At 42.7% G+C, this 288,358-nt stretch overlaps 1 protein-coding gene and 1 pseudogene across 1 annotated transcript; one reads left to right on the plus strand and one right to left on the minus strand.

Moving 5' to 3' along the window:
* Positions 1–56,616: 56,616 nt before the first annotated feature.
* Positions 56,617–192,159, plus strand: LOC126456833 (guanine nucleotide exchange protein smcr8b-like). Its single transcript, XM_050092638.1, has 12 exons — positions 56,617–56,745; positions 63,541–63,696; positions 94,997–95,166; positions 120,399–120,597; positions 121,082–121,189; positions 131,981–132,106; positions 135,408–135,701; positions 138,130–138,276; positions 160,936–161,209; positions 164,486–164,672; positions 164,755–164,863; positions 191,818–192,159. Exons 2-12 carry the CDS (start codon positions 63,571–63,573, stop codon positions 192,130–192,132), a joined length of 2,055 nt encoding a protein of 684 aa, XP_049948595.1. The 5' UTR covers positions 56,617–56,745; positions 63,541–63,570; the 3' UTR covers positions 192,133–192,159.
* Positions 149,638–149,755, minus strand: LOC126459724 (5S ribosomal RNA; annotated as a pseudogene).
* Positions 192,160–288,358: the final 96,199 nt, after the last annotated feature.

The raw sequence follows: 288,358 nt of genomic DNA on the forward strand, positions 1-288,358 counted from the left end.
GTCATCAGGGGTCAGTTCAAAGCAGATAACATCAATAAAGACAGTTTTACTCCAGTCAATGCGATCCCACGCTACATACGTGCAAGATCGCTTTGGTTGTCAACCGTGGCACCCTTTCAGAACAGGAGAACATGGACGATATTCTACGCTCTGTTTCGTTGCCTCCATGGCAAGCCATCCTGGGCTTACTTTTCACCGTTATAATACCCTCCCGCACACGGCCAGGGTTTCTACTGCTTGTCTTCGTGCCTGTCAAACCGTACCCTGGTCAGCAAAGTCGCCCGATCTCCCCCAGTTGGGAACGTTTGGAGCATTATGGGCAGGGCCATCCAACCAGCTCAGCATTTTGACGATCTAACGCACTGTTTGGACAGAATTTGGCTCTATATGTCTCAGGAGGACATCCAATAACTCTTATTAATCAATGGAAGTCGAATAACTGGTTAGGTAAGGCCCAGAGGTGGACAACGCGTTACTAACTTGCTCAAACTATGAAGCTCTTTCTGTTCAATAAATCGCCCATTTCTGAAATTGTAGTCATTTGTTTGTCTGTACATGTGCACCACATCTACTAGTTTCCATCCCATTCGGATGATTCTTTCCTGGTCCGCCGTTCTTTTTCGTCTTAAGAGAGTATTTATGGTGTACAAAGAAGAGCAGCACAAATGGTCACTTGTTTGTTTGAACCACAGGAGACACCAGCTATCCCACGAAAGCTAACCTGCTAAGTTTGAAGAACCAGTATTAAATGAGGAATCTAAAATATACTTAAATCCCTACTATCGTTCCCGCAGGGACTGCGAGAGCAAAATTATTCCAAGTACAGCGAAAAAAGGCATTTAAGCAATCATTCATTATACCTGCGATCTACGTACGAAAGGACCAGAAAGCAATCCTGATATGTGCTGCGATGAGAACGGTCGTCTGCCACGCACTTCACAGTGGTTCGCATAGTATAGACGTAGAGGTAGAAGAATGAATTTGTAGTGTTGTTTGATGCTGTGTGTCAAAGTGATATTATACCAGGTGTTTCTTATATTTGTTTCGTCTACATTTGTTAAACATGTAGTGTGTTTACAGCTCCAAGAGACAGAAACTATTTTTAAAGGATTATTTGGCCACTATGTAACGGCAAATGCGGTTACAGAAAACAAAACTGAAGTCTTTTTTGGCTTGCAAGAGAGATAAATCATATTTAAAAAAATAGATAACCAATTATTTTTTAAGCAGCGTTCACAGAAAATGAGAATTTCCCCCAATTGGGAACGTTTGGAGCATTATGGGCAGGGCCATCCAACCAGCTCAGGTTTTGACAATCTAACGCATTGTTTGGACACAATTTGACACGACATGCCTCAGGAGGGCATTAAACAACTCTTATCAATCAATGCCAAGCAGAATAATTGCTTCCATAAAGGCCAGAGTTGACCAACGCGTTATTAACTTGCTCGAATTGTGAAGCTCTTCCTCTTGGATGAATCATACATTTCTGAAATTGTAAACATTTATTTGTCTGTACATGTAGATCACATCTACTGATTTCTGTCTCATTTGGATAATTCCTTCGTGGTGCGTCGCATTTTATTTTTTCTTGCAGTGTATCCCCTGTTAGTACTATTTGGTATGGATGCTACTCGTCTGAGTAATTATCTAGGATGGGTCGCACAAGTGTTTGGTAAGCGATCCCCTTCGTAGACGGACTGCATTTATCCAGTACCCTTGCTATGAACCGAAGTGTTCCATCCACTTTATCTACAACTGACGCTATGTGATCGTTCTATCTCAAACCCAACAAATTGCTACACCCTGGTATTTGTATGAACTGACTGATTCCAATTGTGACTCGTTGATGTTGTAGTCATCTTCATCAATACGCCGCCTTTCATAATTGAAAATTGGAGATCCATCACACTATCCTTTTAAAAGTCCGTCACAATAGCTCGCGGTTTTCTGCATCTTGGAGTAGCTGGGCCATCGGTTAGTTTGTCTTCTCCTTTATCTGGTCCATCCATGCTCCCGGTGGACTTCCCTACAATCTTTTCCCTTCAACTATGTCTTACCCAACTTATCCTGCTGTCGTCGAACTACATGGCCAAAAAACTGCAGGATTCGCTGGAAACAAATGCTGGACAACCTCTTCTCCACCCTGAGTTCCTGTAAGATTGATTTGTTGGTTCGTTTGTCCACTCATGATGTTCTCATACACAGTTATAGGATATTACTTTTCTGCGATTTGTTCCGCTAGTTTCACTTTTTTCTTTTCGTTATATCACGCTTTCTGTTGATTGTATAATTTTTGCCTGTTAGATTGCTTTAAAGTATCCAAAAAGGCCTCAGTTTTGTTGTCTGTCAGAGTGATTCCCAAAATATTTTGGTCATCTCTCGCAGTTGGAAAAACGCCCTACATTCTTTAGATATGAAGACGAAGGAGCTGTTGTACGCCAATAAGGAATTTCTTTCAAACTGACAGATCATATTTCGACATAGATTCGATCAAATGCGTTCGCAAAGTTTTTTTTTTTTTTTTTTTTTTTTTTTTTTAAGGCGGGCGGGGTTGGGGGGCTGCCTATGTAGATCATCCATTACAAAATTCTCACACATTTATCATTCATACAACGATTGTATCAAGCCTGTACTAAGCTGCAGATTTAGAACATCCAAGCGCAACAGGCAATACTGTGGCTTTAGCGGTTACTATACAAGTTTTTTTGTTTGGTTGCCACACTTTTCACGGGATATGCTATTTCCTTGGAGCGGTGGCGGTTTCGGCGCTATCATGCGGTCATGGTGTATACGAAACGAACAGAGCCAAAATAAAGTCACTAATCTGTTCTCTGTCGCTTCTTCGCGCAGCCCTTATCAAGTTACAGGAAAGGAGCGGCCCAACCTCCTGGCTCGAGATTCCGACAGCAATTCGCTGACAGAATGAATTAGCGTCAAGAGCTGCATCAGACCAGTCTTCGGACTGAAGATCGCAACAACAACAACATAAACATGGCGCATGATATCTTCCTGACATCGGTCCTAATTTCTCACAAATACGCCTCCTCCCTTGCTCCCCAACTTTATGAAAACAGTAATTTATCATTTCTCTGTGGACAAAGAAGACCAGGTGACTCTACCTTATGCTTTAAATTGCAGAGCTTATCGTCAAAAGTACTATCACATGGGGTATCAAGCGAAATTTGTGACTGGATTGAAGACTTTTTGGTAGGGAGGGCGCAGCAGTTTATCTTGGATGGAAAGTCATCGACAGACTTAGAAGTAACATCGGGTGTGCCCCGGAGAAGTGTGTTGGGACCCTTGATGTTCACATTGTGTATTAATAACGTCGCTGACAATATTAATCGTAACATCAGGCTGTTTGCTGATGACACAGTTATCTATAGTGAAGTACTAACTGAGATAGTCAGATCTAGATAAAATTTCAAAATGGCGCAGAGTGGCAACTTGCTTTCAATGTTCAGAAATGTAAAACTGTGCACCTCACAAAACGAATATATATAGTATCCTATGACTACAATATTCCTGAGTCACAACTGGAATCGGCCAACACCTACAAATCACTGGGTGTAACACTTTGTAGAGATACGAAATGGAATGATCACATAAGAACATTTGTGGGTAAAGAGGGTGGTAGACTTTGGTCTGTGGTAGAATACTGGGAAAATGCAGTCCGTCTACAAGCTTACACATCACTTGTGTGACCCATTCTAGAATATCGCTCAAGTGTATGGGACCTAAACCAAATAAGACTAACAGGGGATGTTGAACGTATACAGAGAAGGACAGCACGAACGGTCACACGTTTGTTTCACCAATGGGAGAGTGTCACAGAGATGCTGAAGAAACTAAACTGGTAGTGTCTTGAAGATAGACGTAAGCTATCCCGAGAAATCGTATTTACAAAGTTTCATGAACCAGGTTTAAATGAAGATTCTAGGAATAGGCTACAAACCCCCACTTTTCGTCCCTTCAGGGATCACGACAGCAAGATTAGATTAATTACAGCACACACGGAGGAATTTAAACAACCATTCTTCCTCGCGCAATACGCGAATGGAACGGGAAGAAAACCTGATAACTGGTACAATAGTACCTACCCTCTGCTATGCAACTCACAGTGGTTTGCAGAGTATCGATGTAGATGTAGAGCTATTGCGGTAGACTCTGAAGAAAGCCGTCCTATGCTGTTGATGTGTCCACCTATGAACTCAAATGCATCAGTCGAGGAAACGGAAAAGTGTGAAATTTCAAGGTGGAATAGATTGCCTCTTCAGGGATTGACATCTCTCTGCGCTGCAACTTAAGGCAAAATGCAGCTATAGAGTCACGAATCTTTAAGTCCAGTTTGCACGGATGGACGACAATGTGTCGGAAGGAGACGAGGACCGCCTTGGTTCAGTTCCAGGCTGTTAAAAGTCGCTTCTACCGGTCAATTTCGAGGTAGGTTTGGTAACTTTGCCACATTTACCTAGTAGTAAGCTGGCCCTGCCTTATACTTTCTCCAAACAGCTCAAAAGGATAGTTTTTGAAACACATTTTCTGCAACTTTGGTTCTACTGGTGAACATTAAATAATAGAAGGGATGAAAATAATAGAACCAATCCATTAACATGGTGAAGTCTTGTAAGTAAAGAAAGTGTTATATGTGGCATCACAACTGAATAAGCGTTTCTTCTTGCTTCACCACTTTGAGAAGAATAAGTGTCACTTATTGGCTAGTTATTTTTGTTGCTAACCAACTGCACGATACATTTTATGTTAACTGCTATAAATTCATAAGAAGCATACCATGTTGTAGTGTAGATTTGTGTCTTTGTACCAAAAACGATGATCATGTAAACTATGGTCAACAAGACGCTGTACAAGCGGTAAACATCCTTTTGCTTTTTTAAAATCTAGAATAGCACTATGAATTCTTAGGAATGGTATAATTACAGTTATCCATGAACGTAATTTTTTGTGCTCACAGTTTGAAATGAAAAAAAACTAATTACCATTGTACTTATATTTGGTTACATTTTTATGTCTGTTAGTATAAAACAATATATTATGATATATGCATTTAAACTTATGTATACTTGCAATAGAAATTACAGTTTATAACAATCACATTTCATGTTGTCTCATTCAGCAGCTGACTTACTGAATTTTTCTACAACAATGATGAGGAAGAGTGATAAAACAATATCATAAAAGCATTGTGGATACCTGCCAGTTGTTTGAGATACAACTGCTTTTGTGAACTTCTTGTCAAATTTACTTATTAGGAGTACAATACATACTCATCAGCTACATAAAAAAATGACAATTTTCTAACCTTGTCACCTCTTGGGTACTTTTCTGCGGACGCATAAGGATTCGATCTTCGATTTCACCGTTTAAGCCGAAACAAAGTTTTCCAAAGCACGGTTCAAGAAGCACTTTCATATCACGTACTCTGCACTGTACGGTATTCAGTTTAAATTAATCGTATATAGCTTGTAGGATTAAGAAGCTCGATAGTCGACTGAGTGACATGTTACGACAATGGACATGCTTCGAAGGGCGGAAGTTCAATCGATCGTCAGGCAACCCACGTACAGGCTTTTAGTAGTTTCCCTAAATCGTTTGAGGAAAATGACGCGATGATTCGTTTCAAAACGACATGACTAACTTCTTTCCCTTGACCAAGCTTTAATTACCTCGTTGTCGATGAGAAGTCAAACGCTAAACATCCTTTGACCTAGATCATACAGTTGATTAGCATATGAATATCTGCAACACATGAAACCTATAACGAGATCACAGTTTCTACATAAAATTTTTCTACGCTTACATTTTACTTATTGCGCATGGTCTCCTTCAAAATACTCTCCTCCACAGTTGATACACCTCTCCTAACCCCATTTCCACTTCCGGAACAGTCTTGGTAAGACTCTTGCTGGATCGCTCGAAGCGCCGTCTGCGAATTTTCTTTCACCTCGTCTATCGTTGCAAATCCTCTCCCTTTCAACGGGGTTTTCAACTTGGGAAAGAAAAGAAAAGTCCGACAGGTCTGGAGAGTACAGAAGATGAGGCAACACAGTGATTTCGGTTTTTGGGCAGAAGTCACGCACCAACAGAGATGAATGTGCGGGTGCGTTATCGTGAAGCAAGAGCCATGAATAATCTCCCCACATTTCAGACCGTTCCCTTCTCACATTTTCTCGCAGGTGTTGCAACACTCGCCGATAATACCATCTATTAACAGTTTCTCCCCGTGGCACTAATTCGTGATGATCTAAAACTATCAGCATGGCTTTGACATTTGACTTGATCTGATAACCTCTTTTTGTCTTGGAGAACCTCCAAGATGTTACTCCAGGTGGGTGTAAAATGAATGTGCGCAACGGAAAATACTGATCGCTAAAATGAAAATTTGGCCTTGTCTGAAGCAGGTCTTAGGATCTCTTAAGGATGATGTCTCCTCCTTCTTCTCCTTCTTGCTGTTTAACATATAAATTACAACATAAAAAAATGGATGATTAAGGGAAAAGAGGTACAAATGAATTTCCTACCTAATATTAATGATCAATTGCCCAAATCTGCCCCTTTTTATGGCTATGTGGTCTAATATAAATACCCGAGATGATTGACACCATCTAGGTACCAAATATGATCTACAGTGGTGTGCAACCTCAGTAGAAATAAAATTTACATGATCACAGCTGTTTTGCTTTATAGCCCTAATAAGCCGAAGCAGTTAGCAATATCACCGTATGTACAGCGTCTGGTGCGTCAGAGTGATGGTTCTCGTACACGTCTGCGACGACTGAAGAACTCCAGTCACAGAATATAAAAAAAAACCTCATTCAGACACTAGGACGGACATAAGACGGTCCACTGACTAGTATAATCTATTATCGTCTTCTCCTCTCTATGTTCTACAGGCGAGAAACGCGAACTCCCAGCCACAAGGAGAGAGTTCAGGTGGCTTCTCAACGTGAGGTTAGGCAGAAGAAGTGCTCTCAATGACTGAACGCTGTGTACTCAACGTCGACTCCCAACCTGAAGGTGAAGTCCAGAATCGTGTTAAGTTCGCTACAGTACAGTGCCTAACCGTTCTAACTATAAAATCACCTGATAGCAAAGACAGCAAGTCCGTCTGTACCAACAAAGCTGATACTGAGCGACCGTCAAACCCGGGCACTCAAAACGCAAGCTCGGCTACCCTCCCTCGTAACTCAGAAGGCGAATCATATTCTCGAAACCACGGAATATTCTCCCTCTCTACAGATTCTTCCGAATGTCGACCAACCATCTTTCAGTCTTTTTTCGTCCAGCGCGGAAAGTTTGCGAGGAAATACCTATGCTTGAGGCATCAAGGGATCACCAATTTAGTATTGGAGGGCAGCGTGGAGGGTAAAAATCATAGAGGAAGACCAAGAGATGAATACACTAAGCAGATTCAGAAGGATGTAGGTTGCAGTAGGTACTGGGAGATGAAGAAGCTTGCACAGGATAGAATAGCATGGAGAGCTGCATCAAACCAGTCTCAGGACTGAAGACCACAACAACAACAACCTATGCTCATACAACGGTATGCTTCCCAGAGTAAAAAATCCTCAGATGTAACTCAATCTGCGATTTACGAAATAACGCTTTCTCGTTCCTCTCTGCTGCGTCCAAGATTTTCAGAGTTTCCAAAGTATGATCCGGTGATCCTCACGGCCCTACAACAAAACCGGCCGGCCGCCACTGTATTGTGCTTTCACGCTCAGGTGCCCAGACCGTCCGTCTTGACACTTCCTGTGTGAAGCAGGACCAACACACCCGTGCAGGCTTTCCCACCCAGGGCTTGAGTTACGCCTGCCGTTTCATTTCCACTGGCATTTCAACCTCTACTAGTATAGGCAATCATTCATTGCTCCATTTTGATAATAAAGACACTCCATCACCTTTCATGCAATAAGCGTTAACAACTATTTACAAGGTGTACGTGACAATGTCAGTCTTCTTTAAATATTCAAATACACTCCTGGAAATGGAAAAAAGAACACATTGACACCGGTGTGTCAGACCCACCATACTTGCTCCGGACACTGCGAGAGGGCTGTACAAGCAATGATCACACGCATGGCACAGCGGGCACACCAGGAACCGCGGTGTTGGCCGTCGAATGGCGCTAGCTGCGCAGCATTTGTGCACCGCCGCCGTCAGTGTCAGCCAGTTTGCCATGGCATACGGAGCTCCATCGCAGTCTTTAACACTGGTAGCATGCCGCGTCAGCGTGGACGTGAACCGTATGTACAGTTGACGGACTTTGAGCGAGGGCGTACAGTGGGCATGCGGGAGGCCGGGTGGACGTACCGCCGAATTGCTCAACACGTGGGGCGTGAGGTCTCCACAGTACATCGATGTTGTCGCCAGTGGTCGGCGGAAGGTGCACGTGCCCGTCGACCTGGGACCGGACCGCAGCGACCCACGGATGCACGCCAAGACCGTAGGATCCTACGCAGTGCCGTAGGGGACCGCACCGCCACTTCCCAGCAAATTAGGGACACTGTTGCTCCTGGGGTATCGGCGAGGACCATTCGCAACCGTCTCCATGAAGCTGGGCTACGGTCCCGCACACCGTTAGGCCGTCTTCCGCTCACGCCCCAACATCGTGCAGCCCGCCTCCAGTGGTGTCGCGACAGGCGTGAATGGAGGGACGAATGGAGACGTGTCGTCTTCAGCGATGAGAGTCGCTTCTGCCTTGGTGCCAATGATGGTCGTATGCGAGTTTGGCGCCGTGCAGGTGAGCGCCACAATCAGGACTCCATACGACCGAGGCACACAGGGCCAACACCCGGCATCATGGTGTGGGGAACGATCTCCTACACTGGCCGTACACTACTGGTGATCGTCGAGGGGACACTGAATAGTGCACGGTACATCCAAACCGTCATCGAACCCTTCGTTCTACCATTCCTAGACCGGCAAGGGAACTTGCTGTTCCAACAGGACAATGCACGTCCGCATGTATCCCGTGCCACCCAACGTGCTCTAGAAGGTGTAAGTCAACTACCCTGGCCAGTAAGATCTCCGGATCTGTCCCCCATTGAGCATGTTGGGACTGGATGAAGCGTCGTCCCACGCGGTCTGCACGTCCAGCACGAACGCTGGTCCAACTGAGGCGCCAGGTGGAAATGGCATGGCAAGCCGTTCCACAGGACTACATCCAGCATCTCTACGATCGTCTCCATGGGAGAATAGCAGCCTGCATTGCTGCGAAAGGTGGATATACACTGTACTAGTGCCGACATTGTGCATGCTCTGTTGCCTGTGTCTATGTGCCTGTGGTTCTGTCAGTGTGATCATGTGATGTATCTGACCCGAGGAATGTGTCAATAAAGTTTCCCCTTCCTGGGACAATGAATTCACGGTGTTCTTATTTCAATTTCCAGGAGTGTATAACCTATCACATGATACCTAATTGCGGTTGTAAACAATGGCAAAGTATGTAGATAAGTGCTTGCAAGACGCGAAATTATAGCCACTTTACAAACCTTTCCGGATCCATTGTGGAGCTTGAGCCTTGGTCTCAACATCATTACTGTAGACCCACGTCTCGTCACCATTTATGATTCTGTTAAGGAGCATCTCGTTCTCTTTTGGGCGATCCGAAAGCTCCTCACAGATGACGATTCGAAGGTCTTTCTGATATCCACTCGTGAGCAGTTGAACGAACTTGGCAGCAACACATTGCATTCCAAAATGTTGTGTCAGGATTTCATAACGTGATCCAACCGAAATGTTACATCCTTCTGCAATCTCTCTGACCGTCAGTCTTCGACTGCCAGGCACAGTTTCGTTGACGTTCCTGGCAAGAGCGTCGTCGGTAGACGTCGAAGGACGTCCTGAACGACGGTCATCTGTAACTTCCGTCAGGCCATTTTTAAACCGTGTGAACTATTCGTAACGCCGAGTGCGGCTTAAGCACTCATCACCGTAGGCTTCCTGCATCATTCCGTGTGTCTCTGTAAAAGTTTACTTGAGTTTGAATCAAAATTTAATGCAGACGCGTTGCTGCTCTAACTCTGCCATTTCGAAATTCGCAACTGACCGACATACAACAATGAAACTTCCTGCAGTTACACATTCAAACTCGGACGTGTGCAGGGATGCCAGCTGCATTTCGCTCCAACAGACTATTGGTGCTAAATTACAAATATTCCGGAACGTTTGAAAAGACCTCGTACACTACCTGATTATAAGTATCGAGACACGTATTAGTTGGCAAGTGTCGCCCTTATGACGAACTATGCTGAGGACAACATCAGTGAGGTGTGTGAGTGCCTGTAGAGGAAAGCTAGCCAATTCTTCCTCAAGAGACGAACTCAGAGAAAATATGATTGTGGTCTGCTGGGGTCTATTGGTTTTAGGTCAGGTCTCTGGTGAGGCCAGTTCAGGAATATTAATGTCTACAAACCACTGTCAAGCAGATGCTGCTTTATGACAAGATGCATTGTTATCCTAGTACACTTAATTATCGTTTACGAATTATTGGTCTACTGTACATAGTACACAATGATGTAGAATATGTTGACATCCGAACCACAAAAAAAGATCCCCATTCTGTGTCAACACCTCCTCCCTACTCCCTACTTCACTGTTGGCACTACGAATAATGGCAAGTAACGTTCTCCAGACGTTCGTCAAACTCAAACCCTCCATCGGGCTGCCACAGCGTGTAGCATGTTTGACCACTCCTGATCACTCGGTTTCCAGTAATCCACTGTCCGGCGGCGTCGTTCCTTACAGTCTCTCAAGCTTCGCTTAGCACTGACTACAGTAATTTGTGGCTTATGAGAAACTGCTCGGCCATTCTACCCCATTCTTTTTAAATGCCTACGCCCACTGATTGTGCTAGCTGGGCCGGTGGTAGCACATTGGAACTCACGAGTGATTTCTTCTGCTCATTTCATGCAATTTTTTACAACACTCTGCAAGACTCGACGGTCCCTGTCTTCATCTGCAAAGACACTTCGCAAATCATCCTTTCCTATTCCACAGGCAAACACAATGACGGAAAAACGACTGTCTGTATCCCTCCATAAGAACACTAATTTCCCTTTCTACATGACGTGTGTGCGTTGGCGGCAGTAGAATCGTTCTGCATTCAGCTTCAAATGCTGGTTCACTAAATTTTCTCAATAGTGTTCCACGACAAGGATGTTGTGTCCCTTCCAGGGATTTCCACTTGAGTTCACGAAGCATCTCCGTAATACACGTGTGCCGATCGAACCTACCGGTAACAAGTCTGGCAGCCTGTGTCTGAATTGCTTCGATGTCTTCCTTCAGTGCGAGCTGGTATAGATCCCAAACACTGGAGCAGTGTTCAATAATTGATCGCACTGGCGACCTATATGTGATCTCCTTTACAGATGAACCACACCTCCGCAAAATTTCAGCAATAAATCGAAGTCAACCATTCGACGTCCCAACTACCGTCCTTACGCGTTCGTTCCATTTCGGATCGCTTTTCACCGCTACTCGCAGGTATTTAATCGAAGTGACTATATCAAGCAGTACACTACTAATGCTGTATTCGAGCATTACGGGATTGTTTTCCCTGCCCTTCTGCAATAACATACGTTTTCCTACATCCCGTTCGTCAAGTTCACTTTAAGTCGTAACTGGTACCTGAATTTTGATTGCTGCCTCCTTAAATGATCAGCTTCTGCACCAGTTGGTGATGTATTATAATTTGGAGGAAGTTATTGTTTTTCAATATTTAAAGTACGACTCTATTGGTTACTTGGCCGTATTGTGGATAGCTTTGAGCCCAAGTTTTCGTATCTTATCATATCTAAGAGACCACTGTTGTAAGTAAAAACGATAAAACAGCAATCTGCTTTTCTGAGAAAAAGAGATTGCTTGGCACACAAACTTCCTTCAAACTACACGTCCTGCTACATCAACATTGGTCAGTGGAGTTCAGCACCATGCTATTGTACAAAATCATAATCCAATTACTGTAATTAAGAAATTATGAGAGGTTGTTGCGTATTGAATGAAAACTATAGAGAATGCATTTCCTTTCCTGTATTTTAGTGAACTTTGTACACTTACAGTTCTGTCGATTGATAGCCGGCGACGACAATGAAGTTCACCTCCTTTTCCAAAAACAAGATATTTCTATTCTTCACTTCCAGAAAATTTGTACATATAAATGTTTGGCAACTCTTACACATGCGTTACTCAGTTTTATCTCTACAATAGCAATTTTCATTACATGTAACATTACGTTCTGAGCGACGGCCTAGCAACACGCCCTCTTTCCACAAGATACAGATTAACAGTCCTCTTTTTTATAATAAATCGTATTTTTCTTTAGAGTCCATACTCAAAGATTTACAACTACTATCGTAGCGGGGATTGCGCGCTGAAGAGTTCCTTGCTGTCCAGCTGCGCTCCACTTCACTTCAAGTACTTTTTGAATCACTTTTACATTCACGGTATTTACATATATTACTGAGCTTCTCAGAATAAAATCAGTCACAAATTAGTTTTTAAAAAAAGGGCAGTGAGGCTCACATAACATTACAAGACGTCTGCCTGATGTTGGTTTAGATGCGGTTGTTCCTTCGCGTTTCTACCTCATCCTCATATCTTCAACAGTCGACTTAGGCATTTGTTTCTCAGATGACATTCAATGACTAGTCCACGTTAGAAGTCATTGCGCTCTCGTGACCGACCATGCCGCTGTTACTGCTTTCCTACTGACAACACAATGCTCCCGCCTCCAATTATAAAGACGTATCTGCCTCTCGTGACACCCATATAGAGCGTTTAAAATTAGTTGCGACTTTTGGGAGTTCGAAACGGAGCGAGCGGAGGGAAGCGTAGTTGCCAGCGTGTGCTGAGTGCGCCAGCAGGTAGGTGACGATAACGCCAGATCTACTCGGCGCAGGACGTGTCAAGCTCGCTTGGCTGTTTGAAAAGCACTCCGCTCAAGCCGGCCGATCTGCAATTTTTCTAAAACTATTTTTAGGAAACTATTCGGTAATAAACTATGATACTTGCCCATGTTATAGCTTAATTCGTCAGCTTCATTATGAACTACTGATCGTTTCATTAATGATCGTAGTTACTGTGATATTACGAGACCAGAAATTCTTAGAGTTTGCAGTGAAAAACAGTGATCATTATGAATTTGTGTTTGGTGCGTGTTAGGCCATATGTTGCTGCATATGAAATTTGGATGAAACATTGAATTATTCTTTAAACTTGGAACACTATCGCTATCTGTCTCCAATGTTGAGAAAACGGAATGTATGTAAAGCACTCTGTCACGAACGCAAGCTCTAGTGAAAAAGCCAGAACGAAATATTCATAAATCCCTTATATTCCGTCAGCAGTTGAGATTTCGAAATATGATTTTGGCGAATGATAGCACGAAACTTCCATATCTCCCGCAATATTCAAGGAATTACAGCTTTTTTTTCAGTGAAAAAATGTAGTTTTTAAGGATCGTCAATAGTCGGTGAAATGGGAATTTCTCCGTGCTTTGGACCAGTATAAAAGAAGAAGAAGTTACACGTTTATTTTTATACTGAGAACCGGTTTTTACGTAATTATTGACCTATATTACCCTCAGTTGCAAGCTTAATAGTACACTCTTTCAGGATACTGTCACAGTTTCAACTGCATTAAAGTGTTACTAAGATGATATTTATAAACTGCTGTGTTTTGGCAAAAGACGCAGACTTTAACATGGGAACAAGATAAGTTATGTATTACTCAAAACTCGTCATAGTCCTTCATGAATCCGGGTCTCTTCAACTACCTTCTTGGTATGGCTGACAACTCGAGACCAATACTGTAGGGTAAGGTTTGAAATGGCTTCTTTTGTCAGCATTTCAACCTTTAGCCTTAGCCAGTTCTTCGACTTGGTAGTGTGCAGTTTTTGGTTTGTGCAGCGCTAAAATATCCAGTGGAACATTTCTTTGCGTCCAGGGCAAAATATCTGCTTTTCTCCACTGCATTAATGGAGCTTTGTCCATTATAACGGTACGATGTGGCACATTGTCCACCATTATTGAAGAATTCGGAGGAATACTTTGCAGCAGAACGCTGTTTTCCCAGTCGGTGAACGTGTTCTTGGACGACCACTTTTACTGCGAATTTCGTGTTCAGACGTGCTGCACTGTTATTATTAATGCAACGCCATCACAAAACACTTGTTCACAATACCTGACGACCGCAAAACACTTCAGCGCCAGAAAATACCACTTTATAACGAGAGCTAATGAACGTGGATGCATTTAATGCGAGACCCAACTGGTACCGTCTATTTAAGCCGTGGCTACTGCGGCACTTTGCCGACCGAACAGTTGGCAGCGTGGTAGGGAAAGTCGGCTCGCCATTGGTGTTACCTGGGCAACGGCGTCACGTATCCTCTGGTGAGCCAAACATCAAGTCGCAACTAATTTTAAACGCACTATTTTTTGTATGGTGAACAACTCCGCGTTGCATACGGTCTCCGAATACTATTGACCAAATAGTGTACACACCTCAGGCAAAACGTTACGACCACAGCCCACCTTTAGACTGATGCCGGACAGAGACGAGTGGAGAAGAAATGGCGAAATTCACTGACCTAAGCGATTTTGGCTAAGGGCAAGTAGTTCTGGCCCAGTGTCCTGGAACGAGCATCCCGAAATCGGCGAAGCTGGACAATCAGCTGTTCCCGTGCTACTGTTCTGAGCATCTATCGAAAGTTGTTGAAGGACGACGAAACCGCGAGCAGACGAAAAGTTGTTGGGACATTTACGCTTTATCACAGAACGTAGAGGTCGGAGGCTTACCCACCCTCTAAATCCCGCGTTACACGAGAGACTTTCTGGTCAAAATCGACGACTCGAAGTGCGTAGGCCTTTCGCGCCTGCGTGTAAATCAGCAGCTGAGCATGTTCCGAGTGTGTCTATGAACTCAGTGACCTATACCATAGATTGTGCCGAGTGCATGCGTATGTGCAGAAACAGAGGCGTGTGTTAACATCGGAAGTTAACCTATCTTGGTCGATCTCACTTCTGTTATACGACCGTATTTTGGGCTTTCGTCTCTTATTATTGTTTTGTTTACTTTGTTATCGAGACGTATTAAAAAGGCTGCATGAAGTCCTGGTATTTTTCCTGCTAGTGTTCTACAAGAGAGACGGAATATCTGAACGCAAAAAGATATTTGCGTTTTATAGAGAAGAATTCTTCAGTACGTGTGCATAAATAAAAATCTTGATAGGTAAACTTGTTTTAATGATAATTATTTCAGGAGTGAAAAAGTCAGAATTATTTGACGAGAAAAATATTTTTTGGTGTTATTTGGCACTTTGCAAGAAAATAAGATGCAAAAAATAAAGTGAAAAGGAGCATTTACTGCAGTTTAGGCATTGTTTGATGTGTTTGCGAGTATAAATTTTCTCGGGCAAATAATGTATGTGTTTTTAAATGTTTGGACAACATTTTTCTATTTTTCAGTTCACGAGAGTGTAAAGAATTTAGTACATGACCTTTGACCAGAACATCCACTGTGAATTTTAATTTCGTCATTAATAAACTCTGTTATCAATGCTTGTCCCCAGATTTTGTTATTATATTTCGATTTTTTCGTAAAAAGTATAGTTCCTTATAACCTCACTTTGACAAACGCACAGAAGACAGCTCCCACAAAAGACGCAGTTTTGACGCTGGCGTGTAAACGAAAACGAGCACTCGAGACACAGGAGAGCCAGTGCATCAATAAAACGCCAGGGGCGTTGCAGTAGATGCAGTCGTCTCGTGTACTCAGTTGAGACAAGAAAGTCGATCGTGTAAGAGGAGCTTAAAGCAGGCGAGGCAGCGATCTACGGCAGATGTGATGACGCAGCACAGATCTGGCTCAACAGGATCTTTGCGATATTTACCGTCGGCTTTGGATAGTGCCGTAAAGGTGATGGCTACTGTGATGCCACTTCTTGGTGTCCATTCTGAATTGCGTTTTCTTACAACGCTATTTCTCGTATTTTCGTTGTTTTCGAGAGAAGTTAAATTTTTAATCTCTGTTGTGTGTGAGATACAAAATACTGTGTATTCTGTTTCAAAGAGACTCACAACGTTTAGCTGATTAATCTGTCTTTTTTTAGGGTTCCGTACTCCAATTGGTAAAAACGAAATCCATATAGGATAGCTTTGTTGTCCGTGTGTCTGTCTGTCTGTCCGATTGTTAAGAACCGGTTTTTTTTCAGTATTGGGTAGACGTTTCACGTTGAAATCTGTGTCATACTGACGTCTAGGGTCCTTTAGCGCTGTAAAACTTTTTGAAGTGTCGGCAGAAGTGCCAACACCGTGTTGTTTGAGGAAGCCGAAATGCACGCTATAAGCTCACGCAGGCTGGCGTGAGGTCTGAAACAGGATACGTAATGAATGCTATAAAGAAAAGTACGTAGCTGCTGGAATACTTAACTTTAATCCACAATTGGTGAACATTGGTCTTGCTGATACAGTATTATCATCTCAATATAACTTGGTGATGGCGCCTTGCTAGGTCGTAGCAATTGACTTAGCTGAAGGCTATGCTAACTATCTTCTCTGCAAATAAGCGAGGCTTCGTCAGTGTTGCATCGCTAGCTAAGTCGTCCGTACAACTGGGGCGAGTGCTAGTAAGTCTCTCTAGACCTGCCGTGTGGTGGCGCTCAGTCTGCAATCACTGATAGTGGCGACGCGGGTCCGACGTATACTAACGGACCGCGGCCGATTTAAAGGCTACCACCTAGCAAGTGTGGTGTCTGGCGGTGACACCACACTTTTAAGTTGCTAAGTCATTGAAGTGAAAAGATACGACCATTTATTTAACTTATTTTGATAGTCGCTAACTCGCTCATCAAAACCTACTAGGGTACTTCCCGTTGAATTGGAATAAGGAAATTTGGTAAGAAGCTAGATTACACAGTACACGTAAAAAAAATCCGAAAACCGTTAATTTGTAATTACATCACAGGAAGAAAATATTTTTTGCCGTTTATTATCTCTCTGTCACCCTGTCTGTCTGTCTGTTATGACCTCTTTTTCTCAGGAAGGAGTAGACTTATCACATTCAAATTATTATCACATGCTAAGGTATACGGTCGGTCCCTTGTCGGTGTAAAATATTTAAGCTTTTAAGTGACGCAATAAGTAGATATGCTCATTCATGACATGTATTTTGATATTCTAAAAATTACGCATCAGAATTTATATGGGACTTTCCGTTGACTTAGAATCATGAAATGGCAAGAAGCAAAGTTTCATAACAGAAGTAAAGGAAAAAATCCGAAAATTGTTACTTTCTTATTGTATCACCATAAAAAAATGTGTTTCGTCAATCGTTACCCGACTGGCTGCCTGTCCGTCTGTCAATACCCCTTTTTCTCAAGAGTGGGTTAACGTGTCAAGTTGAAATTTACGTCACATATTAAGGTCTGTAATCCCTTACCGGTGTAAAAAAAAAAAAAAAAAAAAGTGTGTGAAATCTTATGGGACTTAACTGTTAAGGTCATCAGTCCCTAAGCTTACACACTACTTAACCAAAATTAACCTAAGGACAAACACACACACCCATGCCCGAGGGAGGACTCGAACCTCCGCCGGGACCAGCCGCACAGTCCATGACTGCAGCGCCAAGACCGCTCGGCTAATCCCGCGCGGACCGGTGTCAAAATTTAAGGTTCTAAGTCACTGTGCTTAAAAGATACGGCCATTTATGCTACATATTTTGATACTCCCAAACTCATTCATCAAAATCTATACGTACTTCACTTTCATCTAGAATCCTGAAATTTGGTAAGAAACAAGGTTTCATAGAACAAATAACGGATAAAATCCGAAAATTGTTAAACTGTAATTATATCACATAAAAAATTTCTTTTTGCGTTTAGAACTTACATTGCATTCATCACCCATCAAAAGCACAATAAAAAAGTATTATTGCAAGCAAACATAAAATGTAAGTTCTCGTCATGTTTCATAAATAAATAAAAAATATTTTGTCAAATTTTCTCTATCTATGTATATAAACTGAAGTCTATGTATATAAACTGAAGTCCCCTGGTTCTTCTTTTTGTATGTCCTGGCTAGTCTCAGGAACTACTGTAGAGGTTTTGATACGGCCTTGGAATTCCCAGGACCGATATCTTGCCAATATCGATATTGATAATAGGCAAAAGTCATCGAGATCTCGATTCCCGGGATGTATTGAACTATCTATATACATAATATATTTTGTGCTGAATCTTCAGTGTGCGAGCCCTACTCGCTCTTTGCCAACTTATTACTTTACGATAAATATTATCTTTTTTTAAATTCGTGCTGCCTAGCGTAAACCTCATTACAGCTATAGGGTTTTTTCCAAGGCACTCGATTCCTGTTCTTCCAATAAATAGTTAAAAGTCCTTACGCGAAACTCTATCGATTTACTACTGTTACATACGTACTCGTATATTCGTAACCATGCATCGCCATTTCGAACTTAATCTATATAGCTAAAGAGTATTTTCCGGTACTAGTTTCTGTTCTCCTAATTACTACTGATAATACTTGTATTCATAATTACTTTTCGCAGTCTCCACTCGAGTATTTTTTCCGATACTAGCTCCGATTTATTTGAGGTAAATATTTTTTCTTTATTCCGTACTGTGTATCGTCGTCGTCTTCACTATTTCTTTAGAGATGTTTTTACGATACTAGATTCAGTTTCTTTCGGATAAAACGCATTTACGATCTACCACTGAGAATCACATATATTGGAAACTATGTATCGCGCCGTCTCACGTGAACCTGTTTTCCAATACTACTATAGATTTATTTACGATAAACAATTTTGTATTTCATTTTGTGTCTCATGACGCTCATTACTGCCGTAGAATTTATTTTTACCATATTCGATTCGTTTTCTTTCCAACAAACGTTTCTTTTATTTGTTTTTGTTTAATAACGATACTTGTAATTCGAACTATATTTTCCTCTTTGTGGTAAATTGTCGTTATCAAAACTGTTGTGTATATCTTTCAACGCCGGCCGGAGTGGCCGAGCGGCGCTAGGCGCTACAGTCTAGAACCGCGCGACCGCTGCGGTCGCAGGTTTGAATCCTATCCTGCCTCGGGCATGGATGTGTGTGATGTCCTTAGGTTAGTTAGGTTTAAGTAGTTCTAAGTTCTAGGGGACTGATGACCTCAGAAGTTAAGTCCCATAGTGCTCAGAGCCATATATCTTTCAAAATATTGCCAACTAGCTGACCACGGCATTTCGTTAGTTTTCTATTATAACGAAAACAAAAAGTGTACTGTATTTGTAGTACAATATTGAATACTCGTGATAACACCATAGAAATTAAGAACAGCAGGACAAAGGAATATGCATTATGTACGAATGCACCGCGTATGTACAGATCCCGGACAATTACTGCACGCTGGACGCAGCTGCTTCGCGTGTCTACAACGCAGTTTTGTAAACGTCTCTACGACAAAGCCTCTTCGTAGCTCTACACATGGGTATTGTTTTCACCTACATCCGTTCGCGCTCCGCAGTTGCAAGCTGACAAAAGCGCTGCCACGTGTCACGGGTTTCCTTACGTTGGCTCGACTGCGGGAGTGCCTTTAGTAGTAAAGAAGAAACATAAAATTTCATGGAACATGCGGAATTTTTTCGCACATTTCAGTGTTTATGACGTCATATCTCTTGAAATACACTGAGGTGACAAAGTTCGTGTGGCAGCGATATGTACGTATACATATGGCAGCAGTATCGTGTACACAAGGTTTAAAGGGCAGGCAACGCCGCAGCTGTCATTGTACTCAGGTGATTCATGTGAAAAGGTGTCCAGCGAGATTGTGACCGCACGGTGGGAATTAACAGGCTTTGAACGCGGAATGGTTGTTGGAGCTAGACGCGTGGGACAACCCGTTTCTGATATCGTTAGGGAATTCAATATTCCAAGATCCACAGTGCCAAAAGTGTGCCGAGAATACCAAAAGCCGGCCGGTGTGGCCGTGCGGTTCTAGGCGCTACAGTCTGGAACCGCGTGACCGCTACGGTCGCAGGTTCGAATCCTGCCTCGGGCATGGATGTGTGTGATGTCCTTAGGTTAGTTAGGTTTAAGTAGTTCTGAGTTCTAGGGGACTGATGACCACAGATGTTAAGTCCCATAGTGCTCAGAGTCATTTGAACCATTTTTAGAATATCAAATTTCAGGCATTACCGTCTCATCACGGACCAACGCCGCGGTCGACAACGTTCACTAAACGACTGAGCAGCGACGTTTGTGTAGTATTTCCAGTGCTGACAGACAAGCAACACTTCTTCAAATAACCGCAGAAATCAATGTTGGACGTAAGACTAACATACCCATTCTGACGACAGTGCTGCGAAATTGGAGGTTATGGGCTAAGGCAGCAGACTACCGACGCGAGTGGCTTTGCTAAAAGCATGACATCGTCTGCAGAGTCTCTGCTGGGCTCGTGACCATTTCTGTTGTACCCTAGCCGACTGCAAAACCGTGGCCTGATTAAATAAGTCTCAATTTCAGCTGGTAAGGCCTGATGATGGGGATCCCACGAAGCGATGGGCCCAAATTTTCAACAAGGCGCTGTGCAAGCTGCTGGTGGCTCCATAATGGTGTGGGCTGGGTCCTCTGATCCTACTGAACCGATCATTGACTGGAAATAATTATGTGCGGCTACTTGGAGACCATTTGCAGCCATTAATGGACTTCATGCTATGGATGACAATGCGCCATGTCACCATGTAAGGTGTCAGGCAAATCCAACACCTCCATGAAAACCCTGACATGATAAGCAAATCCAGTAATATGTCACATAGCTCCGAATAAATCGTGACATTAAATTAACCAAAGTAATACGAGTAACGAGTGAGCAAATGGAATACGACAGACTAACACAAGAATGCCTAAATGCATGTCATACCTTCCCAACGTGAGACAGACGCAGTTCCGAGGGGAGAAACGAGAACAGAAGCCGAGAGCAGAACCGTGTTAAGCTAGAAGGCCCTACGATAAGGGACGGACACCCAAGTTTCCAGCTAACCGACAGGACCACCCCCCAGCCCATGTTAAAAGCTAGAGCTCTCCAGAAGAACAGTATAGATCTTACGATAACACTAAAAGGGCCACACCAGCCGCAGGTTTTACCGTGAGACTTTTTCGCGTCTCTGTTACGTTGCAAACGTTAAAACATTGCCCCACCACGAAAAGTAACCGACAGGACCACCCCCCAGCCCATGTTAAAAGCTAGAGCCCTCCAGAAGAACAGTATAGATCTTACGATAACACTAACAGGGCCACACCAGCTGCAAGTTTTAGCGTGAGGCTTTTTCGCGTCTCTGTTACGTTGAAAACTTTAAAAACATTGCCCCACCACGAAAAGTATAACGTTTCTCATTGGATAGACAGAATTTTTGTAGGCGGAGCTTAAGGTTAACATTGAGACCCTGATTGGTCAGATGAAAACACAGCCAGATAGTTTTTTTTAAACCAAATTCGGTAAATTGTAGTAACGAGAAGTTAGGAGAGAGTTGCTTCCGAGACGGCGAGCTGGATGGAGCTGCATCGCCCGACGCCCCTTGACACTGCCTAACCAACGACAAGGTAATGAACGCACGCGATGCCGCATAACAGCGCATAAAGCTTCACTCAGAACTGCAGAAGTCTCATCTGTTACACCCCCGTTTTGCGTAATACTAGTGTCGATCGTCAATTAAAGCTCATGGTATTCACATTTGCTACGTAAAGTTAAAATCTGAAAAACGATGATTTTTCTGTTATATAATTATTGAGAAACCACATCAGCCACTGTAATTTATGACAAGTTAGATAAGTAATTAAAGATAATTGAGGGTCACTGTAGACTATTTCGATAGTTTTCTCTTTTGTGAAACTTTATTTAAACCTAGATTATAGATGTGATATGGCATAGATCATCCTTCGATCCATTGTAGAACTTGGAAACATTGAACGCAGTTGGTTTTTATCATCCTGTATTAAAACATTTCCTTTTATCAATAGTGCAATTTATAAACAATGTTTTGTGAGTAGAATAAAATTTCCAATGGTAAACTTAACTGCTTTTTCGACGTTATTTTACCAGCTAACTAAAAATAGGAAAGCCTTGAATCGCTTCCACTAAATTTAGTTGGTATTAAGATTCTTTTACAGGGAGTGCAGTGGAGCTGACGCTGAAATCATTAAGTATTTGGTTATATCATCGCTAGTCTCACTGAACTCTTCTGAACTCTACATGTCATGTGTGGTCTGGCGTCTCCTTACCAGCAACAGGTACCAGGTTCAAACTAGTCAATTCCCTAAAAAACACGCTCAGAGCGTCGTTGCGCTAAAGTGGTAGGGAGACACGACTTAGAACAACAGACACCACGCAGAACGTTAGAACCAGACCACAATTTTTCTCAGTTGGTTTGAAGAACATTCTGGACAGTTTGAGCAAATGATTTGGCCACCCAGATCACCCAACATAAATCCCACAGAGCATTCACGGGACATAATCCAGAGGTCAGTTCCTGCACAAAATCCTTTCGCAGTTATGGACGGTTATACAGGCAGCATGGCTCAATACTTGTGCAGGGGCTTCTAACGACTTGTTGAGCGCGTGCTACGTCGGGGCAAAAGGAGGTCCAACATGGTATTATGAGGTATCCCATGACACTGGTCACCTCAGCAAATGTGTCGTACGATAATACACTGATCGGCATTTATAGATAACGTCACAGAGTCAGTAGCAAAGGAGCAACAAACTTAAACGTCATGCATGATGCGGCAGCGTTTCAGCGCATCTCAGTGTTTATTACGACATAGCTCCCGATCTGTGTGTTAGGCAGTGATAAAATTTTGTAGATACATTCAGCGACATACAGGGTGTTTCAAAACTGACCGGTATATTTGAAACGGCAATAAAAACTAAACGAGCAGCGATAGAAATACACCGTTTGTTGCAATATGCTTGGGACAACAGTACATTTTCAGGCAGACAAACTTTCGAAATTACAGTAGTTACAATTTTCAACAACAGATGGCGCTGCAAGTGATGTGAAAGATATAGAAGACAACGCAGTCTGTGGGTGCGCCATTCTGTACGTCGTCTTTCTGCTGTAAGCGTGTGCTGTTCACAACGTGCAAGTGTGCTGTAGACAACATGGTTTATTCCTTAGAACAGAGGATTTTTCTGGTGTTGGAATTCCACCGCCTAGAACACAGTGTTGTTGCAACAAGACGAAGTTTTCAACGGAGGTTTAATGTAACCAAAGGACCGAAAAGCGATACAATGAAATGAAATGTCGTGTGACGAGGGCCTCCCGTCGGGTAGACCGTTCGCCTGGTGCAGGTCTTTCGATTTGACGCCACTTCGGCGACCTGCGTGTCGATGGGGATGAAATGATGATGATTAGGACAACACAAAACCCAGTCCCTGAGCGGAGAAAATCTCCGACCCAGCCGGGAATCGAACCCGGGCCCTTAGGATTGACAGTCTGTCACGCTGACCACTCAGCTACCGGGGTGGACTAGCGATACAATAAAGGATCTGTTTGAAAAATTTCAACGGACTGGGAACGTGACGGATGAACGTGCTGGAAAGGTAGGGCGACCGCGTACGGCAACCACAGAGGGCAATGCGCAGCTAGTGCAGCAGGTGATCCAACAGCGGCCTCGGGTTTCCGTTCACCGTGTTGCAGCGGTCCAAATGATGCCAACGTCCACGTATCGTCTCATGCGCCAGAGTTTACACCTCTATCCATACAAAATTCAAACACGGCAACCCCTCAGCGCCGCTACCATTGCTGCACGAGAGACATTCGCTAACGATATAGTGCACAGGATTGATGACGGCGATATGCATGTGGGCAGCATTTGGTTTACTGACGAAGCTTATTTTTACCTGGACGGCTTTGTCAATAAACAGAACTGGCGCATATGGGGAACCGAAAAGCCCCATGTTGCAGTCCCATCGTCCCTGCATCCACAAAAAGTACTGGTCTGGGCCGCCATTTCTTCCAAAGGAATCATTGGCCCATTTTTCAGATCCGAAACGATTACTGCATCACGCTATCTGGACATTCTTCGTGAATTTGTGGCGGTACAAACTGCCTTAGACGACACTGCGAACAACTCGTGGTTTATGCAAGATGGTGCCTGGCCACATCGCACGGCCGACGTCTTTAATTTCCTGAATGAATATTTTGATGATCGTGTGATTGCTGTGGGCTATCCGAAACATACAGGAGGCGGCGTGGATTGGCCTCCCTATTCGCCAGACATGAACCCCTGTGACTTCTTTCTGTGGGGACACTTGAAAGACCAGGTGTACCGCCAGAATCCAGAAACAATTGAACAGCTGAAGCAGTACATCTCATCTGCATGTGAAGCCATTCCGCCAGACACGTTGTCAAAGGTTTCGCGTAATTTCATTCAGAGACTACGCCATATTATTGCTACGCATGGTGGATATGTGGAAAATATTGTACTATAGAGTTTCCCAGACCGCAGCGCCATCTGTTGTTGAAAATTGTAAGTACTGTAATTTCGAAAGTTTGTCTGCCTGAAAATGTACTGTTGTCCCAAGCATATTGCAACAAACGGTGTATTTCTATCGCTGCTCGTTTAGTTTTTATTGCCGTTTCAAATATACCGGTCATTTTTGAAACACCCTGTATGTGGATGCTGTTTGGAAAATATGTTGCGAACACAATTGGTAGCAAATAAGTAATACATTTAAACATCTTGCACAGTGCGGATATTTTTCAAGCATCTCAGTGTTTAACACTAGAAGTACCGGACTTCACCATACCCCATTTTTGACCCACAGTAGGAAAGCACCGTTTTATTCGTATTTGGGTGTTCTTTTGGGTACCGCCATGTTGACAATTTCTTCAGGAAGGCTATAGAGACAAAATTATCCATTGCTTCCACTTTAAAATGAATAGTACACCATCGAATATAAATTTTCAGAAACAAACGTTTTCTTTATTTTAAATTTTACACAAGAAATTCCACAGTCTTTCATTAATCATCGTTAAAACAAGTAAGTAAAACAATGTTACAATGTTTTTCTTTATAAAAAGGTTGAAACAGAATCAGAAGGCATTGTTTATGTGAGTAATAATCGTATTTCAGACAAATCTAGTACCAAGTATTTGTGAAAAATTTAGAAACACAGCAGGTGACTAAAAAGCTCTGCGTGTTTTCTTGTTTATTGTAATCGAGAAACTAAAACATAAGAACAAATAACTTCAGTCTATAGTTACAAATATTTGGAAATACTTAAGAGCAAAGACTTGACAAACTTGCCTTAGCAGGAATGGGCTCAAAGTTTATACACTCGACAAGAGTTTTTGCTTGGCAACTTTTGCACACACATTTGTTGCTCTTGAAGCTAATGTGTGATATTTTATTCCTCTCTTGCTGTTTTGTTGTTTGCAAAAAACTTGAATTTGACAACCCTTCTAATTCCGTATCGGTCAGCGCCGGTGTCGAGTGCTATGGGAAGATGGCTCCTCTCTGCAGTTTGTAGAGGGCACCAAGCTCATCTACTACTCTGAGGATAAAGTCTCGGCGAGAAATCTTAAGAGGTAAGTAACTTAAAAATCGTGTGACCATTGATCATGGCAAGATCAAGAATATTGTAAAAGAGATGGGTGCCAGCTCAGACACTACAGTGTCTAGACATTTGGTCAACTGTATCGACTTCACTCTTAGTTTCTTTATAAAACTTCGCAGTTTCTGGAAGTTTGTTGTCAGTATTCTCAGTCATCTGACATCTAGCATGAATGTTACTCAGAATAAGAACTTATTTTTTCTTTTTCCCTTGGTATGCTGTTAGTAGATAATCGCCTGATTAGTAAGTGTGTTGCATACAATGCGTCGTCTCCACTTCGTGCCGCAGGAGGGACGATCTCTGAAGATTGCTAACTAAACTTGTTCCTTCTTGATTCAGATTATCCGCCACTTTCACGAAGGTAAAGTTGTCAGCCGTGATGTTCCGTAAGGGCAGCGCGCCTGACATCTGCTGTCGAGTAAGAAAACTATTAGCAATGCTCTAGACAGCAGCAGTGTGGGAAGAGGGGGAAGGTAGCTTTCCAACTGTGTAACATGTTGCTCTGTAGCTCCTTCCCAGCGTCACTCCGTTCGTATGTGTGCTTGTTACCAGTCCGCTCAAGAAGGAAAGTCGCGCTGATGTAAAGTATCAGTACGAATTCTTCGTATTTCGCATTCTTTTTGTCCCAAAGTGTCGTAATATACTCCAATATCTTGTGAATAGCGTCGAGGCACGCCCAGAAATTATTTCATGTCTGAAAATTGGTGGTATTAACATCAAATTGCGTTAAAATGCGGGTGGGTCTAAAATATCCAACACGGTACTACTGGTATAACATGTAAATTTTTAGTACTTCTATGTGGGCTTGGGGATGAAATTTTCGTGAGTTGTACAACACCATAAATGATGAAGTCACGGGAGCATTTGGTCCTGCCATAATTGTGGAGGGGGGTAAGGCCCTCGAAAACCCATATGGGGTCAAAAACGACGCACGTGATACTTCTAGTGTTAAAAAGCATACCTCCTGAACTACGTGTTGCACGATAATATAATTTTGTAGAGGCATTGAGCCGTCTATGTTCACGGTGCCTGCGAAAATTTATTGTGAGTAGAGATAGTACCACAGAAGTAATCAATTTAAAATTCGTGCATGATGCGGCAATTTTTCACGCATCTCATTGCTTAGACGTTATATCTTCTGAACTATGATAGATAAGTGATTCTTACGCCCACAGCGACTGTTGTTTGACGCTAAGTTTGAGTTCGTCACATGTTCTCTTCACTGGTCAAAGCCGCCTGCTAGTATCACAATTTCCTCTTTATCCCAAAAGTGGCGTAGGTACAAGTGCTTTGGAACATGCGGTTCAGTGCACACTTGTGAACATGGAGCTCCGAAGAAGTCTGCACCAGCGTGCCAATCGTACAAGTCGGGAACTGCCAACGTTTTCGTTAGTCCTATTACACGATACATCTAACGTGCAGATAATTCTGCAACAATGCCCCAGGCGTACATATTCGTAACTGACTGTTTACGTCATTTACGTTGAGCGTGAAGTTGCTATTTTTGCAAAGCTGCTTGTTTAAGAGGTCTAGGTTCGTGTTTATTAAGCAGTTAGTTTGAAACTGCTTGATGTTTACAGGGTGTACAGAATTACAGTCTAAAGTGTTAGTTTTATGTAGTGCTGGTACAAGCAAATGATTATCGATGTTTAGCTTCACAGCACTTTAGAAATGGAGGACGCAGTTGTCAATGTAGCAATGAATCATTTTCCTTGGCAATTTCTGCTTTAGTCGCTAGGAGAAGGGCGACCTCGTAATGCCAAGAATAAGAACATTGGATTCGACCCTGGCTAGGAAGAATGGGTGAAGGCTGGGACATATACTCCCTGTTAATGAAGCTGTCGAGGCCCGAAGATCCACAGGAACTTAGTCAGAATGGATGTGCCTTAACGATCGTACATGACGGGATTCGCGCAAGTTATATTGTAATGAGGGAAGCTGTTTCACAATAGTGCCATCACAAAGACGAAAAACGGCTTTTACATTCCTCATTTGTCGCGGCAGGTACTACTGTTCCGGTGCTTGTCGCTATTCTCTCAGCACTATTCTTCTTGGCATGTTGAAATAATACAGAAGTTACCATCAACTAAAACACGTGCTGCACTTTCACTAACGGAAGTGTATGTACACGTATCGAAAATAAAATTATATGCACTTTTACGTAAAGCATATAAACTCGGGATTAAAAATTTATGGACGTACCTAATTACCTTATTGCCTACGGCCTTGCCGCAGTGGTAACACCGGTTCCCGTCAGATCACCGCAGTTAAGCGCTGTCGGGCTTGGCTAGCACTTGGATGGGTGACCGTCCGGGCTGCGACGCTATTGGCAAGCGGGGTGGACGCAGCCCCTCTGAGGCCAATCGTGGAGCTACTTGATTGATAAGTAGCGGTACCAGTTACGAAAACTCATCGGCCGGGAAGGCGGTGCGCTGACCACATGCCCCTCCTTCTCCACATCCAGTGACGCCTGTCGACTGAGGATGACACGGCGGTCGCTCAATACCGTTGGGCCTTCCGAGGCCTGCCACAGCGTATGTAGAGCATGCTTATAATTTCTTTATTTCATTCCATTTCAACATTAAGAAGTAGCATTAGATCAAGGATGTAGCCAAAGGAGTGTTACGGGAGATCTGAACCCCCTGTCACCTAACTGAAATTTCCCACAACCCACAGTAGGTGCCAGATAGCGAAACTGAAACATATTTTGATTTTCAATTATACGACGGAAAAGGGATACGCCTTATCGATAGTAAACAGGGACATCGATAGGTTTAATCTCTCGATAAACTGATAGCACTGTCGGCTATCGCCCACCCCTACTTCGGCCAAGGAAAATTACTGTACGTTATTGGCCTTACTTGAGCACAGTTTTTGCTTTGTTAATCAGTTATTCGCGATATAGCAGCAGCAGTCACAGACATTACTGCGTACCCGTTTTGACCCGCCTACCAGATTTTGGACAATTCTCCTCTAAAGCGGTTTTATCAAAACAACAGTAATAGTGCTGCTATTCTTCGCGAGTATCAACGCAGCAGTCAGAAAGTGCCATCTCTTGGTGTATGAGTAGAGTTTCGCGAGCGTAGCACGTGTAATTTCGTTGGGATAGTGTTTCGAATATTTCCGCGAGAATTTCTTTAATTCTGTGCTCAAGTGTGTCGTGAAAAGAATCCTGTTATACTTCAGTTTATACTTCTGTAAGTATACGTGCTTATTTAGTGTTATGTGACGTACATTTTAATGTTAAAGCGAATCTCTCATTGTTTGTGGCGCCGAGGGACAAAAACGGGCATTGCGACGAGGAATAAATTCGGGCAATACTCGGTTTTACCCCATTATTTAAAATATTTCTGGACAGTAAACGCCTGTGCCTATTAAGTTAAAACGTGCGCAAACTGCGTTTATGTTGCCTCGCTACATTTAGATTTTTTTCCTGTAGATATGCCAAGGAACTACCGGCGGAAAACAACGCGACAGAGCTCGTTTTAAAAAGAATTTGGCAGATACGATACAAAGTCGTAACACAGTGGGAAACTTTTATGATCTATTGGAGTCAGTCTACAAAGAGCATAACATTTCACCAACAGACTACTTACTACGTTGGCGAAACAGGAATTATGACAGTTCCAAACAAACCAGACAAAGTCCTGGCTCTTCGAGGCAAGAAAGAAGTAACGTGTTTAGTGTCTGCGGAACCATGAGTTCTTGTAACTGTAGAGATATGCATGAGCGCACCAGGTCAGTTTATGCCTCCCATGTATGTTTTCCCGCAGTAAAAAGAGAACACCAATTGCTAAAGGATGAAGCAATTTCTGGCTCTTTTGCTTACTGTCATGGAGGTGGGCGCATCAATAAAGACAGTTTCTTTTATTGGATCCAGAAGTTTACTGAGTTTTGTAAACCCTCGGAAACAAACCGGTAGTGTTGATTTTAAATGGATATGCCAAAAGTTTAAACCTTATCAACTTGCCTCGAAAACGTAATGTTATAATACTATGCTTAACTCCTCAAACGACTTATCGCCTTCAGCCATTGGATGTGTCCTTCATGAGTCCTTTAAGTTAATTTTATGAGCAAGAGGTGAGACAGTGGTTACTAGCACATCCTGGACGCAGTGTATCAATTTACCAAGTCGGGAAGCTCTTCAGAGATGCATTTTCCAAAGCGGCTGTTACGCAAACCGCAACTAAGGGGTTTAAAAAGGGTGGAATCTATCCATTCAACAGGAATATTTTTCCTGATCAGTTTAATGCCCCATCAGATACCGCCGATAGGCCTGTGCCATCTCCCGAAGTTGCATTAAGTCACCTCATAGTGAGCCAAGAGGTCATGACGTGTTGTAAAAATCTGTGAAGAATGAAAACACTGCAGTTGCTGAAACATCAAAAGACTCACAGCCGTCGTTAGATAGATCAACTATACAACCACAGGCGTCGACTTTCAAAGAACTTGTTTTCCAGTTTCTGCAAATCTACTGATGGCTGCTCCGCACGCAGTTGAACGAGGTGAAAAGCGGATGAACCATAGAACAGGCAAAACTGCGATATCAACCACCTCTCTATATACATTAGCCCTAGAAGAAGCAGAAAATAAAGAGAGACAAAGAACACAAACGAGCGAAAAGAAAGTTGTCCTGCCTCTGCAAAAAGAGTAATAAAAATAGATAAATGGGGATGAAAAAGAAACAAAGAGCGTAAAACAAACAAATAGAGCAATAGCCAACAAAAGAAAGAAGAATTCTTCATGTAAGAAAGATAACACTGCAGATTCTTCCTCCACAAAAGAAGTCCTTAATGAATCCTGCATTTTCTGCAGATGATATCTACGCTCATTCAGCATCCAAGGAAGGCTGGATTGAGTTCTGCAAGTGCAAATGGAGAGCCCATGAAGCATGTTCGAATGCAAAGGAAGAGGATGACAGTTTTGTGACTATTGCATGTGAAATGAGTGCTCGAATAAGTTCTTAAAAAACGTTACTTGGATATTAACATTATTTAAATTTTTTTTTTGTGAAGCAGGAAAAATTAACGAACTTCAAATTATTTTTTCTACCATAATGTAATTACTCAAGTTCATCCAATTATTTTACTGTTTTTTCCATTGATTTCAGTGTACACCCGGTTTTATCTCACGTATGGGGTAAATTCGGGATTTTGCTTGGTTTGAGAAAAGACGTAATTTAATATATAATTTAATATATTTAAATACAGGTTTAAGCATTCATACTTTGCAGAGTTGTTTTTAGATCTGTAACAAAGCACAATGCTCAATATTTGTTAAATATCGCTAGAAACAGGTGAACAATTACTGTTCAGAGTTAAGGTATCAGGTTCTACCCTAGGTTTCCCTATGTGTAGAGCCCTGCTCGCATTATTAAGACCCACGTCGACTGCCTGCAGCTGTTATGCACACTGATGCTTGTGTTTCAAACCTACGTCGCCATACCGTCACCGACACCTACAGGTTGTTTCAAAAATGACCGGTATATTTGAAACGGCAATAAAAACTAAACGAGCAGCGATAGAAATACACCGTTTGTTGCAATATGCTTGGGACAACAGTACATTTTCAGGCAGACAAACTTTCGAAATTACAGTAGTTACAATTTTCAACAACAGATGGCGTTGCAGTCTGGGAAACTCTATAGCACGATATTTTCCACATATCCACCATGCGTAGCAATAATATGGCGTAGTCTCTGAATGAAATTATCCGAAACCTTTGACAACGTGTCTGGCGGAATGGCTTCACATGCAGATGAGATGTACTGCTTCAGCTGTTCAATTGTTTCTGGATTCTGGCGGTACACCTGGTCTTTCAAGTGTCCCCACAGAAAGAAGTCACAGGGGTTCATGTCTGGTGAATAGGGAGGCCAATCCACGCCGCCTCCTGTGTGTTTCGGATAGCCCAAAGCAATCACACGATCATCGAAATATTCATTCAGGAAATTAAAGACGTCGGCCGTGCGATGTGGCCGGGCACCATCTTGCATAAACCACGAGGTGTTCACAGTGTCGTCTAAGGCAGTTTGTACCGCCACAAATTCACGAAGAATGTCCAGATAGCGTGATGCAGTAATCGTTTCGGATCTGAAAAATGGGCCAATGATTCCTTTGGAAGAAATGGCGGCCCAGACCAGTACTTTATGAGGATGCAGGGACGATGGGACTGCAACATGGGGCTTTTCGGTTCCCCATATGCGCCAGTTCTGTTTATTGACGAAGCCGTCCAGGTAAAAATAAGCTTCGTCAGTAAACCAAATGCTGCCCACATGCATATCGCCGTCATCAATCCTGTGCACTACATCGTTAGCGAATGTCTCTCGTGCAGCAATGGTAGCGGCGCTGAGGGGTTGCCGCGTTTGAATTTTGTATGGATAGAGGTGTAAACTCTGGCGCATGAGACGATACGTGGACGTTGGGGTCATTTGGACCGCAGCTGCAACATGGCGAACGGAAACCCGAGGCCACTGTTGGATCACCTGCTGCACTAGCTGCGTGTTGCCCTCTGTGGTTGCCGTACGCGGTCGCCCTACCTTTCCAGCACGTTCATCCGTCACGTTCCCAGTCCGTTGAAATTTTTCAAACAGATCCTTTATTGTATCGCTAGTCCACCCCGGTAGCTGAGTGGTCAGCGTGACAGACTGTCAATCCTAAGGGCCCGGGTTCGATTCCCGGCTGGGTCGGAGATTTTCTCCGCTCAGGGACTGGGTTTTGTGTTGTCCTAATCATCATCATTTCATCCCCATCGACACGCAGGTCGCCGAAGTGGCGTCAAATCGAAAGACCTGCACCAGGCGAACGGTCTACCCGACGGGAGGCCCTCGTCACACGACATTTCATTTCATTGTATCGCTTTTCGGTCCTTTGGTTACATTAAACCTCCGTTGAAAACTTCGTCTTGTTGCAACAACACTGTGTTCTAGGCGGTGGAATTCCAACACCAGAATAATCCTCTGTTCTAAGGAATAAACCATGTTGTCTACAGCACACTTGCACGTTGTGAACAGCACACGCTTACAGCAGAAAGACGACGTACAGAATGGCGCACCCACAGACTGCGTTGTCTTCTATATCTTTCACATCACTTGCAGCGCCATCTGTTGTTGAAAATTGTAACTACTGTAATTTCGAAAGTTTGTCTGCCTGAAAATGTACTGTTGTCCCAAGCATATTGCAACAAACGGTGTATTTCTATCGCTGCTCGTTTAGTTTTTATTGCCGTTTCAAATATACCGGTCATTTTTGAAACACCCTGTAACAGCACGTCATGACACTTAACGCTACTAACAACGCAAATCCTGCAGCGCATGGTCTATACATGATTCCCGTAAAGTTGGGTACCCAAACGGTAAATAGTTATCCGTCTACACTGGCTCAAATAGCGAAAGTTTAATGGTAGCAAGCCTGTAAATCGCTCATGCGACTGAAATTGTGACACCTCAGTTACCGTGTAAAACCAGGTGCACAGTAGAAATACAACCACCAAAATAATGCCAGAAAATGTGTTTATAGCAACGCGTTATTACTGGAAATTTCTATTAAACATTTTATTTACAATATGCAATGAATTTGCAAAATAACACCTCATATTTCGGTAAATTTTGAAACATTAAAAAAAAGTTTGTCTCTTTAGGAAATGGTAATGTGTTTCAAACTTCACTAAAAGCACACGTAATCTACCTGTTGCCTTTGACATTATTGCTACTTTTGACAAAATGCTTGACATCAAGATTGTAACAGGTCGGAGCAGATGTAATTTCGATGTATTGCTCACGCGCTACCTGCGATATGTAAGCTATAAGAGAATCTGAGACCAAAGAGCAGTGTTGACTGCAGTAGGAACTGTGTACCTGTAGCAGTAAGTTGTTGCTAGCGAGCAGTCTGGTCTGGTGTATCGTGTTGGGTGGGCCGGTCGTGGTGCAGCGATGCCGGAGCCTCAGCATTATTGTATAAGGTAAAAGCAGCTTCGCGCATATGTAGTATTGTTATCTCAAGCCCCATGTAAATGTTTTAAAAAATCTCCTAATATTAATCTTTCTCATAAAAAGTAACTTTTAACAACCATTCATTTCAATTTAAAGAATTTACTAATTTCTCCAATCCATGATCATCCCGATTATTGCAAAAGAAAAATCAGTTGTTTCCTTTCATAAACGACAAATCTATCGGCCAGCATTGCGCAGGGCTGTGCCAGAAAAATTTATTGTAAGAGCAGATATATATGCGTTATCCGGCGACCTTCATTGAGGTAAGAATTTTTCTTTTTTTATTCAGAATGATCTTTCAGGGCCATGACGCAGCACTGCTGACGTCCAAAATCTTCCAGGTTAAATTCACAGTCAATTATTGAAATTTGGGTAAACATTTTTGGAATGCAGTGATCAATTAATTGTTATATTTAGATTAAAGTTCAGTCTTGATCACGTTACGTCTGTTTTAATGAGTTAATATTAATCTAAATATAACAATTATTGAAAAGTTATAAGTGAGTGACAATTTAATTGAGAGGTTAGTTACATTGTATTATTACCAGGTTACTGAACTTATTTTTTGTTGGGACGTTACACTGAATGTGAACGACATAATTATAATTTTTTACTGTTGAGAAGTTCAGGAATTTTTCTGTTTTGAGGTTACACTAAAATGTGAATGAATTTTGTGGGGAGGTTACACTTGGCGACAACCGGCCAGGATCGTATTTCTTTGTGAATTTCTGTGAAGTAGTCAGTTATATATCTGCTCTTATTTACTTAAATGTAATTTGCATCTGGTGCAACGCATTTACTAATTTGTCACTGTTTCTTTCACAGATCATCGGCAATTTATTGCTCTTTGTTGTAATTGTGTTTGTTCCATTTTTGCTTCGTCATTTTGTGCTTAATTTTGATTTGTGAAAAATGCCGCGAAGAGCTGTTAACGGTGTTGTGTCTAGACAAGACAGCCTAGACACAATGAGAGGAAGCCGAAAGGCACGCGCTTAAACTCACGCAGGCTGGCGTGAGGTCTGAAACAGGATACGTAATGAATGCTATAAAGAAAAGTACGTAGCTTCTGGAATACTTAACTTGAATCCATAATTGTAGAACATCGCTCTTGATGATACATGCTTCATATAATAAATATCAATTGAATACGGCGCCTTGCTAGGTCGTAGCAATTGACTTAGCTGAAGGCTATGCTAACCATCTTCTCGGCAAATGAGAGAGTCTTCGTCAGTGTAGCATCGCTAGCAAAGTCGGCTGTCCAACTGGGCGAGTGCCAGTACGTCTCTCTAGACCTGCCGTGTGGTGGCGCTCAGTCTGCAATTACTGACAGTGGCGACACGCGGGTCCGACGTATACTAATGGACCGTGGCCGATTCAAAGGCTACCACCTAGCAAGTGTGGTGTCTGACGGTGACACCACAAACAGTACATCGCGATGTGCAATGAGTGAAATAGCAGACTCGAATAATTTGACCGATCATACTAGCGACACTCAGTGCAATAGTGATAATTCTCTAATTACAGGTAATCAGTGCGTGCCGATCACTACTATTGACTTTGATCCTAATGATGAGTAAACAAATGCAATTATGTCCACTGTAAATGTAACAATTGATGACGCGGCACGTTCCGTTACAATGAACGCTGCCCAGTTTGACACACCTGACTTGCAAACTTTACGCAGTGACGACAACCAAGACGTTTCTTTCTCGTCGGTGATTGCCCTTCAGTTGCTGCAAAATGTTAATTTGTTACGGTAAAAATGTTCGTTAAAGAATTACTATACAAGTACAGGATTCAGCTATAGAAACTTGCAGACCATGGAGACTAATTTTAGTATGGGCATAGAGATTAAGTACTCGAAAAATAGTGAGGGTAAGAACATCCTAGTAACAACTCGGATTCATCCTACAATCCCTTCCTCTTACCGTCAGTCAAGGTAAACGATCTAGTGCGAAAGAACCACAGAATGCATCAGGCACCAACGCCCTGATTGTGAAAAGATTCCTCCTTGAGGGTAACTGAATCTCTCGACGCTAACACGTGCGTGTATTCCGAAATGACGTAGCTACACGGTGCTGAGTTGGTTATTTTTTATTACGTGTGCCGTAGGTCCATGTTGTGAACAGACCTCAGGATATGGACTGTATTTTACAAGATTATCACGATTATTTCAGTACAATTAAATGCTGAATATTCCAGCGATTTTGAGTGGGCTGAGACATTACCATCTTGGAAATATGATTGTCTCATTGACTAATTCGACGGCGGCTGTATACTCCTTGAACTTGACTTTGCTTTCATTGTGAACACTGGATCCTTTGGAAAACGCGAGATATTCTTGAGTATTGCTCATTACTCTGCGACCCTTGTCAAGTAGGACTAACAGTGAGATACAGAAGATACAACAAGGGAACCTCCCCATCGCACCCCCCCTCAGATTTAATTATAAGTTGGCACAATGGATAGGCCTTGAAAAACTGAACACAGATCGATCGAGAAAACAGCAAGAAGTTGTGTGGAACTATGAAATAATAAGCAAAATATACAAACTGAGTAGTCCATGCGCAAGATATGCAACATCAAGGAGAGTTTGAGCTCAAGAGTTCCGTGGTCCCGTGATTACGTGCGCAGCTGCGGAACGAGAGGTCATTGGTTCAAGTCTTTCCTCAAGTGAAAAGTTTACTCTCTTTATTTTCGCAAAGTTATGATCTGTCCGTTCGTTCATTGACGTCTTTGTTCACTGTAATAAGTTTAGTGTCTGTGTTTTGCGACCGCACCGCAAAACCGTGCGATTAGTAGACGAAAGGACGTGCCTCTCCAATGGGAACCGAAAACATTTGATCGCAAGGTCATAGGTCAACCGATTCCTCCACAGGAAAACACGTCTGATATATTCTATACGACAGTGGTGACGGCATGTTGTGAACAGACCTCAGGATATGGACTGTATTTTACAAGATTATCACGAGTATTTCAGTACAATTAAATGCTGAATATTCCAGCGATTTTGAGTGGGCTGAGACCCACCTAGCTTGTACACTTGGCGAATGGGTAAAAACATTCTTCTACCTTCCCCGATTTAGGCTTTCTTGTGGATGTGATAATCACTCCCAAAAAAGTGATGAAAACATAAGAGTTTGTCACATAAACTGAAAATAAAAAATTAAACTTTTCGCTCGGGGGGAAGACTTGAACCAAGGACCTCTCGCTCTGCAGTTGCTGAAGCTAACCACAGGACCACGACGCTCGTACGCTCAGTGTCCTTGATGTTGCCTATCTTGCTCATCAACTACTCAGTTTGTATATTTTGCTTATTTTTTCATTGTTCCACACAACTTCTTCCTGTTTTCTCGATTGATCTGTGTTCAGTTTTTCAATGCCTATCCACTGTGCCAACGTATAACTAAATCTGAGGGGGGTGCGATGGGGAGGTTCCCTTGTAACAGCAGTGCGTTTCGTCATAGGGTCGTTTAGTCAGTGGGAGTGTACTATGGAGGTGATTAACAAACTCCAGTGGCATAAGCTACAAGAGAGGCGTTGTGCATTGCAGGGTGGTTTGCTATCGAAATTGCAAGAGAGACATTCCGGGGAGAGTCGGACGACATATGATTTCCTACCACGTACGTCTCGTGAAATGATTGCAGCGAGAAAATTCGGGAAATTAGAGCTAATACAGATGTTTGACGACAATTATTCTTCCCACTCAGGGAAATGGCATTCAGATAGTGGTACAAGAAGTATTCTCCGCCACACGCCGTCAGGTTGTTTGTGGAATGTTGATGTAGATGTAATAACATTCTATGAGAGTAAGTACGAATCAGTTAAGTACTTAAATACGTAGGTGTTAGAAAAATTTAAATACACTGATAATGATAAATACGCAATCACACATGTGGACGAATCTAAATGTTCCAAGAAGCTACACGTGCACGATACACTATGGTACAGGCAGAGAAAAAGGACTCTAGCAAAAGGAAATTTCTTAAGTTTGTTTTTGAAAAGAGCTTGTCACCCACTAGATTTTCTACTTGTGAGAGGAAAAAATGAAAAAATCGGTAGCGGTGCTGCAGGGCGGGTTGGTCAATGACAGTGTGAGGGGGCTTTTCAGTCTCTAATTTTACCCTAAGACTTCGAGAATGCTCTGTGACTCCCATCAGCATAGAGTTAGATCGTAAATTAAGCACTATGCTCGAAGTGTTAGAAATATGTAAAGCGCTCTATGATATCCTTTGATGATGGATGTGTCGAGAATTAACAACGCATGGACGTACTGCAGTCATCTATCCACATTTGCAATGATACTTGCAGATTAGGCAGGGGGTGGTTTAGCTATGATACTGAAATTGGGAAACACGCTGTCACATCATTGGTCAGTGTTGAAATTACTGTAAAATTTGTAAAATTGTTCACACAATCAACGGTAATGCTTATTATTTCAGTACATCAGGGGTGTCTTTTCCACCCCATTTGTCCACTGGTACGCTGTTGGTTACCATATAATGATTGACAACGCTTGTTTGAGTTGGAGAAAGAATTTTGCGGAGGGGTGACACCTTCTGGGGATGGCTAGCACCGAAACAGTGATCATGTACATGACCACAATATGAGGGATCAGTCGAAATGGAACGCAGATCAATCAGCTATTCCGTCAATGTGACAGATAAGTTTAAATGTAATTTGGAAACCCACACCAACGCCGCAAAACTCTTCCAATTTCCTTATGTTGTAAATGGCTTTTATTGAAAATCATTCAGTGTGTGCGGTGTGTTATGGTAACAGCAGTAACAATATGATTTTCACCGTGTGATGTCTAGGGGTAACCCATTTGACCTATCTTCCCTCCAAAATTCAAACTTCCTGCCGGGGGGGGGGGGGGGGGGGCGCTTGTCAGGGGAGTGTAGCACTTTGCAACAATATTGGGTAACGGCACTCGCGTCATCAGCTGACGTCACGGCAGCCATCTTGAATTACATCAATCGCGTCATCAGCTGACATCACAGCAGCCATCTTGATTGGCGTCAATTTCGTCACATTGCGACATCTTGGATAACGGTACTTTCGGGTGACGTCTTTGTTGTCTGCAAGAGGCCGTGGGTCGGAAAGTCTTAATGAATGGCGTCAATCGTGTCATCAGCTGCTGTCACAACAACTGTCTTGAATGACGTCAAACATGTCACAATGCAACGTCTTGGATCACGGTACTTTGGAGTGATGTCCTTGTTGTCTGCGAGAGGCCAAGGATCAGAACGTCTTAATGTCAGTTTAGAACCTGACACAGACCTCGAAGTCGTGACAGAAAAATAAAATATTTGGCAGTATACAAAGCGTGGAAAAACAATGTTTCAAACAACGAGACAGGGCCACAGGGGACGTGTCTTGCGACTTACAGTATAGTCTGCGGGATACGATCATCCTCCTACAGTACAAGTGATGAAACTTTAACTGGTCTGTGCAGTTAATCAATGCCTGTATATTTAATAGGATCTTCACAAGTGCTCGACGCCTGCATGCATGCAGTATTTGTTTTTGATATATGGGAGGAGAGAGATGCGGTAAAAATTTGTGGAACAGCTGGTTGTTTTGAGCGTGTTAGACAATCATAAGCACACAGATGGCAGTTGTGCATTAATGTAAATCTACGACATTTTCATTAACATCTCTAAAACAATACTCACACTTTTCGTTATTTAGAGTCAACTGCCAATTTTCGCACCATACAGAGATCTTTTCTAAATCGTTTTATAGCGGGCCGCTATGGTCGAGTGGTTCTAGGCGCTTCAGTCTGGAACCAGCTGCTACAGTCTCAGGTTCGAATCCTGCCTCGGGCATGGATGTGTGTGATGTCCTTCGGCTAGTTAGGTTTAAGTAGTTCTAAGTCCAGGGGACTGATGACCTCGGATGTTAAGTACCAAAGTGCTTAGAGCCATTTGAACCATAAATCGTTTTGTAATTTGTTTTCATCTTCTGATGACTTTATTATTCGATAAACGACAGCGTCAACTGCAAACAGCCAAAGACGGCTGCTCGACTTGTCTCCCAAATCGTTTATATAGATGAGAAACAGAAAAGGGCCTATAGCACTACCTTGGGGAACGCCAGAAATCACTTCTGTTTTACTCAATGACTTTCCGTCAATTACTACGAACTGCGACCTGTCTGACAGGAAATCACGAATCCAGTCACATAACTGAGACGCTATTCCATAAGCACGCAATTTCACTACAAGTCGCTTGTGTGGGACAGTGTGAAAAGCCTTCCGGAAATCCAGAAATACGGAATCAATCTGAAATTCCTAGTCAATATCACTCAACACTTCGTGTGAGTAAAGAGCTAGCTGCGTTTCACAATAACAATGTTTTCTAAATCCATGTTGACTGTGTGTCAATAGACAGTTTTCTTCGGGATAATTCATTATGTTCGAACACAATATACAGGGTGGTCCATTGATCGTGACCGGGCCAATTATCTCACGAAATAAGCGTCAAACGAAAAAACTACAAAGAACGAAACTTGTCTAGCTTGAAGAGGGAAACCAGATGGCGCTATGGTTGGCCCGCTATATGGCGCTGCCATAGGTCAAACGGATATCAACTGCGTTTTTTAAAATAGAAACCCCCATTTTTATTACATATTCGTGTAGTAAGTAAAGAAATATGAATGTTTTAGTTGAACCACTTTTTTCGCTTTGTGATAGATGGCGCTGTAATAGTCACAAACGTATAAGTACGTGGTATCACGAAACATTCCACCAGTGCGGGCGGCATTTGCATCGTGATGCATTGCCCGTGTTAAAATGGACCGTTTACCAATTGCGGAAAAGGTCGATATCGTGTTGCTATATGGCTATTGTGATCAAAATGCCCAACGGGCATGTGCTATGTATGCTGCTCGGTATCCCGGACGACATCATACAAGTGTCCGGAAAGTTCGCCGGATAGTTAAGTTATTTAAGGAAACAGGAAATGTTTAGCTACATGTGAAACGTCAGCCATGACCTGCAACAAATGATGATGCCCAAGTAGGTGTTTCAGCTGCTGTCTTGGCTAATTCGCACATCAGTAGCAGACAAATTGCGCGAGGATCTCAAAAACGTCGGTGTTGAGAATGCTACATCAACGTCGACTGCACCCGTAACATATTTCTATGCACCAGGAATTGCAAGGCGACGACTTTGAACGTCGTGTACAGTTCTGCCACTGGACACAAGAGAAATTACGGGACGATGATACTTTTTCTACACGCGTTCTATTTAGTGACGAAGGATCATTCACCAACATCGGTAACGTAAACCGGCATAATATGCACTATTGGGCAACGGAAAATCCACGATGGCAGCGACAAGTGGAACATCAGCGACCTTGGGGGGTTAATGCATGGTGCGGCATTATGGGAGGAAGGATAATTGGCCCCCATTTTACAGATGGCAATCTAAATGGTGCAATGTATGCTGATTTCCTACGTAATGTTCTACCGATGTTACTACAAGATGTTTCACTCCATGACAGAATGGTGATATACTTCCAACATGATGGATGTCCGGCACATAGCTCGCGTGCGGTTGAAGCGATATTGAATAGCATATTTCATGACAGGTGGATTGGTCGTCGACGCACCATACCATGGCCTGCATGTTTACCGGATCTGATGTCCTCGAATCTCTTTCTGTGGAGAAAGTTGAAGGATATTTACTATAGTGATTCACTGACAACGCCTGACAACATGTGTCAGTGCATTGTCAATGCATGTGCGAACGTTACGGAAGGCGAATTACTCGCTGTTGAGAGGAATGTCGTTACACGTATTGCACATTATGCTAAAAATACTTCATCGTACAGTGCACCATGTTCTACTTATGGTGTAGAATTACTGTTTGATTAAAATCGAGCAGCAATACTACTGAACGAATTTTAGTATTGCAAAATTGCAAGGCCATTAGGACCATTTTGAATAATGAAATAGATAGACTTACACAGAACTACAATATTGCAGTGTCTGTGTTATCAAGAAGTATGATACAATGTTCCTTCAGATATGCATGCATGTCCAAAGTAACAGGCACTGCTGTGATTACAACCATCATGAAATGTATTCACAGTTGTGAATACGGACAACAATCAGCTGTATAAAGGAATGATGGCAATATAAATTTGTACCAGACCAGAACTCAAACCCGGATTTCCACTTTACATCAGCAGTCGCGTTACTGCTTTGACTATGCATGCATGACTCATGGTCATAACCAAAGTTCCATATGTTGTCATTCATGCATTACAATTTGCACTTGTACATACTATGTAAATCCCCTGCAGGGCGAGGATATTTTAACTGAAAGTCACTGGTTGGTAGCAGTGGATAAATACAATACTTTAGTGACTGTGTTGCTGAGAAGTACAATATAATGTTCGTTCAGCCATACATGCAGTTTTATAGAGTAGAGGCATACATGCATAAGGAATGAGGAATGCATATTGTTTGTAGGTATGTACTGTAATCCACTGAAAATATTGTAGTATGATGTACATAAATAACTTGTAGTATGTTGTGTCATATTTTAATATGTGGGGTAAATATCTTAAGGGATTAAGTTAGGTTGACCTCTTCGGTATTACAAGTACATACTCTGTATATAGTGTAATCAAAAGTGATCAAATAAAAATCACTCAGTCAATCCCAAATATAGGACTGGTTATACTGATTTAATAATTTGAAACTCCACATAGAATTATAATGCATCACATACTCAGATCTCTATCATGCCTTTTTTTTTCAACAACTGAGAGTCATCAATTAATTATTTATCTCCAGTATTAAGCATTGGGTTATTTTCAGTCATTTACACAGACAATTAAGGTCACCTAAACATCATTTATTAATATATAAATGATAAGATCACAATACCTTCTTGATATCTGGTTGTTGGCTTAATCAATAGAGACAAAGAAGGGACTTACAACAAAGAAGTACCATTTTTTATCCATCCATTGTTCTACTGATATTTATGAAATGCAGATTCCTTTTCCTCATATTCGGACTTCCTCTTTTACATTTCAATTGTAGATGCAGGCAACCGACTTCAAGGACACCAGTGCATGTCAAAAAAAGGAAGAAAATCCTCCTTAGTGGGTTCAACTTCAATTCAATAAAAATACTTAATACTGTTGTTAATTATACTCTTTCTTGATGGACACATATGACACATAACACACGTAGCACTTCATACATTAAGCCATAAATCTTTATCGTCCTTCAATCTATGAGAGAGTCGGAAACAAAATCATGTACAAAGAAAAAATGAATGATGGTTTTCTTCATTTGTCTGTGGCTTACCATGCTTCCATAATTAATGTCTTTGCAGATGCTAAATGTCGATCGGTGTTTCATTTTTTGTTTTTTATTAAATTTTAACTTTATGATATCCTGGAGGTCTTTTACCTTGCACCTACACAATCGTCCCCCCTTTTTTTTACTGTTGTTAAGTCTTCTATTATTTATACACATGTATAATACATAACATTCGTAATACTTCATACTTTAAACTGTACATCTTCATCATCCTTCTACATATGAGTCGGAAACAAAATCATGTACAAAGAAAAAATGAATGATGGTTCTTTTTCATCTGCTTGCACCTTACTGCGCATTCATAATTAATGTCTTTGCCGACGCTTATGGTCGATCAGTGTTTCATTTTTTGTTTTTAATAAATTTTAAATTAACAATATCCTGAGGGCCTTTCACCAGGTACTTACACACACATTATATATGTGCACTTCACATGTAAAAACAGCTGAGAATCATTATGCAAATCCTACAAAAAAATAATCGAAGACAGCCATGGAAATTGAGTTCATACGATTTGAATTGACTGGATGTGATGGATTCTGTAAGTACACTACAACATGACAGTGCCATGACGTGATGGCCATTGTAAGTTGGCATATATATATGATCCTCAAAGTCAAGATCGCAGACAAATTTTATTATGATTACTTGTTTCAGCTACACATAAGCAATCTTCAAATCATAAAAACAGTCATGACTAGTGTAACTACTATAACAGCTTAACACATCATTATAAAAATTCGGTGGCAACATTCAAACAGAATGTATGGATGGAATAATTTAACATATTGTTCATATGCAACCAATTAGCATGAAGGTTATAAAACTAAGGCATTATATTGTTAAAGCACATTTAATCAGTATTTGTGGAGTACATTATTACAAAGTGGTTTATGAAGATAGTATTGCAGTTAATAAGCAATAGTATCTTCATAAACCCCTTTGTAATAATGTACTCATGATTATCTCTGCTATGAGACAGCAAAGATGCTCTTAATTGTATCAGTTACTGAACAGTAATGATGTAAAGCAGTAGTTTTATTACCTTTATTCAGATTGACTGTATATAACACTATGTCAAATTATCCCCCCTATACCGTCTGTATGAATATTGTCACTCAAAATTTTACAATGATGTTTTAAGCCACTATCACAGTTACATTAATCAATACTGTTTTTTAAGATCTATAGATGACTTGTGTGTAACTGAAATTAGTAATCACAATAAAATTTGTTTGTGATCTTGACTTTGATGATTGTTAAACCTTAATATGTTAATTAAAAAAATTATAACAGATCACTCATCTCCAACACTGACGACGATAACAAACATGATCCATTACAGTCCAAACACCACTGATCTGTCTACTAAAGCGAGTTATTTTACTGGCTTATAGAAACAACATTTAAAGGTAATGTGGAAGTGTGACGTCACATAATATACTACGTGGATGTAACATGTAAGTAAAAAAAGGGGTGTTGTTCACTGTAAATGCTCATTATAATTAAGCAAAAAAGTTTTTAAGACTCCAGACAAATACCACGCTGCAGGAGGTGCAAGTAGTTATCACAAAAGTGGCAGTAAGAACTACAGCACGGTATTTCGGTTCCCAGCCAGTAGAAACATGCACAGAACAATTCTGTGGAAAGATTTATAATTTACAAGAGATCCTCGAGGGAGAGGATGTCACAGCAATTGAAATGACAGGACTACCCATGAGCACAATCGCCATTACATGAAAGTACAGTTACAAGAATATTTCTCAATTTACCACGTTATTTAAGTAAACTGATTAAAACTGAATATAGGAAAGATTCAAATGAAAGGAGACTGAAGCAAGATGAAGATCTTCGTAAGAGAAACAAACAGTGGCTTGAAATTAATGTGGTTAAAAACTTTGCAAATGTACATGAAAATGTAAGCAGGTTCATAGAAAGTGAAATGTGACACCATGAGGTAATAAACGACTCGTAATCTTTCTATAGGTTATCACTAAAAGGAATTCGAAAAAATTCAAGGTAGTGTAAAGACTGACAGTTACATGAGTTCTGCATAATGTTCTGTTTTCGTGTTCAATAACTTTCGACATTTGTTAAAAGTCCATTTGTCGCTATGTAAATAGGAAGATATCAGTGATTCGTTCTTGTGTGCAAATATTAAACGTACAAATGTCTGTATTACAGAGGCAAATAGCTTTATTTTTAACATGCAACGAGACGCCCGTTCTGGAAACCTGGCCCTCCATTTCACAGCTGCATGATGTTCTCATATTCGCTCCTGTTTGTGTAGAGTAGGTTATGTGACATCTCAAACTTGAATTGCAAATCTATAGGCATTCAAAGATATTACAAGTATGACTTTTGTTCATTGATTTTATCTTTTGAGTTGCTACAAAGTCAAAACGGTTCTTCTTTTTCTTTAATAACACTTTAGTTTTCTGTATTATATATGTTTGGCAACCTAAACTTGATGTGGAGACGTGTGATATCACCGCTTATGGTCATTAACGTGCGGTGAACCAGCTTTATTGCCGTGCCCATGCACTATGTTGAAGGGAGAGGCTTGTTGACGGAATAACTAGATCAGTTTTGGTCGTGACACATTTATTCTTTGGAAGACTTACACTACGTTACAAATGCGATGCGTCATTAATGTTCGTCCGTATAGGCGTGTTGCCCTAGCGGTACGGCTCGATCACAGATCCCGGAGGGTATACACTCCAATGATGAGCCGCGGCGCAACCGCGTGGACCGAGCGAGATGAAGGCCGCGTTGCCAAACGTCCAGCTCCTAGCGCAAGCGGAAGTGCCACGATGTCCGCGAAAGGGAGGAAGTCACTGTCAAACGGAAGGGCGCACTCCACAAAACGAGCGACTGCATTTCAGACTGCGCGAACGCGTTTGCGGGGGAGTCGCGTTGACTCCACGCACGTGGTCAGCGATGGCGAAGTTGGTGGAGTGGAGATGTGTGTCGCGTTGCGTTGACCAGCTCGCACTGTCTACTTGCTTTTTTCCGTGCGTCCGGTGCACGACGCACCGTTGCCAAAATTCGGCGTAGCGGTATAGCTGCACTCGTGAATTTTGGGCGTCTTTACTTGTCGGCTGCGCCGTAGTTCATCCCCTCGCGCGTTTGAACGGTGCGGCCGCCACACAGATCCCCCCCTTCGAGAGCGGAGCTCCGTAGCTGCTAAAACGCGGCAATCTTTCTGTGGTGCGCGTGTGTTTAATGTTCGCATCCTGCGTGATGACAGTGCAGCGGCGTTGGCAGGGGTCAGTTAGCGTTGGAAGGGCGGCGCCCTGTGACGTCATCGCACCAGACTGGTGAGCGTCCGGTTGCCGTGTCCTCGCACGGTCGGCTAATGACAGCGGCGTGAAGCACTGGTCACAACTGTCCGTAGCATGCGCGGCGAAAGAGTGCGCTGCAGGTCATTTGGTGTGACGTCTCGAAGGCACTGACATCTTAATAATAACGCCGAGCATCTACAAGAGCTACAGAAAAAGTTCACTATTTACATTGTTCAGAGTGGCAAGTCCAAGTGTTCATACGTTACAATGTTCCACAAGTTCACCGAGTGACTCAGTCACGGGAACACAGCGCAGCATTCGAACCGACCTCGACGCTCGACACAACGGAGGTCCGGAGAATATGTGCAAGTGCAGTACCATCGTGACTCGAACGCGGGTCTGGGAGTCGCGACAGACAAGTCGGGCAGTGTGGAGTGCGATGTCTGGAGCTCGACAGCGATGCAGATACGTTAAACTGACGCGGATGCTGAACCGGCCTCAACGCCCGACGCGGCGGAGACAGAGGGGCGCGAACGTGGGTCCAGGAGCTGCGACGGATATGGGAGGCGTTGTCCGGGGCTCGACTGGAGGTACCGGCCGAGGTCGCAGGCTGCTGGAGCCGGATCTCTACATTGGACGGCGGCTCGTGGACGGCGGATTCTGACGGCGTTCTGCGACTCAGGCGCGTGTTTGCTGTTTTGGGTGGCGTGGCGCATTGGTGACGCAGCACGACCGTTTGAATCGGACCCGGCGGCCGGCGCGGGTGACGTAGTCCACTGGTGGCTGTGGTGGGGACGACCGGTGCGCCTGTGGTGGGCACGTTCCGGGCGGCCATGCCAGCTGCCTAGGTGGGGTGGTGGGAGGCGCACGTGGCGACGCAATGACAGCAGGCTGCAGCTGTGCGTCACCTACGGCTACGGGTGCGTGCTCCATCTGACCGCTGGCAGAGGGAGTATTGTCTGTAACCAGATCTTCCACCGGGTCGAAGAAATGTGTGGCTCCTGGAGTGGGCAAGATGTAAGCTGGTTTGATGCAGTCGATTGACACTGCGGACGGCTTGACACTGCACTTGATGACCAGCGTTTTGTCTTCTCGGGTGATCACGTGATGTGGTCTGCTGTAGGGTGGCAAGCCGAATAGGTGGCTGTACTGCGTCCGTACGCAACATGCCGTGCGTGCAGCACTGCCGGTCGGCATGCACAAATACCTTCCTAGTGCCGTGCCGCGTCGGTGCGTGTGCTCGGAGACCGGCCATGTGAGTGCGCAGACGTTCTGCCAGAGTGGGTGCCGCGGCGTCGTGTGTTAGTGTTACTTCCTCGACGAAATCGCCCGGGATTGTCAGAGGCTGTCCGTATACGAGGTCGGCAGGTGACGCATCAGTCTCCTCCTTCGGGGTTACTCGCAGGCTGAGCAGCACCAGTGGGAGAGCCTCTGGCCACGAGGTGTTGTGGCAAGTTAGGGCGGCTCTCAGAGTCCTGTGGAGCCGTTCGACCATGCCATTCGACACCGGATGGTAGCTTGTTGTCCTGTGTCCTGTGTAACCGGATGCCACATAGTCTGGTGATGTGCGTGAACAACGTGCAGTTGAACTTGTGGCCACCATCAGTTGTCACGTGACTGGGACATCCGAAGCGTGCCACCCAGGTGTCGACGAATACGGTGGCGACGGTCTCAGCAGTGATGTCCGTGACGGGCTTTGCTTCCGGCCAGCAAGTGAAGTGGTCCACCATAGTTAGCAGATACCACTTGACTTGAGAGAGAGGAAGCAGGCTGACGAGGTCCATGTGCAGGTGCGCAAATCGGCGTCTCGCGTCGGGGAAGGTGCCCATGGGTGCGTGGGTGTGCGTCCCGACTTTGGCGCTCTGACATGCCGTGCAAGTGCGCGCCCATTTGCGGCAGTCCTTCCGAAGCCCGGGCCAGACGAAACGCGCAGCCACGACCGTCACAGTGGTGTTGGTGCCAGGGTGTGACAGTCCATGGACGCGGTCGAAGCCACTGCGTCGGAATTTCTCCAGAACGAATGGTTGGTGCGTGCCGGTTGAGATGTCACACCAAATCTTCCGTGCAGAGTCGGGGACAGGCACCAGCTCCAGTTGCAGGCAGCTGGAAGTGTCGTGACGGAAACGGTGCAGTTCTTCATCACTCTCCTGTACTTGGGCGACGTCCTCAAAGTTCACAGGGGGTGGGATGATGGCACACGCTCGGGGCAAACAATCGGCGACGATGTTGTCTATCCCCGAAATGTGTCGGATGTTTGTCGTGAATTGCGACACGTACTCCAATTGCTGGAGTTGGCACGGTGAACACTTAGTGTGGTTGTTCTGGAACGTGTGGGTAATCTGTTTGTGGTCGGTGAAAATTACGAATTGTTGGGCTTCTATGGACGGTTGAAAGTATTTCACCGCCGCATACACCACAAGTAACTCTCTGTCACAAGGGCTCCAAGCGCATTGCGATTCGGACAGCTTTTTAGAGAAATAACCGAGAGGCTGCCAGCTTCCGCCGACGCACTGTTGTAGTGCAGCACCGATGGCAGCCTGGCTGGCGTCCATGACTACAGCCAAGTCCACGTCATGTACCGGGAGCACGAGCAGCATTGCTTCTGCTATATTTCGTTTTGAGTCCGTGAAGCTTCGCTCCATTGCGTCCATCCAATTCACAGGGAACTTTCCCTTTGAGATAGAACCGTGTAACGCCTTAGTCAATGGCTCTTGCACGGCGGCAGCGTTGGTCAGGTGTCGACGATAGAAGTTCAACATGCCGAGGTAACGGCGTAATTCTTTGTGTGTTTGCGGACACGGCATGTTCAGTATTGCTTACACTTTCTCCAGTAGTGGTGTCGATCCGGTGGGGGTAATTAAGTGGCCAAGGAACTCGGCTTCCGTCACACCAAATTCGCATTTCGCTGGATTAATAACGATGCCGGCTTCACTCAGGCACTGAAAGACGGTTGTTAGGTGGCAGCGGTAGAACTCGGGCGACTTGGAATACACCAGGGCGTCATCGAGGTACGTGAAACAAAATGGCAAGCCCCGCAAGACGCCGTCCAGGAACCTCTGCCAAGTCTGCGCAGCATTCCGAAGACCAAAAGTCATAAACAGGCTTTCGAAAAGTCCAAAGGGCGTTACAATAGCTGTTTCTTTGATGTCTTCGGGCGCCACCGGAATTTGGGTGTACGCCTTCACACAATCTATCTTGGTGAACACCACGCAGCCTGCCAAAGCATAACTGAAGTCTTGCAGGTGTGGGACTGGGTATCGGTCCAGCACCGTTCACGAATTAAGGGCACGATAGTCTCTACATGGGCGCCACGAATTGTCTTTTTTGGGTACTAAGTGTAACGCCGATGACCATGGGCTGCTCGATGGTCGAACGATGCCTTGCCGCAGCATGGCGTCGAATTCTGCCCTTGCTGCTGCAAGCCTATCGGGCACGAGTCGACGTGGGCGACACGATGTGGGGGGTCCGGGTCTCGTTATTATGTGGTGCACCATTGAATGTTTAATGTCTCTCAGTGTGCCGGCTGGGCGGGTGAGGTTGGTCAATTTTTCAAGGATGTCAGTGTAAGGTCCAGGGCACATCATGGGTTTAACACTGTAGAACGCGGCCTGCTGGCGCTGTGCCGCTATTTTTAAATTTGTTGTTGTGTCAATGAGTTGGCCATTTGAGATGTCGGCTAGCAACCCATAGTGGCCAAGAAAGTCAGCCTCCAGAATTGGCTCATTAACGTCGGCCACAGTAAAGTCCATGAGAATGTGCAGTGTAGAGCTAGATCTAAATTGCGGCTGTGTGTGCCGTAAATTTTAATGGCCGAATTGTTCACTGCTGTGAGGAAGAATGCCTCGACCCGCCTGCGTTCTTGGAACATAGAACGGGGGAATACTGAAAGGTCCGAACCAGTGTCGACAATGTTCCTCACACCAGCACCCCACTCTGTGACAAACAGACGCTTTGATATCTCACTGCGGCTGGGTGTTCCTAGGCCCGGTCACAGCTGGCGTTTGTGTGCAAGCAAGGGGCACGGCACCTGGTTGCTTTGTTGCCGAAGTGGGCGTGGTACCAGCAGTAGCCGCATTGTGCCTGCTCTGACGTCTGCGGGGTACCATTGGAGCGGCTGTTGCTGTGCTGCCGGCTGCACGAGCCACGCCGCCTGTAGCCTGCTCTGCTGCCGCTGCGGTGCGTTCTGCCCTCTTCCTGTGAGCGCACCAACCGGTTGACTTGTGTGGGGAGAGTTGCCACCTGTGTGGCCAAGTTTTGCACTAGCTGGTGCAGGTCGGCTTCTGATGTGGCTGCGGGAGGTGCATGCCACCACGGAGGTGGGGGGACGGTGTCGTAAGCTGCTGTGGCCACGGTGCTAGGTGCTGTTGTCAGCGCATCATGCACCCGGTCAGCCATGCAGACGGCGTGCTGCTATAACTGCCTGCACCTGAGCTGGGAGACTGCACAGCCAGATAGCGCGTAACAGAGAATCTGTCACCATGCCGGACTGCGCAAGGCTCCACAAGTCGCGCAGGAACTGTGACGGCCTCCGGTCACCACATTCTTCTTGCCGCAGCAGTTAGTGCACTTGTTGTTCCTCGGACGATGAGATCCGCCGGGTTAGCTCCTCCTTGAGTTGTTTGTAGGATGACTGTGTCGGCGGGGCAGTGATTACATCCTGCAATTCGGCTGCATAGTTCTGATCAAGGTGGCTCACTACGTGTCCAAATTTTGCCAGGTCGCAAGTTACGTGGTTGCTCGTAAAGACCACCTCCACTTGGCTGAACCACATTACAGGGTCGGGGGGCCAAAAGGGAGGCAGCCTGATCAACACCCGTCCAGTGCTTGTGGGTGCTCCGGCGATTGTAGGAGGTGTTGGTGTGGTGGGGATTTGCACGCCAAATTGTCCTGAGCCATCTGTGGCTGCACGGCGTCCGCAATTGTAGCCCGTGCTTGTAGCTCACTCTCCAGTCCCTTGTTGCATGCGAGCAGGTCTTTAATGGGCTTTTGCAACTCTTCTAATGTCGCCATCTTAGCTTAGAGTTGAGTCGTCGCACAAGGGGAAAGCACACAATGAAAATAAGAAGACAAAGTAATACACAAGAAAATAACACTGGACTGTTCGGAACAAAACACATGCACAAAAACAATACAAAAAAATTATGTTGAAAAAAATCTACGTAGCACTGTTTGGGCGCGGGCTTGTATGCACCGGCCTACTCGTGGTTCCACATCACTCGTACTGATGAACGTTCGTCACCACATGTTTTTAGCCTCAGATCACGTCGGGGTCACCAGTGAAGAGGGGACGTGTGGTATCACCACTTACGCTCATTAATGTGCGGTGAACCGGCTTTATTGCCGTGCCCATGCACTATGTTCGAGGGAGAGGCTTGGTGACGGAATGACTAGAGCAGTTTTGGCCGTGACACATTTATTCTTCGGAAGACTTACACTACGTTACAAATGCAATGTGTCATTAACGTTCGTCCGTACAGGCGTGTTTCCCCAGCAGTACGATCACAGATCCCGGAGGGTATACACTCCAATGATGAGTCATGGGGCAACCGCATGGTCCAAGCGAGATAAAGGCCGCATCGTCAAATGTCCAGCTCCTGGTGCAAGCGGAAGCACCACGATGTCCTCGGAAGGGAGGGAGGCACTGTCAAATAGAAGGGTGCACTCTGCGAAATGAGTGACTGCGTTTCAGACTGCACATACGCGTTTGCGGGGGAGTGACGTTGACTCAACGCACGTGGTCAGCGATGGTGAAGTTGGTGGAGTGGAGACGTGTGTTGCATTGCGTTGACCAGAAATGGAATAGAAATACTCTGGAAACATCACACTTCTTATTAATATTGATGCTCAAACTTCATGGGGTTATTATACATATATGGAGCGAGGTGTGCTGTAGAACCATATGTACCTGCTGTGAGAAAATGTTTCAAATGTCTACGCTATGTTCACATTAACAATCAATACAGAGGGTAGATGAGGTGCGAAGTATGTGGTGGACAGTACACATCACAGACATGGATATCTCCATCCATGATATGTGTCTACTGCAAAGAAAATCATCTAGCCACAGATAGAAGATACTGTGAATATTCCAGAAGGAAACAAATACAAAAAATAGCTACCTACAACAACATATCTTAAAACAAAACAAGAAACATGTTAAACTCATGTAGGTACACAACTGCAAACAAACAATTCAACACGATAGAATCTTCCAAAAAATACGCCCTGTATGCAATGTCAGATAAATAACACTGGATAACAGGTGGCGCACATGAGGAAATGAACATAAACCAACAACTATTGCTGAGACCAACCCATTTCACTCTTTGATGCAATGTGAAAACAAATATGGGCTCCCTGCAACAAGATATCACCGGCAACTGGGGTGCATAGCATTCAGCACATGCACCATCTCAGCGACCAAGACAACCAATAATTTCACTTCCACATGTACCTGCACTCCACAAAGTCATCATCGGTAGAACACAAATTACAGACAATCACAGGTTAGTGGATGGTATCTTCAGATTGATATTGACCATAATGGAGCAAATAAAATTAATGGGTGGTGAAAATACACAACTACAAGAAACACTGATGAACTTATTAAACAAAAAATTCTTAATATTTTACAGTGAGATGCACAGTCTGCAGTAACCAATAATTAACGTTTGCTACTGTAATTACACTGAAATGAAGTAAATTTCGCAGCACTCTCAGATACATGGTTTAAACCTACTTCATGTATAGTGTTTCTAGCATATGATTTTATAAGAAAGGATAGAATAGGTGAGAGGGGAGGCGTAGCATTTCTCATCAAGGAGAATCTTCCTTTCGCAATGTACCAATACAACTACCACCGCATGTAGAGCTTCAAGTTGTAGTTATTAGAATTCATTTACAAATGCTCATTTTCTCTCTAATCTCTGGTTACTAAATGCCAAGAACCAGAATTCAGGATAGAACGTAGAGAAATATTTTTCCCCAGATGCAACCATCATATCTAGTGTGTGATGATTTCAATGCCAAAACATTTTATGGTGTTACAGAGTTACAGATGGCTGCAGGATACATCTGGAAGAGATAATTTAAGCATATGGGTTATTGCTACTTATGATGAAAAACCTACCATAGTTTCTAGTCTGGACAGACAACAGACAGCAGTAAAACTGAATATATTTTCACCAGGATGGGCTACTTAAGCTCACTGAACAGTTCAGAGTATTACAATGGGCTTAGGTTATATTATAATTGCAATTAACCAAGGAATAACTCCTATGTTAGACAAGAAGTGGAAAATGGGGACTAAAAGAAACACAATGGGAGGAATACAAGACATGGAGTCAGCACCTAATTTTAGAACTAAAAATATACCCCATTTTAAAGGATGATTAGAAAGCATTTACCGAATTAATAAACAAAGCAGCTGCTAAAAGAATTCCAATGAAGAAAATATCAAAGAAATCAATGAAAAATCCAACCATTTGGTGGGTGGTCGTTGGTGGTGGTTGTTTTGGGGAAGGAGACCAGACAGCGTGGTCATCGGTCTCATCGGATTAGGGAAGGATGGGGAAGGAAGTCGGCCGTGCCCTTTTAGAGGAACCATCCCAGCATTTGCCTGGAGTCATTTAGGGAAATCACAGAAAACCTAAATCAGGATGGCCAGACCCGGGATTGAACCGTCGTCCTCCCGAATGCATTTGGTGGGATGGGGAACATTGTACAGCAACCGCAGCAAGAAAAAGCATGTTGGAAGAATATCATATACACCAATCACTCAATAAGCACTTGAAAATATAAGAAAATAGATTACCAAGTGAAATGAGTTTTAAAGAGAGCTGGATGGCATTGTGTAACAAATTACATAAAGATGCTAATATTAATTCTAAATGGGTGGGTGACTCACTCAAAGGCATATTTCTAGACAAAACAGCGTGTCTCTCGGTACTGTCAGATCCTTTGAGTCCTCCAGGAGGAATATCACATGATTTCTTTGTACACTGTCTACAGAGGAAGAACTGTTGACTGCCTAAAACAGTTCAGCGAAGACAGCTCCAGGAGTGGACAATGTTTATTATCAAATGCTGTGGGATTTATTTGAACCTGTAAAAGGGAGGCTGTTGGATATCTATTATCAAATATGATAATATAAATCATTTCCTGAATAATGGACTACACAGATCACTACACCAATTTTGAAACCTGGAAAGGATCTAGTGTCTGCCAATGCCTACAGACCCATAGCGGTATCATTTTGTATTGCTAAAACCTCAGAACAATTATTTCCAAGGTGTCTTGAATAGTGACTTGAAAGTAATAATATACTACCAGATTATCAAAATAGTTTTCAGAAACATCGAACAGCATCACGTGACTCTCTTTGGATGTGTAAAGTGCATTTGATAAAGATAATGTGCTACATCCATGTTTGTGGATATTGAAGGGGCATTCCCTTATTACTGCAAAGAACAATAGAGATAGTACTGCTGCACAATTTTGCTTATGGTATAAGGAAATTTCTCGTTAAAAGGACTGTACTATTACGCCTAAAAAGTAAAACTGCAGGCCCAAGGTATGTCATTGTTGGCCTGCCACAGGGATCGATATTGAGCACTATTCTGTGTAATTTTTACACAGCAGACTTCGGAACGAGGCTGCCAAAAGCTGTTGAAGTACCACAATATGCAGTAAGCTGATGATATATAGCTCATAGAGAAGACACAGCCCTGTCTGAATGTGTTGCACTCAGTTACAAGAGTATGGTGGGCAACATATCGCAATAGTCTGCTATTAATGTAAGGGGGCTGGATAATATCTAAAATCGACTATGGAAACATGTTATTTTGTAGATGCAACAGAAAAGCAAATTATTCCTACTACAAAGACTTTCTGCAATGAACCACTCACTGATAGAGAAACTTGACAGATTGTATCAAGATGACACGAACAGACAGAGAATAAGCATGGCTCTAAAAATAGAATTAATTACAGACTTCATAAATATAAAGGGAATTCTACCTAAACACCGAAGAGTACCAACACATTCTAGTTCAGACTACCACTGTAACGAAATAATATCGCCAGTTGTCTTCTACCCTCCAACAAAAGTAAGTGCCAGAGCAGAACAATTAGTAAAAACATGCATTTCTGATAGTTTCCCTGAATGTTTCCATATTTACACTCCAAATCCTCAGATGATGTCAGATGGGTTATGCATTCCCATGTCCATTCACAGGTTACAAAAAAATTGATTTCGCGTCCCAATGAAACTTCTAGTATATATAGCTATACCCGCAGTTTTAAAATATTCCTAGATCCCCCCCCCCCCCCCCCCCACGCCACCCCCAAATTAGAGCCATTTTGATTTTAACGGATCACAGAAGCTTACTCCAACATATGCAGACAGCTGTCATTCTCAAGAAATCTAAACCACTAATAATGGATATCCAGGAAGCTGCAAAGGAAAACTAATATTTCAGAAAGAAGATAAAATTTATATGGCTCAAAGGACATGCTAACATAAAACAAAATGAAAAGAAAACTCCGCTCACACGGCTTTCAGTATCAAAAACATCTTATTACCGTTACCAGATCTGCAGACTATTCCATACAGAAGAATAAGACATAAACCGAAAGAAGAATGTCAATTATGAGTTCTCATCTAAGGAAAATATCATGGCAAAATATAGCCAAACATCCCCTCAGAGACCAAGTTCCACACTGTTTAGGCGAATAAAAAAAATTATTAGTTCCGTAATTAACATCATGTTTAATCCTGGATTATTCCTTAACCATCTGCACCGAATACACGCTCCAGCAAACCAAAGCCAAATTATTGGGCTGTAAGTAACCAATTATTGTGAACGTGGTGGAATATCAATGAGATTCAATCACTTTTTTGGATGCAAACCAGCAAATCGATTTCATACAACAACTTATTCGATGTCATCAACCATTAGCAACTCTCTTTCATCAAAGTAACATTGTAGTTTTAAAACTAACAATGAAATTCCTTGATAAATGTAACCTTCTTCCGTAAACTCTAGATAGATGGCCGTACAGGCTTCTGGTCAAAAGCCACTACAAAAACATTGTTATTGTTCTAATAACTTTGTACACAGTAACATCGCAGGCCAGAGTGAAACCAAACAGACTGTACTATATGTAAATATTGTGATTTGACGTTTATGTAACTGGAATACACATGTAAGTAGAAATAGTTACTCATAGATGCAAGTTATATAATATTGTTTGCACTTCTTGTTGTTAGTCGTTGCAGGAAGTTTATATTCATCTGTGGACGGGTAAATAATAATTTGAGTACGTTTTATTTCATTTAGTGACACAGTAACCGTAGTCGCCTTAAGGTGGATAGATGAACGTTTACGCTCTTCTTGAAATTTTAGGAGTGCGATGCGCAATACTTACATTTGTGTGATCACCTCCGTGTGCTGTGCAAATTGGATAAACGCTCATTCAAATATAACAACGTACATACCCTTCCTTTCCCACATGTGTTACATACAACTAAGAGTTTAACTACTTTTGGCGTTAAGAGTCAAAATTAGTCGAGCACCTTCTGTAAAAACTATTATTCGAAGCTATGATCAGTGTAATTGAAACGTTGCTTGTAAAATTCATTCAGAGTTAACGCTAAAACACTATAATTATATTTTTTACATGTATTTGCCTCAGCTGATGATAAAGGAGAGAGAGAGAGAGAGAGAGAGAGAGAGAGAGAGAGAGAGTGTGTGTGTGTGTGTGTGTGTGTGTGTGTGTGTTTTTTTTCCCCCCCTCTCTTATGTGTGTGTGTGTGTGTGTGTGTGTGTGTGTGTGTGTGTGTGTTTTTTTCCCCCCTCTCTTATGAAGGTTTCTAGTTGGATGAAAGAGCTCACTTTCTGACAGTGTTTTTGTTGTTCTTATCTGCGACTCAGCAGCTCTGCTATATGATGAGTAGCAACCATCCTTTTCATAATATTGTTACATTCCATCCTAGATTTTTCCATTGTTTGTTTTGATTTTTACTATACAGATACATACCAGGCAGCCAGCACATTACTACATATGTGACACATCTTATGTTGAATATTAAAATTGTGAAAGGACTTATTTGATTTTTATAATAGGTCATAGTAATATGTCATAGTATCTGGCTACAAACTCAGTTCATTTGTATTACTAAAAGGGAAGAGTGTAACGAGTAGTACAAATTATCAAACTTATACAGAAATGACATTAAAACATACACCCCTGGTTGTATGATGGCTTTCATTTTAGATAAAGATTGAAATTTGCATAGATATTTTCTCTGGACAGTCCATGGCATGGTACAAAAAGTGCATCATGGGAATAAACTCAATTATTTGCTGATCCTCTAAATGATCTTATTTTTCTGCTGTGATGTTAGTGGTGAAACTAGTAGGAAACTGGTGTTTAAATTTGTACAAAATGATCTGCTCAAAAAGAAAGTATGTCTCATGAACAGGTTGGGGAATTCCAGAATGAGATTTTTCACTCTGTAGTGGAGTGTGCGCTGATATGAAACTTCCTGGTAGATTAAAACTCTGTGTCAGACCAAGACTCGAACTTGGGACCTTTGCCTTTCGTGGGCAAGTGCTCTACCAACTGAGCTACCCAAGCATGACTCACGACCCATCCTCACAGCTTTAGTTCTGCAAGTACCTCATCTCCTACCTTCTGAACTTCACCAAAGCCCTTCTGCAAACCTTGCAGAACCAGCACTCCTGGCAGAAAGGAAATATGGAGACATGGCATAGCCACAGGCTGGGGGACGTTTCCAAGATGAGATTTTCACTCCGCAGCGGAGTGTACACTGATATGAAACATCCTGGCAGATTAAAGCTGTGTGCCGAACCGAGACTCAAACTCGGGACCTTTGTCTTTGGCAGGTAAGTGCTCTACCACATGAGCCACCCAATCACGACTCACGATCCACCCTCACAGCTTCAATTCTGCCAGTACCTCATCTCCTACCTTCCAAACTGCACAGAAGCTCTTCTGCATTGATCAGTTCCAGTTATGACTCGTTAATACTGTAATCATAGCAGACTATGAGGCGCTTCAGGCCGGAACCAAGTGACTGCTATGGTCGCAGGTTTGAATCCTGCCTCGGGCATGGATGTGTATGGTGGCCTTAGGTTAGTTAGGTTTAAGTAGTTCTATGTCTAGGGGACTGATGCCCTCAGATGTTAAGTCCCATAGTGCTTAGAGCCATTTGAACCATTTAGCAGACTATGTTTTTCATATTCTTTTGTGGGCTGTGGAATGGGTTTCTCCACTGGGGAACAGTGACAGCATGGGGGTGGTCTGTTTGCCCAACGGCCAGTATGTTGTGTTCCATTAAACACCTGCACATTGATCACATCATTTGCAGTCATACCAAGAGCTTAGGAACTGGAGTTGCGTGATCTTCTTGAGTGAGAACAGATTCAGCCTGAGTAGTGATTGCAGATGCACCTCCATATGATGAGAGACGGGAACACGTAATGCATCCAAGAACGTTGCTGAACATGATAGTTTTGATGGTCTAGGTGTAAGGGTGTGGTGAGGCATATTGTTGCATGGTTACTGACCTCCAAATCTCTAAACATTCCTTCACCATGTGCACCTTTTCAAGAGTGCATTTAGCTCTGACTTTATTTTCATGAATGACAATGTGTGACCATATGAATCGGTGCGCTTGAGGAGCTCTTGGAAGATGAGGATATTCAACGAATGTACTGACCTGCCTGTTCCACCAACTTAAATCCCATAGAGCACATGAGATGCATTGGGGAGACGTATTGCAGTGTGTCCAAATGTGCCATTGACCATCCAGCAGTTGTCAACTGAACTGTGCTGGTGGAGGAATGGAACACCCTTCCAAGAACTCCTTACCACCCTTCTGTTCAGCATGTTGTAGAGCATGAATTGCTGTCCATGGTGATAACACATCCTTTTAAGAACCGTGCATGCATGCATGTCCTAAGCAACTTTGCATTGTAATCAGAGTAACATAGGTACTGCAATATCATATTTATCTGCTGATACCGGGCAAGCAACTTTCAAATACAACGTTTGACCTGTACGGGAATATACGTATTGGATGTATTGAGTACAGGTTGTAGATGCGTTGTTGACAACATATGGAAGTTTGAGTCTGGCTGTGAGTCATGCATGGATAGCCAAATAAGGCGACTGCTCATGATAGGCGGGAAATCGGGGTTCGAATCCCAGTCCTGCACAAATTTTCGTTGTCGTCATTCCATTCTGCAGGCAATGGTAGTCCATATTCGCAATTGCGATTCATTTAAACTATTTCATAATGTCTGTAGTCACCACAGTGCCTGTTCTTTTGGACATGCATTCTTGTCAAAAAGTACTTTGCTTTGTAGTCAGAATAACACAGGCACTGCAATATTGTATCATAAGTTGTGGTGACTTCAGTGTTATTATTGTTTCTGAATAAAAGTGTCATTTCTTTTCATCTCATTGTGTAATGTTACTAATAATCTACAGTTACTAATAATCAGCTGTCTGAGTATCAGCCAGCTATACTGTCAAATAACGAACTTATTAACAAATTAATTTTTCAGAGACTAAGTCCCACACCGCTTGCAATGTATAAGAACTTTAACTTTGCTGCCTTAATCTCTGACCGTTGACGTCATCAACCGCTAGATGTTCATCGAGAACCGGGGGCTCCAGGATGCAACAAATTGATAAAAAATTACTATACTGAGTGCCATCATGACTATTTAGCAACAGCAGGATGTGTTGTGTAATGGCATGGTGGGCAGTTGTAGGGGGTGGGTTGGTGGGTCCTGCCCATACGTGCGTGCTGCTAGAGCGACTACAGCACGCGTATGGGATTACCACATAGCATCCCGCTATGGATGCTATGTCCCTAAGGGGCTCTGTTAGTGCCAAATATTGGAGCTTCCAATGACTAGCAAACCCCTATCCCCGTGTGCCTATTCCGACCCTGCTGAAGGAGTGACCACGTGTCCACTCACAGGGTGAATGGGCGGGGCTGGATGGCTAACCTCCACATTGAATCTGCACCTTGAGCAACATGAACATATTGCAGTATCGGCGGACCCTCTTCATGGGTACGCTGTAAGATACTTCGACAGCAGAGTCCGTGAGAGAAACAAGCAACACCTGGAGTCCATGAGAGAAACAAGCAGCACCTGGAATCCGTGAGAGAAACAAGCAACACCTGGGCAGCAGCCTGAAGATGTGTAACCGGCCAAAAGCATGTTCAGCTGTTCACTAACTGTGGCCCACTTCTCCTTTGTCTGCATGTCGTGGACACATCCTGTCCATCCTAGTACTAGTAGCTTAATAATTAACCGTAACAGCACACAGAGAAAGTTAATATTTAACTTGCCACTCTCCTGGTGTGTGTCAAATGGAGGCAGTTGCCTTACTGAGCTGTGTAGCTGGCCATTCAAAAGAAATGACAACTGCATTGCAGACCTGTACATGTTCATGCAGTTGAAAATCTGTGTCACTGAATGAATCAGCAAGTATGCTCAAAGTGGAACAATGAGTGGCTATAGAAAGTAATGCTAACAATGCACCATCACAGCTGCAAGGCAAGGAGTGGGTTTTGCAGCCTTATCATTGTACCTGAGGGCAAATCAGGTGAAAAAATATATCAAACCTGGAAGTTTAGGCATGAACCATTGGACTGTGGTATATTGAGCTGATCTGCCTTAGGGAGCCAGCAACTCTCTCGAATAAATGCATCTCAACTACAAGCTCATCAACTTGGTGGAAAGATGGCTTGTGAAGGAAAGATAAAATCTTATCACTAAAAGGCCTCCTATACTACAGTGGAACAGAAATGGTTCAAATCCTATATGGAATAATTAAAACTCCTTGCACAAAGTTTCTGGCAGTTATGTGCTAAAAGGCCATTTCCTCTACAATAAGGACAATATTTGTCAACAACAAATCCTCCTCCTCCTCAGCAGCAGCAGCATACAAGAACCACTATTTGTGTGTGTGTGTGTGTGTGTGTGTGTGTGTGTGTGTGTGTGTGTGTGTGTGTGTGTGTGTGTGTGTGTGTCATTGGATTACAACATGTTTTTCATATCTGGTGCCTAATGAAGCAGTAGACAAATAGGGTCTTGCAGATCTGATCACACAGATCTGCCAGCCATTACTCCTTCGTGCAGATTTTCTTCTTCTGCTCCAAAAAGGTTAGGCAGTTGCCTACTGCAGCTTCTTATTCCTTCTCATTATAAGAGCACAGTGATATGGGAGACCAGTTGAAGAATTTCTGGGAGAGTCAGGGTGTGGCCTGCAATGAAAATTGGACTTCTTCAGGCACTCAGTTCATCAGTTTGTGGCATCCACAATTTCAGACCTTTCTGTCAGAAAACATGTTGTGTAATATGATATAGATAACTGCTGATCCAGCCCCAAGAGTACACATGTGATTATAGGTATGCAAGGCATCTGCTTCATCTGGTATTTGAATCCACAACATTTTTTCCTTGGTTGTGAATCATCTTGGGGATCACAATGGATGTTCCTTTACAAAAAAATTTCTTTCCTACTTAAATTCGTTAAATAAACATAAATCAATGTCATAAATAGAAGTAAGTTGCAAATACAAGCTCTCTAGTCACTAACTCTCACCCAAATTCAGTTTACAATCATACAAAATAATTCTACAGATTCCTGTCATTTCCAGCATCATGGCTGAGTATTCGATACACTGTATATTCCTTGTCATCACCTTCATGTGCCATACATTGTTCAAATTAGTTACTTGCCCATTTGTCTTCAGTGTGCAGCAGTGAGCAAGAATCCAACCAATCTAAGTGTTTTCAGAGAAATGTCTAATTTTTTGAAAATTGCATCTACATGTTGATAAGTATGTATTTCTTTTTTTCATTTTTCACCGGCACTTCAAGGATTGGATATGGTATACAGTAATTACAGTTTCATATTTAAATCTACCTCCAGTGTGTCTTATATGTTCCTTTAAAAATGATCACCCCATAAAAGGATATACTGTTGGGTTTTATAATCTAGACCTCATCTGTTTAGCGACAATAAGGGGCTACTATAAATGATTCATTCATTTCAGAGCTCTAAATTTTCCAAAGTACTGCATGAATGAATATGCTTAATGCATGAATAGAACAATGAACTCACAAAGTTTGGATTTTGAACCCTAAAAATGTTTTATGAATGCTCCTTTGGCCATATGACACATGTCCATGTGGTAGTCATGTTCGTTTCATACGTTATGCAGTAACATCCTGTCAATGCTCATCACAGTAGTGTTGATGCATTATCTGAGCTGTTTCAGTGTTCTGTTCAGTGGGGGAACATAAACACTATTCCTAATGAACCCCAAAGGAAAAAGGCACAAGGTGTTAGGTTAGGGGACCTGGGAGGCAAAGGGAACAGAACCTCATCATCTTCACCAGTATATCCAGTCCAGCAATGCAGAAATTCATTGTTTAAGTAGCGACGAACTTCAGTGTTCCAGTGATGGGGCTTGTTTGAAGGTGAAATTCTGGCAGTCAGTGGAAATAACAACTGTCAGTCTTCTTGCTGAAGAAAAATGGTCCATACAGTTTTGTGTGTGACATTGCATGGAAGACAATAACCTTCAGTGAATGTCTTTCATGTGCCAGAACCTGCTATTTATATGATGATTCTTTTCCATAATTCCTTCTGAATGCATGCAGCGCTGTTGTATAACAGATAAAGATCTCGCATATTCCATCCAATGTACAAAAACTGTTTTCTTGCTTTGTTGCCATTAGTCAAGGCACTGCACTCAGAACATGAACTGATGGGTACAGTGCAAATTCGGTGAGTTTATGGTTCCATTCATTCTTCAGTCATATTTGTTCATGTAACACTTCCAAAAAATTTAGAACTTTGAAAACGAATGAATAGTAGCCTTGTATATTCGTAAGAATGTCAGGCTAATACAGCAATTCAGTTACCTTACGGACCTCATTTCAGCTTTCTTATTCTTTTGATAGAGTGAGTAGTAATGAAAATAACTGAAGCAGGTGGAAACAGATAGGCCTATTAGGAATTAAGGCAGCGCAAATGTGTTGAGCTTTTTATTTGTGTATATTCATCTTATTAGATGTTAGAAATAAAAATAATAATAATGATGATGACAACAACAATAGAGCTACAAATAACAACTTTTATTTTTATGTATGTTAATGTTTGTTTAAACTAGTGATTTTTTCAGTAGCTATTCTAACTCTGTAGACAATTCTGTTACTTTCTGTTCATAGGAAGGCCTTCATTCAAGTACCTGGTACTAAATGGCAGAAATACATGCTGATCCTGTTGCCTTTGGGTACAAGGCATATTTTGAAAACAGTAAAATGCACATATCTCATGAAATGATATGTGAGGAGAATAAGGAACAACACATGTTTAATCCAGATGTAGGTATCATAATAATGCCAGATATCAATAGAGCTTATTGTACAACGTTTTTAGGTTTTGTGTGTGTGTGTGTGTGTTTTATACATTATGTGTTTTATTTTATGTTCATAATTAAGTATCTTCCATTTGACTGCCAAAACATAAAATACTGTTTAGGTACTCATTTTGTGATCAAGATAGGATTGTAAATATGAATAGCATGAAGTCAGGGGTGTATGAGTATCTTGTGGTTATGACAATTTTAAGAATTTTAAGATCATGGTGCCACCCTTTTTAGTAATGCACCAGGTACTACAGCTATCGCCCACAGTGGATGTAAGTCAGGTCCTACTTCATCTGTAATGTGTACTGACATCCAAATGGTGTGTCTGCAACTAACTGAAGTGTCCGCCAGTGGCAGCACGATCACCAACCCCTGTCAACAGGACCACATTGTGCGATACTGCACCAGTGACGTTTGACATGGATATCATCCATATGAGGGCCCTCAGTTGTGAAATGTGTTCAAGACATATAAACTACTTTCATTGTACTCTTGTTGATGTCACTCCATGACCCAGTAATTTTTATCTTCGTTACAGATGTGTGTCTCCTCGTGTTCCTAGTTAGAACACAAGTGGCAAGTCTAGGGTTGAATTTTCACATGTTTTGGATTCTGTGGTTGGCTCGTCTGTGGAGGCTTTACTTCAGTCACTTCTGCGGCAACAGCAGGCACATAAGGCATGTTGGGTTGGTTGTTGGTTACGTTGACCCAGGCTCAGGCACTGGTTGTTCACCCGCCACTGTTCCCCCATGATGAATCTGTAGAAGACTGGGATGCAACGAGAAACAGCTTCACAAACATTTTATAGCATTCTGCGTGGTCAATGTGTAGGTCTATAAGGCTCTTTTTCGAATCACGGATACCTCCTCCTTGCTTATTATGCCAGTTAGCTCCTCTGCAAGAACCAGCGTCACCTTCTTTCACCAATATATGTAGTTTGCTGTCCTCCTGTCATGTCAAGTGTACACATGTGGTCACTGCATGTGTTGAATTCTGCCAGTGTCGCAAACAGGTACAGCAGTCAAATCTAGTTGGGCAGCCGGGCTTTGTGGTCTCAGGTGTAAGTGTTGGTTCGCATGACTGAGTCACAGGTGTCTTATGTGGGAACCATGATCAGAGATCCAATCATTCATTTGGCCCCAGACAAGAGGTGTGTCAACGTGTCCTCCAGTTTGAGAACCCCACGTTAGAAGAGGTTTTGAATATTGCACAGTTGTTCGGGGTTTCCTGAGCCACTAGCTGGCTTTTGGAGGCTTGGAGTAATGTCGCCATTGATGATAACATGCAGCACCCGCACATGGAGCCTAGCGAGTTGGGTGAAGAGGAGATAGCTCCAGTACAAACAAGCCAACTGGGCTGACAAGGACAAACACATTGCAGATTAGCTCTAGTACAAACAAGCCAACTGGGCTGACAAGGAAAAACACATTGCAGGCAGCAGGAACAGTGAAAGCCAATTCCTTCACGCCCCTTTTATTTAGTAGAGCGCAAGCAGATGTCCTGCCCCAAGCAGTGGGTCTTTTGCCATAAAGTTATAAAATTGTCACATAGCAGCAGTATGTTGATCTCTACCCCCAACAGGAGTCATGGCAGGAATGATACTGTTTTGTTATTGTGTTTGCCATTGTCTGGAGGCCAAAACAAACTTTTCATTGAAGTGTAGTTGATGGCTAAGCCATTAATCGTACAACTTGACACAGGGGCTACCGTGCCCCATTCAACTCACAGATGTACACCAAGCTGTGGCATTGGTTGATAAGCTACAGGGTGTTTCACAATGTTTTGATGATACCAGATTTGAATAATGTGCACTAAAGAAGAAGATACAGCAATCATGGCCCTGTCTATTACTTTCATCCCATACACAGATCGGCAAGCATGTTGTACTGTTTCACAGTGGAGCACTATTTTCACTATGGTGAATCTGTCAGGCACTTACAATGTGCCTTTCATAAGCATTTCAAGATTCAGCTGTGATATCCAATTCCTGCTTGTGGAGCAATAGGCCTACTGAATTGGGTAGGAAACTTCCAAGCAACTGCCAGTGCATCGAATCAGAAGTCAATCGGCCCTCGGAAAACTACCTTAACTCCTGAGAACACTGAATATGGGCATAGAATTTTTGACAGCAAGCCCTCATTGTTTTTTACAAAAATATGCCCAAACAGTTGGCTGAGAAGCCTTCAACACTTAAAAGATTGAAATTGCGATGAAATTTCCAGATTTCCTTCAGCAGCTATGAAACGTGTTTTCAAAACTGGGTAAAATGCCTCTAGTATTGCATAACCATGAATGATAATCATTTGTCCGATGTAGTATTTCATAAGTAAAGTTGATTAAAAGTTGTACCTTGTGTAAAAGGTCAACTTGGTTCCTTAATTAGTTTGTGTGTTATTCAAATTTGAAGTTGTCAGAACATTGTGAAACACCCTACATAACATACAGCAGATTCCTATTCTTGGACTATTCACAGCTGACACAGTTTACAAGTCAGTTGTCCCTTCCATTAAATACTTATTGATTAACAGTCGAGTGCTGAAAATTTGTTTGAATTAGTTGCCTTTGCTACTTTTGGTTTTTCTATTGCAGATGCAGTTCATATGGTGTCAGACCAAGTGTCTTATTGCAAATTGGATTCCTTGTGTTCCGAGGTTTCAGATCTGTTTGCACCAGGGTTAGGTTGTCAAACTCTTGTCAAGATGGAGCTGGATCGCTTAACGTAATTAGACCGATACCCTTGAGTACATTGGTTATTATGCCCTTAGTGATCATAAAGAAGCTGTCCTCTGAGCTTTGGCTCTTTGGCAACTTGGAGGTCATTATTAATGCATAGGCAGTCATAGACGCTTTCCCTGCCTTGTCACCCCGAGGAGCTGCTTCCTTGTGTTCCTAGTCAGAGCACAGTTATCCAGCCATTGAAAGGGAACCTACAGTTTAATGTCTAATCCAAACCAAGTATTGTTTCTTGTGCATTTTCGCATTATTGAGAGGTGAGTGCTAGATTAAAGGCAAATAAAAAATTTCTGTTTCCCAATCAGGATTAGATCCTGTGACCTAGGGGTTTCCAGTCATGTGCTGTACCATTAGACCATCAAACTTGACAGAGAGACAATTAAAAATAGATATTGATGACCATGAGTTCCTTTTCTCAAAACAATTCATCCTTAATCTTAGTTTTAATCTTTGAGGTTTTGTTATTCTTTCACTGCATTTTTTTTTTTTCTATATTTGTATTTTTGGCATTGCTCCTCACAAAAGGAATCTGAATATTGAACATTTACAAGCTGATATTAAAAAAAAAAAATTAATTGCAAACTGGAAATATAACAAAGTGAATATAAAGAAAAATACTTTGCTGGCTACTTCCCAGACAGCAGTGAGAGAATAAAAATAGGATATAACATAAAACCTTATGCTCCAATAAGGTTAAAAAAGCCACACTAATTAAAACACAAATAACCAAAAGAAGAAAATGTAACAACTATACGTCAATCATAAAGTATCAACACTATTTGTAGAAAAAAATCTACATAAGTGAATTCTTTGAGAGAATAAAAACATACACTATTATTTGTAACCTACAGTGATTCCATTATTTATCTGGGTCATAGGAGAGAGACCAGCTTGAAAATTACAAAAATTAGTAATTATATTTATCAATATTTGATAATTATGGGCTTTGTCTCCTCTTCTCTATATTCTGATTTGTAACCACTCTGCCAGATTCTCATGTTTTCATTTCGTCTCTTTACACCTTGAACTACCTTTCTTATACTTATTCTTAGCATAAATTTGAGTCCCAGTTTGTCACAATTTGTTTCCTGTTACTGGTATCATGGAAAACTTTCATGTTCAATTGTTTAAATACTATTTATCCTATAAGTTATTTCTTCTTTCTTTTTTACAGAATAAAGGCTTATGAATGCCAAGATTTTGAGTGTATTTGTTCTTGTGTCTACCTATTTAGTTTATAAATTGCTAGGGGCCTGAAAAATTCACATTTGTGATAAATGCAAACACAGATGCACATTCACCTCAAGATGCAATATTATATAGTAAATGCTGTTTCATAGCAAATTGTGTACAAATGAAAGATTTTGTCAGAGATAGTTTGAAATAGCTTTATTGTCTGCATATAAATATTGAAAAAGTAACCAGCTTTTGGTGACTGGTATTAGACAACATACAGTGCTGTCCAATTTTGAAATAGAATATGTGTAAGGTCATGTTCGCAATATAAAGAGCACACCTATGCACCTGTACAATGACATATCAATGCACTCATAAGTTACATTGAGGACACATGTGAAACGGGGGGTGGTTGAACGGTCTCTGTACATACTGAGTATGGCAAAGTAGAAATTAACTGTAGGACTAAGAACAAAGAATTGTGTACATTTTTTGCTACCTAAAGGCAGTATATAAAAAATTGTGGACTTATTAATTGGCAGTTTTACATGTGGAGTGTTTTGAACTATGGGTGTGTAAGATACCAGTAGAGGTCATCCCAGGATTACCACATTATTGACGTTGCCAGCCTCGGCAGACAATTGTGTGGTAGCCATTACAAAATATTTATTCACTCTGCTTTGCTTTGCATTGTGTATAACACATTATTTTCTTTTCATGTTTTAAAATGTATGAAAAGACTATTCCTGATCCATCAAGGGGTTCAAGTATGACTCTCACAACACCAGAAGGGATCAACAAACTGCATCTCAGTTCTGCTTTCGCAGAAATACAGCATATGGGCATAGGCTGGCCGACCTGTGAGGGGGAGGCGGGGCTTGTTCCTCTGCACCACTGCTAATCTATTGAGTGTGTGAAGTTTTTGTTTGTTTACGGTAGCTGCTGCCTGTTATGTTATAGTGTCCACAGTATAGTGACCGCGTGCAGTGTCATCCTGTAAAGTGTGAATAGGATTATTTTCAATTCTACTTCCAATTTATGTACGTTGTCAGTTCCATCTTTACATTAGATTAGATGTACTTTTCATTCCAATTGATCCATAGCAAGGAGATCCTCTGGGATGTGGAACATGTCAGAAAACAAGAAACACAATAAATATTAACAAAATAAGAACAGATATGCTGATATACTTTCCACAGATCCAAAACGAAATTGCCCTACATTTAAAAGGATATAAAAACTTGTCACTGAATTATTAAATGTCCAATACACTTAAGTGCACATGATAATTCTTAGGCTATAGTAGCCAGGCATCATCAAATAAAAAATTACCACACATATTTACAATGATCACCTTACTACACAAAATTTTTATGGAAGGACAGGTTATACACAATATTCACATTGTGTGATACAACAACATATATGCATCAGTCAGTTCTGCTAAGAAATTCGTCACTGGAGTAGAAGGAGTTGTCCACCAATAAATCCTTTAGACTCTTCTCAAACTGAACTTTATTATTAGTTAAACTTTTTATGGCTGGTAGCATGTTGAAAATTGCTGAATAGTGGATAGCTTTCTGAACCAAAGTAAATGAATGTGATTTTCACTCTGCAGCGGAGTGTGTGCTGATATGAAACTTCCTGGCAGATTAAAACTGTGTGCCCGAGTTCGAGTCTCGGTCGGGCGCACAGTTTCAATCTGCCAGGAAGTTTCAAAGTGAATGACATTAAATCTTTGTGAGAATTGTTCTTATTTCTGGTGCTGTTTGTTTGGGGTGGGGGAAGAGGTATATTTTTAATGACAAATTTCATCAAGGAATAAATATACTGGGAAACAGTAGTTAGTATCCCCAGTTCCTCAAACAACTCTCTGCAGGACATTCTTGAATTCACACCACAAATAATTTGTATTACATGTTTAAATGACCCCAGAAAATAATCCCATATGATATTATGGAATGAAAGTAAGCCTAGTGTACTAGCTATTGTAGTTCTATATTGCCTTTGTGTGACAACATTCATGTAGGAAAATAGAGATTTGCTCAGATGCTTCAGCAGTTTTGTGGTGTGCTCCTCCCGGTTAACTTTATTATCAAGCTGTAATCCCAAGAATTTAACACTGTCAACTTTTTATATCTGCTTGCCATCGCATTATAGGCATATAGTGGCAGGAAACCTTTTACAAGTTCTGAATTGCATATGGTATGTTTTTTCAATGTTTGGTGACAGACAGTTGGCTAGGAACCATTTATTAATGTCCATGAGAACTTCATTTGATTTACTATTTATTGCAATGTTTATATCATGTGAAAACAAAACAATGTGCTGTCTGGCAATGTTTCTGATGCAAAGGTCATTGATATACATAAGAAAAAGAAGGGCCTTAAGATGGAACCTTGGGGGACACCACATATTATAGTTCCTGGTTGAATGATGTCTATAGCTTAATGCATGTCTCTTGCCTATTGACACTCTTTGTTTTCTGTCAGAGATATAAGATTTGAACCGCTTTGCAGCATTTCCTGTTATACCATAATATCCTAATTCACTTAAAAGAATATTGTAATTTAGACAGTCAAATGCTTTTGACGGATCACAAAACATACCAGTAGCCCGTAATTTAATGACAAATGAATTAAGTACCTTCTTACTGTGTGTGCAAATAGCGTTATCAGTATCGGAATCCAATTGAAATCCGAATTGTGACTTGGATAATATTTTGATGCCAGATGGTTAAGAAGGTGATTGTATATTATCTTTTCTAAAGTTTTTGAGAATATGGGCTAAAGTGAAATTGGACAGAACTTTTATGATATATCTTTATCTCCTTTTTTATACAAAGGCTTAACTTCTGCATATTTCAACCATTCAGGAAATGTTGCACTGATAAAAGAGTGGTTACACAATTAACTTAAAATATCAATAAACTCAGAGACACACTGTTTTATCAACAGTAGTCTGTAGCATTGACATGTATGGGTCATATGGCCCACAAAAGGGCTTTGCTGTGCTGTTGGTGCTTACATGCTACAGACTTGAAATCACTGAATTGGAGAAGAAAAATGGTGCCAAGAAACACTTTAAATCAGAGAAGCGTTCTGACATTCTGTTCACCGGGGAGAAAATGTTCTTACTTCTCAACAGAAACACCCCCTGCGGGTTCGGGGGTTAGAATAGGCCCGCGGTATTCCTGCCTGTCGTAAGAGGCGACTAAAAGGAGTCTCAAACGTTTCGGCCTTATGTGATGGTCCCCTGTCGGGTTTGACCTCCATATCTCCAAATTTTTCCGAAGAGCGAGCCGATTGGGGAAGGGCGCCTTAATTGGTGCATTGTGTCCGTGTTGTGTTGAGAACTTTGCCATCTTATCCGTCGTTGCATTGCAGTCTCGCCCGCTCTCCATCGCTTGGGCATGGATGCGCTCCTGCGTGCACTTTCTGCCAAGCACTGTGCAGGGCCATTTTCTGCACTGACGACGCCCATGGACCACATGTCACCTAACATCCAGCACGGTAGCCAGTCCGTTGTGGTGGGGCCGCCATGTACCCTCTTGGTTGTAGCCCCCTGACAACACAGGGATCGCTCTACTGATGCCTGCGCCGTTAACTCCCCACGTATGCCAAGGAGTAGATGCCAATCTCCCTGGGGCATCGGGACTCCCGGCAATGGCCATCCTGCCAGGTGGCTGTTGCTGTGGCTGGGTGGCGCCCGTGGGGAGGGCCCTTGGTCGGAGTAGGTGGCATCAGGGCGGATGACCTGCAATGAAGCGTGGTACACCATCTCTCGCTGGCAGCCAGCCGTCAGCAGTCTCTAAGCGTTCCAAAGCTCACTTTAAGGCTAATGTGTATGACCCCAAATCGTTCCCCTCCCTCGCCACACCATAGGAGGAACGAAAGGCATTGCATGCAAGCGAGACGTATTCGCCCAGATACCTTGTCTGTACCAGAGCTGATGGGGAATCTTTTATGTCCGTGAAGCCTCAGTTCTTTGTAGAGCATTTAGAGGACAAGTTTGGGGAGGTGGAGGGCTTGTCCAAGATGCGGTCCGGATCTGTGTTGATAAAAACGGCATCCTCCGCCCAGTCGCGGGCCTTGCTCGCTTGTACTAAGCTGGGGGATGTCTCCGTAACTATCACGCCCCATAAAAGTCTGAATATGGTCCAGGGCATTATCTTTCACAGGGATCTCCTTTTACAGTCCGATGACGAGCTGCGCGCCAACTTGGAGCGCCGCGGTGTCCATTTCGTCCGGCGCGTCCGCCGGGGTCCGAGGGATCGTCAAGTTGCCACCGGTGCCTTCATCTTGGCCTTCGAGGGTGACACGTTACCTGAGAAGGCCAAGGTGATGGTGTACCGTTGTGATGTCAAGCCGTATATCCCTCCCCCGATGCGGTGCTTCAAGTGTTGGAAGTTCGGCCACATGTCTTCACGCTGTGCTTCCGACCTCGTCTGTCGCGATTGCGGTCGACCATCCCATCCTGATTATCCCTGTGCGCCGCCTCCAATCTGTGTGAACTGTGGTGCGCACCATCCGCCTTGCTCGCCAGACTGTCCGATTCTGCAGAAGGAGCGGAAGATCATGGAAATCAAGACTCTCGACCGCCTGATGTACACTGAGGCGAAGCGGAAATATGAGCGGCTTCATCCAGTGCGCATGACAGCTTCATATGCCGCAACTGTCACTCCTGCTACAGTTCCATCCGCTCCAGTCAGCTCTCAGAGTCGAAGTCCCACACCTGCCCCCTTGATGGTGGGGGGCACTACACCTCCTGTTGCTCCTGCTCCATCTACTTCAGGAACAACACTCCCCCAACCATCGGGGACATCAGTCCCCCCTTCCCAGCCGGAGAAGCGTAAGACTTCTTCGGCTACTCTCGTAAGGAAGGGGTCCCTTGGGGACCTCCCTTCGCACGTTCCGACCGGTTCCAAAGCCGACAGCAGCAAGTGGCTCAAACAACCGCCGGTCCCTGGTCGTCGGGACACACGGTCGTCGTCTGTCCCTGAGACTGACCCAGTGACACCCTCCCAGCCTGAACCACCCAAGGCGCCAGAAGCAGAAGAAGAAGAAGAAACTCCCCAAGGCTACCGACATTGCGGTGGCACCCATTCCACCGCTTCCTACAAGCTCTGCGTCTGAGGATGAGGTGGAGATTCCGGCGTCCGCTGAGGACATGGATCTCGCCAGTCCCTCGGATGCAATAGATAGCTGTTGTCCAGGTGGTGCCTCAGTAGCAGCTGGGGCCCTGGAGGTGTAATCTGCCTCCCCAGTCCCTTCACGCCTTTCCCATCCATGGCTAATACCATCCTCCAGTGGAACTGCAGCGGTTTCTTCCACCATCTAGCTGAGCTCCGCCAACTTATCAGCCGTCATCCTTTCCTTTGCATTGCTCTGCAGGAAACTTGGTTTCCAGCAATGCGAACCCCCGCCCTCCGTGGCTATCGGGGTTATTTTAAGAACCGGGCAGCTTATGAAAGGGTGTCTGTAGGCGTCTGCATATATGTCCTTAACTCTCTTCACAGTGAGTTTGTACCTCTACAAACAGCTTTAGAGGCTGTCACTGTTCGGGTGTGGACGCCACAGGCTATTACCGTCTGCAGTATTTACCTTCCACCTGATGGTGCTGTCGCGCAGCATGTCCTGGCTGCTCTGATAGCCCAACTGCCGCCACCTTTTTTGCTGCTGGGCGATTTCAATGCCCACAACCCTCTATGGGGTGGGACTGTCTCCGATGACCGCGGTCGGGCCGTGGAGCATGTGTTGGCTCAGCTCGACCTTAGCCTCTTGAACACCGGTGCTCCCACGCACTTCAGTGTGGCCCATGGCTCGTTCTCAGCCATCGATCTCTCTATTTGCAGCCCTGGACTTGTCCCATCCCTCCACTGGAGTGTGCATCCTGACCTGTGTGGTAGTGACCATTTTCCCATCTATTTGTCACTGCCCCAGTGTCATTCTTCTGGGCGCCTGCCCCGCTGGGCTCTCCACAGGGCTGACTGGCCGGCTTTTACTTCCGCTGCAACCATTGAGTCTCCCCGACAGGGTGACATTGACGAGGTGGTCCGTGTGTTAACCACGTCCATCATTTCAGCGGCCGAGGCTGCCATCCCTCGCTCTTCTGGACTCCCTCGGAGGAAGGCTGTCCCCTGGTGGTCGCCGGAGATTGCTGAGGCAATTCGCGACCGTAGGCGGGCCCTCCAGCGTCTTAGGCGGCACCTGTCTCTGGAGACCCTCATCGCCTTTAAGAGGCTCCGTGCCTTCGGCCATCGTCTTATTACACGGCGTAAGCAGGAGTGCTGGGAGCGGTATGTCTAATCCTTGGGCTCCCGTGTCTCCCCCTCGAACGTGTGGTCCCGGATACGGCGGATTTACGGACACCAGACCCCTACGGGTGTCCCTGGGATCTCTTTGGATGGCGCTGTCTGCACGGACGCTGCCGCCATTCTGAACACCTTGCTGCGCACTTCGCTAAGAGCTCTGCGACTGCAACTTATCCTCCCGCCTTTCGCTCTCTCAAGGAGCGTGCCGAGCAGACGCCGTTATCGTTCCGCACCCGTCGTTCTGAAGAATACAATGCTCCTTTCAGCGAGAGGGAATTCCTCGCTGCCCTCGCCGATTGCCCTGATGCAGCACCAGGCCCAGACTGCATCCACGCGCAGATGCTGAAGCATCTCCCCAGGGACTGCCAGAGCCACATTCTCACCATCTTTAACCGCATCTGGAGCGAGGGCGTGTTCCCGTCGCAATGGCGGGAGGGTCTTATTGTCCCCATCTTGAAGCCCAGTGCGGACCCACTGGCGGTGGACAGCTATCGTCCCATTACCCTCACCAACGTTTTGAGCAAATTGCTCGAACATATGGTGGGGCGGCGTTTGTGTTGGGTCCTTGAGTCGCGCGGTCTCCTCGCTCCATCCCAGGGTGGCTTCCGCCGGGGCCGGTCTGCAGCGGACAATTTGGTGCGGCTGGAGTCTGCTGTCCGTACGGCCTTTGCCCGACGTCAGCATCTCGTTGCTGTATTTTTCGATCTGCGGAAGGCGTATGACACCACATGGAGGCATCACATCCTCGCCATGTTGCATGAGTGGGGTCTTCATGGTCAGCTCCTGGCTTTTCTTCAAAGCTTTTTATTGCACCGCTCTTTCCGGGTGCAAGTCGGTGCCACCTCTAGTTCTTCTTATGTGCAGGAAAATGGGGTCTCCTTATTTCTAGTGGCCATTAATGGTCTGGCTGCAGCAGTGGGGTCGTCGGTGTCTCCTTCTTTGTATGCCGACGACTTCTGCATCTCATTTAGCTCCACGACTACGTTAGTCGCCGAACGCAGGCTGCAAGTCGCCGTTCGCAAGGCAGCATCATGGGCTCTGTCTCATGGTTTTCAGTTCTCTGCTGCTAAGACTCGAGTTATGCACTTCTGCAGGCATCGGACGGTCCACCCTCATCCTGACCTTTACCTCGACGGCCACCTGCTTGAAGTGGTGGACACTTGCCGCTTCTTGGGACTCGTGTTTGATGCCCGGCTCACGTGGGTTCCTCATGTTACTCAGCTGAAGCAAAAATGCTGGCGGCACCTCAACGCCCTCCGCTGCCTTAGCCACACGTCTTGGGGTGCAGATCGCTGCACGCTGCTGCGATTGTACAGAGCCCTTGTGCAGTCCCGGCTTTATTATGGGAGCCTGGCCTATGGGTCTGCGTCCCCCTCAGTGTTGAAGTTGTTAGACCCCATCACCACTGTTGGGTTCGGCTTGCAACTGGCACTTTTCGCACCAGCCCCGTGGATAGTCTACTGGTGGAGGCCGGGGTTCCCCCGCTGTGGGTTCGCCGCCATCGTCTCCTCGCCGACTATGCTGTCCACGTGCATTGCTCGCCAGGCCATCCCAATCGTCGCCTGCTTTTCCCTGCCATGGTCCTCCATCTGCCCGAACGGCGACCTAGGTCTGGGCTTTCCGTAGCTGTCCGCGTCCGGTCCCTGCTGTCGGAACTGGGGTCATTCCCTTTTCTGCCTCCCTTCCGGATCCGTACACCTACGCCTCCCTGGTGTTTGTCCCGGTTGTCCGTCCGTCTGGATTTGGCACAGGGACCTAAGGACTCGGTTCCGCCTGTGGCCCTCCGTCGCCGTTTTCTTGCGCTCCTCGCCTCATTTCCGGGCTGTGAGCCTGTCTACACTGATGGTTCCCTGGTTGATGGTCGCACTGCCTACGCTTTTGCTCATGCTGCCCATGTTGAGCAACGCTCCTTGCCGGCTGGCTGCAGTATTTTTACTGCAGAGCTGGTGGCCATCTTGTGCGCTCTTGAGCATATGCGTTTCTGCTCAGGTAGGTCCATCGTCATCTGCAGTGACTCCCTGAGCAGCCTTCAGGCCATCGACCGCTGCTATCCCTCTTCTCCTCTGGTGTCCTCTATTCAGGAGTCTGTTTCCGCCATTGCCCGCTCTGGTCGTTCGGTGGTATTGGTTTGGACGCCAGGTCACGTTGGCATCCCGGGGAACGAACGTGTTGACAGGCTGGCCAAAGGGGCGATCGACGCCCCAGCTTTGGAGATCGGCCTCACAGCTCGCGACCTGCAGCTGGTGTTGCGCCGTAAGGTGCTTGGGGTGTGGTCTGTTGAGTGACATGGCATGACAGCCCAGAATAAACTGCGGGCCGTCAAGGAGACGACCGATGTGTGGCGCTCCTCCCTGCGGTCTTCTCGCAGGCAGTCTGTTATCCTGTGTCGGCTCCGCATCGGCCATACATACCTGACGCACGGCCATCTTTTGCGCCAGGAGGATCCCCCCCTGTGTCGGTGTGGGTCCCGGCTGACGGTCGCCCACGTTTTATTGGAGTGTCCCCGACTGCGCACCCTTCGGCAGTCTTTTAATCTCCCGGGCACCTTGCCTTTGATTTTATGCGACGATGCCTCCATGGCTGACAGTGTTTTACATTTTATCCGTGCTAGTCCTTTTTATGGTTCCATTTAGAGTGGTCCTGCACCTTTCCCTTTGTGTGTCTCTTGTCCTCGAGTCTCTCATATTTGGTTGCAGATTTTAGTGTGTAGTTGGTTGGTTGACTCTTTCCCTTTTTTGTTGTCGTGGTCAGTCAACCAGTCTCCCGTCATCTTCTTTTATTCTGTTTCCTTTTGTCTGGTGTCTTCGAGTCTGTAGTGTTCGTTACCGCATTTGTGTTCTTTTAGGGCCTGGGGGGGAGTCTCCTTCCCCTTGGGGTTTTACCTGTTTCGTGCATTTCTGTCTCGCCTTTTTTTTCTTGGAATGGGGGACTGATGACCTTAGCTGTTTGGTCCCCCTTAAACATCTCAACAACCACCACCGTCAACAGAAACAATCATTTGCTGAAATTTTAAATAAAGCCAAAGAAAAGAAATCCAGAGTCTTTTTTGTTGAAAACTGTTGAAGTTTCTGCAAAAGAAAATATTCCATTCAGAAAGCTGTTACTATAGAGAATAAAAGCTATTTATTCTCTTCTTTATTATTTTATCTCCAATAGTTGTTTTTTAATTTCCCTTTTTTTCTCTTTTGCTAGCAATTTCATCTTTAAGCATGTATCATGACAAGCTTTTAAATTTGTGTGCTGGACAATAACAAAAACCACTCAAATGTGAGTAGGATTCACACCCTGAGGGTTCTGTACTAATTTAATTATGTATATAGGTAAAGAAACTTCCTGGCAGATTAAAACTGTGTGCCGAACTTGGGACCTTAGCCTTTCGCGGACAAGTGCTCTACCATCTGAGCAATGTATATAGGTAGTTAATCTGTAGGTTTTGATGAGTGAGTTTGTGACTGAAAATGTGTGACATGAGTGACCATACCTTTTGATTGCATTGACTTAGAAGCTTGAATTTTTTATGCCATCGAGAGACTGTGGACATTAGTATTTGGCATAAATTCCAACTTAATACCTATACCTGTACCTCTGAGAAAGGTGTCCTGACAGACAGATGACAAATTAATTGTGTAAGGGTTCCATTTTTGCTTACTGACGTATGTAACCCAAAAAGCAGATGCTCATATGCCAAAAATAGATGCTACATTTTCAGTTCCTTACAAGTTGCAGTATATGTGCTAAAAGCTTTTAGAGACTCTAATTTAAGTTGATGATTATGCAGATGCTGTAGCTAGATTTCAGATGCTACAAGTGAAAATACTATTGTTACAACTAAAGTACACCCATATTGAGAAGAAACATAACACCTTGAACGACTTGAGATAGGACATTCATATTCACAGGACATGTCCATTAGTATTTGTTCTGCAGAAATGATTAGCATTTCAGTCACCTCGGTTTAGCATGTGCCCTGTGGCCTAGTAGGCACAAAGTCCACCATGGGCTCTGATAAATTGTTCCATGCTTGACGGCATTGACGCGTATAAGGCAAGAATGGCGCCCTGTGGTATAACTATACTTGCTGCATTCAACTGGTTCCAAAGTTCATCTGCAACTGTCGTTTCATCATATCCCACACATTTTGATTGGTGAGAAGTCTGGTGATCTGGCAGGCTAGGACAAATGGCTGACATCCTGTGACACCACAAAGGCATGTGTTCATGCAGCAACATATGGTCATGTTTTGTCTTGCTGTATGGTCATGTTTTGTCTTGCTGAAAAATGACATCTGGGGTGTTGTGCAGAAAGGATATGGCTACAGGTCACAGGATGTCATTCACATAGGTCACACTGGTAATATTGTTCTGAACACGCACCAACTGCATGCCACACCATAAGGCCTTGAGTGGGCACTATATGTCTAGTGCAAGTGCAGTCATTGTGATGCCACTCTCCATGTCTGTGGTGATCCAGAATGCAGCCATCATTTTCACACAAAAAGAACCTGGATTCATCTGAAAACTCTTTCTGAAACCATTCCTCCACCAGTGATGTCATTCCATACACCATTGCCATCTATCATGTTTTTGCAAAGTTGTGGAAGGTACATTCATCAAAGGTGGTGGAAAAGTGGACTATGTGCACTTAACCCATGCTGTAATGAATGAACGGTGATGGACTGTCATCCCTGATAGTGTACGATGTGTTTCACTGTTCCATTAGAACTCAAAAGGACACAGATATCTCCTGCAATGCCGTTCTGATGAGGTGTCGATCTTTGCGGGGGGAGGGGGGGGGGGGAGTGTCTACGTTTTGCAGTGTGACCCATCTCATTGTGTTTTACAGCCTTTTGTGAGCTATTCTGCACACACTCGTTGCACTGCCGAAACACTTCGTCCCGCACGAGCAGCAGTTTCCCAGATCGATGCATCACTTCTCTTATGCCAATAATGTGCCCTCTTTCAAACTCACTCATTTGACTTAGTTTCATGCATACATCTGTAAGGCATCCTGCATGATGCTAATCATTTTTGCTGAATGTACTACTGTACATGTCCTGTGAATATGAATGTCCTGTCTATAGTTGGTCAAGGTGTTACATTTTTTTCTGAATATGAGTGTAGAAAAAAAGGCTCTTGTTGTAACACAGCATAAATTGGGAAATTCATGGCCACAAAAAACACTGAATGAGAATGAATGATGATATTTTGCATTCTTCCGTTTTAAATGTAAATCTCAGTAATTAAATTGTTAATAAGCAGATTGCCTGTCTACAGCTTTTGTCTCAGTCTATTACATTTTCACCAGAAAAGGCGTGACAGCATTTTTAGTGTCAGGTGCCACTTGCTGTGGAACATCTGTTTGCATTTTTAGCAGTAGTTATTTGACAACAGTACATAATGCAGGTCCTGCCAGGAAGTTACCTGGTCTAGAATTGTTGTTGACATCTGCCTCCACCAAATGTCGACAGCCAATGAGATTGAATTGCCTTCCCGGTGCCTTGCAATGAGTAATGCTGGATGGTGATAACTGCTGTACTCCAGATTACACTGTCTTCTGTGGTAATAAAATTTCATTCATTGATTTCTGTAGCAAGATCTTGTGAGGATCACCATACCAAGCTACCTTCAAACTTACCATTGTGTCACAGACACTTGTATCAATGACTGCCTTCATTCTTATAAAATTATGCAAATTGTTAGGCTTCCTCTCCAGACTGCTTGGAAATGGGCGGGAAGGAAGCATCAATTTTGTACTGCTTTGGGTTCTTGCTTTCTTCTAGTTCTTCGGTATTTCAAGATTGATTAAATTCATATTGGTGCATTATTGAATAGTGGTTGTAATTGGTATAATTGTCACTTCAATAAAAAGCAGTTGACATTTATAAAGTGAGACTCTGTGACAAAAGTCTACATCTTATTTACTGCCTAAAGAGGAAATGAAGTATGTGAATAGATAACACTCTAGGTTCAAGGTAAAAGGAAAGAAATAAAGTAAGTTTGTCCAAAGATTTAGATGTGGTACTCAGAATGTGGTTGTTCCATTTATTCTGTTATCAGGTTCCATGGGACCATGGAAGTAAAGCTGCTTAACTGTGGAACATGTCAGTACACACTTTACAAAATACTGATAGAAAAACTGACAAACAAAAGAAACTAAAGAATTAGTCAAGCATGAAAGAAATTGTGAGAGAGTGTTGCAAGGAACTCCTGTGCAGAATAGAAGGTGTGTCGAGCAAGGAAACCTCCCAACTTCAATTTGAAGACTTATAGTTTATTAATAAGTTTGTCTCATTTCTGCTTGAAGTCCATTGAAAATGAAACCTGCTGAATAGTCCATACCTTTCTTTACAAAACTTACAGGAAGAGTTATTCAAGTGCAAATTATTTTTCTGTTGTATCTTCACTCGGGAATAATAATAATAATAATTTTTGTGGTCTCAGAAACTACATCAGTCAAAAATTGATGAAATTGGAAAGGGAGAGTGAAAATTTCTCCAAAAAATTTACAGTGAGATTAATGTAAATGCCACATGGGTTAAAAGAAAAACTGCTGCCCTATACACACCTGTAGACAAGTTCACTGATGCAATCATAGGAGATGCTTGAAGTTTGTGGTCACATCTGTGGAACACAGATAACACTAGGTTAACTAAAAAGGTATGTACTCAATATAAGAAATTCAAAAAATGCAAAAATCTCTTGATTAGCAGAAACTAAACAGGACTTATGAGAAATGAACACTACAGAAGATACCATCTTGTTGATCACACATTCACAGAGAAAGCTATAAAGATCTCTGGGAAACAATGGACAGGCGCATGCAGGAAACAACACAGATAAATCATGAAGAGATTTTGGTAAGAGAAGAAGGAAACAAAACCACCAGACCAAAGTAACAAGTTCAAATGTGCTCTTTAATTGGACATAACAAAGAAAGAAAGAAAGAAGAATAAGTTCGTATAGATCAATGGCCTGCTACATGTTGAAAGACATTGAACTCCTCCTCAAAGACTTTTGTGTCCCTAACCAACCCCAGTAATCCTCCCAACAGAAGCAGACCTACAGTTTAACATGGAATCTGAACCACATGTCATTCCTGGCAAATCTTTACATTATTGAGAGGTGAAGGGCAAATTAAAGGCAGACAGGAAAATATACTGTTTCAACCAGGATTCAAGCCACAACCTCTCAGTCTCCAAGCATGTGCTTTACCACTAGGTCACCAGGTCCAATGCTGAATGAATGTTGTCAACAATGACTCTTACGACTAAGCATACATATGGTGATGACAGAGATAGCATTCTGAGACACCTACACAACAGCCCCTGTGTAGTTCACTAGCTGACATTGCAGAACTGCCTTCCCCCTGCGGGTTCGGGGGTTAGAATAGGCCCGCGGTATTCCTGCCTGTCGTAAGAGGCGACTAAAAGGAGTCTCAAACGTTTCGGCCTTATGTGATGGTCCCCTGTCGGGTTTGACCTCCATATCTCAAAATTTTTCCGAAGAGTGAGCCGATTGGGGAAGGGCGCCTTACTTGGTGCATTGCGTCCGTGTTGTGTTGAGAACTTTCGCCATCTTATTCGTCGTTGCATTGCAGTCTTGCCTGCTCTCCATCGCTCGGGCATGGATGCGCTCCTGCGTGCACTTTCTGCCAAGCACTGTGCAGGGCCATTTTCTGCACTGCCGACGCTCATGGACCACATGTCACCTAACATCCAGCACGGTAGCCAGTCCGTTGTGGTGGGGCCGCCATGTACCCTCTTGGTTGTAGCCCCCTGACAACACAGGGATCGCTCTACTGATTCCTGCGCCGTCCACTCCCCACGTATGCCAAGGAGTAGATGCCCAATTCCCTGGGGCATCAGGACTCCCGGCAATGGCCATCCTGCCAGGTGGCTATTGCTGTGGCTGGGTGGCGCCCGTGGGGAGGGCCCTTGGTCGGAGTAGGTGGCATCAGGGCGGATGACCCGCAATGAAGCGTGGTACATCATCCCTCGCTGGCGGCCAGTCGTCAGCAGTCTCTAAGCGTTCCAAAGCTCACTTTAAGGCTAATGTGTATGACCCCAAATCGTTCCCCTTCCTCGCCACACCATGGGAGGAACGAAAGGCATTGCATGAAAGTGAGACGTATTCGCCCAGATATCTTGTTTGTACCAGAGCTGATGGGGAATCTTTTATATACGTGAAGCCTCAGTTCTTTGTAGAGCATTTAGAGGACAAGTTTGGGGAGGTGGAGGGCTTGTCCAAGATGCCGTCCGGATCTGTGTTGATAAAAACGGCATCCTCCGCCCAGTCGCGGGCCTTGCTCGCTTGTACTAAGCTGGGGGATGTCTCCGTCACTATCACGCCCCATAAAAGTCTGAATATGGTCCAGGGCATTATCTTCCACAGCGATCTCCTTTTACAGTCCGATGACGAGCTGCGCGCCAACTTGGAGCGCCGCGGTGTCCATTTCGTCCGGCGCGTCCACCGGGGTCCGAGGGATCGTCAAGTTGCCACCGGTGCCTTCATCTTGGCCTTCGAGGGTGACACGTTACCTGAGAAGGTCAAGGTGATGGTGTACCGTTGTGATGTCAAGCCTTATATCCCTCCCCCGATGCGGTGCTTCAAGTGTTGGAAGTTCGGCCACATGTCTTCACGCTGTGCTTCCGACCTCGTCTGTCGCGATTGCGGTCGACCATCCCATCCTGATCATCCCTGTGCGCCGCCTCCAATCTGTGTGAACTGTGGTGCGCACCATCCGCCTTGCTCGCCAGACTGTCCGATTCTGCAGAAGGAGCGGAAGATCATGGAAATCAAGACTCTCGACCGCCTGACGTACACTGAGGCGAAGCCGAAATATGAGCGGCTTCATCCAGTGCGCATGACAGCTTCATATGCCGCAACTGTCACTCCTGCTACAGTTCCATCCGCTCCAGTCAGCTCTCAGAGTCGAAGTCCCACACCTGCCCCCTTGATGGTGGGGGGCACTAAACCCACTGTTGCTCCTGCTCCATCTACTTCAGGAGCAACACCCCCCCACCCATCGGGGACACCAGTTCCCCCTTCCCAGCCGGAGAAGCTTAAGACTTCTTCGGCTACTCTCGTAAGGAAGGGGTCCCTTGGGGACCTCCCTTCCCAAGTTCCGACCGGTACCAAGGCCGGAAGCCGCAAGTGGCTTAAACAACCGCCGGTCCGTGGTCGTCGGGACACGCGGTCGTCGTCTGTCCCTGAGACTGACCCAGTGACGCCCTCCCAGCCTGAGCCACCAAAGGCACAGCGCGAGAAGCAGAAGAAGAAGAAACTCCCCAAGGCTACCGACATTGCGGTGGCACCCATTCCACCGCTTCCTACAAGCTCTGCGTCTGAGGATGAGGTGGAGATTCTGGCGTCCGCTGAGGACATGGATCTCGCCAGTCCCTCGGATGCAATAGATAGCTGTTGTCCAGGTGGTGCCTCAGTAGCAGCAGGGCCCCCGGAGGCGTAATCTGCCTCCCCAGTCCCTTCACGCCTTTCCCATCCATGGCTAATACCATCCTCCAGTGGAACTGCAGCGGTTTCTTCCACCATCTAGCTGAGCTCCGCCAACTTATCAGCCGTCATCCTTTCCTTTGCATTGCTCTGCAGGAAACTTGGTTTCCAGCAATGCGAACCCCCACCCTCCGTGGCTATCGGGGTTATTTTAAGAACCGGGCAGCTTATGCAAAGGTGTCTGTTGGCGTCTGCATATATGTCCTTAACTCTCTTCACAGCGAGTTTGTACCTCTACAAACAGCTTTAGAGGCTGTCGCTGTTCGGGTGTGGACGCCACAGGCTATTACCGTCTGCAGTATTTACCTTCCACCTGATGGTGCTGTCGCGCAGCATGTCCTGGCTGCTCTGATAGCCCAACTGCCGCCACCTTTTTTGCTGCTGGGCGATTTCAATGCCCACAAACCTCTATGGGGTGGGACTGTTTCCGATGACCGCGGTCGGACCGTGGAGCATGTGTTGGCTCAGCTCGACCTTAGCCTCTTGAACACCGGTGCTCCCATGCATTTCAGTGTGGCCCATGGCTCGTTCTCGGCCATCGATCTCTCTATTTGCAGCCCTGGACTTGTCCCATCCCTCCACTGGAGTGTGCATCCTGACCTGTGTGGTAGTGACCATTTTCCCATCTATTTGTCACTGCCCCAGTGTCATTCTTCTGGGCGCCTACCCCGCTGGGCTCTCCACAGGGCTGACTGGCCGGCTTTTACTTCCGCTGCAACCATTGAGTCTCCCCGACAGGGTGACATTGACGAGGTGGTCCGTGTGTTAACCACGTCCATCATTTCAGCGGCCGAGGCTTCCATCCCCCGTTCTTCTGGCCTCCCTCGGAGGAAGGCTGTCCCCTGGTGGTCGCCGGAGATTGCTGAGGCTATTCGCGACCGTAGGCGGGCTATTCAGCGTCATAGGCGGCACCCGTCTCTGGAGACCCTCATCGCCTTTAAGAGGCTCCGTGCCTTCGGCCGTCGTCTTATTGCACGGCGTAAGCAGGAGTGCTGGGAGAGGTACGTCTCATCCCTGGGCTCCCGTATCTCCCCCTCGCTCGTGTGGTCCTGGATCCGGCGGATTTATGGATCCCAGACCCCTACGGGTGTCCCTGGGATCTCCCTGGCCGGCGCTGTCTGCACGGACGCTGCCGCCATTGCTGAACACCTTGCTGCGCACTTAGCTAAGAGCTCTGCGACTGCAACTTATCCCCCCGCCTTTCGCTCTCTCAAGGAGCGTGCCGAGCAGACGCCGTTATCGTTCCGCACGCGTCGTTCTGAAGAATACAATGCTCCTTTCAGCGAGAGGGAATTCCTCGCTGCCCTCGCCGATTGCCCTGATACAGCACCAGGCCCAGTCTGCATCCACGCACAGATGCTGAAGCATCTCTCCAGGGACTGCCAGAGACACATCCTCACCATCTTTAACCGCATCTGGAGCGAGGGCGTGTTCCCGTCACAATGGCGAGAGGGTCGTATTGTCCCCATCTTGAAGCCCAGTGCGGACCCACTGGTGGTGGACAGCTATCGTCCCATTACCCTCACCAACGTTTTGAGCAAATTGCTCGAACGTATGGTGGGGCGGCGTTTGTGTTGGGTCCTTGAGTCGCGCGGTCTCCTCGCTCCATCCCAGGGTGGCTTCCGCCGGGGCCGGTCTGCAGCGGACAATTTGGTGCGGCTGGAATCTGCTGTCCGTACGGCCTTTGCCCGACGTCAGCATCTCGTTGCTGTATTTTTCGATCTGCGGAAGGCGTATGACACCACATGGAGGCATCACATCCTCGCCATGTTGCATGAGTGGGGTCTTCATGGTCAGCTCCTGGCTTTTCTTCAAAGCTTTTTATTGCACCGCTCTTTCCGGGTGCAAGTCGGTGCCACCTCTAGTTCTTCTTATGTGCAGGAAAATGGGGTCTCCTTATTTCTAGTGGCCATTAATGGTCTGGCTGCAGCAGTGGGGTCGTCGGTGTCTCCTTCTTTGTATGCCGACGACTTCTGCATCTCATTTAGCTCCACGACTACGTTAGTCGCCGAACGCAGGCTGCAAGTCGCCGTTCGCAAGGCAGCATCATGGGCTCTGTCTCATGGTTTTCAGTTCTCTGCTGCTAAGACTCGAGTTATGCACTTCTGCAGGCATCGGACGGTCCACCCTCATCCTGACCTTTACCTCGACGGCCACCTGCTTGAAGTGGTGGGCACTTGCCGCTTCTTGGGACTCGTGTTTGATGCCCGGCTCACATGGGTTCCTCATGTTACTCAGCTGAAGCAAAAATGCTGGCGGCATCTCAACGCCCTCCGCTGCCTTAGCCACACGTCTTGGGGTGCAGATCGCTGCACGCTGCTGCGATTGTACAGAGCCCTTGTGCAGTCCCGGCTTGATTATGGGAGCCTGGCCTATAGGTCTGCATCCCCCTCAGTGTTGAAGTTGTTAGACCCCATACACCACTGTGGGGTTCGGCTTGCAACTGGCGCTTTTCTCACCAGCCCCGTGGATAGTCTACTGGTGGAGGCCGGGGTTCCCCCGCTGCTGGTTCGCCGCCATCGTCTGCTCGCCGACTATGCTGTCCACGTGCATTGCTCGCCAGGCCATCCCAATCGTCGCCTGCTTTTCCCTGCCATGGTCCTCCATCTGCCCGAACGGCGACCTAGGTCTGGGCTTTCCGTAGCTGTCCGTGTCCAGTCCCTGCTGTCAGAACTGGAGTCATTCCCTCTTCTGCCTCCCTTCCGGGTCCGTACACCTACGCCTCCCTGGTGTTTGTCCCGGCCGTCCGTCCGTCTGGATTTGGCACAGGGACCTAAGGACTCGGTTCCGCCTGTGGCCCTCCGTCGCCGTTTTCTTGCGCTCCTCGCCTCATTTCCGGGCTGTGAGCCTGTCTACACTGATGGTTCCCTGGTTGATGGTCGCACTGCCTACGCTTTTGCTCATGCTGCCCATGTTGAGCAACGCTCCTTGCCGGCTGGCTGCAGTATTTTTACTGCAGAGCTGGTGGCCATCTTGCGCGCTCTTGAGCATATGCGTTTCTGCTCAGGTAGGTCCATTGTCATCTGCAGTGACTCCCTGAGCAGCCTTCAGGCCATCGACCGCTGCTATCCCTCTTCTCCTCTGGTGTCCTCTATTCAGGAGTCTGTTTCCGCCATTGCCCGCTCTGGTCGTTCGGTGGTATTGGTTTGGACGCCAGGTCACGTTGGCATCCCGGGGAACGAACGTGTTGACAGGCTGGCCAAAGGGGCGATCGACGCCCCAGCTTTGGAGATCGGCCTCACAGCTCGCGACCTGCAGCTGGTGTTGCGCCGTAAGGTGCTTGGGATGTGGTCTGCTGAGTGGCGAGGCATGACAGTGCCTAATAAACTGCGGGCTGTCAAGGAGACGACCGATGTGTGGCGCTCCTCCCTGCGGTCTTCTCTCAGGGAGTCTGTTATCCTGTGTCGGCTCCGCATCGGCCATACATACCTGACGCACGGCCATCTTTTGCGCCAGGAGGATCCCCCCCTGTGTCGGTGTGGGTCCCGGCTGACGGTCGCCCACGTTTTATTGGAGTGTCCCCGACTGCGCACCCTTCGGCAGTCTTTTAATCTCCCGGGCACCTTGCCTTTGATTTTATGCGACGATGCCTCCATGGCTGACAGTGTTTTACATTTTATCCGTGCTAGTCCTTTTTATGGTTCCATTTAGAGTGGTCCTGCACCTTTCCCTTTGTGTGTCTCTTGTCCTCGAGTCTCTCATATTTGGTTGCAGATTTTAGTGTGTAGTCGGTTGGTTGACTCTTTCCCTTTTTTGTTGTCGTGGTCAGTCAACCAATCTCCGGTCATCTTCTTTTGTTCTGTTTCCTTTTGTCTGGTGTCTTCGAGTCTGTAGTGTTCGTTACCGCATTTGTGTTCTTTTAGGGCCTGGGGGGGAGTCTCCTTCCCCTTGGGGTTTTACCTGTTTCGTGCATTTCTGTCTCGCCTTCTTTTTTTGGAGTGGGGGACTGATGACCTTAGCTGTTTAGTCCCCCTTAAACATCCCAACAACCACCACCACCACCAGAACTGCCTGAGTGCCCTTTTCTAGGCAAGGAATTTTCTTATCCGATGTGCAGAGTTGCTGCAAAATATGATACAACAGAAGATGGTAGAGTGAAAGCAAAGTAAACAAGACTTTTCATTCTGATGCCAAACATAGTGGATGTTATTTTATAATAAAGATAGCAGCATTGTGTCTGCACAAGATGTTGAATGTTACAGTGCACTGCACTTTCTTGCAGTTGAGCCTTAATCTGTTCTTTAAGAACCACATACCAATGGTACTGACTACCCTATTAGTTATGCTCCAAATATGGCATTTTTTAACCAGTTTTTTGTTCTGCTTCATTGGTTTGTAGCATCTTTCATTTTCCCCCCAAGGAAAACATCAGATAGATGCTTTAACTAACAACAATGTTTCTGTTGTTATGTCCAATGTAGAGACAAATTGGATTCAAGATCCTCTGACAATAATAATAAAATGCCACTTGCAATGTCTTCAACAATTTTGATTGACATCTGTGAGCTGTAATACCCGTTGCCACATGTGCCTTCTTACTGACTGAAAAAAAAAAAAAAAATCACAGAGATAGTTGTAGCTCATCTTAATTATATGTGGTCCATCGCAGAGGCTACCATGTACCACTACTAGTCGTTTCCTTTCCTGTTTGACTTGCAAATAGAATGAGGGAAAAATGACTGTCTACTAGCCAACATATGAGGCCTAATTTCTCTCATCTTATCTTTGTGTTCCTTAAGCAAAATGTACATTGGTGACAGTAGAATTGATCTGCAGTTGGCCACAAATGCCAGTTCTCTAAATTTCCTCAATAGTACCTCATGAAAAGAGCATTGCCTTCACTTCAGGGACGCCTGTTTGAGTTCGTGAAGCATTTCCATAATACGTGCGTGCTGATCGAACCTATCAGTATGAAATCAAGCAGCATGGCTCTGAATTGTTTCAATGTCTTCCTTTAATCTGATATGGTGGGTATCCCAAACACTTGAGCAGACTTGAAAATTTGGTGCACTAGCATTCCCTACGCCATCTCCTTTATTAATGAGCTGCGCTTTCCCAAAATTCTCCCCATTAAACAAAATCGAGCAGTTGCCTTCCCAACTCTCAACCTGATATGTACATTCTATTTCATATCGCTTTGCAATATTATTCATCGATATTTAATTGATGTGATAGCATCAAACAGTGCATTATGAATGCTGTTCTGAATGTTATAGGATTGTTTTTCCTACTCATCCCCATAACTTACATTTTCCTACGTTTAGAGAAAGCTGCCATTCACCATACCAACTAGAAATTCTGCCTAAGTCATCTTGTGTCCCCTTACAGTCATTCAAGGACGACACCTTCCCATACATCACAGCATCATCAGCAAACAGCCATAAATAGCTGTTCACCCTTTCTACCAAATCATTTCTAAGAATAAGTGCGTGTGATGGACAGTCACCATTGAGGACTTTCCACTGAGTTCTATTACTTAAAAAGTCTTTGAGCCACTCACATATCTGGAAACCTATTCCATATGTTTGGACCCTCATCAGCTGTCTGCAGTGGGGTACAGTGTTGCTTCTATCCATGGTTTGTAGCATATAGTGAGAAAAGGGCAAGTTGAGTTTCGCACGAGTGGCACTTTCTTAATCTACACTGATTTGTGGGCAGAAGCTTTTCTGTCTTGAGAAAATTTGTGATATTCAAACTCAGAAAGTGTTCAAGAATTCTGCCACAAACCGACCTTAAGGATATTGGTCCGCAATTATGTGAGTCTCTTCTTTCACTTTCTTATCTACAGGAGTCACCTGCATTCTTTTCCATTTGCTTGGGACTTTGTGCTGGGTGAGAGATTCATGATTAATGCAGGTCAAGTAAAGTTCCAGTGCTGCGGAGTAAATTCTGCAAAACCTAACTGGGATTCCATCCGGACCTGGCAACATATTTATTTTCAACTCCTTCAGTTGCTCCTCTATGCCAGGGAAGTTTACTTATATGTCCTTCATGTTCGTATGATTGTCCTGCATGAATGATTTCTGAAACTCTGAAATTTAAAACTTCATCCTTTGTTTCACTGTCTTCTATTGCCAAACCCGACTGGTCAAGGAGTAAATGGACAGGAGCCTTCAACCTGCTTAGTGATTTTACATATGATCAGAATTTTCTTGGGTTCTTGGCAAGATCTTTTGCTAAGGTATGACAGTGGCAGTTTTTGTACGCTTTGTGCATTGATCTTATGGACGCATGAATATCTAACTTTACCTGTCAACATTTGTGCATTCTTTTTTGGACCGAGAGTGCAACAATCTCTGTTTCCTCATCGTTTTCTGAATTTGATTATTGAACTATGGAGGGTCTTTCCAGCCTTCACCCACTTACTGGCACGTACATGTCCAGAGCACCATGTCTACGTCCATCATATTGCAACTAAATTATGGCCATTCACTGTGTAAGTGGGATGCTAGCAACTGCTTGTCCGCTTTCTGCAGCGTAAATACTCTCCTAGCCTTCTTGAAAGTCTTATTAACTTTAGTAACCATCATCACTATGATGATATCATGATCTCTAATCCGTGTGTCTATACCGACACTGTTGATAAGGTCAAGCCTATTTGTAGCTACTGGGCCTAAAATATTTCCTTTGCATGTAGGTTGTCGAACTAGTTGTCCAAGGCAGTTTTTGGAAAACATGTTCAAAAGTACTTTCCAAGAGTATCTGCTCATACCACCTGCAGTGAATCTATAGATGTTCCAATCTATACTTGATAGATTAAAGTTGCCTCCAACTAGTACTGCATAATCTGGGTGTTCCCATGCTACTAGGCATAGCCTTTCCTTGAATGATTCTACAAGTATTATGGCGAAATCAGGTGTCTGGTAAAAACATCAAATAATCGACTTGGCTTACTACTCATGTCCAGCTAATGTCACAGTCAGACTCACTTTTGTTCACAATAGATATGATATTTTTATTGACAGCGCTGAACACTTGCTCTCCTATGACATCTAATATGTCACCTTGATATATGTTGCATGCCTCACTAAATATTTCGGAGCAGTTATGAGAGAAATTTGAAAATGATTGCTTTCCCTGGAGAGCTGTAAGTTCAGAAACTTTATTTATATTTCAGTTCCAAGAGTGATTTGAGTGTGACAATTTTTTCCTGGAGGGCAGTAAGTTCAGGAACTTCATTATGAATACTTTGGCAATTTATAATTAAAATTTTGACAGTCATAGTGTGTCTACTTTGTGTGCACAATCTGATTTCGCTCCCTGTGAGTTGGCTGGCGAGTGTTCGTCAGAGGCCCTCAAACTACAGCCTAGCCTAAAAAACCTCCATGTGCACTCCTGAAGTACTTTGCTACCCGAGTAGCTGCTTTCTTTGTGTCGTGTGCTCTTGGTCTATCAATGAAAATTGTACAGTTCGTGACCCCATAACACAGGTCTAGAAATCTGCAGCCAAGGCCTTCGTAAAATCAAAGGAGCCTTTGGTTCAGACCACCCACTCGGATCCAAGCCAAAGGACCCTGATGAGTTCTAGGAACAATGCTGCAAATTGTAAGCTCTGCTTCCACCCTTCACATGAGGCCAGCAGTCTTCACCACTTCTGCCAGCTGCCCGTATGAATTGAGGGTGGCCTAATAGCCTAAGTGACAGATTTCATTGGTGCCGATATGAACCAGAACTTGCAGACATCTGCACCCTGCCTGCTTGATAGCTGCAGGCAGGACCTCCTCCACATCTCAAATGGGGGCCCCCAACAAATGTACTGAGTGCACATTGAACCCTGGACACTATTTCCCTAAGGAGCTCCATAATTCACCTAACGTTGGAGCTCCCAATAACTAGTTAACTCCTCCCCATGTATGCCTGCTTGGACCTGCTGAAGGAGTGACCAACTATCATTTCACAGGGTGAGGGCAAGGTCAGCTGGCCAGTATCCACACTGGCTTTCCACCTTGAGCATCCTGCAATTCGGCATGCAGTGAACATTGATTCCCTGCGACAGGTATAGTGCAAGATGCCTCGGCATCAGGTCTTTTGGGTGAAATGAGTGACACCTAAGGCATCCCATATAAGGTGCCAGGTGCTCCACTGCCGCTATATCCAGAGGCAGCAGCCTGGAAATGGCTGACCATGCCTACAACCGCCTTTAGCAGCTTTCGAACTGTGGGCAGTTCCTCCTGTGCCCACACAAAACATGCGCACATCCTATTTCTCCAGCTAACTTAAGGACTGAAGTATGAAACAAACAGAAAAAGCTAAATGTGTGGCTTGCCGGTCTCCTGCAGTTTCACCAGTGGAGGCTAGCAACTGACTGAACTGTGCTCCGTGGTTACTGGTCTACCAAAACAAACAAATGACCACTGCACTACAGACAGTGAGAATGTTTTTGTTACGGTTACAAAACTGTGATACTACACCTCTCAAATACAGAAATACGCAGTGAATTTATGTACTAAACTATGTGAGCTCACAAAAACACGCAAAGAATTTAAGAATTAATATAACGGAAAAGCTGCATACCTTACTTGCTAATCTCCCAGTGCTTCACCAATGAAGACTGACAGCTGACTCAAAACTATTACAGCAACACTCAAAACTCAACTCATGGTTACTGTGAAAACTTGTTAATGTTTTGAACTTTACTTGAAAGTTCTTTTCTTATTCTTAAGTCTTTATGCATGGCCAACAGGCCTTACTGGCATCTAAATGTAAGCATAATTTTGTATAGCAAAACACTGCTCTGTTGATTGTTTAATATGCTTTATACATTTCAAGATATCAATTTACTTTTTATTTTGTCTAAAATTTTGTTCTTTGATTTGTGAAATTTTGTTCTTTAATTTGTGTGAACATAGTTCAGTAATGTAATAATAATAATAAAAAACTGACATGAGCAATGAATTGCACTCCATTATTATTATTATTATTATTATTATTATTATGTTGCACCTTGTTGTGTTGGTGAATATGCCTTTCTTCCTTTCCTCAGATTTCTATACAATCCTGTAGAGGGAAGGCATGGAATTAGATATTGAAGAATTTATGGAGGAAAGGGGAATGATCCACAGCTAAGCAATAGATTTAAGAGATATATTTGAATTTGGAGGAAATGTAAATACAGCATTATTTATTTTTTATTCTACTTTTAATTTTCTCATAAGTTCTGAGGAGGTTTGATTTCATCAAGAACTGCCATATTGATAGAGTGCTTACTGCTAGCCAGAATGCAAACTGGTTTCAGCATAATGACTTCTTTTCATACTCAGCTATAACATCTCTAAGTTTGCTCCTCATTTTTAGGAGTAAAATAAAAAATTGCATAAAAACATATTGTTGCTGTTATTATCTTCAGTTTGAAAAATTGGTTTGTAGCAGATCTCAAAGCTACTGTATCTACACCTACATCTATACACTGCAAACCACCATGAGGTGCACAGTAGAGTGTACGTCCCACTGTACCAGTTATTAGAGTTTCTTCCTGTTACAATCACATATGGAGCACGGGAAGAATGATTGTTTGAATGTCTCTGTGCATGCAGTAATTATTCTTGTCTTATCCTCATGATCCTTATGTGAGCGATACACAGGGGATTGTAATATATTCCTAGAGTAATTATTTAGTCAGTTCTTCAAATTTTGTTAAGGAACTTTCGTGGGATAGTTTACATCTATCCTGTGCAAGTCTCTTTACCTCCAGATAACTAATGGAACCTACATGCTTCTGTATCTGTGTACTGTATTCATCCCTTGGTCTTCCTCTATGATTTTACCCCCCCCCCCCCCCCCTCCCACTTCCCTCCAGCACTAAACTGGCGATTCCTTGATGTCTCTGAATGTGTCCTATCTCCCTATCTCTTCTTCTGGTCAGGTTATGGTACAAATTTCTTGTCTCCCCAATCCTTTTCAGTACCTTCTCATTAGATACACAACCTACCCATCTAATCTGTAGCACCACAATTTGAAAGCTCCTGTTCACTTCTTGTCTAAACTGTTTGTCTCCCATGTTTCACTTCCACACCTGGCGAAAACATAGGTTTGCATTTCCTTAACCTAACTGGTAAGAGAAGTTGAAGGGTTAGTTCTGCCTCATGTGTTCCTTCATTTCTACAGAACCCAAATTGATCTTCCCCAAGGTGGGCTTCTACCAGTTGTTCTGTTCTTCTGTAAGGAATTCATGTTAGTATTCTTCAACCATGACTTTGTAAACTGATATTTCGGTTATATTCACACCTATCAACATCTGCTTGCTGTGAAACTGGTATTATTATATTATTCTTGGAAGTCTGAGGGTATTTCGTCTGTCTCGTTATTATTATTGTCCTGAAATCTGTGGAAGAATATTTTATTAATGTATAGGGGAGCCATTTTTTGTCCTTGTTACAGTGATATTTTGCATCTGATCCTTAGCCAATATTTACTTTTTACTCATTAACAATCTGTTTTTATGTTGTTTTCCTGCTGTAGTAATACTTCTGCATTTTCATAAAAAAAAAAAAAAATTTCAACATGTTGTGTGGTAGTAGTTTAATACTGTTATTTATTTGTATTGGGTTTAAATTATGATACAGAAGATATTTTGTAAGACCCATTTTCTAGAAAAAAATATAATATAAACTTATAACTTCAATGTTTTCTTTCTTCAAATTCCATATGCAGTCGCACTGTCTTATCATTTTATGTTGTTGATGAACACTTTGTGGTATTTTTGTTATTCAGTTTGTGTGCTAGCAGATATGCTTGTAAGGCATATTTATGCCTCGTGTGAGATGCTGTTGTGTTTAATTTCAGTTGGATATGAATCATGCCTTCTCTTATTCTGACATTTCTTATTTTCACTGCCAAACTTCCAGTTTTCTAATACTTTTGCCCATCATCATTACATGGAGTATACTACTTTTCAGTTGCAAAACTGGAACACACTTATTGGAAAGAGTGAATGGATATAAATCAGAGAACAAAATAACAGCACTTTCAAACATACGAGTATGTTCGTTTACTCAACATAAATACTAACAGTGTTTAGAGTAAAAGTCTGCTCCAGTTCTTCCTTTTTTCCAGCAGCTTATGAGTAGAACATTTCCCTCCCCCGTTTAGCATAGATGGTATGAATAATTATAAAAATTCCAGGAAGGAGTAAGATGATGGAATAAGTGGAGACACCATAAGCGGAGGTGTCGAACATTGTAGTGCATAGAAGCTGAACATTGTAGTGCCGTTTTCAAACTTTTGTTCTTGTACATTGCGTTCTGAAGAAGAATCCAATTGTGTGCAGAAGAAAAATCCAAATATGAAGTCTGAGTTACAATGCTCAACTTCTGTTTGAAATGCCTATTGTCTGTTCATAAGATGAATTGTGTTACTTTCTTTTTTAAATGTGCCGATTCCATTATTGCAGGATGTGTTTACAGGTTTTGCAGAAAGTTTGCAGTTTAAAATGAGGCTTCATTTATTGAACTGCTGCCCATTTGTCACATGTAAATGGCATTACAGGCATTCTAAACACCAATAACATCATTGTGGTTTTGTTTTAGGAGGAATGTTATTGCACAAAAGAAGATTTCATAGTTTTTGCTGAATTTTCTGAAGTTATGGGACCAGTTCCTCTACTAACATTCCCTTTGGCAATCAAAGATGATCCAAAAATAGATGTCAACACACTTATTCTGAAAATCATGTCTGTTGACTACCATGCAACTCCCAGGTAATGTGCTACTGCTGCTGCTGCTACTACTACTACTACTACTACTACTACTACTACTAATAATAATAATAATAATAATACACTGAGGTGACAACATTCGGGGGGATGATGGTTCAAACCCATCTCCGGCCATCCTGATTTAGGTTTTCCGTGATTACCCTAAATCATTTCAGGCAAATGCTGGGATGGTTCCTTTGAAGTGGCACAGCCGATTTCCTCCCCAATCCTTTCCTAATCTGAGCTTGTACTCCGTCTCTAATGATCTTGTTGTCGACGGAACGCTAGACAGTAATCTCCTCCTCCTCCTCCTCCTCCTGAGGTGACAAAAGTCGTGGGATACCTCCTAAGACCGTGTCGGATCAGCTTTTGTCCGGTATAGTGCAGCAAGTCGATGTGGCATGGACTCAGCAACTTGTTGGAAGTCACCTGCAGAAATATTGAGTAATGGTGCCTCTGCAGCTGTCCATAAATGAAAAGTGTTGCCAGTGCAGGATTTTGTCTGTGAACTGTACTCTCGATTATGCCCCATGTCGGTGACCTGGATGGCCTAATCAATCACTCGAACTGTCCATATTGTTCTTCTTCAAACCAATCGCAATCAGTTGTGGCCCAGTGACACAGCGCATGGTCATCCATAAAAATTCCATTGTTGTTTTGGAACACAGAGTCGACAAATGGTCTCCAAGTAGCTGAAAATAACCATTTTTAGTCAGATATTGGTTGAGTTGGGCAGAGGACACAGTACAGCCCATGTGAACACAGCCCACACCATTACGAAGCTACCATGAGTTTGCACATTGCCTTGTTAACAAGCTACGCCTGTGGCTTTGAGAGGTCAGTGCCACATTCAAAGCCCCCCATCAGCTCTTAGCAACTGAAACAGGGACTCATCTGACCAGGCCATGGTGTTCCGGTGATGTAGGGTCCAACTAATACTGTCACAAGCCCTGGAGAAGCACTGCAGGTGATATTGCGCTGTTGGCAAAGGCATTCGCATCAATCATCTGCCACCACAGCCCATCATTGCCAAATTTTGCTATGCTTTCCTAATGGATACTTTGATCGTACGTCCCACATTGATTTTTGAGCTTATTGGATGCAGTGTTGCTTATCTGTTATCACTGACATCTCTGCACAAATGACGCTACTCTTGATCATTAAGTGAAGGCCACTGCGTTGTCTGAAATTTGGTACTCAAGGCACACTCTTGACAGTATGAATCTCAGAACTGAATTCCCTAATAATTTCCAAAATGGAATGTCCCATGCATCTAGCTGTAATTACCATTCTGCATTCCAAGTGCGTTAATTCCTGTCGTATGGCCATAATCACTTCAAAAATCTTTTCACATGAATCACACGAGTACAAATGACATCTCTGCCAATGCACTGCCCTCTTATACCATGTGTACGTGATAATACCACCATCTGTATATGTGCATGTCACTAACCAGTGACTTTTGTCACGTCTGTGTGTAATATAAATAAGCAATTCAAAGAACAGGGTGATGGTAAATGAGAAGTAATGAGGACATCTACCATAATTTGAAGAAAATATCAGAAGTAATGGCAAATAAAGGTTGGAAAAATAAGTCAACAATGACCTGGATTATAGGATTAAGAAATAAACAATATCAAACAATAAGGTATAACAAAGAGAAACCTCTACATCCATACTCTACAAAACACTGTGAAGTGTATAGAAGCATCAGTTATTAGGCCTTCTACTCATTCTGTTCATGTATGGAGTGTGATGATAATGATTGCTTAAATGCCACTGTGCACAACGTAGTTAATCTAATCTTGTCTTCATGATCCATATAGGATGCAATACTTAGAACGTTGTATCATATTCTTGTATTCATCCCTTAAAATTGGTTCTTGAAACATTGTAAGTAAGCTTATACAGGATAGTCTGTTGTCAAACGCTTGGCAATTCAGTTTTTTCAGCATCATCCTGACACTCTCCCATCGGTCAGCCAAACCTGTAGCCACCCATGCTGCCCTTCTTTGTATACATCCAGGATCTCTTGCTAGTCCTGTTCGAGAGTGTACCTACACAACTGAGCAATGTTCTAAGATGAATCACACAAATGTTTTGTAAGCTGTCTCCTCTGTAGACTGATTGCTTTTTTCAAATATTCTACCAATGAACTGAAGTGTACTGCCTGCGTTACCTACACTACATTTTTGTGATTTGTAAAGTGTGCAAAATTTTGTTGTTTTTGTTGTGGTCTTCAGTCCAAAGACTGGTTTGGTGCAGCTTTTCATGCTACTCTATCCTGTGCAAGCCTCTTCATCTCTGAGTAACTACTGCAACTTACATCCTTCTGAATCTGTTTAGTGTTTTCATCTCTTGGTCTCCCTCTATGATTTTTACCCTCTATGGTTCCCTCCAATATTAAATTTGTGATCCCTTGATGCCTCAGAATGTGTCCTACCAACCGATCTCGTCTTCTAGTCAAGTTGTGCCACAAACTTCTCTTCTCCCCAATCCTATTCAGTGTGTCCTCATTAGTTACATGATATCCCCATCTAATCTTCAGCATTCTTCTATAGTACTACATTTCTAAAGCTTCTATTCTCTTCCTGTCTAAACTGTTTATTATCCATGTTTCATAACCATAAATGGCTACACTCCATACAAATACTTTCAGAATAGACTTTCTGATGTTTAAATCTATACTTTATGTTAACAAATTTCTCTTCACAATTAATAAAATATTCCAGACAATTATGGCGTGATCAAAGGGATTTCACTCTAAAATCCAAAGTTTCATCCCCGTCTGCAGAGGACATTTTCAAGGGGATCGTAGCATTGTCGAATGTCCGATTCACACCTGGCTTGCTACTGACACTCTCCCATGGGTCAACCAAAGTATCAAGCCAGTAGCGAGTCAATAGCGAGCCAAGGTGTGAATTGGACATTCAACAAAGCTACGATCCCCCTTGAAAATGTCCTCCGCAGGTGGAGACGAAACGTTGAGTTTTCAAGTGAAATCCTTTCGACCATGTCATAATAGCCCGAAATATTTTATTAATTGGTACAATTACAGCTGTAAAAGTTTACATTTTACAAATTTCTGTTCTTCAGAAATGCTTTCCTTGCCATTGCCAGTCTGCATTTTATATCTTCTCTACTTCAACCATTGTCAGTTGTTTTGCTGCCCAATTAGCAAAACTCATATACTACTTTAAGATTCTCATTTCCTAATCTAATTCCCTCAGCATCACCTGATTTACATTCCATTATCCTCATTTTGCTTTTGTTGACATCCATCTTACATCCTCCTTTCAAGACACTGTCCATTCCATTCAACTGCTCTTCCAAGTCCTTTGCTGTCTCTGACAGAATTACAATGCCATCGGCGAACCTCAAAGTTTCTATTTCTTCTCCATGGATTGTAATTCCTATTCTGAATTTTTCTTTTGTTTCCTTTACTGCTTGCTCAATGTACAGATTGAATGACATCGGGGATAGGCTATGACCCTGTCTCACGCCCTTCTCAACCACTGCTTCCCTTTTGAACCCCTCAACTCTTATAACTGCCATCTGGCTTCTGTGCAAATTGTAAATGGCTTTTCGCTCCCTGTATTTTACTCCTGCCACCTTCAGAATTTGAAAGAGAGTATTCTAGTCAAGATTGTCAAAAGCTTTCTCTAAGTCTACAAATACTGTAAACATAGGTTTTCATTTCCTTAACCTATCTTCTAAGATAAGTTGTAGGGTTAGGAGTGCCTCGTATCTTCCTACATTTCTGCGGAATCCAAACTGATCTTCCCCGAGGTCGGCTTCTACCAGTTTTTCTATTCTTCTGTAAATAATTTGTGTGAGTATTTTGCAACCGTGACTTATTAAACAGATAATTCAGTAACTGTCAAACCTGTCAGCACCTGTTTTCTTTGGAATTAGAATTATTATATTCTTCTTCAAGTCTGAGGGTATTTCAATGGTCTCGTACATCTTGCTCATCACATGAAAGAGTTTTGTCAGGGATGGCTCTCCCAAGGCTTTCAGTAGTTCTGTCAGTATGTTGTCCACTCCCAGGGCCTTGTTTTGACTTGAATCTTTCAGTGCTCTGTCAAATTCTTCATGCAGTATCATATCTTCCATCTCATCTTCATCTACATCCTCTTCTTTTTCCACAATATTGCTCTCAATTACATCACCCTTATATAGACCCTCTATATACTCCTTCCACCTTTCTGCTTCCACTTCTTTGCTTAGGACTGGTTTTCCATCTGAGCCTTTGATATTCATACAGGTGGTTCTTTTTTCTCCAAAGATCTCTTTAATTTTCCTGTAGGTGGCATCCGTCTTACACCTAGTGATATAAGCTTGTACATCCTTAGATATATCCTCTAGTCATTCCTGCTTAGCCATTTTGCACTTCCTGTTGATCTCATTTTTGAGATTTTACATTTCTGAATATTTAAAGCAAGTTGCCTGTCTTTGCACAGCTTTCAAATCTTATCAAGCTCTGAATATTTGTGCAGCTTTCTTCAGGCAGTACTTTACTATAGCTAACTGCACCATCTTGATGGGCTGAGGTTACTACTTAATATTGTTTGCATGGTTATTAAATGTACACCATGAACAGCAACGCTCCCAAGAGACTTCTCTGAAGTGCATTTAAAGTTACTTCTGTGACTGTCCGTCCAGTATAACATGCTGCATCCTTCCTACCAGAAATCTTGAATCCATCCACAAATTTTTGCATTTGAAAATAAGTATAGCTGCGGTACTGAGTCAGATGCTGTCTGGAAGCCAGGAAGTACATCTTCTACATGACAGTCTTCATCCATGGCTTTCAGGTGTCTGAGAAAAGTGCAAGTTGGGTTTCACATGATCAGTATTTTCAAAATCGACAGTTGTTGGCATGTAGGAAGCCATTGATATTCCTGAAATCCATGACGGTTGACATGGTGGAGGTCATTCTGTTTTTGAGATACTTCATTATATTTCAGCGCAGAACATGTTCTAAGTTTCTACACCAAAAGGATATCGAGGATTTTGAATGGTAGTTTTGTGGATGAATTGTGCTATTCTTCTTATACAAGAACATTAATCCCATTATCATATACAGTGTGAAGCAGTTGACAGACCACCCAAACTGTATCCACAACAAGTAAATAGATCAAGGTGAGATTTTTACTTACTTTAGTGGACAATGTAGCAAGTTTTCTGATGTAGGCAAGAAATCTTTAACATTTATAGCTTCTGACATATGACACAGGGTTTTTTTAACTATATATTTTTTTCTGTGGCTTTAAAAAGTTGCTTCAAAGAGAACTTAAACAACATAATATGTGGAAATTGATCAGATAATGACAAGATCAACAGTGCCACAAGCGAAGATGGATTTGTCCATGATGTGTAAATGATGTTGCATCCATAAACAGAATGTTGAAATCTTGTACACAAATTCCACATTATACGGCAGTTTTTGTACACACCATTTGGAGAACTGTAACTGACTGGAAGTTATTACTATGAAGCTATTTACCTGGCAAAATGTGGAAAGGAGTAAATGCACTGGAGTGTAATGTTCACAGAACACTCCTTTGACTGATTCCATTGGTACATTTGAGCTATGTCACATTGTCATGTGGATTGTGTATTCCCACTGCTAAAATGTTAGTTGCACTTCTCTGATCGATTTCTGCTCTTTTTCGTTGGCATATTGTATTCTTCACAGTTTCAATTTCGTGAATTTTTTAATGATATTTACAAGGACGAACTGTGAGAGTGTGGTGTGACCAGAATACCTTTCAGCATACAATTGGACTGTTACTGTTACAGTTTGATAAGTTTTGCCATAATTGAAAACCAAATCCACTTTTTGGCTGTAATATACATTGTGATGTCTGAATAGCTTCATGAGCTGTTTGTGTGGTTGCTACAACAGCAGAGCACAGACTGACGGGCATTAAGAGCATCACAAACTGACCCTGTTAGATATTTATTTGCATTTAGTACAGTATGGCGGATGTTTTGGAACCTCTTCTCCTGATGATGGGACAGTGGTTTGCATCACTGTGTCTTATTACCGGTAGTGTTTGATCATGCTATGCTATTGACGTAATCTTTCCAGTGCTACAGAAAGAAGTGTATAATTCCAGTAAGATAACTCGGTGCCAAAATTCTGCAGCTATGAACATAAAAATTACTGAGTGCTTCAAAAAATTCACCTGTTGTCCCAGACAATTTTTGAAAAATGCTCCATGATGCATTTACTCATTTGGGATATATTTGCGATTGTTAGATATTCGAGTGGGATATATTTGCGATTGTTAGATATTCGAGGTTGTTTATCTTAGCTGCGTCACTCTGTATATTACAATAAAAAGTAATGTGTGCTATCTAGCAAATTTTTGAATTCACATGTAAAAGTGCATCTAATTGTTACATGTTTTTATTGACCACTCCTAGCTGTCAACTGCTTGAAAAGCTACAGCAGCCAGCCACATTTTACACAGCTATCAGCATCAGTGAACCTAAAAGTTATGTTGGTGTATATGCTAAAATGTTTTTAAGTGATTCAGTTGGGCATAGTGCGTTCTCAGTACATAAGTAGATAAGAAGAGTAATTTGAAAAGTCAGTTCCACTTATACAACACTGTGAAGTGTGCAGGAGACTGAACTTTTTATTGTGTAATGTACTAAGTCTCCTTCATGGTCCAGCCACAGATGCAGCCTGAGAATAATGGCTATTTTTTTGCTTCTGTGGGAGCTTTTATTTTATCTGATTTTTTTCAGAATAATCTCTTTTAGTAAGATGTGTAGGGAGCTGAAATATATTTATATAGCAAAACTCGATCAAATCAGATCATGTATAATTCATAAATCTTGCCAAACCATACAAATATTTAAGTCTCGATGCATTCAGTATACTTTTATATGCTAATTAGGGTTCCACAATTTCAGTCAGTAAAAACAGATCCCTTATAGGATGACTTTGTTGGCCATTTGTCTGTGTGTCTGTCTGCCTGACTCTTAAAAAGAATTTTTCTCAGGAATGATCAGATGTGGCAAATTGAAATCTACATTACGTACTAAGTTCTATGGTCTCTGAGCACTATAAAAAATTTGTGCTTCTAAGTCAATGCAATCAAAAGATACGGCCATTTGTGCTACATATTTTGATACTCCCAAACTCACTCATGAAAACCTACGGGATACTTGTCATTGGCCTGGAATCATGAAATTTGACAAGAAGCAAGGTTTTACAGTGCAATTAAAGGAAAAATCAGAAGATTGTCAATTTGTAATTACCCAACAGGAAAAAAAGAAAAAAATAATTGTCATTTGTTATCAGACTATCTGTCTGTCTGTTCGTCCATCCGTCCGTCCATCTATCTGTCTGATATTTTTTTTTGGCAGGAATGGGTAGAGGTATCAAGTGGAAACTTATGTCACATACTAAAGTCTGTGGTCCCTTTGTGATGTAAAATATTTGAGCTTCTACTTCAGTGCAATGAAAGGATAGTGCCATTCATGTCACATATTTTGATATCTTGCCAGTATCAACATCAGTAACCCCCCAAGGGGGTTTGCCACTCTTGGGCAGGTTTGTGCTTGGCTACTATGGGTTCCCAGCCTTTGCAGCATCTTTTCCCTTCCGTGCTGCATGTCTATCCTCTTGCTGTTCTTTTTCCCTTCCCTTGGGGAACATGTGTGGGATGGTTTTGGAAATGTGTTGAGCATTTTCAATTGGCGATATCAGAACAGTCTGTCCACTGTCTTTTGCTCCTTTTTTCTTTCTTCATTCCACTTCTGCTATCCTTCCTCTGCTTCAGCATTTGAGGTCTCTCTTTTTCTTCTTCCTCCATGTGCACTCCTGAAGGCTGGCCCATGCGTGTGATACATAACAGGTGACTGGGTAACAAGTAATTCCCAGTCCTGTATTGACAGATAGGGTCCCCACATACCCCCTGATACAGGCCAGTCTCAGGGAGGGCTGATTGCCTGAGCTGCTACCTTCCTAAATTGCCGATTGGTCCCTCTGTCAGGTGTTCGGGTGGTGCGACCTGAGGTCTGAAGAATCACAAGGCGGTTGCAACCCCTTCTGAGTGGGCCCCCAGTTGGAAGAAGCATGCCATCGGAGATGCTGGCAATCATGGGGGACTTTCTTTCAATGAGCCAATCATCTCCTTCACAGTCAACGTCAACTGAACATAAACAGAATGAGGCTAATGATTCAAATAACCTCCCGGCTGCACCATGGTTCCTTGTGGTTTCACATACTGAAGATGGTAAGTCCTTTACTATGGTAAATCTGTTTATTATTCAGATAGGCATTGATGCAGCTACTGGCCCTGTGAAACTCTGCTCCTGTTTACAGAATAGCACTTTGCTTTTGGAGGCTACTTCTGATTCCGAGCACAAAAATTGCTTGCAGCTTCCCATCTCCATGGCTATCCTGTTTATGTCAAGGCCTTTTGAATGCTTCATTCTTCCCATGTGTTATTTACACTAGGCTGCTTGATGGTCTGACTCAGGCAGAAATCCAAACGTATGTCTCTGATCAGGGTATCATTGAAATCCATTGGGTGATGAAAAAGATAGATGCATCCTTAGTGTGCGCACACACACACACACACACACACACACACACACACACACACACTCTCTCTCTCTCTCTCTCTCTCTCTCTCTCTCTCTTTCTCTCTCTATTGATAGCATGGTGCTTCCGGCCAAGATCAAAGCAGGCTATGAAGTTATTACAGTCCGACCCTACTTTCCGAGCCCGACGCACTGCTACCAGTGTCATTGTTACAACCACACTTGAATGTGCTGTTGACACCCGGCTAAATGTGTAACCTGTGTTATGTTGAGGGGTGGTTGCCCACCTCCTCCTCCCCACTGTATCAATTGCAAATGAACCTTTCTCTTGCAGGCAGGCAATTTCTCCTTCATACATACAATCACATCTGGGCAGAGGGCATGTTTCTCAGATGCTAGCATAAAGCCACTGTCATATAGACACCTTTCTTCAATTTATCGCTCTATTTCTCTCACCAGCTATGTTTGCAAGGTGATGGAATGTATGATTCATGCCCGGCTGGTATGGTGGCTTGAATCTCGTAATTTACTAACCACTGCACAGTGTGGACCATCTTGTCACTTTGTCAACCCATGTCACAAATGGTTTTCTGCAGAAATACCAGACCGCGGCTGTGTTTTTTGATTTGGAGAAAGCCTATGACACCAGCTGGAGGGCTGGTATCCTCTGTACTCTCTGCACGTGGGCCTTCCATGGCTGCATGCCCCATTTCCTTTAGGAATTTTTAAAAGACCATGTTTTCAAGCTCCCTGTGGGTTCTGCCTTGTCGGACACTTTTATCCAGGAAAACAATGTGCCTCAGGTTTCTGTTCTGAACGTCATCCTCTTTGCTATTGTCATTAACCCTATTATGTCCTACCTCTTGCCAGGTATCTTTGGCTCACTTTTTGTTGACGAGTTGGCCATCTGTTGCAGTTCTCCACAGACTTGTCTCCTTGACCAGTGCCTTCAGTGTTGTCTCGATCATCTTTACTCGTGGAGCACCGATAATGACTTTCGTTTTTCCACTGACAAATCCGTTTGTATGAATTTCTGGTGGCGCAATTGGTTTCTTCCACCGTCTTTACATCTTGGGCCGGTTGCCATTCTGTTTGCTGAAACTACAAAATTCGTGAGGCTCATCCTCAATAGGAAACTTTCTTGGTCCTCCAATGTGTCTTACCTGGTCTCTTGCTGTATGCAGTCCTTCCGTGTCCTACATGTCCTCAGCGGTACTTCCTGGGGAGTGAATTGGAGTACCGGTCCCTTGTCTGTTCGAAACTAGACTGTGTGTGTTTTGTTTATGTGTCTGCACTTCTGTCCCTCTTTTGCCACAAGATATGCATGCCGTTTGTCTGCCATGCGTGGCCGTCCATCCTATGCCTCCTCCTTCGATGACTCCTTCGATTGCCAGTATGGGGTTTGTCCCTCTTCTCTCTTACCTCCTGGAGTTCGCTGTCGGCTCTTGGTCTGGCAGCTTAACTTCATGCTACCTGCCACTTTTGCGATGGGTATGAACCCTTCACCACCTTGGCTTTGTGCACTGGCCCATGTTCACGTTGGCCTTCATTTGCTTCCTAAGGGCACGACTCCAGCCTTACTCTATCACTGTAAGTTTCATGACCTTCGCACGGAGCTTCATGGTAGCACCTTTGTGTACACTGATGACTCTTGAATGGACCGTGTTGTCAGGTGTGCCTTTGTCATTGGTGCCAACGATTTTTGTTATTGGCTTCTGGAACACTGCTCAGTATTTACAGCAGCAGAGCTCTTCACCTTGTATCAGGCCACGCAGTACATCCGGAGACACAGGCTTTTCGATTGCGCCATCTGCTCCGACTCTCTCAGTGCCCTTCAGAGCCTCTGTGCGCTCTACACTGTCCATCCCTTAGTGCAGCGGGTCCCAGAGAGCTGTCACTTGCTCACTCTTGATGGAGCCACTGTGATGTTTATGTGCGTTTCTTGTCTCCGTGGTGTGATGGGAAATGAGGCCCCTGACACTGTTGCTGAGGCTGCAGGCCTCATACCTCGGCCTGCTAGTTCTTCCATTCCCTCCAGTGATCTCTGTGTTGCCGTCTGTCAGCAGGTGGTGCCACTTTGGCACCATCACTGGTCCTCCCTTCACGGGAACAAGCTCCAGGGAATTAAGCCTCTCCCAGTGGCTTGGACAACCTCCTCTTGATCTAAGGAGATCATTTTAGTGAGGTTGCATATTGGGAACTGTTGTGTTAGCCATCACCCTTTGTTCAGTTGTAATTTCCCCCCACTCATTGTCATCAATCTTTGACGGTTCATTATTTCCTGACGGAATGCCCTTTTTTTTTTTTAACCACTTACGTTCTCATGTATGTTTGCCGTCTGACTTATTGGTCGGTTTAGCGAACACCGCGTGGGCTGTCGACCATGTTTTACTTCTTATCTGTCATAGCAATATGGCGAAGGACATTAAACATTTAGTGTAGGACCTCCGTTTCTCGTGGGTGTATTTAATGGACTTTTCTCCAAGTACCCTTTTTTAGCTGTCTTTCCTTCTGTCAGTTGGGCTTGATGTGTAGTTGCTTTTAACTCATTTTTGTCTGTGTGTTCTGTAGTTCTGACATGGACACATATGACCCTAGTTGTTTTTGAACCGTAAAACAAAACAAAACAATCAATATTGATAATGCAGAAAAGAGCTTATACTGTAGTACTATATCTCAGTATGCATTAGTTAATCACTACTGTTCAAGAATGCCACTTTTAATGCAAAGACTGTACAGCCCTGACAATGCTGTTAAGTTGCACAAAGGCAAGAAAAGAGGTTCGGCGCAGTGTGGCACTGTGGGTGTGGACATCAAACTGCGCCGCTCTTTACAACTACGAACAAGTTACACTCAGTGTCGGTACATCAAAGGAAATAGCTCATTCATGAGCACTCTGTTTGTTGGCATTTCTTGTTTTCCATTATTATTGACACATATGGGCACACACTGGAATATTGTTCTGTACCTATGAACTCTCTCCTGCAGTCAGTGCAACGAAAGAGGTGGTTTTATGTACCAAGATACAGTATTCCAAAGAAATGTACAATCTTCATTATTTTCAGCCAGTTTCAGTTTATTAGAAGCACCTTACGTGATAACAACGTGTCGAACGAAAAGAATGTATCACTAATTCTTAACAATAAGGTTAAGGTAATCGAGGCCCGCGAGAAAGGCAGACTCTTGGTGCCTGAAATAATGTTGCATTTCAGATGTGGTAAAACACAAATTTATGATACTTTAAGAGCAAAGGACAAGTTGTCAGTTGAGTGGATAAAAGGAAGTGGTCAAATGAAGAGAAAGACAAAGGAGACAGGAAATGAAGAAATTAACGCCGGCCGCGGTGGCCGTGCGGTTGTAGGTGCTCCAATCCGGAGCCGCGCTACTGCTACGGTCGCAGGTTCGAATCGTGCCTCGGGCATGGGTGTGTGTGATGTCCTTAGGTTAGTTAGGTTTAAGTAGTTCTAAGTTCTAGGGGACTAATGACCACAGCAGTTGAGTCCCATAGTGCTCAGAGCCATTTGAACCATTTGAAGAAATTAACGAGATAGTGTGGAAACGGTACATAAGTGTCTGGGCAAGAAACTTACCATTGTCTGGACCCAGGTTGCAGAGTGAGGCTCTGAAGGTCCCTAAAAGAGCTTAGAAATTAGAAGTTTAAGGCATTCACAGGACAGTGTAGCAACATAATGAAAGACAATACTGTAAAACCTGATTGCAAATTGCAACCCAAAAGACATGTTCATTGCCGATGAAACGGGACTGTTTTATCACGCACTGCCTTCAGAATCTCAAGCAATTTGAGGTATAAAGTGCACCAGCAGAAAAATGTGCAATGAGAGGCTGTTGTGTGGAAACATGTTAATTGAAATGGAGAAGCCTTGGTGATTGGAAAGGTGGCAAAACTGCATTGAGACGTCATTAAGCTTCCAGTCCCATGGAAAAACAATAAAAAGAGGTGGATGGTGAATGCTCTTATGGAAGAATGGTTGGGCTCTTTAATTACCAAAATGAAAGAAGGAAATTACTAAATTCTCCTTCTCCAAGACAATGCAACCCTGCACCCCAAAATCAAGTTATCAGACGTCGAATTTGCTTAGTTCCCAACAGTTTCAACTAGCATCACACGACCCTTGGATCAAGGTGTTACTTACATATTCATGTCCCATTACAGGCTATTATTGAAGAAGCCAAAAATGCATTTGTTCTTGTACAGTCAGTGTCTGTCCTGGATGCAGTTAATTTGATTGGATTGGCAGTAAGGGAAATACAATATAAAACTGTTACCAACTGCTTTAACAAAGCAGGGTTTGAAGGTCAAGAACAAGATGCTTCTGTGGCCATCAAAGCTCAAGAAAATGCAGCAGCAATTGCCGAATTAATTAAAATGTGAAACATTTCATGTAGTGCAGATGACTGCATTCGAAGTGAGGATTTTTGATCAACTCACTCCACTTTTACTTCAGCAACAGATTTCATACAAATCTGCAACACAGGAGATGATTAGATAGAAACAATGGAAGGAAAAGAGGAACAAAACGATGTCCCTGGAAAAATTAATATGATTGAAGAAGCTGTTGCATGCATAAATGATGTCATGCAATGTGCAGTACACACTCATCCTTCCAAGCTGTTGGAACTATTATATAGTGCAAAAGTTGCATAGGAGGGGAAAAGAAAGAAAAAAAACTGTTTTGAACAGGAAATTCAAACAGTTTTCCCTCCTTGATACGTGGTGCAAAAGTGAAATGTAAAACAAATAAACATAGGAAGTATATAAATGGATTTAAAATTATAGCAGAAAAACAGAAATGCCATATTATTTATTAGGTAGTGTAATAAACTAGTGTTCCATTGTACAAAACACAGTAAACGAACATCTTTTGTGCAGGGAGGAAAGTACATTAATATATGCATAATTACAAATGTATACCTTTTTTGCAGGGTACCTATCGAATTTTATGTTGGCTAGTGAGTTTGGTGTAATACAGAAACTTGTCCAATTTGGAAAATTATTTCAGTCCCATGTGATTCTGTCTGGAGCAAGCTTTACTGTAGTTTGTGCCATGAAAGAGATTTCTTGAAGTATTGTATGCAAGTTCTTGTGGGATGTACACCACCTTTCTTTGAGTGTCTGCCAATTAACTATTGTATTTCTATTACACTCTCTCGCATGTCAAACAAAACTCTTACCATTCATGTCACCCTTATCTGTATATGCATGATCCTCCCATTTAGTCTGATCTGGCATAGACCGCATACACTTAAGAAATATTCAGTAATGGCCATACAGTTGTTTAGTATGCAAGCTCTTTTGTCAGCAAATTGCAGTTTTGCAGTATTCTACCAACAAGTTTTAGCCTGCTATTTGCATTGGGTACAGTGGAACCTGCATGGTCATTATGTTTTGTACCCTCCACCACACACTGTAAGGTGCCTTCCAGAGTATAGCTGTAGATATCTCACCAGTGTTACTCCAGTATATGTGTGTGTTTAAAATATGATTTATCCCTAGTCATGTCTCATTAATCTTTCAGTCGTAGAACACCACATCGTTACATTTCATGAAGTGCATAACTTTGCAATTTTCTATATTAAGAGCTAGGTGCTGGACTTTGTACTAGACTGATATTTTAATGACATCTAAATCAGGTGCATAAAAACCTGAGAGTTCAGCTAATGTTATCTGCTATGGACCTATTGCAGCCCTCCTGGGGCACACTAAATATTTTTTCATTGTCTGTAGATAACATTCCACCCAGGATAGCATGGTTTGTCTTGCCTGTTACGAAATTTTCAGTCTAGGTGCAAACCTTGTGACATATTCTCTTTAAAAAGAGTAAATTTGGCACTGAAGTTTTATAGCACCAAATCAATGAGTTTTCCTCCAGCTGTGGTATTGAAGAATCACTTGTGGTGAGGACAAGTTGAGTTTCACATGATAGAAGTTTCCAGAGACCATGTGAATTTTCATGGAGAAGTTTGCTTTGTCTAGGAGGTTCAGGCATTCTATGATTTTGCTACAAATGGATGTGAGTGAAATAGATCAGTAGTTCTATCATGAGTACCACTTCCTGCTTTGTAGATTGGTGTGACATGTGCTCTTTTGCAGTCATGGATTGTGTCTGCCCAAAGGATCTGTGGTAAGGTGTGGTCAAGAGCAGAGAGAGTTCAGCTAAAAATTCTGTATAGAGCTTGACACAAACTCCATCAGGCTATTGGACTTTATTGAGTATTACGGCTGTAAGCTGTCTTTAGACATCACTACTTTAGTACTAGGGAGCAGCAAAAGTGAAGGACGAGAGTGTAGGTCAGTTCTCTCACTGTTTCTCCCACCCCCATTTTCTCTCTATTTCTTAGAGCCATTGGGAAGCCTTTGGCATAGTCTGGCTTGGTCCATGACTGTAAGCTCACACTGTTGCCTCAGTGTCATCTCCACTATGGGTCCCACCCAGATAGCATTGTAAGAAACAACATCTATCAAACACTTATTGTTAACATAGTTTATGTGAAAATACTGCACTTCATGCTGCTGCTGCTGGCATGGCTTTACAACCTTGTTGCTTCCCTCTATACCACATTCTCTTGTGTGTGTGCACTGCATGGAAATATATGTGTGCAAAGAGAGCAGTGATTTTCATCAGGTAGTATTGCTGTTTTTGTGTACAAGTGAAAATGATTGAGATTTAAGGCACACAGAGCCAAAGAACTGTTGTGTGCAAGGTATATGGATTTCCTTGTGAGACTACAGACATTGCCAAAAAGGAAGTTTTTTTGGCATTGCAATCTGGAACAGCAAAGAGATGTGGTGAATCACTATGACTCATACAGAGAATATTTGTAGACACATGGACAATGAAAACTGTTGGTCAAGAAATGAAGGTTCAATCTGAGAGATAATTTACATCCTGCAAAGAAATAAATAGTGATATATTTTAATACTGATTTTTAGATTTACTGTGTGTCCTAGTGAAAGGAAAGGTTGCATACAGAGATTGCACACTCAGAATGAAAGACATGCAGAATTTATTTGAGAAAGCAACTGATGAAGTCACAGTGGAAGACTGGATTAGGTGGATATGCAACACCAAAAACCTGTAAGAAAACGACTTTCTGAAGAAAAAAACATTGTCATTGATTGAAATTAGTCCCTGGATATTGAGTCTTCAGAACAGGACATTTAGACAGCAATAAATTGAATTAAATGTTCTGTTTGTGCATCCTTCCTATCTCTCAAGCTGGAAGTGCTGTTCCTTCTCTCTTCTTCCTTTCCTGTCACTTTCCCTTTCCTCTATCCCCCCAAAAATTATTAGTACAAGACACAACAGTCACCAGCATATGTTGCATGTGCCAGTATGTTTGTCAGTGTCATTTGTGGGGAGTAGAAGACCTGTATTTTCTGCTTTTTACCAAGGTTAAAACTAACCTGCAAAGGTAAGGAATGCTTAAATTTTCACATAATCAAACTTGAAATAGCTTTATAATTTAACAGATTAGTAGTAATGATGTATTTGGACAAATGTGTTGTCTAAAACATTAAGAATACATTAATTTGGAGATGCTGCTGTTTCACTACAGTATTTTCTAAGCATTTTCCTGACAAATGGTTTCACAGCCATGATAAATTATTTAAAATAACTCATTGTCAACGTCTGATTCTAAAATTGTTATTGGAATGTACTATCTGTTGATTTTGAGTATGATATCATACCATTTTCATGTGAGTACCATGTAATTCATTTATCATACATTTGCCAGACAGCATTGTCTGATGGCATAGCTTGCTGGGTTCAGCTCATCACACACTGGCTGAAGGCTTCCTATTTGTGGTGGCTGAGGGATGGTGAGAACACTGTGAGTCAAACTGGCCTGCAGTCCCTCCTTAAAATCTCTGGCCCCTCACCAGGACTAACACCTCAATCCATAGAACTACTTACCCCATCCAAACCATGTAGCTCCACCTTTTACCTTCTTCCTAAGATCCACAAACCCAATTGCCATGGCCATTCCATAGTTGCTGGCTTCATAGCACACACCGAACATATATCTGCCTTAATTGATCAACACCTGCAACCCATAGTACAAAGGCTTCCCATCTATATTAAAGATGCCAACCATTTCCTACATCGTCTGAAATCTGTACGTGTCTCACTCTAACCACACACCTTGCTTGTCACCACTGATGCCACCTTCCTCTGACATCCCCCATGTACGTGGTCTGTCTGCTGCTGAACATTTCTTCAGTCAGTGCTCACCTATGACATCCTTCCTACTCACCTTAATCAACTTTATACTTACCAACAACTACTTTACCTTTGACGGGCAGACGTAGAAACATATCAGGGTCACAGCCATGGAAAACAGGATGACTCCTTCCTATGCCATTATTTTCATGGTTTGCTTGGAGGGGGCTTTCCTGAGATCCATAAGCCTTCAACCCCTGGTTTGTTTTAGACACATTGGTGACATCTTTGTCATATAGACTCGTGATGAGGCTGACCTATTAAAATTGTTGGAATCCCTAAATGCACTTTCCTAACTAAACTTCACATTGTCCCATTCCGAATTCTGTGTCACTTTCCTTGACATTGATCTCATCCGCACTGTAGGTCAATTGCATACTTCTATTCACATTAAATCTCTTAAAACACAAAAGTACTTAAGTTTTGACAGTTGCCATCCTTTCCGTGCCAAACATTCCCTCCCATACAGCCTTGGTGTTTGAGGCAAATGTATTTGTTCAGATGCAGACTCTTTACAGCATCAACTAGACATTATTACCTCACCAGCCTAGTTAAAAAACAGAGTTCCTGGGCCATCACATCCAAGCCTGGTACTGCTGATCCCTCCAAAAAAACAACTTAGGAGTACACCACTTTTTACGCAGTGTCATCCTGTTTTTGAATGTATTAATCAGTTACTTTGACAAGGCTATGGCTTCCTAAACCATGCCCTGAAATGAAATGAGGTCCATTTAGTCAACTTTTTGCCCTCCGCACCTAGAATAGCTTTTTGTCACTAATCTCGATAATATTCTTGTCAGACCCTATGCTCTTTTTGCACCTATCTCTCTGTCCTATGGCTCCTACCCCTGTGACTGTCCCTGCTGTAAGACTTGCCCTGTGCATGCTCCTACCACCACCCATTCCTGCCCCGTAGGTGGCAAAACATATTCTATCAAAGGGAGAACCACTTGTGAAATAACATGTTGTATACCATCTGCTATGTAAACACTGTTCGACCTTTCACATTGGCATGACTTCCCCCAAGTTATCAGTTAGGATGAATGGGCATAGGCAGAGGGTGATACTGGCAACACACAACATCCTGTTGCAGAGCAAGCTCTACATCATGACAGTCCTGACCTCAATGCCTGTTTCACCACATGTGCCATCTTGATTCTTTTCCCAGACACCAGTTTCTCAGAATTCCACAGGTGGGACCTGGTAGTATAACATTTTCTTGGTTCTTGCCATAGAACTGGCTCTACAACATCTTGGTTCTTGTACCTCGTGCCTTAATTCCCTTTAATTTCTGTGGTATTGGCATTTATTCACAGTAACTATTCCTTTCTTCACTCCGTTTTAGTTTTCTATTTCTTTTGTTTTCAGATCTATCTATCTTTTGCTGCCCACCCCTGCTCCCTCCATCCTATATCTATCACATACAGTGCAGTTAGCTTTCCCCTCTTATCAACTTGTGCACAATATTTTGGCAGTAATCTTTCCCTTGTGTGTTGGCCTATCTTTCACCTTTAAGCTGTCCAGTTTTCAAATCTTGTCTGGCGCAGTCTCCAACAATCAGTCTTTCCTTCTAATCCTGTCTGGTAAGTCTCCTCTGATCCAGGGTTCTTGGCAACTTTTCCAAACTCTACCCGTTTTCGTAAACCTCACCAATCCTTTTCCTTTGCCCCTATTTCTTCGCTTTCAACCCTTCTCCCCAAAGAAGGAGCCACTGGCTCCGAAAGCTTGCAAACTTTAATACCTTTATATGTGTGTTCTGCTGCCATTAGGTGAGTAGATTTTTTGATCTATCCAGTTACATTATATTTTCAAAAATTGATTGTAATTGGTTCAGTTGTGTCCTCGTTATCCCTATGGGAGTGGTATGTAAGGGTTTGTGTAGTATATTCCTGGATTAATCACATAAGGTTGGAACCTGGAGACAGTTGCAGTGTGTGTGGGAGCTGTGCTTGTGTAAATATGCGCATGTTTCCTATTTTCGAAAAAGGGATTTGTCAGGACGCTTAATTATTTTAGCAGTATTTTTCACTGGGCCTGTCTGCGACTCAGTGCCTCCTCCATATGGTGAGTAGCAATCTATCCTTTCCACATTGTTGTTCTCTTGTAGGACTGTTTGCATCTATTTTCAAGCATCTGCCAAATAGTTCTTTGGATCTTTTTGACATTCTCCCATGGTTCAAACAAATCTGTGACCATTCCAAGTACTCGAGAATTGACATCAGATATTCGAATTCCATATCCAAGAACAAGAACACGTTGTGACTGAGCTCATTTTGGTAACATTTGAGACCTGAACAAAAACAGTTGTTGGTTGCACTCATAAAAGTTCATGGTTATTGGGGTGTACTCATTTTGAACTGCTTTCACCTGTTCACTTGTTGTATTATGAGATGTCTTTTTTTAAAAAATTGGGTCATGCATTGTGGATGCAGGCCTGCTTTTTGTACTTGAGAACAGAATTCTTGATTCCTTGAAAGTCTTGATTCTGACTGTAACTATCCCATGGAGCCTGTCTTTTCAGTAAAAATAGAAGTTTGGTCTGAAGCTGTCACTGATAGAAATTTCAGGGTTTGGTGGTGAATGTTATATGACCCTTCAGCTTTTCAGTAATTCTTCCAACTCTTGTCATTTTGTTGAAGGATTATTCTACAATTTATTGACTGAAATTTTCATCTGTTTGGGGCAGGGCCTGAGGGCTGGTATGATCATTTTGAGTTCTCTGCAGCAGCATTTATTGTGTTTTGTCATTCCATACGCAATCAGCTACACATTAGCCACTTCTGGCACCTAGTGCGACAGCCCTGGTCTATTTGGGAGGGACTCTGTAACTTTCAGCTCTGTAGTACAAACCTCAGAAGCTGCAGTCCAGGTTGTCACAGAATCGATGAAATCTGTGGTTCAAGACATGCACTCAGTTCAGAACACAGGACTAGTACATTTTAGGTCAGTGCTAAAGACTGAGATGTATATTGATATGACACGAACAGGGCTGGTTGTTTCCACCTTCTGTCACTCACTGGACAGAACCATGTATGACCTCTAAACCTGTGATGACAGGCATAGTTGCTTTTTTATGAGTACAGTAATTTACAACTGGTTGCATCCTGTATCCTCAATTTCAATGAATGCGTATGGTTCTCCTTCTCATCCCTTGTGGCCATTTCTTTAAGGGATACCATTATTTGCCATATGTTTGAACTACCAACAATTAATAGATCCTTTCCATTGTGATGTAGATGACAGTAGAAATGTTTCTTTCTGGCACTGACTTAGTGTCAGTTTGAGACAGCACATCATACTTGTTGGTGAGGGGGATGGTTGCTGTACCCCAGGCTTTCCCATTGCAATGCTTCCCCTGTGTTAGAGTATAGTCTGTCGGTAAACTGAAGAGCAAGCTAGCGAGTCCCCACTCTGCCAACCCAGCTACGTCACAAGGCACTTCTACAGGCCGTTTCACAACGCAGTACCGGCTCTGCCACGGCGCGCGTTTTAAATCTGTGGCGACGTCGTGTACAGATCCGTCTCGGCTGCGTTCATTTTTCGACAAATGTATTAAGACCATAAGGAATACAAAAAACGATACCTTCTTCCAAAACACAATATTATAGAGTAAATAATATTAAGATAAGAATGGAAGTCAGGATTATACTACAAACATAGAACCGAATGCCTGTTCATGTGAATGTATTGTATGTTCTTCTATTGCTGTTCGTAAAATGAGCCCCATATAATGCAATCAATCTGTAGAATTTGAGGCTTGTTCTTACTTTGTGTTTCTACTAAAAGGTAGATGTTTTCTTTGAAGGACTGCACTGAAACTTAACAATTTTTGCAACACAAAGAGTGTTTAAAAAGTAAGCAGAAATTTATAATTTTGCGTGTTATATTAGTTCGATTTGCACTACTTTTTGTCACTGTCTTCGTAAACATGTCTCAAAAGTATGTGTACAATGTTATGCGTATTGGGTGTTTACTCTGTTGTCAGCTGTCAAAAAGGTTACATGTGTTTTGGTAGCATCAACGATTATTTGTTTTGTATAAAAATAGATTAGAGAATCTGTATTAAATTTTGTTATAGGAATGGAATGAAGTGTGTGAAATTTTTAGAAATGTTAAATATTGCTTTTGGTGAACCTGTTATAAGTGAACCAAGGGCATACAAGTGGTATAAACATTTCAAAGCAGGCCATAAAGGACAGCGGTTTTACAAGCATGGATTACATTAAAAATGCACAGTTAAGAGACCTATAAACCACCACCAAGAAACAGTTCCTAAAGAATTTCGGAAATTGGAAAAAGCGCTGGCACAAGTGTATAGTATGTAATGGGGAATATTTTAAAGAGGATAACATTGCTGTAGATTAACAAATAAAGTTCTTATCAAAAAATAAAAATTAATACGTGAAGGCATCTTGTATGTAAAGCTTTTTGAATTCCAGAATCCAAGTACATGTTTCGAAGAAAATTTCAGCAGTGTTTAGAATAGCTATTGCGCACAGATTTCAAGCAATATGTCTCAGAATCAGGTGATGAGTGACCGAGATAGAGATTTAGTGTTCCATAAGCATCAAAGGTTTTATGTGATTTAGAAACTGTCTATAACAATCGGTTTCCTCCCAAGATTATTAGTATCCCTTCGTGGTAATTCCACTAAACCATGCGGCTTATTTTCGCGTTCCTTCCTTATGCGTCCTATTGGACGCGGCTGACGTTTGCATAAATTGCAGCCCTTTGGTTGGGACTGGTAATATTAGCCAACAGTTCTTTTTTGGTCGCCTCTTTAATACACGATGTAATAACATTAGAGACGATCAAAGCTCGTTACTCCGCAAGTACCTCCTCTTGCTCGTATGCTGCACATTTTCTTGCAATCCTAGACGATTATCCATCACTTCCGGAAATCGAAGTATATCAGTAAGTATACAGAGTTAACTGACTGACACTGGCAACTAAGATCATACGAACAGAAACGACATATATCACTGCACACCGATCTACACCTCTAGATAGGTAACAGGCAACAAATTTTGGGTGCCCCTGTAGGCCGGTGGCAGCGTTCTTCTGGGAAAGGCCACTTCCCCCACCAAAGGCGCTGCTCGCTCTTGAGTTTACAGACAGACTATATCTAGTCCTGCTACTTATACATCATTCACAGACAAGCAAATGGGCATGATGCAGAGCAGTGTTTTCTTGAGAAGAAGCAGTGTATGTGGAGATAGACAATACTCGAGGTACTTTGAGTTTCTCAGGCAAGATTTTTGGGGTAGTTTGTGTGACACATGCAATTGTAACAGCTTCCAGTTTTTTGACTTTACTAAAGCCAGCTGTTAACTGTTCCCAAATTTCACCCAACTCATTTCAAGCCTGTAACAGCATTTTCAATGTGGTTTAATTCTAGTTTAGGTCGACAAACATATATATCTCAAAGTTAAGGAGAAAGGCATAAAAATCTTGGCAGGTAATATTGAAAGTCTAACACATTAACAACAGCAAAAAAATTGAAACTGAATACAACAGATATATATCAGATTACAAATAAATATGTGAAATTTAAAATATTTCCCAGCGAATTAAACGTTCGAAGAGATTTTGGAATTGCAGCTGGTCATCATAAACTTCATTCCATGATATTTCAACTGCTGTATAGCCTTGCATATTAATGCCACATTGTGTTATATTCATTATGGCCTTTTGTGATTTGTAGCCCGTGTAATTAATCACACACTCTGATACAATCATAAACATAAAGGTGACTCCAGGCACCTCACTTGTGTTGCTGCATCTGGTTACGTCTGTGACATGTAAAATGCACTTTTAAAGTGACAATCTGAATGGGAATTATTTTGTGGCTGACAATTCATAAAAAGAATTGAGATGCAATTTGAAAACAACTATTTTATCACTCAATCACTGTCAGTAAACCATAGGTGGTGAGGAGTTAGGGAGTGAAGAATTATCAGGGGGAAAATAGTACAATGTCCCCGTTGCTTAAACGATATTGTCAGAGTTCTTACTCTTTGCTGCTCCTGTGGTTGCATATATAATTGTCAAGTCAATGTCAGTAGTGTGCCACTGTGATGCCACAGGGCTCAAGGCCAAGAACTTTTCTACATTTCAATTTAGCAAGCATTTACTCTACCAGGGATGTTAAAGTTGTTTAGTTCCTGTCTGAAATTACCTTTAGCCTCTCCACATCTTACACTACGTTTTTTTTTAACTTTTGGTACTCATGGAAAATCATTTAAGGATTTTTCTGTACTACTAGTAATTCACACTGTGTGATCTAATTACTGCGGCTTGATGAATGTCAGGATGAGGAATCCCAGCAAGAAAGCAGATATTCATTGTTTGATGTGGAGAAGACAAAAACAACATCATCTGAAGTTCATCATCTGTTTTGTTACCTGCAAATACTTTCATAATTAAAGTTGACGAAGAGTTTCTTTAAGACAACTGAGGCATTCACAGGCCCATCACATCAAACAAGATTATGCATGTGGTGCCTCATAATCCAGCCTGTTGAAATATAAATGATACGAGTAGTCTCTCATGCCCAAAGAGAAGTCATTGAGATGAATTCACTCTTATATTACAAACAGCAAAGCTAATTTCCAGGCATGGTGGGTGTCACTGAGGAATCTGTGTTTTGAAAATAATGTAGATGTTTAATCATCACACATTGTACACCAAAGAACCAATAGATGGTGTTGCAGTTCAGATGTTTAATCATCACACATTTTACACCAAAGAACCAATAGATGGTGTTGCGCTCTCTCTCTCTCTCTCTCTCTCTCTATCTCTATCTCTATGTCTATCTCTCTCAGAATTAAGCACCACAATCCTGTCTTTATGAACACAAGCAAACAGTGACATTACTTACTAGGATATATGGATTTACTGATTTTGCTTTGTGTGTTAAAAACTTAATGACACTGCTTTGCTTACTTCAGTATACTTCTTTCTTAGGAATATTTTTTTAGTTCAGTGACAGAATTAAATGCCATAACCTTATCTTTATAAGTACAAACTAGTGTTGAATATACATGGTTATTGCTGTTTCCCATGGACACTCTTCCAAAATATGTTTTAAATCAGTGGCAATACAGAGTGCAGGCATGCCCAAGGAAAGTTTATTTTCCACTAAATAACTCTAAATGGCAAACAGAATTATAAGCTGGTATAATAAAGGGAACACACACACACACACACACACACACACACACACACACACACACACACACAGAATCCATGCCAGTCATTTGCATGCTGCACCGTACTACTAGACAGAAAACAGATTCTCAGTCCTATATGGAAGTTATAACTTTCTTCAATGAAAGGCCACATCCCACACCCTAAGTGCTGCTCACTCTTCAGTTTATGAGCCATCCACCCCATGTTTTCCATTTCTATGCATTCCCAGAGATCAATTATCCCTTTATCCCTTAATATGGCTCTACTGTATTTAGATGTAGTACAGACATTCAACATTAGGTCTTAATCCTGTCTCTTTAACAGTAACTTCTATTAATAATCTGTGATTTTTCAATCCCTTGATCATGCAAATTTTAACCCTAAAGAAGAAATGAGTAGGACACTTTTCCCTCATAAGTGTAACATTGTTTGATTTTGTACTGGGAAATGTTTTTGTTAGGGGTCACAGTTTTCAAGTTCAACCAGAGAAGCATCAAAAAGTGACCTTTAGGTCATTATCTGGGGAATCTTTTGTGCTATTCTCAAGTGTCAGGTCATGAATCCATTATCTGACTCTCACCTTTTGCCTCAATAGCATTTGCTGATGAGGTGACACAACTCTCTCTGAACATGAGATAGGTCTGTAGAAACCTACTGAGATATGTACTGTCTTAGGTTTGCTGATACAGCAGATCTCTGGAAGCCATAAAGATATCAACAAAATTATATTAGAAATGCACTAATGTTACATTTTTCATTTGTCGGCACCACCATACATCGGAATGCAAAGCAGAAGGATGGGTCACTGAATGTATACACTTGAAATATATGAAAATTGATATGATCACAAGAGAAAGATACAGAATATTTTTATATTTGTAGAATGACCAAAAAAGAGACACTTAAAATTTTTTGCACTATCCTGGATTTGGTGTGATTACCTTCTTATAGTCTTTATATCATGACGATTTGATATGCCTGACAACCTGGAGATGCTTCCATACTTCCAGTAATTTATCACATGTTTGTTAATCAATTAAAAATAGTTGCAAAATGTTAGTAAATCTTCTTACTGACTTTATTGATTCCCATTTTGTGAGCCTGCTTGTTTAGTTCTTTTTGCAGTGTTGTAAAATATTGGTTGAATTCAGTAACTTCTATCCATTAGTATGTTTTGTTAACTTTAAAACATAGTTTTCATTTACAGTTAATGTAATCCTTGTGGTTTTTCAGTGGCCAATTTACTTTCTGTGAGGATGTGCAGGTTCTCCAAGCAGATGTTGTACCTGGCCTACATGCCTATGTTCACTACTGCACTCTCCATGACCTAGGGGCCAGGGGGTTTGTACGACCACTCTGCTTTGCCTATTTATCGACTGACTTAATTAAAGTGCAATCACTGTTTCCTACTCTTCGAGAACAGTTCCTAAAGGTTTGTTGAACATTATTTTCATATAACTGATAAATGTTTTTATTACGGTACTGTAATTATTGATAGAGTGGATGTTAAGCAAAATGAAAGCATACTAAGTTCAAATGAAAAACTGAGACAATTTTTGGTTGAATTAGTGTGTACGGTAGCCTTTTATTGACTCATTTGCTTTAGATATCAGTAAGATGGTCGGTATTCCACAGTAGGTGAATGGAACTAACTAATATAGTCTGAAAAAAGAAAAAAGAAACATGACTGCTGCCACTACTAAGGAAGTGTTTCTCATGGCATATAAGTGCATATGGGCTGTTGTTCAAGTTTCATGTAAATCCATCAATTCACAGAAATTTCGTCTTTAGTTTAATGAAATTCATTGAAAATTCTAACATTTCTGTTTTCTCACTCATTTGTTTTACAAATCTGTGAATGTTGTGCTGTTGTGCATCAGATTGTATGGATATTTTTCTTTTGTTTCTTCCACAAGGCAACAGAAATCCTGCAGTTCAATAATCGACAATGGTTTGTGGAAGAACTTCTAAGAATGATGACCACTTTAAAGGAAAAACAAAACATATATTTTTCATTGAAACAGGTATGTAACAGCTTACATTTGATCTTTGTTTTTATTGCAACATTATAAATTTTTGGCATTTGCTTTTCTGTTATATTGCTTCTAATTAATTGCATTCTAGAAACTATTTCAGAACCAAGAAATATATGTAAAACTTCATAAACTGTTGTTTCGTAATCCCTACTGTAGTCTGTCTTTGCAACACACAGTGTGGCCATGTTAAGTATGTTCACAAAAGTTGATGATCTCGATTTAGATTATGATCTGGCTTACAATTTTAACCTCCTACAAACTTTAAGTCTGACTGTTATTTGTGAGGATTTCTAGCAGCCATATTGATAAATGTTTCTCATTAACAGATTTTTTTATAAAAACCTAATCAAAAGGCAAATATTGGTAAATTCTATAGTATAAGCCAACAGTTACCACAGCAGCTGTCTTTTGTTGTTTTACTTATGTTTGAATGGTGAAAGTAAATGATGTGGAACTCATTTCTGATCTGACAATGTAATTAGTAGTCTGATTGACCCTGTTGTAGTGAAAAGCATTTCTTGAAAACAACGTACATCACAGTGAAGGTTCATACACACAAATTTTGAAGCACTTTTATACTTGCCAGCAATTATGTAGAAAACAGGAAGTATTACATACTCAGGTTTGTCATTACACGTGTACAAAAATCAATTATTAAAACACGCTTGCATTGTCTGCATCTATAGGGTGATTATTATTGAACAATATATTAAAAAAACTGTAAATTAGCTCCAAAGTACAGCATGCACACACTTTATTTAACATGTAAACGTCACTACAGGTATTCAGATTTAGGTTATGACATGTTCAATATGCCTGCCATCCTTCGCGATGATGTGGTGCAGGTGAATAGCAATAAATTCTGTATGACCCGATGAAGTGACGGAACATTGATGCTGTCGATAACCTCCAGAATGGCTGTTTTCAGCTCAGCAATGGTTTTGGGGTTGTTGCTGTACACTTTGTCTTTAATACTGCTCCCAGAAAAAGGAGTCGCATGTGTTCAGATTTAGAGAATATGGTGGCCAATCGAGGCCCATGCCAGTGGCCTCTATGTACCACAGAGTCAGAATGTGTTCCCAAAATGCTCCTCCAGGACATCAAACACTCTCCTGCTTTGATGGGGTCGAGCTCCGTCTTGGATGAACCAAATCTTGTCGAAGCCAATGTCACTTTGGATAATGGGAAGGAGATCATCTTCCAAAACCTTCATGTAGAGTTCAGTAGCCACTGCCTCTTCAAGGAATATCACTCTTGATTATTCAGTGACTGGACATTGCATACCACACAGTCACCTGTTGAGGGTGAAGAGATATCTCGATCACAAAATGCGGATTCTCAGTCCTTAAAATGTGCCAGTTTTGCTTATTGAGGAACCCATCTAAATGAAAATGTGCCTCGTCACTAAACCAAACCATACAGTGCATACTAATTCCCATCATGCCCCATGGCCAACCGTGCAGTTTGAATGTCCTAAAGGAAACTGTCCAGAAGTTATGATGACTTTTTTTTTCATACAGTTCAATAATTGTCTCTCTGTACTTTCATACTCTGCAAACAACTGTGAAAAGCATAGTGGAGGGCACATCCCACTGTACCAAGTATTAGGGTTCCTTTGTGTTTCATTTGTGGAGAAGGATTGATTACATGCCTCTGTACGTGGTATAGTTACTGTAATTTGTTTTCATGGTCCCTAAGGGGATGTTACACCAAGGCTGTGATCTTTTTCAAGATTCCTTGCTTGATACTGTTTTTTTTTTTAAATTTGTAAGTAGGCTGTTGTAGCGTAGTTGATGTCTATCTTTAAGCATATGCAAGTTCTGCATCTGTCGATATCTGTCCATCCAAGGTATCGTGCTGTGACCTGCCTACCAATTCTAAATTTCTTTGATACCTTGTATGATCATACTTTTCTTAGTAAGCATTGTCGTGGTTCTGAGTCACATGTTTTTCAGAAGTCAAGAAATACTTCATCTACCCAATTACATTGATCCATGGTCTTTGCAGTGTCATGTGAAAAAAGTATGATTTGTGCTGCATATGACCGGTGTGTTTGGAATCCTGCTGTTTGGCGTGGAGAAGCCCATTCTATTTGAGGTACTTAATTGTCTTTGTGAGCTCAGAATATGTTCCAGCATTCTACACAGACAAATGTGAAATGGGGAGTTTGTTTCTGCTATTATCAATTTATACAAATGAACGTTACTTTTGCATGAAAGCCACCACAATGTAATTGTTAATCTTTAGCATTTTTAATGTAGTATTTTTGCATTATATGGATTAATATTTACAATGTAGCTTTGTATATCAGTATGGGCATTGTAAGCTCTCTACCAGCAGAAGCAGATCTGATTATGGTTGAATTTTCAATGAAAATCATGTACCATTGTAAAGAGAAACGTTTTAAATAAGAAGAGTTCTAGAGTAAAGTGTGTCCTTTTTTCAATTTAGTTTGAAAATTTAATTTCTTACAGGTCTAAGTTGCACACATTCAGTCTAGGCATCACAATTGTGCTCTATATTTGAATAAATCTATTAGAGACATGAGTGTATTAGTTCTTTCAAATTAACTAAAATAAGTTCAGTATCCTGAATAAAACACTCATGGTCACAAAATTTTGTAACAAATGTTCTAAGCTTGCACAACAATTACTTTTATTGTCATTACAGATGCACATCTTGGCAGAAATCTTAATTAAATCAAACAAATTTGATCTGTTTGTTATATGTCAGATGTCTGTGATTTCAGAATAACCATGGTTTTATTATTTGTCTGCCTGCTTGCTCCAGTTCTTTTTTAACTATGTGTGGGTCATCAGTATTGTAACTATTTTGTTGCAGCCCACCATGAATTCCTCGTGTGCCAACCTGTTCATGTCAGAGTTGTGCTTGCATCTGGTGTCCTCAATTATTTGTTCAATATTGTCTTCCCCTACAGTTTTTACCCTCTATAGTTCCACAGAAGTTATTTATTGACACCGTAACATGTCCTGTCATTCTGTTCCTTCTTCTTGTCAGTGTTGTCCATATGCTGCTTTTCTTGCTGACTGTCCAGAAAACCACCTCATTTCTCAGACCACCTAATTTTTAACATCTTTCTATAGCACTACATGTCAAATGCTTTGAGTCACTTCTTTCCTGTTTTTAATTTTCAGTCCATGACTCACTTCCATGGCGTGATCTAAATGTACATTCTCAGAATTTTCTTCCTCAGATTAAGGTTGAAGTTTGGTACTAGTTGACTTCTTGCAGCCCTCTTTCCCTGTTTTGTCCACTAATGTCCTCTTTGCATCAAATGTACCCGAATTCTGTTACTTCATCTGTTTTATTATTCCACAATTTTGATGTTAACTAACCACTACTAACCACATTTATGATACTCCCCCTTACTTTTGTCATTCTTCAGTTTACTCTCAATCCATATTCTGTACTCGTTTGACTGTCATTCCATTCATCAGGTCCTATAATTCTTTTCCATTTTCACTGAGGACAGTAGTATCAGAGTGAATCTTATTATTGATATCATTTTATCCTGAGTGTTAATCTGACTCCTGAACCTTTCTTTTATTTCTGCCATTGCTTCTTTGATGTATAGATGGCACATCTGGGATGAGAGAGTGCATTCATGTCTTGCACCCTTTTTAATCCTGACACTTCATTCTTGGTCTACCATTTGTATTATTTTCTCCTAGTTTTTGCAGTACATATCGTATATTGCCCATCTTTACCTTTAGTTTACACCAATTTTTTTTAGAATTTTGAACACCTTGCACCATTTTAAACTGTCAGACCATTTTTCTAGCTCGACATATCCTATGAACAAGCCCAGATCTTTCTTAGGTCTTGCTTCCACTGTCAAGCACAAGTAAGAACTGCTTCTCTTTCCTAAAGCCAACCTGATCATCAGTTGCTCACTTTCCTTTTCCATTCCTCTCTATATGATTATTATCATCAACCTGGATGTGTGATCTATTGAGCTGATTGTATGATAATTCTTGCACTTACAGCTATAACAGAGAAGGAAAGTTGCTATTCACCATATAGCGGAGATGCTGAGTCGCGATATGCACAATAAAAAGATTCACACAATTAAAGCTTTCAGCCATTAAGGCCTTTGTCAGCAGTACACACACACACACACACACACACACACACACACACACACACACAAATGCAACTTGCACACACATCTGCAGTCTCAGAGAGCTGAGACCACACTGCGAACAGCAGCATCATTGCATGATGGGAGTGGCGACTGGGTGCAGGTAAGGAGGAGGCTGGGGCAGCTAGGGGGAGGGATAGTATGGTGGGAGTGGCAGACAGTCAAGTGTTTCAGTATAGACGGAGGGCAGGAGAGAAGGTGCAGAGGGAGGAGGGGGTAAGTAGCGGAAAGGAGAGAAAATAAAAGACTGGTTGTGGCAGTGAAATGACGGCTGTGTAGTGCTGGAATGGAAACAGGGAGGGGGATGGATGGGTGAGGACAATGATTAACGAAGGTTGAGGCCAGGAGGGTTACGGGAACATAGGATGTGTTGCAGGGAAAGTTCCCACCTGCGCAATTCAGAAAAGCTGGTGTTGGTGGGAAGGATCCATATGGCACAGGCTGTGAAGCAGTCATGAAGATGAAGGATATGTTTGGCAGCGTGTTCAGCAACAGGGTGGTCCACTTGCTTCTTGGCCACAGTTTGTTGGTGGCCATTCATGCGGACAGGCAGCTTGTTGGTTGTCATGCCTGGATAGATTGCAGCACAGAGGTTGCAGCTTAGCTTGTAAATCACATGACTGATTTTACAGGTAGCCCTGCCTTTGATGGGATAGGTGGTGTTAGTGACCGGACTGCATCACTGATCCCCTCTGTGGTGACTGTGGTCGCCCCCTCCATGAGGGGAGTGCCTGTGCTCCCCCGCCAATGTGTGTAAATTGTAATGGACAGCATTCTCCACGCTCGCCTACATGCCTGGTGTTTGTGAAAGAAAGAAGGATTCAAGAGTTCAAAACTTTAGATTGGCTCATCTACACCGAGGCTTGTCAAAAATATGACTGGCTCCATCCTGTGTCTGTGACCTCTACTTTTGCCTCAATTACGTCCATTCCCCCTCCTACCCCCACCTCTTCCTAGCCCCACCCCATTCGCCCCATGCTTTCAGCCTCCTCCTCCTCCTCCTCCTCCCCCTCCCCCTCCTCCTCCCGCTCCCCCTCCTCCTCCCGCTCCCCCTCCCCCTCCCCCTCCTCCCCTCCTCCCCCCCCCTCTCACTCCCGCTCCCCCTCAGTACTCATACCCCCCACCCCTTTGGGTGCTGCTCCCCCTCTCCCGTCAGAGAAGTGCTCCCCTCCTTTGGCAGCCAACAGTACTGGAGCTCTCTTCCAGGACTCCTCTTCCCGGCACCCCCCTGAAAGGCGATCTCCTGCTCCACACCGGCAGCGTGATCCGCGACCGGTGGGCGCCAAGATTGCCCGGTGTAATTCCGTGCTTGCCCTCGCTTCCCAAGAGAAGAAGCAGAAACGCAGGAACAAGGGCAAGGCCCCTCTGGTACCCCCTGAGGTGTAGCCTTCCCCTCCTACAGTAAATGAACCAACAGAGTCTGACCCCACCTATATGGATATTATGCCATCCTTATTGGTGACTGATAGCGACTCGGTGGCATGACCGAGTCTGGTCCATTCGCTTCCACTTTGGACTCCAGCTTGAGAATCCTCCAGTGTAATTGTAATGGATATTTCATCACCTTCCAGAGTTGCAGCCCCTTCTTTGCCTCTACTCTGCCACTTGTATTGCGCTCCAGGAGACCCATTTTGTCAATTCTTACTCACCCACCCTTCGTGGGTTCCACACTTTCTGTCGGGACCGAATTGGCCCCTTGTGGGCTTCTGGTGGTGTTTGCACCTTAGTCCGCAAGGACATTGTTAGTAAATGGGTTCCCCTCCATACCACTCTGGAAGCCATTGCTGTCAGGGTCCATCTGGCCACTCCAATCACAATCTGTAATCTTTACCTCCCACCTGACAGGCCGCCCACATCCCATGCACTCACCACCCTTCTTCAACTACTGCCTTCTCCCTTCCTGCTATTAATGCCCACAGCTCTCTTTGGGGTAGTCATACGACTACTGCCCTGGGCAGGACAGTTGAAGCTGTTCTGGCAGGGCTTGACCTCTGTTTACTAAACACAAGCACTCCCACACACTTTAGTATGGCACACAGCACTTTCTCAACCATTGACCTCTCCATCTGCAGTCCCTGCCTTCTTCCCTCCATTCAGTGGGGCGTCCACGATGACTTATGTGACAGCAACCATTACCCAATTATTTTGACCTTCCTTCAGTGTCTCTCGCTTTGTCACCCTCCCAGGTGGTCCATATCTAAGGCTGATTGGGGTGCCTTCTCCTCTGTTCCCATTCCCCCTGAATTGCCACACGACAGTGTTGATGAATCTACTCAGACCTTGACTGCCTCCATCCTTTCAGTAGCTGTTTCTGCAATCCCTTCTTCTTCAGGTTCCCCTCGCTGGAAGATGGTCCCTAGGTGGACTCCGGAAATTGCTGCAGCCATAAAAGACCGCCGCCATGCTCTTCAACGCTTCAAGCGGCACCCTTCTACTGCTGTTCTTCTGGTCTTTAAACGACTCTGCGCTGGACCTGCTACCTAATCAAATTTCAGAAACGGATTTGCTGGGAATTATATGTAGATGTCATAGGCCCCCACACCCACTCTTCACAAGTCGGGTGAAACTCTGGCGAATATTTGGCCACCGTCTTGCCACCGGAACTGCAGGAATTTCTGTGCATGGTGTTGTCCTTACAAATCCGGACTTTGTGGCAGAAAATTTCCCTCAACACTTTGCTCAAGCTTCGGCATCGGCTCAGTATCCGCCCACGTTCCTTCTCCTGAAAGAGTGTTCAGAACGACTGCCTTCATCTTTTGTTTCTTGCTGCTCAGAACCATATAATCTCCATTCAGCTAGTGGGAATTTGCCAGCACCCTCGCCCTTTGTCCTGACATGGCTCCTGGACCAGATCGGATACATAATCAAATGCTCCAACACTGATCGGTGGCTGGCCACCACCGTATACTGACCCTCTTCAACTGTCTGTGGGGCGAGGGAGTATTTCCTACCCAGTGGCAGGAAAGCATTGTTGTTCCAGTGTTGAAGCCAGGGAAGCTGCCTCTTCAGTTGGATAGCTACCGTCCCATTAGCCTTACTAACACCCTCTGCAAAATCCTTGAACGCATGGTGAGTCGGCGGCTGTTTTGGATCCTTGAATCCCGCGACCTTTTGTCATCGACTCAAAGTGGTTTTTGCTGTGGCCGCTCTATGGTGGATAACTTGGTCTACCTGGAGTCTGCTATCCGGTCGGCTTTTGCCCATCGGCAACACCTCCTTGCAGTCTTCTTTGATCTGCATAAAGCTTATGACACCACCTGCGCCACAACATCCTCACCACCCTTCATGAATGGGGCCTTCGTGGCGCTCTGCCCATTTTTATCCGTAACTTCCTTTCTTGCCGCTCTTTTCAGGTCCAAGTTGGCTCCTCCTACAGCTCTCCCCATCGGCAAGAAAATGGGGTTCCACAGGGTTCCGTGCTGAGCGTCCCTCTCTTTCTCATAACCGTTAATGGTCTGGTGACAGCTGTTGGGCCGACAGTGTCCCGCTCTTTGTATGCTGATGATTTTTTTATATACCTCGCATCATCCGTAATGGGCGCTGCAGAACGCCGTCTACAGGGGGAAATCTGTCGGGCCCACTTATGGGCTCTCTCCCATGGCTTTCAGTTTTTGGTGGCCAAGACATGTGTCATGCATTTCTGCTGTTGCCGTACAGTCCAGCCCCATCCGGAACTGTTCCTCGATGCCCAGCCCCTCGAGGTGGTGGACACCCATCACTTCTTGGGTCTGGTCTTCGATGCCCAGTTGACATGGCTCCGTCAGCTTTGCCAGCTGAAGAGGATGTGCTGGTCCCATCTCAGTGTTCTTAGGTGTCTGTGCAATACCACCTGGGGTGCAGACCGCACTGTTCTCGTGCGATTGTATCAAGCATTGGTCCAGTCTCGTTTATACTATGGAAGTCCTGTCTATGGTTCTGCGTCGGCTTCAATGCTGCAGATACTGGACCCCATCCACCACTGTGGGATCCGACTTGTGATTGGTGCCTTCCGGACTAGCCTCATACTTAGCCTTCTCGCAGAGGCAGGGATTCCACCACTGCGAGTTTTGCGCCAGCAACAACTGATATCTTATGCGCTCTGCATTTGCTGCATCCCATAGCACCCTAATTACGGTCTCCTTTATCCAGACACAGAGATCCCACTGCCGCAGCGGCAGCCACGAAGTGGGCTCACCATGGCTGTTCGCATTCAGTCGCTCTTTTCTTAGCTCCAGCAATTGGCTTAACCACCTCTCTTCTCTGCACACGCACATACGCCTCCATGGTGCGTCTCTCAGCCGCAACTCTGTCTTGATCTCTCAATCGATTCAAATAATACTGTCCCTCCGATGGCTCTTTAGTTCTTTTCAGGGTTCAGAAGTGATCTATACTGATGGCTCCATGGTTGCTGGCCACACTGGTTTTGCTTACACCTATACGCAACACATGGAACTTCGTTCCTTGCCAGATGGCTGTAGTGTTTTTACTGCAGAATTGGTAGCCATCTTGCACACACTGGACCAAACCGCTCAATGAGTCACTACAGATATTGAAGGATAGCCCTGAGCAGGAGCAGTCCTGCTCAGGGCTATCCTTCAATATCTGTAGTGACTCATTGAGCGGTTTGCACACTATCAGCTGGTGCTTCCCTCGCCACCAGTTGGTCATCGCTATCCAGGACTCCCTTTCTGTCCTCGCTCAACGTGGATGCTCGGTGGTTTTCATTTGGACCCCAGGCCATTTTGGGATTCCTGGCAATGAACTTGCCAGTCGACTGGCTAAATTAGCTACTAACAGGCCATCTCTTGCTATTGGCATTCTGGAAATAGACCTTCACTCGGCATTACGTTGTCAGGTTTTGGGCATTTGGGATGCAGAATGGAACACTCTTTCTTTGCCAAACAAGCTCAGGGCAATTAAGTATTCTGTAACTCCATGGCGGTCCTCCTTACGGGCCTCTCGTAAGGCCTCTGTCATCCTCTGCCGGCTCCGCATCAGCCATATTTTTTTGACTCACGGTTATCTCCTCTGTCGTCAGGACCCCCCTCTCTGTCGTTGTGGATTGATGTTGACTGTGGCTTACATCTTACTGGACTGCCCCAACTTAGCCACCCTACGACGGACTTTTAGCTTTCCGGAATCGCTACCCTGGTGTTGGCTGACAATGCCTCAGCGGTGGATCTCGTTTTATGTTTTATTCATGATGGGGGTTTTTATTGCTTTATTTAAGGGAGGGACCTTCCACCTTATCGGTGAGTGGAGGGGGTGGCAGGCCCTCTTGCTCCCCCCTTCACCCCGACTGGATTGGCTTCAACTGGGCTTGGTGGTTCATCCTGGCCCTCTGCCTTTCCACTCCTTTTGTTACGGGGTCTGTTATGTCTTGATTGTCTCTCTTGTCTCCTCTATTAGTTACTTTCTTTCCCTCACATCTTCTTCCGCCCTCTTCCTTCCTTCCTTCCTTCCTTCCCTTAGTTTCTCATTTTATGGACGTTGTAGTTGCCACTCCTAATGTGGGATTTTATCGGTTTTAGTTAATCTAAGGTTGGAGGGACTGATGACCGTGTAGTTAGGTCCCTTCTACACCCAACCAACCAACCAACCAACCAACCATCTTTACTGAAACAAAGATGTCAGAAAATTTAATAAACTGGGAGGGTGGTTTCAATTTAAATAACATTTGGGGTCTGGCACTCAATTTATTAAAATCTTGGGGACCATCACATGCACCAAAATCAGAAATTGCTGAGAGAATTTGCAGTTCACGGAATATCAATGCAAGCTGTGAAAAACAAAAGAGCATCAAATGGCATAGTGGGCATTGGGAATTGAACTCTGCTATAAATAATGGCAGCGGACCAACAATAGTTCACAGTCTGGTTGGAGCCCAGGCAGTGAGTACACAAAACAGCAAAACTCACAGCACCTGAAGAAGACAGCCAAGTCAGTCGTCGAAATACTGGGCATGAAATGGAAACAACAGCTCAGTAGAAAACTTGGAAAAACAGTCTTATGTATTTGAGACATTATTTTTTAGTAACTTGTGAAGGAAGAGCTATGTAATTATTTGAATGTTTGGTATCACTTAATTGTACCAGATTAGGGAAAATGTCTTCCCATACTGACAGCTAGTAGGTGATGACATTGACTAACAAACATGATTGTTATTTGAAACAGCAACTGTGATTCACCCTCTTGAAGTGAGTATGTGTACCACAGCTGCAGCAATGGATCAGTTGATTTATTCAGTTTGGTGGTTCTTCAATGATTAAACACTGTGCTAATTGTTGACAAACTGTTAGGGGACATGGTAGTCAGCCTTCACTGAATTACAAACATTTCATAGTAAAGCTCCTTGAAAACTGTTTCAATCAGAAAAATACCAAATGCAGATGTGTGATTGATTAATCATTGCTCTGGAATATGTACAGCTAACAGGAGAAAGTTAACTCTGGCAGGTATTGTCAGCAACCCAGCACTCACTAGCTGTCTCTTTATCTCTTCTGTTCCAGAAACTGGCTGTTTTCACATTTTCTATTATTTATTGATACGTAACTCATTTCTGCTCTTCCTCATAAAGTAATTTTATGCTTGTATATTTTGAATAGAATCGTCTTCCTTTTACTGAAAATTTGTTCCAGAAAGAAGAAGAAGGGATTGAGTTGTCAGCAGATGAAGAGAGGATTCTTAATAGTTCTTCAATAGATCAGCTAGTTTCACAATACACTGAATACAAGAATATGCTTCACGTGGCAGAGCCATACATGGTAAGATAAAGTCTGTTATGTATTTATTAATCCAATTCTATGGCTGACAGTGATCAGTAAGAGCTACTTCATCAGTGTTGTAAATTGGCATTAAGACTCAAAGAAATGAGATCAAATTAACTTCAGGAGTCACCTTTTTGTTGATGGTGTGTATGAACAGACATATCCATCTCTGTGTTTTGTTGTTTGTGCAGCCCATTGTTATCTCCCTAAGCAAAATAAACGTATGAGTTTCTTTAGATAATTGTTGTGAAAGTTTGTGATTTAAACTTCCTTGTGTGTATTGTGATCAGTAAGCCTATAATTGTGGCTCATCATATGTTTGCCAATTTTAAGTTTCTTACCACTACTGAATGTCTGGGTAACATTTATTAATGCAATCAAGTTTTGATTGCTGTTAACTACATTTATGTCAATAAATAAGACTGGAAATAATAAACAAATCTCTTCATTTTGAATGACTCCTAAATTTGGATGCATGTTTCAGAATGATATGTGACTGGCACATCATTATTTACAGAGTCAGCAAGAAAGTTAATTGGATGACACAGTTGCAATGGACAGCATTTTCAGATGTTAAACCATAGTAAACCATATTCTACAGCTTCTTTACACTGATGTCTTGAAGCTTTAAAGGCATTTTTGTGGAAATGATCCTGAGAACTAGCACTATATCCATAGAATGGTCCACCGATAAAGAACTGTAAACATGAGCACATAGGCTGTCACAAACTGGGGATGTAAATAAATATCCATATTATTCAGCAAAATGAGCTTTTATATCCCGGCATAATCATTGACATGAAATGAATGTTAAAAGCTGGTGGGATGTTTCCTCCTACTCATTCAACCCCCCCCCCCCCCCCCCCCTTTTTTTTTTTTAGCATTGAAATGCTGTGACAGTAACTTCCATAGTTTCTAATATAGTATGGCTTGACTTCTTCTACTGTGTAAAGTTTTGTTTGATATATATATATGTAAAATTCAAAGTACCTGTTTTTTTTTTTCATAAAAATATTTCATTTCTGAGCAGTAGATGATGTACTCGTTTAAAAAAAAAAAAAAGAGAAAAAAAAAAAAGGCATATTGCCATATGGAAGCAGTCAAATTATATGATTTCAGTCAGTGAACAGTTGTCAAGTGAGCAGTGGAAATGTTTAAATTACTGTTAATATGGACCCAATACATTACTCAGCTCCTTCCTTTTCAGTACCCTTTATCTTACTGGTACAGGAATTGTACAGTTACTCAGAGAATCAGCGAAACCTGTGAAAAGGCTATTATTAATCGGCTCCCTTCTTTGCACCATCTTGCTTGTGTATACATTTAATGTGATGACGCTATGACATAATGGTCATTTCATCCATAAGCCAGTAAATGAACTGTGCTGTTGCTTCTTGAGACATAGCACAACATACTAGTTACATTATTTTTTTCTTCTTTCTTACAGAAACTGACGTTGCATGGTACTGATGGGAAACTTTTTTTGTTTAGAAATGTCATTGGCCCCAGACCACTGATGTTTTAGGTGATATTGCTCTCTCACACACACACACACACACATGCCCATAATCACAAGTACTCGCAACAATCACTATTTCAGAGAGTGGCTAACTCAAATTCTTATGCTCTTTTTTTTTTTTTTTTTTTTTTTTTTGCACAGCCTGAGTGCTACATTCCACAAAAACCACACCTAACTAGATGTTCTTTAGATTTATTTAACACCATTAATCTTTTTTAACACCTAACCTTTCCCCCCCATATCTCATTTAGTGATGGCATGTGGCCCTGTTGATGAGAATCCATTCATTATATGGCGATTAACACATTGAGATCCATATAGTTAGCAAAATTTAGGGCCCAGAAAACAAGTCATATATGCCATTATTCAAAATGTTAATGGCATATCCTTGTTTGAGACACCTTAAAGGGAACACACACTAAAAAAGATTAAGCTTCAAGGCTGACTTATCACATTTATTTTAGTTCTGTTATAGGTTGCAAATTTTACAGTAATGATGACAGTAACTTAACTATCCTTCCAAAAAGAATTTCACTCATAATTGGCTGTTCTATGGAAAAGTCTAAAACATTCTGAATGCAAAGACATATATTGCAGTCAGGGCAATACCAGCTTGTTTTTTCCAGCTTGCTTTGCCAATAGGCTGTTTCACCTTATCCCATCTTGCTAACCCGTGTTAGATGCTGCTTCATTTCAGTTAGTGGAATTTATTAGTAAATGTTGTCTACAAGCCCATTGCTGATAGTTGCACTAGGAAGAATTTCTTGAGACAGTGTTGTGAGTTTCTGGAAGAGAGCTTCCCCAGTTTCTTCAGACTATTCCCCTTAGATATATTTCTCTCCAATCCAGAATCATTCAGTTCTTTCTCTAGATTTTTTGAAATTTCTTAGTCCCTCAACAAATGTGATACATTGTAGCACAATTACAGAAAACATCAGAACCTAATGAGTACATGCATGAATCTCATGACAACGGAAGCTCGCAACAGCTCAGTCAGTCAAGAGAGCAGCTCTTATTGTCATTGCTGCAAAGTAATTCTATACACTGGGAACAGAGGTACCACCTGACAATGTGCAGGGACTGAGAGATCCATACATTGTTCTCACATAAAACTAGTTCTGTTCTCAAATGATAGGTGGCTTATGCACCACAAAACATCATGGCTGAGATATACTCAGGTGCACTCCTTTGGACACAAGTACTGTGGCTGGAGTTGCACTCAGGCTTGTATCTGAGAGAAGTAAGCTGTGTGTCAGCACTGGCTTTTGCCCTCTTCCTTATCTCTCATTTTCATCAACAACACAAAGTGAGTCTAAATTATACAAGTTCTCATTGTAGTCTCCTACACTTATCACATGCTCATCAAATTTGCCTGGTTTCAGCAGATGTGCTCGCACTTCAAGAAGGAATGTGCTGTTGTGTGTAAAGGTAGTAAACCTTGCCAATTAGATGGCTGGACCACTCCTTGGAGTTTCTTAGACAACAATGCCACATAGTTTTAATTTTCCATACTAATGAACTGTGAATGGTGTGGGCAGTATCTCACGACCATATAGAGAACACCTATGACTGTGAAGTTTAAAATAGAAATTCTTAGTTTCCTGCATGCCCTGACCAAAGGATTATTTGCTTTTCAGTTATATGTAATTTCAAAACATTTAGATTACTGAAAATGCACCAGGCATTTAATAATTTAAGTAATGTATTCTCTGAAGTTTGTAAGTAGTTGTGGCACCAGTAATATGTATGCTTTTGTTTGCAATTTTGTTCTGTACACAGAATAACCAAACAGCACAGGAAGTTGTGAATGTTTGGAAAGGCAGCCTTGTGAGTGCAGAGATGATGCACACAGGTGTCAGTCGCTACATGGCAAAATTACGCCATGAATTGCTGAACCACGGTATCACTTCTGCACAGCACAATGGGCCATCACTTCGCGCAGTAGTGGCTCTTAGTCCATGGGGCCTTGCTTTCCTCTTGTGGGAGCTCATGTGTATCCAGCGACAACATCGCAGGTGTCGCCTCAGCAAGATGGTCTACATGTTTGCACAGGATGAGGAATTACTAACCGAGGTGCTTGACAAAATGCCTGAGATCATTCTTGTTACATTCAGTTTTTTCTTAGTCCCACTATAGTTTCATTATTATCTATTTTGTTTTTATCTAGTTTTTGTGTATTCAATAACATATTTTTATAACAGATAAACTAGCTCCTGCGGTTAATTAATTGCTTAAATTCCTGATTTAATTTTTTTATAACCAAATGTGACAAATACTAACCCTACGTAGTAATTCCCTAAACTGTCAAAAACACCATGACACTATAGACTTGGGAGCTTAAAATGAGTTTCAAGTAAACTAAAGTAGCCTGTGCTTTGTTGCAAACAGTATTTACAAATTAAAATAATAATTCAATCTTTGGTGCAATTATGTAGTCCGGCAAATCATGTATGCTGATATACTTTAGGTAATCATGTGTAAGAAACCTCCATATAATTATCAAGGAGCATATCGGCCTCTGTAAAAAGAACACTTAGTCTGATACATGTAGACTCACGCAATTGATGAGGTTTTAGATAGACTGTTTGGGGTCATATGTCATAATGCCAACAAAATTCTGTAAGGAGATGATTATCTGAATCATATTCAAGAGAGTATGTTCAAGGACCTAGTTTTGAATCTGAGGACGTTTCCTTTTCTTGGGCAAGTGCTCTACCAATTGAGATATCCGAGCACAACCCATAACACACCCTCACACCTTTACTTCTGGCAGTACCTCTTCTCCTACCTTTCAGGCTTCACAGAAATTCTGCAGCATACTTTGTGCGAAAGATTGCTTGTCCTGCAAGGTATCTAGGAGAACTTCATTGCAGTTTGGAAGGTAGGAGAAGAGATACTGGATCTATGTTGGTGGGTTGTGAGTCAAGCTTAGACAGCTCAGTCAGTAGAGCACTTGCTGGTGAAAGGCAGAGGTCCCAGGTTACAGTCCTGCTCAAGCATACACTTTTAATCTGCCAGGAAATTTCAAAGCAGTGCGAGCCCCACTGCAGTATGAAAATTCATTCTGGATGTTTGAATCTGATTTGAGAATAATGCACTGTCCTACCATTTGTCATAAAAAGATTTTTTCTTAGTTACCTTAAGGGGTAGTGTTTGGAGGCTGCATATGAAGTGCTGAATAGTGTTCAGAACATTCATAGAGATGGTTCAGCATGGTATTTACCTCATATTTTCTGTGTGAACTGGGACAGAAGAGTGCATTATGGAGTGGCCAAAAGATCATAATTGTCTTTGGGCAGACCATAGGTCATGTAGGGAAGGAAATGGAAGTTTTTGCAGATATGTTGCCACAAACATTCTGTGAGCATACAAACAATGGTAATCATCATGCCGTCTTCCAAAAATAACTGGAATGAAAGACTGCATTATAGAGTGGCCAAAAGATCATAATTGTCGTGAGGCAGACCAAGGTCATGTAGTGGAGCAAACTGAAGTTTCTGCAGATGCATTGCCACAAGAGTTGTATGGGATTACCAGCAATGGCAAACATCCTATCATCTTCAAAAAATAACAATAAAATAATTAACAGTGTTAGCATTTGTGTGGTATTGTTTGACAGTTACATTTATGAACTCCAACACTTCACATGATTAAACTTATCACTCAACTATTACCTTATCAAGTATATGTTATTGGTTGCAGAACAAAGAATCTAGTGGAGTGTTGGTAGTGCCACCATCATGACAGAACTAAGTGTTGCACTACATTACAGATGGTGCATAATACGCTCAGAAATTATTCTAGACTTGTAGCCTCATTTTGTAGGCTAAAAATAATCCAACACCTCATTAAACATGTTTGCTCATATTTAATCAAACACACAACACTAATAAGTCTGCAGCATGCTGTTGCTGTTGTCACTGAAGGTAAAATTCTTTGGGTTCTTAGGCTGCAGTCCGCAGCTCGTAGCCTAGTGGCTAGTGTTGCTGCCTCTGGATCACGGGGTCCCAGGTTCGATTCTCGGCCGGTTTGGGGATTTTCTCTGCTCAGGGACTCATCATCTCATCATCATTCATGAAAGTGACAAGATTGGACTGAACAAAGATTGGAAATTTGTACGGGCACTGATAATTGCGCAGTTGAGCACCCCACAAACCAAACATCATCATCATCATCATCATCATCATCATCTTAGGCTGCATCATATTTCATATACATGATCGAAATTTCAACTTCTCTGCTGGCGTCCTGTTCAGCATTTTGTGATATTCACAATTGAATGAACACTCAGCTAACCATAGCTGAACATTCAGCTAACCATGAACTCCCCAAGATCATGAAGAAGATCCAAGCAGAAGAGTTGAAATGTCTATCGTGTAGAAGAAATATGACATGGCCAAACAACCCAGAAGATTTTACTTTCACTAATATTATCTGCTACACAAAAATCTATTTAAATCAGACTGAGTAAAAATATTTTTGTTGTTGTTATTGTTTACAGGGGATACAGAAACACTCATCAGAAAGGGCATTACACGAACCTGAATATCTGTCACTACTTAGTGCTCTTACATACCCTGTAGACAGACCAGACAGTAACCATAAACGTTGCAGTCAAGACAGCTTAGATTTCCTGGAAGCTACTGCTGTGAGTACAAAAATACCAGTATCTGGTTAAGAAATAAGTTGAACAGTTCAGGAGAGTAAAATGCTGAAAACATTTGTGACCTTTCTAAACCTTCTGAGACTATTCCCTTAATGCATAAACTTGATCTCTCCTGTTTCACTCCTCAAATAATACAAATTATTTACATTAAAATATAGGAAAATTACAGTGTGTGTGTGTGTGTGTGTGTGTGTGTGTGTGTGTGTGTGTGTGTGTGTGTGCGCGCGCGCGTGCGCACACGCATTTAAACTTTATAAATCTTATAAGACATAATGAAAATCAAAGCTCCATAACTAGCCGCAATAAGATAATATATATAATATTTTACCTGACAGGCGTGTTTTGACACAATTGCCATTATCAAGTGACCTGCAAAAATAACATATTGGTAAGATTATCTATACGTAAATTGTGGTTGCTTTATGTTTACAATTGCATTGGTACTTACATATTGCATCTATAGTAAATTTTTTTGGTGTCGAATTGTGGTAAGTACAACATTTTTTGTAGCTACAAAATGTAAAAATACATTTGACAGATGTTTTGACAGTTCAGTATTTTGGCAGTTCTTTACTGCAGTGCTATGTGTTTACAAATTTATATATGGTTTATCAGAGATCGTCTTGCATTTTCTTGTTTTTATTTTCCTTTGAATTTTATTTATGGTTTGTGTATATTTTGTTTCCCATATGACTATCCTTTTTGTATTCTATTATGTCAATAAAGTTTTTGAGCATGTTTAAAGTCTGGTGTTCATGTAGAGTTTCATGTGGGTATCTTCTTGTATGAATATATATTTCCAGTTCTTTGAGAATGATCATAGTAAGGCATTTTGTTATTATATTTAATGTTTCTAATGCAGTTTCAGTTTTCTTTGATTTCTGGTGTTGAGTTTTCAGATGTAAACAGAAACATGACAGATTGCTATTAGTGTTTCTAATGTGTTTTTCAGATCTGGTGTTAGAATTTGTGTGGTTTGGCAGATATAGAAATCGTTGCAAGCGTCACGTGTGGTTTTGCATATTCCAGAAGTGACGTATTCTGAGATTTTGGTTGTGCTTGATTGTAATTTCATTATTAGATTGTTATGTGTATGGAAAGCCAGTTGTATGTGTGTGGATTTGAATAGTCCATTTATCTTATTTGATATTCTGACTAGGTAAAGTGTAGGTATGTAGGTTCTTCTATATCCTACAATTTCTCTAGTAAGATGTTGTCATTATATATTGTGATGGGTTTCAGTTTTGTGTGTTTTTTATATAGCTTTGTTACTGTATCTGGATCAAATAATTTTTGCAGTCTATGAAACAGAGTGTTTTCAGTTGTTTTTGTATAGCTTGTATTCTGGAGGAAAATTGATTACTCTGTTAATCATTGAATGAATCAGCATTAAAGTGTCATCTACATATCCATAATAGTAGATGATTTTATTAAGTATTGGCCACTGAGAGTTGAAAAACTTTTCTTTAATGTGCTGACAAATTTACCTACAATTATCCCAGTACACAGTTTCTCAGAGCTACCCCATCTGCTTGGGTGTAAATTTTTCCATTGAATTCAAAATAATTTTGGGATAAAGTCATTTTAAGAAGACATGATTTGATAAGTTTCTGCAATAGAAGTTTTCCTGTGCTGTAATAGATTTTGTTTTGTAATTTCTATTGTTTCCTGCACTGTTGTGTTGGTATATAGGTTTGTAATGTCAGATCTGCTGTTAGGTGGAATTTGTGTTTGTACACAGACCAAAGATAAAATTCAAAAGGAAATAGAAACAGTGAAATGTAACATCGTTACTGATAAGCCGCCGTGTATATCAGGTTGGTGCATAAGCTCGTAACATTTTTGTTTTGCGTGTTGGTATACTGGTTCTATGAGTTTATTTATCAATTGTCATTTTTTATTTGTATTTCATTGTTGTTATTTGAGTCTACATATTGTCATTTTGTCATTTGGAGATAGTGTGTGGAGCTTCGGATGCTAGAAAATGGCGTGCCAAGTGGAGGAATCGGAATATTTCCAATGTCTCCCTCTGTTTCATTTCAAAAGAGGGGTGACAGCAGCGGAGGCAGCCAGAAACATTTGCAACAGAATAATGCCATTGGTCAGAATATAGCAAGAAAAATGTTTTCTTGTATTAAGGAGGATCGTTTAGACATTACTGACCCTCCATGTTCAAGAAGACCTTCGGGATTTGATGAAGTTTGTTTAAACGCATTAATCCACAATGAGCCATATCATTGTGCTCAAGAATTGACAAATGTGATAAACTATGATCAGTCACCCATTGCGCAACATTTACATGCAACGGGGTTCAAAAATGAGCTGTGTGGCCACTGCATGCTTGCTCTAAGCCAAAATCACAAAAATCAATGGGTGACCGTTTGTGCATCTCTGCTTGCTGGTCATCAGTTGGCTTGTGAGCAGCAGCCACCATGCCTATCCTGCATTGTTAATGGTGACAAGACATGCTGTCTATATGCTAACATAAGTAAAAGGAAGGAATGGTTGAACCCAAACAAAGCAGCAAGCTCTTGTACAGAGACCTGCGCACATCCACAAAAGATAAAGTTATGTGTGTGGTGGAACAGCGATAGTGTGGTGTACTAAGAACTGCTACATGAGATGTAACCACAACTGCTGACATTTATTGGCAACAATTGAGACATCTTGCAGATGAAATCCAAGAACAAAGGCATGGCAACACCCATCTGCTTTCTCGTAGACTGACAAAAAACAATATACAAGAACTGAGTTGGGAAGTCATTCTGCTCCCACCTTATTCACCTGCTCTTGAATCCTCAGATTTTCACCTTTTCCACTCTCTATTGAACAACCTTCATAGAACTTCCTTTCAGGATGAAAATGTGCTCAGAATATGGCTTATCAAGTTCTTTACCCCAAAACCACGTGATTTTTACAGTCGCAGAATCGAAAAGTTACTGAAGTGTTGACAGACTGTTTGTGAGTAGTGAAGGAGAATATATTATTGAAGACTAAAGTCTCTATTATGTGTATTTGGAGGGTTTATTAAACTTATGGAAAAATGCTACGAACTTATCCACCTACCTAACACTTTGTAAACATATTTCATCCTAGTAAGGAACTGTCAAAACACTGAACTGCTAAAATATCAGTCAAAGATATATTTTTATGTTTTGTAACTACAAAAAATTTTATACGTACCTCAACTTGATGAAAAAAAATTACTGTAGATGCAATACTGCCATCACTTCCAACTAGATGTAAGTACCAATGCAAATTTAAACATGAAACAGCACAATCTACATATAGATAGTCTTACCAATGTTGTTTTGACAGTTCACTTGATGAAGCACTTAAGCCTAAACTGCCCTATCATTTAAAATATGAAACACGCTGTCTTACTGCAGATAGTTTTGGAGCTTTTATTTTCATTATGTCTTACGATAACGTATACTATACTACAGGCCTAACAGAACGTAAAATATTTCCAGATTTTGGTTGCTGCTTGTATATTCATGCTTTGAAGTGTAAAGAAATTGTGATTTACATCCCATTTGAATTTATTTGTGACGTGCACCCCATGACTTAAGTTATCACCTTTCTCCACTTGGTGAAAATTTCGATACCTTCCTGTTCTTTTTTCCTGACTACATCTGTACTCATCATTTTTTCCCTTTCCTGTACAATTTTTGCATAGTGTACAGGAATAACAGCTGTAAGCAAGTCACTGTATTAGCTTGAATTACTCTGATTTTACCACTGAAGTCACTTCATTAGATTTGTGTGGGGAGGTAGAATTATGTTATTAGACTTTCTTGGAATGCACATTTCTGAATTTTAACAGTAAACCTCTCAATGATACCTAGAACCTCTTGTAGCATCGTGAGCTGGAAGTGAATGAACACCACCTCGTCACTCTCCCTTTTTCTAAATGAACCTGTGGTTAGATATTCTGCTCTTCTTTGAATCATCTCAGACATCTTTATTGATTATACCTGATAGTGATCGCAGGTTGATGTGCGGTATTCAAGAACCAGTGAAATCTCTTTCACAGGTGACTCACACTTCCTTGTCATACTTCTAACAATTATTAGTCTGACTTTGCTTTCTTGGAACATATTTATATGTACACTAGCTGTTACCTGCTGCTGCACTCACGTATCAATAGTTTTGTTATAATACACTCCTGGAAATTGAAATAAGAACACCGTGAATTCATTGTCCCAGGAAGGGGAAACTTTATTGACACATTCCTGGGGTCAGATACATCACATGATCACACTGACAGAACCACAGGCACATAGACACAGGCAACAGAGCATGCACAGTGTCGGCACTAGTACAGTGTATATCCACCTTTCGCAGCAATGCAGGCTGCTATTCTCCCATGGAGACGATCGTAGAGATGCTGGATGTAGTCCTGTGAAACGGCTTGCCATGCCATTTCCACCTGGCGCCTCAGTTGGACCAGCGTTCGTGCTGGACGTGCAGATCGCGTGAGACGACGCTTCATCCAGTCCCAAACATGCTCAATGGGGGACAGATCCGGAGATCTTGCTGGCCAGGGTAGTTGACTTACACCTTCTAGAGCACGTTGGGTGGCACGGGATACATGCGGACGTGCATTGTCCTGTTGGAACAGCAAGTTCCCTTGCCGGTCTAGGAATGGTAGAACGATGGGTTCGATGACGGTTTGGATGTACCGTGCACTATTCAGTGTCCCCTCGACGATCACCAGTGGTGTACGGCCAGTGAAGGACATTGCTCCCCACACCATGATGCCGGGTGTTGGCCCTGTGTGCCTCGGTCGTATGCAGTCCTGATTGTGGCGCTCACCTGCACGGCGCCAAACACGCATACGACCATCATTGGCACCAAGGCAGAAGCGACTCTCATCGCTGAAGACGACACGTCTCCATTCGTCCCTCCATTCACGCCTGTCGCGACACCACTGGAGGCGGGCTGCACGATGTTGGGGCGTGAGCGGAAGACGGCCTAACGGTGTGCGGAACCGTAGTCCAGCTTCATGGAGATGGTTGCGAATGGTCCTCGCCGATACCCCAGTAGCAACAGTGTCCCTAATTTGCTGGGAAGTGGCCGTGCGGTCCCCTACGGCATTGCGTAGGATCCTACGGTCTTGGCGTGCATCCGTGCGTCGCTGCGGTCCGGTCGCAGGTCGACGGGCACGTGCACCTTCCGCCGACCACTGGCGACAACATCGATGTACTGTGGAGACCTCACGCCCCACGTGTTGAGCAATTCGGCGGTACGTCCACCTGGCCTCCCGCATGCCCACTATACGCCCTCGCTCAAAGTCCGTCAACTGCACATACGGTTCACGACCACGCTGTCGCGGCATGCTACCAGTATTAAAGACTGCGATGGAGCTCCGTATGCCACGGCAAACTGGCTGACACTGACGGCGGCGGTGCACAAATGCTGCGCAGCTAGCGCCATTCGACGGCCAACACCGCGGTTCCTGGTGTGTCCGCTGTGCCGTGCGTGTGATCATTGCTTGTACAGCCCTCTCGCAGTGTCCGGAGCAAGTATGGTGGGTCTGACACACCGGTGTCAATGTGTTCTTTTTTCCATTTCCAGGAGTGTAGATGATAGTGAGCAATATGCTATTGTACTTGAAATAACATCAGCTGCCCTCACATGTCTGCCTCTTTGAGTAAACATAGCTCATGATCTCCGCCCTGCCCTAACTGCCCCAATGCACAATGATGTGGTGCACTCAGTATTGCTGCCAAGCACTGCATGTTGAGGGGAATGGGCATGTATATATTACACAGCATGTATATTACACCATGTCACATCCCCTCTCCGCCGCGTGCTGCTGATGTCGACGCCGCGGAGCTGTTACTGCTACAGCTCGGTCGGTGGAGTCGAGACGCAATGCGCGATGATGGATGTCCTTGTCGGTTAACGAGAGACAAGATCTGAAACAGCTCTTAAGAAATCGTTCCTCGCGTAATGATTAAAGTTTCATTGCGAGTCCGCAGTTTCCTTATTAATGCAAACTGCGCACTCTGATTGTCTCTTATGGTTTGAAGTTGAATTATTATGTGCCTGGTTAATACTTTAGTGCAGTAATTGATGAATCTTCCCTCATGCACATTGACCGCATCACCAAAAGCGAGGAAAAAGTTCAATTGCAGATCGTATTGGTCGTTGTTTGTTCATTGCTAAGTAAAATTGTTTGCTCTATATGACCGGAGATCCACAGATACTCTTTAACGATGTCTTAATTATCTTGCGTCGTAATATTATGTATGTCCAAACCTTCCTTGTCACAACTAACAGTCCACGAATTTACTTCCAAGTTAGTCACTGTTCATTAACTTTTGATGCGCAATTACCAAATATTCATAGAATGATGGAAGCGACAAGTTGAATTTCCACTTTTGATGAAGAATTTTATTGTTCCTTTTTGCTAAATACTTTATAAACATAACGCCACATGCACACAGTTAATTAGCACTGGCAGTTCTATTAGTTTCAAGTATCGTGACAATTACTACAGCTTTAACCCTTGGCGTAATTGTATCTTCTTCATGTATTCGTGTCAATGTCTCCTACTCGGGACTAAACGTGTATTATAGTCTTTTGAAACTTTGTCCATTCCTTTCTATAAGTTCACTTATATGAATGTTGAATACAATATTGCCTACTTCCATTAATAAAGTCCAACAACTCGGCATACACATTCAGCATACTATCTCGCTTCAAGTCACTTGTCTGAATATCAGTTCACAAAATCTGTGCGTCTGTGTCACGCAACAACGACTCTTGGAAGTAAAACAATCTCATCGCGCTCCGTTCGCTCAACTATGGCAAGAGCTGCTCTCGTATGACTTGATAGCACAATAGCTAGCAAGCGACTTACCTTTTCCGTGAATGAATATTGTACACACATTGAATTTCTTCATTGCGTTTACAACTCACACATAAAAGTTATCTCTGACCGACATTTCTTTGGACTTAACTTTCATGGTATTAATTTGCAATTATTACTTAGATGTTCCTCCCCCCATGAACCGTAGACATTGCCGATGGTGGGGAGGTTTGCGTGCCTCAGCGATACAGATGGCCGTACCGTAGGTGCAACCACAACGGAGGGGTATCTGTTGAGAGGCCAGACAAACGTGTGGTTCCTGAAGAGGGGCAGCAGCCTTTTCAGTAGTTGCAGGGGCAACAGTCTGGATGATTGACTGATCTGGCCTTGTAACACTAACCAAAACGGCCTTGTTGTGGTGGTACTGTGAATGGCGGAAAGCAAGGGCAAACTACAGCTGTAATTTTTCCCCGAGGGCATCCAGCTTTACTGTATGGTTAAATGATGATGGCGTCCTCTTGGGTAAAATATTCCAGAGGTAAAATAGTGCCCCATTCAGATCTCCGGCCGGGGACTACTCAAGAGGACGTCGTTAACAGGAGAAAGAAAACGCGTTCTACGGATCGGAGCGTGGAATGTCAGATCCCTTAATCGGGCAGGTGGGTTAGAAAATTTAAAAAGGGAAATGGATACGTTAAAGTTAGATATAGTGGGAATTAGTGAAGTTCGGTGGCAGGAGGAACAAGACTTTTGGTCAGGTGAATACAGGGTTATAAATAATCAAATAGGGGTAATGCAGGAGTAAGTTTAATAATGAATAAAAAAATAGGAGTGTGGGTAAGCTACTACAAACAGCGTAGTGAATGCATTATTGTGGCCAAGATAGACACGAAGCCCATGCCTACTACAGTAGTACAAGTTTATATGCCAACTAGCTCTGCAGATGATGAAGAAATTGATGAAATGTATGATGAGATAAAAGAAATTATTCATAATGTGAAGGGAGACGAAAATTTAATAATCATGGGTGACTGGAATTCAAGAGTAGGAAAAGGGAGAGAAGGAAACATAGTAGGTGAATATGGATTGGGTGTAAGAAATGAAAGAGGAAGCCGTCTGGTAGAATTTTGCACAGAGTATAAATTAATCATAGCTAACGCTTGGTTCAAGAATCATGAAAGAAGGTTGTATACATGGAAGAACCCTGGAGATACTAAAAGGTATGAGATAGATTATATAATGGTAAGACAGAGATTTAGGAACCAGGTTTTACATTGTAAGACATTTCCAGGGGCAGATGTGGACTCTGACCACAATCTATTGGTTATGAACTGTAGATTAAAACTGAAGAAACTGCAGAAAGATTGGAATTTAAGGAGATGTGACCTTGATAAACTGACTAAACCAGAGGTTGTACAGAGTTTCAGGGAGAGCATAAGGGAACAATTGACAAGAATGGGGGAAAGAAATACAGTAGAAGTGGTATGGGTAGCTTTGAGGGATGAAGTAGTGAAGGCAGCAGAGGATCAAGTAGGTAAAAAGAAGAGGGCTAGTAGAAATCCTTGGGTGACAGAAGAAATATTGAATTTAATTGATGAAAGAAGAAAATATAAAAATGCTATAAATGAAACAGGCAAAAAGGAATACAAATGTCTCAAAAATGAGATCGACAGGAGTGCAAAATGGCTAAGCAGGCATGGCTAGAGGACAAATGTAAGGATGTAGAGGCTTACCTCACTAGGGGTAAGATAGATACTGCCTACAGGAAAATTAAAGAGACCTTTGGAGAAAAGAGAACCACTTGCATGAATATCAGGAACTCAGTTGGAAACCCAGTTCTAAGCAAAGAAGGGAAAGCAGAAAGGTGGAAGGAATGTGTAGAGTGTCTGTACAAGGGTGACGTACTTCTGGGCAATATTATGGAAATGGAAGAGGATGTAGATGAAAATGAAATGGGAGATACGATACTGCATGAAGAGTTTGACAGAGCACTGAAAGACCTGAGTCGAAACAAGGCCCCGAGAATAGACAACATTCCATTAGAACTACTGATAGCCTTGGGACAGCCAGTCCTGACAAAACTCTACAGTCTGGTGAGCAAAATGTATGAGACAGGTGAAATACCCTCAGACTTCAAGAAGAATATAATAATTCCAATCCCAAAGATAGCAGGTGTTGACAGATGTGAAAATTACCGAACTATCAGTTTAATAAGTCACAGCTGCAAAATACTAACATGAATTCTTTACAGACAAATGGAACAACTAGTAGAAGTCGACCTCGGGGAAGATGAATTTGGATTCCGTAGAAATGTTGGAACATGTGAGGCAATACTGACCTTACGTCTTATCTTCGAAGAAAGATTAAGGAAAGGCAAACCTACATTTCTAGCATTTGTAGACTTAGAGAAAGCTTTTGACAATGTTGACTGGAATACTCTCTTTCAAATTCTGAAGGTGGCAGGGGGAAAATACAGGGTGCGAAAGGCTATTTACAATTTGTACAGAAACCAGATGGCAGTTATATGAGTCGAGGGATATGAAAGGGAAGCAGTGGTTGGGAAGGGAGTGAGTCAGGGTTGTAGCCTATCCCCGATGTTATTCAATCTGTCAATCTGTATATTGAGCAAGCAGTATAGGAAACAAAAGAAAAATTCGGAGTAGGTATCAAAATCCATGGAGAAGAAATAAAAACTTTGAGGTATGCCGATGACTTTGTAATTCTGTCAGAGACAGCAAAGGACTTGGAAGAGCAGTTGAACGGAATGGACAGTGTCTTGAAAGGAGGGTATAAGATGAACATCAATGAAAGCAAAATGAGGGTAATGGAATGTAGTCGAATTAAGTCGGGTGATGCTGAGGGAATTAGATTAGGAAATGAGACACTTAAAGTAGTGAAGGAGTTTTGCTATTTGGGGAGCAAAGTAACTGATGATGGCCGAAGTAGAGAGGATATAAAATGTAGACTGGCAATGGTAAGGAAAATGTTTCTGAAGAAGAGGAATTTATTAACATCGAGTATAGATTTGTCAGGAAGTTGTTTCTGGAAGCATTTGTATGGGGTGTAGCCGTATATGGAAGTGAAACATGGACAATAAATAGTTTGGACAAGAAGAGAATAGAAGCTTTCGAAATGTGGTGCTACAGAAGAATGCTGAAGATTAGATGGGTAGATCACATAACTAATGAGGGTGTATTGAATAGAATAGAGGAGAAGAGGAGTTTGTGGCACAACTTGACAAGAAGAAGGGACCAGTTGGTAGGGCATGTTCTGAGGCATCAAGGGTTCACAAATTTAGCATTGGAGGGCAGCATGGAGGGTAAAAATCGGAGGGAGACCAAGAGATGAATACACTAAGCAGATTCAGAAGGACGTAGGTTGTAGTAAGTACTGGGAGATGAAGAAGCTTGCACAGGGTAGAGTAGCATGGAGAGCTGCATCAAACCTGTCTCAGGACTGAAGACCATAACAACAAACAAGAGACACATGGTGGTCACTGCCTAAAATGTGACTGGCTTGTCACTGATGTTAGTGTGGAAGAATGGATTAAAAACGTTGAGGATTATAAACCATTGTATTCAATACATAGCCCTGTATTATCTCAGATCAAACAATAAAAGGATTTCTCAAAATAAGATAAAGTTCAAAAGTCAAATAGTAAATAGCTTTTCTAAAGAATAATTATTGTTCCATATTTTGCATTATATTCTTCCAATCAATAGATGTTTTGTACCTAACACTTTCAGTGTAGGCTATGGTCTCTCTCAGCATTCAGATTATCTCCATATCAATTTTTGATGAAAATCAGTTCAGCGGTTTAGTCGTGAAAGTGTAACAGACAGAAATATGCACAGTACAGTATATTTTCTTATTTCGAGGGTCAGTTTTGAATCACTGTACCAAGCATCAATCCTCTACAGGTCTTCATGCATTTCACAACAATTTTCTAACTGTGAAATTTCTCACACCAACAGAGTTTCTTGCATTATTTAGAAGGTAAATCGAGAACAGCAAAGTCTCTGTTTCAGTGCGCATTATGTTGTTTTCACACTTGATGATTTCTATTCTTTAAAAACAATACCAGAAGAAACGAAATTTTTTTGGCAGTGCAATCTGCAACAGGAAAGGCATGTTGTTTGCACTATGATCCATACATAGAATACTTGCAGTATCTGAGTACAGTTAGTAATATTTTTCTGGTTTTGCTTCACATTTTAAGTAAAAATAAATGGAAAGAGCTTGATAGTCAAAACATATTACGATTCACGTAATGGCATAGCAAAAACATGATTGTTTAGCCATGAAGTATTATATAAAAAAAGGCTCTCCGTCTTCAGGCCACAAGTGGCCCATCGGGACCATCCGACCGCCGTGTCATCCTCACTGAGGATGCGGATAGGAGGGGCGTGTGGACAGCACACCGCACTCTTGGTCGTTATGATGGTTTTCTTTGACCAGAGCCGCTACTATTCAGTCGAGTAGCTCCTCAGTTGGCCTCACGAGGCTGAGTGCACCCCAAAAAATGGCAACAGCGCATGGCGGCCTGGAGGGTCACCCATCCGAGTGCCAGCCACGCCCGACAGTGCTTAACTTCGGTGATCTGATGGGAACTGGTGTATCCACTACGGCAAGGCCGTTGCTATGAAGTATTATATAAATAACATTAAAAACAGCATGGTGTGTTCTATTTGCTAATAAGTCTTTAATCTACCACAAAGCTGGTATAATATTCTGTAGACTCATATTTGGTTGTTTGGCCAATACTCAGACAAGAACTTCCTGCAACTGAAGTGCTACTATTTAACCATCTAAATAAAACATCTGAGTAGATAAGTTACTTGGATGGTTGTTTTCCCAAATGGGTATACATACTGCGACATCTCTTTCATCTCACACTTAAACATAAGCAACTATTAGTATATAATTAGTACTATTAGATGAAGATATCTCATATAGAGAGACAGTTAGCTAGTTGAATTTGTAAGAGTGTACAAATCTCAGGAATTGATTTCTGATTTATGTGAGATAAAAATGTTAATAATTTATTGTATGATTAAGGAATTTTCCCTGTTCAACAGATAATCTGAGCAACATGTTATAAAGAGAAAAGGGCATGTTATAGAGAGAAAAGGGAGTGCACTTAGAAGAGATAAAAGAACCTGGATACTCACAAGTCACTATGTGATCATGAAGAAAAGGATTCAAATTGTATTGTGACGTTTTTGTTTATTAGTTTTATATCATTGCAAGATTTATAGAGCCTGGCACAGCACTGTAACAGAGGGCCCATAGGTTAATTTGCAAAGTTATCAAGAGTTACATAAAAATTGTAATACAGAACAATAAGGATATTCCTGGATGGAATAATGCATAAAATAAACAAGAGGCATGTAAAGCTTTACATGAGTCTAGGTTTCCATCCATCATAATTCTAATGGCCCTTTTTTGGAGTTTTAATGTGTGATAGCTGTTTTATTAGCATTTTGCCAAAACGTGACCTCATATTTAAGGTGAGAATAAAAGTGGACATGATATCTATTCTATACTGTTTTCTTACTATAGCAAGATTTAGTGAGGGAAGCAGGTAGCAGGCCTTGCTCAATTTTATGGTAAGATATTCTATATGTTGATCTCATTTTACATTCCTTTGCAGTCATAATCCTAAGAATTTGGTTCCTGTACTGTTACCAACTGGTTCATTATTGATAACAGGGAAATGGGATGTGTGTATCCTTGTTCAGAGCATTGTGAAATGTTAGTGCAATAGTTTTATTTTATGACCCAATGGGCCCGCAGTATTGAAGATATCTCTGAGAATGTAATGAAATCCAAATTGCTGCTGTAGGAGTTTAGTATTTTCGTGTGATGTATCCATCTAGCCGAAATGGATCAATCACAGTAAAACACTAAACTTCTGTATCATCAATTTGAATTAATTACTTAATATTCTTTTACTGTTTACTAAAAGCTAATTATTCTGCACCCAGTTGTTTTGTGACAGTGCTGTGACTCTTCCTTACTTGCCCCTTTATTAGAATTGTGGTTACCTTTGGGGTTCACCTTGTTTAATAGATTAACTCTGACAAGTGTTCAGAAATAGTTTTAATACTGACATTAGAATGCTTGATGCTCATGTTTGCTTATGATTTCTCAGCAAGGAACTGATCCAACTGTTGGACAGACTTCAAGTGTAGTGTTAGCAGTTAGCCAACATTACGAACACTACCTGAGTGAGGAAGCCGATATGCACACGTTAACCCACGCAGGCTAGAGATAGGTCTGAATCAGGATACGTAATGAATGCTATAAAGAAAAGTACGTAGCTGCTGGAATACTTAACTTTAATCCATCATTGTTGTACATCGCTCTTGACGATACAAGTGAGACTCTGTAGATACATGCAATGTTACTAATGGCGCCTTGCTAGGTCGTAGCCATTGACTTAGCTGAAGGCTATTCTAACTATCTGCTCTGCAAATGAGCGAGGCTTCGTCAGTGTGCATCGCTAGCGAAGTTGTCCGTACAACTGGGACGAGTGCTAGTAAGTCTCTCGAGACCTGCCGTGTGGTGGCGCTCGGTCTGCGATCACTGACAGTGGCGACACGCGGGTCCGACATGTACTAATGGACCGCGGCCAATTTAAAGCTACCACCTAGCAAGTGTGGTGTCTGGCGGTGACACCACATCAAGTACTGTACTTTTCAAGCTTTGACAGCAGAATCTTACAATCCACCATGTCAAAAGCTATCAATAAACTAAACTACACTCCATCCAAACAGGCCCGCGAAGGCCCTATAGTACCAATTGGCTGCTGTATCATCCTCAGCCAATAGCCATCACATCACTGGATGTGGCCATGGAGGGACGTGTGGTCAGCACACCATTCTCCGGGTCTTTGTCAGTTTTCGTGACTGCAGCCGCTACTTTGCAGTCAAGTAGTGTCTCGATCGGCCTCACAAGGACTGATTGTACCTCGCTTGCCAACAGTGCTGGGAAGACCCAGACGGTCACCCATCCAAGTGCTAACCACGCCTGATAGCACTTAACTTTGATGATGTGACGGGAAGTGGTGTTACCACTGCGGCAGGGCTGTTAAGCAAAAGCTATCAGTTGGTCAATAAATACTACTGTTTATTCCTGTCACTTGTCTTCTGGGGTTAGAATACAAAAATTTATGCACACATAAATGGCAGTTATTGTTGATCTCTAATTTCTGAATCCATGAGTCCATGTTGTTTATTATATAGGCAGCCAGAGAGGGTGGTCATGTAGGCATAAGGTGTGCAAAAAACAAAGATGATGTGACTTACCAAACAAAAGCGCTGTCAGGTCGATAGACACACAAACATACACTCAAAATTCAAGCTTTCGCAACCAACGGTTGCTTCATCAGGAAAGAGGGAAGACGAAAGGATGTGGGTTTTAAGGGAGAGGGTAAGGAGTCATTCCAATCCCGGGAGCGGAAAGACTTACCTTAGGGGGAAAAGAAGGACAGGTATACACTCGCACACACACCCATATCCAACCACACATACACAGACACAAGCAGACATTTGTAAAGGCCTTTAAAATTCCAGCAGAGAGTACGAGTGTAGGACAGTAAATCTTTGACGAGGGCTGTTTGGTTGAATCTGGGAGTGGGGCTGAAGGTGAGGCTTTTGGATAGGACAGAGGTTTCTGAGTGGGAGAGAGGTTTGGAGGAAAGGTTAACTACTGAATTGGGGTGTTGTGGTTCTAGATTGTGTTGATTGGAATTTTGAGGTTTTGGAGGGAGTGGAGCTGGAAGTGGGAGATTGAGTAGATGGGAGAGACTGGGTTTGTGTGCAATGAGCGGAGGTTGAGATTTGCTGGAAAGGTTGTGAAGGGTGAGTGAGTTGCCTTTCTGGAGGTGGGAAACCAGGAGATTGGATAGTTTTTTGAGGTGGAGGGTGGCATGCTGTTCTAATTTACGGTTGGCCTGTAGGAGGATGCTCTGAACAGCTGGTGTGGATGTGGGAGTGGAAAGATTGAGGACTTTTATTAAGGATAGGAGTTGACGGGTGTGTTCATTGGCTGAGTTGATGTGTAGGTGAAGGATTAGGGGGGTGAGGGCAATGGATTGTTCAGTTTGGAACTGGTATAGGGACTGATGGAAAGAAGGGTTGCAGCCAAAGATGGGAACTTTAAGTGTGAGGCCTTTGAGGGTAATGCCAAATGTCAGACAAGCCTGAGAAAATAAAATATGGGAGCGTAATCTGGCTAGGGTGAAGGCATGTTTGCGGAGGGAATGTAAATAAAACTTAATGGGGTCGTTGTGGGGGTGTTGTACGGGTGACATGGTATTTATTAGAATGTGGAAAGTGTAACATGAGGCTGAAATGAAAATAAAAATATATGGGGAAGGGATAAAGGTAAACTAGAAAGCAACTGGAGATCTGGTGTGAAAAAAGGCGAAAAAGTGTTGGTTAAAGCTGGGCTGTGTTGATCCTGTGGTGAACTTGGGTTGGTAGACAACGATGTGCATAAAGGTTAGGTGGTTGTGTTGCCGCCAAAACACGTTAGAGGGTGGAGAAATTCGGGAAAATTTCGAAAAAAACTACGTGTAAATGTATTAAAAGGAGTGGCTTTGTGGTGGCAGATTATGAGAATGAGGCTAACAATTGTCTGACGAAGAAATAATGACGTTAAAACCTGTGGGAAGTGGCTAAAAATGATCAATGATGTGGGAAAAATGGAAATAAAGCGAAAGTTATTAGAACTAGCCAAAATGGTTGTATAATAGGTGAAAGGAACTGTTTGTGAACTAGAAACGGTGGATTTTATAGCAGCGGTAGTGTTGAAAGCGGAAAAAAAAATTTTTTGGTTATGGTTTGGAAGTGGGTTACGTATTATTGAGTATGTATAGGCGGGATAAAATTGTATAGTAGATTACGGTAAAAAGGAGAAGGTGAATACAAAGTGAACCTACTGGCAAAAACAGAAAGAGAAAATAAGACGACAGAAAAGATTTAGAAATGCAACAGTGACAATAACAAACGTAATTCTTGGGTTCAAATTAATGATATGAGTATAGTAGAGGGAAACATTCCACGGAGGAAAAATATATCTAAAAACAAAGATGATGTGACTTACCACACGAAAGCGCTGGCAGGTCGATAGACACACAAACAAACACAATCATACACACAAAATTCTGCTTTCGCAACCAACGGTTGCTTCATCAGGAAAGAGGGAAGGAGAGGGAAAGACGAAAGGATGTGGGTTTTAAGGGAGAGGGTAAGGAGTCATTCCAATCCCGGGAGCGGAAAGACTTACCTTAGGGGGAAAAAAGGACAGGTATACACTCGCACACACACCCATATCCAACCACACATACACAGACACAAGCAGACATCTGTGTATGTGTGGTTGGATATGGGTGTGTGTGCGAGTGTATACCTGTCCTTTTTTCCCCCTAAGGTAAGTCTTTCCGCTCCCGGGATTGGAATGACTCCTTACCCTCTCCCTTAAAACCCACATCCTTTCGTCTTTCCCTCTCCTTCCCTCTTCCCGATGAAGCAACCATTGGTTGCGAAAGCTAGAATTTTGTGTGTGTGATTGTGTTTGTTTGTGTGTCTATCGACCTACCAGCACTTTCGTGTGGTAAGTCACACATCTTTGTTTTTAGATATATTTTTCCTCCGTGGAATTTTTCCCTCTATTATATATATATATATATATATATATATATATATGTGTGTGTGTGTGTGTGTGTGTGTGTGTGCACGTGTGCATGTTTTCTTTTCTTTTCTTTTCTTTTCTTTTCTTTTCTTTTCTTTTCTGAAGAAGGAATTGGCTGAGAACTAAATATGTAACAGTGTTTCCATTGTGCCAGTCTGCAACTCAATGTGTCACATTTACAGTGAGTTGCAGTCTATCCTTTTCATATTATTGTTGAAATTCCAACTTGGACTTTCCATTGTTTTGTTTTGCCCAGTGGCTTTTCTTTCATCTCACAACTCTATGATGTTTTCATTTGTTACTATCCTATAAAGCATGAATGGACAATTGGCGGTCCCAGCCAGATCTGGTGTGGGATTGGTTTCTATCTAGCCTATTGAAGAAATTTGAGAACTTACTCCTAATAGTTTGTTGAGAGGGATTGCTATCTCATTGCTGTATTTTGTTTTCCTATTCTTTCTCATATTAACATTGGTACCTAAAAAATTCTTATCCATTATGGATACTATGACTGCTGAAAATGAAGGTAAATTATAATGATTTAGCTGCAACAAGTTGCTTTTGTCGTAGGCATTTATTTTTTTGTGATGACATTTAAAGATGCCTGGCAACACATCTTCATATGTGTACATTTTTGTACATGTCATGAACGTTTGTTTCTTTACTAATGCATAATCTTGTAATTGAAGTTTTTAAGATGACTAGTGAAGAACACCATACGTAAATATACAGTGTTCATGACATGTACATAGATATAAACACCTAAAGATGAGATGAACATAAAATTAATTACTCTGAAAAACACTTATTTTGAGGCATAATTTATTGGCCTTACGTCACATGAAATGGGTGCCGTTCATATTGATGCATTATCCCATTTAATGCCACATGCACAATAGTTTTGAATTTATGTGCTAGGCACTGTTGTAATTCATCCGGCTGGTAGTTCTAATTATTCCTATTGATCACATTTCCTCCCTCATCCTTGCTTGTTTTCATGTGCTATTTTCCACACCTACCTGTGTCACATGAACATTTGAATCTCAACCTAACCCATCCCCTCTCTCTCTTCCCTTATACCAACATGTGTGTATTCCAGTACCTCATCAATTTCGTCCTTTTTCCCCGTGGTTTTGTACATTTTTTACTTATTTGTTTGTGCATATTTTTATGTATCTTTGCATATTTGTGAATATTTTCAAGTATTTATGCATATTTTTACATATTTGTGCATATTTGATGTATCTTTACATATTTGTGCACATTTTGCATGTCTTTACGTATTTTTATGCATCTTTTTCTGTTATCCAGCTGCCCTCACAACCACCTAAAGCCTTCATTTGCTCATTTCCTACATCATTTCCAGTTTCCCCAATGCCATCACTGCCACAGTGGATCCCTGCTCCATCTGTCTGCACCATTTCAGAAAATATCTCTTTTCCCTGAACGAAGCTGATTCCCCCATCCTGTTCCTCAAATGCTTCCTAAGCCATTATTACTCCCCCAACAGCCTAACTGTAAAAATTCCTTTCTCTGGATCCCACCCCTCCTTTCACAGTGAACTTCACCTTTTCAGATTCTGCTAGTCCCTCTCCCTCAGAAACCTGATTCTGCAAAAACACATCTGCATGGCACTAACATACCAGAATCATCCCTACTCCCCCTGCAAGATACTGCTGCTATACACATCTCTGAAATTGAATCTGTTACACTCAAGTGCCTGTAAGACCATTTCAGGGACGGTTTCCATAAGCTATCCAACCTGCTGACATCCTGATGTCGCTATGGAGCACAGCTGTTCAACATCCATCCCACCCACAGCCTTCCTCCTCGTCAACTCAGACCCTGTCTATCTGATCTCTTCAGTTTGCCACATCCCTCAAAACTTCTTACTGCCATATCCTCCAAAACTTCCTTCTGCCACATCCTCCAAAACTTCCTATCTTTCCACGTTTCCATCAAAATCCTCGCCCTACAGAAGTTTCAGTGTTATCCAAAAGCCTCATCCTCAGCCCTACACTGAAATTTAACCATGTTGGACTTGTAAGAGACCTGCTCTCCTTCTCCTGAGCCTTGCAGTGGAAACAAATTTTTGCCACCTTTCGTATCCAACAATGATTCAGATTTCTCACCTAGCATGGACATGGGTATGTCAAAGTTACAAGGGCTGCTAGTGGCCGCTGCGGTTCACTTTCGTAAGGGAAGCGACTGCTGAGATATGCATGTCACATGGAGCCACCCAGTAGCAACTGTTAGTCACTGAGCTTGTGGCCCAGGCTTGAAGCATAGTTCATTGCTTGCTGTACTTTGTAGTTGTTTGTATCACGCCATTGCACGGCCACATTGACTCAGTTTGTTTTCCAGTTTTGAGTGGTTACTGATTTGGAACTGTTGTATTTCTACACTTACTTCATCAAGTCCTAGACTTGTTAGTGCTTCATTCATTTTGGGAACTCAGTCTGTTGTAGACTTATAGGAATATTTGTTCATTTCCTGTGGTTTGGTGTACCCACCAGAGCAAGTGATGATAAGCTGTCCACCTACGCCACGCAGGATAGCAAACTGGCAACAGGTAACTTTCTCACAGTGCTGTTTCGTTTAGCGAACCATGGATCCTGAGTTTGTCAAGTTGTAGCAGCAACAGCACAAATTGCTGTTACAGTTTCTTCAAAATCAACTACAGATGGCAGGTGCTGTTTCTGCACTTCCCCCTCTACCATTCACTTCTTTTGATAAAGCAAGCGACAGTTGGGAGGTCTATTTATGATGTTTCAGATTGCGCTGCAAGGCAAGTCAGACTGATGATCCTGGTCACTGTTGTGCACTGTTAGTGTCATCAAGTTGTAAATTTTATGAAGTGGTGCAAAAATTACGCCTGTTCTCAGATCGCAGCAGTTTGAAGTTTTCTGACATTTGTAATTCACTGACTGAATACTATGGTCATCAGATGCCCTTCATTGCAGCCAGACTCAAGCTCAATCAGTGTGTTAAACGAAGTAAACAATCCTATGCAGCGTGGACTGCTCATTTACAAGGCTTAGCTCATAAGTGTGATTTTTGACTGTCAAAAGTGTGATGCATCTTATGCAAATTCTTTAATTCGGGACGTTATAATAAATCTGGCTTCAGATAGTGAGGTTAGTCCAGAGGCTTTAGAAACGACAGATTCTGCTTTGAGTGATGTGTCAAAAATTGCTAAGGCATATGAAGTGACTGCCTCAGCACAGGCACTGTTCAATGATTTTTCGATGTTGTTAGTAGTACTGGTTATCACCGTATTCTTCAATCAACTGATTACTCCCCGTCAAGATCGCCATCTGATTTACTGAGCTCTCGTGCATCTGGTAGTCCGGTGACACTGGATTCAGTAGTCAGTGCTTCCTCGTCGTCCATGTTGGTAGACGTCCAAAGACTAAAGTGTTTAGTTTGCCAGTGGCATCTGCGGGCCACTGAGATATGCACATCATGTGGCGTTACCTGGTGGTAACTGTTTGCCACTGAACCTGTGGCCCGAGCTTTTGCCATTTGTTTTCCAGTCTCGAGTGGTTACTGATTTGGAACTGTTGTCTTTCTGCGCCAACTTGACTATGTCCCTGACTTTCTGGTGCTTTGTTCACTTTGTGAAGTCGGTGTATTGCAGACTTAAGGACTGTGTGAGGTTTGCTGTACCCACAAGAGCAAGTGATGGTAAACAGTCTACCTATGCCACGAAGGGTAGAAAATCTCCAATCCCTCCAACCAAAGCCAATCTAATCCCAAAATTGAACCCTGCTTATCCCAGTTCATACCACAATCCAACTATGATCCTCCCCCACTCCCATCTAACACACCCTGAGTATCCTCCAGGAATTCAAACAACCCTGTTGGAAGAACATCCGCAACTGAGCATTATTGCAGAGGTTGAAAATACCAGTTGTAAATTTCTTTATTTTCACATGACCGGTTTTTTATGTAATTTTTGTTTGTTGTTTCTTCATTTTAAATGTAAACTACTAAATTCAAATTGTGAACGGCCGGTCTTGTGACCCCACATTCTTCTTTCCATCAATAGATGGCAGCACTTTTGCCACTCCGGTTTACCAATTTGCCTTCTCATTCACATCTGCTACTCCCTGTTCTGCACTCATAGGCAGCACACTGTGCCTGGTACACGCAGCTCTCAGGGGCCACAGCACAGCGTAAGTGTCATGATATCATTTGTATATTTCCCTACCCAAGCAGTCATCCGTAGTACTGTCTGGTGCCACTTTCGCATTGACATAGGTTTCACAGCACCTAGCCCGACCGGCAGTTTCAAAACGTTTTTTAAAAGTTTTTAAAACTTTTCAGAAATTTTTTTGTTTTGTTTTTTATGTGTGTTGCAGTGTATGAAAATTATCTCTTGTCTTTTGCTATTTTCAGTATAACACCAGAAGATGGGCTTATAACTGTCCAAAATCAGTCATGTGAAAATAAAGAAATTTACAACTGATGCGGTATTTTAAACCTCTGCTTCCAGGAATTCCTTACCTCCAACTTGGGCACACCATCCATCCTCAGATCCCTTCCTAAGAACACCAACCCTTCAGCAGAAGAAAGGATAGCCATACCCAGTCTCAAAACAGATCCTGATGTAATCATTATACCTGTGGCAGTGTGGCAATTTCTTTGGAAAACATGGAATTCTCAGGGAATTACATTTTACCTGGAAAAATAGGGGAAGTCTCAGAGAATTTCAGGAATTTCATAAAATCTCAGAGAATACTGTGTTTTTAACTTAGCATTGAAATTTAATTTTAATTGAGTTTTAAAAATCACAAATTTTAAAATATTTAATCTTTCAAAGTGTGTTAATCTTATGAATATTATTTCATATAAATTATCTGTATTTAAAAACTACAGTTAAACTACTGCTTCTTATGGTTGGCTCACCTCAGTGAGAGGGAAGGAAAGTCATTATCTCCCCGCCCCACTCATCATTAATTTATCAGGAGCTCCTTATGATACCATCTTCCTCCCCACACCTGGAATTCTCAGGGTCCTCTTTTTTTTCCCCTCCAAGTTTGAGTAGTCACCCTGTGCAGACAAATATTCCATATCTGTCATTGTGAATCACAGTATCTAGCTGGTGGAAGGCCTCTGCCAATTGTCAGACTTCACAACCTCCAAACTGTGCCATAGAGATCCCATCCTGGAAGTCCAAATAACCTCCAAACCCTTCTTAAAGCCTTAGGCACTTCACAGAACCATTTCCCTGAATCCATTTCTCTCCTCACCCCTTTGATAACGTGCACACCCACCTTTTATATTCTCCCCAGAATACTCAAAACCCAACAATACTGGATATCCCACTGGAGCTGGTTATTGTGCACCCACTAAAAGAATTTTGGCCCTCAGTGACCAGAAACTCCAACCAATTGCCCAAAATCTAACCTCCCACATCAGAGATACCAACCACTTCCTTTACTGACTCTGCACCATCCCCACTTCTTTTACCTCCTGGATTCCTATTTGTCACCATTGGCACGACTTCCCTATACATCAACATCCTTCATGCCCATGGTTTTCCTGCTATTGAACACTACCTCTCCCAACATTATTCAGACTCCAAACCCACTATTTCATTACTCATATACCTTACTAACTTTATCCTAATACGCAACTAATTTTCCTTTGAAGGGAAGGTAACCAAACGTTTCCACAGCACAGGCATGGGCATCTGCGTAGCACACTCGTATTCCAGCCTGTTTATTGGTCATCTACAGGAAAGCTTCCTAGCCTCTCAAGACCCTAAACTCCTTGTCTTTTTATTTTTATTTTATTTTTATTTATTTATTTATTATTATTTTTTTGCATAACTTATTTTATCTGAGCAAAGCACCCTACTTTACCACTCATCTGTATTTGTAAATTATGAAAGGAACAGAGAAACATATGAATGTGCTTCATTTCATTTTTATATTTTGTGAAGTTTCATGATGAACATAATTTTATTTTTAAATTTTTTGTTTGTTGCAGGTGCGCTTGCGTGTGTGTGTGTGTGTGTGTGTGTGTGTGTGTGTGTGTGTGTGTGTGTGTGTGTTTGAATAGTGTTAAAAGTACATGGATTTAGCATCTGCATTACATTTGTAGTCTATTTTTAGGTTGTTAGTGGAAATGAAGGAAGCAGCAGTTACCATTCTGCCCCAGAATCGGTCAGTGATATAGTGATTAAAAAACAGCGGAGCAGTAGTAGCAGCAATTCAGAAAGCAATGGAAGTAGTCAGCCAAGTTGTGAAAGTTATGTTGATGTTTCTGAACCAGACAGCTGGGCAGAATCTGAATCACCACTGCAGCATCTGGATAGTGATCAGCAAAAATTATTCATGTTTTGTGTATGGGACAGCAGCAGAAGCCAACTACCAAATGGACTACCAGGTAAAAAGGTGAAAAATTTTTCAAAATATTTATGCTGTAAGTGTCTTTGTGCCTGCCAGTATAAAAACAGAGAAATATTTTGACTGGATTTCTAATTTCTACCACATGAGTTATATTAAAGAGGCATCAGGAAAATATTGCACAGATATAACACACCCACTTGTTTATTACCTCATGGGAAGTTACTTGAATTGTATTTCAAAAACAATGTAGCCACCCCATAGCTGATATATCCTTAATTCAATGCCTGTATCTTTTTGTTTGCACTGCTGTGCTGTAACGATGCCACAAATGACAACCAAAGGAGTCCGACTATGAAAAGAAATGGCACCCCAGACAATCACCCCTGGTTGTCAGACAATATGACAGGTGACAGTCAAGTTTCTATCTCATCGCTGTCTGGGGTGTCTCCAGACATGTCTGCACTGATGCTCAGGGCTCATTTCTGAGCAGGACTCATCACTGCAGATAATTCTACTCTTGTCAATGAGATTCCAGGCTGCTTACATGTCTGGAGGCATCGCCGACAGTGACAGAATACCAAACTGACAGTCATGCACCATACGGCCCGACAACCAGAAGTGATGGTCTGCAGAGCCATTTCTTTTAAAGCAAGACCCCTTTCATTGTCATCTATGGAACCCTTACAGAACAGTGTATGTCGACGATATTCTACACCCCATTTTGTTGCCCTTCGTGGCAGGCCATCCTGGGCTTACATTTCAGCAAGATGATGGCCACCTGCACATAGTGAGAGTTTCTACTGCTTGTCTTTATGCTTGCCAAACCCTACCTTGGCCAACAAGATAATCATATCTCTCCTCAGTTGAGAACATTCGGAGCATTGTGGGCAGGGCTCTCCAACCAGCTTCATCTGATATGTCAGTTGGACAGAATTTCGCGTGATATCCCTAAGGAGGACATCCAACAATGCCAAGCTAAATAACTGCTTGGATAAGTGCCAGAGGAGGACGAATATGTTATTGACCTGCTCAATTTGTAGAGCTCTTTCCCTTGAATAAATCATCTAGCTTTTCTGAAATTGTAATTATTTGTTGCCTGTACATGTACATCACATTTGCTGGTTTTCATCCCATTCGGATAGTTCCTTCGTGCTGCATTTTTCTTTTTTTTATTCTTTTTTAGAGTGTACATTAAGTACAGAATAAATCCAGTAGCCTTCTTTAGTTTGTAGTGTTTGATGTATCTGTGATTATGATAAATACTGGAAAAAATGCAGCAATGAACTGTGTTCTTACTGTAAATTTTGAACTTGATGTTTAAACATGTTGCTGTCATCAAATATTTTACTACAGGAAATAGCCTCTGCCCTGTGGTGAGTAGCAGTCTATCCTATTTCATACTGTTGTATTACATCTTGTATTTTCTGTTGTTAGACTAAGAAGAGAGACTGGTATGTAGGTCAGTCATTAAGTAACAGTATCAAGGTTCAATCTCATGTTTTCACGTAGCATATAAGAGGAGGGAGGTATAATAATTTCTTTAACACTCGAGAAACACATGTTGGCATATGCTGAAATTTTGATACATTCTCAGTCATTTTATATTCACTGCTGTATGAATGTTATTTGTAGACATGTCAGTCAGTCTTCAGTGGAACACATCCACATTGCTCCTTTGTTTTCTAATGTAATCTGTTCACCTTCCAGTGGATCACTGGCTTTTCTTTTCTCGTCTCTTGGAGTCCAGCAAATAACTTATGTGGTTCTTAACCATCTTGTTGCCTGCCTACATCCATTTCATTTTCATCACTGTCGTAATTATGTTGTCTTCTCCTGGCTGTTCTCTGACCCCCCCCCCCCCCTCCAGTCTCTTTTATTAATTCCCGAAATTCATATTTCCATTGCTTGCTGATCAATCCTCAATTTGTTAAAAGGTTTCATGTTAAATGTCCATGTGTCTGTTCCATAAGTAAAAATTCAGTAGTAGACACTCTAATTGTAAACTTTCCTTTTCAAAACATCCAGGATCTTTGTTTTGAAACACTGTTTAATTTACCAGAATAACTGTAGGCCATTTTTACTCATCTGTTTGTTCATCTTTTTGCTGTCTGTCTTTAGTTAGGGCAAAATAATACTGATCTGAGTCACTTGAGAAATGTTTTCTGGTGTTCAAAATTGTTTTGTAAAGTTATATGTTTTTATCCACTACAGAGTCCATTTTCTGCCATTTTGCTGCTAAGTTTTACACCACAGACTTTGCTGGAGGTTTTACCAAAACACTGTCCATCTTAAACTCTTGTACCAACATTCCAGTATGTGCTCTCCAGAAATTGTGCTTCATGTTAAATTTGACAATGAACACTCATCACTTTATTGTGAGCACTTTTTTGTGTTGCATCCAACAGCTCGCTAAACATGTCTACTCCTCTCACTCAGTCAAATGTAACGAACAGCACATTGCTCAGGGCAGAGCATGTCAGAGATGCACTTGAACAGACATGTGACAGCAATCAAAAGCTTGATTTTCAGCATTTTCTGTGATTTCCAGTTCCCCAGTTGCCCGCATCAGTCTTATAAGTGTTTTGTGGGCCATTTTTATTTAGCCCCTCCTGTAGTTGTTCTATATGTCTGCTCTAAATGCAAAAACTCATCAACTGGTTCTGAACTTCCTCATTTATTTGTACAGTTTACTTTCCATTGTGTTGATTATACTTTATTGTATCCTCACTAGAGGTAGTGCGTTCAGTGTCATCAATACTTTCTTCCATTTTAGATTTAATGATCTGAAAAATTCCTCTACGACATCTAAAAAATAGTTTTAGTGATATGTAATCTCCTCGCCTGACCCTTTTTTCGATTTTAAGTTTCCCACTATCCAGATGAGGTCTAATGGAGTCTGCAGCAATTACACATCTAGTCTTCAGCACACTAATGCATGTTGCATTGCTTACTTGCTTCTGAGGGTTTTAGTACAAAATTTGTAGAAACTAAGTTAAAAGAATTCTCAAAATGTGTGAATCTCAGGCAAAATGCTAATTAATGCTCATTACTTCATTGTGTAATTTCATTCTTGTCTTGCAAGTGGTTCACTGTTTTGTATACATTTTTAAAGCCAGCTTGTTCCTTTACCTACTTGAAATCCAGTGTTTTTTTTCTGTGGGCTTAGTGATATTTTTAGTGAAAGTCTTGTAAATTTTGAAGTGGAGGTTCAAATAAATATCTATTTCATTTATAGAGCTGCAGATTTGATTTTTCTCAGTTCATTTTTATGTGTTTAATAATGATAAGTTGAGTACAAAATTATTATTGGCAGGAAAAAATTTATTGAAATTCTTCAAGAGCTTTCCCAAGGCTGCCCATCATGTACTGTACTCTATTCTTATTGGGAGGACAGTTGTCCTTGCTGGAAGTGAAGCAATGGAGAAGAAGGTGAACAAGATAATAGATGCTCTGGTAGTATTATTTCCTGTGAAATTTGAAGAGGTAGTCAGAATTCTTAGGTAATTTGTCTTCCAAACTTCTTGCATCTCCTTAATTACAACATGATTGTGTTTTCCTACGGTTAAATATTGCTGTTTATAGGTGGCATCGTGGAATACTTGTTTCATCACATATCAATTCATATCAACTGATTGGGGTCTGTGTTCCAGAACGCATTTCTGTTCATGATATGATTAGCTCCAGAGACAAGGTATGCATTAGTAATAATTAATATTGCTCATTATAAATAAATAATATTACATATTGCATAATATTTGTAACTTCAGGTATGTGTAAACATGTCAGTGGAAGATGTTGTGCTATTAAGAGAAAATCAGACATTGAATAACCAGAAATCCTGGACTCTTGAAGTTTTGACCTTATCTAACACTTCTGTTTAACATCTCATGGTACTGTGCGAGTTTGTGGCTGTCACTATCATTATTCAGATTGTAAATAAATCTATTTTATTTTCAAATGGCTACTGTGTTATATGTATCGGTTAGAATCTAGCAATATACTTGTGTGCAGTAATTAACCTCTCATTATTTACTGTTTGTGTAGGTTTCCAATTGGTTGTTGTTATACAATGTGCACATTATTTCACAAACTGTCCTCCTGGCAGTCAGATTTTGTGCATATCTTTGCATGTTGAATTTTGCAGCCATGCCTAGACATAAATGATAACAACATGAGGGGAGGGGGGGCTCAAGCTATGATTGTGTAGTGTTGAATATTGCTATTAAGATAACTGTACAGCCTGTCTTAAAGAAAAAGAAAAAAGGAATAAGCTGCATGGGTAGTGGGTACATGTGTTTACAGAGTAAGAAATCTGGGCATTTATCAGTATAATTTTAAGTTAAAATTCAAATAGAGCAAGATGTGTGAAAGTAAAACAAAAAACTAAAATCGTTGGAGAAAGCAACATAGCCTTTAAGTACACCTGTTGCAAGAAGAAAGTGTCCTGTATCTTTACCAATGCAAACTGATGCAAGAACTTGAGAAAATGGGCAACTAATCAAAAAGATATCATTAAAGAATTATGGAATGTTCAAGATGCAATACCAGCAAGGGGACATTATGGACATAGAATCTTCAATTATCTTATTACTTACAGGACTTAAAAGTCAAATATCGATTTTGTGAAGCAGTATGATGTAGCTCTCAAAAACACTAAAAATAAAAAACTGACTTTGAAGATTTCTGACAATTGTGAAGTGCAAAACATTTCAATACACTTAACAGATTTTAAACTTTTATTTGAATTCAATATTTATTATCAAATCGAGAAGTTAATTAACAATTATTGAATCATAATTTTTATAAAAGTAGCATTTATTCATTGTTAGTTATTAATCACGTGAAAAAGCAAGTATTCATAATAACTTAAAATTTGGCACAAAAATGAAAAATATAATTTTTTTATTTCTAGAGATTATGAAAAAAATGCCAACATGATATTAGAAACATAAATATAATATTACTAAACACATTTATTTAGTTTAATTATTTATTGGTTGCACAGGATGTGTAATACAGGGTGCCCGGGCAAGAAGTATACAAAAACATAAGTTTATATTTCAGTACCTATTAGAGTTTATAACTTTATTTGTCTGATGTTGTTCACAGGAGCTCAAACTTTTTTATGCTTGTTGGTGCATTTCAATGTAGGCACCATTCATAGCTCATCAGATATCAAAACAGTACCCCACTTCTTGCCACATGTTCATAAGTATGACACACCTTGGTGTACATCCGTTGTCTCAAATCTACCAGATCTCAAACCCTTGTTCCATAAACATGTCCTTGATAAACACGCGTGCACTGAAATAAAGCAGAGTCAAATCGAGAGACTGAGGGGTTCCAGGCAACAGGACCCCGTATGCCCACACCTTCCAGTGAAGTGCTCAGGAAACATCTTACGTTGAAACGTGGTAACATCAGCGTGGTAGAGGGGTGTGGCATCATCCTGCTGGAAAATGACATCAGGAATCATCTGTGGAACTGTGTAGTTTGCCAACATGTAAGTGTTCCCTGTCATTGTCACACATGCACCATGCAACTCAGTGCTGTTTGTGAAATGATGAGTATCACATCTTGGAGTTGGAGAGTGTGTCTTTCTATTGCATATTTACTCAACTACATAAAATGTTGAGTTCTTTCTTCATAATGATTTGTTTGTGTGTCCTCTAGTCTGTACCCTGTATATGAACAATAAATATATTCTACAACTTCACATCAGCTACATGAACCAAGATGATAATCGTCAGCCGGCCAGGGTGGCCGAGCGGTTCTAGGCGCTACAGTCTGGAACCGCGCGACCGCTACGGTCGCAGGTTCGAATCCTGCCTCGGGCATGGATGTGTGTGATGTCTTTAGGTTAGTTAGGTTTAAGTAGTTCTTAGTTCTAGGGGACTGATGACCTCAGATGTTAAGTCCCATAGTGCTCAGAGCCATTTTTGCCATTTGATAATCGTCATAAAAGCTGGCCATGATATAACTGCCCAGGTTATCACAGAACCCCTGCCATATTCAACTCTTGGCAGCAAGCAGTCTGCAGCATAGACTTGAGACAGCATACATCAATGTAAACTCAGCCAGAAATTGTCCATTGTTCCAGGTTTTGTGGCTTTGGTACAACATTTTCCTGTTACGGGCATTTGCATCACTGATGTGTGGTTTTGGAATTCTAGCTTGCCATGTGATTCCCAGCTAATGGAGCTCCCTTTGTGCTGTTTTGCTGCGGACAAGGTTTGTGTGGGTGATCTTAAGTTCTGCAGTGACTGTTGTCCTCATAGTTTTTCTCACAATTCTCTTAAATGACCTCATATCAAGGTAACTCAAAGCCCACTTTCGTCCATGTTGTGACTTAACAGATGATGTTTTCCCCTTTCCTGTTTTTGGTATAAATCTTTGATATGATGCGTCTTGAAATGCCAAATACTTCAGGTACCTTGGTTATGGAAGAATCCACCATATGAGCTTTTGTGGCGGTGTTCGTAGCGACAAGCAATTCGCTGTAGAAACGGCTTACGAAGTCACCGCCACACTTTTAATAGCGGGCCGACCGGTCCGCTGGAACAGTGAACAGAAAGATGAAAACCCAAACACTCTGATTAAATAAAAGTCGGTACTTATCTTTATTAACGAAGATACAGCAACACAGTAGGGAACTCCGTGTCTACAGAAATCTGTCTAGTTCGAGTCGGAGCGGCTAGGTCAGCGTCAGCTGACGACAAACAACAACTCTGCTGCGATGAACACACAACTGACTAGCAAGTACACAATTCGGTGGCGAGTATACAACTGAGCGGCGAATACAGAACTGTCCTAGCGCTCGCGACTCCAGCGCTTAAGAAGCCAGAAGCCAGCGGTGGCGCGCGCAGACTTGCGGCGATTTCCTGTATCGCTGGCGCTGCTTATGCGGACGGCGTCCGGACTTTGATGCTGCCAACCTTTTGGCAGCGGGCTCGGGTGGCATTACTGGCTAGGATATAACACTCCTCCCCCCCCCAAATCGCCGCACCGTCGTTGAATAATGACGTGGCGAGCGTCGGCGGCGGGGGAGGGGTCTGGTCGCAGGCGTAGCAGAAGAGACCGGGGCGGAGACTGTTGTCGGTGGCAGTCCCCGGTCCGCACCCCAGCATTGGCTGTGCGGGGCCTCAGGAAACACCGACTGAAAACCGAGGGCAGGGTGCACGCCTGTGACCACGGGCGCAGCTTCTGGTACTGGACGCGACGGGGCGTCGGGACCCACGAAGAGAGGCAGCGTCTCCTGACGCTGCCTCGACGGCTGCTGAGTGGGCGCCGGACAAGGCGCTGCAGTGTCAGACTCCTTGGGGGTGCCCAAGGAAAGCGGCTGCAGGACAGGCTGCACAGCCACCGCTTGGGAAGGCGGCCCGGCTGAGGGGTCGACGTTCATCAGCTCCGAAGGCGGTGGCGACTGAAGAGGGACCGCAGGCGCCGGAGAGACCACCTGGGGCGCTCCCGGATGAAGCTGCGCGGGAGGCATCAACGGGACGGGCTGTCGGCGTGGTAGCGGCGACGGCTGCTGCTGCTGCCCTGGGGGCGGCAGCGAAGTCGGAAGGCGCGGCTGGAACCCGCCGCGGACCAAATCTGTGGACAAAGAACGAGCGGCAGAATCCGGGCGGCCAGCACGGCGCAACTGGTTCTGATGCCTCCTGTGCACCCCAGTAGCACCTTGAACAGTATAAAAACCGCGACCCTGGACACTTTTCACGGTACCACGTTCCCAACGACGGCGACCGTGATAAACTCTGAAAAAAAACGGCGTCGTTGCGCTGAAAATGCGTGCGATGCTCAGAAGCGGCGGGTCGATCCAGGGGGTGCAACAACCGTAGTAGGGTGCGATGACGACGGCCGTGGAGAAGCTCCGCAGGCGAAGGGCCGTCGCGTGGCGTGGTCCGGTACGACGACAGGAATGTGATGAGGGCCTGCTGACGAGAGTGCTTAGCACGAAGGCGGTCCATATGATCCTTGAATGTGCGTACAAAACGTTCCACTGCGCCATTCGATTGAGGGTGGAACGGCGGAGTAAGAACATGGCGAATGCCATTGGCAGAACAAAAACTTTCAAATTCAGCAGAGGTAAATTGTGGACCATTGTCAGACACTAAAACTTCTGGAAGACCCTCAATACAAAAAATGGAAGTCAACGCCTGTATAGTTTGTGCAGACGTTGTAGACTGCATGGGCACAACAAACGGAAAATTACTAAATGCATCTATCACGATGAGCCAACGAGAATTCCAATATGGACCAGTGAAATCAATATGTACTCGCTGCCAGGGACCGGCAGGGCGTGCCCACTCAAAATAGCGTTGAGGTGGAGCAGCTTGGTGTTCGGCACACGTCGAACAATCTGTAGACATCTGCGTAATCTGCTTATCAGTGCCGATCCATGTACAATGACGGCGGGCAAGCTGCTTGGTGCGGACCACTCCCCAATGACCTTGATGCAACAAGTCGAGGACCTTGGATTGGAGCACTTGGGGAACCATGACACGAAGCTGGTCATTCTCGGTGCGTAACAGCAAAACTCCGTGCGAAACAGACAACAGATGACGTTGCGGATAATAGCGACGAACCTCAGGGTCCGATATGTCCTTTGCCTTGGACGGCCAACCACGTTGAACAAAACGTAATAGTAAACTCAGATGAGGATCCGTAGCTGTCTCACGTGCCACCTGACGATAATCAATCGGAAAATCCCGGAGGGATTGATGCTCGTCGGCGTCAATCTGATGGCAAGAGTCTTCAGAGGAATCGAAGACATCATCCGCAGCAATCGGCAATCTAGAAAGCGCGTCAGCGTTTGCATGCTGAGCTGTAGGGCGATACAGTATCTCATACTGGTATTGTGATAACAAAAGAGCCCAACGTTGTAGTCTCTGAGCTGTCCGCTGAGGAACTGGTTTAGACGGATGAAACAGTGACGTCAGGGGCTTGTGATCTGTTACTAAATAGAATGGTCTACCATAGAGGTAGTGATGGAATTTTGTGACACCGAACACAATAGCCAACGCTTCCTTGTCCAATTGGCTATAATTACACTGAGCTTTGTTTAGCAATTTAGATGCGAACGCAATAGGACGTTTGGTGTTACCGACTCGGTGAGACAACACAGCACCGAGGCCGAAAGAAGAGGCATCACAAGCTAACACCAGAGGCTTGTTAGGGTCGTAATGGACCAGACAACGATCATTCAATAAAGCCTCTTTAAGCTGCTGAAAGGCTGATTGGCAATCAGCTGATCACACAAACAGAACATTCTTACGGCGGAGACGATGCAACGGTGCAGCAATCTGTGATGCATTAGGTATAAACCTAATATAATATGTCAATTTGCCAAGAACTGCATGCAATTCCTGCAGATTGCGAGGGGCGGGCAAATCACGAATAGCTGCTAAATGTGACTGGGAGGGATGAATGCCTTGAGCATTAATAACATGTCCCAGATACTCCAACTCCGTAAGGAAAAATGAACATTTATCGATGTTGCAACGTAGGCCTGCCTGAGACAACACTTTAAACAAACACTCCAAATTACGGAAATGTTCAGCAGGCGTCCGACCGGACACAACAATATCGTCTAAATAGTTGCAACATGATGGCACATTAGCCAGAAGTTGTGACAAAAAACGCTGAAAAACAGCTGGAGCTGACGCACAACCAAAAGGCAAACGCAGAAAACGGAACAACCCCAACGACGTGTTTATGACAAAATACTGTTGTGATTGCTCGTCAAGGGGCAATTGCAAATATGCTTCACGGAGATCAATTTTGGAAAAGAAACGAGCTTCCCCTAACTTATCCATCAGCTCGTCCGGTCTAGGCAAAGGAAAAGAATCAATGACAGTCTGAGGATTAACTGTCGACTTAAAATCAGCACACAAACTTAACTTGCCAGACGGTTTCTTTATAATAACTAAGGGAGAAGCCCACTGGCTCGCTGAAACGGGTTGAATAACACCGTTGTTTTGCCAACGACGAAGTTCATCTTCTACAGGTGCCCGGAGGGCGTGAGGCACTGGACGAGCACGACAAAATCGAGGCTGAGCATTATCTTTTAACGTAATATGAGCGGCAAAGTTCGCAGCACAACCTAGTTCGTCTTTAAATATGTCACTGTATCGTTTACACAAATCGGTTATGCTGTCTTGAGGAACAACAACAGAATTAATTTACAACACATTGTCGTGGATAGACAGGCCAAACAAGTCAAAACAGTCTAATCCGAAAATGTTTACACTGTCTGTAGTGCGGAGCACTGTGAATGAAATTGTTTTTGTATTGCCACGGAATGTGGCTGGCACGCTACGTACACCTAACACAGGAATTTGTTCTCCACTATAAGTAGCCAAAGAATGTTTTGCCGCTGAAAGTTTAGGGCGGCCGATAGCCGCATACGTAGCACTATTTATGAGAGTCACAGACGCACCAGTGTCTAATTGAAAATTGAAGGTCTTATCCTGGATGCGTAGCTTCACAAATAGTTTATTACACTGTCTCTGGATCGGTGCAGTTGAGGCGGAAGACACAAAATCAGCGCGTTTAGCGCGTGTTCGCTGCTTACGACAACTCGTGGGTTGGGCGGGTGGAACAACAACTCCCGCGTCACGTGCAGTCTGTACATTACGTTTTACAGCGTTTGAATTACGCTTGGGTCGCATAGCAGAGGGCTGCGTGGGTGGCTTATTGCGAACAAGTTTATTACCCACACGAACCGTGGAAGAGTCTTTAAACGCGACCTTCTGGGCGGGCTGGCTTTGAAGAACATGAATATCCATGGGCTGGGCAGCACTAGAATTGTTCTTCCGTTTACGCAAACAAACAGTCTGGATGTGTCCTTTCCTTTGACAAAAGTGACAAACCGCGTTTCTTAACGGGCAACGTTCACGAGGATGAACAAGAACACACTTAGGGCAAGACTTAACTCTATCATTTTGCACACGCGGCTGACGAATGTGTTTAACATGACGCGGCCGGCTAGTGTTTACAGTCTGACTCTGCCGGTGGGGCCGCGGGCGTGACATAACTTGCTTGGCACAGGCAATTTGAGAAATACATGGCTGATCTAACTCACACTCAGCATAGTCAAAAGTATCTTGGGCTTCAATGATGTTCATCACAGTCTCTAATGACGGGTCAGGCAACTTTAAGATAGCAGCACGAATACGAGAATCAGCAATGTTTTGAGTAATAGCGTCTCGTAACATGACATCACTGTAGGAAGCTCCACACACACAATTAAATCGGCACTGACGGGTGAGGCCCCGTAAATCTGTTAACCACTGTTTATTAGATTGATGTGGCAGTTTCTTTAATCTGAAGAACTTGAATCTGGCTGCTGCCACATGAACTCGCGACTCGAAATACTCAGCAAGCTTGTTAACAAAAACGTCATAGTCTAAAGCTTCTGGCTGGGATTCCGGGAACAACTTACAAAGTAGTCGATAGATTTCCACGCCTGCAGTGGAAATTAAATAAAGCTGCCGCTCAGTACCTGTGATTTTGTAGACTGTCATGTGCGCCTGCAGCTGCGCGAAATATTCTCGCCATTCTTCGCTTGATGCATCAAAAGCACGGAAAGGTGGTGCTGCCTGTGCTTGTTCCTTTTGTGTCGGAGGATTAGCCGCTTGTTTGGCGATTGCTTCCACCAGACTTTGTATTTGCTGACTCTGTAACAAGATCAACTGTTGTAATTCGGCAGACATAGTGAACACAAATTAAACCAGCCCCCAAAATTTTATCGCTATAATTAGTATAACCAGAAACAAGTTGAACCAGCCCTGCACACGAGTTCGGAAGTCCTCGTCGCCAGTTTTGTGGCGGTGTTCGTAGCGACAAGCAATTCGCTGTAGAAACGGCTTACGAAGTCACCGCCACACTTTTAATAGCGGGCCGACCGGTCCGCTGGAACAGTGAACAGAAAGATGAAAACCCAAACACTCTGATTAAATAAAAGTCGGTACTTATCTTTATTAACGAAGATACAGCAACACAGTAGGGAACTCCATGTCTACAGAAATCTGTCTAGTTCGAGTCGGAGCGGCTAGGTCAGCGTCAGCTGACGACAAACAACAACTCTGCTGCGATGAACACACAACTGACTAGCAAGTACACAATTCGGTGGCGAGTATACAACTGAGCGGCGAATACAGAACTGTCCTAGCGCTCGCGACTCCAGCGCTTAAGAAGCCAGAAGCCAGCGGTGGCGCGCGCAGACTTGCGGCGATTTCCTGTATCGCTGGCGCTGCTTATGCGGACGGCGTCCGGACTTTGATGCTGCCAACCTTTTGGCAGCGGGCTCGGGTGGCATTACTGGCTAGGATATAACACTCCTCCCCCCCCAAATCGCCGCACCGTCGTTGAATAATGACGTGGCGAGCGTCGACGGCGGGGGAGGGGTCTGGTCGCAGGCGTGGCAGAAGAGACCGGGGCGGAGACTGTTGTCGGTGGCAGTCCCCGGTCCGCACCCCAGCATTGGCTGTGCGGGGCCTCAGGAAACACCGACTGAAAACCGAGGGCAGGGTGCACGCCTGTGACCACGGGCGCAGCTTCTGGTACTGGACGCGACGGGGCGTCGGGACCCACGAAGAGAGGCAGTGTCTCCTGACGCTGCCTCGACGGCTGCTGAGTGGGCGCCGGACAAGGCGCTGCAGTGTCAGACTCCTTGGGGGTGCCCAAGGAAAGCGGCTGCAGGACAGGCTGCACAGCCACCGCTTGGGAAGGCGGCCCGGCTGAGGGGTCGACGTTCATCAGCTCCGAAGGCGGTGGCGACTGAAGAGGGACCGCAGGCGCCGGAGAGACCACCTGGGGCGCTCCCGGATGAAGCTGCGCGGGAGGCATCAACGGGACGGGCTGTCGGCGTGGTAGCGGCGACGGCTGCTGCTGCTGCCCTGGGGGCGGCAGCGAAGTCGGAAGGCGCGGCTGGAACCCGCCGCGGACCAAATCTGTGGACAAAGAACGAGCGGCAGAATCCGGGCGGCCAGCACGGCGCAACTGGTTCTGATGCCTCCTGTGCACCCCAGTAGCACCTTGAACAGTATAAAAACCGCGACCCTGGACACTTTTCACGGTACCACGTTCCCAACGACGGCGACCGTGATAAACTCTGAAAAAAAACGGCGTCGTTGCGCTGAAAATGCGTGCGATGCTCAGAAGCGGCGGGTCGATCCAGGGGGTGCAACAACCGTAGTAGGGTGCGATGACGACGGCCGTGGAGAAGCTCCGCAGGCGAAGGGCCGTCGCGTGGCGTGGTCCGGTACGACGACAGGAACGTGATGAGGGCCTGCTGACGAGAGTGCTTAGCACGAAGGCGGTCCATATGATCCTTGAATGTGCGTACAAAACGTTCCACTGCGCCATTCGATTGAGGGTGGAACGGCGGAGTAAGAACATGGCGAATGCCATTGGCAGAACAAAAACTTTCAAATTCAGCAGAGGTAAATTGTGGACCATTGTCAGACACTAAAACTTCTGGAAGACCCTCAATACAAAAAATGGAAGTCAACGCCTGTATAGTTTGTGCAGACGTTGTAGACTGCATGGGCACAACAAACGGAAAATTACTAAATGCATCTATCACGATGAGCCAACGAGAATTCCAATATGGACCAGTGAAATCAATATGTACTCGCTGCCAGGGACCGGCAGGGCGTGCCCACTCAAAATAGCGTTGAGGTGGAGCAGCTTGGTGTTCGGCACACGTCGAACAATCTGTAGACATCTGCGTAATCTGCTTATCAGTGCCGATCCATGTACAATGACGGCGGGCAAGCTGCTTGGTGCGGACCACTCCCCAATGACCTTGATGCAACAAGTCGAGGACCTTGGATTGGAGCACTTGGGGAACCATGACACGAAGCTGGTCATTCTCGGTGCGTAACAGCAAAACTCCGTGCGAAACAGACAACAGATGACGTTGCGGATAATAGCGACGAACCTCAGGGTCCGATATGTCCTTTGCCTTGGACGGCCAACCACGTTGAACAAAACGTAATAGTAAACTCAGATGAGGATCCGTAGCTGTCTCACGTGCCACCTGACGATAATCAATCGGAAAATCCCGGAGGGATTGATGCTCGTCGGCGTCAATCTGATGGCAAGAGTCTTCAGAGGAATCGAAGACATCATCCGCAGCAATCGGCAATCTAGAAAGCGCGTCAGCGTTTGCATGCTGAGCTGTAGGGCGATACAGTATCTCATACTGGTATTGTGATAACAAAAGAGCCCAACGTTGTAGTCTCTGAGCTGTCCGCTGAGGAACTGGTTTAGACGGATGAAACAGTGACGTCAGGGGCTTGTGATCTGTTACTAAATAGAATGGTCTACCATAGAGGTAGTGATGGAATTTTGTGACACCGAACACAATAGCCAACGCTTCCTTGTCCAATTGGCTATAATTACACTGAGCTTTGTTTAGCAATTTAGATGCGAACGCAATAGGACGTTTGGTGTTACCGACTCGGTGAGACAACACAGCACCGAGGCCGAAAGAAGAGGCATCACAAGCTAACACCAGAGGCTTGTTAGGGTCGTAATGGACCAGACAACGATCATTCAATAAAGCCTCTTTAAGCTGCTGAAAGGCTGATTGGCAATCAGCTGATCACACAAACAGAACATTCTTACGGCGGAGACGATGCAACGGTGCAGCAATCTGTGATGCATTAGGTATAAACCTAATATAATATGTCAATTTGCCAAGAACTGCATGCAATTCCTGCAGATTGCGAGGGGCGGGCAAATCACGAATAGCTGCTAAATGTGACTGGGAGGGATGAATGCCTTGAGCATTAATAACATGTCCCAGATACTCCAACTCCGTAAGGAAAAATGAACATTTATCGATGTTGCAACGTAGGCCTGCCTGAGACAACACTTTAAACAAACACTCCAAATTACGGAAATGTTCAGCAGGCGTCCGACCGGACACAACAATATCGTCTAAATAGTTGCAACATGATGGCACATTAGCCAGAAGTTGTGACAAAAAACGCTGAAAAACAGCTGGAGCTGACGCACAACCAAAAGGCAAACGCAGAAAACGGAACAACCCCAACGACGTGTTTATGACAAAATACTGTTGTGATTGCTCGTCAAGGGGCAATTGCAAATATGCTTCACGGAGATCAATTTTGGAAAAGAAACGAGCTTCCCCTAACTTATCCATCAGCTCGTCCGGTCTAGGCAAAGGAAAAGAATCAATGACAGTCTGAGGATTAACTGTCGACTTAAAATCAGCACACAAACTTAACTTGCCAGACGGTTTCTTTATAATAACTAAGGGAGAAGCCCACTGGCTCGCTGAAACGGGTTGAATAACACCGTTGTTTTGCCAACGACGAAGTTCATCTTCTACAGGTGCCCGGAGGGCGTGAGGCACTGGACGAGCACGACAAAATCGAGGCTGAGCATTATCTTTTAACGTAATATGAGCGGCAAAGTTCGCAGCACAACCTAGTTCGTCTTTAAATATGTCACTGTATCGTTTACACAAATCGGTTATGCTGTCTTGAGGAACAACAACAGAATTAATTTACAACACATTGTCGTGGATAGACAGGCCAAACAAGTCAAAACAGTCTAATCCGAAAATGTTTACACTGTCTGTAGTGCGGAGCACTGTGAATGAAATTGTTTTTGTATTGCCACGGAATGTGGCTGGCACGCTACGTACACCTAACACAGGAATTTGTTCTCCACTATAAGTAGCCAAAGAATGTTTTGCCGCTGAAAGTTTAGGGCGGCCGATAGCCGCATACGTAGCACTATTTATGAGAGTCACAGACGCACCAGTGTCTAATTGAAAATTGAAGGTCTTATCCTGGATGCGTAGCTTCACAAATAGTTTATTACACTGTCTCTGGATCGGTGCAGTTGAGGCGGAAGACACAAAATCAGCGCGTTTAGCGCGTGTTCGCTGCTTACGACAACTCGTGGGTTGGGCGGGTGGAACAACAACTCCCGCGTCACGTGCAGTCTGTACATTACGTTTTACAGCGTTTGAATTACGCTTGGGTCGCATAGCAGAGGGCTGCGTGGGTGGCTTATTGCGAACAAGTTTATTACCCACACGAACCGTGGAAGAGTCTTTAAACGCGACCTTCTGGGCGGGCTGGCTTTGAAGAACATGAATATCCATGGGCTGGGCAGCACTAGAATTGTTCTTCCGTTTACGCAAACAAACAGTCTGGATGTGTCCTTTCCTTTGACAAAAGTGACAAACCGCGTTTCTTAACGGGCAACGTTCACGAGGATGAACAAGAACACACTTAGGGCAAGACTTAACTCTATCATTTTGCACACGCGGCTGACGAATGTGTTTAACATGACGCGGCCGGCTAGTGTTTACAGTCTGACTCTGCCGGTGGGGCCGCGGGCGTGACATAACTTGCTTGGCACAGGCAATTTGAGAAATACATGGCTGATCTAACTCACACTCAGCATAGTCAAAAGTATCTTGGGCTTCAATGATGTTCATCACAGTCTCTAATGACGGGTCAGGCAACTTTAAGATAGCAGCACGAATACGAGAATCAGCAATGTTTTGAGTAATAGCGTCTCGTAACATGACATCACTGTAGGAAGCTCCACACACACAATTAAATCGGCACTGACGGGTGAGGCCCCGTAAATCTGTTAACCACTGTTTATTAGATTGATGTGGCAGTTTCTTTAATCTGAAGAACTTGAATCTGGCTGCTGCCACATGAACTCGCGACTCGAAATACTCAGCAAGCTTGTTAACAAAAACGTCATAGTCTAAAGCTTCTGGCTGGGATTCCGGGAACAACTTACAAAGTAGTCGATAGATTTCCACGCCTGCAGTGGAAATTAAATAAAGCTGCCGCTCAGTACCTGTGATTTTGTAGACTGTCATGTGCGCCTGCAGCTGCGCGAAATATTCTCGCCATTCTTCGCTTGATGCATCAAAAGCACGGAAAGGTGGTGCTGCCTGTGCTTGTTCCTTTTGTGTCGGAGGATTAGCCGCTTGTTTGGCGATTGCTTCCACCAGACTTTGTATTTGCTGACTCTGTAACAAGATCAACTGTTGTAATTCGGCAGACATAGTGAACACAAATTAAACCAGCCCCCAAAATTTTATCGCTATAATTAGTATAACCAGAAACAAGTTGAACCAGCCCTGCACACGAGTTCGGAAGTCCTCGTCGCCAGTTTTGTGGCGGTGTTCGTAGCGACAAGCAATTCGCTGTAGAAACGGCTTACGAAGTCACCGCCACACTTTTAATAGCGGGCCGACCGGTCCGCTGGAACAGTGAACAGAAAGATGAAAACCCAAACACTCTGATTAAATAAAAGTCGGTACTTATCTTTATTAACGAAGATACAGCAACACAGTAGGGAACTCCGTGTCTACAGAAATCTGTCTAGTTCGAGTCGGAGCGGCTAGGTCAGCGTCAGCTGACGACAAACAACAACTCTGCTGCGATGAACACACAACTGACTAGCAAGTACACAATTCGGTGGCGAGTATACAACTGAGCGGCGAATACAGAACTGTCCTAGCGCTCGCGACTCCAGCGCTTAAGAAGCCAGAAGCCAGCGGTGGCGCGCGCAGACTTGCGGCGATTTCCTGTATCGCTGGCGCTGCTTATGCGGACGGCGTCCGGACTTTGATGCTGCCAACCTTTTGGCAGCGGGCTCGGGTGGCATTACTGGCTAGGATATAACACTCCTCCCCCCCCAAATCGCCGCACCGTCGTTGAATAATGACGTGGCGAGCGTCGACGGCGGGGGAGGGGTCTGGTCGCAGGCGTGGCAGAAGAGACCGGGGCGGAGACTGTTGTCGGTGGCAGTCCCCGGTCCGCACCCCAGCATTGGCTGTGCGGGGCCTCAGGAAACACCGACTGAAAACCGAGGGCAGGGTGCACGCCTGTGACCACGGGCGCAGCTTCTGGTACTGGACGCGACGGGGCGTCGGGACCCACGAAGAGAGGCAGCGTCTCCTGACGCTGCCTCGACGGCTGCTGAGTGGGCGCCGGACAAGGCGTTGCAGTGTCAGACTCCTTGGGGGTGCCCAAGGAAAGCGGCTGCAGGACAGGCTGCACAGCCACCGCTTGGGAAGGCGGCCCGGCTGAGGGGTCGACGTTCATCAGCTCCGAAGGCGGTGGCGACTGAAGAGGGACCGCAGGCGCCGGAGAGACCACCTGGGGCGCTCCCGGATGAAGCTGCGCGGGAGGCATCAACGGGACGGGCTGTCGGCGTGGTAGCTGCGACGGCTGCTGCTGCTGCCCTGGGGGCGGCAGCGAAGTCGGAAGGCGCGGCTGGAACCCGCCGCGGACCAAATCTGTGGACAAAGAACGAGTGGCAGAATCCGGGCGGCCAGCACGGCGCAACTGGTTCTGATGCCTCCTGTGCACCCCAGTAGCACCTTGAACAGTATAAAAACCGCGACCCTGGACACTTTTCACGGTACCACGTTCCCAACGACGGCGACCGTGATAAACTCTGAAAAAAAACGGCGTCGTTGCGCTGAAAATGCGTGCGATGCTCAGAAGCGGCGGGTCGATCCAGGGGGTGCAACAACCGTAGTAGGGTGCGATGACGACGGCCGTGGAGAAGCTCCGCAGGCGAAGGGCCGTCGCGTGGTGTGGTCCGGTACGACGACAGGAACGTGATGAGGGCCTGCTGACGAGAGTGCTTAGCACGAAGGCGGTCCATATGATCCTTGAATGTGCGTACAAAACGTTCCACTGCGCCATTCGATTGAGGGTGGAACGGCGGAGTAAGAACATGGCGAATGCCATTGGCAGAACAAAAACTTTCAAATTCAGCAGAGGTAAATTGTGGACCATTGTCAGGCACTAAAACTTCTGGAAGACCCTCAATACAAAAAATGGAAGTCAACGCCTGTATAGTTTGTGCAGACGTTGTAGACTGCATGGGCACAACAAACGGAAAATTACTAAATGCATCTATCACGATGAGCCAACGAGAATTCCAATATGGACCAGTGAAATCAATATGTACTCGCTGCCAGGGACCGGCAGGGCGTGCCCACTCAAAATAGCGTTGAGGTGGAGCAGCTTGGTGTTCGGCACACGTCGAACAATCTGTAGACATCTGCGTAATCTGCTTATCAGTGCCGATCCATGTACAATGACGGCGGGCAAGCTGCTTGGTGCGGACCACTCCCCAATGACCTTGATGCAACAAGTCGAGGACCTTGGATTGGAGCACTTGGGGAACCATGACACGAAGCTGGTCATTCTCGGTGCGTAACAGCAAAACTCCGTGCGAAACAGACAACAGATGACGTTGCGGATAATAGCGACGAACCTCAGGGTCCGATATGTCCTTTGCCTTGGACGGCCAACCACGTTGAACAAAACGTAATAGTAAACTCAGATGAGGATCCGTAGCTGTCTCACGTGCCACCTGACGATAATCAATCGGAAAATCCCGGAGGGATTGATGCTCGTCGGCGTCAATCTGATGGCAAGAGTCTTCAGAGGAATCGAAGACATCATCCGCAGCAATCGGCAATCTAGAAAGCGCGTCAGCGTTTGCATGCTGAGCTGTAGGGCGATACAGTATCTCATACTGGTATTGTGATAACAAAAGAGCCCAACGTTGTAGTCTCTGAGCTGTCCGCTGAGGAACTGGTTTAGACGGATGAAACAGTGACGTCAGGGGCTTGTGATCTGTTACTAAATAGAATGGTCTACCATAGAGGTAGTGATGGAATTTTGTGACACCGAACACAATAGCCAACGCTTCCTTGTCCAATTGGCTATAATTACACTGAGCTTTGTTTAGCAATTTAGATGCGAACGCAATAGGACGTTTGGTGTTACCGACTCGGTGAGACAACACAGCACCGAGGCCGAAAGAAGAGGCATCACAAGCTAACACCAGAGGCTTGTTAGGGTCGTAATGGACCAGACAACGATCATTCAATAAAGCCTCTTTAAGCTGCTGAAAGGCTGATTGGCAATCAGCTGATCACACAAACAGAACATTCTTACGGCGGAGACGATGCAACGGTGCAGCAATCTGTGATGCATTAGGTATAAACCTAATATAATATGTCAATTTGCCAAGAACTGCATGCAATTCCTGCAGATTGCGAGGGGCGGGCAAATCACGAATAGCTGCTAAATGTGACTGGGAGGGATGAATGCCTTGAGCATTAATAACATGTCCCAGATACTCCAACTCCGTAAGGAAAAATGAACATTTATCGATGTTGCAACGTAGGCCTGCCTGAGACAACACTTTAAACAAACACTCCAAATTACGGAAATGTTCAGCAGGCGTCCGACCGGACACAACAATATCGTCTAAATAGTTGCAACATGATGGCACATTAGCCAGAAGTTGTGACAAAAAACGCTGAAAAACAGCTGGAGCTGACGCACAACCAAAAGGCAAACGCAGAAAACGGAACAACCCCAACGACGTGTTTATGACAAAATACTGTTGTGATTGCTCGTCAAGGGGCAATTGCAAATATGCTTCACGGAGATCAATTTTGGAAAAGAAACGAGCTTCCCCTAACTTATCCATCAGCTCGTCCGGTCTAGGCAAAGGAAAAGAATCAATGACAGTCTGAGGATTAACTGTCGACTTAAAATCAGCACACAAACTTAACTTGCCAGACGGTTTCTTTATAATAACTAAGGGAGAAGCCCACTGGCTCGCTGAAACGGGTTGAATAACACCGTTGTTTTGCCAACGACGAAGTTCATCTTCTACAGGTGCCCGGAGGGCGTGAGGCACTGGACGAGCACGACAAAATCGAGGCTGAGCATTATCTTTTAACGTAATATGAGCGGCAAAGTTCGCAGCACAACCTAGTTCGTCTTTAAATATGTCACTGTATCGTTTACACAAATCGGTTATGCTGTCTTGAGGAACAACAACAGAATTAATTTACAACACATTGTCGTGGATAGACAGGCCAAACAAGTCAAAACAGTCTAATCCGAAAATGTTTACACTGTCTGTAGTGCGGAGCACTGTGAATGAAATTGTTTTTGTATTGCCACGGAATGTGGCTGGCACGCTACGTACACCTAACACAGGAATTTGTTCTCCACTATAAGTAGCCAAAGAATGTTTTGCCGCTGAAAGTTTAGGGCGGCCGATAGCCGCATACGTAGCACTATTTATGAGAGTCACAGACGCACCAGTGTCTAATTGAAAATTGAAGGTCTTATCCTGGATGCGTAGCTTCACAAATAGTTTATTACACTGTCTCTGGATCGGTGCAGTTGAGGCGGAAGACACAAAATCAGCGCGTTTAGCGCGTGTTCGCTGCTTACGACAACTCGTGGGTTGGGCGGGTGGAACAACAACTCCCGCGTCACGTGCAGTCTGTACATTACGTTTTACAGCGTTTGAATTACGCTTGGGTCGCATAGCAGAGGGCTGCGTGGGTGGCTTATTGCGAACAAGTTTATTACCCACACGAACCGTGGAAGAGTCTTTAAACGCGACCTTCTGGGCGGGCTGGCTTTGAAGAACATGAATATCCATGGGCTGGGCAGCACTAGAATTGTTCTTCCGTTTACGCAAACAAACAGTCTGGATGTGTCCTTTCCTTTGACAAAAGTGACAAACCGCGTTTCTTAACGGGCAACGTTCACGAGGATGAACAAGAACACACTTAGGGCAAGACTTAACTCTATCATTTTGCACACGCGGCTGACGAATGTGTTTAACATGACGCGGCCGGCTAGTGTTTACAGTCTGACTCTGCCGGTGGGGCCGCGGGCGTGACATAACTTGCTTGGCACAGGCAATTTGAGAAATACATGGCTGATCTAACTCACACTCAGCATAGTCAAAAGTATCTTGGGCTTCAATGATGTTCATCACAGTCTCTAATGACGGGTCAGGCAACTTTAAGATAGCAGCACGAATACGAGAATCAGCAATGTTTTGAGTAATAGCGTCTCGTAACATGACATCACTGTAGGAAGCTCCACACACACAATTAAATCGGCACTGACGGGTGAGGCCCCGTAAATCTGTTAACCACTGTTTATTAGATTGATGTGGCAGTTTCTTTAATCTGAAGAACTTGAATCTGGCTGCTGCCACATGAACTCGCGACTCGAAATACTCAGCAAGCTTGTTAACAAAAACGTCATAGTCTAAAGCTTCTGGCTGGGATTCCGGGAACAACTTACAAAGTAGTCGATAGATTTCCACGCCTGCAGTGGAAATTAAATAAAGCTGCCGCTCAGTACCTGTGATTTTGTAGACTGTCATGTGCGCCTGCAGCTGCGCGAAATATTCTCGCCATTCTTCGCTTGATGCATCAAAAGCACGGAAAGGTGGTGCTGCCTGTGCTTGTTCCTTTTGTGTCGGAGGATTAGCCGCTTGTTTGGCGATTGCTTCCACCAGACTTTGTATTTGCTGACTCTGTAACAAGATCAACTGTTGTAATTCGGCAGACATAGTGAACACAAATTAAACCAGCCCCCAAAATTTTATCGCTATAATTAGTATAACCAGAAACAAGTTGAACCAGCCCTGCACACGAGTTCGGAAGTCCTCGTCGCCAGTTTTGTGGCGGTGTTCGTAGCGACAAGCAATTCGCTGTAGAAACGGCTTACGAAGTCACCGCCACACTTTTAATAGCGGGCCGACCGGTCCGCTGGAACAGTGAACAGAAAGATGAAAACCCAAACACTCTGATTAAATAAAAGTCGGTACTTATATTTATTAACGAAGATACAGCAACACAGTAGGGAACTCCGTGTCTACAGAAATCTGTCTAGTTCGAGTCGGAGCGGCTAGGTCAGCGTCAGCTGACGACAAACAACAACTCTGCTGCGATGAACACACAACTGACTAGCAAGTACACAATTCGGTGGCGAGTATACAACTGAGCGGCGAATACAGAACTGTCCTAGCGCTCGCGACTCCAGCGCTTAAGAAGCCAGAAGCCAGCGGTGGCGCGCGCAGACTTGCGGCGATTTCCTGTATCGCTGGCGCTGCTTATGCGGACGGCGTCCGGACTTTGATGCTGCCAACCTTTTGGCAGCGGGCTCGGGTGGCATTACTGGCTAGGATATAACACTCCTCCCCCCCCAAATCGCCGCACCGTCGTTGAATAATGACGTGGCGAGCGTCGACGGCGGGGGAGGGGTCTGGTCGCAGGCGTGGCAGAAGAGACCGGGGCGGAGACTGTTGTCGGTGGCAGTCCCCGGTCCGCACCCCAGCATTGGCTGTGCGGGGCCTCAGGAAACACCGACTGAAAACCGAGGGCAGGGTGCACGCCTGTGACCACGGGCGCAGCTTCTGGTACTGGACGCGACGGGGCGTCGGGACCCACGAAGAGAGGCAGCGTCTCCTGACGCTGCCTCGACGGCTGCTGAGTGGGCGCCGGACAAGGCGTTGCAGTGTCAGACTCCTTGGGGGTGCCCAAGGAAAGCGGCTGCAGGACAGGCTGCACAGCCACCGCTTGGGAAGGCGGCCCGGCTGAGGGGTCGACGTTCATCAGCTCCGAAGGCGGTGGCGACTGAAGAGGGACCGCAGGCGCCGGAGAGACCACCTGGGGCGCTCCCGGATGAAGCTGCGCGGGAGGCATCAACGGGACGGGCTGTCGGCGTGGTAGCTGCGACGGCTGCTGCTGCTGCCCTGGGGGCGGCAGCGAAGTCGGAAGGCGCGGCTGGAACCCGCCGCGGACCAAATCTGTGGACAAAGAACGAGTGGCAGAATCCGGGCGGCCAGCACGGCGCAACTGGTTCTGATGCCTCCTGTGCACCCCAGTAGCACCTTGAACAGTATAAAAACCGCGACCCTGGACACTTTTCACGGTACCACGTTCCCAACGACGGCGACCGTGATAAACTCTGAAAAAAAACGGCGTCGTTGCGCTGAAAATGCGTGCGATGCTCAGAAGCGGCGGGTCGATCCAGGGGGTGCAACAACCGTAGTAGGGTGCGATGACGACGGCCGTGGAGAAGCTCCGCAGGCGAAGGGCCGTCGCGTGGTGTGGTCCGGTACGACGACAGGAACGTGATGAGGGCCTGCTGACGAGAGTGCTTAGCACGAAGGCGGTCCATATGATCCTTGAATGTGCGTACAAAACGTTCCACTGCGCCATTCGATTGAGGGTGGAACGGCGGAGTAAGAACATGGCGAATGCCATTGGCAGAACAAAAACTTTCAAATTCAGCAGAGGTAAATTGTGGACCATTGTCAGACACTAAAACTTCTGGAAGACCCTCAATACAAAAAATGGAAGTCAACGCCTGTATAGTTTGTGCAGACGTTGTAGACTGCATGGGCACAACAAACGGAAAATTACTAAATGCATCTATCACGATGAGCCAACGAGAATTCCAATATGGACCAGTGAAATCAATATGTACTCGCTGCCAGGGACCGGCAGGGCGTGCCCACTCAAAATAGCGTTGAGGTGGAGCAGCTTGGTGTTCGGCACACGTCGAACAATCTGTAGACATCTGCGTAATCTGCTTATCAGTGCCGATCCATGTACAATGACGGCGGGCAAGCTGCTTGGTGCGGACCACTCCCCAATGACCTTGATGCAACAAGTCGAGGACCTTGGATTGGAGCACTTGGGGAACCATGACACGAAGCTGGTCATTCTCGGTGCGTAACAGCAAAACTCCGTGCGAAACAGACAACAGATGACGTTGCGGATAATAGCGACGAACCTCAGGGTCCGATATGTCCTTTGCCTTGGACGGCCAACCACGTTGAACAAAACGTAATAGTAAACTCAGATGAGGATCCGTAGCTGTCTCACGTGCCACCTGACGATAATCAATCGGAAAATCCCGGAGGGATTGATGCTCGTCGGCGTCAATCTGATGGCAAGAGTCTTCAGAGGAATCGAAGACATCATCCGCAGCAATCGGCAATCTAGAAAGCGCGTCAGCGTTTGCATGCTGAGCTGTAGGGCGATACAGTATCTCATACTGGTATTGTGATAACAAAAGAGCCCAACGTTGTAGTCTCTGAGCTGTCCGCTGAGGAACTGGTTTAGACGGATGAAACAGTGACGTCAGGGGCTTGTGATCTGTTACTAAATAGAATGGTCTACCATAGAGGTAGTGATGGAATTTTGTGACACCGAACACAATAGCCAACGCTTCCTTGTCCAATTGGCTATAATTACACTGAGCTTTGTTTAGCAATTTAGATGCGAACGCAATAGGACGTTTGGTGTTACCGACTCGGTGAGACAACACAGCACCGAGGCCGAAAGAAGAGGCATCACAAGCTAACACCAGAGGCTTGTTAGGGTCGTAATGGACCAGACAACGATCATTCAATAAAGCCTCTTTAAGCTGCTGAAAGGCTGATTGGCAATCAGCTGATCACACAAACAGAACATTCTTACGGCGGAGACGATGCAACGGTGCAGCAATCTGTGATGCATTAGGTATAAACCTAATATAATATGTCAATTTGCCAAGAACTGCATGCAATTCCTGCAGATTGCGAGGGGCGGGCAAATCACGAATAGCTGCTAAATGTGACTGGGAGGGATGAATGCCTTGAGCATTAATAACATGTCCCAGATACTCCAACTCCGTAAGGAAAAATGAACATTTATCGATGTTGCAACGTAGGCCTGCCTGAGACAACACTTTAAACAAACACTCCAAATTACGGAAATGTTCAGCAGGCGTCCGACCGGACACAACAATATCGTCTAAATAGTTGCAACATGATGGCACATTAGCCAGAAGTTGTGACAAAAAACGCTGAGAAACAGCTGGAGCTGACGCACAACCAAAAGGCAAACGCGGAAAACGGAACAACCCCAACGACGTGTTTATGACAAAATACTGTTGTGATTGCTCGTCAAGGGGCAATTGCAAATATGCTTCACGGAGATCAATTTTGGAAAAGAAACGAGCTTCCCCTAACTTATCCATCAGCTCGTCCGGTCTAGGCAAAGGAAAAGAATCAATGACAGTCTGAGGATTAACTGTCGACTTAAAATCAGCACACAAACTTAACTTGCCAGACGGTTTCTTTATAATAACTAAGGGAGAAGCCCACTGGCTCGCTGAAACGGGTTGAATAACACCGTTGTTTTGCCAACGACGAAGTTCATCTTCTACAGGTGCCCGGAGGGCGTGAGGCACTGGACGAGCACGACAAAATCGAGGCTGAGCATTATCTTTTAACGTAATATGAGCGGCAAAGTTCGCAGCACAACCTAGTTCGTCTTTAAATATGTCACTGTATCGTTTACACAAATCGGTTATGCTGTCTTGAGGAACAACAACAGAATTAATTTACAACACATTGTCGTGGATAGACAGGCCAAACAAGTCAAAACAGTCTAATCCGAAAATGTTTACACTGTCTGTAGTGCGGAGCACTGTGAATGAAATTGTTTTTGTATTGCCACGGAATGTGGCTGGCACGCTACGTACACCTAACACAGGAATTTGTTCTCCACTATAAGTAGCCAAAGAATGTTTTGCCGCTGAAAGTTTAGGGCGGCCGATAGCCGCATACGTAGCACTATTTATGAGAGTCACAGACGCACCAGTGTCTAATTGAAAATTGAAGGTCTTATCCTGGATGCGTAGCTTCACAAATAGTTTATTACACTGTCTCTGGATCGGTGCAGTTGAGGCGGAAGACACAAAATCAGCGCGTTTAGCGCGTGTTCGCTGCTTACGACAACTCGTGGGTTGGGCGGGTGGAACAACAACTCCCGCGTCACGTGCAGTCTGTACATTACGTTTTACAGCGTTTGAATTACGCTTGGGTCGCATAGCAGAGGGCTGCGTGGGTGGCTTATTGCGAACAAGTTTATTACCCACACGAACCGTGGAAGAGTCTTTAAACGCGACCTTCTGGGCGGGCTGGCTTTGAAGAACATGAATATCCATGGGCTGGGCAGCACTAGAATTGTTCTTCCGTTTACGCAAACAAACAGTCTGGATGTGTCCTTTCCTTTGACAAAAGTGACAAACCGCGTTTCTTAACGGGCAACGTTCACGAGGATGAACAAGAACACACTTAGGGCAAGACTTAACTCTATCATTTTGCACACGCGGCTGACGAATGTGTTTAACATGACGCGGCCGGCTAGTGTTTACAGTCTGACTCTGCCGGTGGGGCCGCGGGCGTGACATAACTTGCTTGGCACAGGCAATTTGAGAAATACATGGCTGATCTAACTCACACTCAGCATAGTCAAAAGTATCTTGGGCTTCAATGATGTTCATCACAGTCTCTAATGACGGGTCAGGCAACTTTAAGATAGCAGCACGAATACGAGAATCAGCAATGTTTTGAGTAATAGCGTCTCGTAACATGACATCACTGTAGGAAGCTCCACACACACAATTAAATCGGCACTGACGGGTGAGGCCCCGTAAATCTGTTAACCACTGTTTATTAGATTGATGTGGCAGTTTCTTTAATCTGAAGAACTTGAATCTGGCTGCTGCCACATGAACTCGCGATTCGAAATACTCAGCAAGCTTGTTAACAAAAACGTCATAGTCTAAAGCTTCTGGCTGGGATTCCGGGAACAACTTACAAAGTAGTCGATAGATTTCCACGCCTGCAGTGGAAATTAAATAAAGCTGCCGCTCAGTACCTGTGATTTTGTAGACTGTCATGTGCGCCTGCAGCTGCGCGAAATATTCTCGCCATTCTTCGCTTGATGCATCAAAAGCACGGAAAGGTGGTGCTGCCTGTGCTTGTTCCTTTTGTGTCGGAGGATTAGCCGCTTGTTTGGCGATTGCTTCCACCAGACTTTGTATTTGCTGACTCTGTAACAAGATCAACTGTTGTAATTCGGCAGACATAGTGAACACAAATTAAACCAGCCCCCAAAATTTTATCGCTATAATTAGTATAACCAGAAACAAGTTGAACCAGCCCTGCACACGAGTTCGGAAGTCCTCGTCGCCAGTTTTGTGGCGGTGTTCGTAGCGACAAGCAATTCGCTGTAGAAACGGCTTACGAAGTCACCGCCACACTTTTAATAGCGGGCCGACCGGTCCGCTGGAACAGTGAACAGAAAGATGAAAACCCAAACACTCTGATTAAATAAAAGTCGGTACTTATCTTTATTAACGAAGATACAGCAACACAGTAGGGAACTCCGTGTCTACAGAAATCTGTCTAGTTCGAGTCGGAGCGGCTAGGTCAGTGTCGGCTGACGACAAACAACAACTCTGCTGCGATGAACACACAACTGACTAGCAAGTACACAATTCGGTGGCGAGTATACAACTGAGCGGCGAATACAGAACTGTCCTAGCGCTCGCGACTCCAGCGCTTAAGAAGCCAGAAGCCAGCGGTGGCGCGCGCAGACTTGCGGCGATTTCCTGTATCGCTGGCGCTGCTTATGCGGACGGCATCCGGACTTTGATGCTGCCAACCTTTTGGCAGCGGGCTCGGGTGGCATTACTGGCTAGGATATAACATGAGCACCAACACGTTGCCCGTGTTCGAATTCACTTAGCTCTGACATAATGCACTCACAACTACATGGAACACTGCTCTGACCATGACTGACTCTTGCAACATATTGAAGACATAACACAGGTGTCGTTCATGGTCAAATACATCAGTGCAACCTTAAGACTTAGCTGGTACATGCATTTTCCATTTTTTTCAACAATATTGAAGTCAAATAAAAATATAAAAAAATCAACCTATAACAAGAACTGAACCAGCGATATCATGATTAGAAAGTCAATTTTTTGGAGTGTTTTTTGTTTTTGAGAATTGCTTTGTACTGCTTTAAGGAACTGATGTCTATGTACTGACTTGCAAGTTCTTTAAATATGAAGGAAATTGAAGACAGCAGCCAGTAAGGTCACTTGTAAAATTAGAAAAATTAATGTGAAGTATGAAAGTAATGCTAGGGGGAAAAAGGATTTAAAATATGGAAGATGTGATAAAAGAGCAGTTCACGAAAAGGATAAAACATGCAGAAATTAATTACTGACTAAAAACTAAAGAAACAAAACAGTAATACATTGAATCAAGAAACAAACATAAATGATCAGCAAGCATACAAGTCGTCATTGGATGCATTCCTAAGCAGAAAAGTGTATGACATATGTGGAAGCCCAGAAATGGAGTATAAATTGATGAAAGACATTAACAGAAAAGGGAGGGATCTAGCCAAACTAAACCTGGAAAGCAGACAATGCTCATTTGGGAATAAAACTAGTAATCCAACTATACGTGAAGAGCTTTCTACACTGCTCATGAAGTAGTTTTTCAAGAAGTTGAAGACAGATGTGCAGTGTATAAGCTCAACCTCTTGAGCTCTGCATATAATTTTATGAATTCAGTAACTAAATTTAAAATTGTAACTTTTCTTGGAGTGAAATCAAGTAAGTCAGTTCTATATATTGATGGAAAACATTGGAGAAAGTGTCCCATTTCCAATACTTCAGCTTTGATGTGACCTTTGAATAGTTAGAGATATAAAAAATGAAACAAATAGCTGTCAGAGAATGTGTGAGACAAAAATTGTAGGACCTCAAAAAAGGAATCTGAAGGCAGATACTGAGATATAATTTTACAAAGTAATGGCTGTTCTCACATTGTTGTAGGAGGAGAATGTTGGGCTTTGACAAAGAGAGATATTAGCGAACTGAAAACACCAGAAATTAAGTTCCTTTAATCTCTGCAGCAGAAAGGATAAAGTTGGGAACAATACTTAAGGACAGAATTAGCTGTGAAATATACGCGAGATTAAGCTGCACGGACCAAGAAGGAGTAGAAACAACACATTCTGCATATGTTGGTGACTAGAACCCCAAGGCGAATACTGCGTTACAAACCTCAGTGAACAGACCGACAACAGCAGTTAAGTTTAATTTATGATAAATCTGGGCAGCCAGTTGATTAAAAATTTGTTTGTTATTGATTTTCAGGACAACAGCCGTGGCTTGTTCTGTCTAAACTGACGACTCCAGTGCTGGGATATTTTTCACTGTGAACTGTGCCCTACATAACCATGTAACTCCTGAGTCTCCTGAGTGTGATTGTCTCCTGAATCTCCTGAGTGTGATTGTAGCACACGTCTATTGAAAGAGGTAGTTTAAATTATTTGTATCAGAGGGAAATCCAACTGAGATAACTAATAAATTATATGACAGAAATACTCGCCAATACTTATCTGCAGTTGTTGAAATGTGTAGTGCTGCTGATACAAATGTATAAAGTAAAAAGAGACGCACTACCTAGCTTCCTTTGTCAGGAAGGAGTGAGGGATAGTTTGTAGAAGATTAAAAAGGAGGGGCAGGTCATTCAGCAGTAGTAAAAGAGAGAGTGAGGATGAGGAGAGACGAAGGGGGAGGTATTTTAATTAATTTTCATCTAAAGCAGACATCAGTTTTAGTTTCCTCAATCACAACTACAAAGTGAAAATTGTGGATGCAGCTAGTTGGCCTATGATTTTAAGCTGTCCACCAAGAGATTGTAGCAGAAGCCACATAAAAATTTTGCTCCTGAAATCCGTAGTGTTTATCATGTGATTTTATCAGTTTTAATTTACAAAATATCAATCCCAGTGTAGTTGAATACTGTGCTTATTGAAACTAAGAGTGAAGTCAAAAACTGAAGTGAATATTAATAACCAATTGCCACTAACATTTTAAAGTTCTCATTGTCTTCTTGCTTTATTTTCAGAACATGGTGACAATACTGGATATAACAAAAGAACAGCTCTTTGGACCAGCATATTCAGGGCAATTTCTGTCATCCTTAGAAATTTCTCCACAGTTCTTTCAGAGTGACCAAACATTGATCCTCTTCCTGCAGTCCATTGCTGCCGAAATTCTTCAGAAGCTGTTTCTTTTTAGAATGTCATTTGTCTCTCCTGTTGGTGACTCAAGAAATGCTGACCGCTCTCCAGGTGATATTCTGAGAGAGATGGGGGTCCATGGCTGTGATGCAGAAATTATTAAGTACCTATTCAAGATTGGAATTTCGGAAACAAGTTGAAATATTACAGGAAAAACTTGAATCATCTTCATTTCTTTATACTGCAATTTCCATTGTGTGCTGTATTTACCCAATTGCAGCAGTGTAAGAATTTACAAACTGCCGTGGTTATAACCATATCATTAAATCTTAAGACAAGCTGTGATAATATTTTTTGATATTTTACATTTAGTTTCACAAGCTGTAAACATGGTTTACAGGAGACTCAGGGTATTTAGAGTAATGTGATAGTCATGCGTGCTCACTGCCTCTGTTTATTCATTTTTGTTGTACAGCTTCACGTTTTAGTGAAGCAAATTTAAGAAAAGCAATAGTGCTGGAATCAAAAATGTGTACTTGAATATTAGCTTTTAGCAGTATTAATTACCATGTGATCTGTTAAAACAAAGACATAAAAGTGCATTACATGGTTTCATTGTTATGTGATCTCTCCATAGGGGATAGCTGATTGTATTTCATGATCAGTTTCTTTCAAGTAAAGATTAATGCAAAATAATCTTAACACATAAAAGCATTTTGGGAATACTGATTTTGAGATTTTCTTTGTCTTTCAGAGCATGTCAATTCCTTTAGGATGGGAAGTAATACAGAGATATCACATAAAAGAATGGGAAAATAATGAATTTACAAAAAATTTTACTGAAAGTCAGGAATGGGATTGCCATAGCTCATAGCTATTATTAGTGTTCGGTTTGTAAAGATGAGCAAGAACCAGAAAATGACAGTGAAATGGAATTTTATCTAACTTTAATGTGATTTGATGTTAGGTGTGAGTGTGAAATAATGTGAAACCAACCAAGCCAAACACATTGTTTGCATCACACAGTATCCATGATGTCTTTGAAAAATTGAGAGCATAACCTGATGTATTTATAATCATGTTACAAAAGTCATATGTGCAATATTTATTATTCATTTTATAATATTAAAAGTACAAACATAATGACAAATTTTTAATGTTTCAGAAGCCAAGTCTGATGAATAACTGTTGTCTTTAAGAATTATATTGAAACAGAAGGCGATAAGGAAATTATTGTTAAAAAGTTGATGTACTAAATTGATTTTTTTCATTTATTACTGTTAAGGAATTGCTGTTCATTATATATTGTTAGCACTAGATATAAGTACTCCATTCGTTAACCAATTAAGGTGCTAAATAATATGTTACTGAGTACAAAAGGGCTTCCTTGTATCTGTCGGTGGTATTCCACTGACACACTGAAGGAACAATATTGTTTGCAAATAATTATTTTAGACATGAACTGTTGTATGTTTATCATAAAGAAGGTAAAGTCTAGGAAATAAATGTTTTCCTAGGGTACTGCTTTGTACTTATATTCTTTATGGTACTTAATATTGCCTTTTGCTGACTGTGATATCATATTTCTTATTGCATTGACAATTAAAAATATGTGCACCATTATACTTCACTAAATTACATTATTGATGTGTGATGTAACACTATAGTACATACATTGTCCATAATTTTCAGAATTTCATGAAGATTCTTTTTCTTTGTAATCAGAGATTGTTTTTCTTAGATCTCATAGTAATTTGTTTTTGTGCTATCCATTCACAAGTACCTTACAAATTTGTGAACATTGAAGCATATCTGTACCTGAATGTTCTGGGTGCAACACTATTAGCCTTTTGTAAACAGTGATTCACATATCAGGATGGGAATAAGTAGTAGAAATGAAATGTCCTGAATTTTAATAGGTGGCGCTTCACCAACAGCCTTGCCACAGTGGTAACACTGGTTCTTGTCAGATCACCGAAGTGAAACGCTGTCGGGCTGGCCTAGCATTTGGATTGGTGACCATCCAGTCTGCTGAGCGCTGTTGGCAAGCTGAGTGCACTCAGCCCTTGTGAGGCAAACTGAGGAGTGACTTGATTGAGAAATAGCAGCTCTGGTCTCGTAAACTGACATACGACCAGGAGAGTGGTGTGCTGACCACATGTAACTTAATGTAGTGTTTCTGGTTGCAAAGCTGTAACTTTCAAGTGCTCAACCAAATATATTATGTCAGTATACATTTCACTTCAGAATAATTTTTCCATTAGTTTGTGATCATTGCTTCAAAAGCTTGGCTTCACCACTTGAAGTTGTAGATGTAAATATTTATCAGTGTTTTGTTTAACAGCAAATCAGTGTTTTATGCATGGACACCAAGAATCCTTTCTAAATAGATCAGATGATCAAATGGTTTTTAGAAATGAAAATTTTATTTGTTGATTGATTTATTGTAAATTGAAAAATGATTAGTTGATACCGAGAATGTGATGATGAGGCAGATTCTAAACCTGTAAATTTTTAATGGCATCTTTGCCACAGTAGAGGCAGAAAATGGAAGGTATGCAAGAATGATTTGGCATTCAAATATGAAGGGGGAAGAAGGGAAGCAGTTAAAAAATATCAAAAAAGTATTGAATAAAATGGGCTGGTAGAATAGAAAAAAAGAGAAAAACAGAGAGTCTAGTTGGACATAAGAGAAAATAAAAATTAAGAGTATTTGTGGTTGTTAGCACCCTTGAATGGGGAATGAAAGGCAAATATTGTGCACAAAAAAGTAGCAGAATGATAAGGAGTCGAAGAGGTTAATGAAGTATGGTCTGGAACACTGATTAAATCTATCAGCAAGTTTTATAGTTTTCAATTTAAGTAAGGAGTTAGAAGTTTGCTTCACATTGCTGCTGACACTCAAGTAATTGATGTGGAAGGGGAAAACATATTTATGGCCACCTTCAATTACAGTATGAACTGTGGTTCCCAATTATTTCAGTTTAATTAACTGTGTGTACACTGTAAAACATTGTAGTAGTCTCACTAACACAACCGATTCTGCTTGCGCGTAGAGGGGGGGGGGGGGGGGGGCATACTGTTTTTGATATTGAAATCCAAAATAACAGAGAAATAAAGACTTAGACTTATTATGGCGAGTAGGTGCATGGCAGAATGTTCTTTTTAAATTCTATTGGAGTGATTATGCAGCAGTTATGAACTTCCTTTGACTAATATAACTAATTCTTTCAAACACTCACATGTTTTCTACAGTGTTTCTTACTTGCCATTGTTAATCAACTGTCTTCCTCTACTGTATAGTAGACTCAATAAGACTATGTATAGCTACAGTATATCATTATTATTTTTTATATGGAAGACACAAACAGATCTACAGATATGTTCAGCAGATTATTACAAATCTATTTGTTTCCCAGGGCATACAGGATAATTAACTTCATGAAAGGACATTTATTAGTATGATGAAAGTCATGGCAGAATAATAACTACATATAAGAATATTTTTGAGAAGCTTGGTGATGAATGACCATTGTGTTAGAAGTAGTGAATCAGACAGGCAAATGAATAGATCCATAAAAATTAAATTTATAAATTTAATTTTATTCAGAAAGGAAGTAAAAAATGAATATTAATAATGTTTATCATCTGCTTAGCACCCATTACAACAGGAACAGCTTAAATAGATCTGCCACACACAAATTTAAAACTCATCTGGCTCTCTGATTTCTGTACTTAAAAAATAAGTTTAGTGGAGGAAGGGTTGGGGAGGAAAAAGAAAAAATAATAAATACAGATGTGGCAAGATAACTCCATACACAGAACCGACCACATTGTGTCTTATTGTATTTTTAAACATAATCTCTTTGAATGTTGGATCTTCACAAAATCTCTGAAAGAACACCAGTGTGGAGATCTGAGTCTGCAGATTGTGGTCTATATTATACAAAGAATGAAAAAGTGAGCAGCTGACTAAACCACATTTAGATACTACATCTGTCCCTCAAATAATGTACATGCAGTTTGGATACTTTAAATAACTGATATAATTCCCAGTTGCAGCCTAATCAGTTACTTATTCTTTTGGCTGACATGTAATTCAAGCTCAAAAGGCTACACTTGACATTTGTATTGCTGCAACTTCTGTTTGTTTGAACGAGTGCTCAAATAAGATGATGCCTGTCTTCTATTAGTGGCACTCGTCACACATTGGTGGGAACTCTGCTGGAGACTCTCATTCATAATGTTGTTGATTATTATTAGTCAAATGAATAAACTGAAAGGTTGAAACCATTAAGTGAGAAATTTTTCTCTGTAAAGGATAAAGTTCATCCATTCCCTAAACCTTAGGAAACACCTATCAGCAGACTCATTCCTGTATTTTTTTCCAAATTAAGAATGCTAAGCTATATATTTTAAATATTCCAAGGAAGTACTCTTAATTTTTGCCTCTAATTTACACCAGATCAGGTGACATCAGAGAATAATACATAAGTATAACAGATAGTTTGAGCAAATGTGCAAACCCAACAGATTTATTACTGGGAAGAGTGCAATGACAATGCAGTGCTGCAAACTACACAACCTGCCTGTTAATGGTCAATCTCAATTGAGTGAGGAAGAAATGGAATTTTCTTGTCTGGCCCCAAGTCAGTTGAGCTCATCTTCTGTCTCCAATACCCTTAACTTTAATGTGTTTCTACACTTCCTGTTATGCTTGTGCCATTTATTCCTATCCACATGTGAAACGGCAATGTTCTTATATCTTGCTCCCTCTGTATCTTGTCTGATGAGCAGATCTGTCCTTGTTTTGTCAGGGAATCTCAATTGTAATTCTGCAAATAATGCCTGTAGTTATTTGCAGTTTCATTTTGTAGATTTGTGGCAACTAAAACTCTGAATTTCCTTGCTGTCTAGTTTTATAAAATATCCACAGTGACATAAACTTTGCAGTCTCCTGTACAGAGAAATGTTCAAGGAAACATATATGGTAGCTCAGCGGGAAATCATTATGGTAATCAGTGACACAGCTGCTAAGCAGAAGCTGTTTATCTTTATGAATACAGTCTTTAGTCTTCATTGTTTTGAACTCTTGTGTTCATAGTGCTTTAATGTGATCAAAGTTTTGTTGTACAAGAAAAATGATCAATAATCACACATAATTATAAATATTTTTTAATGCTGCGTCTCAGAACATGCAGCTTATTTCTGTTGCCCCATAGAAGCAGCAATTGTGCACTTATTTATAATACAGAGCGAGTTTCTTTTTGAAACAATATGCTACTCAGATTTATTTTTACAAAATATACACCAAAATCTGGGTCATTAAAGCACTTGCAAATACAGAATTTAAAAAAAATGAATGCTATACTCATATAGGTGAAAAGCTTCTGCTTGTCAGCTGTATTACTCAAGAAACCACCAAACAAAATGGTGCAATGGATTCATGTTCAGAAGGACCTTCCAGAGTTTGGTTTACCATGGTTTCCCTAGATCAGTTATGGTGAATGCCAGGATGGTTCCTCTGATCAAGCCACGGTTGATATCCTCTCCCACCTTTTTCAAATCCTAGCTCCAGTTCTATTGCTGATGACCTTTCATTGAAGGGACATTAAACCTTAATCTTCCTTCCCTTGTGAAGGAACTATAACTGTTTTCATGTGTTAAAATGTTCTTTGATGTGTCTGGGAAAGTCACAGTTATAGCAATTTGAAATAATGACCAGTAGGTGCTCTTTTTCTACCTCAATACAGTTATTAATCATTTCTCCAATTTTGCTTTACATTTTAAGTAAAAATAAATGGAAAGATTGTGACAGTCAAGACACATTATAATCCACAAAATGGCATTGCAAAAATTAGATTGTTCAGTCATGAATCTGTGGTACCAAAAAGTTGTGCTAGGATATAAAGAGAAAACTAGGACAGGAGATGAAGAAAGAGACTATACACAATGTAGCAAATTATTATTGTATTTTTTATTCCATGTGTGAAACAAGTTCATCCTGACATTATGTTAGCACTAGTGGCTAACATTCTCCAAGATTCAGCCTCCATTCCCAGTATGCCACCAGCAATGGAAGGTGAACAGTGCTTCCCAATTGTGCTCATGAGCTGTCAGGAAAAACCACAGACAGCACATCAAATAAAACATCATTTTACACTTTTTGGTCATGAAACATTGCAACCATTTATCCATTTTTGTTGTAATAAATCCCTCTGAGAGATATCCATTAAAGCCCTCCTCTGCTCTGGGAGCTGCCCAATATAGTATTTGTCATCTTTCTTTATACAATTTTTTGGACAAATGTCAGCATATAAAGCAGGTTATTGATGTTGTTTCTCATGTGTAGGTCTGTGTAGGTTTTTGGGTTTCTAACAGAATGAGGCATTATTTTCTATAACGTCTGTGGAGAGCCTACAGTGTGAAAGAAACAATCTGACTTGTGATGTGTGGTGTAATGAAGCAGCACACAAAAGTAATGGTTTGAAATCTAACACACTAACTGGGGAAGAGCTTATGTTCAGGAGTTAAAAGGACATTCATCTTCTTTTATGAGTCAATACACTATTGAGCACGTATCCTGTATGGTGATAACTGCTCTTTTTTTTAACAATAGTTTTTTTTAAATATCACAAATACTCTTTATGTAAACATAGAATATTTGTATACATGAATGTTGTTTAGAAAATTTCTCACAAAAAGGATACCACATTACTTTCATATAATATGGATTTTAATGGAAAACTGTCTAGATATGCAAGAAGAAACTGAAAGCTTTGAGATGAATTGCAGTTGACCATGGAAAGCTAAAATATGCACCTGGTGTAGAAAGCAGTGACCTATTAACAGAATGCAGGGAAGCAAATGACTTTGTTTGGTTGCAATTTTGGATTTGCTTGTCTGTATCATACTGCAAAGCTATTGATGAAAATGTGTGTTTTGATACAGGTGGCACAAACTACATACTCGGACACTCGTATGTGATGTCTCTACCTAATGATGTAATGTCTGAGTAACATGGTTGTGAGTGTGGCTTGCACATATACTTTAAATTATGCTTGACCTTGCTAAGTGAGACTACTACAAACGTGGTAATTACTTACAATGAGGTCACAACCTAACATTGATACAGATCCAAAGAGCTAAAAAACAATAGCTGTATCATATAGCAGTGCAAGATTTCTTTAACGTTAGCCAAAACTTGGGAATCTTACTGAAATGGCCACTTAATTCCATGATGATGGACAATTTTGTAAGCACCATTAAATAAATGTGAAGCTATTTGGAAGTGGAAAATATTTATAATTTGTTTAAACATACAGTATCCTTTCTGTGAGAAGTGAGCTACCTGTATTAGATATGAGGTTTACAATCATCCAAGGCTGTTGTTGCATTCAGAATGAGCCCTCCTATGCAACAATGGTATCAGTCTAGCGACCTATATCCAGTATTAAAATAAACAGATAAAAGATAACTGGATAGATACAAAAATCTATTCACCAAGTGGCTTCTGGAGAAAACACGTATAAAGGTTAAAGAAATATGCAAGCTTTCAGAGCTATTGGTGTCTTCTTTTGGCAGAAGGCTTGAAGGGGAAGGAAGAGGGATGAAGAAAAAGGATTGATGGGATTTAGGAAAAGGGGAGAGTTCAGAAAAGTTGCCCAGAGCCCTGGGTCTTAGGAAAGTCACTGGTCAGTCTTCTGCCAAAAGAAGTCTTCTGCCAGTGGCTCAGAAAGCTTGCACATTTCTCTAACCTTTATTTATGTGTTTTTTTTTTTTTCATTGAGATAAAGGAATGTAATGTCTAGTAAGCTGTGCTTTCTACTCAATCACTTTGTACTGAGAGTTATGTAAGAGATATTTCTACAGACAAGTTGCTGAATGACTGTAAGACAGGAAAGTGTGTCTGTTGGCCTGTACATTATACTTATAAAAGTCAGTTTGAATAAAGTGTTTATTTTTCACATCAGTCTCTAAACATTAGTTTCATGTGACATGTCATGTATACTAGTCCCTTTTTACTCTTTTCTAGGATTATTACATTGTTGAAAAGTGTGTAGGTTAATAATAAAAACAGTTTTATGCAATTACTAGTTTTGGCCTTAAGACTTATCTAATACATCATTTGTTTGCTCTCTAATAACAAATTTCTACATTATTTTAGAGATGTCAGCCATTATAATAAACTACCAGTGTGTGATAAACTATTACATAAGGACTTGCCATTATTCTACTTTGAAGGAAATGTATGAAACTTGTACTAACATATCATCTGAATTATCCACTAATAAAAGTTCTGACAAGAATAATATGAAAATAGTTTTTTTCTGTTTTCCACTGGTTGCTTTAATATGACAAATTGAAACAGAAATAAATAGAATGTGCCACATCAGGAATGTATAAGTTTCGATTAAGTAGAAATTGTAGTGTTTGTCTTTAATGTGCTATGTGGAAGCCAGGGTATGGTCTCGACTGTAGCAGAAGAAATAGCTGTATGAAGGTCAGAAAATAACACACCTTCTTCAGCAATATGATGATTGACAGTCATGCTGATGACTGGCAGTGAGTGGTGGACAGCTAATAAGGCATCCCTTATTGAGTTAGAGTTTTGTTCATGTTAGGTACAGAGGTGTGGTTGTCGCTGGAGGAGGTTATGACGGTGATTAGTGGTGTAGGGCACCGAACAGTGAGGTTATCATTATCCACCTGGAGGAGAGGCTATTGACCCCAGGATGAAATAGTGAGCCACAGAGCTTTGGCAAGCCATTATCAGTAGGTACACCTGGGCACTGGCTTGCATAAGAAGTGTCACCCATTGGAGTCGGCAAGACTGGTGGTCTGATTTGGGGATGGGGGTATTTACAAGAGTATGCTGGCCAGTGCTGCTCCAATAACAGTACTCCCATCACAGAAGAGGCAAGAAGTTGTAGTAGCTGGGTATAACCATTGGGTGGTGACAAATTATTCATTCTGATCTTCTTCTTTAGTCACTTTTGAAGGAGCGTAGCCGGAACTGTAGTATTGCTCAGCTTCATCCTACAGAGATGCTGGCGTGCGTATTCTGTTTGATGAGCCTTCTGGATGAGTGCTCTTGCACTCAGAATACGTCTTCTCACTTCATAGTGTGTAGTCACCACAATGATGACACCTCTTTCCCTATGACGTTGTTTTTCTGCGTTGGTGCTAGACAGTTCAGTGCCACAGACTAGGGTGTGGTGCAACACTTGACCCTTCTTCTATGAAATCCGGTCTCCAGATTTGTAGGTGCTTACATCTCTGGACAAAGACATGTGAACACATTCTACAAGTTGACATAATAATACAGACTGAATATATGTTTCTCCTCTTCTGTCTCTCCTCCTAGTTAGCATAAACCACATGGTTCATTGACTAATATTTAACCTACATTATTCTTTAAGTTCGGGGCTTTATTGTGAAAAACTCACAAAAAAATTATGATTCATAGTACTGCCCATCACTAGCCACTACATTCTCCCATCTTTCGGATAGCATACGAATCCTGTGGCAGAAAGACTGGGCGTCTTTTGTGGGGATCCATGAATCAATTCAATTTTGCACGTGTTCGTATGATCGGAAGTGCTGGTCAGGCAGACTGTGTGAAACAGATCGAAAAAGGTGGTAATCAGAGAGAGAAACATATGGAGAATATGACAGGAGGGATAGGATTTCTCATTTCAACATTTCCTTGTATATTTTGACAGGTTTTGCGACATGGAGTCGACCCATGACCTGCTGCAAAATTACCTTTACATGTCTATCGCTGTATTGTGGCCATTTGTGTTTCAGTGCTGGGCTCGAACACATCAATTGCTTTTGATAATGATGTCCTGTGACTGTCTTCACTGTTTCAGTAGCTACAAAAACGTTCTGCCTTCCACTGCCTTGCCAGTCTTCAACATCAGAATCACTGTTCTTAAGGTGTTGAAAATATTCTCAGCACTTTCTTCCACTAATAGTTCCCTCACCATTGGTCTTACCTGGCATTTTAAGAGCCAAAGTCGCAGATTTCTTTATGTTAAAGCAGAAAATTAAAACTTCCCACAAATGGCGAGGAATGGGTACATAAGTTGACATACTTAATCGAGAATAACCTTATTATGATGCAATCAGAAATCGACTAATATTTTTATGGCATTGTGTTTACAGATGACTAAGCTTATTGTATTACACCTATGACCAACCACCCGAATCGCACTTTCCGATACTGCCATCTATCGCAAAATGGCAGAAGCAAAGTTGTAGACCTAATAGTACAGTACAATTATTAAAACTTTTTTTCTCAGAAAATTTCTTTAATAAATTGTTTCACAGGAAATAGTTCCATTCAGTTGTTCCTCATGTTTGGTATCCCTCCTTGTTTACCAGGTGGCTTATTATTTAATTAGTCACTATTTGTCATGGTTAATCCAGTCCATTGGTAGCTGATGAAATGTGGGTTCACAGGACTGGGTGGTTTTCTATCAAGGGTAGATGCAGGATGCACAAAGCAAAAGCAGAATCACTACCATATCTTTTTTGAGACTGTGCTGTTTATTATGATACTGCCACACATGCTGAAACATTAGCTGAGTAGTAATATGTCCCTGCCGTGAAGCTATAAACTCATTGAACGAGTGTAAGATGTCTGGTTTCCAGGTGTCTTTTAAATAGGTCATGTTCTGCATTATCAACATGTCTAATGGTCCTTCTGGCCGGTACAATGAAGGTTTGTGTCAAGTATAGTATGATTTGCTCCAGTGAAGATAATTGGGAGACAGAATGCTGTGCCCTCTATATCATAGGGAATACCATTGATTAATATTCCACTAGTTTTTAAGCCTACCTTCATCACTCCTTTGCACCATCCGCATTTGTAACAGTTTACTGTCATTCCAGTGTACACCAACCCTTTGAATGTATGGGTGTGTTGTCAGCATTTCCCTCCGGCATTTTTCCATTTCTGTTTTACCCTAAGAACAATGCATTTTACATGTTCGTGTACTGGTTTGAAACATCCTCAATGGGCATACTGTGATTCTCTCTCCCTCTGGCGCAAGTGTAGCTCATCATTTTCCTTCCCCTCTCAAAAATCTGGGCTTATACAACTAATTAATACACTAACAATGTATTAGAATAGCTACTGTTTGCTAAAGTTTTTCAAAATTTCCTTGAAATGCTCTTACTATTTACTTGTTAACACTAGTGCACAAATCAGATAATGTTATCTAAAAAAAACACTTCCACGATCACTAAAGCTTAGTAACACCTGTCCAGAAATTCAGTATTTAAAACAAAATCAGAGCATGAAACAAGATTGATAAAAATAAAAAACTAAACCTTGTATTGTTTGCACAGCTCACCCAGATTTGATGTTCAGCTTGCTTCATTGTGTTGTTAATTGCACTATGCTGCTATCACCCTCGGTGAAACAGTGAAGTACTGGCACTGCTGTTTTGATCTGGAAATCACCTGCGACACCAGTCACTATGGGCTCCTCAAAGTTTTCTTGACAGTTTTTTGTGAAAAACAAGTTTTTCTTCTTTCGCATGAACTTCTGGTACTCTTCCGTGTTAATGTTCATGAATGTTCACTTTTTTTTACGCTCAATGGTTAATAACACATTTTCTTGGAAACTTTAAATTTTCAGTTAACTTTAAGGAATAAATGGTTATCACTTGAATTACTTTTCTTCTCTATTCAAAACATATTTACTGTCTCCAAATATTTTGTCTAGTATTTACTTTTCTCTTATATTTTATCGTTCAAATCTTTCACCCACTGTAATTCACATCCGCACAAATGCAGTGGTTTGATTGCTTCAAACATCGGATTGTTACAGTTGTCATATCCATACGTTGCTAGCTTGACCGTGTGCTTCAACCTTCGACTTCATCACCAAAGCTGCAATAACTATTTTAATTCCAAAAAATGTTATTTCTTGAAAACCACATTTTAGGAATAAACTTTCCACACCATTTACAGCCTGATGTGTGATAGAGTTTCCCATATGCATTTTAGATAAATTGATATCTAACTCTCACCAATTGGTTATGTTATGCTCTCACATACAAGATTGATATCAATCTCAAACATTCATGTATCTTGCATTTTAACATGTATCTATTGTTGATACAATAGTTCCTGGAAAATGTATGCACCTCCAGAGGGGGATGGTGATCCAAGGAATATTTCTTGCCTTATCTAAGCAGTTATTTCCTCTCACTAAATTGCTGCTCTTGCTGTCCCATTCTGGAGACACGCGTTGTTCCTCAATTTAGTTCACAATTGACGATAAAAATAAAAAACAACATACAATATCTGCATATTTATATTAGACACAGTATTGCAGAAGAATACGAGTAGCACCTTGGTGTAGTGGTTATGATACTAAACTGTTACATGGAGGGTCATGAGTTCAAAACTCACCTGGACTGTACAATTTTAATTTCTATATTCGGTTCGAATGCATTCTACTAGTATCCACAAATGTCAAGAAACATTGTATTGGAATGTTCTGTAGCTGTATATACACTGTATGTGTTCGGGCTGGAGGCAGTTTGCTCCACACTCTTGTATGTGCAAGTACTGAATAGACCTTCGTTAAGCTAGTGTTTGTCATTCATCTAATTATACCTTCTTCTACGTGACATTATTTTGATGGAGGTGCTGGGTATTGGAACTAGTTATAGCGCACATTATCGATGACATAGTGGCTCCCATCAGGCCACGACAGAGCTGCTGTTTACGTGGCGAGCAACCCGAGTTCAACAGATCACAATCTACCAGAGACAGAAGAAGAAGAAGAAGAGGACATTACTATGACAGCAACTGTGTGCCACCAAATGAGACATCCTTCCAGGTTCTCTGGTGACGACGGCCAATATCCAAACAAGTGGCTGAAGTTATATGAGCATATAGCCAAATTTTACAAATGGGATGACACTGTGTGTTTGGCTAACGTATTTTTCTAATTGGAGGTCACTGCCATGCAATGGTATGAGAACAACGAGGAGAAGTTCACAAGCTGGGAAGTATTCCATGAGGAACTGCGCAAGTATTTTGGCGGCACACAATGACAGAAGTGCAAAGCTGAAGATAAATTAAAGTGCAGGGCACAGCGTCCACGAGAAACTACAGCATCCTACATTCAAGACGTCTTGGAGCTGTGTAAAATAGTGGATCCTAGAATGATGGAGGAAGATAAGGTTGCACATCTCATGAAGGGTGTAGCTGAGGACATGTATCAAGCCCTACTCCTGAAGGAAGTTTCGACAGCAGACGACTTCATAAAATGGTGCCAGTATATCAAGACAATGCATCAAAAAAGATTTACACGCAAGAAGTTTGAACAGCTTCCAAACATCATATCGATGTCTGTGATGGAGGAAGCAACTGATTTCACAAATGTTCTTCGTCAGATAGTGAGAGAGGAAGTTCAGAAGCCACTTGGATTGCACAGTGAGCAAAGAAACTGAAACGCCTCAAGAGGTCATAAGGGAGGAAGTGGAACAGACATTGAACCCAATCTCTCGACCTTCATTTCCCTTTAAAACGGTGAAGACGTTGAGACCAAGGTGAAGTTACGTTCCTACAATGTCGCATGAGGAACCTGGGGGCAACAAGGAAGACTGACATCTGGAGGACCCAGGATAACCAACCAGTATGTTTCCACTGTGGACAATCGGGACATGTGGTGCGCTATTGTCGAGAAAGGCGGCGGATATTTGATGATACCCATGCCAGAAGGCAGCAGACCGATCTTAGCCGACGCCAACTCTGGGATGACGAAGATGAACAAGAAGATGTGGGTGCAGGTCAACATCTCTGCAAGCTAGTCGCTGGACAGGATGCTCCCCAACAGGCTGATCAAGGTCTCCATTGCCTCTTCGAAGCTCCAGCAGATCACCAAGCCGCCGCAACCTGGAAGACTAAAGGGTGCAACCTTCCTTGGAGGTGAGGCCGCCGAAGAGAAAAATCCTCCACCATCGATCACTAAAAAAATGATTGGGAACTATGTCGATATCCTCATGGATGGCTGACCAGCCCAAGCTCTTGTGGACTCTGGAGCATCATATTCAGTCATTTCAGGGAAGTACCATCGCCATTTGCAGAAAACCATATTTGTTGACAACAAAACGTCTCTGCTGAAGGTGGCTAATGGGGAAATATGTAAAACGTACAGGAAGATGTGTCGTTTGTGTGGGTCTAAGTGGCCATACACAGCCCTTAGAATTCATTGTCTTGCAAGAGTGTAGTCATGTCGTCATTCCTGGATGGTACTTTTTGAAAGCTTCTCAGGCAATTATAGATCGTGGTCACTCGAAGATTATGCTAGACGAGATGAGATACTGTGGACAGGAAGATGCGCATCCGAGTGTGTGGAGACTGTGTGTGCTGGTTGAAGTGATTATTCCTGCAGTCAGTGCTAGAAAGGTAACTGTCATATGTCATGCCATGCATCAACCCATAGGTCTTGTAGTGGAATCCAAGAGAAGCATACCACTGAAGAGTAACTTGGTCATCCCAGCCTCTGTCATCTCATTTAAGAATGGATTCGGTGAGTTGTGGATAGTTAACTGTCGCCGAGAACTGCAGATCCTTCCAAGATGCATGTGCATAGCAAACGCTGAGCAGTTTAATGAAGAACAGCTGAGCATCACAGAAACCTCACATGCTGAGTCTGTGGGGGAAATTAGTGCTACCACTACGAGACAAGATCTTCTAGCTCGATTAAGGAACAAGAGAAGAAGCTACTTGCCATTCTTCAAGAGTTCTCTGAAAACTTCAATCCACAGAGCTGAGGAAGCTCGGGAGTTAGCTTGACTCCGCATGCTGCAGGCTCGAGAAAACGATCGCCAAAGGTATGACGCGAGCCATTGCCCTGTTGTCTACCAGCTTGGTGACCTCGTCTGGATCTTCACTCCTGTTTGGAAAGTTGGTCTCTCTGAGAAGCTCCTCAGGCACTACTTTGGACCTTATAAGGTTGTAAGACAGTTGTCTGATGTTACGTATGAAGTTGAAGATTTCGACCTCGAGGCAAGATGACGAAAGATCTGAGATACGGTCCACTTCCTTCGAATGAAGCCCTACAAGGATCCTGCCACCCAGGGTAAATTCGAAGCTCCAGTGACAGGAAACAAGCGGAAATGTGACGAAGAGTGTAGTGGCAAAACAAGAAGATCACTGCCATGGTGAGCATCAATCATCGGGAGTCGGAGTATGCAGGACCATTGACTCATTCCCAGACAAGGACAATGTAACACTGAGACGCCGTTCACTTATTGAGGGAGCAATGTTGCAGAAGAATATGAGTAGTACTGTGGTGTAGTGGTTATGATACTAAACTGTTGCATGGAGGGTCGTGAGTTCAAAACTCACCTACACTGTACGATTTTAATTTCTATATTCGGTTCAAGTACATTCTAGAAGTACCCACAAATGTCAAGAATCTCCATATGAATTACTTTCATTGTGAGTACTATTCATCAATAAGAAGATGAAGGGATGTGCTAAATGTCCCTGCAGTGGTATGTATCACTACATGACACCAAGTAACAGTGCATCCATCTTGCCAACTTGTCTGTTACAAGTTGTGTGTGCTTAATTGGCCTTACTGTTGTATTAGCTAGAATCTTTAAATGATAACATTGCAACAAGTTTGGCCTGCTAGAGGCACAACCATCACACTAATATTTCTTTGAGTAGCTTAGGCTGAGATTAACTAATTAACTGAATTTAAATTTCTACATACACTAACACAGAAAACACAAACCCAATTTTCTACAAAACTAGCCCAGCATATTGCAAAATACTTCATTATTAATAATTGTGCTTGAACCCACAAGAAAAGTCACAGTGCATGAATCAATGTTATATTCAACAATGCTTCCAGATCTCATAATAACAAAAGTTATAGTGATGGAACAGTGTGACATGTACATTTATATCTGATCTCACACTTCACCCTTGCACAACATTACATGTTACTATGTCACTGAAGCAGTTGACAGAGATCTCATTAAAATTTTAGGGCGTGCTGCATGAAGAACTGACATTTTGGGTAGTTACCGTGGCCTTCCTCAAGGCTAAGACCTATTGGGTGGGGAATGGTTGCTTCACTACATCACTTTTCTACAGGTGTCACTAGATCACTGAGAACACATTTATCAGATTTTATTGGCCCTACAGTAACACTGGTAGTCTTAGGGGAGAGGGAGAGGCCATGTGGCAGATTATTTGTGGATAGCAATTAGTAACTCACTATGAATCAGCGACAAGCACTGAGGAGTGTGTTTTCCTGCTGTTAGTAGTGAAGGAACAACACCAGCTGTGCATACGCTTTTTGTTTAGGCAGTCGTAGCAGTGTTTGGTTGTGAACAAGTAGTTAGTAGTACATACAATTAAATTTTTTTTTGTCTTTTATCCTTGTGTTGTTCACAGTTCAAACATTACACCATGGTTTCATGTGATAGGAAAAGGGCCACAGAGGTCCCTAAAGCTACTGCTTGTAGACATTAAATGATTGTATTGACTTGTTTTCAATCAAAAGTATTTTATGAAAACAATGTTTTGTATATACTGTTGTTTCTTCGAATATTCCCACTACACCCTTATTTTATCGTGAATTTTTCATTACACTTGTATAAATGAAAGATAAGTTGACCAGTCTTGTGTTTTGCATATTAGACAAGATTCTGATCAACAGCAAGTCTCTAAACTTCTAAAACTTCTCGAAAATGTGAAGCACCATTACAAATAAAACTTTTGCATAAAATATAGATTCAAAGTATATTAATGTTTAAAAGCATACAAATCATTTTACCTACATAACAACCATAAGAAATATTCAAAATTTGTTTTTATAATTTAAGGATCTGAAACATGAAAATAGAATTTAAGATTAAAAAGTTCAAAAAGATATGTTTAAACAATGGAAATTTCAGGTTAATATCAAAAATTATGAAAAAGATAGATTGCTGCTCACCGTAAAGATGACATAAGGTGCAGACAGACACAGCAAAAGAACCACTACACAGTGAGCTTTCAGCCAAAACCTTCTTCAGAAAAGAAAGGAAACCACACACACACACACACACACACACACACACACACACAAAACTTTTGGGTGAAGGATGTGGGTACAGTAGGTTATCGTAGGTTGAGCCTGGGATAATTTTGGGAGCAGAGAATGTGTTGTAAGGCTAACTGCCATCTGCACAGTTCAGAGAAGCTGGTGCTGGATAGGAGGATCCAGATGGCTCAGGTGGTGAAGTAGCCATTGAAATCAAACGTGTTATGTTCAACTGCATTTTGATCCACAGGCTAGTGCACTTTGCTCTTGTGCAGTAACTCCAGCAAGCTGACATATGGCATGGCTGCTTTGACAAATGGCCTGACCTCTGATGGGGTAGGAGAAACCTTGACAGGGCTGGAATAGGAATTGCTGGCTAGTTGTATTGGGCAGGTCTTACACCTGTGTCTTCCACAGGGATATGATCGCTGTGGCAAGGGGCTGGGACTGCGAGTGGCATGGGGTGGGCTAGGACGATATAGAGGTTGGGTTGCCGATGGAACACCTCTTTAGGAGGAATAGGAAGGATCTTGGGAAAGATGTCCCCTGGTCCAGGGCACATGATAGGTGATCAGTTCTCTGATTCCAAAATTATCCTGGCCTCAACCTATGATAACCTACTGTCCCACGCTCTCTACTCGACAGTTTCCTCCCCCTCTGTCCTATCACTTCCTACCAATTCATGTCTCCTCAACCTCATTGTGCACTGCTCTCTGACAATGCACCCACCAGTCTTTTCCATTCTCTGGTCCTCTTCTTTTCCACTCCCTGTTCCTCCTCCCCCTTTCCCCTACAGCTAATGATGCTCCTGGCAGTATTGTCATGCTCTGCCAGATAGTGCTCTTCTCCCACCCCCACCCATACACTGCTCTCCCTCCCCCTTCCCTTTTCCAATCTGGATTGCTGTTTTGATTCAGTACAAGAGTTGCAGTCTGGCCACAGCTATGGGAGAAAGTGGTCATTTGTGTGTGAGGTGTGTCTGACTGTGTGAATGTGTGTGTTTTTTCCTTTCTTTTCTGAAGAAGTCTTTGGACAAAAGCTCAGTGTGTAACTGTCTTTGCATTGTACCTGTCTGCAACCCAATGTAACATATTTATGATTAGTAGCAATCTGTCCTTAGCATAATCGTCAAAAAAGGAATATTTTTATATATTTATTTAGTCACTTTTCTAATGCAATATTTGCTCATACTCCTTGTATCCATAGTGTAAACCTTCACAGAATAACTTACACATCCACTTACATATGCTATCTATACCCACATCACTAGTCTTAAGTTCTATATCTACAACTATAAAAGAGTGGAGTCATGATAGATATGCCCAGAAGAGCTTCCGTATGCCACTGCATCAGGTTGCTTGCATCTGAGTGCATTACCATTCAGCCCCGTCTGCAATCGTCACCAAAGATGACAGGATCATCTCTCTACTGAACCAGTACTGCAGTAGTTGTATTATACAGAACTCTGCATAAATGTGTATCATCAATTGTACTCTATGAGAAGAGACTAATTTCTCATTCTGTCTCAGGTGATACATTAATGTTCAGTAAGAGGAATAAATACTCATGACATTCTTGTGGACATGGAGTGTTACAAAGTTAAGTGTCTAATCTTTTTCAGGTTGTAATAAAGTGATTGAATATTTTGTGTGTTGTAATACTAACTCTACCTCTTCCAGGAGTGAAGTTAAGAACCTGCCAATAGAGCAACAAGAGTAATTTCTTCCAGTGCAACATCACCTGCATACAGAACTACTTTGGAACTTAGAGAGCAACATTTAATGTTATCTACACAAATCATGAACAGAAGAGGGTGCAATACCAATCCTCTGGCACTCCATATTTTCTATTACTGATTTCAGATTGGTGCACACCACTTTCAGTTTTAAGCAGTACAAACTGTTTTTGATTACTCATGTAAGATTTTCGTCAGTCATGTGCAGCAACTCTTACACAGAGTGTCCCACAGCTTATCTAATAGAATAGTAATGTTCACACAGTCAAAAGCTTTCTCAAGGTCTAGGCATATACCTGCAACATGTTCCTTATTCTCAGTGTCGCTTAATACTTCTTCAATTAACTAAAGCAGCTGCTCTGCTAGTTGATTTACATTTTAGGAACCCATTTTGATTTTCAAACATTAGATTGTGTCTGTTGACAAAATTTATAATTGTATTTTTTATGACTTTTCCAACTATTCTGGAAAATACAGGAAGTATCGAGTTTAGTCTGTAATTATCAGTTTTGTGTTTGTCACCTTTTTTAAATCTCATGGGATAGTTGAAATTTAGGATAAATGTCTGACAGTTCAGACTGTTCAGCACTTAATTGATGATGTCTCATGAATAAATAGAGCAAGGTGGAACTATCCTACTTGTTCTTGTAGCTCTCCTGACATCAGCTTTACTTTCATTTCCTTTTCTGATCTCGTTTTGCAAATAAATTGTTTTCAAAACTCAGTACCATAGTTTTGTGACCGATTTTTCTGTTTCCAAAAATACATATTTTCCTTAAAATAAGTTGTTAGTCTGTTGATTATTCCAATTAGAAAATTTCACTCTCTTCAGATTTTTTTAGCAGATATTGGGAATCCCCTTCGACAGTTAACTGCTTTCCTATAAAATAATACTGATAATTTAGCCTTTTTATAATTGTAAAGCTATTAGTTGAATACACTTGTGCCACTGCCTATTGCATCTTTGTTTCGCAGGAGAGCTTCTGTAAAGTTTGGAGGGTAGGAGACGAGGTACTGGCAGAAGTAAGGCTGTGAGGACGGGGCGTGAGTCGTGCTTGTGTAGATCAGATGGTAGAGCACTTGCCTGCGCAAGGCAAAGGTCCCGAGTTTGAGTCTCAGTCCGGCACACAGTTTTAATCTGCCAGGAAGTTCCATGCTTCCCTTCTTTGTATGCATTCAGTATATCCTTTTAGTTCTATCTGATATTGGTCCCATACACTTGAACAGTAGTCTTAAATGCTGTTCATTAGTAAGCAGTCTCCTGTGTAGATTGACTGCATAGTAATGAGCCAAAGTCTGTCACCTGCTTTAGTTAGAGCTTTTGTGATCACTGCATTTTGTACCCCACAAATTGTTACATCCAAATATTTGTAGGAGTTGACATTCTGTTTATGACTCATTGATACAGATGTCATGGGATACATTTTTGGGCTTTGTGAAAGGCACAGTTTTATATTTCTGAACATTTGAAGCATGCTGCCAATCTATGCATCAACTGAAATTTTAACACCTGAATGAATATTTGTGCATTTTTCCCCAGACAGTGCTTTATTGTAAATGATTGTATCATCTGCAAAAAGTCTGAGGCTATTATTAATATTGATGTACAGTACAAGCAAAAAGGCTCACAATACAGTTTCCTGGGGCATGTTTGAAGTTACTTCAGCATCTGTCAATGACCCTCGATTAAAGATACATGCAGCATTCTTGCTGCCAACAAATCTTCAACACAGTTATGAATTTCCAAAGGTAACACCAAATAGTAGAGCCACTGAGTTATAAAATCGTATTAGGAAATGAATCCTATAATGTTTTTAACATAGACTGAATCATAGGCATCTGCAATGAATGAGAAGAGCTGCATTTTCTCTCCTCCCAGAATCTGCAAATAGGCGTTTAATTCAATACAAAATTCTCTCAAATTTCCAGCAATGATTATATGTGGCTCTACTAAGCTGCAGATTCAGCATTATTGGGCACATTGGGAAATACTGTGACACTAGCGATCACTACCTGTCTAGAGATTTTATTTTGGTTTTCGTGTCCTGCATGAGAAATTATGCTGATTCTTTGGTGGAGTGACAGTTTCAGTGCTGCTCTGCAGTCAAGATGGATGCACACTTTTACAGAATGATACTAAAGTAGTATCACTAGTCTTTTCTCCGTCTCTTACTTATGCAACCATTTGATGCTGCAAAAAGGGACCAATCCAGTACGCTGCAGTACGGATTCCAGTAAAACATAATGCATAGCAGCAGTATATATGCTGAAACACTACATTTTATTTTATTTATTTTTATTATTATTTTTTGTTTAACTGATGTTTAACCCAGTGTACCAAAAAACCTGTTTTCTTGAATGCATTTGATAAAATATTTTTGCTGGGGTGCTACTTTTCAAGAAACCAGCAAAAACTTTTACAGTCATAATGAACATTTATACTTTAAAAAAATTCTAGAACTGTGTAGGATGAGAGTTTTATGTCTTTGAGAACAAATGATAAATGTTACTTCGCTTGCCTTCTGCCTGCCTTCTTATCTTTCTGCTGCCTGTGCTTGTACTCGCAACATGTAAGCATAAACTGTCTGTATTTTCTGACTTTATTTACTATATTAAAAGTGATTACCATCATCTCTCCTTGTCATGCAAATAACATTTACTGTGTTTTGGATGTTTTTCAGTGGCCAACTTAGAGAAATTGCAGGCGGGATTATTCAAAGGTGAATGACTGAACACTATTCTTGTTCTTTTGTGAAATGCTCCTTTAACAGAAACTAGTACTCCCAGAGATATTTTTATGAATGATTTTCATTGCTTTACATAACACTTCTTCATAAGGATTGTATGGGTTTACTTATTGTCTCTGAGCACTATGGGACTTAACGTCTGAGGTCATCAGTCGGTTTAATTGGTCTTCCACCATTGAACAGTGAAGCCAACCAACTTACTCAATGGTTTGATACAGCCCCACTTTTAAGAAATTAGATGATGGACCAATACAGGTAAAAATTCAGTCAAACTACAGATTTATCAGTGAGCTGCACCACCTGATGCCCCTTAAATTGTTCTCCATCATCAATTTGGCTTATCTTCTTGTCATGACAATTGATTTATGTGAAATCACATATTTCAGTCTGATGTCATTATTTGAGAAACTTTTAATCAAATATCTCATTGTGAAACATAAGGCAACACTACATCTGGCAGCTGACATGGTGCTCGATAATTGAAATTTCAGTACTGTTTGTGATTACAGGTTGTGTTTTTCTATTATATGTTCAATAATGAATGGTGGAGAAAATGCCTATATTATCTGAGAAAATTATTAAGAGATCAGCAGCAAAAATAAAATAACAACATATAATAGAAATGATAAAAGAGTATTTAATAGTACAGGGAAGCAATGATACATCATGAAAGGAAAAGATAAGGAAGACCGTTGTCTGATCACTTGCATTTCACATACGAGAACTTTTCAAACAGTGTACTGAATTATTCATTTCTATGTCTAATCATTACAAATTTTGATTTGGAAAAGTCTAAAATCTGTAAGTTACATCACTGAGAAAAGTCATGAACAAAATGGGAGCTTTTGAGGAATGTGAACACAAAATGGCTTGAAGACGTCATTGTAATGTTTCATGTGGTAGCATTTATCTTGCCTTGTTACATGCTGAAATAGTTTTTCAGCATGTAGATTTAACATTTATTTTCTGAGTTACAAGATAATTAATTTTAAGAACATTTATTATTGTGTGCCACACCTAAGACTGGGTGAATTACAAAAACAGATATTGTAGGTGAAGTAACTGCTGAATCTAATGTTGATGGTACCAGGGGTGGATATGAATCCTGCTACCTCTGAACTAAATTCCCAATTGTCATCTAGTGAAGAAATCACAGAAACCAGTGAAAATGTAGATCCATTTGCAGAACTGTTTAGGAAAATTGCAGCCACAATTTGTAATTGTGATAAGAATTAGCCTCACGAATTTCTCCTTGGGTAGGTATTATGCATGCGGAATGTGACAAAGAATTAGGTAATAAACATGAATGGAGGAGTGTGACGAAGGGTTTGCCATGCAAATAAATATTATACTTGCAGAATGTGACAAAGACTTAGCAATGTCAGTGGAAGAGCATTACAAAGAATTTTCCACACAAATAAATACTATAGTTGCAGAACATGACAAGGAATTAGCAACGCAAAAGGAGGAGCCAAACAACGAAAATAAAGATGCATTATGAATATTCTACTTCGTATGTTGCCTGTAATGTTTGTTGTATGTATGAATCCCTGATAAATTACTTCAATACCTAGTCCTTAGGGTTGCAATACAAACTGTATTTTATCTTGTAAATACCTAACCATGTCCAATATCCTTGTATATATTCTTTACATGTAGGATCTGAAGGACTAAATAAATAAATAAACAAACAGTTAGCAATGCAAATGGAGGTGCACCTTGAGGCGTTTACCATGCAAATAAATACCAGTCTGCAAAATATTTCAACTTAAATTTCAAACTTAAAGAACACCTATGAGAGGATAATCAAAGCTATAACAAAATTAACATATTATGTTCAGACATTGCATACAGCTTGGGCTACGATTTAAAGTACTGTGCAGCAGCTGCCTCAAAGAATCGAAAATTTAGTACTTGAGAGCAAAGAAATATTACAAGAGGGCAATGATTTTGTAATGAAATTAAATACAAATGGAAGGATGTGGTACAGTGAGCTTGTCCGGAAGGATCACCTGAACTGGATACTTCAGGTGAAGCTATTCACAGAGTGAGTGAGAGAACACACAAAGCATGTGCTAGACCACGATATCCCAAAGTGGCACATCATTGCTGCTTACGTCAGTCACTTGCATTGCAAGGTTATGACTATAAAAGGCACACTGCAAGACATGTTACCCCTCCTTGGCTGTACCCACGAAATGTTTGAGACAACCAATCCCTATACCTGAGCCTGTCGTGATGAGGCAGGGAAAGATAGTCTGCACACCAAAAGTTCTCCTGAAGTGGTGGGGACAGCACCTACTGTGATGGCAATACTTTTAGAAGAAAGTCTTCTGAATCATCACCAATCCCAAGTATTTTCTCTGGAGAAGAAGGCTCCCCAGCCAGTCTTGATAAAAGCATTTAGAGGTGTGCTGCCTAAGTCGTGGAATGCGAAGCAAAAGACTGAGTTTGCCACTCGGTCCATTCACAGTGAGGCAGCCCTGTGGGTAACTGGAAGTGTGGAGAATTGCACGAGTTACTATCAGTTTGAGAAAGTGTTCCTGGCCAAGTACTGGTCAGTATGCACACAAGAAAGACATTAGCAAAACTCACTGATGGGATGATCCTATGGCCCATAAGGATATAACTGTAGACTCTGAAGGCCAAACTACCCATCAGTACTTGTGAAAAGTTGACCACAATACCAGACAATAGCCTGGAGCACTTCTTATTAGTCTTTGACTCAACAGACTTGATCCAGGAAGACTTTAACAATAACAACTGCAATGGTGGCACACAGCCCATGAATTCCAATGTCCATGCCAGCAATAACAGACATACCAACACATATCGTGGCAATGGTGCAGCACTGCGTGCAGGATCTGTAAATCAAAACAGAGATGTAAAAACACAGAACTCACTGCATTTCTATAGGTGGAGGAGAAACAATAACATTAAGTTCAATCTGGGATACCATGTGAACCAATGACATCCAAATTGGAGCAATCAGTGGCAACCAATCACATGGAAACAATAATCATGGTAATAGACCAGTGACTAATATAGGACCTCCACCAAATTGGTCACCACCAGAAAACCATTATATTCACATAGCTGAGGTGGTGGAGGAACACCCCTCAGCCATGAATGAAACTTCAAACTAAATGCAACTTCATCACCCTTCCTGTTGACGTTCATGGGGTGGGAAGGGGACATCATTTCTAGTGAGCAACTTCATGAGGACGCTGATATCAGATAAGAACTGTGTGAAGATTTTGAGTCATGCAGAAAACCCGCACAGGAACTTGCACATGCAGCAGTTAACACTGTTCTGGGTGAAACTCGCACAACTGTTATATTCAATATTATTGGTGCTATTGTCAATGTAACTGCCAGTAATTTCTTTAAAAGGTTGTCTTATTCAGGATTCCAATACACTATGTTATTCTCCACCCCTTTGGTTACAAAACCTTGTTTATCGACGTAATCTCTGTTCAGTGTGATTGTCTTATGCCACCTTACTCTGAGGGCCTGCATGCGTGCATGGTACCAATCTACTGATCGATGTTGGAGCCAAAATGTTGATGAAAAAGCCCACTCTGCCAGTGCAGAATTGTGTAGTATCTGGTGCTATTGGTGCCAGAAGTCAAAGAGTGAATATGCAGGTGCATATTAATGTAGGATTTGATAATGAAGCCATTAGTTGCAGGTTTCTCATGACGAAAAGTTTTTCTGTGAACTGCTTAATAGGCGTGGATTTCCTGTGAGGAGGACAGTATATACAGTACAAATGAAGGCATCAAGGTAGCATTATGTACATATTACACAACAGGCAAAGAAATGGAACAGTTTACAGCCAGTAAAAAAAAGCAAACAATTTTTTTTGTTCCAACTGTGACAAAGACAATAGAAAAAAATGGTATGGATGCCAAGCATAGCCAAAAATCCTATAGCCAAAATAACATATGTACTATGTGACAATAAAATCAAAGGTTTAAAATATACATTGACATAAGTCTTAAAAACCATAAAACATAAGCGAAAGGGTTACAGTGTCACTTGTAAAAAATTGTTTGTATGTAGTATCATCTGTCAGACAAAGTGAAGTCACACATGTGTATTACATTAAAAGCGACACAGTAATAAAATACTACAGGAGAATTTGCTACATGTAAATGTTGACAGTGTGTGCAGTACAAATGCAGACATTGAGATAGCATTAAGTATAAATTAAACCATAGGCACAGGTATGGAACAGCACACTGTCAATGCAATGGGAAACAATTTTTTTATCATTTACAATCCAACTGTGAAAAGGCACTAAGAAAATTTTACCATTGCCATACACAACTGAAAATCGTATTGATATAAAACCTGACTTATCACTGCACAGTCTAAGTCTGTGCCAACTATGACATGGGACAAGTAAACTGGCCATGCTGATAAAAGTCCAACTATCTGTACAATCTGGCAACTCTGTAGGCTTCAGCAGTTCCTGGAGGAAGTCTTGTCTTCTGTTCAAGCTGTTATGCTACGTCTACACCCAGGGTGTAGCCATAAACAGCACGTCTCATGGCTTAAACTGCTCAATCCATAAATTTTTATAGTGTCGTTCATCTGAATCCAGGAGTCCTGAGGGTAATGAGAGCACAGCCGCAATGTACTTCACTTTCTGACATACCGGTAATCACAGTTTCATCCAATAAAATTTTTGTGAAAGGTTTCTTGGCATATGTGTGTCTCTGAAAAACAGATGCATCAGACCTCTCCAGGATCCACTTGCTGGCACATGGCAGAGGCTGCCGTGGTGATGCTATGTTCTCTCACTTTGTCGAAAGCATCAGCTGCCACTCATTTTGGAGAGTATAAAATGCTTTACTGTTGTTGAGTGATGTTCTAGAAAAGTTGTCTATGATTTGCAGTTCTCTAGAAAGAAAGTCTCCCCACCCAGCTATCTTTATGAAAGCTTTCAAAGGTGTGTTACCTAAGTCATGGAACAAAAAGCAAAAGATTGAGTTTGCCACTGCCTACATTCACATTCAGGCACCAGTATGGTCAACTGAAACTGTAGAGAATTGCATGACTTACAATCCATTTGTGAAAGCTTTCCTGGCCAGGATGCATACTGTCTGTGGTATTCACAAAGCATATATCTACACCCATTAACACAGCTTACTGCATCAAGCTTGTGAGAACAATCAATGTGCTAAGGTTTTCTTTAAATTTTGTAAGGAATTTCTTCTAACAATCTGCAGCTCCATAAAAAAATAATGGAAAATAAGAACTTAGCGTGTGCTGGTCTGCACCACAATTAGAACTGAGAACTTGCATTACAGCGGAGGCAGATTACCCATTTTTATATGATTAGTATTGTATTACACCAATGTGCAAGACATGAGTATGGCTGAAAATTAATTTTATACTTTATGATCAATCAGAATACCTCACTATGTTGTTTAATCTTATAATTAATGCTTTACACATCACTTCTTTTCCTTTTAGGAGTGATTCTTCACGCAAATTTTTCATCAGTAATTCGTATGCATTATCACCTAAAGCCCCCCTCCCCCCCCCCCCCCCCCCCCCCCATGAACCATGGACCTTGCTGCTGGTGGGGAGGCTTGCGTGCCTCAGCGATACAGATAGCCGTACCGTAGGTGCAACCACAACAGAGGGGTATCTGTTGAGAGGCCAGACAAACGTGTGGTTCCTGAAGAGGGGCAGCAGCCTTTTCAGTAGTTGCAGGGGTAACAGTCTGGATGATTGACTGATCTGGCCTTGTAACACTAACCAAAATGGCCTTGGTGTGCTGGTACTGCGAACGGCGGAAAGCAAGGGGAACTACAGCCGTAATTTTTCCCGAGGGCATCCAGCTTTACTGTATGGTTAAAAGATGATGGCGTCCTCTTGGGTAAAATATTCCAGAGGTAAAATAGTCCCCCATTTGGATCTCCGGGCGGGGACTACTCAAGAGGACGTTGTTATCAGGAGAAAGAAAACTGGCGTTCTACAGATCGGAGTGTGGAATGTCAGATCCCTTAATCGAGCAGGTAGGTTAGAAAATTTAAAAAGGGAAATGGATAGGTTAAAGTTAGATATAGTGGGAATTAGTGAAGTTCAGTGGCAGGAGGAACAAGACTTTTGGTCAGGTGAATACAGGGTTATAAATACAAAATCAAATAGGGGTAATGCAGGAGTAGGTTTAATAATGAATAAAAAAATAGGAGTGCGGGTAAGTTACTACAAACAGCATAGTGAACGCATTATTGTGGCCAAGATAGACACAAAGCCCACGCCTACTATAGTAGTACAAGTTTATATGCCAACTAGCTCTGCTGATGATGAAGAAATTGATGAAATGTGTAATGAGATAAAAGAAATTATTCAGATAGTGAAGGGAGACGAAAATTTAATAGTGATGGGTGACTGGAATTCGAGCGTAGGAAAAGGGAGAGAAGGAAACATAGTAGGTGAATATGGATTGGGTGTAAGAAATGAAAGAGGTAGCCGTCTGTCAGAATTTTGCACAGAGCATAACTTAATCACAGCACTTGGTTCAAGAATCATAAAAGAAGGTTGTATACATGGAAGAATCCCGGAGATACTAAAAGGTATCAGATAGATTATATAATGGTAAGACAGAGATTTAGGAACCAGGTTTTAAATTGTAAGACATTCCCAGGGGCAGATGTGGACTCTGACCACAATCTATCGATTATAAACTGCAGATTAAAATTGAAGAAACTGCAAAAAGGTGGAAATTTAAGGAGATGGGACCTGGATAAACTGACTAAACCAGAGGTTGTACAGAGTTTCAGGGAGATCATAAGGGAACAATTGACAGCAGTGGGGGAAAGAAGTACAGTAGAAGAAGAATGGGTAGCTCTGAGGGATGAAGTAGTGAAGGCAGCAGAGGATCAAGTAGGTAAAAAGGTGAGGGCTAGTAGAAATCCTTGGGTAACAGAAGAAATACTGAATTTAATTGACGAATGGAGGAAACATAAAAACGCAGTAAATGAAGCAGCCAAAAAGGAATACAAACGTCTCAAAAATGAGATCGACAGGAATTGCAAAATGGCTAAGCAGGGATCGCTAGAGGACAAATGTAATGATGTAGAGGCTTATCTCACTAGGGGTAAGATAGTTACTGCCTACAAGAAAATTAAAGAGACCTTTGGAGAAAAGAAAACCACTTGTATGAATATCAAGAGCTCAGATGGAAACCAAGTTCTAAGCAAAGAAGGGAAAGCAGAAAGGTGGAAGGAGTATATAGAGGGTCTATACAAGGGCGATGTACTTGAGGACAATATTATAGAAATGGAATAGAATGTAAATGAAGATGAAATGGGAGATACGATACTGCTTGAAGAGTTTGACAGAGCACTGAAAGACCTGAGCCGAAACAAGGCCCTGGGAGTAGACAACATTCCATTAGAACTACTGACGGCCTTGGGAGAGCCAGTCCTGACAAAACTCTACCATCTGGTGAGCAAGATGTATGAGATAGGCGAAACACCCTCAGACTTCAAGAAGAATATAATAATTCCAATCCCAAAGAAAGCAGGTGTTAACAGATGTGAAAATTACCGAACTATTAGTTTAATAAATCACAGCTGCAAAATACTAACGCGAATTCCTTACAGACAAATGGAAAAGCCGGTAGTAGCCGACCTCGGGGAAGACAGTTTGGATTCCGAAGAAATACTGGAACACGTGAGGCAATACTGATCTTACGACTTATCTTAGAAAAAAGATTAAGGAAAGGCAAACCCACGTTTCTAGCATTTGTAGACTTAGAGAAAGCATTTGACAATGTTGACTGGTATACTCTCTTTCAAATTCTAAAGGTGGCAGAGGTAAAATACAGGGAGCGAAAGGCTATTTACAATTTGTACAGAAACCAGATGGCAGTTATAAGAGTTGAGGGGTATGAAAGGAAAGCAGTGGTTGGGAAGGGAGTGAGACAGGGTTGTAGCCTCTCCCCAATGTTATTCAATCTGTATATTGAGCAAGCAGTAAAGGAAACAAGAAAAATTCGGAGTAGGTATTAAAATCCATGGAGAAGAAATAAAAACTTTGAGGTTTGCCGATGACATTGTAATTCTGTCAGAGACAGCAAAGGACTTGGAAGAGCAGTTGAACGGAATGGACAGTGTCTTGAAAGGCGGGTATAAGATGAACATCAACAAAAACAAAATGAGGATAATGGAATGTAGTCGAATTAAGTCGGGTGATGCTGAGGGAATTAGATTAGGAAATGAGACACTTAAAGTAGTAAAGGAGTTTTGCTATTTGGGGAGCAAAATAACTGATGATGGTTGAAGTAGAGAAGATATAAAATGTAGACTGGCAATGGCAAGGAAAACGTTTCTGAAGAAGAGAAATTTGTTAACATCGGGTATAGATTTAAGTGTCAGGAAGTCGTTTCTGAAAGTATTTGTATGGAGTGTAGCCATGTATGAAAGTGAAACATGGACGATAAATAGTTTGGACAGGAAGAGAATAGAAACTTTTGAAATGTGGTGCTACAGAAGAATGCTGAAGATTAGATGGGTAGATCACATTACTAATGAGGAGGTATTGAATAGAATTGGGGAGAAGAGGAGTTTGCGGCACAACTTGACGAGAAGAAGGAACCGGTTGGTAGGACATGTTCTGAGGCAGCAAGGGATCACAAATTTAGCATTGGAGGGCAGCATGGAGGGTAAAAATCGTAGAGGGAGACCAAGAGATGAATACACTAAGCAGATTCAGAAGGATGTAGGTTGCAGTAGGTACTGGGAGATAAAGAAACTTGCACAGGATAGGGTAGCATGGAGAGCTGCTTCAAACCAGTCCCAGGACTGAAGACCTCAACAACAACATCTCCTAAAGGCAAATTCACACTGACTGCTACAACACTGTCATATTATGTCACAACACTGTCACATCAGGTTTTATTCACACTGCCTGCCACATCAAATCAATTCATGTCGCATAATCTCAGTTCACACAGCTGCCCTCAACTGTTTTTTTCATGGGAATTGTGGTCTTCGAAAGTCGATTTTTAGCTGTTTTTATGTGCGAAGTCTGCATACACAATGCAACAGCTTGTATACATCGATGCTCTAGCCCACATTTGTATGAAAATGGCGTTCATCGTACTCAGACTGTTTGCAGCTTGCAGGGATAGCTTGTATGTTAGAGAAGGAAGACAGGATTGTAAAACAGTGTAAAAAGAAAGTGTGGGTAAGAAAAATATTATAACGTGATGCAGGAGGGGTATTTCATATACTGGAAGAGGAATCTGCATTTTGCAAATATTTGAGAAAGCAGAAGCACCATTTTTTTCATTTTTTATGTCACACTATACCCATAATTACTAAAAGGAACAGAGTGCTACAAGCTGTCATCACACCCCATGAAAAATTGGTTTCTTTAAGGTTAAGTTTAGTTGCCAATAAAATGTAAATTTTTGTACAATAGTTATATCTCCCTCAGTACCTTTTCCTTCAAAATTTATAGGTTTCCTTTAAATCCTGTATTTGGCAAGTGCCTTATTTGTACTGGGGTTAATAAGTGAAACTGCATATATATATATATATATATATATATATATATATATATATATATATATACACACACACACACACACACACACACACACACACACACAAAGATTCTGTAACTTACCAAATGAAAGCGTTGGTACGTTGATAGAAACAATAACAAACACAAACACATACACAAATTTCAAGCTTTCGCAACCCACAGTTGCTTCATCAGGGCTACTAACACTGATGTTCCAGGGATGGCGTTACATGCGGCCACAGTTCATCTCAAATGGTTGTTGAGGGCAGTGGTACTCTTCTATGGTACAGGGATCAGTAATAGAACTGTATCGCTAATACATTGGCGACAATTTCATCTTAATGGATGATAGGTCGCGTGCTCAACATGCTGTTTGGTTGTTCCTTCAGTACGCTAGGGTCACCAGAATGGAATGTCATGCCTGTTACCCAAACATGAAGTCAGTAGAGTACTTAAACGAGCTGTTTTTGGACGTCTACAATAACCAGTGCTCTGCTCGACCTACACAGAACTGCTATTGAAGAATGAAACAATTTGGACAAGGGCTTGATGATATGATCAGTGGTATGGCAAGACGTATTCAAGCATGCATCTGAGCAAGGGGACGTCCCACCACATATTGAAACTGGTGAGAAGTGCTGCAAACCCCCCCCCCCCCCCCCCCCAATTTTATCATTAAACAATTTTTTTTTAGTTTGTGATCTGGACACATTACACATGATTATACACTCTACGACAAAAAAAAGACGCACCTCGAAGGAATTACTCAAATGGGATGGAAATCGGAAGCTGTTATCTACACCTACAGACGAACAAATGATTACTATTTCAGTAAAGCTGGATGATTTATTCAAGAGAAAGACTTCACAAACTAAGCAAGTCAATAACATATTGGATCACGTCTGGCCCTTATGCAATCAATTATTCGGCTTGGAATTGATTGATAGAGTTGTTGGATGTCGTCCTGATGGGTATCGTGACAAAATCTGTCCAATTGGCGAGCTAGATCGCCAAAATACCGAGCTTGCCGGAGAGCCCTACTCATAATGCTTCAAACGTTTCCAATTGGGGAGAGATACAGGGACGTTGCTAGCCAACGTAGGGTTTGGTAAACACAAAGACGAACGATAGAAACTCTTTCCGTGTGCAGGTGAGCCTTATCTTCTTGAAACGTAAGCCCAGGATGGCTTTCCATGAAAGGCAACAAAACGGGACGTAGAATATCGTCGACGTACCGCTGTACTGTAAGGGTGCCACAGATGACAACGAAAGGGGTCCTGCTATGAAATGAAATGACAACCTCGACCATTACTCCTGGTTATTAGGCCATATGGCGGCCGACAGTCAAGTATGTATCCCACTGCTGTCTGGGGCGTCTGTAGAAACATCTTCGCTGATCATCAGGGCTCAGTTCGAAGTGGGACTCATCAATGAAGACACCACTTAAAACGAGCTTGCTGATGCACAAAGATCAATGGTAGTTGGCACAAGAAGTGCCATGAGCTCAGCTCCCTTTCAGTGAATGGCCTTTCTGGGCACTGAATTAGCAGTTGCACGTCAGATCGATGATGAAGATGAATCCGAGACTCTGAGTGCTTCTCTGACGATTGCTCGGTCCCCATATTGTGTCGTCTCGCTATGTCGACCACTTCCTTCCTCCTTTGTTCGGCCATGGTTCGTACATTCCCGCCAACGTTGTCGAATAATGGCATCGCTCCTGTTCAAATGTTGTTGTTTGTTGTTTTTTGGGGGAAGGAGACAAGACAGCGAGGTCATCGGTCTCATCGGATTAGGGAAGGACGGGGAAGAAAGTCAGCCGTGCCCTTTGAAAGGAACCATCCCGGCATTTGCCTGGAGTGATTTAGGGAAATCACGGAAAACCTAAATCAGGATGGCCGGACGCGGGATTGAACCGTCGTCCTCCCGAATGCGAGTTCAGTGTCTAACCACTGCGCCACCTCGCTCGGTTCACGTTCAAATGTCGAGCGATTCGCCTATCACTGCAGCCGGCTTCCTTAGGCCCAGTTACACGTCCCCTCTCAAATACTGATATCTGCGTATATTGTTCACGCGCCTGTCTGCAAGGCATAGTTACTGAACAGTTGAGTTCACAGAATGAAATTCGCGGAGACTTTATGCTCTAGCATCGACATGCCCCTTGTTTACTATCCTTACCAGCTGTGCGGTGAAACTGCGCTGCAGCGTCACACCTCGGGCGCCAAAGTTTCCAAATTTGTATTTATCTTTATGGATATCAGTATGTGACCAATTTGCATAACTTCTCCGTTATGCGTCGGTTTTTTTTTCTTAGAGTGTCTCAGGGTCAATTTTTAATTTCTGTGCCATCAGTCCATACATAAAAATTGTAAAAATGGATGTACGTATTTATATGTCTGTACATACACTACCAGCCATTGAAATTGCTACACCACGAAGATGACGTGCTACAGACGCGAAAATTAACGACAGGAAGAAGATGCTGTGATATGCAAATGATTAGCTTTTCAAAGCATTCACACAAGGTTGGCGCCGGTGGCGACACCTACAACGTGCTGACATGAGGAAACTTTCCAACCGATTTCTTATACACAAACAGCAGTTGACCGGTGTTGCCTGGTGAAACGTCGTTGTGATGCCTCGTGTAAGGAGGAGAAATGCATACCATCACGTTAGTGGAGATCCAATGACTGTTAGCAGAATATGGAATCGGTGAGTTCAGGAGGGTAATACGGAACGCCGTGCTGGATCCCAACGGCCTCGTATCACTAGCAGTCGAGATGACAGGCATCTTATACGCATGGCTGTTACGGATTGTGCAACCACATCTCGATCCCTGAGTCAACGGATGGGGAGGTTTGCAAGACAACAACAATCTGCACGAACAGATTGACGACGTTTGCAGCAGGATGGACTATCAGCTCGGAGACCATTGCTACGGTCACCCTTGACGCTGCACCACAGACAGGAGCGCCTGCGATGCTGTACTCAACGACGAATCTGGGTGCACGAATGACAAAACGTCATTTTTTCGGATAAATCCAGGTTCTGTTTACAGCATCATGATGGTCGCAACCGTGTTTGGCGACATCGCGGTGAACGCACATTGGAAGTGTGTATTCGTCATTGCCGTACTGGCATATCACCCGGTTTGATGGTATGGGGTGCCATTGGTTACATGTCTCGGTCACCTCTTGTTCGCATTGACGGCACTTTGAACAGTGGACGTTACATTTCAGATGTGTTACGACCCGTGACTCTACCCTTCATTCGATCCCTGTGAAACCCTACATTTCAGCAGGATAATGCACGACCGCATGTTGCAGGTCCTGTACGGGTCTTTCTGGATACAGAAAATGTTCGACTGCTGCCCTGGCCAGCACATTCTACAGATCTCTCACCAATTGAAAACGTCTGGTTAATGGCGGCCGAGCAACTGGCTCGTCACAATACGCCAGTCACTACTCTTGATGAACTGTGGTATCGAGTTGAAGCTGCATGGACAGCTGTGCCTGTACACGCCATCCAAGCTCTGTTTGACTCAATGCCCAGGCGTATCAAGGCCGTTATTACGGCCAGAGGTGGTTGTTCTGGGTACTGATTTCTCAGGATCTATGCACCCAAATTGCGTGAAACTGTAATTACATGGCAGTTCTAGTATAATATATTTGTCCAATGAATACCCGTTTATCATCTGGATTTCTTCTTGGTATAGTAATTTTAGTGGCCAGTAGTGTATGTATGTTCCGCATCGCCTCCTGAACCACTGGGCACATTTCAACCAAATTTGGTACACATATCACAAACTGTTTGAGAAGAATCACCGTGGGAGTAAGAGCCACCACAGGTGAGAGTGGGTGCGAAAAGGCAGTGTAGCCCAAGATACACGAAAACCCATACTTCAGCCATCCAGTATTTGAGAATGGGACCACTCAGAGATTTGCAGCAAACTTTACATGTAAATTCAAACCTTTAAGAAACTTGTTCTCGCTGACGACCCCCGCAACACGATGAAAGGAAAAAAAGTTTATTGCTTACTACGTTGTCGCTGTTTATGCAGTAAAACCGCCACATGAAGCATGACGTTTTAATCTATTACTTTTTTACTACTCATTGTATTCGTCACACACTCCATAGACAGAATTCACATACACCACTGAACGTAACACAAAAATTGCTTCATTGTACGGCGCTTAGTTCTGTGGGTACGACACCACAAACACTGAGATGCGTGATAAACTACCGTATCATGCAAGACGTCTAAATTTATTACTTCGTTGCTACTAACTCTATTCGAAACACTTTTTGCAGACAGTATTCACATGTGTTACTCATTGTATTCGTCACACTTTCTACAGACACAGATAACATATACCAGAAAAATTGGTTTAGTAGGTACGACGTCATAAACAATGATATGCGTGGTAAACTACCAATCATGCCAGACGTTTGAATTTTGTTACTTCGTAGCTACTAACCCTATTGCCAACAATTTTCACAGACAGTATCTACATCTGTCGCTGAATGTACCTACAAAACTATACTATTGTACGACACATACTTGATGAGATTTGACATTTAATTTATTATTTCCTTTCTACTAACTCTATTCTCAACATGTCTGCCAGACAGTAGCCACATATAACACTAGACGTACCTGCAGAACTATTTCGTTGCACAGCACGTATCTCAAGAGATACGACGTCACAAACGATGAGCTGCCTGGAAAAGAAACTGAAGGGCGAAATTCGCTACAAACGCTGGTGAATTACGAGTACAAATACATGTGAAATACGTTAAATATGCGGGGTGATCCATTGATAGTTACAAGGGCCAAATAACTCACGAAATAAGCATCAAACGAAAAAACTACAAAGAACGAAACTCGTCTAGCTTGAAGGGGGAAACCAGAGGGAGCTATGGTTGGCCCGCTAGATGGCGCTAGATGGATGTCAACTGCATTTTTAAAAATAGGAACCCCCATTTTTATTACATATTCGTGTAGTACGTAAAGAAATGTGAATGTTTTAGTTGGATCACTTTTTTCGCTTTTTGATAGATGGCGCTGTAATAGTCACAAACGTATAAGTACGTGGTATCAGGTAAAATTCCGCCAGTGCGGACGGTATTTGCTTCGTGATACATTTCCCGTGTTAATATGGACCGTTTATCAATTGTGGAAAAGGTCGATATCGTGCTGATGTATGGCTATTGTGATCAAAATGCCCAACGGGCGTGTGCTATGTATGTTGCTCGGTATCCTGCACGACATCATCCAAATGTCCGGACCGGTCGCCGGATAGTTACGTTATTTAAGGAAACAGGAAGTGTTCAGCCACATGTGAAACGTCAACCACGACCTGCAACAAATGATGATGCCCAAGTAGGTGTTTTAGCTGCTGTCGCGGCTAATCCGCACATCGGTAGCAGACAAATTGCGCGAGAATCGGGAATCTCAAAAACGTCGGTGTTGAGAATGCTACATCAGCATCGATTGCACCCGTACCATATTTATGTGCACCAGGAATTGCATGGCGACGACTTTGAACGTCGTGTACAGTTCTGCCACTGGGAACAAGAGAAATTACGGGACGATGACAAATTTTTTGCAAGCGTTCTATTTGGCGACGAAGCGTCATTCACCAACAGCGGTAACGTATACCGGCATAATATGCACTATTGGGCAACGGAAAATCCACGTTGGCTCCGACAAGTGGAACATCAGCGATCTTAGCGGGTTAATGTATGGTGCGGCATTATCGGAGGAAGGATAATTGGCCCCCATTTTATCGATGACAATCTAAATGGTTCAATGTTTGCTGATTTCCTACGTAATGTTCTACCGATGTTACTACAAGATGTTTCACTGCATGACAGAATGGTGATGTACTTCCAACATGATGGATGTCCGGCACATAGCTCGCGTGCGGTTGAAGCAGTATTGAATAGCATATTTCATGACAAATGGATTGGTCGTCGAAGCACCATACCATGGCCCGCACGTTCATCGGATCTGACGTCCCCGGATTTCTTTCTGTGGGGAAAGTTCAAGGATATTTGCTATCGTGATCCACCGGCAACGCCTGACAACATGTGTCAGCGCATTGTCAATGCATGTGCGAACATTACGGAAGGCGAACTACACGCTGTTGAGAGGAATGTCGTTACTCGTATTGTCAAATGCTTTGAGATTGACGGACATCATTTTGAACATTTATTGCATTAATGTGGTATTTATAGGTAATCACGCTGTAATAGCATGCGCTCTCTGAAATGATAAGTTCACAAAGGTACATGTATCACATTGGAATAACCGAAATAAAATGTTCAAACGTACCTACGTTCTGTATTTTAATTTAAAAACCGTACCTGTTACCAACTGTTCGTCTAAAATTGTGAGCCATATGTTTGTGACTATTACAGCGCAATCTATCACAAAGCGAAACAATTGATCCAACTCAAACATTCATATTTCTTTACGGACTACACGAATATGAAATGAAAATGAAGGTTCCTATTTAAAAAACGCAGTTGATATCCGTTTGAGCTGTGGCAGCTCCAGCTAGCGGGCCGACCATAGCGCCATCTGGTTTCCCCCTTCAAGCTAGACAAGTTTTGTTCTTTGTAGTTTTTTCGTTTGACGCTTATTTCGTAAGATATTTGGCCCGGTCACGATCAATGGATCACCCTGTATGTGAAATGTATTTGAGATGTGAGTATGAGGCAAACCCCTGGAACGATTTCAATCAAAACTGGTTCGAAACTGTTAATGATTCCGTGGCCACTTGTTAACAAATTGGCTTCTGTCTCGGGTTCTTCGGTCGACGTTCGTTTGTTAATTTTTCTGATGTTTCTTTAGGACGAGTGGCTCGGATTGTAACCGTTTCACGCTCCATTGCTGACGGTGGACTGGAGTCGCGGTGGCGGCCGCATGTTACATGTACCTGGCGAGCAAGATGACTATGTGAACCACAGCACCTCTGACGCGAGATCCAACAACTGGAATGCGTTCTGAGGAGCAATGGGTAGTCCATCAGTCACATAATAAGTGTCACAGAATCAAACACGCGGCGAAGTGACACATCGAAAAAAGAAATGCCGGGTACGGCTTTTGCGCCATACATTCCAAATGTGACAAATAGAATCGGCCGTATGTTGCTCGAACACGGTGTAAAGACTATTCATAACCCGACAAAGAAGATCAAAGCGTGTCCCACATTGGTTAAGCAGAAAAGAGATCCACTTGCAGCGTCGGGAATATACCGAATACAATGTCAGTGCAGAAAAGTCTATGTTGGAATGACTGAACTATCAATCAACACCAGGCTCACCGACATTATGTGTCAGTGCAAGCTGGGACATGTAGAGAAATCGGCCGTGGTGGAACACGTGCTGTGTGAGGCCGACCACATAGTGAAATTCGCCGACCCGGAAGTTCTTGCTATAGAGAAGAGTTATTGCAGCCGCTTATTCAGGGAAGCTATAGAAATACACAAACATGACAATAGCTTCAACAAGAAAGAATAAAGCCTCAAGGTGAACGGATCCTGGTTTCCTGTGCTGCAGAGAACGACCGTTGTAGGTAGCAAGGGGAGAACAGCAGCGGTAATGACCGCGGAAAAGCCCTTGGACGTTCGCACTCCAGGTACATATAATCTGGGGCCGCGAGCGCGAGTCCAGTCCACCATCAGCAATGGAGGGTGAAGCTTTCACAATGCCAGCCAATCGTGCTGCCGAAACGTCAGAAAAATCATTTAAACAAACGTTGGCCGAAGAACCAGAGACACAAGCCAACAGGCAATTTGTCAAATCCGGTACATATATTAGTCTGAAAAGAAATACTGTAATGGGCAAGAACCACCAGCCCCCTACTGGCATGAGCACGATAATGTGGAGACGGAAGGTGGAGATGCAGATGGACAGATAGTGAGAGGAAGGAGGAGACAGGCACAAATAGGAGTAGGAGGAGATGAACAGAGGTCGGAGAGAGGGAAATGGACGGAGAAGAAATAAAATTGGAGGAGATGGACAGGTATAGGGGGATAGGGCGAGGAAGAGACAGATAGAGAGAGAGGGAGGAGGCAGAGAGAGGGAGAGGAGGGAATGAAAACCGAGAGTGAGAGGAGGAAATGGACAGAGGGAGGGGAGAGGAGGAGATGGTGAGAGGGGGGGGGGAGAGAAGGAGATGGACACAAAAAGGAAGGGGTGGGAGATGAACAGGGAGAGGGGGAGGAGGAGGAGATGGACAGAGAGAGGGGGGGAGGAGAAGATGGAGAGAGAGGAGGTGGAGTTGGGAGAGAGAGGGGGAAGGAGAAGATGGAGTAATAGAGGAGTGGAGTAAATACGTACCTGGGAGACGCTGAACACTCGGATAATTCCTAAATAAAGGAGTGATGAAAAAGATTTATTATGCTTGTGCATGACAGTTCGATTCTTTGTAGAGTCAGGAAGGCGGGGGGGGGGGGGCTAATTGGTTTATTACTATTACCTCTAAAGACTTATACGATGTGACATATTTATGAATATCACTATTGTTTTGGTAATCAGATGCTGTGAGGTTCTTTCTCGGTGTTTTAGGCATTATGTCACATTTACCCTCATTTAAAAAGATGAAATGTTGCTTTTTTAATATTAATAGACTATGCCCCAGTCGTTTAATTAAGGCTAAAATTAAGAACAAATTTTATCTGTGTAAATAAATCTATAAATTAAAGAGAAAAAGTAATGTAGAGGTATATTTTTTCCTGTTCCGATAAAGAATGTTCCAGAGAAATGTTTATACACACATCAAAAGAAGTTTTGCATCAACCCAGTTCCCAGAACTCCTAAAGACAGAGGTTGACTGTGGGTATTGTATCACAGACACAGTCCCTTTGACTGTTCAGAGATGTCACTAAACCCGCCCAAAGGTGTAAACAAGCATGCATGAGAAGAACCTATTAGATCAGTTCCAGTTATTCCACTAGGAATGAGGTACATGGTTTGTGTTGTCTGTAGTTCCATCGCGTCCACATTGTTACTTTGTGCCAGGAAGGGCTCTCAACAAGGGAAGTGTCCAGGCGTCTCGGAGTGAACCAAAGCGATGTTGTTCGAACATGGAGGAGACACAGAGAGACAACTGTCGATGACATGCCTCGCTCAGGTCGCCCAAGGGCTACTACTGCAGTGGATGACCGCTACTTACGGATTATGACTCAGAGGAACCCTGACAGCAACGCCACCATGTTGAATAATGCATTTTGTGCACCCATAGGACGTCATACTGCGACTCAAACTGTGCGCAATAGGCTGCATGACGTGCAACTTCACTCCCGACGTCCATGGCGAGGTCCATCTTTGCAACTACGAGACCACGCAGGGCAGTACAGATGGGCCGAACAACATGCCGAATGGACCGCACTGATTGGCATCACATTCTCTTCACCAAAGAGTGTCGCATATGCCTTCAACCAGACAACCGTCGGAGACGTGTTTGGAGGCAACTCGATCAGGCTGAACGCCTTGGACACACTGTCCAGCGAGTGCAGCAAGAAGGTGGAGGTTCCCTGCTGTTTTGGGGTGGCATTATGTGGGGCCGATATACGCCGCTGGTGGTCATGGAAGGCACCGTAACGTCTGTACGATACGTGAATTCCATCCTCCGACCGATAGTGCAACCATATCGGCAGCATATTGGCGAGGCATTCGTCTTCATGGACGACAATACGCGCCCTCATCGTGCACATCCTGTGAATAACGTCCTTCAGAATAACGAAATCGCTCGACTAGAGTGACCAGCATGTTCTCCAGACATGAACGCTATCGAACATGCCTGGGATAGATTGAAAAGGGCGACCCACGAACCACTCTGAGGGATCCACGCCGAATCGCCATTGAGGTGTGGGACAATGTGGACCAACAGTGCCTTGATGAACTTGCGGATAGTATGCCACGACGAGTACAGGCCTGCATCAGTGTAAGAAGACGTGCTACTGGGTATTAGAGGTACCGGTGTGTACAGAAATCTGGACCACCACCTCTGGTCTCGCTGTTTGGTGGTACAACGTGGTTCAAATGACTCTGAGCACTATGAGACTTAACTGCTGAGGTCATCAGTCCCCTAGAACTTAGAACTACTTAAACCTAACTAACCTAAGGACATCACACACATCCATGCCCGAGGCAGGATTCGAACCTGCGACCATAGCGGTCGCGCGGTTCCAGACTGTAGCGCCTAGAACCGCTCGGCTACTCCGGCCGGCGGTACAACATGCAATGTGTAGTTTTCATGAGCAATAAAAAGGGCGGAAATGATGCTTATATTGATCTCTATTCCAATTTTCTGTACAGGTTCCGGAACGCTCGGAACCGAGGTGATGCAAAACTTTCTTTGATGTGTGTGTATTGAATCTTTACGCTCTGTAAAAGCAAGTTGAAGGCAGTCGCCATAATTTGTTTTCGGATTATATAAAATCAGGAGCTAGGAGGTCTCTCTCTCTCTCTCTCTCTCTCTCTCTCTCTCTCTCTCTCTCGTTTGTTTTCGATGGTAGTTGCACAAAACGCAAGTATCGCTCTCTTATCTGTAACTTTTCCGTTAAATAATTACGCTAATTTAATTACAATACCCGTGTTTGAATTAAGAACCTACTTTCCTCTTCCATTAATGCCAATCTCAATTTATTATCTTGCACTTTAGAACTTTTCCAGGCTGCAGCGAAGGAGAGTTGCCGAAGAATTGTTTGGTGGCCACAGCCGAAGGCTACTAGTACTCAATCGCTATTTTGTTTGTCAAACTTTTATTTCAGCGCCCCTGAGATCTCTTTTACCGATCTTCTCTATCAGTATCCGGGCAAGATAATTACGCAAACTGCGTAATTTTGAGATCGGTCACTGGCCCCTAAAAAATGCTGTGGGTCTACGTTCTCGTCGGTCTGATGGGAATCTTATGATGGTTGGCGGAGTGTAATTTCATCATCAACAAGTAAAAAATTTTCTATTCTCCATTCTCTCATTTGAGGAGCTTTTCCACCAGCATACGAGATAAATATAATACTATTTTATTTTTTAAGATATCTGTAATACAGGGTGTTCGAAAAGTTTTTCCCTGAGTACGTAAATTGATAACTCAGGCTAGAAGTAAGATACAAATATGAAACTTGTGTCGAATTGTTTACAACTATCAAAGTTTTTTTTCTGTTTTAGATTCGCAGTACGTAAGTAGTGGATGAGGTGCAGTGCCCAAGAAGCCATGTTAACCAATCAGGAGAAGGCACAGTGTGTCCTGTGGTACCATGAGACACGATCACCAACCACAGTGCAGAGACACTTCCAGACAACATTTGAAAGGAATCCACCAGATGTCAGGAGCATTAAAGCCTGGTATGAGAGGTTCAAGAACACAGGATCGGTTGCTGACCTTCCGAGGTCTGGTCGACCAAGAACCTCAGCAGACAGGGTCTCACGTGAATTACAGATGCCTAAAAGCTCTCTCCATGACATTTTACACAAACGTTTATTGTTTCGTGCATACAAAGTGCAAATCGTTCAGGCCTTGTTGCCCAAAGACAGTACACGTCGATATGACTTTGCGGTCGAAATGCTATCACGTATTGAGGACGATGATGGTTATCTCAGACGAATTGCCTTTTCCGACGAAACGACTTTCTTAGTGGAGTAGTGAATCGCCATAATGTGCGCATTTGGGGTTCACAACCCCCTGGCGAAGTCATGGAGTGCACCAGAGGCAGTCCAAAGGTGAATGTTTGGTGCGCGCTATTGCACAATCGAATTATCAGGCCATTCTTCTTCGCTGAGGCTACCATCACATCTGCAGTGTATCTGGACGTGTTGCAACTGTATGCTGTTCCTCAGCTGCTTCAGTATCATCCCGATGTCTTTTTCAGCATGACGGTGCAGCGCCTCATTGGGGGTTTGGACGTCCGTGCCTATCTCGATATGACCTTTCCTGGGCGATGGATTGATCGTGATGGGCCAACGGTTTGGCCACCACGCTCTCCTGACATAACCCCATTAGACTTCTTTTTATGGGGTTATGTCAAGGACGAGGTCTACCGAACACGTGTACCAGATATTGAAACCCTGCGGTAACGGATAACCACAGTCGTTGAATCGATCCCTCCAGTGATGTTGGCTAATGTGTGCACGGCAATTGAATATCGCCTAGATGTGCTACGTGCTACCAAGGGTGCTCATGTGGAAGTTTACTGATGTGTGAAAAAAACTTTGATAGTTTGTAAACAATTAGACACCAGTTTCATATTTGTATCTTACTTCTAGCCTGAGTTATCAATTTATTTAATCAGGGAAAGACTTTTCGGACACCCTATTATTGGGAGCTGCCATTTACTAGACCAAGTCGAAATTTTGTCCGTGTCTTCCTGCAGTTCCTTACGATCATCCAGCGACGATATTTTCCTCTACACAACTAGCGTCGCCGGCATCGTCTTACAGCGCAGCCTATACTAATTAACGGAAGGTAACTAGGCCTCGTTCCACCTTGACAGCGAACAGTGGAACTGTTAGCGACTGGTAGCAGAGTCTTGCCTCAGTCAATTTCCTAGTTGGTTAATTGGCTCGGTGCTAATCCCGCAAGCGAGTTTTCCTGCTGCCAGCTGCCAGGTAGGTAGGGGGGCGGAATCTCGGCGTATCGACAGATGTGGTAGCGCGTGGGCAGCTAACTAGGTTTACGTGGGCGGCGGGGGCGGCACGTGTGGCGCCTCCCTCTCCCCTCCCCTCCCCCTGCACACCCCCTACCACTGCATCCCCTCATCCCCTCCCCTCCCCGCCCCTCCGCGACTCCAGCGCCCTCTGCTCTCGCCAATTTGTCGGGCCGCGCGCACCCCGACCGCGTCCGCTCATTACACGTTCGGCTGGCTCTCACCCATCGGAAATTTCCGGCAAACTCGGTTACGATCGCCCGCTCTCGTAGCTGATGGCAACATTAATCCAATTTTAGCCGTAAAAGAGGCCGCAGGACACGCACACGGGCCGCTAGCAGACCAAACTGTATTTGTGAAACAACCCTTACGTGACCCGTTTCGTACCGGGAATAATTGTTCGGAAGGTTCATCCTGCGGTACCAATCATTTTAGTGTGTCAGTTGATCTCGCAGTCGGTTGAAAATGAGGGGAAAAGCCGAAGAACGAATAGTCAGTCACTTTGAGGACGCGATAAGGAAAAAGAGAAGAAGTAATAAGAATTTTGCAGTTTGCCAATGACATTGCAATCTATATTACTGAAACGCTATCACACAACCCAGGACCACCTGCGTGTTGCCTATCTGGCAGCTTCCAGGTGCAACACAAATTTGGTTTTCAATATTTTACGTGATTACTGATCGAATTTAAAAGTTTGAAATGCTGACATAATTTAATCATTAAGGGATATAATATAACGTTAAGAGTTTAACGCTAGTATTTAAACAGTTAGAAAGTGTGTGTTTTCTTGTAACTGACGGTGCGCAAATACCCAAACTTCGTTCATTCAGTATTTGAGAATGGAAAGCACTTAACCACTCCCAGTAACTATTATGCACAATTTTATAGCCTTAACAAAATTTTTCTCGCTGACACCCCCCACAAAAAGATGAAAGGAAAATATTTATCGCTTAATACATTTCGCTGTTCTTGAAGTAAAACTTCAGTATCAAGAGGTGGCGTTTTAATTTATCACTTCCTCGCCACTAACTCTATTCGCATCACATTTTGTAGACGGTAACCACATACAGGGTATTTCACAATTCATGTCACACACTTGTATAGGTTGCAGAGGGGACTTAGTAGTTCAAGTTTTACATAGGTGCCCATGACCGGAAACTATTGATTTCCACGTTACAAAAAGTCCAAAGGGATTAAATCTGGGCATCTGGCTGGCCAAGCATGTGGTCTACCTCGACAAATCAGCCTGTCCCCGTAGACTACGTTCAGATGCTTTTCGACTCGAACTGCAAAATGTACTGTCGCGCCATCATACTGGAACCAGGAAAACTTGCATAGCACTCAAGGTGAAATCTTCAAACCACGTAGCGATTGAGGTCGCCCGCGATACCCCTCCATTTCTCTCCCACATGTAGACGATGCTTGTCTCCTTTGCAGCAACACCTTGTTTGCGGGGGGTTGGGAGGGGGGGGGGGGTTGGGGGAAGATGCGTGAGCATGCAGCACATCACTGCACTGCACTTAATGGAGGGGTACCGCTGATGATTAATAAGGCGAGTGAGCTCTTTCTCCAGCACGAAGGCACGCTTTCAGAAGCCCTACTTGGTCTTTGTACCCCCACCCGGTGAAGTTTCAATTCGCAAGAATAAGATTCACTCATCAAGACTGTCCTCAATCATTGTGTAGTTTAGCATATCAGTAGTGCTGATCACTATTAGGAAAGGAGAGGGAGCAGCTGCTAATAACAGAAACACTATAACTAGTTACTACTTGGGTAGGGCACTGCTGACAGTCTTCTTTGCCCCAGTGGCACCAACTGGGCTGAGGCGGCGCAGGCCGTCGAGATGTAATAGCTGCAGCATCCATCCCTGCTCCAGGTGGTTGTGGTGGTGGTGCATGTGGAGATGCTGGCCATCAGCGTCAGGCCAATGGGAGCAGCTGGGCAGCGGCGAGATGGGTCGACAAGATGTTTGTTGTTGGAGTGAAGGTGGTGTCCCACCAATTGGGAGTAATGTCTCCGACAGATGCCAGAATGGAGTGGAGACGGCAGTGAAGGAGGTGGGGACTGCAGTGGTGGGGGTTGCAGCAATGGAGGCTGTGGCAGTGGCCTGTGCTGCTGCAAGCCTCGTCCTGCAGGGAGAGGCATGCAGATCAGGGCCGTATGTTGTTGGTGTTACTGGCTGCCTCTGCACGTGCACCACAATATGCTGCGATGGTGTAGCAACCAGTCTGGTATCGGTGATTGGGTTCCACAGATCCACAGTTTCCTTTCCATTTCGTCCACGCACTCCGGCATCTCATTGTCATCCACCCACTGGTCTAGCTCTCCTATGGAAGCTGTAACAACAATAACAACAGCAACAACAACAACAACATGAAGAGGAACTGGAAACTATTTTTTCTAAACGAGAATATACTACAAAATCCGATTGATAAACACTCATGTACTTAGATGTCTGTTGCAACAGGTTTTTCGGGAGTGGTGTAACACACCCCGCGACCTCCTCAAAATCACCTACAACAGCAAGAACATATCGATTTAAAAAACATATACAGCGGGGGCGCAAATACACGAAGTACAACACTACGAATTTTTTTTTTTACGAGAATATGTACTTAAATAGCTGAATTTTCGCTGCAGACTGCCTGCCTACAAGCTCCAGCAACTGGTCAGTCTCATCGTGATGTTGTACTGTAACAAGAAAAAGAGTTGCAAACTCATTCTGACATAACTAGTTCATAGTAAATGTTCGAAATGTCCTCCTATTGCTTCTAAACACTCATACATATGTCGAATCATGGGCTGTCACACGCTTTCGAACACACTCTGATGGTTCTGAATGGATTCGCAGGTTTCCATGATACGACAATGAAAAGTTTCGGTATCCGGATGGTCTGGTGCATAAACAAATTGTTTAGGGGCCCCCAGAGATGATAATCCAAAGGATTGAGATCGGAGGAACTTGCAGATTATGGAACTGATCTGTCATGGTAGACACCAGCCAGTGCATCTTGGACACTGAGATTGGAATGTGCTGGAGCTCTATCATGCATAAACCATATGTATCTTCTTATTCGCAGGGACACATTTTGTAGTAGGTCTTTGAGGGTGTTCTGAATAAAATACCTGTAGATAGCACCTGCTGGTACTAAGAAAAGTAATTAAAAATCAAGGAAAGTGCACATAATGTCAGAAATCAGTAATTCCAACAACAGAGACAGGACAACAACCCACAGAACAGGATAACATTTCTACTGAACAGGATAGAAGGGTTATAAATGACGAGTCACAGTTAGCAAATATATTTAATTATCGTTTCTTAAGTATAGTAGAAAGTATAGGGACACAGCAGTATTTTGAAAAAGCAACTCTCATAAAATTCAGTGATATGAATGTATCACCAATTTCTCCTTCTGAAAATAAGAAAATTATGTGTTTACTCAAAAATAAAAACTCTTCTGGTTCTGATGGTTTTTCCAATAGACTAATAAAGATTTGTTCCCATACAACAAGCCCCATCTTATCTGAAATACGTAATGCGTGACTAATTCAAGCCGTTTTCCCAGAGTGACTGAAATATGCTGTTATCTAACCTCTCCATAAGAAAGGAGGGATGTCAGTAACTAACGACATGTTTCATTGCTGACATCATCTTCCAACATTTTTGTGAAGGAGATGCATTCCAGAACAGTATCTCACCTGAGCGACACAAATACCATCAGCAAATCATAAACTGGATTTCAGAAGAGTTACTCTACTGACAATACCATGTACATGTTCACTCACCAAATTTTACAAGCATTAAATAATAAAATAGCGTCGGCAGCCTGGCTAACGTATTTTACTGCGTGAATCGCAGTTTTCACCTAGATAATCACGAACCACGGACCTTGCCGTTGGTGGGGAGGCTTGCGTACGTCAGCGATACAGATAGCCGTACCGTAGGTGCAACCACATCGGAGGGGTATCTGTTGAGAGGCCAGACAAACGTGTGGTTCCTGAAGAGGGGCAGCAGCCTTTTCAGTAGTTGCAGGGGCAACAGTCTGGATGATTGACTGATCTGGCCTTGTAACAATAACCAAAACGGCCTTGCTGTGCTGGTGCTGCGAACGGCTGAAAGCAAGGGGAAACTACAGCCGTAATTTTTCCCGAGGGCATGCAGCTTTACTGTATGGTTAAAAGATCATGGCGTCCTCTTGGGTAAAATATTCCAGAGGTAAAATAGTCCCCCATTCGGATCTCCGGGCAGGGACTACTCAAAAGGACGTCATTATCAGGAGAAAGAAAACTGGCGTTCTACGGATCGGAGCGTGGAATGTCAGATCCCTTAATCGGGCAGGTGGGTTAGAAAATTTAAAAAGGGAAATGGATAGGTTAAAGTTAGATATAGTGTGAATTAGTGAAGTTCGGTGGCAGGAGGAACAAGACTTTTGGTCAGGTGAATACAGGGTTATAAAAACAAATAAAATAGGGGTACTGCAAGAGTAGGTTTAATATGAATAAAAAAAATAGGAGTGCGGGTAAGTTACTACAAACAGCGTAGTGAACGCATTATTGCAGCCAAGATAGATATGAAGCCCACGCCTACCACAGTAGTACAAGTTTATATGCCAACTAGCTCCGCAGATGAAGAGATTGATGAAATGTATGAGATAAAAGAATCTATTCAGGTAGTGAAGGGAGACGAAAATCTAATAGTCATGGGTGACTGGCATTCGATAGCAGCAAAAGGAAGAGAAGGAAAAGTACTAGGTGAATATGGAATAAGGGTAAGGAATGAAAGAGAAAGCCGCCTGGTAGAATTTTGCACAGAGCATAACTTAATCATAGCTACACTTGGTTCAAGAATCATTAAAGTAGGTTGTATACATGGAAGAAGCCTGGAGATACTGACAGGTTTCAGATAGATTATATAATGGTAAGGCAGAGATTTAGGAACCAGGTAATAAATTGTAAGACATTTCCAGGGGCAGATGTGGACTCTGACCACAATCTATTGTTTATGAACTGCAGATTAAAACTGAAGAAACAGCAAAAAGATGGGAATTTAAGGAGATGGGACCTGGATAAACTGAAGGAACTAGAGGTTGTAGAGAGTTTCAGGGAGAGCATAAGGGAGCAATTGACAGGAATGGCGGAAATAAATACAGCACCAGAAGAACGGGTAGGTCTGAGAGATGAAATAGTGAAGGCAGCAGACGATAAAGTAGGTAAAAAGACGAGAGCTAGTAGCAATCCTTGGGTAACAGAAAAAATATTGAATTTAATTGATGGAAGGAGAAAATATAAAAATGCAGTAAATGAAGCAGCCAAAAGGAATACATACGTCTCAAAAATGAGGTCGACAGAAAGTGCAAAATGGCTAAGCAGGGATGGCTAGAGGATAAGTGTAAGGATGTAGAAGCATATATCACTAGGGGTAAGATAGACAGTGCCTTTAGGAAAATTAAAGAGACTTTTGGAGAAAAGAGAACCACTTGTATGAATACCAAGAGCTTAGATGGAAACCCAGTTCTAAGCAAAGAAGGAAAAGCAGAAAGGTGGAAGGAGTATATAGAGGGTCTATACAAGGGCGATGTACTTGAGGACAATATTATGGAAATGGAAGAGGATGTAGATGAAGATGAAATGGCAGGTATGATAATGCGTGAAGAGTCTTACAGAGCACTGAAAGACCTAAGTCGAAACAAGGCCTCAGGAGTAGACAACATTCCATTAGAACTACTGACAGCCTTGGGAGAGCCAGCCCTGATAAAGCTCTATCGTATGAGATAGGCGAAATACCCTCAGACTTCAAGAAGAATGTAATAATTCCAACCCCAAAGAAAGCATGTGTTGGCAGATATGAAAATTAGCGAACTATCAGTTTAAAAAGTCACGGCTGCAAAATACTAACACGAATTCTATACAGACGAATGGAAAAGCTGGTAGAAGCCGACCTCGGGGAAGATCAGTTTGGATTCCATAGAGATGTTGGAACACGTGAGGCAATACAGACCCCACGACTTATCTTAGAAGATAGATTAAAGAAAGGCAAACATACGTTTCTAGCATTTGTAGACTTAGAGAAAACTTTTGACAATGTTGACTGGAACACTCTCTTCCAATTTCTGAAGGTGGAAGGGGCAAATACAGGGAGCGAAAGGCTATTTACAGTTTGTACAGAAACCAGATGGCAGTTATAAGGGCCGAGGGGCATGAAAGGGAAGCAGTGGTTGGGAAGGGAGTGAGACAGGGTTGTAGCCTATCCCCCATGTTATTCAATCAGTATATTGAGCAAGCAGTAAAGGAAAGAAAAGAACGTTTTTGAGTAGGAATTAAAATACATGGAGAAGAAATAAAAACTTAGAGGTTTGCCGATGACATTGTAATTCTGTCAGAGACAGCAAAGGACTTGGAAGAGCAGTTGAACGGAATGGACAGTGTCTTGAAACGAGGATATAAGACGAACATCAACAAAGCAAAACAAGGATAATGGAATGTAGTCTAATTAAATCGAGTGATGCTGAGGGAATTAGGTTAGGAAATGAGACACTTAAAGTATTAGATGAGTTTTGCTACACTCCTGGAAATGGAAAAATGAAAACATTGACACCGGTGTGTCAGACCCACCATACTTGCTCCGGACACTGCGAGAGGGCTGTACAAGCAATGATCACACGCACGGCACAGCGGACACACCAGGAACCGCGGTGTTGGCCGTCGAATGGCGCTAGCTGCGCAGCATTTGTGCACCGCCGCCGTCAGTGTCAGCCAGTTTGCCGTGGCATACGGAGCTCCATCGCAGTCTTTATCACTGGTAGCATGCCGCGACAGCGTGGACGTGAACCGTATGTGCAGTTGACGGACTTTGAGCGAGGGCGTATAGTGGGCATGCGGGAGGCCGGGTGGACGTACCGCCGAATTGCTCAACACGTGCGGCGTGAGGTCTCCACAGTACATCGATGTTGTCGCCAGTGGTCGGCGGAAGGTGCACGTGCCCGTCGACCTGGGACCGGACCGCAGCGACGCACGGATGCACGCCAAGACCGTAGGATCCTACGCAGTGCCGTAGGGGACCGCACCGCCACTTCCCAGCAAATTAGGGACACTGTTGCTACTGGGGTATCGGCGAGGACCATTCGCAACCGTCTCCATGAAGCTGGGCTACGGTCCCGCACACCGTTAGGCCGTCTTCCGCTCACGCCCCAACATCGTGCAGCCCGCCTCCAGTGGTGTCGCGACAGACGTGAATGGAGGGACGAATGGAGACGTGTCGTCTTCAGCGATGAGAGTCGCTTCTGCCTTGGTGCCAATGATGGTCGTATGCGTGTTTGGCGTCGTGCAGGTGAGCGCCACAATCAGGACTGCATACGACCGAGGCACACAGGGCCAACACCCGGCATCATGGTGTGGGGAGCGATCTCCTACACTGGCCGTACACCACTGGTGATCGTCGAGGGGACACTGAATAGTGCACGGTACATCCAAACCGTCATCGAACCCATCGTTCTACCATTCCTAGACCGGCAAGGGAACTTGCTGTTCCAACAGGGCAATGCACGTCCGCATGTATCCCGTGCCACCCAACGTGCTCTAGAAGGTGTAAGTCAACTACCCTGTCCAGCAAGGTCTCCGGATCTGTCCCCCATTGAGCATGTTTGGGACTGGATGAAGCGTCGTCTCACGCGGTCTGCACGTCCAGCACGAACGCTGGTCCAACTGAGGCGCCAGGTGGAAATGGCATGGCAAGCCGTTCCACAGGACTACATCCAGCATCTCTACGATCGTCTCCATGGGAGAATAGCAGCCTGCATTGCTGCGAAAGGTGGATATACACTGTACTAGTGCCGACATTGTGCATGCTCTGTTGCCTGTGTCTATGTGCCTGTGGTTCTGTCAGTGTGATCATGTGATGTATCTGACCCCAGGAATGTGTCAATAAAGTTTCCCCTTCCTGAGACAATGAATTCACGGCGTTCTTATTTCAATTTCCAGGAGTGTATTTGGTGAGCAAAATAACTGATGATGGTCGAAGTAGAGAGGATATAAAATGTAGACTAGCAATGGCAAGGAAAGCGTTTCTGAAGAAGAGACATTTGTTAACATCGAGTATAGATTTAAGTGTCAGGAAGTCTTTTCTGAAAGTATTTGTACGAAATTAAGCCATGTGTGGAAATGAAACATGGACGATAAATAGTTTAGATAAGAAGAGAATAGAAGCTTTCGAAATGTGGTGCTACAGAAGAATGTTGAAGATTAGATAGATAGATCACATAACTAACGAGGAGGTACTGAATAGAATTGGGGAGAAGAGAAATTTATGGCGCAGCTTGACTTGAAGAAGGGATCGGTCGGTAGGATATATTCTGAAGCATCAAGGGATCACCAATTTAGTATTGGAGGGCAGCGTGGAGAGTAAAAATCCTAGAGGAAGACAAAGAGATGAATACACTAAGCAGATTCAGAAGGAGGTAGGCTGCAGTAGGTACTGGGAGATGAAGAAGCTTGCACAGGATAGAGTAGCATGGAGAGCTGCATCAAACCAGTTTCTGGACTGAAGTCCACAACAACAACAACAACATGGGATAGATGGTATAGCCATGTAACGCATTATGTCATACGTAACCTAGTCAAGGAACATTATTCTGACTGGAGAGAAATCACATAATTATAGGATTCGCCAACGCTCAATCTTAGGTCCAGCATTGTTCCTCATATATATAAATGGTCTTACATGTAATATACAACATGCAGAAATAGTTCTTTTTACAGTTGCACTAGTATTGTAATCCGTCGAAATCCATACAGAAACAAAAGAAATTGTGAACAAGACTTTTAAAAGTGTCATTGACCAGTTTCCTACAAATGTTATTACCTTTACTTTTAAAAAGATATAACATATTCATTTCTACACATCAGTGATAAGTGTTACACATGGTGAGGAAATAATAAATAGGGTGTAAACTTCAAAATTCTTAGGTGTCCAGATTGACTAGAATTCAAACTGGAAAAAGGACATTTTGGGGCTCCTAAAATACTTAGTTCATCCGCATATACACTTAGAATCATGGCAAGTCTTGGGGAGAGACAAATAAGTAAGTTGGCATATTTTGATTATTTTCGTTCAATAATGTCATATGGGATAATGTTCTGGGGTTATTCATCTTTAAGAAAGTAAGTCTTTATTTCTCAAAAACGTGCTGTAAGAATAATATGTGGTCTCATCCACGCTCATCTTGTAAACATCTGTTCACGGAGTTGGGCAATCTGACTACTGCTTCACAGTGTACTTATTCCCCCATGAAGATTGTTGTAAGTAATTGACTGCAGTTGAAACGGAACAGTGATTTATATAATTACAATACTAGAAGGAAGAATGATATTCATTGATCCACATTAAGATTGTCTTTAGCACAAGAAGGGGTATATAACGCTGCGACAAAAATTTTTGATAACTTAGTCAACGATATGATATGTTTTACATACAGCAAAGTAAAATAAACTGAAAAAGTTTCTCCTTCACAACTCCTTCTATTACACTGTAAAGTGTAAAAGGTGGTGGGTAGGAATTACCAACTCAAATCTGTATATATTTTAAAAAATTTTGTTAATATTGACTATGTAGTCATATTTCCAAATTAATTTGCGATGTGAATGTAAAGTGACTAATTCCTCATCACTACGATTTATTGTGCAAATGATCCATGGAACATGAAACTAAGTAACTAACTAACCTATAAGACGTGATGGGAGAGTGTATGGTCCTACCAGACATTCGTCTAAAGTTCTATCGCACACATTAATCTTAGACTGATGCTAATGTATAGCCTGTACTATAGAAAGAGTATTACGGTCGGCTCATATGTTTTGGCTGTGGAAATTTGTTACTTCATCTCTTCCAAATCTTGCCCCGCCTGTAACAAACAGATGCAGACCAACATCAGATTGAAATTTGTGCAACAAACCATCAGAAAAAGTTCTCCCAATGTGGATGATGGGCAGGAGTACCGCCGTGGACACGTTGAAGATGGTACGGGTACATGAGTTGCTCATAAAGAATCCTCCATGCTAAATTGTGCCACATGTCAGGGCCACTTGTCTTGCGCTGATACTTGTCTCTCCTTCGGCAAGCCGAGCGAGCTGTTCCTGGTCAGGCGCACGAGCAACAACTGGGTCAGTAGTCTGTGGTACTCTAGATCCTGTCTCGGCAGTGTGACAATACGCAGCACCGAAGGTTGGATGGCTCGCCTGTCTTTCGACTGGAAACGCCGTCTGATATAACCGTGCAGCCTCGCGTCAATTACCATTCCAGCGACCGTAAATGAAATCCCGTCTGCCTGCTCACGAAATCAGTATCCAGTCATATTTCAATGGGACACTTACAGCTAATTCACTATCTGTAGTACATGTACACAATAGACACGTTGAAGACAGACGAATGACGAATGTAAACAAGTCTCCCTGGCAGAACAGCGCCATTTAGGATACAATGATTCAGACGGGTGCATAGATAAGCGAAGTTGTTTGGGGTGCTACTAGAAAGCCGTTCTTCATTAATAACTCGAAAAGGAACGATTTTTCTGACATCTTCTTTATATGAACTTTTATTCTTGTTTTAGGTTAAGGAACCTGTCCCCAAAGTTCGTAAAAGTATCTTTGAAACAAACTGTATACTGTCCTCACCGCACCACCTGGTTACAACACCACCAGCCGGCAGTTAATTTCGTGGTAGGCAGTGATCAGAATGTCTTGGCTCAGGAGTGTCGAATGGAGAGAAGAGGAACTGACAGACATTCACCGCACGTATGGTGAAACAATCGGTCATGTATCAGCTATGTGTCGACTATGGGCAGCTCACATTTCAAATGCACCGTGTAAACGCGCTGTTCATGAAATAAAATAAATGAAACACTAAAACTGAAAACCTGTAATTAGTTTCCCTATAGTTGCCTGTATTCGCTGCATGGGCAAACTTCCTATGATTAATGAGTACTTTGCTCTCTTCACGTGCTTTAGCTTCTACAGGATGTTGCAGGCTTTCATAAAATGCACCATACCGTGGCTTAGGGATTATGTACCGGGTGATCAAAAAGTCAGTATAAATTTGAAAACTTAATAAACCGCGGAATAATGTAGATAGAGAGGTAAAAGTTGACACACATGTTTGGAATGACATGGGGTTTTATTAGAACAAAAAAAAAAACAAAAAAAAAACGAAGTATTGCTAGACGCGTGAAAGAGCTCTTGCGCGCGTCGTTTGGTGATGATCGTGTGCTCAGCCGCCACTTTCGTCATGCTTGGCCTCCCAGGTCCCCAGACCTCAGTCCGTGCGATTATTGGCTTTGGAGTTACCTGAAGTCGCAAGCGTATCGTGATCGACCAACGCGACGCCAATGCGTCACCATTACTCAGGACATGCTTTACAGTGCTGTTCACAGCATTATTCCTCGACTACAGCTATTGTTGAGGAATGATGGTGGACATATTGAGCATTTCCTGTGAAGAACATCATCTTTGCTTTGTCTTACTTTGTTACGCTAATTATTGCTATTCTGATCAGATGAAGCGCCATCTCTCGGACATTTTTTGAACGTTTGTATTTTTTTGGTTCTAATAAAACCCCATGTCATTCCAAGCATGTGTGTCAATTTGTACCTCTCTATCTGCATTATTTCGTGATTTATTCAGTTTTCAAATTTATACTGACTTTTTGATCACCCGGTATGTAGATGTAGAGTTATTAGAGGTGTATTGTGCTGACTCAGTTTCATTACTAGCTTCAGGCAACGCTTCACATTTCTCTTGAGAGGTATTGGGAGCTCAGTACCTCGAACTCTCAACGCTGACAATAGTTCTCCGTAACGTAGCATCCAGACCTGCCACTGACGCTGTAGTGGGCGGGTAGTATACGGGCCATTCATTCCCGGAGAGGAGGCGTCCGTCTGGTGAGATGGTGCTTGAGGTACTTGGGTACTTCTGACACGCTGTTCTGGGTAGAGCAGCAGTCCACACAATTGCCCTAGCATCCAACTGCTCCACAGTGCTGGAAACAGCATTCAGCTGCGCACAAATTACTTCCAGTCCGTTTCGTGTTTGGGACGAACATCACTATCGTGATTGCACTGTAATTAATTTTTACTAATTTATTCGCCGTCTAGTAAACACCGAAACTCACGTAGAAATCAGCAAATATTAATGCGAGCTCAAAACTATAGTCGGTGGAACTAGGCAATGAAATACGCGTCAAGTAAAGTAAGACACCTTAATAGATAGAGGTTTTGACACTTAAGAAACTTCCGTTAAACTTCGCTTTATGACTATGTTGATTGGAACTATAAAACATTCGAGATTTGTTGCTGGATAAAGGATGAGAAAAAGTTAAAAAAAGTTTAATCACGGAAATAAAAATTGCACCCTAAGGGAAATAACTCGTAGAATTAAATATGAAAGTTAGAATTTGCTTGATACATAAACGAGCGTTATAACAATCGATTCTGTATGAATTATTTCGTCCACGAAACTCAAATACTTTTGAAAATTTACAAATTATGAAGTATATAACAATACGCAAGCAAGAAAAAAAAAGGATTCTAGCTCAAACATTTACAAAAATTAGAAACATCACAGATTTATAATCAATTTTCACACACCGCACGTTGTGTGAGTTTACTGAACTAACGTGTCGAAGCTGTTGTCCTTGTGGTCTTCATTCCAAAGACAGGTCTGAACAGCTCTCCTGTGCAAACCTCTTCATCTCCGAATAAGTACTGAAATCTACATCCATTTCAACTTACTTATTGTGTTCATCCCTTGATCTCCCTTTACAATTTTTACCCCACATACTTCCCTTCATTAACTGATTGACCATTCCTCCATGCGTCAGTAATGTCTACTATCAACCAGTTCCCATTTCTAGTCAAGTTGGGCCATAAAGGTACGCTTCAGACAAGTTGCTACAGAAAGGACTTCCTAACACTTAAATGTATATTAGACTTGCGATCCTTCCTGGCTTTGATGGGTAGCGCTAAGTTTCTACAGTCGGACCACTTGAATGGCGTAGTGGTAGCAAATTACACACACAGACCTTCGCCGTGAATCAGTCTATCTGTTGCTGAAGACGGTACCAAATCCCTACAGTAGTTCCTGAGATTAGTCTTCACATATAGACTGAAGAAAGGGGAGGGGAACTTCAATTTGTAATATGCACAGATGTACACTGATCAGCTAGAACATTATAACCATCTACCTAGTATCAATATAAACCAGTCCAGCGTCCAGGCAATAGCAGCGTCACCTGGCGAGGAATGATTGCTAATCAGACACACACAGTGCATGTAGTACCAGTGAGCGTGCTGTCCATGTATGGAATGTGGAAGACGAGCTATCTATCTGAGTTTGTGTCGGGTGTTTGAGGTGTGCTGTGGTGAGCAACACGTGGCGAAACCAAATGAAACTACGTCCAGACTTGGTGGGGTTGGGTGGCGACCTCTCATTACATGTGTCGGACGTTCGTAGGGCGGACAGACTGCTAAAGTAGGACAGGCGGCGAACTGTGGCGGAACAGACAGACTTGAATACTGAGCAGAGTACAAGTACCACTGAACACACAGTACACCGAACACTGCAATGGGCCTGCGTAGCTGACGACACAGGCATATGCCAATACTAACACCATGACATCGGGAACTACGACTGAAATGGTCACATGACCATTGGCACTGGACGTTGGCGCAGTGGCAAGAATTCCGTGGTCTGATGAATCCCGGTATCTTCTTCATCATGCCGATGAGAGGGCGCGAATCCGTCGTTTTCCAGGAGAACATCTCCTTGATACCTGCACTGCGGGACAGAAACATGCTGGTGATGGCTCCATTATGCTATTGGGAACATTTACGTGGGCATCCATGGGTCCACCGGAGGTCGTGCAAGGCACTATGATGGCCAAGGTGTATCATACGCTGGTTGCAGACCACGTACACCCCTTCATGATGATCACGTTTCCATATGGCGGTGGCATTTTTCAGCAAGATACTGCGCCATTTCACAAGGCCAGGAATGTGTGGAGTGGTTCGAGGAACACAGTGGCGAGTTCCAATTGATGTGCTGGACCTCAAATCGCAAATTTGGGATATGATTGAACAGGCCGTCAGAGCTCATCGCCACCCTCCCCGGAATTTACGGGAATCAGGTGACTTGTGTGTGTGCAGATGTGGTGCCAACTCCTTACAGCGGCCTACCAAGCCCTCATTGCTTCCATGCCGCGACTCGTCGCCACTGATATCTGTGCCAAAGGTGGACATACCGGCTATTAGGTAGGTGGTCATAAAGTTCTCGCTGATCAGTGTGTACCGGCTGTCCCAGGAGGAATGGTCAATATACAGGGATATGACACGAACGCTCATTTGCTGCAAAAAACTTAACACAGAAATATGCCCTACTCGAGATGATTTCCGAAATGTATGTGTATTTTTTTGGATAAATGGTTCAAATGGCTCTGAGCACTATGGGACTCAACTGCTGTGGTCATAAGTCCCCTAGAACTTAGAACTACTTAAACCTAACTAACCTAAGGACAGCACACAACACCCAGCCATCACGAGGCAGAGAAAATCCCTGACCCCGCCGGGAATCGAACCCGGGAACCCGGGCGTGGGAAGCGAGAATTTTGGATAACGCAGCACATCTGTGTGTCTTACCCGTCCAGTCACTTTGACGTTTTAGTCTAGCCCAGTCGGCCTCTTTGCTTTCAAATTCTTCGCTCGGAATGACTTTGTAACATTAAACTTGTGCGTTGAACGCGCAGCCATCCGTGGTGTGCTGTGAGTAAAGCTGTGTGAAGAACTGAGTGTGTATCAGAGGAAACCAACGGTTAACTGTGGTTGTTCAAGAGCTGGCTGAAACGCCACGTATCTATCCTAATGAGAAATATGCAGATGTGGTGTGTGTTTACGCCTTCTGCGCCAGAAATGCTCCTACTGCTGTCGAAGAATACCGTCGGCGTTTTTTGACACGTCGGATTCCTTGTCATAGAGTGTTTACGAGAATTTTCAGCACACTGCATGAAACAGCATTTTTAGAGGACCAAAACAAGGAAAAAATGTCCAGTAAACATAGGCTCTAAAATGCGTACTTGAGGAGCTATGACCATTTGTTCATCTTTGCTACTGTGAAACACATCTCCTCTATTGAACAGGTGCTCACAGCTCTTAAGGTATGCGTTTTAGAGAGCATGTTTACGAGACATTTTCTCTTGTTCTCCTCCATTCTATCATCTCTGAAACCTATCTACCCTAGAATCTTAGCAACATCAGTACCAGTACAAGTATTCCACTGTCAGAGATATCAGAACAGTTTTCGCTCACAACCTTCGTCTCGCTCGTTTCCGGTACAGGGAACTTTACCTTAAACTGATACATTAGTTCTTCTCCATCCTCCTAGAAAGTTTGTAAGTTCATCACGGAATCACCCTGTATACTTCAAACACTTTGTTACAGGAACTATTCAAAATGTCCTCCGTTAGCGAGGATACATGCACCCATCCTCCGTCGCATGGAATCCCTGATGCGCTGATGCAGCCCTGGAGAATGGCGTATTGTATCACAGCCGTCCACAATACGAGCACGAAGAGTCTCTACATTTGGTATCGGGGTTGCGTAGGCAAGAGCTTTCAAATGCCCCCATAAATGAAAGTCAAGAGGTTTGAGGTCAGGAGAGCGTAGAGGCCATGGAATTGGCCCGACTCTACCAATCCATCTGTCACCGAATCTGTTGTTGAGAAGCGTACGAACACTTGGACTGAAATGTGTGGGAGCTCCATCGTGCATGAACCACATGTTGTGTCGTACGTGTAAAGGCACATGTTCTAGCAGCACAGGTAGAGTATCCCGTATGAAATCATGATAACGTGCTCCATTGAGCTAGGTGGAAGAACATGGGGCCGAGTCAAAACATCACCAACAATGCCTGCCCAAACGTTCACAGAAAATCTGTGTTGATGACGTGATTGCACAATTGCGTGCGGATTCTCGTTAGCCCACACACGTTGATTGTGAAAATTTACAATTTGATCACGTTGGAATGAAGCCTCATCCGTAAAGAGAACATTTGCACTGAAATGAGAATTGACACATTGTGTGGTAGAACCATTCGCAGAAGTGTACCCGTGGAGGCGAATCAGCTGCTGATAGTGCCTGCACACGCTGCACATGGTACGGGAACAACTGGTTCTCCTGTAACACTCTCCATACAGTGACGTGGTCAACGTTACCTTGTACAGCAGCAACTTCTCTGACGCTGACATTAGGATTATCGTCAACTGCACGAAGAATTGCCTCGTCCATTGCAGGTGTCCTCGTCGTTCTAGGTCTTCCCCAGTCACGAGTCATAGGCTGGAGTGTTCCGTGCTCTCTAAGACGCCGATCAATTGCTTCGAACGTCTTCCTGTCGGGACACCTTCGTTCTGGAAATCTCTCTCGATACAAACGTACCGCGCCACGGCTATTGCCCCGTGATAATCCATACATCAAATGGGCATCTGCCAACTCCGCATTTGTAAACATTGCACTGACTGCAAAACCACGTTCGTGATGAACACTAACCTGTTGATGCTACGTACTGATGTGCTTGATGCTAGTACTGTAGAGCAATGAGTCGCATGTCAACACAAGCACCGAAGTCAACATTACCTTCCTTCAATTGGGTCAACTGGCGGTGAACTGAGGAAGTACAGTACATACTGACGAAACTAAAATGAGCTCTAACATGGAAATTAAGCGTTTCCGGACACGTGTCCACGTAACATCTTTACTTTATTTGTGTGTGAGGAATGTTTCCTGAAAGCTTGGCCGTACCTTTTTGTAACACCCTGTATACGTAGGTTTTCAGGAGCCGGCGCCTATAGCTTCAATGACACTCTGTATCGTCGTTGGATGACGTTACCGAACACAGGTTCCCCCGTAAAACTTGATCTAGTAAGTCCCCTTTACAACGTACAGAGGTGTGTAACATGAATTGCGAAACACTCTGTACAATATACAGGGTGGTCCATTGATAGTGACCGGGCCAAATATCTCACGAAATAAGCATTAAACGAAAAAACTACAAAGAACGAAACTCATCCAGCTTGAAGGGAATAAACCAGATGGCCTATGGTTGGCCCGATAGATGGCGCTGCCATAGGTGAAATGGAAATCAACTGCGTTTTTTAAAAGTAGGAACCCCCATTTTTATTACACATTCGTGTAGTACGTAAAGAAATACGAATATTTTAGGTGGACCACTTTTTTCGCTTTGTGATAGATGGCGCTGTAATAGTCACAAACGTATAAGTACGTGGTTTCATGTAACATTCCGCCAGTGCGGACGGTAATTGCTTCGTGATACATTACCCGTGTTAAAAATGGACCGTTTACCAAATGCGAAAAAGGTCGATATCGTGTTGATGTATGGCTATTGTGATCAAAATGCCCAACGGGCGTGTGCTATGAATGCTGCTAGGTATCCCGGACGACATCATCCAAGAGTCCGGACCGTTCGCCGGATAGTTATGTTATTTAAGAAAACAGATGGTGTTCAACCACATGTGAAACGTCAACCACGACCTGCAACAAATGATGATGCCCAAGTAGGTGTTTCAGCTGCTGTCGCGGCTAATCCGCACATCAGTAGCTGACAAATTGCGCGATTGTAACGCCGGAAATGCATATCCTTCTATTTCCACCTATTGTTCTATAGATTTTTCCTTATTTTGTTACCCGTAGATATGACATTTCTGTATGTTTATATACTGTAATTGTTTTACTGTTTGTATATATATATTCCCCCCCCCCCCCTGAACAATGGACCTTGCCGTTGGTGGGGAGGCTTGCGTGCCTCAGCGATACAGATAGCCGTACCGTAGGTGCAACCACAACGGAGGGGTATCTGTTGAGAGGCCAGACAAACGTGTGGTTCCTGAAGAGGGGCAGCAGCCTTTTCAGTAGTTGCAAGGGCAACAGTCTGGATGATTGACTGATCTGGCCTTGTAACAATAACCAAAACGGCCTTGCTGTGCTGGTACTGCGAACGGCTGAAAGCAAAGGGAAACTACAGCCGTAATTTTTCCCGAGGGCATGTAGCTTTACTGTATGATTACATGATGATGGCGTCCTCTTGGGTAAAATATTCCGGAGGTAAAATAGTCCCCCATTCGGATCTCCGGGCGGGGACTACTCAAGAGGATGTCGTTATCAGGAGAAAGAAAACTGGCGTTCTACGGATCGGAGCGTGGAATGTCAGATCCCTTAATCGGGCAGGTAGGTTAGAAAATTTAAAAAGGGAAATGGATAGGTTGAAGTTAGATATAGTGGGAATTAGTGAAGTTCGGTGGCAGGAGGAACAAGACTTCTGGTCAGGTGACTACAGGGTTATAAACACAAAATCAAATAGGGGGAATGCAGGAGTAGGTTTAATAATGAATAGGAAAATAGGAATGCGGGTAAGCTACTACAAGCAGCATAGTGAACGCATTATTGTGGCCAAGATAGATACGAAGCCCACACCTACTACAGTAGTACAAGTTTATATGCCAACTAGCTCTGCAGATGACGAAGAAATTGAAGAAATGTATGATGAAATAAAAGAAATTATTCAGATTGTGAAGGGAGACGAAAATTTAATAGTCATGGGTGACTGGAATTCGAGTGTAGGAAAAGGGAGAGAAGGAAACATAGTAGGTGAATATGGATTGGGGGACAGAAATGAAAGAGGAAGCCGCCTGGTAGAATTTTGCACAGAGCACAACATAATCATAACTAACACTTGGTTTAAGAATCATGAAAGAAGGTTGTATACATGGAAGAACCCTGGAGATACTAAAAGGTTTCAGATAGATTATATAATGGTAAGACAGAGATTTAGGAACCAGGTTTTAAATTGTAAGACATTTCCAGGGGCAGATGTGGACTCTGACCACAATCTATTGGTTATGACCTGTAGATTAAAACTGAAGAAACTGCAAAAAGGTGGGAATTTAAGGAGATGGGACCTGGATAAACTAAAAGAACCAGAGGTTGTACAGAGATTCAGGGAGAGCATAAGGGAGCAATTGACAGGAATGGGGGAAATAAATACAGTAGAAGAAGAATGGGTAGCTTTGAGGGATGAATTAGTGAAGGCAGCAGAGGATCAAGTAGGTAAAAAGACGAGGGCTAGTAGAAATCCTTGGGTGACAGAAGAAATATTGAATTTAATTGATGAAAGGAGAAAATATAAAAATGCAGTAAGTGAAACAGGCAAAATGGAATACAAACGTCTCAAAAATGAGATCGACAGGAAGTGCAAAATGGCTAAGCAGGGATGGCTAGAGGACAAATGTAAGGATGTAGAGGCCTATCTCACTAGGGGTAAGATAGATACTGCCTACAGGAGAATTAAAGAGACCTTTGGAGATAAGAGAACCACTTGTATGAAGATCAAGAGCTCAGATGGAAACCCAGTTCTAAGCAAAGAAGGGAAAGCAGAAAGGTGGAAGGCGTATATAGAGGGTCTATACAAGGGCGATGTACTTGAGGACAATATTATGGAAATGGAAGAGGATGTAGATGAAGATGAAATGGGAGATACGATACTGCGTGAAGAGTTTGACAGAGCACTGAAAGACCTGAGTCGAAACAAGGCCCCCGGAGTAGACAATATTCCATTGGAACTACTGACGGCCGTGGGAGAGCCAGTTGTGACAAAACTCTACCATCTGGTGAGCAAGATGTATGAAACAGGCGAAATACCCTCAGACTTCAGATGGAAACCCAGTTCTAAGCAAAGAAGGGAAAGCAGAAAGGTGGAAGGCGTATATAGAGGGTCTATACAAGGGCGATGTACTTGAGGACAATATTATGGAAATGGAAGAGGATGTAGATGAAGATGAAATGGGAGATACGATACTGCGTGAAGAGTTTGACAGAGCACTGAAAGACCTGAGTCGAAACAAGGCCCCCGGAGTAGACAATATTCCATTGGAACTACTGACGGCCGTGGGAGAGCCAGTTGTGACAAAACTCTACCATCTGGTGAGCAAGATGTATGAAACAGGCGAAATACCCTCAGACTTCAAGAAGAATATAATAATTCCAATCCCAAAGAAAGCAGGTGTTGACAGATGTGAAAATTACCGAACTATCAGCTTAATAAGTCACAGCTGCAAAATACTAACACGAATTCTTTACAGACGAATGGAAAAACTAGTAGAAGCCAACCTCGGGGAAGATCAGTTTGGATTCCGTAGAAACAATGGAACACGTGAGGCAATACTGACCTTACGACCTATCTTAGAAGAAAGATTAAGGAAAGGCAAACCTACGTTTCTAGCATTTGTAGACTTAGAGAAAGCTTTTGACAATGTTGACTGGAATACTCTCTTTCAAATTCTAAAGGTGGCAGGGGTAAAATACAGGGAGCGAAAGGCTATTTACAATTTGTACAGAAACCAGATGGCAGTTATAAGAGTCGAGGGACATGAAAGGGAAGCAGTGGTTGGGAAGGGAGTAAGACGGGGTTGTAGCCTCTCCCCGATGTTGTTCAATCTGTATATTGAGCAAGCAGTAAAGGAAACAAAAGAAAAATTCGGAGTAGGTATTAAAATTCATGGAGAAGAAATAAAAACTTTGAGGTTCGCCGATGACATTGTAATTCTGTCAGAGACAGCAAAGGACTTGGAAGAGCAGTTGAATGGAATGGACAGTGTCTTGAAAGGAGGATATAAGATGAACATCAACAAAAGCAAAACAAGGATAATGGAATGTAATCTAATTAAGTCGTGTGATGCTGAGGGAATTAGATTAGGAAATGAGGCACTTAAAGTAGCAAAGGAGTTTTGCTATTTGGGGAGCAAAATAACTGATGATGTTCGAAGTAGAGAGGATATAAAATGTAGGCTGGCAATGTTAAGGAAAGCGTTTCTGAAGAAGAGAAATTTGATAACATCCAGTATTGATTTAAGTGTCAGGAAGTCATTTCTGAAAGTATTCGTATGGAGTGTAGCCATGTATGGAAGTGAAACATGGACGATAAATAGTTTGGACAAGAAGAGAATAGAAGCTTTCGAAATGTGGTGCTACAGAAGAATGCTGAAGATTAGATGGGTAGATCACGTAACTAATGAGGAAGTATTGAATAGGATTGGGGAGAAGAGAAGTAGACATGTTCTGAGGCATCAAGGGATCACCAATTTAGTATTGGAGGGCAGCGTGGAGGGTAAAAATCGTAGAGGGAGACCAAGAGATGAATACACTAAGCAGATTCAGAAGGATGTAGGTTGCAGTAGGTACTGGGAGATGAAAAAGCTTGCACAAGTTAGAGTAGCATGGAGAGCTGCATCAAACCAGTCTCAGGACTGAAGACCACAACAACAACAACAACAACAACAATATATATATTTATGCATTTATGTTGATTTGTTTTGTGAACATTATTTGTATTTATACGCTGGGTCTGGCCTAGGGAAAACTATGCTTTCGAACGAATACATCGATAGGTCGTGTGGAGAACAAAAGTGTTTAGGATCTTTGGTAGTGTTAACTCTGTCGCGTGGAGCGCGGGAAGAGGTAGAGTCTGGCTGGGGTGGTGCAGTGGAGCAGGTGTGTTGTGTGAAGCTCCCGCGAGTTGCCGCGCTTTCGGGGTTTGGCAGCATGTAATTGCGCTCGACTTGCGATGATAGTTTCTGACATGGTGTCGCGGACGGGAAGCATTAGCTGGCGCACATCAAGAGCCCGTTTCGTCTGGTGACCGTGTCGAGAAGAAGGCGCGCCAGCATGCCAACATCCAGCTTCTGCAACAGCGACGGCCGACAATGAGTGACTGTCGCCACCTCCTCGATCGACGGCTTCAAACCTTCAATCAGTCAACAAGGAAGACTGGAAGCACGTAAAGTTTTAGAACTGTATGGCAGACCTCAGCTTTTCAAACTTTTAAAATTGTTGCATCACAAAATTACAGCAACTTAGCATGAACCTTTGTTGCTCATTGTCCCAATTGCATTGCCAAGCAGGCTCCCTTCCTTTTCCGAAATGAGCCCGAGTGTCGTTGAAATTCAAACGCCAGCATCATTCGATTTCACTGCTTTAATTTCAAAGTTCAGTTAAGGTATTCATAGCTGGCTACAATATTTAGATTGCACAAGCACAAATTAAGAGTGCGAGTTTTGTTACCGTATTTTAGTTACCTGTGACTGCAGCTCAGCTTGGTACGTACTAAATTTTACTATTGTTAATTGTTCAGAATCATTTAATTCAAGTTCAAAGTTAAATCTCTTATTTCTAAATTGCATAGATTCAAGTAGCTTTTGAAATGATTGTTGAGGTATTCCAAGACTAACCGTATTTTACTGAATTTCGATGTGCTTCAGAAAGAAAGCTCACTATTAACTTCAGTCACTAAATTAAATTTCGATTTTCCGGTTTTATTAATTCTTTTGCTAAATTAAGTCAGAGTGTAGCGAAATTTATTACTTCTGACAAACTTTCAGTTTTCACACTATACGTGTCAACCTTCAGTTGCCACGCTTCTAGTGCTAATTATATGTGTAATAACCTTTCTTTTTTTCAATTACTATAGTAATTGTCCTCAGGACTGGCGACCGTAATTTCCCCCAAATCTCGAATATCTAATTACCGCTAGTTAATTGTTAACGTAAGGCCGCACATTTACTTTCTTTATTAACTTTACCCATTTTCAAAATTAATTTCCACCAGTTTCATTCGCATTTTTCCTTTCATTTAGATATAACCCTTTCCTCCCTCTTTACCGACAAATTGCTTTTCCCAAATTTCCATTAGGTACACGCGGTTTTTTTTTCACTGTCATTAAGGTCGATAAGTGAGGGGGAGGTTGCACGATAATCGGGAATCTCAAAAACATCGGTGTTGAGAATGCTACATCAACATACACTCCTGGAAATTGAAATAAGAACACCGTGAATTCATTGTCCCAGGAAGGGGAAACTTTATTGACACATTCCTGGGGTCAGATACATCACATGATCACACTGACAGAACCACAGGCACATAGACACAGGCAACAGAGCATGCACAATGTCGGCACTAGTACAATGTATATCCACCTTTCGCAGCAATGCAGGCTGCTTTTCTCCCATGGAGACGATCGTAGAGATGCTGGATGTAGTCCTGCGGAACGGCTTGCCATGCCATTTCCACCTGGCGCCTCAGTTGGACCAGCGTTCGTGCTGGACGTGCAGCCCGCGTGAGACGACGCTTCATCCAGTCCCAAACATGCTCAATGGGGGACAGATCCGGAGATCTTGCTGGCCAGGGTAGTTGACTTACACCTTCTAGAGCACGTTGGGTGGCACGGGATACATGCGGACGTGCATTGTCCTGTTGGAACAGCAAGTTCCCTTGCCGGTCTAGGAATGGTAGAACGATGGGTTCGATGACGGTTTGGATGTACCGTGCACTATTCAGTGTCCCCTCGACGATCACCAGTGGTGTACGGCCAGTGTAGGAGATCGCTCCCCACACCATGATGCCGGGTGTTGGCCCTGTGTGCCTCAGTCGTATGCTGTCCTGATTGTGGCGCTCACCTGCACGGCGCCAAACTCGCATACGACCATCATTGGCACCAAGGCAGAAGCGACTCTCATCGCTGAAGACGACACGTCTCCATTCGTCCCTCCATTCACGCCTGTCGCGACACCACTGGAGGCGGGCTGCACGATGTTGGGGCGTGAGCGGAAGACGGCCTAACGGTGTGCGGGACCGTAGCCCAGCTTCATGGAGACGATTGCGAATGGTCCTCGCCGATACCCCAGGAGCAACAGTGTCCCTAATTTGCTGGGAAGTGGCGGTGCGGTCCCCTACGGCACTGCATAGGATCCTACGGTCTTGGCGTGCATCCGTGCGTCGCTGCGGTCCGGTCGCAGGTCGACGGGCACGTGCACCTTCCGCCGACCACTGGCGACAACATCGATGTACTGTGGAGACCTCACGCCCCACGTGTTGAGCAATTCAGCGGTACGTCCACCCGGCCTCCCGCATGCCCACTATACGCCCTCGCTCAAAGTCCGTCAACTGCACATACGGTTCACGTCCACGCTGCCGCGGCATGCTACCAGTGTTAAAGACTGCGATGGAGCTCCGTATGCCACGGCAAACTGGCTGACACTGACGGCGGCGGTGCACAAATGCTGCGCAGCTAGCGCCATTCGACGGCCAACACCGCGGTTCCTGGTGTGTCCGCTGTGCCGTGCGTGTGATCATTGCTTGTACAGCCCTCTCGCAGTGTCCGGAGCAAGTATGGTGGGTCTGACACACCGGTGTCAATGTGTTCTTTTTTCCATTTCCAGGAGTGTAGATTGCACCCGTACCATATTTCTATGCACCAGGAATTGCATGGCGACGACGTTGAACGTCGTGTACAGTTCTGCCACTGGGCACGAGAGAAATTACGTGACGATGACAGATTTTTTTTGCACGCGTTCTATTTAGCGACGGAACGTCATTCATCAACAGCGGTAACGTAAATCGGCATAATATGCACTATTGGGCAACGGAAAATCCACGATGGCTGCGACAAGTGAACTTCAGTGACCTTGGCGGGTTAATGTATGGTGCGGCATTATGGGAGGAAGGATAATTGGCCCCCATATTATCGATGGCCATCTAAATGGTTCAATGTTTGCTGATTTCCTACGTAATGTTCTACCGATGTTACTTCAAGATGTTTCACTACATGACAGAATGGCGATGTACTTCCAACATGATGCATGTCCGGCACATAGCTCGCGTGCGGTTGAAGCGGTATTGAATAGCATATTTCATGACAGGTGGATTGGTCGTCGAAGCACCATACGATGGCCCGCACGTTCACCAGATCTGACGTCTCCGGATTTCTTTCTGTGGGGAAATTTGAAGGATATTTACTATCGTGATCCACCGACAACGCCTGACAAAATGCGTCAGTGCATTGTCAATGCTTGTGTGAATATTACGGAAGGCGAACTACTCGCTGTTGAGAGGAATGTCGTTACACGTATTGCGAAATGCATTGAGGTTGTCGGACATCATTTTGAGCATTTATCGCATTAATGTGGTATTTACAGGTAATCACACTGTAACAGCATGCGTTTTCAGAAATGATAAGTTCACAAAGGTACATGTATCACATTGGAGCAACCGAAATAAAATGTTTAAACGTACCTACGTCCTGTATTTTAATTTATAAAACCTACCTGTTACCAACTGTTCGTCTAAAATTGTGAGCCTTATGTTTGTGACTATTACGGCGCCATCTGTCACAAAGCGAAAAAAGTTGTCCAACTAAGACATTCATATTTCTTTACATACTACACGAATATGTAATTAAAAGTGGGGGTTCGTATTTACGAAAACATAGTTGATATCCGTTTGACCTATGGCAGCGCCATCTAGCGGGCCAACCATAGCGCCATCTCTGGTTTCCCCCTTGAAGCTAGACAAGTTTCGTTCTATGCAGGTTTTTCGTTTGAAGCTTTTTTTCGTGAGATATTTGGCCCGGTCACGATCAATGGACCACTCTGTATAATATCATATGACTGAAGAGCATACATTCAATAGCAGAAAATATTTTACTAAGGGGATACAATTTCTGGGTGTGAATTTGTTCCTGGAGGAACACTGAAACTGCTTTTTGATTTATGGGTGCTAGGGCTTGATCATTCCCCGGAGGCTTACCTATAACAAGAAGTATTCGAGAGTGGGCATGCATGCATCCTAAAAGTTAATGAACGTTGTCGTATTACACGTGACAAATGCCATGTTTCATCATATTATGGCATGTGTCATGTTAAACGACATGACATCATGTATCATTTTAAGTGACACGATGCATTATGTTATATGACATGGTATTAAGACTAAAAAGTAAGAAAGCGCTAATATATCAGAATGTTTTGATTTCAATGTCTTTGAAGCTGCCAAATAAGTCTAAGGGTCACTTCCCTTCTTTCACATCCCAAACTTTTTTGCAGCATGATAGGAGCATTTTTCAGCCTCGTACACGTATGTTCGCACATAATCTTGTGTTTCTTTAACAGGCTGTGCTGAGACACAGCTAATTTTTTATAATTTCTGTACTTCAGGTGAGGCTGATGTTCAGCACAACACGACCAGCAACAGTTCGTATAGACTGATTCACGTAACTGCCGCCACACTCGCAAGGACTATCATAATTCCCTGGTAGTCTCAGGCCGAAATTATATTTAACAGGTCGCAACATTTTCTTAATTGTCCTAGGTGGTATTATATCTCTTAAAAATATAATTTAACTGCTTATTTAGAGGAAACACTCTCCTAGTAAATTTGTTTGTCCTTTGATTTATCGTGATCTGTTACTGATTTTCAGTGAAGTTAGTTTTTACGTTTAGCTTTCAAAAAAATACAGAAGAGATATAATAAGCAAAATAATGAATTTCGGAGGTTGCCAATTACGTATTATATCTGGTTTTATCGAGCGCCAGGCTCCCTACAAATTACTGTACATGCAATAGCGTAGTATTACTCAGCTCCAGTTCACTGATCTGAAATTATTACTATCACAGAAAACAGACAAGTTTTAATAAAATTATTTCACTGGATTCCTTCAATTAATCTCACTGAATATTTTTACATAATTTCTTCCGCTCCGGCTATCAGACATTGTGCTGTGAAAAAATATTTTTAAATGTACCGCGTAATGGCGGCTAATTGTTAAAAATCAGAGATCGCTGTTACTCGCTCCGCAGCAGCTGTAAACATGCTAAATAATTTTCATTAACTATTCTTTTCATACGATCTTGAAATAACACACAGAGACTACTTTATACTAATATATTCTTACTAGGACACAGTTTACACCATTAAATATTTGCAATTACGTTACGACAGAAACAAATGCTAGCGCAGCGCAATAGCTTGCGTACCTTATTCCAGCTAACACCAGAACGAACAGAACAAAACAGACTAGACAGAAGAATGAGCATTGCATTGTGTTTTATACTCTTACAAAGACAATAATACTTCTTTAAATTACTTACACATTATAATCTCATACAATAAAAATAATGTCTTTTTTGCATCTATCGATCTACAGGGCTATTACAAATGATTGAAGCGATTTCATAAATTCACTGTAGCTCCATTCATTGACATATGGTCACGACACACTACAGATACGTAGAAAAACTCATAAAGTTTTGTTCGGCTGAAGCCGCACTTCAGGTTTCTGCCGCCAGAGCGCTCGAGAGCGCAGTGAGACAAAATGGCGACAGGAGCCGAGAAAGCGTATGTCGTGCTTGAAATGCACTCACATCAGTCAGTCATAACAGTGCAACGACACTTCAGGACGAAGTTCAACAAAGATCCACCAACTGCTAACTCCATTCGGCGATGGTATGCGCAGTTTAAAGCTTCTGGATGCCTCTGTAAGGGGATATCAACGGGTCGACCTGCAGTGAGCGAAGAAACGGTTGAACGCGTGCGGGCAAGTTTCACGCGTAGCCCGCGGAAGTCGACGAATAAAGCAAGCAGGGAGCTAAACGTACCACAGCCGACGGTTTGGAAAATCTTACGGAAAAGGCTAAAGCAGAAGCCTTACCGTTTACAATTGCTACAAGCCCTGACACCCGATGACAAAGTCAAACGCTTTGAATTTTCGGCGCGGTGGAGATCATGATCAGCAATTCATGTCATGGCCTCCACGCTCTCCCGACTTAACCCCATGCGATTTCTTTCTGTGGGGTTATGTGAAAGATTCAGTGTTTAAACCTCCTCTACCAAGAAACGTGCCAGAACTGCGAGCTCGCATCAACGATGCTTTCCAACTCATTGATGAGGACATGCTGCGCCGAGTGTGGGAGGAACTTGATTATCGGCTTGATGTCTGCCGAATCACTAAAGGGGCACATATCGACCATTTGTGAATGCCTAAAAAAAGTTTTTGAGTTTTTGTATGTGTGTGCAAAGCATTGTGAAAATATCTCAAATAATAAAGTTATTGTAGAGCTGTGAAATCGCTTCAATCATTTGTAATAACCCTGTGTATTGTATATTTTTACAGTTAGTGTTATTACCTTTCGCAGATAAATCGATGTTTGCAGTTCATTTTGAGTCACATACAATCATTTTTATTTATGTTTCACCTCGATAATGGTGAATATTGGAAAAGGGACACTACAGTGGGCGAGACACCGGTCTGATTCCTTGCCTGTTTAGGACTCTACCTACCTTACTAGTTGTTGCAGCGCAGATTAGAAGCCGCGCTATATGTTGGTAGTATTGGCTTTGTTGAACGGCATCGCATTTGGTTTTCCTAATATCACTGAACGAATAACCGTTCCTTCTGAAGACCGTCGTCAGACGATTAATTTTGGAGCCGAGGTGCCGCGTGTCCGAATAGTCCTGGCTCAGTGTACTAAAATCTTCAGCACAGTTCTCTGCTGCACTGGATGGTGAAAGCTGTGTCCGTTGAGGTACAGGTCTGCATGCGTCGGCTTTCGATACACAGCACGGCCGAGTCGTCTATCTGCTTCCTGTTCCACCAGCACATGTAAGACAGGCAACAGCCGTCCTTCTCGATCTCCATCGTAAACTTTCTGTTTGGATGCATAATGTTCACTTGGTCAAAGAACTGTTGCATGCGGCTGGATTAAAAATTTATCGTCAGCGTGTCTGAAAAATCAGGATGGACGTAGGGGCCGCTAATGAACTCTCGTTCTTCGAAATCCTCCATAAAAAATTACCTATGGCAGGAGACAGTAACGAACTCATGACTATCCCATTACTCATTCCATAATAATTTCCACTATACAAAAAATACGTGGTCGTCAGAGTGTGCCGGAATACTTTTAAGATTTCGGAGAGAAATGAGCGGCCAATAGCCTTAATGTTTCTTCTGCAGGCACTTTCGTAAACAGGGAGACCATGTCGAGGCTGACCATGGTTTTCCTTGGGCATATCCTTATTTGTTAGATGACATGCACAAATACTTGACAACATTTAAGATGGTATCTGCAGTGGTCGACTGTAGGTGCCTGTAATTAGGTAAACATTTGCCACCCTGTATATAAAAGAGCCAGTTGCATTCATAATCAGTCCAAATGGAACACCATCTTTGTGTGTAGGTCAGACAATACAACTTGGGTGACCTAGGTGCTCTTGCTCTTCGCACTTACTGGATTTTTAAACGATATCCCATATCGGTACTGAGCAGGAAGATAATGGAACTATTAAAGAACTCTGACCTCTGTGAAGAACATACAAACAATTTGAGGGCGTGATCACTTAGGTTGTATGGGCTGCCTAATACACAAACATGGCGTTCCACTTACACTGATCGTGAGAGTAACTGGCACTCTGCATGCAGCGTGGCATATTGTTATCTAAATTATTGGCACCAGTATTCGGCCATTCCAGCCACGACACTAAAAGTTGTAAAATGTTTGTGGATGTCATCGGGAAAATGAAGATACACCCAAGTGGTCAGCCTCGACGTGGTCTCCCTGTTTACGAAAGTAGCAATAGAAGATATATTGAGACTATTGGCTCCTTATTTCTCTCCTGACATCTTCAAATTATTCCGACACACCCCCACAACCACGTATTTTTTTGTACTGTAGAAATTATTATAAAATGACTGATGGTACAGGTATGGGTTCGCCACTGCCACCAGCCACAGACAATTTTTTCATGGAGGATTTCGAAGGACGAGCGTTGAGCAGAGCTCCGCTCCGACTTTTCTGCTTTTTCAGATACGCTGACGATACGTTTTTAAACTGCCCGAATGCAAGTGAGGCACTCCAGCAGTTCATCGAATATATAAAAAGCATGCATCCAAACAGAAGATTAAAGACGGAGGTGAAGAAGGGTGAAAGTCGCCTCTCTTAGATGTGTTAGTGGAACGAAAATCAGATAGTCGATTCGGCCGTTCTATGTCTCGAAAACCGTCGCACACAGAGGTGTATCTCAACGGACATGACTGTAACCATAACAGCTCAGAACAGAGCTAAGCTGAACACCCTAACATACAGAGCCAGGACGATTTCCGACACGGGGCACCTCGGCTACGAGATTACCCATGCGACTAGTGTGTTCAGGAGGAACGGCCATTCAGTCCATAACAACAGGAAAACAAAGAAGCGAAGCGATGCCGTTCAACAAAGCCGGGAGAACACGTAACGCGGCTTTCATTATGCGGTGGAAGATAGGCAGAGTCCTAAACAGCCGCTGTTTCGTCCACCCAGGAACGAAGTGTAACAACTAACTAAAGATAATCCCGGCTTGAGAGCGCCAGGCATTTGTAATATTCATTGTGAATGTGGCGGCGGTTACGTGGGTCTGTCTATAAGAACTATTGTTGATCGAGCTTTGTTGAACACAAGCGTCACCTAAAGTTCGGTAATTCTGAAAAATCAGCGGTGGCTTTTTTAAAATGTTATTTCACCTCCCTCGTTCCACGTGTGCGGGGGCCGGCTGCCAGCGGTACAATATTTATTTCTTCAGCGAAGAGATTTTGTAGAAGATTAATGAAGACAAACAATATTTATTGATGTAAAATTTTAAAAATTCTTAAATTCTTATAAATAAAAATGGCTATATGATGCTATTTATATAAAAAAGTATGATGCTGTTTATAATATAAAAGTTGTTTTCTTAGCGTAAAAATTTAGGAAAGAAATAAAAGTCTGACAACCAAAATTAAAAAGACGAGATACTCACTTCAAATCGTTAAAAATGGTAGCGACGTTCATGAAGAAAGGAGCACTTCATCGTCTTTAAAAAGGTGAAGGACCTGGTCCGTGTTGTGGGGTATGTAACGTATGGTGTCCTGTAGTTGTGATGCCTGTGGAAAGAGGGTGGGTGGTTGGATGGATATTCGGAAGACGGTAAGGAAGGATATGTTTGGTGGGAGGGCAGAGCCGTGGTCTCAGGAGAAGAAGGATTATGGTAAAATGGTGAAGGGAGGAGGGAGCAGCCAGCCTTGATGTGGAGTGCAAGATAAGAGTGGAAAGCATAAAACAAATAGGGTGGATAAACGTCGGAGCGGCGTTCGTTGTCTGGGAGAGGAGATCGGTTGAAGTTGCGTTGGGATAGTAAATGAAGTATGTGCAGATGTAGAGATGGAGGGATATGTTCGTAAAGGCGTGGCAGCATACCATGGTTGTTGATCAGAAGGGAACATGGTTGTTGATCAGAAGGGAAAAAATGGAGGGGCTGAAATCTAGTTTGCGGATAGTGAGGCGTTTGATGTGGCTGAGGAGGGATGGGAGTTTGATTAGGTGGTAGAGATCCATGTGGGGGAAGGTAAACAGGTGCGGAAAGTGAAACGGAGTGCATGGTCAAGAATTTGTAGTAATTTATAGAACTCTGGTGGGGCGGAGCTTTATACAACATTCACGTAGCAGAGGATGTTTTGGATCAAGGTTTTGTAGGTGTGCAGGATAGTGAGAGGTGCAGTCCACAAGTCTTGCACGTTAGCAGTTCTAGTCTCTTGATGGCTTTCTGTTGCATGGTTAATAGATGATGTTTAGATGTTAGTTGCTGGTCAAGAATTAGTCTAAGGTATTTTAGTGTATTTGTTAACTGGGTAGAATGGCCATAAGTAGTAAGGTGGAGGTGGAAGATGCAGGTGGCTCGTCCTGTAATTATTGTGTGGGTTTTGGAGTGGTTGATCTTGAGTGGCCACTGGCTACACAAGGAGGTAAATTTGGACGGATCGTTGGGATTTCTGGAGTATAGGATAGAGGGCGAGAGGTAGCAGTGCCTTCAGCATACTAAATAAGTTGGACTGGTCGAGGTGTTCTGGGCATATTGACAGTGTAGAGGAATAAAGGATGAGTGAGAGAAAGGAGCCCTGGGGCATTCCTGCAATGGAATGGAAAGTTTGGGGATTATTATTGTTAATAGTGACAGAGGATGGGAGATTAGATAGGAGGGATGCAATAAGGTGGACATAATTAATTGGAAATGCATATGTCTGGCGTTTTCATGAAGACCAGTGCGCCATACACGGTCATAGGCTTTCTCTACGTCGAGGGAGACAAAAAGAGCGGATTTACAGGTGCTGAGCTGGTGGGATGGGAGGTGGGTGAGGTGTAGGGAGATGGTCAGCAAAGAAGACGTTGAGATGGAATCCACGTTGGTTAACGGGAAGGAGGTGCTGTTGGTTCAGGTGTTGATTGACGCGTCAGGAAATGATGGATTCGAAGACCTTGCTAAACACAAAGGTGAGGCAGAGGGGGCGGTAGGAGAGGTGTCAGTTGGGGTTTTGTGCAAGTTCAGGAAAGTTAGGGTTTTGTAGATTTTCCATAGTTGAGGATAGTAACCCGTGGAGAGGATAGGAACCTGTGAAAAGGATAGTCGTGTAAAGGGTTGCAAGGGTGACTGGGAAGGAGTGGGGGCATTCTTTGAGGTGTTAAAAGGTAATACGGTCTTGATCAGGGTATGTGTTTCGTTTTTTGTGGAGTTCTTGTTTCATGTCGTGTGCTGTGATTGGTGTTTTTAATTCTGTTTCCGGTATGTTGTACAAGCACTGGAAGCTGGGAACCAGGGACAGAACAGTGGCATTTGTGAAATAATTTATCGTCGGGAACAGGGAGTAATTAAAATGAGTCATCAGGGATAGTGAAGATGTCGGAGAGAGAGGGGACAAAGCGGCCAGCATAGCTCATGTTGTCAGGTAAGGGATGGTTATTGTGGAGGAGCAGGTAGTGAAGGATGGGGTTATTGCTAGTGAGTCAATCTAATGCTTTCCAGTGTTCGGGAAGTTAAAGAGGAGTGTAGCATTGTATGGTGCATGTCCGGTGTCAGTCCCATGTTTTTTCTGCATTCAATAAATTCTTGATGTTTCTCTGCATTTGCCAGTGGCATGTGACTGTATCCTATTCACGAGTCCACAAGAAGGGATGGTACAAGCGACAGGATTCTCAGAGGAGAAGTAGAGGATATGGAGGGAGGGTGGGGGGATGAGCATATATGATCTTAGTAGGATGTGGACTGATGTAGTGTCTGACAAGGTCTGCTGCAGGAAGGACAAGGCATGAGGGATAGCAGCAGGTTGCTGGAAGGTTAATGGGTGGCTTCCAAACTAGGTTTCTATGGATGCAGTGGGGTGGGATGGGGTGCACACAGATGAAGTTTTGTGTAGTGGATGATGAGGAATTCAGATAGATGGTCACTCCCAGTCGGATCAAGGACTTCTGTAGTGAGGCGTCCAAGTGTTTGGGAGACGCCAGGATAACGCCTTGGGTGTTGTTGCTTTCTGAATGGGTGTGATGTGGGATGGCGACAATGTCAGATTGCAGGGAGTCTATAAAATGATGCCACCAATGAAGACCTTTGGAGGATCTACTACGAATATTGAAGTCAGCAACAATAGTAGAGGTGTAAAAGGTACGAACAGTGTGGGTGAGGAAGTCACAGGGGGTGGAGTGATTAGATCAGATGTAGATGGTGTCACATGTAACGGTTAGCGTTTTAAAGAAGAGGGTAAGGAAATGTGTTCAGTAAGGAGTATTATGTAAGAACTATATTTGAACAGGGATGTTTCTGTGGTTGCCAGTTGCAGTTGCAACTCTGGCCAGAGAAAGTGGATTATCTGTACAGTGGAGGACACGAGGAGAAGTTTAACTGGTGTGGTAGTGTTGGAGAAACATTTCATTAACACTAGGACTGCCAGAATATATTGTATATCTAGAACCACCAATGCAGATATTTTGACCGCTATATTGGAATTATTATTTTGGTTATTTTTATTATTGTTTCAAATATGTATTACGAAGTTTAAAAAACATTAACTACCATTTTCCGGCCCTGCAAGCACGATTATGCATTTGTGGTCTTTTCTCCTTTATTTCCTTGTCATTAACACTAGGAAGTTCAGGCTAGTACAGCGTAGTCATGCTAGGAGTGTTTTGACATGTGACGACTTTTAGTTCCATGACTGATCGCTGGATGGCATCAGCTGTTGGAAAATTTGTAGTTAGAGTTATGATGGCGGCCAGGAAGTGCATGCTCTATTTTCATAAATATCTGTGTAGATCGTTTTCGTGACGCAAATTTACTAGAAATAGATCGTCTTATGTAAATATCTCATTAATTGTTGATTTCTTTGAAAATTAACGGAGATATAAACTGAAATACTAGCACAAGCACAATCGTGAATGTTGAGCCTAATGTAAATTTTTAAGATAATGGCATGTTGACAAAAGTGTTGATATTCACACTTATTTTGACGCCGGTATCTATCAAGTCTGACAGCCAATAGATTTTGTATGGTCCTATGATGCTGTTTTGTCGTTACTTTGACAATATCACTCTGTTTAATAGATATTAATAATCGAACAAGAAAACTAAATTATTGGTGCTATTTCAGCACCTGTGAGTGATTCTGCAATCACTGCTTTGCTAAACCAATCAGATATCTATGATTTAAGCAATGATGATGATATTCTTGATTCTACTTGGCTCCTAACTGCAAAAAAGAAATCCCAGAAACTGTTGGAAAAGTTCATCCAAGTTGTCTGCAGTGAAGTACAATTGTGACGAAATGCAATAACATTAAAATGAAAACCTGGAGAACATAAACCAACAACGACAACACAAGCAACAGCAAAAGAAACAAAACATACATGGTCTGGCGTCAACTACACCAGAAAATGTTGAAAAATGTAGTCGACGACATCTGGGGAAAAGCCTTTTTTCAGGTGGCACAACCGTTTTAAAATCAGATAGTGCAGTGCACCCTACCATTTAGCCCCTACGTACGTTAAAACAGATTTTGTGTGTGTAGAATTTTCTTCAAGAAGAGTTTCACTTAATTTATTTCAGGGTGTTGTCGAAGCTACGAATCCAGCATCTTATTTCCTAGATTATTTCAGTGAACAATTGTTCAAATAAGCTACAGCAGATACAAACAGTTTACTCGCAACAAGGTCACAGAATATCAAGAAATTCTTCTGTGTGCATGTGTAATCGATCAATGGAAGGAACTGATGTGTGTGATCGGCAGATGGAGGCATATCGTACACATTAAAACTAAGGAGAGGATTCTGAAAATCAGTTTACATCCGATGGATATGGCAGGCACGAATTCAGCATAGGAATCACAGTAAAGCATATAAAGTTCTAACAAGAGTCATACATGATGTGCTTGCATTCTGGATGGTCTTGAGGGAAAACCTCGTCACAGAGCAAAGTGGAAGGCCTCACACGGATTGACGATCAAGATGAAACAGAAGAACATTATTTATAGATGAAGCCAAAAGATATAAACCATCATATTCATCGTGCACATATCAGGGGTTGTACAACTTTGATCAATGGTCTGTTGTCGATAGCTTCAAATCTCCAAGTAGTTATGTAAAATATCTGTTGAAAAATGTGTACAAGAACAAAATGTGATAGTTGTGATGTAACTGTTTTATCAAAAGATGCCAACTGCTTTCGCTTGTATCACATAAAGAAATGTGAATGAAAATATGACAGAGTGTGTATATCATAAAAAGTTGTGGTTAAGGTCAAACATGCATAATTTTGGGATTGCAAAATTTTTAGAAATTTCTGAAAATAACTTTATTTTCATTTTTCTAATGAATTTATGACGTTTTTACATCTTAAAAGTTCCTATTTTCAAACATAACATATGAAATGCAATCTTGGAACTGAAAGGGCTATGGGATCTAATTCTAAAATGAAGCAAATTATATAACTTAATGGAAAATGAAATATTTTTTCCATTTATTACGAACATGAATGTGTCTTCTAGAAATGATTGTATCTAATAAACAAACACAGTTTTTATTTCAAATTATTTTAGTATAAAGTTAACATAGTTATCAGGTACTCATTATCATAAAATGCATTGCTGTAAAACTTTACTTATTACAATTAAAGACATGAAACACGTTTGCCAATTCTACATACAACAATATATATTTGTAAAACGCTGTCTTACTTTTTCTTCAGTGTATTTGCACACACTGATGTTATCATATATTTTTAGTAGTTGGAACTACATACCAGGTCCTTAGTTATGTCCTCTGAGAAAGAACCGCACACTCTCCGTTTGCACTTTTTTGAGGATATAGCTTGTCTTATTCCTGCATTTCTTCATTTGACATTGCATCCTCATTTTATTTCCTTTTACAGACTCTACAGATTCTGGTTCTGTTTACACCAACTACAGTTTCGAGTCCAAGCTACTCTGCTAGCTTCAAGATGTAATTTTGGCGAGTGACCTTCCCTGTCACTTTCTTGAAAATGTTCCAGGAATTGATAGTTGCCAAGTCAAGAATACATGATCTGGCCATATAAACGTACAGGACTGAACAATATATTTTTGATCCACCACATCAACACTATATTTTATATTGTTGTAGAAGTCTGTTGCTCCCAGAATTATTTTGGGAGTAGCTTGAAGTTCAACTTCTGAGTGGAAAGTGCTATATACAAGTACGTTCTTGTTTTGTTTACCTTTATACACTGTGAGAGTGCCATTGGAATGTTTCAAGAAAGCTGAGTCATAAAGACGAGCATTCATAGCCTTCACAGCATAACGAATTTTTCTCCTTAATCATCTAATTGTTCCAATAATGCTTTTCAGATTCTTGGCCAGTTTCACTGTCGTAAATATATTGTCTAATATAATGTTTTACCCTTCTTTTGAAACTTTTCCATCATCTTCATTACTGCACTTCCAGGAAGAGTCTCGTAATGTGGTCGGATGTCGTCTTTTCCTAGATAAGAGAGCCCGTTGCACGAAACTTTGAATCAACATTCAAAAGAAGCCAAAATTTTATTCCATATTTATCTGGTTTGTTGGGGACATACTGTAGGAATGGACACCTTGGTTTGCTTGGGAAAAGCTGCTGATCAGGAGTCCGATTTTCACCTGGAATATATGTCACTGACAATTTTCCATGAATTTGTTCCAAACTTTTGATGCTAATACTTATCTGTCTTCAAGCGTTCTGATTCTCTGTTTCGAACGTCAAACCACTAAAATCTTAGAATTTCTCGAAAACAAGGAAGTCATAGAGGATGGGGTGATTAGGTTGGATGAAGATGGTGACACAGGTAACTATTAGGGTTTGGAAAAAGAGGGTAAGGAGAAGGTGTTCGGTGGGAGCATTGTGAAAGAGTTGTGGCACAGTGGTGGCTGAACACAGGCTGTTACATAAACACAAGATTATATTTCAACATGCGAAAGTTATGGTCCACGGTTCGAACTAATGGAGCTCTGTGATTAGAGAAGCAGTGGAAATCAGACTGCAATAAACCCTTCAATAGAGACATCGATTATGAGCTTAGCGATGCATGGAAGCGTGCACTTGATAAAGAAAGAATACAGAGGAAGGAATATAGTGGCTTATCGCCAGAAAAAAAGATGCAAGTGGTGGCGCTGATAGCAACATTGGATAGAGTGGCCAAACATTATCTACGCACATAGAGGGCGCTGCTGCCCCAGTATGCGCCATAACCGTGATGTCACCGTAATGTAACTCAGCTAGTCAGATGACATTGCTTGGGCATAAAAGTGTGAGCTTCACCAGTTTCACGAATGTCAGACATAGTCCCTGACAACAATGATGGAAGAAATCACCGAAAGCTTGGGATTTTACCGAATTTGACATGCCTGGTTAATCGAGAACTTTGCATCCAAGGACTCCATCTCATAAGACTTTGTAGCCATGAAGAACATTGTTAGTAGTAGGAGAGAGTAATGTAGAAGACCTAGACACTGAACTGGCAAAAATCAAAGGATGCAACGCTTTCGGATAGTTGGTAATATCAATGTCATCCAACAGCAGAAGCGTAGTTTACATAAATTGTAAAATGGACCAAGGGGAAAGAACAACAAGGCAACTCAGTTCCGTCACTGGAAGAGCTATGACAAAGACGAAGCAAATCATCTATAAACCCACTGTCGAGGGTATTGCTACATACGATGCAGAGAGATAGGAGCTGAATAAGATACAGAGAGAGATAGGCCACAGCACTGCAAATGGACTTGTCGTATACCGAGATGGTCAATGTGAAGAATAATACAATGAGGGAGACTATAGCAGTAGACAATATATACAAGAACCGTGAGAGAGAAATAAGAATAGAAGACAAAGAACGAAGTGCTAGGTATGCATACTTTCGCCCCAGCCGTTAAAGCTATACATCGAAAACGCAGTGACGGAAACGAAAAATGCTTCAGGATTGGGATGAAAATCATGGTGAAAGAATAACGGTAATAACATTTGGTGATAACATTGCTGGTTGCTGTGAAAGTGAGGAGGAATGGCTCTGAGCACTATGGGACTTAACATCTGAAGTCATCAGTAACTTAGAACTTAGAACAACTTAAACCTAACTAACCTAGGGACATCACACACATGCATGCCCGAGGCAGGACTCGAGCCTGCGACCGTATCTGTCGCGCGGTTCCAGGCTGAAGCGCCTAGAACCGCTCGGCCACCGCGGCCGGCAGTGAGGAGGAATTTCAGGATCTGTTGAATGGAATGAACAGGCTAATGCACACAAGCTATTGATTGAGAGGAAACCAAAGAAAGGAGAAAGTAGAAAGTAAGGTAGTAGCAAAAAAGAGATTATGGGCCGACTTAACATCAAAATTGAGGAACACGAAGTAGAATTCTACTGATTTGGAAACAAAATAGCACACTGAAAGATGGAAGTGCCTTCCGGGCAGGCCACTGTCGTGGTAATACCCGTCAGGCACTTCCCCTTTCATTTTGTTTAGGTGATTATCATACTATTTCATTTGGCTTTGGTGTATCTAAATTTTCTCTGATTGATATTAATCAGATGGGTTATTAGGGTTAGGATAAACCACTGACTCATCTCACAGTACTTGTACGAGTTGCATAGCAGTAGTAGAATTAAATTCGGCTACAGAAAACAGATTTTTGGACGCTGGAGGTGACGACTGCATTAGGGGCAGCTTTAGAACTTTCCCCAAGCAGCAAGTGAGTTCGCAGATTATTTTGTAGCCACCGAAACTGGCCGTGGGCCCTGCAGGGCAGTGGTTTATGGGCCGCCATTCTGACGGACGGCCTTGTTCCACTAGCGGTCAAGCAAGAGGGTGGGAACGCCGTGGCTGAATGCGAAGTGACACTTGTTTAGAGACTGCCGGCGCCAGACATCCTGGCGACGGCCTAAACGCTTTATTAGTGAGTGGATGTGATGTGGGCGAGTGCTCTCCTTATCCCGCGTGTGGGTACAGGTAAAGCGGTGCCAGGCTGGTGCCCGGCTAATGTGTTTATTACAAGAACAGCGTACCTTGTGAGAAGGGATGACGAGCAGCGCAAGTGTGACCGCGCGGTCGAGGACACCATGCCACGAAGTGAGCGGTCTCTCCCGCCGGACGTTCGAGTCCTCCCTCGGACATGGGTGTGTGTGTTGTTCTTAGCATAAATTAGTTTAAGTAGTGTGTAAGTCTAGGGACTGATGACCTCAGCAGTTTGGTCCCTTAGGAATTTATACACACACACACACACACACACACACACACACACACACATGGGATGACGAATTTCTCTGGATGTCGCGTTTCTTAGATGCCGCAGGGGCCCACCAAAACGGCGCCCACTAAATCGTTTTATGGACGAGACGGAGCTTGTTTTCACTGGGAAGCTCCCCTCATCTTGTGAAATGCGCAGGGGTTTGACTGCAGGACATCCAACCATTGTGTATTGTTTTTTCGGGGAACAGAATGTGTACTGTTCTGCAGTGGTTGGTTGAGCTAGACAGGGTCGCCTTGCTAGAAAACATGATTGGCACGGTAACCACTGCTGGGCCAAGATAGGTTTATTCGAGAACATTGGGGGGAACGGCTGTTTTTCGGAAGGTTTTGAGCAATGGGAGAGGCATTGACTTGCTTCTCGACCGTCACGGAGTGCAGTCGCTAGCGCTCTTCTACACTACTGGCCATTAAAATTGCGACACCAAGAAGTAATGCAGATGATAAACGGGTATTCATTGGACAAATATGTTATACTAGAACTGACATGTGATTACATTTTCACGCAATTTGGGTGCATAGATCCTGAGAAATCAGTACCCAGAACAACCACCTCTGGCCGTAATAACGGCCTTGATACGCCTGGGCATTGAGTCAAACAGAGCATGGATGGCGTGTACAGGTACAGTTGCCCATGCAGCTCCAACACGACACCACTTTTCATCAAGAGTAGTGACTGGCGTATTGTGACGAGCCACTTGCTCAGCCACCATTGACCAGACGTTTTCAATTGGTGAGGGATCTGGAGAATGTGCTGTCCAGGGCAGCAGTCGAACATTTTCTGTGTCCAGAAAGGACCGTACAGGACCTGCAACATGCGGTCGTGCATTATCCTGCTGAAATGTAGGGTTTCGCAGCGATCGAATGAAGGGTAGAGCCACGGGTCGTAACACATCTGAAATGTAACGTCCACTGTTCAAAGTGCCGTCAATGTGAGCAAGAGGTGACCGATACGTGTAACCAATGGCACCCCATACCAACACGCCGGGTGATACGCCAGTATGGCGATGACGAATACACGCTTCCAATGTGTGTTCACCGCGATGTCGCCAAACACGGATGCGACCATCATGATGCTGTAAACAGAACCTGGATTCATTCGAAAAAATGACGTTTTGCCATTCGTGCACCCAGATTCGTCGTTGAGTACACCATCGCAGGCGCTCCTGTCTGTGATGCTAATCATTTGTATATCACAGCATCTTCCTGTCCGTTAAATTTCGCGTCTTTAGCACGTCATCTTCGTGGTGTAGCAATTTTAATGGCCAGTAGTGCATTTCCACGAATAGAGCAGTTAGTTGTAAAGATGTCCGGACACCAGGGCGAAGCTGTATATTTTCGTGGACGTGAGACAATCACCGGAAGACGCGGGATCATCTCCCACAGTACGATCCGCCACCAAACCTAGCAGTTTCGGCAGCGCCCACACGCAGACAACAGCATCTCGTCTTCCACAGGCTATATCGGTAACGTTGCGCAACTTCGGCAAGTTCTGAAGCTTATCAATCATTTTCACGGCCACCTTCCTTATAGCAGCCTTTTCGTCGCAGTAGTCATTTTCATTGTCCATTGCATGCTTAATTATATTTTGATACGAGAGAGCAATCAGTGGAACGATACAGAAGAGTGTGCTTGCTTAGATTGGCATCCTTCCACTCACAGTAGTCAGTCTCATCTACACACAAATTCCAGTTAGTTAGTTCAAATGGCTCTGAGCACTATGGGGCTTAACATCTGAGGTCATCAGTCCCCTAGAACTTAGAACTACTTAAACCTAACTAACCTAAGGACACCACACATATCCACGCCCGAGGCAGGAATCGAACCTGCGACCGTAGCAGTCGCGCGGTTCCAGACTGAAGCGCCTAGAACCGCTCGGCCACAACGGCCGGCCAAATTCCAGTTAGGTTCCTCAAGTCTATTGCCAACCAACCTGAGTTTGTCTTAATGAAATGTTATAAAGTTGAAGTTTCTGTTTATATGTTTGTTCTCTCTTGACCTTGATATTAGTTAATATATCTCTTTGTGATACCGTAGCTCCTTGTTATTAATTTTTCAACAACACCCATTCTCATTACCTGCAATGTCACTTATTTTGTTGTAGGTTTGAAGGAATTAAATCAATTTTATATCAGGCTAGTCAACTCATCAGGTGATCCACAAAGGGGCCACTATTATGTCAGATTTACTTGCTCTATTGATAAACGTGGCACCTCTTTGGTGTGGTGGTTACGACTTTTTAGTCCTTTGGCAGACGGAGCTCGGCTGCCACCATAGGCTAGCTTGCAGCATGATGGACAAAGCAAAGAATGCATAAAAAAGAGACTAACATAGACAAAGGAGGGATTACTGTCCATAATAAGTGTCCTTAGTTTGAGGAAGAAATTTATGAGAATCTACATTTGGAGAATAGCATTGAAGGTGGTCAATCAAAGACTGAGGGAAAGTCGGAACAGAAGATAATCTACCCATTTCAGATGTGGTGCCCTAGGAGAATACTGAAAATTAACACGAACTGATAAGATAAGAAATGATGTGTTCTCCGCAGAGCAGACAAGGAGAGGAACATGTGGAAAACACTGATAAGAAAGATGGACAGGGTGTTTTCACATTTGTTACGATGTCAAGGTACTAACATCCACGGTACACGAGGGAGCTGTAGACGGTAAAAACTGTAGAGGAAGGCAGAGACTGAAACATATCCAACAAATAACTGGAACCCGAGGGCATGCAGCTTTACTGTATGATTAAATGATGATGGTGTGCTCTTGGGTAAAATATTCCGGAGGTAAAATAGTCCCCCATTCGGGTCTCCGGGCGGGGACTATTCTAGAGGCCGTCGTTATCAGAATAAAGAAAACTGGCGTTCTACGGATCGGAGCGTGGAATGTCAGATCCCTTAATCGGGCAGGTAGGTTACAAAATTTAAAAAGAGAAATGGATAGGTTAAAGTTAGATATAGTGGGAATTAGTGAAGTTCGGTGGCAGGAGGAACAAGACTTCTGGTCAGGTGAATACAGGGCTATAGATACAAAATCAAATAGGGGTAATGCAGGAGTAGGTTTAATAATGAATAAAAAAAATAGGAGTGCGGGTAAGATACTACAAACACCATAGTGAACACATTATTGTGGCCAAGATAGGCACGAAGCCCGTGCCTACTACAGTATTACAAGTTTATATGCCAACTAGCTCTGCAGATGATGAAGAAATTGATGAAATGTATGATGAGATAAAAGAAATTATTCAGGTAGTGAAGGGAGACGAAAATTTAATAGTCATGGGTGACTGGAATTCGAGAGTAGGAAAAGGGAGAGAAGGAAACATAGTGGGTGAATATGGATTCGGGGAGAGAAATGAAAGAGGAAGCCGTCTGGTAGAATTTTACACAGAGCATAACTTAATTATAGCTACACTTGGTTCAAGAATCATTAAAGAAGGTTGTATACATGGGAGAATCCTGGAGATATTAGAAGGTATCAGACAGATTATATAATGGTAAGACAGAGATTTAGGAACCAGACATTTCCAGGGGCAGATGTGGACTCTGACCACAATCTATTGGTTATGAATTGTAGATTAAAACTGAAGAAACTACAAAAAGGTGGGAATTTAAGGAGATGGGACCTGGATAAACTGATTAAACCAGAGGTTGTACAGAGTTTCAGGGAGAGCATAAGGGAACAATTGACATGAATGGGGGAAAGAAATACAGTAGAAGAAGAATGGGTAGCTTTGAGGGATGAAGTAGTGAAGGTGGCAGAGGATGAAGTAGGTAAAAGACGAGGACTAGTAGAAATCCATGGGTAACAGAAGAAATATTGAATTTAATTGATGAGAGGAGAAAATATAAAAACGCAGTAAATGAAGCAGGCAAAAAGGAATACAAACGTCTCAAAAATGAGATTGACAGGAAGTGCAAAATGGCTAAGCAGGGATGGCTAGAGGACAAATGTAAGGATGTAGACGCTTATCTCACTAGGGGTAAGATAGATACTGCCTACAGGAAAATTAAAGAGACCTTTGGAGAAAAGAGAGCCACTTGTATGAATATCAATAGCTCAGATGGAAACCCAGTTCCAAGCAAAGAAGGGAAAGCAGAAAGGTGGAAGGAGTACATAGAGGGTCTATACAAGGGCGATGTACTTGAGGACAATATTATGGAAATTGAAGAGGATGTAGATGAAGATGAAATGGGAGATACGATACTGCGTGAAGAGTCTGACAGAGTACTAAAGACCTGAGTCGAACCAAGGCCCCGGGAGTAGACAACATTCCATTGGAACTACTGACGGCTTTGGAGAGCCAGTCCTGGCAAAACTCTACCATCTGGTGAGCAAGATGTATGAGACAGGTGAAATACACTCAGACTTCAAGAAGAATATAATAATTCCAATCCCAAAGAAAGCAGGTGTTGACAGATGTGAAAATTACCGAGTCACTGCTACAAAATACTAACACGAATTCCTTACAGACGAATGGAAAAACTGGTAGAAGCCGACCTCGGGGAAGATCAGTTTGGATTCCGCAGAAATGTTGGAACACGTGAGGCAACACTGACCCTACGACTTATCTTAGAAAATAGATTAATGAAAGGCAAACCTACGTTTCTACATTTGTAGACTTAGAGAAAGCTTTTGACTATGTTGACTGGAATACTCTCTTTCAAATTCTAAAGATGGCAGGGGAGCGAAAGGCTATTTACAATTTGTACAGAAAGCAGATGGCAGTTATAAGAGTCGAGGGGCACGAAAGGGAAGCAGCGGTTGGGAAGGGAGTGAGACAGGGTTGTAGCCTGTCCCCGATGTTATTCAGTCTGTATATTGAGCAAGCAGTGAAGGAAACAAAAGAGAAATTCGGAGTAGGTATTAAAATCCATGGAGAAGAAATAAAAATGTTGAGGTTCGCCGATGACATTGTAATTCTGTCAGAGACAGCAAAGGACTTGGAAGAGCAGTTGAACGGAATGGACAATGTCTTGAAAGGAGGATATAAGATGAACATCAACAAAAGCAAAACGAGGATAATGGAATGTAGTCGAATTAAGTCGGGTGATGCTGCGGGAATTAGATTAAGAAATGAGACACTTAAAGTAGTAAAGGGATTTTCCTGTTTGGGGAGCAAAATAACTTATGATGGTCGAAGTAGAGAGGATATAAAATGTAGACTGGCAATGGCAAGGAAAGCGTTTCTGAAGAAGAGAAATTTGTTAACATCGGGTATAGATTTAAGCGTCAGGAAGTCGTTTCTGAAAGTATTTGTATGGAGTGTAGCCATGTATGGAAGTGAAACATGGACGGTAAATAGTTTGGACAAGAAGAGAGTAGAAGCTTTCGAAATGTTGTGCTGCAGAAGAATGCTGAAGATTAGATGGGTAGATCACGTAACTAATGAGGAGGTATTGAATAGAATTGGGGAGAAGAGGAGTTTGTGGCACGACTTGACTAGAAGAAGGGACCGGTTGGTAGGACATGTACTGAGGCATCAAGGGATCACAAATTTAGCATTGGAGGTCAGCGTGGAGGGTAAAAATCGTAGAGGGAGACCAAGAGATGAATACACTAAGCAGATTCAGAAGGGTGTAGGCTGCAGTAGGTACTGGGAGATGAAGCTTGCAAAGGATAGAGTAGCATGGAGAGCTGCATCAAACCAGTCTCAGGACTGAAGACAACAAGAACTAAAAAGGAGAGGTCACCAGCGGTGGGAACGCCTTTTTAAGCCAAATACATGGGGATACCAGGTATCAGACCCTGCAACCATTCATCCCGGTGGGCCCTCGCTTGTGAGTAACTGACGAAAAAAATTTCGGAAATTTGCGTGATGCTCAATAATGTTAAAAAAATTGAATTACATAGTCTGGTTGTGTGGTGTAATGAATAGGATAATAGCTTCACAAAACGTATGAACAAAAATTTCAAGTGGCTAAAAGTATGATAGGAAGAAAAATGAGTCCAAATGAAGTAGTTGACGATATGGGTAAAATGATACTCCAATGAAATGGAAATAAAAAATTACACTTAAATCAATTAAGTGAATAAAAATGATGATCCAACTGATTTCGATAAGTAATTAAAAGAAAACAAAAATAGCCACACCTGCCGTAATTCAAACCCACAACATCCTGCATATGAAGCTACTATCCTATCCATAACACAGCGCAACCGAACTATTTAATGCAACTTTTCTACGCTACTGAGTGTCACACAAAATTCCGAAATATTGTTTTCGTCAGTTACTCGCAAATGAGGGCTCACCAGGGTGTATGGCTGCAGTCGGTGATACCTGGGATCTTAACCTACATAACCGTATAGATGGCTTCAAAAAGCCGATCACACTGTTGGGGCCCTATCCTTGTGAGAACATTAAGTGCAAGTGCTAATCTTGGATAAACAGGTTGGCACAGGAGAAGAATTTGTGACAGGCCGCATCAGACCAGTCAAAAAAAAAAAAAAAGGGGGGGATCCAGAAAGACGAAGCAAGAGAAACAACAGAGCTATTAAGCCTCGGCCATCTGGAGAGGATGATTGGCGATAGGTGGTCAAAACGAACGTGAAAATGGACACCATAAGTGATAAGGAAGAGAGGACGCCCACTAACAAGATGGAAGGAAGGTCTCTATGAGGCAATGACGGCCAGAGGTCTTCAGGAGGGAGAATGGCTACGTAGAAAGAGGTGGAAAATGGGAAGCGAGAAGCGGCAACAGACGTAAATAACACAGACGACATGATGGCGGCCATTGCACCAAACTGCTATACGCTGCAGCCACCATAGTCCCCATAGGAAACATGTAGAGGCGTGCATGCTTGTAATATGATGCTGTCCCAAATGAGAACACAGTTACATACGTATCAGTCGTTTTCCACGGTTCGAAACAGCATATCCAGACACTCTGGGATGATAATGGCATTGAAACAGAGGATGACACGCGTAAAGCTGAAATACTAAACACCTTTTTCCAGAGCTGTTTCGCAGAGGAAGACCGCACTGCAGTTCCTTCCTTAAATCCTCGCACGAACGAGAAAATGGCTGACATCGAAATAAGTTGGTTGGTTGGTTGGTTGGTTGTGTTGGGGAAGGAGACCAGACAGCGAGGTCATCGGTCTCATAGGATTAGGGAAGGACAGGGAAGGAAGTCGGCCGTGCTCTTTGAAAGGAACCATCCCGCCATTTGCCTGGAGCGATTTAGGGAAATCACGGAAAACCTAAATCAGGATGGCCGGACGCGGGATTGAACCGTCGTCCTCCCGAATGCGAGTCCAGTGTCTAACCACTGCGCCACCTCGCTCGGTCGAAATAAGTGTCCAAGGAATAGAAAAGCAACTGAAATCACTCAACAGAGGAAAGTCCACTGGACCTGACGGGATACCAATTCGATTCTACACAGAGTACGCGAAAGAACTTGCCCCCTTTCTAACAGCCGTGTACCGCAAGTCTCTAGAGGAACGGAAGGTTCCAAATGATTGGAAAAGAGCACAGGTAGTTCCAGTTTTCAAGAAGGGTCGTCGAGCAGATGCGCAAAACTATAGGCCTATATCTCTGACATCGATCTGTTGTAGAATTTTAGAACATGTTTTTTGCTCGCGTATCATGTCATTTCTGGAAACCCAGAATCTACTCTGTAGGAATCAGCATGGATTCCGGAAACAGCGATCGTGTGAGACCCAACTCGCTTTATTTGTTCATGAGACCCAGAAAATAATAGATACAGGCTCCCAGGTAGATGCTATTTTCCTTGACTTCCGGAAGGCGTTGGATACAGTTCCGCACTGTCGCCTGATAATCAAAGTAAGAGCCTACGGAATATCAGACCAGCTGTGTGGCTGGTTTGAAGAGTTTTTAGCAAACAGAACACAGCATGTTGTTATCAATGGAGAGACGTCTACAGACGTTAAAGTAACCTCTGGCGTGCCACAGGGGAGTGTTATGAGACCATTGCTTTTCACAATATATATAAATGACCTAGTAGATAGTGTCGGAAGTTCCACGCGGCTTTTCGCGGAAGATGCTGTAGCATACAGAGAAGTTGCAGCATTAGAAAATTGCAGTGAAATGCAGGAAGATCTGCAGCGGATAGGGTGCAGGGAGTGGCAACTGACCCTTAACGTAGACAAATATAATGTATTGTGAATACATAGAAAGAAGGATCCTTTATTGTATGATTATACGTTAGCGGAACAAACACTGGTAGCAGTTACTTCTGTAAAATATCTGGGAGTATACGTGTGGAACGATTTGAAGTGGAATGATCATATAAAATTAATTGTTGGTAAGGTGGTTACCAGGTTGAGATTCATTGGGAGAGTCCTTAGAAAATATAGTCCATCAACAAAGGAGGTGGCTTACAAAACACTCGTTCGGCCTATACTTGAGTATTGCTCATCATTGTGGGATCCGTACCAGGTCGGGTTGACAGAGGAGATAGAGAAGATCCAAAGAAGAGCGGCGCGTTTCGTCACAGGGTTATTTGGTAAGCGGTTTAGCGTTACGGAGATGTTTAGCAAACTCAAGTGGCAGACTCTGCAAGAGAGGCGCTCTGCATCGCGGTGCAGCTTGCTGTCCAGGTTTCGAGAGGGTGCGTTTCTGGATGAGGTATCGAATATATTTCTTCCCCCTACTTATACTTCCCGAGGAGATCACGAATGTAAAATTAGAGAGATTCGAGCGCGCACGGAGGCTTTCCGGCAGTCGTTCTCCCTGCGAACCATACGCGACTGGAACAGGAAAGGGAGGTAATGACAGTAGCACATAAAGTGCCCTCCGCCACACACCGTTGGGTGGCTTGCGGAGTATAAATGTAGATGTAAATGTAGATGTAGATACTGACAGGGGTTGTGAAATGCTCCACATAATCAGATAACTAAAATCATTCTACGGGTTATCCTCACGTCATCTGTGACTAGGACAGCCGTGAGCAGGCGAATCCCCCACCGTCCACTGGATCCTCTCACGGTGGGCAGTACGTCACATTCACAAAGCCACGTGATGTCTTTGAGTGACGGCAATGCACCTCGCAGGTCGCTGAGACTACGGAGCAGCTTAGCGGTGTGGACGAAATACAGTCTGCACGAGATGTGATCCAGAAGCTACCGCGAAGAATGCGGCTAGTGCAGCTGCCGGACGGGTTGTATGTATTGAGGGTGTCGAGGCTAGGTAGCGACCCTGGCACTGGGCTGTAGCTCATGACAGACTTTGGCTTTGCTACCAATGAATGTTTCCTCCCTTCTCTAACCGTCTCCACAGCCATAAAACGACGCTCCAGGAAACGCTCAATTCTCGGTCCACCTCGCGCCGGCTGGACCGTGCCCTGGCATTGCAGTGATCCATCCGCACGAAATGTCGTCCAAATGCTTTCCTGCTTAATGTCTCCGCAGCTTTCATTAATACTTGTAGTTGTGAAATCTTTATTGCAATAAGTTATCGGCACATTTCGATTGTTATACCATTATAATGCGAACATCTTGCAATACCTTAATGCATTGCGTATAACCATTTCATTCGCATTACAGACAGCTGTACCAGACCAATACCTCCAGTCAACCGTGAAATGTCACACACGATATAATACCGTCAAACAGTAGGCGTGTAAGTGTCCTCTTACGATCAGACGGTTGGTCGGTATTATGCTACGAGTGATGTTAGGCAGTTGCTTGGTGGATGACCACCGCTACGAAACTGATCGCTCAGATCCATCTGCGGCTAGAGAAAAAGAAGTGCAACTAAAAGAACGTGAAACGGATTGCAAAAACAATGTATTCATAGTAGCGCTAGTATTGCCAAGCCTATTGTTACTCAGCTCGCAGTGGCGTAGGAATCACCAGACCTAAACTGCTGGCGAATATAACCAAGTTATGTGGCCTGTGAAGTCTCTTTTGGAGTATGCTCACCGCAGGAAATATGAAGAGCGCCAGCAAAAACACAGAGTCCAAATGGCTTTTTTCTATGTAGCACAGTGCAACTTCTGTAGAGTCTGGGTGCCCGTGTTATGGTTCCAATTGCAGTACGTGACGACACTGGGAATTATCGTGGTCTGTATTTGAAAAAGAACTAAGGAAGGAAGAGACGAAGAAATGAGGACTGGGTTTCAATGTACCATCGTCAACGAGGTCATTAGAGATAGAGCAGATGTTTGGTTTGGGGATGGACAAAACGGAAAATCGACAATGCCGTTCAAAGATACCATACCGACATTTTTCCCGAAGTGTTTTAGGGAAATCACGAAAAACCTAAATCTGAATGACCTGTGACGTTCATTTGAATCTCCGAATTCCGAAATACGGGTTCATTGTCTTAGGACTGAAGAACTAAAGAGCCAAACCTTTCTCAAGCACGGTCCTGAAACTGGCACAGCGTCTTTGCGAGGAATGGTGTTATATGCTATTGGCCACCATTCTAAATTTGTATGCGTCAGTTGCCAAGAGGATGGAGACTGCTGTGGATGGCCAACGGGGGCTCTGACCTTCTCAGGTGGGTGATAATATTAATCTGTGGAGCGCGTGTGTGCAGTGGCATGATTTTCATAACTAGAGAAGATAAATAAAATCCATTCCAAACACGATAAATCTGAAGTTCCTTGACTCACTAAAACTGTGTCCTGGACCAGGAATCGAACCTGGAACATTACCCTTCGGGGACAACGACCTTAACCGACTGAGCTGTTGAAGCATGAATCACCACAGACCTTCACAGCTTCACTCCTGCGAGTACCTTTATCGTACTTCTCAGTGCTGTGAGAGTGGCTCATGGTTCATGCATGCGCAGCTCAGACGGTAAGAGCGCTGGCCTGAAAGGTTAGGTTTCTGGTTCGAGTGCCGCTCTCTCACATAGTTTTACACTTTCAGAACGTTTCAAAACAGTTCTCACTTCGCCGGAGATTAAAGATTCATCTTGGCTGCTGGTATTGGATTGCAATGTTTTCTAAATTACTTGTGCTGTATGTATCTATAATTCCTTCAGTTGTGCGAGTGTAACCTAACCCAGCCTCGTGTAACTTAGATAGTCCGCCATTTACAACAACTCCGACATCGACGAGATGTTAGTCTCCCGACTTCCACTCCTCTTCCTTTTTTTACCTGTTGAGGTTCGTAATGTAAGTACCACTTCACCTCGCAACCTTTATCCTGCAGAGCAGCGATTCTCACGATTCTCAACCTTCGCAACTCAGCGCCCCCCCCCCCCCCCCCCCCCCGCTCCCCGTAAAGCTGGTCAGTGCCCCATACCATCTCATCACTACCCCCGTTACCGACACGTCAAGTCTTATTTTAAGTAAATGAAAAATGTTCCATGTATACAATCCCTGCTACGTGCAAAATATTGTCATTATCACGGATGGTAAAATGACAAATTGTAAGGTGGTCATGTCATTTGGTATTTGTGTGTCATCGATGCGTACATCAGAGAGAGAGTAAGTTACGTTATTGTTAAACAATCTTAGGTCTTGTCAAGGCATAGTCTTTGCCTCTGCGCAATCTGATACATTCTGAGCTGAAGTGTGGTGGGTGGTGAACGTAATCAGTAGTGCTGTGTTGATTTGTGATGGTATCTGTAACATAAAGAAAGATTGGTTGTAAAGGACAGCAAGGATGAGTACGATGTGTATATTGAAAGGTGAAATGTATGTAAATTTTGGTTAATGTTGTTATTTTGAAAATAAGAAGTTTGAGGTAAGAGTGCAGTGCTGCGCAGCTAGGAATGTCTAGAGCCAGCTAGTTAACTTGCTCAGAGCTGAGAGAAAGACCACCCCACTTCCCTGAGTCGTGCATTAACATATTAACTGATTACGATTGGATGGATTGGATTGTTTGGGGGAAGAGACCAAACAGCGAGGTCATCGGTCTCATCGGATTAGGGAAGGAAGTCGCCCGTGCCCTGTCAAAGGAACTATCCCAGCATTTGCCTGGAGAGATTTAGGGCAATCACGGAAAACCTAAATCAGGATGGCCGGACGCGGGATTGAACCGTCGTCCTCCCGAATGCGAGTCCAGTGTGCTACCACTGCGCCACCTCGCTCGGTAACTGATTAAGCTGCTTGGCTTTCATAGACAGTCTCTGTTAACATTGTGCCCTCTGTAAATCATTGTTCACTTTGTTAAGCATGCTATTGTTCAGACCTCTGCTACATGTGAAGATCACGCGAAATACTACTCTGTCTTTTTGAATATTTAGTTCATTCTAAAATAGTTGTCTTGGAATATCGTTCCATAGGAATAGTTACTCTCCCCACCACACTGTTTATCACACATTACCACATGCAACAATTTGAAAACGTATTTAGAAACAGATACCCAGCCTAGCCTTGCTGTTTGCTGTTGTGCTTTCGAGAAATCTGCAACAATTTTGTCAAGACGCAAGGTAAGTTGTAATTGTTTTACCTCAGTTGTGAATTTAACATAAAGGCAAGTTGTATTCTGATCAGTCACAGTTTATTTCAGATTAGGTTCTGTCTGGTCAAAGGTTAGCACATGAGTTTAAGTTGGATAACAGTTCTTGAGGACATAGTTTTCGTAATACATAGACTTTTATAGAGTGTAAGGTAAATTTGGGCTACATTTCAGACAGAAACAAATATAGTGGGGAGGGTACAAAAATTTTTATATATAAAAAATAATTTTAAGACACATTAAATTTATTTTCGTTCACTAAACATACTCTCATAAAATTAGACAATTTTAACAGATCATCAATACTTGTGAAGTGATCCAAGAAGTATTTCAACCAACTGAATTATTAAAAAAAGGTAAATCGTGAATACAACAATAATTAAGTTCTGATGAGGAAGATATTTTCGGAAAAACGAATAATTCAAATTTACATACATGTTTGATGGAAATGTAGAATGTAAAAAGAGAATGTAAGGTACACATTTATCTTTAATGGTAAGAGAAGTAACATAAAATGCAAGTACGATGCCATTAAAATAAATTGTAATAATAATGAATGCACTGTTGAAGTCACTGGCTGGAAGCCACAGATTGTCACCGTGCTCCACCGAACGTAGGCACAGTGTACCACAAAGTACACGAAAGTTCAGCAGTCTCTGCACCAACGATTCGCTGATGCTAACTGTGTGATTTTTTCCGAGTCCGTTTGGAGATTTCCATTGTAGCTTTGCCTGAGGTTTTGTCTCGTCCAAATCATGCACGTGTACTGACTCCGAGA

This window comes from Schistocerca serialis, chromosome 2, assembly GCF_023864345.2.
Source record: "Schistocerca serialis cubense isolate TAMUIC-IGC-003099 chromosome 2, iqSchSeri2.2, whole genome shotgun sequence".
NCBI classification, from domain to species: domain Eukaryota; kingdom Metazoa; phylum Arthropoda; class Insecta; order Orthoptera; family Acrididae; genus Schistocerca; species Schistocerca serialis.

Coding starts and splice junctions, on each gene's coding strand:
- LOC126456833 (XM_050092638.1), top strand. CDS start 63,571: ATGGCAGAAATACATGCTGATCCTGTTGCCTTTGGGTACAAGGCATAT. Junction 63,697..94,996: donor AACACATGTTTAATCCAGAT/GTAGGTATCATA, acceptor GTTTTGTTTTAG/GAGGAATGTTATTGCACAAA. Junction 121,190..131,980: donor TATATTTTTCATTGAAACAG/GTATGTAACAGC, acceptor AATTTGTTCCAG/AAAGAAGAAGAAGGGATTGA.